The following is a 288,358-nucleotide window of genomic DNA, read 5'->3' as shown; positions in this document are numbered from 1 at the left end:
ATTCCAACTGACAAGCAAGAACAAAAAACAAACCCACACATAACAGCATAATTATAAAAATGTAAATTTTAAATGTCTGTGTCAGACTAAGCTACTTTTGCTGAGATTTTTCTTAAGCCTTTTACGTAATAGATCATTTATCAAAAAATGTATTTTAAAAAAACCTTACACAAAATATTTAATTATCTGAGTAAAAAACTTTAATATGCCATCCTGGTATACTGCTAAAAGAAATTAAAGAACACTTGGAAAACACACCTGATCTTAATGGGAAAATAAATTATGCTGGAATTAGTAGTGTGTTAGGAACAAAAAGGATGATGAAAATGATCAACCCACAGCAGGCTTAATCTGAAGTCGCCAAGAAATTTAAACTAAGAAACTGATGCGGCAGGTTAGTCCAATTTGCTTAAATGTCATTGCATCAACTCAAAATGCTACTACATAGTTTTTGTGGCCCCACATGCTTGTACACTATATTGCCAAAAGTATTTGTCTCTCTATTTTCACATGTACATTAAGTTTGATGACATTCAGTTCAGTTTATTTATTTAGTGCCAATTCACAACATGTCGTCTTAGGGCAATTTACAAAGTCAATTAAATCGTATCATACAGATTTCAAGTCTAGCACATACATTTTATTCCTAATTATCATGCGGTGCAGTCAAATTTAGTTTATTTTTCAAATTGGTTAAAGGTTTTTCTATGTAACAAAAAAAACAGCAGATTGCACTGAGTCAATGACTTGCAGCTCCTCCTCCTGGATGAGCATGTTGCAACAGTGGACAGATACAGACTGGGATGCACTGTGCCAGCCACATGGAGAGGACATCAATCCCATGAATGAGTGTGTAACCGACTATATAAACCTCTGTGTGGATAACCATCTGTGGGGATAACCATGCCCACCACAACAGTGAGATGCTTCCCCAATAACAAACCCTGGATCACCAGTGACCTGAAAGACCTGCTTGACAAGACAAAAAACAGCCTTCAGAGTTGGAGACAGGGAATTATTGAAGAGTATACTGAAGCAACTTAAAGTCAAGATTAGAGACAGCAAGGAGGTGTACAAGAAGAAGCTGGACAGCAAGCTCCAGCAAAACAATATTAGAGAAGTGAAGTCAGGGATGAAGAAGATCACAGGCTTCAAGCAGAAGGATGATCAGACCGATGGATGTCTGGACAGAGCCAATAAACTAAACACATTCTTCAATAGGTTCAGTTCAGAAAAACCTCAGAATCCTCCTCTCCTGCTCACAGCCAGTCAGACATCAGGCCTTCAACCAAATCAGAAGATACTGATTCTAGCTTTGCCTCCACTTTCCACTTGTGTGTCTCGAGAAGTCAGGTCAAGCGACAACTGCAAAGACTACTCCAGAATAAGGCTGCAAGTCCAGATCATGTCAGCCCTAGAGTCCTTAAGGCCTGTGCGTAGCAGGCTCTGCGGGATTCTGCAGCACCTCTTCAACCATAGCCTGGCCCAGATGAAGGTTCCACTGTTGTGGAAGACCTCCTGTCACCACTACTCTTCACCATTCCTTTTCACTCTGTACACGTCAGACTTCTAGTACATAACAGACTCCTGTCATCTACAGAAATACTGGAATGATTCTCTGATTCTTCGTGGGGTGGATCGTAGATGGACAAAAAACTGAGTACAGAGAGCTGGTGGCATGGAGTGGAAACAATCATCTCATCTTGAACGTGAATAAAACAAAGGAGAATCCTTCATTCATTCATCTTCTATACCGCTTATTCCATAGTGGGTCACAGGGGAGCTGGTGCCTATCTCCAGCAGTCTACGGGCAAGAGGTGGGGTACACCCTGGACAGGTCGCCAGTCCATCGCAGGGCAAACAAAGGAGATGATTGTAGATTTTAAGAGAGACAAGAATAGGTCAGACACTATCTCCATCATGGGAGAAGAGGTGGAGGTGATGGAGGACTATAAATACCTCGGTGTTCACCTGGACAACAGACTGGAGTGGAGATGCAACTGTGAAGCCATCTACAAGAAGGGACAGAGCAGACTCTACTTCTTGAGAAAGCTTAGGTCCTTCAGTGTTTGCTGCAAGATGCTGCAGATCTTCTATAAGTCTGTTGTGGAGAGTGTGATCTCTTCTGCTATCATCTGCTGGGGTAGCAGCATCAGAGCCAGGGACTTGGAACAAGCTCAACAAGCTCATAAAGAAAACTGGCTCTGTTCTGGTGACTCCTCTGGAACCTCTGAAGATCATTGTGGAAAGACGGATTCTTCATAAAATGAAGAACATTATGGAGAACCCTGAGCATCCTCTTCATGAGACTGTTGTACAACAACAGTGTCTTCAGTCAGAGGCTTCTTCAGATGTGCTGTAAGACGGAGCACTACAGGAGATCCTTCCTGCCCACAGCCATCAGCATCTACAACGGCTCTTTGAAGAAACCTTCATAATACACTGCTCAAAAAAATAAAGGGAAGACTTAAACGATATAACTCCAAGTAAATCAAACTTCTGTGAAATCAAACTGTCCACTTAGGAAGCAATACTGACTGACAATCCGTTTCACATGTTGTTGTACAAATGAAATAGACAACAGGGGGAAGTCTTTGGCGATTAGCAAGACACTCAATAAAGGAGTGGTTCTGCAGGTGGGGACCACAGACCTCTTCTGGGTACCTATGCTTTCTGGCTGATGTTTTGGTCACTTTTGAATGTTGGTGGTGCTTTCACACTCGTGGTAGCATGAGACGGACTCTACAACCCACACAAGTGGCTCAGGTAGTGCAGCTCATCCAGGATGGCACATCAATGCGAGCTGTGGCAAGAAGGTTTGCTGTTTGTCAGCGTAGTGTCGAGAGCCTGGAGGCGCTACCAGGTCACAGGCCAGTACACCAGGAGACGAGGAGGAGGGCAACAACCCAGCAGCAGGACCGATACTTCTGCCTTTGTGCAAGGAGGAACAGGAGGAGCACTGCCAGAGTCCTGCAAAATGACCTCCAGCAGGCCACAATGTGCATGTGTCTGCACAAACGGTTAGAAACCGACTCCATGAGGATGGTATGAGGGCCCCACGTCCACAAATGGGGGTTGTGCTCACAGCCCAACACCGTGCAGGACGCTTGGCATTTGCCAGAGAACACCAGGATTGGCAAATTCACCACTGGAGCCCTGTGCTCTTCACAGATGAAAGCAGGATCACACTGAGCACATATGACAGACGTGACAGAGTCTGGAGACACCATGGAGAGCGATCTGCTGCTTGCAACATCAATCAGCATGACCGGTTTGGCAGTGGGTCAGTAATGGTGTGGGGTGGCATCAGGACAATGCAGGACAATGCTAGACCTCATGTGGCTGGAGTGTGTCAGCAGGTCCTGCAAGATGAAGACATTGAAGCTATGGACTGGCCCGTTCCCCAGACCTGAATCCGATTGAGCACATCTGGGACATCATGTCTCGCTCCATCCACCAACGTCACATTGCACCACAGACTGTCCTGGAGTTGGTGGATGCTTTAGTCCAGGTCTGGGAGGATATCCCTCAGGAGACCATCCACCGTCTCATCAGGAGCAAGTCCAGGCGTTGTAGGGAGGTCATACAGGTACGTGGAGGTCACACACAATACTGAGCCTCATTTTGATTTGTTTTAAGGACATTACATCAAAGTTGGATCAGCCTGTAGTCTGTTTTTCCACTTTAATTTTGTGTGTGACTCCAACATTTGATTTCCATTGAGGATTTATGTGTGATTTTGTTGTCAGCACATTCAACTTTGTACAGAACAAAGTATTCAATGAGAATATTTAATTCATTCAAATCTTGATGTGTTTTTCTGGGGGGGCACATACGAGAATTGACAACCACCATTTTGTGCTGATGTCACTACTTGTGTCTGTCTTCCCCAAACTGAAGCTGAATGACATTGCCAAACACATGGAAAAACTTTTACACACACTTTTTACACACACAGTTGTATAGCTGTATAGATAGATAGATGTTCAATGTGAATAAAAAAAAAAACAATTAATCAAAATAACTTAAATATATACATTAGTGCTCTTTATTTGAAAAATCCAAGTCATATCTATTTTTCATGATCCGTTTATTATGGACACTGATTAAATATATACTTATCACCACAGTAATAGTGTTACATACATTAATAGCTGTATACAGTAAAAAGAATGCATACATTGCTTTGGTGCTTCTGCTTCCGCCTCTCTGCCTGCTCAAACGTTTTCTCCTAAGCTCCCATCTTGCTTGCATTCTTTTACTCCTAACTTTTTATCTTTTAGCCAAAATTACAGAAATATTGGACTAAAACTACTTCTTACCAGCAACTCCCAAGGATTATTATTATTTTTATTTTATTATTATTATTTTTTATTCTAAAGGATTTTGATGTTTTTATAATCGAACTTGAAAGCAGTACAAATTGACGCCAGCTAATCAGCACAAAATGCCTCCCTTCACCACAGTGGACTTCGACAAACTTTTACAGAAATTGGCTGTTTTGGAGATGAAAATCCATCGACTAGAAGTGAATGTGGAGGTGAATATGGGGTACAGCGATGATTCAACTCTGCCTGTGATCCCAAACAGTGACAGCCAGCTCAACAACTCAGCCGGCAATCAGAACACTGAGAATAAACCTACCGGCAGACCGCCCTGGGCATATTTTAGGCGCATGCCCAAAAAATCAAGGTGGACGACTCACTGGAAGATCTCAGCAATTAAAAAAATTAGAATGGCCAGAATTACAGAGAAAAGCCCCCGTTTCCCCTGGGAAAAGGAGACTTCGACAGCGAGCTGCTGTCACAACAACTGATAGGAGTGAGACAGCTGGAAATAATGGAATTCCCCTCCGAAACAGATTTACCCCACTACAGAATGAAAACCAGGAAAATGATCCATCTTCTGAGATCAATAAAAGGTTTGAGAAAAACCTTCATTCTAAACAGTCTTCTCCTAAGCTGCCAGAGAAAAAGCACCCCACCAGACGAAGAACCCTATTAGTGGGCAACACAGCTGTGGATGGGATTAAAAACTTCTGCAACAAGAAAAACACAGAAGGTATGATTGGTACCAGTGTCTGATATCTCAGAGAATATTCTGGAAATCACAGAAAAGCGCCCGTCTCTAGAAAACCTTATTATACACTGTGGAGCCATGGATGATGTGGCTAAGAAAAAAGGATTGAAGGAGGATTTCACTTGTCAGCTGAATATTGTGGGAGGTCTCAATATCAAGATGTTTCTCAGCAGACCCTTTACACTGATTTTCTGTGAAGATGAGATTTTTTCGAGACTTACTCATACTCGTCATCTTCCGCTTTATCCGGGACCGGGTCGCGGGGGCACCAGACTTGGTCCTGCTGGCCCCCTCTAGCCAAGACCTACAGCATGCACTGGGGCGGTTCGCAGCCAAGTGTGAAGCGGCTGGGATGAAGATCAGCTCCTCCAAGTCAGAGGCCATGGTTCTCGACTGGAAAAGGGTGGCTTGTCCTCTTCAGGTTGGTGGGGAGTTCCTGCTTCAAGTGGAGGAGTTTAAGTATCTCGGGGTCTTGTTCACAAGTGAGGGAAGAATGGAGCGGGAGATCGACAGACGGATCGGTGCGGCTGCCACAGTAATGGGGGCGCTGTGCTGGTCCATTGTGGTGAAGAGAGAGCTGTGCCGAAAAGCGAAGCTCTCAATTTACGGGTCGGTCTATGTTCCTACCCTCACCTATGGCCATGAACTTTTGGGTCATGACCGAAAGAACGAGATCCCGGATACAAGCAGCTGAAATGAGCTTCCTCCGTAGGGTGGCCGGGCACTTCCTTAGAGATAGGGTGAGGAGCTCGGCCATCCGGGAGGGGCTCGGAGTAGAGCCGCTGCTCCTCCACATCGAGAGGAGCCAGTTGAGGTGGCTCGGGCATCTATACCGGATGCCTCCTGGACGCCTTCCTCGGGAGGTGTTCCAGGCACGTCCCACCAGGAGGAGGCCCAGGGGACGCCCCAGGACACGCTGGAGGGACTATGTCTCTCGGCTGGCCTGGGAACACCTTGGGCTCCACCCGGAGGAGCTGGAGGAGGTGTCTGGGGAGAGGGACGTCTGGGCGTCTCTGCTGAGTCTGCTGCCCCCGCGACCCGGTCCCGGATAAAGCAGAAGACGACGAATACGAGTACGAGCTGCACTCAGGCCCTGTCCCAATACCTACACTACACCCTATGCCCCTCTATGAAGTGTTTACTTTGTACAAGTGCATGTAGGGGTTGAAGTGCGCAGGTTACAAGCGTACAAAATTGGAGAATTGGGACAGTAGGGGTTATGTCATCGACTTGCACCCCTAACCCTAACCCTAGCAGTCAGGATGTTGGAGAAGACCAGATGGTAGGATGGTGTTCCCTCCTGGACTTAAACAGGAACTTTCTTCTGAGGCACATGGAGTAGGACATGTTGGAAGTAGACAGATGCTGGAGAATCTGAAGGAGTGGTGGCATCCTTTCATGATAGACATGGTGAAACACTTTGTGAAATGCTGTACAGCGTGTGGACCTTACAACCAAAAGAAAACTTTGACACCGTTGCAGGGAGCATTTCCTTTAATCACAAGATCAGGAAAGGAAATAATTATTGACTACACAGACATGGTGCAGTCAGTCAGAGGTTTCAGATATCTGCTTGTGTGTGTAGTTGCTTTCACAGGATGGCCAGAAGCATGGCCAGCGAAAAAGGAAGATAGTAAAACTGTGGTTAAATATCTCATTAACCATTACATTCCCAGACACAGGTTTCCTGAAAAGATAAGGAATGACAATGGAACCCATTTTAAGAACCAGGAGCTGCAACAGGTGGAGTCCAGTTTGGGGCTGAAACAGGTTTGGCTCGGGGTATCACCCTCAGTCCCAAGGAAAAGTTTAAAGAATGAATCAAAACCTGAAAAAAAAATTGGCTAAAATCTGTGCACAGACTAAATTATCATGGGTTAATGCATTACTTCTTGCTTTGATGTCAATCAGGTGTTCAGTGAACTCAACCACAAGATACACTCCATACGAGCTGGAAACCGGAAGGAGTTTTCCGGGACCACGAGGAGCAGTTCTGACATCTACAGGTGATATACAGAATCTGTCACACAAAGACTATTTTTCTCAGCTACCGACGGTGGTGGAAACCTACAACAAGGTTCTGGGAGCTGAGAGATCTACAGGAGAACCAACAACACCCCAAGTCGAGCGGGTGTGGTTGAAAGTCATCAAGCGAAAGTGGCTGGAGCCAAAGTTCACAGGACCATACCAGGTGACCGAGAGGACAACCCATGCAGTGAGGCTGAAGGGCAAAGGAGACACGTGGTTTCATTGGAGCCAGTGCGCCGAGGCACTGGAACAAGGGAGACCCCTGGAGGAGATTGGAGGAAACACAGCTTCATCACCAGGGGCAGAATAATCCCCTGAGCTGTCAGATAACTAGGCAGTCTACCTTAGTTGTTGAAGAAAGAAGACCAACAGACACCAGCGCACAAGATGTCACCTGTATAAGGGACCAACGAACAGCGAGACTGCGCCACCCAGAGGACGAAAGGACGAGAGAAGACAAGAAAAAATAAATAAAATAAAATAACATTTTCAATTTATGCTTTTTACTTAAAAGTTATATTTTATATGTTATTGCATTTTACTCTTTTATTATATTCATCTATTGTTGTGCTTACTGTTCAGGGGCCATAAGGATTGTAGTGATTGAACCCAGTAATTATTTGTTTTTAATGAAGAAACGCAATTCATTAATAGGACTGAGAAGACATTCTCCACTTAGAAGGGGTCAAGACATCCCTGCTGAGTATCAGAAGGTTTTAAGCACCCTGAGACTACAGAAGCAGAAAATGCACTAGTCCTCAGGCAAAGGTGAGGCAGAGGCAGCAGGGCCTAAAGCTTAGTTAATGTAAAAGAATCCTTCTGTCCCCTCTGGAGTAAGAGGTGTATATTGATATTGCTTTAATTCATTTTATCTTCTCTCCAAAAGGATTAATTAAAGTTCACAGGGATTAAATTTCAGCGAGTTCCATTGCATTGTCGGTTCCAGGCATGCTTAATTACAGTACTAGCGGTCACACTAATAACCAAAATGGAGGGCACTGGTGGGAGCACCGAAACTGAACAGTCCCCTTCTATAGTTATGCACAGCCGGTCTGACCCTTATGGTGCCAAATTGACCATTCATGCTAATACTAAAGGAATGACGGTAGCACAACTTGACTTATGTAACATTATTAATTGTGGAACCAACCAGGTGGGTTGGCGTGGTTATGACATCTATATGTGTGTGCTGAGAGGCCACCCCAGTGAATTGTCTCAGAATCCATGGTGTGGAGGTTGGGACCAGGTATTGTGGAACACTGGACCAGGCATTTACACTCATCGTTATGACCGCACGTACAACTTAGGACAGCTGCAAAAGAATATATCCTTAATTAGAGCCACAACAATACCTGGTGGACCTGTGAACCCCCTCATATTCACCACTCGATATCTGACATATGTTCAACTCACCCCATGATCTCTTAAGACGAGTAATGGGTATTATTTTGTCATAGGTGTCGACAAATCAGGAAAAGACCCTAAAGTCATTATTAAGGTACAACTAGTGAAACCTTCTGCCTCCCCTCAGCAAACAGTATCTAAGGACACGGCATCACCTACTCCCGGTCCTGGGCCGTCCCTTGTCCATTATGTAAATGTACATACTGTGAAGGACCTTATAACATTGGAAACAGGATTTACTGAAGCTAACCTATGGCTAGAATGGATGGCTGAGACTGCGCAAGAAAATCATATGTCTAGCTGTGTAGCCTGCTCCTCTGTACCCCTCTGATACTTGGGGCTATAACTGTATGCTAAATCTAACCAAGGCAGCTACACCCACTAACTGTACCACACTGGCTACTATTTTTCCACCCATTAACAATAAAACTCTCGCTGGACCATTTACCCCTTATAAAGGCAATGGAAGCTACACATGTTTCAATTTTACATCTCCAAATGCTATTGTGCTTCTAGGTGAAATCCCACAGGATTGGTGTAACAGAACTGAACCTGGTTCAAACATTGGCAGGTGGGCTAGAGCTGGTTTATACTATTATTGTGGTGACAGGAGACTTTTGATTAGGATCCCTCATGAAGCCTGGGGAGTGTGTGCTATGGTCAGATTACAGGCACCACTGATGTTAATTGGTGAAATCATAAAAAGAACTAATAACACTCATCTACCCTCTGTCCTAACAGCTCAGAGGCGCAGACATGTGTTAAGGAAGCGTGCAACTAACTCCTTCAACCTCACGCAGAACTCTCCCACCTATATTGATGCAATCGGAGTGCCTAGAGGAGTCCCAGATGAGTATAAATTAGCGAACCAAGTAGCAGCCGGCTTTGACAATATCCCCATAATCTCAGCGTTTATTCCAATAACTCCTAACAAGAATGTAGACCGCATTAATTATATTCATTACAATGTACTATGACTGGCCAACTTAACCCGGGATGCTGTTGAAGGTTTCTCAGAACAACTAGCCCCCACCTCTCTCATGGCCATACAAAACAGAATGGCGTTGGATATGTTGCTAGCTGAAAAGGGTGGTGTCTGTGCCATGTTTGGAGATATGTGTTGTACTTTTATCCCCAATAACACCGCTCCTGATGGATCTGTAACCTGAGCCTTAGAAGGATTGAGAACTCTGAGTAAAACTATGCACGAGCATTCAGGGATTGACAATGCATTGGAGCAATGGTTTACTGATATGTTTGGCAAATGGAAAGGTTTAGTCATGTCATTAATTATTTCTATTGCTATTTTGGTTGCCATAATGTTACCTGTGGTTGTTGCTGTGTACCATGCATCAGGGCTCTGATGGTTCACTTCATCACTGCCACAATTGAGGAGTGCTGAATCTAAACCTACTTATCAGATGTGTGCTTTGACGGACGGACTTCAGGGGCTGGAGCTGGCTGCACCCTATGTGGAGTGATCTTCTGGTGGAGATCAAAAGGGGGAATTGTGGAAATATAAATGGCTTTTTACTAGTAGCTAAGACTAAGATATATTTGGGACTTTGCTGCTTATAGATTGATTTTTATTAGGAGTTTTTAGTTATGCTTTTGATAGTTAGAAAAAAACCTTAACAGTAGCCTCTAGTATTATAACGCAATGAGTGTTTATTATTCAAGATTAAAGCTTGCAGGTGTTTTCTGTCCGTATCGGGAGAAGCCGGCAGTGTATTGGGGAGGCATGGTACTCCTCTCTGCGCTGACCGAAACTTCTGATAAGTATTCCACCCTGAAGATTCCTGAAGACATGTGGGAAACAATTCTTTATTAAATGATGAAATGTATCTCTGTTTATTTATGCGGTTGCTGGGGAGACATCCACAGACAGAATGATTGTGTATGTGTACTGCATAGCAGCGTGGGATATAAAATGTAATGTAACGCAGCCCCCAGTAAGACAACACACAGACGTTTCCAGGTAGCAGTGTAAATGTGATGTCCCCCTCTCTGAATTCAGATTGGTTTTAATAAACTTGTGGAAACTACAACTGATCTCTGACTGAGGATTGTCCTTTGGGGTTCCAAATAAAAAGAGTCGATGAGAGGTGAGAAGTAATGTAAGAGTTAACGGACGGCCAGTAAAGTTTTCCTACCTCGACACTACAAAGAAAAAAAATAAATAAATCTGAAGTACATTGGTGCCAGGCCATAAATACAGATCGACCACCTGTGAATATTAGAGGATGAATGTACCTTTTGTGTATTTGGAACCTGAAAGAGTGACAGAAACGGCACCTACCTGGTAAATATATATAAGGTTCTTTTCTGGGGCAGCAACACACATTCCCACGTAGTAACCTGGAGAGAAAAACAGCATGGGGATGATTTACTGCATACAGCCCGGAGTTAGGTCATATTTATTGGACATGTTCCAACTTTTGGTAAATTTAACTTCTTTAGCTTCACAATAAGACCATTTACAAGGTTAACAGATCAACATTATGTCTGAATTCATAGTGTATGTAATCCGGAGACAGTGGGATATCACAACTAACCTAGAGGTAGAGCACTATGGATCAGTATAGTGAGGCTGGTCCTCCTCAGATGGTGCTCGATGAAGCCAATATCCTCATTACCCAGCCAGGCCGAAAAAACATTCTGGACGGTTAAACCTGCAGCGCGGAATTCGTTCGGTGTAAAAATGAGGCAAACAGCAAACACAGTGTAAACCAAAGTGAAAGATAACTCCGGATTCTCCATATTCAGACACTACACACACTCTGCTTCCGTTTATTGTTCTTCTACGCACTTAACTTGAATGCATACTGCCCTCTATAGCTCGTTGCCGTAGTATGTTCCTGTTCTTCTTCTTCTGTAGTTTATTGGCGGTTGGCAAACATATTGTAGGTGCATTACCACCAATTTCAGGTCTTACACCATAATTCTACCAGCTTCCCCGCGACCCACTATGGAAGAAGCGTTATAGAAAATGACTGACTGACTGACAGTGTTGCCACGTGAGAAATGTAGGATTATCGTACTAGAGACATAAAGTTACCGTATTTTGAGGGAAATTATCGTACACTCGTCATAACCAAAATAACAAGTCTGTTGATGTGTTGAATAGCGTCTAACAGGCACTCGCAGCTTTGTGGCGTCAGTACGGAATGGATTTATCAACAGCTGCAGCCCCACAGTGCCGGGCTCTGCTTCTACTTCATTTCTTTCCCTCATTCATGGGCGGGTGCAGTGGACTATTCAGCCAATCGTGGCCGTTGTTCTGAGGCCAACGCATCACGTCACACGTAGGTCACATTTAGAAAAGCACGATTGGCTGGAATTTCCAGCAGAATCCGGACGCAGATGCCTTCAGGGTTCACAAAATACTCCGACAGACTTTGGCGATAGGCTGATGACGACTGATTACATCCACACATTCACGGAATGGTCAAATTATCGTACATTTGGCCTTTTTTAGGAATATTGATCGTACAGAGAGCAAAATTATCGTACAAATACGATAATTATCGTACACCTGGCAACACTGGACTGACACCATAATTCTGTGACCACCGTGTGTTGTGACCACAGGAGGCGCTGTTGCGTTTTTACACCGTAGCTTGGCCTCAAAGAAGAGTATTCTACGCCAATTTACCTAAGCTTGGCCAAAGAGTGTGGTAAACAAACGCAAAGAAAAATCCGAGCAAGCCCTGTCGTCTTTTGAAAAGGTGACTTGCGTAGAAAATTCTAAACTCAACTGTCACACGATAAGAGACCAACAGGACCAGTGCACATGCACATTAGTATTATTATTGTTAACAACTGTCGTATCCTGTGTGTGATCGTGTATATTTCAATAATAATCAGAATGTTTGTGGTCAAATAATAACAACAATACTAAGAAGCTGTTTCTGAGCCTGGTGGTCTTGCCTGAAAGGAGTGGCTGAAGCAGTCTGTGTGAGGGATAGGTGGAGTCCGTCCTTCATGATGTGGAGGGGCCCTCCCCCTGCATCGTGATGTGTAGAGTTAGGTAAAGACTTCCTCTCAGCAGCGTGCAGCTGCCATGCCATACAGTGATGCAGGTGCAGAGGACGCTTCCCCTCTTTTACAGATGCTCTGCATAGAAGGCTCACTATTTTTCATCTTTTTTCTAACAAATTACCAAATATTTTACATTTTTAGAGCACCTTTTTATTTATGAGTGCTGCATCTCGGTGTTTCGGGGGAGCTGGAAGCAGGGACGCACTGGGGCTACAAAACCGCCCTGGACTTTGACTCGGCCAGCCAAAACTGATTGGTGAAAGAGAATGCCTGGCAAGGGTGTCACAATATGTCGCTTTTTATTTTTACCATGTAAATCTACTATTTCACATTCAAGTCCTGTAGATGGCAACGATGTGTTCTTAAGTTCATGTCTCACTACAGTTCAAACGACAGCACAATAAAGCACAGTATTCTAGCCTTATTTGAATACTCATAAAGAAAGGAGGGTTTCAGAACACTGCAGTCCCTCTGGCTGAACCAATATAAACACGTATCTGAAACACAGGACATAATATGAGTTATGATGAATCATAATGTAAAAATGTTTTAATTAAACAGTTTAACCTGAATACTCACAAAGAAAGGAGTGTTGAATACTAACCTTAAACAAACCTAGCAATGATGAGGATGTCTTTCTCTGTGCTCATGATTATAAATGCTTCCAGGTGTTCTTGTGACTGTGTGCTCCTTATTTGACTTTTAATGTGTTTTAAAACTGAGACTTCTCCCATAGACTACCTGCGTAAATAGCAGTTTGTTTACACGCAAACTCATTGTGAGTCTCAACAGTGGTGACGTAAATTACGTGCGATTGCGTAAAATTAAGGCGGTTAGCATATTTTATCATCAAGAGACTGTCCTATTAGTGAGCAGCCACTAGATTTTAGGGCAATTTACCCAATCAGTACACTGCAAGGGCAGACACAACCAGAAGATCTTTGGGAAAAGAAAGAAAGAACGTACATGCACCTACCATTCTACTCCTGTGTTAACCACACCCAGTTTAACAATATAGTTTGGTGTGACATTCAACTCAGTATGCTTGTTAGTTTTGGACAATCATTCATCTTTAACAGGGAGTCAATTATCAATTTAAACAGATAATAGCATTTGTTTACACATAACCTACAGAAAGACTCGCTTTATTTAGTCCACCTTATTTTAATTTTTTTGTTTATTTTTATTTACTTGTACCATGCCTTAGCTTATGTTTTGGTAATTTCATATTTATTCATTCATCTTCTATACTGCTTCTTCCATAGTGGGTCACGGGGGAGCTGGTGCCTATCTCCTGCAGTCTACAGGCGAGAGGCAGGGTACAACCTGGACAGGTCACCAGTCCATCGCAGGGTAACACAGAAACATACAGGACAAACAACACAGTCATTCACACGTAAGGACAATTTAGAGACACAAATTAACCTAACAGTCGTGTTTTTGGACTATGGGAGGAAGCCGTAGTACTCAGTGAGAACCCATGCATGCATGGGGAAAACATGCAAACCCCATGCAGTAAGACCTGGATGCCTCCCCCGGGATGTGTTCCAGGCACGTCCCACCAGGTGGCGACCCAGGAGACGGCCCAGGACACACTGGAGTTATTATGTCTCTTAGCTGGTCTCGGGCTCCCCCAGGAGGAGCTGGAGGAGGTCTCTGGGGAGAGAGAAGTCTGGGTGTCTCTACTGAGTCTGCTGCCCCCTGTCCCATTCCCGGATGAAGTGGAAGATGACAAGTATGAGTACAAGTAAATCAGTAGGGATGGATAATATGTACACTTGGGATGCATATTTAACATTTAGCTTGCCTCTGACTTTACAGTCACAGATCGACTACGCCTCCCACCCCCCTGATCATGCTGTGTTCACTCGCTGCCGTTACATCCAGAAATGGCGAGACAACGGCTGCGTCTACTAACAATCTACAGGTCCTTCTCAAAATATTACCATATTGTGATAAAGTTCATTATTTTCCATAATGTAATGATGAAAATTTAACATTCATATATTTTAGATTCATTGCACACTAACTGAAATATTTCAGGTCTTTTATTGTCTTAATACGGATGATTTTGGCATACAGCTCATGAAAACCCAAAATTCCTATCTCTCAAAATTAGCATATCATTAAAAGGGTCTCTAAACGAGCTATGAATCTAATCATCTGAATCAACGAGTTAACTCTAAACACCTGCAAAAGATTCCTGAGGAATTTAAAACTCCCAGCCTGGTTCATCACTCAAAACCCCAATCATGGGTAAGACTGCCGACCTGACTGCTGTCCAGAAGGCCACTATTGACACCCTCAAGCAAGAGGGTAAGACACGGAAAGACATTTCTGAACAAATAGGCCTTTCCCAGAGTGCTGTATCAAGGCACCTCAGTGGGAAGTCTGTGGGAAGGAAAAAGTGTGGCAGAAAACGCTGCACAACGAGAAGAGGTGACTGGACCCTGAGGAAGATTGTGGAGAAGGGCCGATTCCAGACCTTGGAGGACCTGCGGAAGCAGTGGACTGAGCCTGGAGTAGAAACATCCAGAGCCACCGTGCACAGGCGTGTGCAGGAAATGGGCTACAGGTGCCGCATTCCCCAGGTCAAGCCACTTTTGAATCAGAAACAGTGGCAGAAGCGCCTGACCTGGTCTACAGAGAAGCAGCACTGGACTGTTAACAGCTCAGTGGTCCAAAGTACTTTTTTTAGATGAAAGCAAATTCTGCATGTCATTCGGAAATCAAGGTGCCAGAGTCTGGAGGAAGACTGGGGAGAAGGAAATGCCAAAATGCCAGAAGTCCAGTGTCAAGTACCCACAGTCAGTGATGGTCTGGGGTGCCGTGTCAGCTGCTGGTGTTGGTCCGCTGTGTTTTATCAAGGGCAGGGTCAATGCAGCTAGCTATCAGGAGATTTTGGAGCACTTCATGCTTCCATCTGCTGAAAAGCTTTATGGAGATGAAGATTTCATTTTTCAGCACAACCTGGCACCTGCTCACAGTGCCAAAACCACTGGTAAATGGTTTACTGACCATGGTATCACTGTGCTCAATTGGCCTGCCAACTCTCCTAACCTGAACCCCATAGAGAATCTGTGGGATATTGTGAAGAGAACGTTGAGAGACTCAAGACCCAACACTCTGGATGAGCTAAAGGCCACTATCGAAGCATCCTGGGCCTCCATAAGACCTCAGCAGTGCCACAAGCTGATTGCCTCCATGCCAAGGCGCATTGAAGCAGTCATTTCTGCAAAAGGATTCCCAACCAAGTATTGAGTGCATAACTGTACATGATTATTTGAAGGTTGATGTTTTTTGTATTAAAAACACTTTTCTTTTATTGGTCGGATGAAATATGCTAATTTTGTGAGATAGGAATTTTGGGTTTTCATGAGCTGTATGCCAAAATCATCCGTATTAAGACAATAAAAGACCTGAAATATATCAGTTAGTGTGCAATGAATCTAAAATATATTAATGTTAAATTTTCATCATGACATTATGGAAAATAATGAACTTTATCACAATATGCTAATATTTTGAGAAGGACCTGTATATTAGCCAACTCTGTGCTAACTCAGTACAGGCTGAACAGTTACCTCTAACTTTACAGCTGATCTTATCACGCTGTTGATGCCTCTACCGTATGCTACATTCACCCACCCTATTAAAGGACCCTCCCACAAATACATATAACTCAAACAGATGGTAACAGAACAGTGAGAAAGGCCAACTTGGCCAACCTGACTAGGTTAACTGGGTAGACTACCCACTAGCTATGTGGATTATTCTGCCACTTGACAGGCTACACGCTAGTCTAAAGTGTTAAATATCCATAACACAGTAGGTAGGTAGGGGTAGGTAGGCGGGTCACCGACGGGCCCTAGCAGGGCGAGGTTCAGGCCGCAGTGGTTCAACCGGTGCGTTCTGGTCGCATGGACGTGTGATTGGCACAGCCAGCCGCGTAATAGGAAAGTCTTTGTTCACCCCTGACTGGGGTTGCACAGCGGCAGCTGCTGCGATGGGAGACGGCTGGGATACCTGCCGAAGGTAGCTGGCATGCCAACGTGAGCCATCAGCCAAACGGAAGGTTGCTGGTCCTAAGTGCCCGGTGACTTGCTGAGGTGCAGACCAGAATGAGAGCAGCCAGTCTGACACCATGATTGCGGGGCGTTTCACCCCATACCTTCTGTCGAACTGCTGTTTCATGCAGCATTGTTGTTCAGCCACTCTGTTGCCCAGTAAAACCAGCCTTGTGGGGGCATCCCCAGTTGTGGGGCATAGGCGATCCGATATTTATCGGGTATTACTGCTTTATTAACCTGCCTGAGATCTACACAGGGGCGCAGGCCACCGAACCTCTTCTTCGCCACCACCAGGTTGGAGATCCAGGTGAATTATCCACCCGTTCAATGACACCAGCATCTAAAAGTTTAAGCAGCTCTACTGCTACATCATTGTGCAGAGCCAGAGGCAGCTGGTGCACAGATTGGAGAACAGGGGACACAGCTGGGTGGACGAGTGGTTGGTGATCAAAAGCAGTGATGCAGCCCAGTCCAAGAATAATGACAGCCAGCTGTCATGCCAGGATGTGTTCACTGTCAATATGGAGCCTGTGTAGTCTGTGATGGAGAAACCCAGGGCACAAAAGAGGTCAAGAGGTTGGTGCCTGGAAGTAGGGTTACCTGGAAGGTGAATGCAGTGGAGGGTTCTAGAACCATAGCAGACAGAGAAAGTAACGGTGCCCACCATGCCAATTTTAGCATGTCCATAACTGTACAGCGTCCCCGCTCCCGCCTCAATGTTTTGGCGGGGAAGCAGCTGTCGGACTGAGGATTCATTTAGTAGGGATCTGGAAGCAGCTGTATCCAGCAGCAGTGGCAGACATACTGCGCCCAGCTCCACCATACATCATTTGAACAGCTTGGCGCCAGACCCCACAGATTGGATAGTAGTCGGGCTCGAGGACTGAGGAGAGCGGTGGCGGGAAATTATGGGAGCAGGTGCAAAGTGGCACACTCTGGAGAAGTGGTTTAATTTACCGCAGCATTGTCACCTCTGTCCCATGGCTGGACAAACAGGCGCACGTGTGGGATGGGAGGTAGAACCGCAGTTACCACACAGTCGGGGTGTTGTGGTGCCTTGATGTCCTGCCATGTTCACCACAGGCCCCTCGAGAGAAGGAGGGGTGTTGGGAAGCTGAACTCCCGGAGCTACGGTCTGTGCAGGGGAATATACTGGGGCAGGCTCTGAGGCCGCTAGCTGAGACGTTAGCAGGGCAGCTGACTCAAACTGAAAAGCCATGTCCACCGCCTTTGACAGCTGTAGATCGTCTGGTGAAATAAATAGCTTCTCTCACAGCCTTGGGTTATTTGCATGTTCTGCCAGCTGGTCCCGAATCATTTGCTCCTCCAAAATGTCAAATTTACAGAGGCTAGTCAAACACCGGAGGTCAGTTATATAGTTATGGATCGACACACCCGGACGTTGGTGGCATTGACGGAACACTATCTGGTGCACTATAATGCTCTGTGAAGCAGCAAAATGTCTGGCCAGTAAGGCCAGTTGTCATATTGGTATGCGTTGTCCCTCGCTGCCCAGGTTAAAAATAAGTAACGCCTTTTTCCTAGCGTCAGCAGCATCAGCTAGCCCGATAGCCATTATGAATGTCTCAAAAGACTCCTTCCAACAGGACCATGGGATCAGCGGCTCACCGGGCAGAGCATGGAACAGGGCAGAGATGAGAGGGAGAGCTCCATCCTCGTCGCCAATGTTACATCCAGAAACGTTGCAACAACGGCTACTAAAAATCTTTATTAGCCAACTTATTAGCTAACTTAGTACAGGCTGAACACCGCACCCACACAGCAACTTTACGGCTGACGTCATCAGGCTGTTGACGCCTCTGCTGTATGCTACAGCTGCTACTCTCTGTTGTAGTTTCAGTCTCTTTTCACAGTTCTGATGGAGATGGAGCCACACTCGAGGATGCTGTGCACTGCAGGAGCAATCATACCTGCCATCTGTGCGCAGTGCTGTTACTAATTTCGGCTGCCTTTGGAACACGCAAAACACTGACAGACGAAAAATGAGCGCAATTATTTGCAGCTTTTGTGACTCACGCTGCACGTGTTCAATAAACATATTTGCATTGACTCTTCCCAGAATTTGACAACTTTGCGCTGAGCCCAGTAAGCTACTGCATATTCATTAAAGTGTTAATTTGACAACCGGTGTTATTTTGATTTTATGGTATTGTGATTATGAATCTGAGAATATTATTTAATATTAATATTTTAATATTTGATCAAATAATATTTCAGTCTGTTAAGGGTTGTCTTGTGAATACCAGCCCAGTAAGGCGATGGTATTAGGACAAAATAGAAAGGTGTGAGACAAGCTCTGACATTATTGAACAGCATAAACTCTGCACACACATGGAATGAATTCACACAATTTCTTAAAATACAAGAATTTATTAACAAAAATAAATCAACTCAAAGTCAAACATATTTCAATCAACAAACTCTTTACTATGCTAAAATAATCCAACTAAACTACCAAGCAGAATTAAAGAATAAGGAAGACTAATGGGCTATGTACAATATAAACAAGTTGATTAAAGATGATTGGAAATCATGACCAAAAAGAGTGATGCAACATTACCATGCAATGTTTATGTTTGAGAACCAAGGATTATCTTGAAGAATCTGGAAGTGAAGTTAAGTTAGTCTTGGAACTAACTTATGCAATAATCAGCAAGCGTTTAAACAACCCTTCACAATGCAAGATCAGATAAAATATTATTTTAATAAAATAATGTTTTAAATAATGATCTGCTGAATAAAACCAACCTTCTGGATGACAATTTTTCAACGGTGTCTAATTAGCTGCCTTTAGTTATTGAAATAATATTCGAAGAAATATTATTAAGGGAGTATTTTGGAAAAGAGCCAGATCTTTCTGGAGAAATGGGGCTTAATGGTGTTTACTTAGTTATCAAATTTAGTAAATGATGTTTAGGAACTATTATTCACTAGCTTGAAAACCAACAACCTTTCTGTTGACTAGTCTTAGTGCTAGCAAACACGTGTTCTTACCGTTAGCAGTTAAGCTAACAAAGAAGCTAATAGCTTAGCACCAGAATCAACACATACCTTTAAAATACCAGGGTTAATAAAAGGGTTAAAATGCATAAGTGCGGACGGCACGTTATGAGCAATGTTCTGTTTAAAATCACCCTTTAAATAAAGTTGACCTTAACCTTAAAACATACAAAGGACACAAACCGGCACGTCTGCTACAAATAGCCTGCTAGCACTAAGATAGCCGAGTTTCACACAAACTTCATAAAATGAAAAACGTTTAGATAATTTCATCCTAAATCTGTCTCTGCCCAAAACACCTAACCTCATGAACCACGGTGAAGAAACGTTGTCCAAGGGGCTTGAAGAAACGTCCACAGTCAACAAGCGGTTAGCTTTCAGTTAACCTCTCGGGGTTTGAAGGTGCGTTCGCTCTGTGAACAAAAGGGTTAGCTCCGGAGCTATAGCTGGGTGGCTCGTCCTGTCCGCTGCGGTCTCTGCTGTCTTCCTTCCAGGCTGGGAGACCGCGTCTTTGCAGGGGCTTCTCTCGAACACTGTTTGCGTCTGCGGAGGCTCGGAGAGACAGTCAAGCAATGCTTGTACCTTAATTACCCCCATTCATGAATGAAAATACCGGATACACAGACAGTATTTCATCCGTACTTATCTTTGCATATGATCGATGATCGTATGGCTTCCTTGGATCCAGTTTGAAGAGTCCTTCTCAAAGGCCGTGTGGAAAAGAGGGTGGATGTAGCAACAACTGTGCTTTTATTTGGGTAATGGTGCCACAGGAAGTCCGCAGTTATCCCCTTTCCTGGCTGTGCCGGAAGAAGGTTAATGCACTTTATTTTGAAAGTTCCAGAAATGTCCGTACCGGAGTTTAATGTTGAAATCCATGGCTGTGGGTCCCAACAATGGATAGTAAATGCTGCTGCACTGTTTTTGCCTGTGCTGTCCAGTTTTAAGAGGCAAAAATGTTTAGTAAATCTGGCCCGGTTTCAACTCTGACTCTCCTGCTCCATCTGTTCTCTGCTCACGCTCGACTCGGTCTCTGTGCTACCAACTTGACAAAATGCAATTCAAATGAATCACACCATCAGCCTATCACAAGCAGGTATTTTTCATCCAATCAGAGTATTCTTTACTCTTTAAATAACTGAGCTACCAGTGCGAGAGGGTGACTGGAGCAACGCATTACCATCATCAGGAGGAGTATATGAGGACTGGTCTGTCAGCACTTTGTGCCATTGTGGTAACTTCTACCGGCCAGAACTATTGTTTTCTTCCTTAAGAAAGAATAGTACTTACCTCCTCGTTGTACTGCTTCCAGGGTGACTTCCAAGTCCTGGCCCAGTTCCCGTGTGATACCCTGACAAGGTTCAAGAATTCAAGTCTTCAAGAAATCTCTCTCGGATCAGACTCCAACTGGCAGTCCAAGCTCCTCAACTCCAAGGACTCAAGTAAGCGAACCCTGCTCACCCTCCAACAAGCTCCAGGAGCTTCCTCTCACTGTGTTGTCCTCCTGCATGGAGAAAGTGCTACCGTGTGCTCACCCAAAAACCTCCACCAGTGCCATGATCACTCACCTTGGATTTAACTGATGATTAAGCAGCTGCTCCAAAACCACGCTCTCAGACTCCACATAATTCCCTACCTGGCAGACCATCAAACCAACCTCTGTAAGCAACCCCATTATTCATCAACAAAGATTCTCATCCAGCTATATATCCAGCCTTACCTGATCTCCTTCTCCATACAGTGTGGTGTTTCCAGTCCCAGGTCCAACTCCATTATTCATTCCTGCAAAAATAAACTTGTTAAACTTTTTCTCTGCCTCCTGAGTGTTTACCTGCATGTGGGTCAAATCCGTCAGCAAAACCATGACACATTATGAAGAATGTGTCATGTTGTGCAGTTCAGCAACAAGGCCATGTTGGTGGTACCATACACTTGGTAAGTTTTGTTTTGTGTTTTTCTCTTATTCCAATTATGTTCTCCAAGTTGTTGTGTTTTGGATCTTGCTTCTGATCATTGTTTTGTAGGTGGTGCTTTAGTTTGTTGCTCAGGTTTAGTTTCTCATGATTATTGTATTCTGTTCATTGTGCTTTCTAGTTTATTTCTGTAAGATTTTTCCCTTGGTTAGATCGTATCCCTAGACTCCTGCTTTATTCCAGCCATGCTTTGTTTTTCAATCTCTGCTTCTGCCATAGCAATCAGCTTCATTTGGTCCACCTGCACCATGCATTCAGTTTCCCTGCTCCTACTGTGTCATACCCATATATACACTGTTATACTGCTTACTCCTCATGGAAACATTCACAGTGCACATTCATCTGTTAATGCCAAGTCTGTTTAGCCAAGCTTGTTCATGTCTGTATCTGCCACCTTCAGCCAGCTGTGAATTTTCTTTTGTTTAATTAAAAATCTGGTAATTCACAGCGCCACGCTGCTTCCTGCCTGTCTGCATTCTGGGGTCCACCCCGAACACCATTTCTGTGAGAGCGGTGGCCCAATTACTTCACTAATGGCTGTACGTTCGGGGAGAGGCCCCCATTTCCAACTGGACGCAACATCTGTAGCCTTCGTACATCTCAATTTAAGATGGATTTGACGTAGCTGCACGTGAAGCTTGAACCGCCCGGTCCCTACCCATAAATACATATGCAAAGTAGTATGAATAGCCAGAAGTCACCCATCACGTGTCCAAATAACCATGGCAACGGTGCTGTGACAGTCAAAAATTGGTTCCTGTCGGCAGAAAGATGACACTGTGTCTACACACCATGAGGGATGTTTGTAGTGAATTAAAGCAAACCAACAACTTCTTGAATGACATCAGCAACTCAAACCTGACTTGGAATAAAAAGATTGTCAGCTCGAACCCGTTAAGTTCGACAATGTCTGCATCAAATCCTCATGGCACTCTAGCTGCTGCACTAAGCTCAATTACAGCTCAATGCTGATCATTATAATGATGTGAATATTCCTCCCATTATTTCTATTAGGAAGACTGTCACCACACAAACTATGTGAAGTTCTTTAAATCTCTAAACCATTTAGGATGACATAAAAAATAGAAAATCACCTAGAAGCCAGCCATCGCACAGTCTGCTTGAGGTTTGTTCCCAACACTTATAATTATTATAGCATAAAGAAATCATTAGCTGAGGAGGCCAATGTGCCATTGCATTCGTGAGACACATTAGTGCATCATAAATGGGTTGTGCATATAGTGATTGAAAATGTCGTGAAGCGACATCTTTGGTCTTTGTTGTGGTCTTGTGTTTTCGACCTTTCATTTAGTTAGGGTTTCGTCTAAGTTCCTTTAGTGGTTTCTTTTCTATTACTTGTTATGGTTTTCTTATGACTATTATTATATTCGTTGTTATTCTAGCTCCTCTGTCTTCCTTGTTGTTTCTAGTTTAGTTTCCCATTTAGTATATCTGTGTTTATTTATGTTTTGGTATTTGTTCACCTGCGCTCTTTGTTTACCAGTTTATTTTCTCTGTTCCTCCTCGTCCTGGTTCCCTTTCTGTGGTTTAGGTTTTGTTTATTTACGGTCAGGGTTTCTTTATGGGTTCTTTGTTAATTATTAGGTTTTGGTGTTTCTTCTATTCCCTCTAGTTTCTCAGTTTACTTTAGTTAATGATTATTCTAGGTTCTTATGTCTCTTTTGGTTTATCTTTGTCTATAGTTTTGCTTAGTTCTGTTTCCCTGAGTATTGTTATTTATAGTTTTGTTTTTGTAGTCAGGTTCCTTTGGTTATGTTATTGCCTTGCTTCCCTCATGTTCCCTTTGTATTCTAGTTCGGTCACCTTAGCAACCATCCAGATACCCTCAGTTCTCTATAGCCTGGTCCACACCTGATTTCCATTCTCATCTGATTACCTGCCTCAGTATCTCATTGGTCCATACTCCACTTCCCTTTGTTCATAAGCTCTCTGTTTTTGTTTGTTCTTCGCTGGTTCCTTGGTTCGTTCACCTATCCTCATCTAAAGCTTTGACTACTACAGGGGTTGGACAATAAAACTGAAACGCCTGTCATTTTAATGTGGGAGGTTTCATGGCTAAATTGGACGAGCCTGGTAGGCAGTCTTCATTGATTGCACATTGCACCAGTAAGAGCAGAGTGTGAAGGTTCAATTAGCAGGGTAAGAGCACAGTTTTGCTCAAAATATTGAAAGGCACACAACATTATGGGTGACATACCAGAGTTCAAAAGAGGACAAATTGTTGGTGCACATCTTGCTGGCACATCTGTGACCAAGACAGCAAGTCTTTGTGATGTATCAAGAGCCACGGTATCCAGGGTAATGTCAGCATACCACCAAGAAGGACGAACCACATCCAACAGGGTTAACTGTGGACGCAAGAGGAAGCTGTCTGAAAGGGATGTTCGGGTGCTAACCCAGATTGTATCCAAAAAACATAAAACCATGGCTGCCCAAATCACGGCAGAATTAAATGTACACCTCAACTCTCCTGTTTCCACCAGAACTGTCTGTCGGGAGTTCCACAGGGTCAATATACATGGCCGGGCTGCTATAGGCAAACCTTTGGTCACTCATGCCAATGCCAAATGTCGGTTTCAATGGTGCAAGGAGCGCAAATCTTGGGCTGTGGACAATGTGAAACATGTATTGTTCTCTGATGAGTCCACCTTTACTGTTTTCCCCACATCCGGGAGAGTTACGGTGTGGAGAAGCCCCACAGAAGCGTACCACCCAGACTGTTGCATGCCCAGAGTGAAGCATGGGGGTGGATCAGTGATGGTTTGGGCTGCCATATCATGGCATTCCCTTGGCCCAATACTTGTGCTAGATGGGCGCGTCACTGCCAAGGACTACCGAACCATTCTTGAGGACCATGTGCATCCAATGGTACAGACATTGTATCCTGAAGGCGGTGCCGTGTATCAGGATGACAATGCACCGATACACACAGCAAGACTGGTGAAAGATTGGTTTGATGATCATAAAAGTGAAGTTGAACATATCCCATGGCCTGCACAGTCACCAGATCTAAATATTATTGAGCCATTTTGGGGTGTTTTGGAGGAGCGAGTCAGGAAACGTTTTCCTCCACCAGTATCACGTAGTGACCTGGCCACTATCCTGCAAGAAGAATGGCTTAAAATCCCTTTGACCATTGTGCAGGACTTGTATATGTCATTCCCAAGACGAATTGACGCTGTATTGGCCGCAAAAGGAGGCCCTACACCATACTAATAAATTATTGTGGTCTAAAATCAGGTGTTTCAGTTTCATTGTCCAACCCTTGTATATGCAATTGAATACATTACAAAGACAAGATATTTAATGTTCAAATCAATTAACTTTATTCTTATTTTTTGCAAATATTCACTCATTTTTCTCATAGTTTCATTGTCCAACCCCTGTATGTAATGCATACAACCATGCATCCCTCTCTGCTAATCGGGGGCTGGATTGCAGTGGCAGCAGTGAGTCAGTGTTTTATTTAAGACCTCAACATTAGTTTACTTACCTTGTACAAAAATCTAATATGACAGAGGGTTGAAAAAATTCTAAGGATGTAATGTTTTCATAAAAACACACTAAACGATGTTTTAAACGCTACTGTTCAGTGGAAAATTTTGAACGGGAAGTTTAAACTTTCCTCTACCGCCCCTTCTTCCTCTACCACCAAAATAAGGTCACTGGTTCACTGTGGTGGGGGTCATTACGTGGGTGGAACCAATCCTTATGACAGTGTGAAAACTTCATATATCAAAGTTGCCAAACACTCAAGTTGCCAACACTAAAGATTCTTACATTTAATGTCAGATATTAAAGCTTGATGCATTTCAAACTTTATTTAAACGAAATTAAATTACTTTGTTACACAAGTTTATGAGCCATAGCTTTTTTTAAACTTTAACTTAAATTTTTTTAACCTGCAGAATCTGCCGAAAATAACAGTCAACGATGTGAATAAGATTATTAAGACCACCTTAAAAAAAGTAGTTATTTTAAAAGAAAATTTTCAAGTAATTGTCATAGTGTTACGCAAGGATCTGACCCACATGCAGAATGACGCTCCAGGGAAAACCAGGAAACAATACAAAAAAGTTTTTTTAAATGAATAAACAGGAACGGAGCACGGGAACAACTGTAGGAGGGGAAATGACAGCTAAGTGATAAGGCAAACGAAGCTGGATAAATAATTGTGCAATGTCTCTTACTAGGTGGGATGTGGTTATCCGCCAGGAGTAGAAGTATACGGATTGGAGCAAAACAATGATGACAACGAAGTCGGTAAGTCCAAAGTTCACTTAGATCCAGAGACTCTTGTACTTGGCGGGTAGGTGGTGTTTTAGCGGTTCGCTGGAGGGTGGACAGGTGAGGATGAATGAGCACAACGAAGTTTGAGGTACAGGAGCAGCCAGCCAGAATGAGTTCCAGGTTATGGTCAAGACTTGTAGATCTGTAGGTGAATATATCCTTAGATCTCAGGAACAAAGTCAGCTTGAGGGTTAAGCCACCAGGGCCAGCCTGGGTATCCTCCAGGTAGTTGCAGGTGAGTTCACTAGAAAGAGCAAAGAGTGGTTAAATGAGGTCAAAGACAAAGTATGCTTAGCTAGGACCATAGATTGGCTGAGTAGCTACCACTGAGGCTAATACTCAAGCGATGAGTTGCTGGCTGCCTCCTGCTTAAGTACTCCAGGCTCAATCACCGGGAATGGGAAACACCTTTCTCACCACTGCCACAACACATCAGCGCCAACTAGGAATGAAAACACAAACAATACACACACAAAAACTCCAGCCCCAACATTGATAGCAGAACAAATTATAAATTACAAATTAAAAACATTACATCATAGCGCTCACAGACCATGTCAGGTCGCAGACCTTGTCAGGTTTTAGGCAAGGTATGTGTAGGCTGCAGCTGGTGGCTTTTTCTCCATTGGTGAGGATAATATTAAATTACTGTGGAGAAGGCTAAATGTATTGGTGACTTAGTTGACATTGCCATCTAAAGCACATTTTTTGAAATGAGACAACAAAAATTTCATCTTTATTAAGGAATAAAGTGCAAAACAATATAAGGCACACATTTTACAACAGCAGCTAAAACACAATTTAACTTGCATGATAAAAGAAAAATACGAAATTAATAACTGCTTGCTTTGTGGTACTGATGTCCAGTGCAGACCATAGACATCAATTTAAGTCCTGAAAGAAAATGAAATATCTCATAAATAAAAGTGGCACAAATGGACCACTAAAGAGGTAGCCCAGTCTAGTTTGTTTTGGAGCAAGATGGGGGGAGGAGGTCATCGGCCGAAGTTATAATTCATAATTCATGCATAAACCATAAAAGCACAAACGAAAATTTAAACGGCACAAATCAGCACAAACGAAGGACTAAAAAAATGAGACCATTCTGGTTTGTTTTGGAGCAAGATGATGACCTTTGGATTACCTAAAAAATTATCTTCAATATCTAGGAAATAAAAGCAGCACAAACGAAAATTTCGAAGGCACAAACGGAGCACTAACCGCTCAATCTATTTGCTGGAATTTTTCACGTGGTTCACACAACTGTTAGTTTATGCCAGCAACCTTGCTTAGCTGGGTTGTGAGAGGTCAAGAGGCTGAAGCCTCTGCCAACATCCCCCAAAATGCCGTGCGGTACTGGATCGGAGTTCAGTAAAATTACTGAACATTTTCTATCGATACTGATCACGTGTGTATCACGATGGATATCGTTATTGTTTTATTGGCCAGCCCTAGTCTCTCATGAAGTCCACTTTGGCTCAAACAACGAACGGTACAATCTGACACTGATGTGCCTTAAACTTGGAGTTCACCTTTAATGTCTTTGGAGGTTGTTCTGGTCTCTTTGACCATTTGTATTATGTCTCTTCAATTTATCAACTGTCCTCCTGTGGCCACGGCCAGGGAGTGTGGCTACTGTTCCGTGGACCTTAAACCTCTGAATAATATGTTCAACTTTAGTCACAGGAGCCTCAAGCTGCTTGGAGATGATCTTATAGCCTTTACCTTTATGTTTGTCTATAATGTTCTTTGTAATTTGTGACCAAATAGAATAGTGACTTCTTTTCACCCTTTAAACAGGTAAACTGACTTAAAACTAGGTTAAAGACACTTGTAATGCTAATTAGGTGATGACATTACCTTGTTAATGCAGGCTCTACATGTTTACATGACAAAGAGAGCAATATGTTGCTCTTTCCTACACAGTTACATGTTTTATACATTCCCCCACTAATTAGGTTTCTAAGCTAATTAACAGTTGAGAGAGGTCTTATATTCTTATTGTAAATATCATGTCAATATATGTGATGTTTATGAGTGAGTAAAATGAATAAAAATGTGAATGATTATGGAAAGTAGTAAAATTACATTATGTACAAAATTAAGCAACCCTAAATGATTTTTCTTATTTAGGTCTGAAATTTCAAGTTCAACTAATTAAGATCTTATTTAAAGTTCCTATGCGCACATTATTTTAACTGTGTTAGACTATGATAACCTAAACCTATTCACTAATTAGACCAAATCCAGCTACTCTGTAGCTCTTTCCAAAAGTTTCCTTCAGGAACACAGCTCAACAACTCACCCATGGAAAACATCCATGTCTGTCAAATTCACAAGCTACATGTCGATGAAGGGGACCTTCAGGTCGGCTTAAGGCAAACCAGTCGAAAAACCCACCCATCCTAAAAGGCGGTAAAAAAAGTTTGGAGGCCTCAGAAAAAACTCATTCTCAGCCAATCTGAATGAGAGATCCCTGTATTGAATCTAATATGTATCATTATCATCTATTTTAAGGACCTTTCATGCCAATAAGGTCCTGGTTCATCATTCCTATTCACCAGAATATTTGTAACAGAAAACATTGACCATGTTGAACCTCTGGAGCTGAATATCACTAGAATGGATGCTCCCATTCTATCAGAGTGCATAAACAGCTTGAAACAATTCAGAACATTAAAACGACATAAAGACAAACTTAAAGTTATAACAGAAAATTGCAAAAAACATCAGTTAAATTCTCAGCAGCAAAACAGGTCCTTCTCAAAATATTAGCATATTGTGATAAAGTTCATTATTTTCCATAATGTCATGATGAAAATTTAACATTCATATATTTTAGATTCATTGCACACTAACTGAAATATTTCAGGTCTTTTATTGTCTTAATACGGATGATTTTGGCATACAGCTCATGAAAACCCAAAATTCCTATCTCACAAAATTAGCATATTTCATCCGACCAATAAAAGAAAAGTGTTTTTAATACAAAAAACGTCAACCTTCAAATAATCCTGTACAATTATGCACTCAATACTTGGTCGGGAATCCTTTTGCAGAAATGACTGCTTCAATGCGGCGTGGCATGGAGGCAATCAGCCTGTGGCACTGCTGAGGTCTTATGGAGGCCCAGGATGCTTCAATAGCGGCCTTTAGCTCATCCAGAGTGTTGGGTCTTGAGTCTCTCAACGTTCTCTTCACAATATCCCACAGATTCTCTATGGGGTTCAGGTCAGGAGAGTTGGCAGGCCAATTGAGCACAGTGATACCATGGTCAGTAAACCATTTACCAGTGGTTTTGGCACTGTGAGCAGGTGCCAGGTCGTGCTGAAAAATGAAATCTTCATCTCCATAAAGCTTTTCAGCAGATGGAAGCATAAAGTGCTCCAAAATCTCCTGATAGCTAGCTGCATTGACCCTGCCCTTGATAAAACACAGTGGACCAACACCAGCAGCTGACACGGCACCCCAGACCATCACTGACTGTGGGTACTTGACACTGGACTTCTGGCATTTTGGCATTTCCTTCTCCCCAGTCTTCCTCGAGACTCTGGCACCTTGATTTCCAAATGACATGCAGAATTTGCTTTCATCCGAAAAAAGTACTTTGGACCACTGAGCTGTTAACAGTCCAGTGCTGCTTCTCTGTAGTCCAGGTCAGGCGCTTCTGCCGCCGTTTCTGGTTCAAAAGTGGCTTGACCTGGGGAATGCGGCACCTGTAGCCCATTTCCTGCACACGCCTGTGCACGGTGGCTCTGGATGTTTCTACTCCAGACTCAGTCCACTGCTTCCACAGGTCCCCCAAGGTCTGGAATCGGCCCTTCTCCACAATCTTCCTCAGGGTCCGGTCACCTCTTCTCGTTGTGCAGCGTTTTCTGCCACACTTTTTCCTTCCCACAGACTTCCCACTGAGGTGCCTTGATACAGCACTCTGGGAACAGCCTATTCGTTCAGAAATTTCTTTCTGTGTCTTACCCTCTTGCTTGAGGGTGTCAATAGTGGCCTTCTGGACAGCAGTCAGGTCGGCAGTCTTACCCATGATTGGGGTTTTGAGTGATGAACCAGGCTGGGAGTTTTAAAGGCCTCAGGAATCTTTTGCAGGTGTTTAGAGTTAACTCGTTGATTCAGATGATTAGGTTCATAGCTCGTTTAGAGACCCTTTTAATGATATGCTAATTTTGTGAGATAAGAATTTTGGGTTTTCATGAGCTGTATGCCAAAATCATCCGTATTAAGACAATAAAAGACCTGAAATATTTCAGTTAGTGTGCTATGAATCTAAAATATATGAATGTTAAATTTTCACCATGACATTATGGAAAATAATGAACTTTATCACAATATGCTAATATTTTGAGAAGGACCTGTAGTTCAGTCTCGGTCCTTGGTCTTCCTGGAACATTCTACAGTCCCTTAGATTGGTTCTTTTCAACTTTATTGTTCTGCCATTGCATTTATCCTGGTTCAGGGTCCCACAAAGTCCATTGGTCTCTGAGTCCAACGCTCAAAAAGGTTACTTGTATGGTATCAGTCTCTGGCCTGGTGTCATCCCGAGAAGACATAGAATACTGACCAGTATCTTGCTCACCCATGACATTGACGTACTACTTTTCTAATTAAACATCCTTTGTCCGTATATGATTGTATTCTTGATGTCTCCACAATCCGATTCCTGTTTGTGTCCACTTTCATGTCCGATTAACTGTTCCACAAAGACAAGAGGGGTGGAAAAATATTTACAGATACACTTTGGGAAACTGACTTTCTCAGTACGTCTGGGTGAGAATAGACTATTCTGCTCTATGCTGCAGAGATTAGCTTTGGCACAACCTTCAGTGTGGCAGAAAGAACCCCATCTCACCTAGAGTCTCATAAGCATGGGAAATTAAAGACATAAAATAACTATAAGTTAACAGTAATAACACTATGGAAAGCAAATTTCAACCCATGACATTGAATTAATTTAGGCAAGCAATATATATATTTGCTCTGGTTCTATTTCACAACAAAGATCTACTCAAGTTATTGATAAAATGTTTTATTTTGAGTAAATATGTTATTAGGGGAAAAAAAACTAAGAAATTATTTGTATTATACGAAATCATCTATGCCTCCCCTAACAATCCCTTTAAAACAAATACAATTGAATCATTTTGTATTCTATACTATAACTTGATTTATTGCTATAATCAAATAAAACTCTATTCATGAAATATTCTTTTGATATACAAATGTACAACAGGAAATTCAACACCATCAGTTTAACAGGGAAAAACAAATTTGTTTCTGAAAGGTCATGTTTGAAATGCAAAAATTCAATCAATCCCAAAATAAACAAATCTGAAAATCCTGTGGGAAGGCAGTGGAATTCTTTCATTTTAGGTTACTTCTCACAATCTGAACAAATCTCTAAACTTAAATAGCTCATGAGAAGGTTATAGGTCCAGGGCATGTTGTCATGGTGATTTTGTCAAATTTAGATATTGTCACCTTTTTGATGAAGAAAATTCCATTTTCAGCTCAACGGCGACAGTTAAGATGCTAATCTTGATTCATAGTACAACCCGTGGTAAGACAATAACCCATTACCAAGGATTTATCTAACGTGGCACTTTAACAATAGGCAGGAAACGACTATTTAATGACACTTTAGATGTTCTTGTCTTCAAGTTCACATTTGGGTTATGTCTGGAGGATAATTTGGATCTCTAACCCATCAGGAAGCTGCAACAGAGACAAAAATAATTTTACCTTATTTAGAAATGCATAAGCCATTCACATTGCAGTGTTGCCAGAGTGTCTACCTGTATGGATATCCATGGTACTTTGCTCTGAAAATGGACAGCAGCCAGCTAAAGCACAGCATCACCAAACAGATACCTGCAACGCACATAACTGAAAGACACAATTTTATATGTATGTTTGATGAATAGACAGACTCTTAAATATTTGAACCAATCAATGAAAATGTCAGAAACAATCTTTAGTTCCCTTAATGTCAAGATACTTTAAATCTCAAGACAGACTTCAAAATACTAGTGACACACACACTAGAAATGATCAAACTAAGTAAACAGACAAAACAACAAAAAAGATAATGAGCAATTGAAAAAGAAAAAAAACAATCAATTACAGAATATGGGATGAGGTACTGTGAGATATGATCAATTATGTACAGGCTCACCCTCCCACCTGCTTTTTGGGAGACCAAACATAAACAATGTTGGTAAATTTGACAACACAAGTGCTGTTACTTGACAATGCTCCACATAAATTATATTACTACTGTTATGGAAAAAATGTAATCAGCAGAAATGTAAGCCATTATCCTAAACTGAAGTCAAACAGTTTAGATATCTTCAGGAGGCATTTTTACACTGGACTTGAGTTTTAGACATCAATCAGAGCATGATAGAACTGAGTTTAATAAAAAAATACAAGCTTTACTGTGAGACATAAAAACTATGACACCTTTATACAAAGATGTCCCAAAAAAGATGGAATCAGTATTATATACATACTCTTTCTCTTTCCAATGACAATGTCCGAAGTGGCAGCTTCACACAACAGAATAATCCCAGCGGAAACTGCGCCATCTGATAGTAAGGTCAAGACAGAAACAAGTATAACATTTAGGTTTGTGCAGAACTACTCGTTTTGCACAACTGGTGAAAGGCTTCAAAGTACTTTCTGAAATTTAACAGAATTAAAACTCACTTGGCCTCAAAAAAGCTAAACAGTTTTTTGACTAATAGCGGTTAAAGGTGGGAACACTGACTGTACATAGAGTACTCGCATAATAAATTGGGATATTCGGCTTTCAGGTGAAATTTCAGGATGAACCTAAAATGCACCATAACCTTTACAGGTGAACCTAATGTGACCTTCTCTAAACGTTTTAATGCACATATCCAACTGTTCAATGTTTCAGTACTTTTTCTCAACTGGCTGTTTTCTAACAAGGAGCTTAATGACAAAATTAACAACATGTGATTGATCCATGAATTGACCAATACATTTCCTGGTTCAATCAGAATTATTATAACAGTTCTCATCACGCTCTTCACATTCTGACATAAGAGGACATAAATATTGCAAAATGTTTGACATACCTATAAAAACAGGTGATGAGACCAAACTTTGTAGTTACGATTTGTAATAGTAATGTGCTTCCTATTGATTCTTCTTCTGCTATGTATCTGTTGTCGGATGCATACCAGTTTTATCTGTTGCACCCTGCTGTTAAAATACGAACTACCTAATTTCCCACTGTACCTATGTTGGATAAATGAGGGTCAATCTAACTTCATGTTACTGTAGGGTAGGCTAAATTGTTGAAGAGCCCATTGCTTGATAGAGAGGTTTCACTGTTGACTGAAGGACAAACAGTTTTAGGAAAGCAAACAAATTGTTATTTGTGGTCTTGTAATCACTGTGTAATAAAGATTTAAAAACAACAACTGAAGGATACTGAAGAGTAGGACAATGTGCGTCTCTGCCACAAATTGGGCCTGGCTGCTTCCATGGAAGTAACTCTGAAAATACAGTAAAAGTTTTAGTTCATGTTTTAATTGAGCTGAATATAAAAAAACATTATATATATATATATATATATATATATACACACACACACACACATATATATACACTCACCGGTCACTTTATTAGGTACACCTTGCTAGTACTGGGTCGGACCCCTTTTGCATGTACCAAGTTTGCCAAGAAAATATCCCCCACACCATTACACCACCACCAGTCTGAACCGTTGATGCAGGGCAAGATGGATCCATACTTTCATGTTGTTGACGCCAAATTCTGACCCTACCATCCGAATGTTGCAGCAGAAATCAAGACTCATCAGACCAGGCAATGTTTTTCCAATCTTCTATTGTCCAATTTTGGTGACCCTGTGTGAATTGTAGCCTCAGTTTCCTGTTCTTAGCTGACAGGAGTGCCACCCGGTGTGATATTCTGCTGCTGTAGCCCATCCGCCTCAAGGTTCAACATGTTGTGCATTCAGAGATGCTCTTCTGCATGCCTTGGTTGTAACAAGTGGTTATTTGAGAACCAGTCTGGCCATACTCCATCGACCTCTGGCATAAACAAGGCATTTGAGCCCACAGAACTGCCGCTCACTGGATATTTTCTCTTTTTCGGACCCTCGTACTCGTCGTCTTACGCTTTATCCGGGACCGGGTCGCAGGGGCAGCAGACTCAGCAGAGACGCCCAGACGTCCCTCTCCCCAGACACCTCCTCCAGGGGGAGCCCAAGGCGATCCCAGGCCAGCCGAGAGACATAGTCCCTCCAGCGTGTCCTGGGCCGTCCCCTGGGCCTCCTCCCGGTGGGACGTGCCTGGAACACCTCCCAAGGAAGGCGTCCAGGAGGCATCCGGTATAGATGCCCGAGCCACCTCAACTAGCTCCTCTCGATGTGGAGGAGAAGTGGCTCTACTCCAAGCCCCTCCTGGATGGCCGAGCTCCTCACCCTATCTCTAAGGGAGTGCCCGGCCACCCTACGGAGGAAGCTCATTTCAGCTGCTTGCATCCAGGATCTCGTACTTTCGGTCATGACCCAAAGTTCATGGCCATAGGTGAGGGTAGGAACGTAGACCGACCGGTAAATCAAGAGCTTCGCTTTTCAGCTCAGCTCTCTCTTCACCACAACGGACCGGCACAGTGCCCCCATTACTGTGGCAGCCGCACCGATCCGTCTGTCGATCTGTTTGGCTGAATGTGTATTCCCGGAAATGTAGAGAAAGCAATGTTGTGGATGCCAGAAGTAGACTTGGAGGAGCTGATTTTCATCCCTGCCGCTTCACACTCGGCTGCGAACCGCCCCAGCCAGTGCGTGCTGTAGGTCTTGGCTAGAGGGGGCCAGCAGGACCACGTCATCTGCAAAAAGAAGAGACGAAATCCTCTAGTCCCCAAACCAGACTCCCTCCGGCCCTTGGCTGCGCCTAGAAATCCTGTCCATAAAAGTTATTAACAGGACCGGTAACAAAGGGCAGCCCTGCCGGAGTCCAACATACACCGGGAACAGGTCCGACTTAGTGCCGGCAATGCAAACCAAACTCCTGCTCTGCTTGTACAGAGACTGGATGGCCCCTAGTAAAGGGCCCCCGATTCCATACTCCTGGAGCAACCCCTACAGGGCATCACGAGGGACACAGTCGAATGCTTTCTCCAGGTCTACAAAACACATGTGGACCGGTTGGGCAAACTCCCAGGAACCCTCGAGTACCCTGTAGAGGGTATAGAGCTGGTCCAGTGTTCCACGGCCGGGACGAAAACCACACTGCTCCTCCTGAAGCCGGGGATCGACTATCGGCCGGACTCTCCTCTCCAATACCCTGGCGTAGGCCTTACCAGGGAGGGTGAAGAGTGTGATCCCCTGTAGTTGGAACACACCCTCCGGTCACCCTTCTTATGTAGGGGGACCACCACCCCAGTTTGCCAATCCAGAGGCACTGTCCCCGTCCGCCACGCAATGTTGAAGAGGCATGTCAACCATGACAGCCCCACAACATCCAAAGACTTGAGGTACTCAGGGCGGATCTCATCCAACCCCGAAGCCCTGCCACCACGGATTTTTTTAACCACCTTGGTGACTTCAGCCTGGGTGATGAAAGAGTCCAACCCCGAGTCCCCAGCCTTTGTTTCCACCAGGGAATGCGTGATGGCAGGATTGAGGAGATCTTCGAAGTACTCCTTCCACCGCCCGATAATGTCCCCAGTCGAGGTCAGCAGCTCCCCACCCCCACTGTAAACAGTGTTGGCGAAGCACTGCTTCCCCCTTCCTGAGGTGCCAGACGGTTTGCCAGAATCGCTTCGGGGCCAACCGGTAGTCCTCCATAGCCTCACCGAACTCCTCCCAGGTCCGAGTTTTTGCCTCTGCCACCGCCCGGGCCGCGGCACACTTGGCCCCATGGTACCCGTCAGCCACCTCAGGAGTCCCACAAGCCAACCACAGCCGATAGGAATCCTTTTTCAGCTTGACAGCGTCCCTTACTGCCGGTGTCCACCACCGGGTTCGGCAGCATTGACAATAGATGCGGAGAACATGGTCCACTCGGACTCTATGTCTCCAACATCCCTTGGAATCTGGTCAAAGCTCTCCCGGAGGTGAGAGTTGAATACATCCCTGGCCAAGGGGTCCGCCAGACGTTCGCTGCAGACCCTCACTATGCGTTGGGCCTGCCAAGTCTGTCCGGCTTTCTCCTCCCCCAGCGGATCCAACTCACCACCAGGTGGCGATCAGTGGACAGCTCAGCCCCTCTCTTCACCCGAGTGTCCAAAACATGCGGCTGAAGGTCTGATGATACGACAACGTCGATCATTGACCTCCTACCTAGGGTGTCCTGGTGCCAAGTCCACTGATGGACACCCTTATGTTTGAACATGGTGTTCATTATGGACAATCCGTGACTAGCACAGACGTCCAATAACAAAACACCGCTCTGATTCAGATCGGGGAGGCCATTCCTCCCGTTCACGCCTCTCCAGGTGTCACTGTCGTTTCCCACGTGGGCGTTGAAGTCCTCCAGCAGAATAATGGAGTCCCTGGGAGGGGCACTATCCTAGTCATGAGGGGTTCTTGAACCGCTCTTTGTCTGACCCGTAATCTAGAGCCTGTTTGCCATGGGAGAACCCTACCAGGGGCATTTAAGCCATTAAATTTAATTGCAGACCATTCTCTGTAAACCCTAGAATGGTAGTGCGTGAAAATCCCAGTAGATCAGCAGTTTCTGAAATACTCAGACCAGCCCGTCTGGCACCAACAACCATGCCACGTTCAAAGTCACTTAAATCACCTTTCTTGCCCATTCTGATGCTCAGTTTGAACTGCAGCAGATTGTCTTGACCCTGTCTACATGCCTAAATGCATTGAGTTAGCTTAGTCAATCACTTAACCTTGATGGCATTAAATTGACCTCCAGTAATAAAGTAAAAAACCTTGGTGTTACTTTTGACCAGGACATGTCATTTAAATCCCATGTTAAACAGGTTTCTAGGATTTCCTTCTTTCACCTCCGGGACATTGCCAAAATTAGAAATATCCTGTCCAGGAGTGATGCTGAAAAACTAGTCCATGCATTTGTTACTTCAAGGCTGGACTATTGTAATTCTTTACTATCAGGATGTCCACAAAATGCAGTTAAAAGCCTTCAGCTGATTCAAAATGCTGCAGCCAGAGTTTTGATGAAAATTAAAAAGAGAGATCATATTTTTCCTATTTTAGCTTCCCTTCATTGGCTCCCTGTTAAATCCAGAATAGAATTTAAAATTATCCTCCTCACATATAAAGCCCTTAATGATTTAGCTCCATCATACATCAGAGATCTGATTGTTCTATACGTTCCTAACAGAGCACTTCGTTCTCAGACTGCAGGTATACTGGTGGTTTCTAGAGTCTCTACAAGTAGAATGGGAGGCAGATCTCTTAGTTATCAGGCTCCTCTCGTGTGGAACCAGCTCCCGGTTTTCCTGGAGGGGGGCATCATCCAAGCTTCTGCTGGCAGCAACTTAATGCTCACCTTCTACTGCTGATACACTTGGCCCTGTCTTTCAGTATTTAACCCCATTTTTCTCCTAGACATAGCTACTGGCTGAGCTTCTACTGTGACTAACTACAGGTCCTTCTCAAAATATTAGCATATTGTGATAAAGTTCATTATTTTCCATAATGTAATGATGACAATTTAACATTCATATATTTTAGATTCATTGCACACTAACTGAAATATTTCAGGTCTTTTATTGTCTTAATACGGATGATTGTGGCATACAGCTCATGAAAACCCAAAATTCCTATCTCACAAAATTAGCATATCATTAAAAGGGTCTCTAAACGAGCTATGGAACTAATCATCTGAATCAACCAGTTAACTCTAAACACCTGCAAAAGATTCCTGAGGCCTTTAAAACTCCCAGCCTGGTTCATCACTCAAAACCCCAATCATGGGTAAGACTGCCGACCTGACTGCTGTCCAGAAGGCCACTATTGACACCCTCAAGCAAGAGGGTAAGACACAGAAATAAATTTCTGAACGAATAGGCTGTTCCCAGAGTGCTGTATCAAGGCACCTCAGTGGGAAGTCTGTGGGAAGGAAAACATGTGGCAGAAAACGCTGCACAACGAGAAGAGGTGACCGGACCCTGAGGAAGATTGTGGAGAAGGGCCAATTCCAGACCTTGGGGGACCTGCGGAAGCAGTGGACTGAGTCTGGAGTAGAAACATCCAGAGCCACCGTGCACAGGCGTGTGCAGGAAATGGGCTACAAGTGCCGCATTCCCCAGGTCAAGCCACTTTTGAACCAGAAAAAGCGGCAGAAGCGCCTGACCTGGGCTACAGAGAAGCAGCACTGGACTGTTGCTAAGTGGTCCAAAGTACTTTTTTCGGATGAAAGCAAATTCTGCATGTCATTCGGAAATCAAGGTGCCAGAGTCTGGAGGAAGACTGGGGAGAAGGAAATGCCAAAATGCCAGAAGTCCAGTGTCAAGTACCCACAGTCAGTGATGGTCTGGGGTGCCGTGTCAGCTGCTGGTGTTGGTCCACTGTGTTTTATCAAGGGCAGGGTCAATGCAGCTAGCTATCAGGAGATTCTGGAGCACTTCATGCTTCCATCTGCTGAAAAGCTTTATGGAGATGAAGAATTCATTTTTCAGCACGACCTGGTACCTGCTCACAGTGCCAAAACCACTGGTAAATGGTTTACTGACCATGGTATCACTGTGCTCAATTGGCCTGCCAACTCTCCTGACCTGAACCCCATAGAGAATCTGTGGGATATTGTGAAGAGAACGTTGAGAGACTCAAGACCCAACACTCTGGATGAGCTAAAGGCCGCTATCGAAGCATCTTGGGCCTCCATAAGACCTCAGCAGTGCCACAGGCTGATTGCCTCCATGCCACGCGGCATTGAAGCAGTCATTTCTGCCAAAGGATTCCCGACCAAGTATTGAGTGCATAACTGTACATGATTATTTGAAGGTTGACGTTTTTTGTATTAAAAACTATTTTCTTTTATTGGTTGGATGAAATATGCTAATTTTGTGAGATAAGAATTTTGGGTTTTCATGAGATGTATGCCAAAATCATCCGTATTAAGACAATAAAAGACCTGAAATATTTCAGTTAGTGTGCAATGAATCTAAAATATATGAATGTTAAATTTTCATCATGACATTATGGAAAATAATGAACTTTATCACAATATGCTAATATTTTGAGAAGGACCTGTATGTGCTTTCTTTCAGACTCTAACCTTGAAAACTGGCTCAGAGTTTATCTGTTCTTTCTTTCTAGATGAAATGACTAAAGGAGCTACATCCATTAACATTTACTTTTCCTTCCCATAGAAAGGACTCCTGGATCAGTGCTTCGGAGTCATTTTTCTGTCTCTGCTCTGTTTTCTCTAACCTGCAGTCTGTCGTGGCAGATGGCCGCTCACAATGAGCCTGGTTCTGGTTCTGCTGGAGGTTTCTTCCTGTTAAAAGGGAGTTTTTCCTCTCCACTGTCGCTACATGCATGCTCAGTATGAGGGATTGCTGCAAAGTAAACGCCAGTGACTGTTCACTGTCTCTACATGCTCATCCAGGAGGAGTGACTGCTACAAATCACTGACTCGATCCAATCTGCTGGGTTTCCTTAGATAGAAATTTTTTTAATCATTTTAAATAAATAACTGAATCTGACTGAACTGTTCAATAGTTAGGATTAATTGGAATGTATGTACCTGACTTGAAATCTGTAGGTTTTGATTGACTTGACTTTGTTAAGTGCCTTGAGACGACATGTGTTGTGAATTGGCGCTATATAAATAAAGCTGAAATGAATTGAATCTATGTGGCGCATACAGATGGTTACTGTATAGTGAACATCTAATTGCAACCACAATGTCCAAGCTATTTGTACAAGAATAAATTAACCAGTACCAAAACAATATAGTGTGCTCCTAATCCTAATTTAAAGGTGTGACTAAACAGTATTTTTAATTATTTTTTCAGTGTTTTGTTTTTCTTACCACTTGTCCGGTATTGGGGTTCTTGTGTGCATAAGGTGGTCCTCTGATATGGTTCCACATTTGGCCAGAAGTCATGATCAGGGTAAAGCACTGAAGGAAAAAAAAAGTTAGTCCAATACAGAGTCTTGAAAAAGGTATAAATGCCTCTCTAATCCTTTCACATCTTGTCATGCTATGAACACAAACTACAGCAAATTTTGGGGAATATATGTAATAAACTGATGCAAAACATAGAATATTAAAACACAGAAAAAAGGATACATGAGCAAGTTATTTTTTGAAAAAGGGCAACACTATAATAGAAAATCATGCAACAGTAATGTGGCTTTTGCAGCCTTTACCAATTTGTCTTCTATTCTTCCCCTTATTTAGCTTACTCCATCTTATCATCAACTCAGTCAACTAATGTCTCTGAACCCTGCAAAATAAATACATCCACATCCACATGATGCTGCCACCAACATGTTTGACAGTGGCAATGGTATGTTCGGGGTGGTGTCCAGGGTTAGTTTTGTACTTCATGAGTGTGGCATGAAGAACAAAAATTTCAATGCTGGTCTCATCTGGCCAGAGAATGCTCTTCCAGATGTTTGGTGTGTACCATGCGTGACTTGTGGTAAACCGCAAATGGGACTTCTGCCTTTTTTCTTGCCATTCTTTCATAAGGACCAGCACTTTAAGTGAGGTAACGATAAACCAGGGTTTGGACAATCTGAGGTTTCTGTGTGTGGTTCTCTTCCTCTACATGAAATAGGTAGCTACAGGAGGCGTTAGCAGAAGGGGGGGTCAGCCTCCTCAAAGGGAAGTCTCTTCATTTCTGTACCTTAAACCATATAAGGACAGGAATGATTCTTTTTTAAAATATAGTTTAGAAAAAAGCATGATTTTTAATTTGTAAAATTGAACAAAAATGTGTATCAGTCAGTGTAACAAATAAAGCTGACAATGAAAAATGTATTAATCAGAAATTTTAACACATATTGCCTAACTTGTTTAAAATGTTGTTTGGGATTTCATTCATTAAAATTGTTTGGTCATTTTTCTGCTTGAAACACTGTGTGGAGCTCTCACATGCAGCAATGCTTAAAAAATACTAAGAACAGAAATGTCAGCCTTGCACAAAGGGTTTGCTAATTTCAGCTATTTAAAACGATATTTTTAACAATGGCTGAAGATACCAAAGCAGCTTTCTGGAGTAATAAAACAAACAGTTTTTTATAACTGAACTGTCTTCCACTGAAATGCCACTTTGATGGAAACACAGATATACTAGATGCCTACTTAACACTAACTTAATTTGTAAAGCTTAAGATGTACATGTATGAAAATACAGTCAAAGGGATCGTGTTAAAATAACCATGGAAGAGGTTTTATTTTTAATGCAATATTGTGTTCTGTATTTATTACTAGAATTCATTTTAAGTCAAGTCAAGTCAAGTCTATTTATATAGCGCTTTTCAGCAACAAGGCACTCAAGGCGCTGTACATAAGGAAAAACATTACAATGATACAGAAAGTCAAACAGAGGTCATTAAGAAAAAAATAAAGAGAATAGAATGATGGTTAAAAAAACGAAAGGAAAATTGGACTGAAAACTTAACTAATGTTTAGATAGCACATTCAAATAACTTCTCCATGTTTGGTTCTGGGTATGCAGAGTAGATTTGAGCCAGAAGACCTGAGAGGTCTGGGTGGTTGGTACACTGACAACAAGTTTGTAATGTATTTTGGTGCTAAGCCATTCAGTGATTTATAGACTAACGGAAGTATTTTAAAGTCTATTCTCTGAACTACAGGGAGCCAGTGTAGGGACTTTAGAACCAGGGTGATGTGCTCCACTTTCTTAGTTCTTGTGAGGACACGGGCAGCAGCGTTCTGGATCAACTGCAGCTGTCTGATCGACTTTTTAGGCAGACCTGTGAAGACACCGTTGCAGTAATCAATTCTACTAAAGATGAACGCATGAATTAGTTTTTCAAGGTCCTGCCGAGACATTAGTCCTTTAATCCTGGAGATGTTCTTTAGGTGATAGAAGGCCGACCTTGTTACTGTCTTTATGTGCCTCTGAAGGTTCAGGTCTGAGTCCATCATTATACCCAGATTTTGAGCCTGATTGGTGGTTTCTAGCTGTATTAACTGAAGCTGTGTGCAAACCTTTAAACACTCTTCCTTTGGTCCAAAGATTATTACTTCAGTTTTGTTTTGATTCAGCTGAAGAAAATTTTGGCACATCCATGCATTGATTTCTTCTAGGCATTTACCCAGCAGTTGAATGGGTTCATAGTCACCTGTTGACATTGTAACGCATAGCTGTGTGTCGTCTGCATAGTTATGATAACTTACGCTGTTGTTTATTAAAATCTGAGTTAGGGGGAGCATGTAGATATTGAATAGGCTAAGATGGACCCTTGGGGAACGTCACTTGTGATTTTTGTGGTCTCTGATGTAAAGTTACCTACCGACACAAAAAAGTCCCTATCCTTCAAGTAGGATTTAAACCAATTGAGTGCTGTACCAGAAAGGCCGACCCAGTTTTCCAGGCGCTCTAATAAAATGGAGTGATCAACAGTGTTGAATGCTGCACTAAGGTCCAATAATACCAGCACTGTGGTTCTTCCACAGTCTGCATTTATATGGATGTCATTGAAGACCTTGACAAGAGCAGTCTCTGTACTGTGGTGAGCAGGAAGCCTGACTGGAAGACATCAAAGTGGTTGTTCATTGTTAGGAAGTTGTTTAACTGTTGAAACACAGTTTTTTCAATAATCTTGCTGATGAAGGGGAGGTTTGAGATAGTTCTGTAGTAGCAGCTTGTCCAAGTTGCTCTTTTTCAATAGAGGTTTGATAATTACTGTTTTCAGGGCCTGGGGGAAAACACCTGACAAAAGGGACGTGTTTATTATTTGTGTTAAATCAGATGTTTTTACAGGCAAAGCTTTCTTAAGGAAAGCTGTGGGTAAAAGATCGAGACAGCAGGAAGAAGAGCTTAGTTGGTGTACAATTTCTTCAAAATGTTTGTAGTTTATTTGGTGAAATTGGGAAATTTTGTCAAAATCAGTTCTAGTTGGAGACAACTTTGGTACTGGAGTTGATGTGAATGTGCTGACTGCCCCTACGATCTTTTGGGTTTTTTCAGTGAAGAAGATAGCAAATTCATTGCAGGCCCTGGTAGAGTGGAGTTTAGATGCTACAGTTACAGGAGGGTTTGTTAACCTGTCGACCGTGGCAAATAATGCACGAGCATTGTTAATGTTTTTGCTGATGATCTCAGAAAAGAAAGATTCCCTTGCATTTTTCAGTTGTAGGTTATATCTGTATAGTCTCTCTATATATATAGTGTACCTGGAGTCCAGTCTTTCTCCACCTGTGTTTAGCTTTTCGACACTCCTTTTTTTTCTACTTCTGACTGCTGGAGCACTTCTCCACGGAGACATTTTCTTCCCAGAAACGACTTTCACTTTAATTGGAGCAATTGAATCAATGATGTCCAAGATTTTAGAATGAAAGTAATCTACCAGCTCATCCACAGTGTTACAGTGCAAAGTGGAGGTAGAAGAGTAAATCTGGTCAAAGGTTTCAGCAGCACTGTCCTTAAAGATGCGTTTTCTTATAATGTCTCTTTGGCAAACTGAGCCATTGGAGATGATGCTTTCAAAAATAACAGAAAAGTGGTCAGATAGGGCAACATCAGTTACAGACACCTTGGAAATGTTTAGACCCTTAATGATGATCAAGTCCAAAATATGTCCCTATTTGTGCGTTTGCTGTTTAACATGTTGAGTCAAACCAAAATTTCTAAGAGTGTCACACAGATCTATTGGACTTCTGTCTTCAGGATTGTCCATGTGAATGTTGAAGTCTCCCACAATAATTAAACAGTAATAACCAACAGATATCACAGATAAAAGCTCATTAAAATCACTGAAAAAGTTTGTTTTGGACTTATGAGGCCTGTAAATATGCAGAACATGGTTCGGACAGGGCTCTTTACCCGGAGAGCCAAATATTCAAGAGTGGGGGGGTCCACTTCTCCTGTAGACTTCGACGGGGAGACCTTTTGTGATGACCTCTCTTTCTCAGCCAACTGGCCGGTTGTCTCTGCTGGAGCTGTTGGTGGAAACATTATCTATCATTGTTGTTGATACTCCATGTTCTCTGCTGAAGGTCGAAGCTGCTGGTGGATTATTTACTGAATAGAAGAGATTAGATGTGAGACGTCTGGCTCCCAGCTTGTTCAAACAGAAACCATCTTGCTTGAAGAGTTGTCTTTTTTCCCAAAAAGTATTGGAAGTTGTCGTTGAAGTTCAGAGATGTAGTAGCATGTTTTTTTTAACCACTTAATCATCAGAAGTCTCGAAAAAATCTCGTCTCCACAGAAAATTGGTGCGAAGGGTCTGCTGAGAAACACCTTGATATTGAGACCTCCAACAATATTCAGCAGATGAGTGAAATCCTCCTTCAATCCTTCTGATTTTTTCTTAGCTACGTCATCCATGGCTCCACGGTGTATAATAAGGTTTTCTAGAGACGGGCGTTTTTCTGTGATTTCCAGAATATTCTCTGAGATATCGGACACCACGTTACTGGTACCAATCATAACTTCTGTGTTTTTCTTATTGCAGAAGTTTTTAATCCCATTCACAGCTGTGTTGCCCATTATTAGGGTTCTTGGTCCGGTGGGGCGCTTTTTCTCTGGCAGCTTAGGAGAAGACTGTTTAGAATGAAGGTTGTTCTCAAACCTTTTATTGTTCTCAGAAGATGGATCATTTTCCTGGTTTTCATTCTGTAGTGGGACAAATCTGTTTTGGAGGGGAATTCCATTATTTCCAGCTGTCTCAATCCTATGAGTTGTTGTGACAGCAGCTCGCTGTCGAAGTCTCCTTTTCCCAGGAGAAACGGGGGCATTTCTCTGTAATTCTGGCCATTCTAATTTATTTAATTGCGGAGATCTTCCAGTGAGTCATCCACCTTGATTTTTTGGGCATGCGCCTAAAACATGCCAGGGGGGTCTTGGTACGTTTATTCTTTGCCGGTTGAGTCGTTGAGCTGGCTGTCACTGTTTGGGATTCCAGGCAGAGTTGAATCATCGCTGTACCCCATATTCACCTCCACATTTGCTTCTAGTCGATGGATTTTCATCTCCACACCAGTCAATTTCTGTAAAAGTTTGTCGAAGTCCTCTGTGGTGAAGGGAGGCATCTTGTGCTGATTAGGTGGCGTCAACTTGTCCTTCTTGAGTTGGATTATAAAAACATCAAAATCCTTATAAATAAAAATGATAATAATTCTTGGGAGCCGCTGGTAAGAAGTAGTTTTAGTCCAATATTTCTGTAATTTTGGCTAAGAGATAAAAAGTTAGGAGTAAAAGAATGCAAGCAAGCAGGGAGCTTAGGAGAAAAGCATCTGAGCAGGCAGAGAGGCAGAATTAGCCTTTCTACATCCTTTAAGGATGTAAAAAGGTTAAGGGGATATGATCTAGTTTATATAGGAGTAATGCAGCATTTCTTTTTAAGTCAGACTTCCCTGTTTTCCTAATGTGGCCAGCAGACCAAATGTGACATGTTCTGAGCTGCAAGTATTGTGTACTCAAGCAGAAATCAGAAAATCATGGTTATGGTATCAAACATGGATCTAGGGGGAAAAAAAAGCATGATTCAAATTTGGTAGGTGAGAGTTTTACAAAATCATGAAAACAAAAAGACATGAGCACATTATCCCTGTCCTGACACACCTATGCCAATAGATGCAATCAATGGACTTTAAAAATGTACAGTAATAGGGGCGGACCTGGAAAATTTTACATGCAGGTGGCAGGGTGGCAATGCCGGACCTCTTCATTGAAGTTGATTGAGTTAACAAAATATATAGTGACAATGATCTAATACGGTTTTCAATGCGTTTCTGTGTTGTAGGGTTTGCTTTAATCATAACATAAAATTATAATATAAATTGACTACATATATACATATCTGTAAAGCCTTGACTATCTAACTTCATAACCCCTATAGACCTGTGCAGATATGAAACATCTAATATCTCTGCAGTAGAATTTATACTGAGAATCTATACCAGTTGGTCAAGCTGAATAGGCTGGATTCTCTGCCTCTATGCATTCCTTCTCTCATCAGTTTCCTCTGCACTGTCTTCTTTCACTGTCTTACGCTAACATAATTTTCCTCATCTTCACTGATGTTGGAAAAATGTACACTGCTCCAAAAAATAAAGGGAACACTCAAATAACACATTCTAGATCTGAATGAATGAAATATTCTCATTGAATACTTTGTTCTGTACAAAGTTCAATGTGCTGACAACAAAATCACACAAAAATCATCAATGGAAATCAAATTTATTAACCAATTGTGGCCTGGATTTGGAGTCACACACAAAATTAAAGTGGAAAAACAGACTACAGGCTGATCCAACTTTGATGTAATGTCCTTAAAACAAGTCAAAATGAGGCTCGGTATTGTGTGTGGCCTCCACGTGCCTGTATGACCTCCCTACAACGCCTGGACTTGCTCCTGATGAGACGGCGGATGGTCTCCTGAGGGATCTCCTCCCAGACCTGGACTAAAGCATCCGCCAACTCCTGGACAGTCTCTGGTGCAATGTGACGTTGGTGGATGGAGCGAGACATGATGTCCCAGATGTGCTCAATCGGATTCATGTTCCTGATGCCCAGGCGGCCCTCCAAAGAAATGCCACCCCACACCATTACTGACTCACTGCCAAACTGGTCATGCTGAAGGATGTTGCAGGCAGCAGATCGCTCTCCACGGTGTCTCCAGACTCTGTCACCTCTGTCACATGTGCTCAGTGTGAACCTGCTTTCATCTGTGAAGAGCACAGGGCTCCAGTGGCAAATTTGCCAATCCTGGTGTTCTCTGGCAAATGCCAAGCGTCCTGCACGGTGTTGGGCTGTAAGCACAATCCACATTTGTGGACGTCGGGCCCTCATACCGTCCTCATGGAGTCGGCTTCTAACCATTTGTGCAGACACATGCACATTGTGGCCTGCTGGAGGTCATTTTGCAGGGTTCTGGCAGTGCTCCTCCTGTTCCTCCTTGCACAAAGGCGGAGGTAGCGGTCCTGCTGCTGGGTTGTTGCCCTCCTATGGCTTCCTCCACGTTTCCTGGTGTACTGGCCTGTCTCCTGGTAGCGCCTCCAGGCTCTGGACACTACGCTGACAGAGACAGCAAACCTTCTTGCCACAGCTCGCATTGATGTGCCATCCTGGATGAGCTGCACTACCTGAGCCACTTGTGTGGGTTGTAGAGTCCGTCTCATGCTACCACGAGTGTGAAAGCACCACCAACATTCAAAAGTGACCAAAACATCAGCCAGAAAGCATAGGTACCGAGAAGAGGTCTGTGGTCACCACCTGCAGAACCACTCCTTTATTGAGTGTGTCTTGCTAATCGCCAGAGATTTCCCCCTGTTGTCTATTCCATTTGTATAACAGCATGTGAAATTGATTGTCAGTCAGTGTTGCTTCCTAAGTGGACATTTGGATTTCACAGAAGTTTGATTTTACTTGGAGTTATATTGTTTAAGTGTTCCCTTTATTTTTTTTAGCAGTATATATAAGTTATCATTGTTCAGTTTAAATCATGTTTATGTCTGAAGTTCTACTATAGTTAAGATGATTCTAATGATTTTGTTTTGTGTGAAAAAGGGTTTGTGGAATGTTAAGGAATGCGGTCTGGAGTGGATCACTCCCTGGACATGACAAGCTTATACCATATAAGGGAGTGACTACTCTTAGGTTGAAATCTCTAAGAATTGGCTGAACCAATTCCCGCTTTTTGCTTGTTGGAATGTGAGTTGTAAATAAAAGGCTGGTGCAAGGATTTTCCCTTTGTGAGAAGGAAGTCGTTGTTCTGGTAGAGGACTGTCTCACCCTTGCAAGTCAAACTTACTTGGTTCACTTGTGTCTTATTTTATACTTGCCTGTATTTATCAGTTTTCTAACTAACAACTCACTTCTTCACCTGTTGCACTTTCAGTAGCTTCCTTCAGTTGTCACCATCTTGGTCTCTCCATTATTCTTCCATCCTCAAATCTCACAGTCTTCTTCCTTCTCATCCCTTACTTTTTTTGCCAAAGAAACTGAAAATGTGCCCATATTTTCTTTTCACTGTGGTCTGCAATGTGCAGGCATCAAGACTTGGGAAAATTAGCCCACTTATGACCACAAGAAGTCTATAACAATATGAAACCAGAAATGACATTGACACTGGTTACACAAGCAGCTGTATTTAGAAATCTTATTCTCATGGAAGCCAATGTATTATTTTATCGATCTGACCGAACAGATGTAACGTGGTTTAATTGAGCCTCATTGCCATTATATAACTACCGGTAGTTCATACAGAGCCGTCAGTGAAACTGCAGCACCTAAAAAGCAAACCTGAAATTTTTTCATAGCTGAACTTTTCATTAACTATTTTCATGCTAAATGTAAGCCAAACTAACAAGGGAAATATGCTAACACTCTTTCAAATCACACGCCAGTGAGTCCCTGTCGTTAAACGATTAATAAACATATTACATCATAAACATAGGTCACTTTAGCAGACATTTCATTCACTGAAAACGTAAGTTGACTTTACTGTTAAAACATCACCTGGACCAACCGTCTTCAACTGCAGTAACTTGGGACAGCTCAGTTGCTCCACTCTACTGGGCTGCAGACAGACTGCCTCCCAATGTGCCTGTGACACACATACACGTGCAGATGCGGCGCGCTAGGCAGACGGTGGTTGATGCAGGGCCGCAACTACGTTTTTCAGGGACCTCAGATTATATCTACAATTATATATTTTTGGTAAACTGTTTTATCTAAAGGCTGTAAGAAGCTTTTGGACAAACAAGCGATTAGTAATTACAAGAATTTTAAGGACAAAAGTAAGGGGCAGCTGGGGGGGCAAGGCTCTACAGCAGTGGGGCAATTGGCCCCCCTGTAGGTCTGCCCCTGTATAGCACACATTTAAAGTTTGTAAAGGCCCCAAAGAACCTTAGCCTTGTTGTCCTAGTGAACACAGACCTACATATTGAACTATGCTGATTTATTCTCAGGACAAAGATAGATTTGGTCTTCCCCATATACTGGTAAAATATGTATTCAACATGTCAATGTTTTCTGTCTGAATATTTGTAAGGAGGCCACTAACATAGAATGTACACCATATGTTGGCAACAACCAAAATAATCCAAACATACAAGAAATTAAAGCAAACTGGTCCACAAAAAAAAAACAAAAACCAAGGCTAACAAATTGGAATGGCAAAGGGAGAGAAAGTATCTAGCATACATACATACAGAATGGTTTGAAGTACCTCGAGGAAAATCTTTCTTGGTCATAACTTCAAGACAGCTACTGACTGAAAAACTAGTTCAGCATCCTCTTCTCCTACCCCCATCAAAACAGTTATCCCACCCCCCTATGTCCCACACCATAGCTGTTACACTTCAAATGTTTTATCTTCTACCTCAGCCATGGACCCTTCTGTTTCTATATCTTTGTCATCAACCAAATCAGGAGATGCTGGTGCTCCTGTCCTGCCATCTGCAGAAATACACTGTGGTCCTTGGGTGTATCAGCAATGGAAAACAAGTTGAGTACAGAGAGCTGGTGAACCGCTTTGTGGCATGTGTAATAATTTTGTTTCTGGCTCTCCACTTTCTCAGTCTCTGAATGTGTTTGATCCAGTAACTCAATCTGACATTTCAAACTTACTTGATAAAATGAAAACATCTACCTGGCCAAATGACATTCTGCTTGCTGTGTTGTTTAAAATGCTTTTCCTTCTATTGTATTACAGAAATTTGCAATACTTCACTCTGTGGTTCCAAGTTCTTTCAAGCATGCTGCTTTTGAGCTATTTTAAAAAAACTGCAATTTGGATCCTAAACAGCCAAATATCACAATTACATACCTATCTCCAAGATCCCATTTAGGTCAAAGCTTCTTGAAAAAGCAGTGGCAGAAAAGCTAATTTCTTGATACTTTTTGAGGTGATGATCGGCTGAGATCTCACGAGAGCTGTGCGTAAATAATATGGCGGTATACTGGTAAACAAACAAACATGACAAACTCAGGTAAAACGAGACAATAAATTCAAGCCAAACATAGAAATGTTTAAAATACTTACCATTGTCTAATATTTTCACAATGAAACAAACTGGACGTGGAAACCTTGAACAGCCTGGAGAGCTACGTGGACGAATGTTTTGATAACATTGTAATGGGCAAGCCACAAAAATCTCCACCCATGGCCACACCAACATCAAAACGCACCGTTCAGAGTGCTTGGCCAGCACCTCCACTATCTCTCCAGAGAAAAGCTACACTGATGCCCTGGACTCGACAAGAAGCTAACCTGTCTGAATGCTTGTCTCGCCGTGGTGGAAACTCTGCACAGGGAATTCCAAGCTCTAAGGGATTCTCTGGAGTTCAGCCAGGAACAACCAGCTTCGCTAACAGCTGAGAACCAAACGAGGGATAGCGTAACAACTTTCCGATGGAATGACACAGCTATCCATAGAAAATAAAAAAATTAAGGATACCATCCTGGATATACAAGCTTGAGGCAAGCAGGACAACCTTGTCTTCTCCAGGATCCCAGAATGGGCAGAGAAGGATACTGAATCCATGGTCCGTGAATTTCTCCTACATAAGCTGAAACTCCCAAGTGACAAGGTACTACAAGCAAAAAGAGCAGGTAAGAGGTCAGGGCAGAGAGCTACGGGGAATGAACTTTAGTGTTAATGATCAGTTTCCTAAGGACATCCTCAATCGGAGGAGAGTTTTATTCCCCATCAGGAAGAAATATATTACAGAAGGCACCAGAGGTACAGTGGTTGTAGATAAACTCTATGTTAATGGTTAGTTGTTCAGGACCCGGAAGATCACTCCGTGGCTTTATTAGAAGCAACAGCAGGTTAGTCTAAAACATGCAACACTGGTTAGATAAGAGGTTAGATAACTGGCAATTGTAATCTAATGTAAAGCACCGCTCAGCAGGATGTTTACATTGCTTGATGTGGGCAGGGCCAAGGCTGGGCTTTTAAGGTATCTGCTCCTTTTTGTCTCTTTTCATTTTGTCAGTTACCACACCTCTCTGTCACTCTTTTTTCTTTCTGTCACACATAAACATGCACACTCACACACTAAAATTTCTTAACATAACCTTATATTTCTCACCCCCTCTCCAGCACCTTCTTAATTTTCTGTCTTTTTCTTTGCTATATCTCTTCTTCTGGACTTTATATAAGGCATCCCCAAGCACAAACTATGATTTCACTTGGGTCTATCTGTTTCTGTGGCGACATGCTGTCCAACTTTGGCGACACACGCACAACTATGGGCACACTAAGGTTTGTCACATGGAATCTCCATGGAGCCGGCACCAGAGAGAAAAGGTTACAAATTTTCATTCAGCTTAAAAGACAACAGGCAGACGTGGTCAACAAGATTCATAAATCTGCCACAGCTGCAAATTACCTCAAATCACCTGAGTTTCCTGATTTGTTTTCTGCCTGTTATAACTATAGGCAAAGAGTAGTACCAATTTCAATTCACAAAAGTATTAAGTTTACTGTTTTAAAAAATTTTACAGATACAGATAAATGTATACATAACGAAAAGTTATGTATTGTCAGTATATATGCCCCAAATGTTGATGACTACCCATTTTTCATACTTTTATTTCTGTACTGTCTGAACACTTGGCTTGCTCACTTCTTCTTGGGTGCAATATCAACTTTGGTCTAAATGAAGAATTACACAGGCTGAGCACAACATGGACTCAGCGCAGTTGGCAATCAGTAAAAATAGTTTAGTACATATGGACTTTGCGATGCATGGCAATCTCTTCACCCTAACCTCATAGAATATGCTTTCTTCTCACATGTTAATCACTTTTACTATCGTCTGGATTATTTCTTAGTCAGCAGCTTGTTGCTGACGGACATTTCAGACACTGAGATACACCCTATAGCTGTCAGCGATCATGCTCCTGTCTCCTTAACTCTAGTAAATAAGAAAGACAACCCACAAAGCAGGTGAGGGTCTGCTAGGAACGTCTGCCGGAGCCCTTGGCCAGGGATGTATTCAACTCCCACTTCCGGGAGGGCTTTCACCAGATTCCGGGGATGTTGGAGACATAAAGTCCGAGTGGACCATGTTCTCCACATCTATTATCGATGCTGCGGCCCGTAGCGGCCGTAAGGTCTGCGGTGGCTGTCGCGGCGGCAATCCCCGAACCCGGTGGTAGACACTGGCAGTAAGGTACGCTGTCAAGCTGAAGATGGAGTCCTATCGGCTGTGGTTGGCTTGTGGGACTCCTGAGGCAGCTGACGGGTACCATGAGGCCAAGCGTGCTGCGACCCGGGCTGTGGCAGAGGAAAAATCTCCGATTGGCCTTGAAGCGATTCTGGCAAACCTCAGGAGGAGGAAGCAGTGCTTCACCAACACTGTTTACAGTGGGGGTGGGAGGCTGCTGACCTCAACTGGGGACATTATCGGGCGGTGGAAGGAGTACTTTGAGGATCTCCTCAATCCTGCCATCACGCATTCCCTGGTGGAAACAGAGGCTGGGGACTCGGGGTTGGACTCTTTCATCACCCAGGCTGAAGTCACCGAGGTGGTTAAAAAGCTCCGCACTGGCAGGGCTTCGGGGGTGGATGAGATCCGCCCTGAGTACCTCAAGTCTCTGGATGTTGTGGGGCTGTCATGGTTGACACGCCTCTTCAACATTGTGTGACGGTCAGGGACAGTGCCTCTGGACTGGTAGACTGGGGTGGGGGTCCCCCTTCATAAGAAGGGTGACCGGAGGGTGAGTTCCAACTACAGGGGGATCACACTCCTCAGCCTCCCTGGTAAGGCCTACGCCAGGGTATTGGAGAGGAGAGTCCGGCCGATAGTCGAATCTCGGCTTCAGGAGGAGCAGTGTGGTTTTCGTCCCGACCATAGAGCAGTGGACCAGCTCTATACCCTCTACAGGGTACTTGAGGGTTCATGGGAGTTTGCCCAACCGGTCCACATGTGTTTTGTGGACCTGGAGAAAGCATTCGACTGTGTCCCTCGTGATGCCCTGTGGGGTGTGCTCCAGGAGTATGGAGTCGGGGGCCCTTTATCAGGGGCCATCCGATCTCTGTACAAGTGGAGCAGGAGTTTGGTTTGCATTGCCAGCACTAAGTCGGACCTGTTCCCGGTGCATGTTGGACTCCGGCAGGACTGCCCTTTGTCACCGATCCTGTTCATAACTTTTATGGACAGGATTTCTAAGCGCAGCCAAGGGCCGGAGGGGGTCTGGTTTGGGGACCAGAGGATTTCGTCTCTTCTTTTTGCAGATGACGTGGTCCTGCTGGACCCTCTAGCCAAGAACTACAGCATGCGCTGTGTGAAGCGGCTGGGATGAGGATCAGCTCCTACAAGTCCGAGGCCATGGTTCTCGACCGGAAAAGGGTGGCTTGTCCTCTTCAGGTTGGAGGGGAGTTCCTGCCTCAAGTGGAGGAGTTTAAGTATCTCGGGGTCTTGTTCACGAGTGAAGGAAGAATGGAGCGGGAGATCGACAGACGGATCCGTGCGGCTGCCGCAGTAATGGGGGTGCTGTGCCGGTCCGTTGTGGTGAAGATAGAGCTGAGCCGAAAAGTGAAGCTCTCGATTTACCGGTCGGTCTATGTTCACACCCTCACCTATGGCCTTAAACTTTGGGTCATGACCGAAAGAACGAGAACCCGGATACAAGCGGCTGAAATGAGCTTCCTCCGTAGGGTGGCCGGGCACTCCCTTAGAGATAAAATAGCCCTTACACAGCCTGGAGGTGTGTTTGGGGTCATTGTCCTGTTGAAAAATAAATGATGGTCCAACTAAACGCAAACCGGATGGAATAGCATGCCGCTGCAAGATGCTGTGGTAGCCATGCTGGTTCAGTATGCTTTCAATTTTGAATAAATCCCCAACAGTGTCACCAGCAAAGCACCCCCACACCTCCTCCTCCATGCTTCACGGTGGCAACCAGGCATGTAGAGTCCATCTGTTCATCTGTTCTGCGTCACACAAAGACACGGTGGTTGGAACCAAAGATCTCAAACTTGGATTCATCAGACCAAAGCACAGATGTCCACTGGTCTAATGTCCATTCCTTGTGTTCTTTAGCCCAAACAAGTCTCTTCTGCTTGTTGCTTGTCCTCAGCAGTGGTTTCCTAGCAGCTATTTTACCATGAAGGCCCGATTCACACAGTCTCCTCTTTAACAGTTGTTCTAGTTGTGTCTGCTGCTGGAACTCTGTGTGTCATTGACCTGTTCTCTAATCTGAGATGCTGTTAACCTGCGATTTCTGAGGCTGGTGACTTGGATAAACTTATCGTCCGCAGCAGAGGTGACTCTTGGTCTTCCTTTCCTGGGGCGGTCCTCATGTGAGCCAGTTTCTTTGTAGCGCTTGATGGTTTTTGCGACTGCACTTGGGGACAGTTTTCAAACTTTTCCCAATTATTTGGACTGACCTTCATTTCTTAAAGTAATGATGGCCACTCGTTCTTCTTTAGTTTGCTGCTTTTTTCTTGCCACAATACAAATTCTAACAGTCTATTCAGTAGGACTATCAGCTGTGTACTGTATTCACCTCCTGCACAGCACAACTGATGGTCCCAACCCCATTTATAAGGTTTGAAATCCCACTTATTAAACCTGACAGGGCACACCTGAGAAGTGAAAACCATTTTAGGTGACTACCTCTTGAAGCTCATCAACAGAATGCCAAGAGTGTGCGGAGCAGTAATCAAAGCAAAAGGTGGCTACTTTGAAGAACCTAGAACATATTTTCAGTTGTTTCACAATTTTTTATTCAGTCTATAATTCCACATGTGTTAATTCATAGTTTTGATGCCTTCAGTGTGAAGCTACAATATTCATAGTCATGAAAATAAAGACAACTCTTTGAATGAGAAGGTGTGTCCAAACCTTTGGTCTGTACTGTACATAAAGCAAAATAAGAATTAAATGAAATTAATGACAAAAAGACAAATTCTTAGTACAAAGCATTCGAATAGAAAACTTTGAACATGGCAATAAATCAGGTAGCTTTTAAGCTAACCAGCTAAAAATAAGTAAAGAAAAGACAACCTTATTTGCTACTGAAGACTCGACAGGGAACACATTTTATGATCCTGAAAGAATAAACAGCACTTTCAGAGATTTTTATAAACTTTATACTCACCACTGATATACCCGTCAGATAACGACATTGATCAGTTTCTGGATAAAGTAACATTGGCTAAATTATTAGATAATCAAGCGATGGACCTGGATGTACAACTGACTTCAGCCAAAATCTAAGAAACTCTCACAAGCATGCCGAATAAAAAGGCTTCAGGCCCATATGGATTCCAAACAGAATTCTACAAAGAATTTAGGAATATTTTAGCTCCAATATTCCAAAGAATGTTGCAGGAAACTGAGGAAAATAGCATACTTCCGTCAAATATAAATTCTGCCAACATTACTTTCCTGTTAAGACCAGGAAAAGAACCAGTAATTCCTACCAATTACTGTCCCATATCCCTTATTAACATTGATCTCAAAATAATCTGTAAAGCCCTTGCAAAAAGACTAGAAAAGTTAGCTCCTCTCATAATACATCCTGACCAAATTGGTTTAATAAAAGGGGGGTATTCTTCCACAAATTACTTAATTTAATAGACTATTCCTACGGCAAAAATATTGATACTAATATATTATCTCTAGATGCAGAAAAAGCTTTCGATAGAGTTAACTGGAAATTCTTGTTTGCAACCTTGACTAAATTTGGTTTTGGAAGCTCTTTCATAAACTGATAAAAAATATTATACAGTTCCCCAGCGGAATGTATCAGGACCAATAACCTAACATCTTCCAGCTTCTATCTTCAGAGGGGCACCAGGCAGGGATGCCCACTTTTCCCATCATTATTTGCTATTTTTTATTGAACCACTAGTGGCAGCAATCAGACGAACTAAAGATATTAAAGGCATAAAATGCATGAATATTGAACATAAAAGCAGTCTTTATGTGGATACGGTATTACTTTTTCTCCAGCATTTACAAATCTCTTTCTCTCTGGTAATTGGATTGATAAATTATTTCTCACAAGTTTCAGATTATTCTATAAATTGGTTAAAATCTACAGTTCTTCCAATTAATTGTTCTTTTCACAATTCCCTTAATACACAACTACAGTCAGGGAATATTACATATTTGGGTATCAATATTTCTCCTAGATTGGAAGATTTATCAAAACTAAACCACATCCTGCTTTTAAAAAAAGTGGAAGAGGATCTTGCCAGATGGAAATCTCTGGATGGATAAAGGAGGACTAGATCTGCCTAACTTTCACCATTACTTCTTGGCCAACAGGCTACTATACATTTCAAAATGGTTTAAACACAGTCCTCTAGATGAACCCTGGCTAGACATAGAACAGACATTATGACATAATATTAAGATTTTAGACCTACCATTTATTAGCTCAAATATAAAACATGAATGCTTTAAAAGCCTCAATATCAGTTCCTCTCTGACAGCATAGTGGGAATATCTAAAAATGACAGGGTCCTCACTAATCCCATGCACCTACAAAAACAAAAAAGAAAATAAACTTTCCAGATTGGAGGAGTAAAGGAATTGAATACCTGGAACATATATTTGAAGGAACTCAGTTCATCCCATTTAACAGATTAATTATACAATATGGGATGGAAAATAATACATTTCTAGAATATCAACAAATTAAATCTATAATAAAAAAAATATTTAGGCTTAAAAACGTGGGGTTACACCTGCTGTCAAATGTACTAGAGTTCCTAAAACTCAAGCCCCCCAAATTAACGTCTAAATTATACAGGACACTATCTAAAATAGATGAATCAATAACCCTTCCTATTACGAAATGGGAGGTGGATTCATCAGTCAACTTTGACCCAACATTCTGGTCTCAGATATGTTTAAGAACTTTTAAAATGGCTAGTAACCAGAGCTTACAATTCATACAACATAAAATCCTTCATAGAGTACAATATACAGGTCAACAGATGTTCAGGATAAGTTTTGCACTTTCTACACTGGGCTCATACTGAACGCGGTGCAGTTCCGGTGCATCTCCGTTCAGTGTGAGCCCGACGTAATACTTGCTTCCAGTGCAGAGGCAATATACCTGGCAATTACATCCACTATGATTATGTACACCTGTTCAGAGGTTCTGGTGCCCGATATGTGAAGGCTTATCAAAGTGTCTGAGATGTAATATTCCACCTGTCCACTCAGTTTGCTTGTAGGGCAACTTGGATGATGTCACCATGGGGACAACTTCAGTTCACATGGTTTTCACTGCCTTATGTAATTGATAAGAAAACTATCCTCATGAATTGGAAAAAATAATTGAATTGGAAATTGCTTTTGAGAGGCCTGTGCCGGTGGACTTGGTTACTGGCCTGGTGGCCGTACTGCTCCTGGGTGGGTCTGGGGTGGCCTTAGGGATTGCGTCGCCCCAGGGCTGGGGTCCTAGCTGGGCATGGGGAGCTTGGGTCCTAGCAGATGTGTCGCTGGGGTTTCGGGGCAGTGCATGCGCTAGCACCCGGCCCTGGTCCGGGGACCTTCGGTGCATTGGAGGGCCTCCTAAACTGGTGGGCGGGTACCATCTCACTGCAGGTGTTCTATCCTTCAAGGAATGCATTTTGATGGCAGGCCGGAGGGTCTAAGGGAGGGAGTGGGGCGAAGTCAACCTGGGTGTCTATTGTCTTATGTGTTCTGGGAGTTGTTAGAATGTTGGGGTGGGTGTAGGTTTTCTTCTGGGTTGGGGGTGGGTGGTTGGCCTTGGGTGGGGATAGGCATTGTTTGGACCTGCGTGGTTCCAGTTCAGATTCTGCTTCCTTGTCTTTATTCCGGTTCCTGACGCCGGTTCAGATTCTGTCTGGGGCAGGGGTCGGAGGGGTCTGCATGGTTTGGTCAAGCGGGCTGGCTGGAGTGGTTCTCAGGATGGACTGGTCTTGGCTCTGTAGGCTCTCTGCCTTTTGTGGGCTTCGGTGTGGGTTTCTCACGGGGCTACTTCTGGCTGGGGTATGGGTGTCGGGCATGTGATCTTGGGTTTAGATGCTGTGGGTCTTCTGCGGACTCTGGTCGGGTTAGGGTTTGGGCTGCGGTTGGGGCTCGGGTCTTGGGGGTTGATTCCTGCCGGGACTGGTGTTTAGGCTCTCTCGGGATCGCTTCAATATTTTTGGATCTCGGCCGGACTTCGGTGCCTGGTCTGACGGCTGGGGGTGGCGCCGGGATTAAGCTGGGGGTCTTGGCCGGGCACTGTGCGGCATTGATTGGGATGTGGCTTTGCTATGGTGGAGGGGCAGGCCGGCCAGCCTGCTTGGTGCGGCGGGGTATGCCATGCAGGAGTATGAGTGGCTGGCATTCTGGGGCGCGTCCGGGGTTTAGGTGTGGGGTTGGCGGGGTGCCCTGTCTTTGGTGTGCTGTGGTGGCCTTCAATGCTGTACAGTGATGTCATATATATGTACATATATGTTGCACGTGCTATGAAAAAAATTGTCTGTGCGATAAATTATTTTTATACATAGCACTTGTGCGACAGCTTTTGCAAGCTGCTTGTTTTTTTCTACTATAAGAAAGATGCGACACGTGAAGCCATGCCACATCACTATGCTACATTGTGGTTGTAGTCAATTAGTATAACCAAGTGTTACTTTATCAATGTAATTGTGATCTTATATCATACAACAATTCCCACAATTCCTTCGTGTTTGTCGCCAGTCCAGTGGTAGACGATGTGCGCATGCACTTTGGAGAATCCGGTTAAATTCACAAGCGGGATTTTCTTGCTGGAAAATTTAACCGAAAATAAAACCCAACGACCCCATCAAGAAGAAACAAAAACACAAAATGCACCAAACCAAGGTACGTCTGATAAGAAGGGGAAAATTTATAAGTATAACACGGAATGGGAAAAGGACTTTCCGTGGCTCATTTACGATGCTAAGGCGCAACTTCTCTTCAGTCAGTACTGTATAGAAGTGCTGAAAAAGATAAAATCAGACAACTCTTACGTTGTGGGAAACATGATATTTAAAAGGGATAATGTTAATAATAAACACCACACGTCATATTCTGGCCAGGGATGCATTCATCTCGAAACAACCACCACAGCGTGCTGGTACCGTTGTTCACTCTCTAAAGACCGGAGTGGTCGGAGCAGACGAGGCTGCTCTTAAATAAGTAAAAATGAAGATGAACGTGGCTTATTGCATCGCGAAGGAGGAGCTACCGTTCACTAAATTTAAATGGTAAATGGACTGAACTAATATAGTGCCTTTACAGTCATACTGGAACTGGAACTCAGTTCCAATATGACTGGAAAGGCACCATACTGGAAAGGCATCATACTGACCAGTAGTCATACTGACCACTCAAAGCGCTTTACACTAGAGCCACATTCACCCAGACGCACTCACTAACATGCACACGTTCAAACAAAATTTGAGGTTAAGTGCCTTGCCCAGGGGCACATCAACATGTGGCAGGAGGAAGCTGGAATTGAACCCACAACCCTCAGATTGCAAGACGACCAACTCTTCTCACTGAGCCGCAGTCGCCTTGGACTTTTAAGAGTTTGATATCACTTTGCAAAAAGAATGGAGCAGATATCACTCCGTCCTACTACAACCACGTCCGATGCAGGGAGATGATTTTGACCATCGTGGGAGAAATGAAATCCGGTCTGGCCGAAGAAATCAGACGAGCCCGCTACATCTCAGTTATGATCGACAAACAAAGAGTGGGAAATGGTTTATGTGAGCATGATTCAAAACGGTAAACCCATGAACAAGCTACAGGGGATGGACAATGAAACTGAAACACCTCTCATTTTAGTGTGGGAGGTTTCATGGCTAAATTGGACCAGCCTGGTAGCCAGTCTTCATTGATTGCACATTGCACCAGTAAGAGCAGAATGTGAAGGTTCAATTAGCAGGGTAAGAGCACAGTTTTGCTCAAAATATTGAAATGCACACAACATTATGGGTGACATACCAGAGTTCAAAAGAGGACAAATTGTTGGTGCACGTCTTGCTGGCGCATCTGTGACCAAGACAGCAAGTCTTTGTGATGTATCAAGAGCCACGGTATCCAGGGTAATGTCAGCATACCACCAAGAAAGACGAACCACATCCAACAGGATTAACTGTGGACGCAAGAGGAAGCTGTCTGAAAGGGATGTTCGGGTGCTAACCCGGATTGTATCCAAAAAACATAAAACCACGGCTGCCCAAATCACGGCAGAATTAAATGTGCCCCTTAACTCTCCTGTTTCCACCAGAACTGTCCGTCGGGAGCTCCACAGGGTCAATATACACGGCCGGGCTGCTATAGCCAAACCTTTGGTCACTCATGCCAATGCCAAATGTTGGTTTCAATGGTGCAAGGAGCGCAAATCTTGGGCTGTGGACAATGTGAAACATGTATTGTTCTCTGATGAGTCCAGCTTTACTGTTTTCCTCACATCCGGGAGAGTTACAGTGTGGAGAAGCCCCACAGAAGCGTACCACCCAGACTGCTGCATGCCCAGAGTGAAGCATGGGGGTGGATCAGTGATGGTTTTGGCTGCCATATCATGGCATTCCCTTGGCCCAATACTTGTGCTAGATGGGCCAAGGACTAGCGAACCATTCTTGAGGACCATGTGCACCCAATGGTTCAAACATTGCATCCTGAAGGCGGTGCCGTGTATCAGGATGACAATGCACCAATACAGGTCCTTCTCAAAATATTAGCATATTGTGATAAAGTTCATTATTTTCCATAATGTCGTGATAAAAATTTAACATTCATATATTTTAGATTCATTGCACACTAACTGAAATATTTCAGGTCTTTTATTGTCTTAATACGGATGATTTTGGCATACAGCTCATGAAAACCCAAAATTCCTATCTCACAAAATTAACATATCATTAAAAGGCTCTCTAAACGAGCTATGAACCTAATCATCTGAATCAACCAGTTAACTCTAAACACCTGCAAAAGATTCCTGAGGCCTTTAAAACTCCCAGCCTGGTTCATCACTCAAAACCCCAATCATGGGTAAGACTGCCGACCTGACTGCTGTCCAGAAGGCCACTATTGACACCCTCAAGCAAGAGGGTAAGACACAGAAAGAAATTTCTGAACGAATAGGCTGTTCCTAGAGTGCTGTATCAAGGCACCTCAGTGGGAAGTCTGTGGGAAAGAAAAAGTGTGGCAGAAAACGCTGCACAACGAGAAGAGGTGACCGGACCCTGAGGAAGATTGTGGAGAAGGGCCGATTCCAGACCTTGGGGGACCTGCGGAAGCAGTGGACTGAGTCTGGAGTAGAAATATCCAGAGCCACCGTGCACAGGCGTGTGCAGGAAATGGGCTACAGGTGCCGCATTCCCCAGGTTAAGCCACTTTTGAACCAGAAACAGCGGCAGAAGCGCCTGACCTGGGCTACAGAGAAGCAGCACTGGACTGTTGCTCAGTGGTCCAAAGTACTTTTTTCGGATGAAAGCAAATTCTGCATGTCATTCGGAAATCAAGGTGCCAGAGTCTGGAGGAAGACTGGGGCAAAATGCCAGAAGTCCAGTGTCAAGTACCCACAGTCAGTGATGGTCTGGGGTGCCGTGTCAGCTGCTGGTGTTGGTCCACTGTGTTTTATCAAGGGCAGAGTCAATGCAGCTAGCTATTAGGAAATTTTGGAGCACTTCATGCTTCCATCTGCTGAAAAGCTTTATGGAGATGAAGATTTCATTTTTCAGCACGACCTGGCACCTGCTCACAGTGCTAAAACCACTGGTAAATGGTTTACTGACCATGGTATCACTGTGCTCAATTGGCCTGCCAACTCTCCTGACCTGAACCCCTTAGAGAATCTGTGGGATATTGTGAAGAGAACATTGAGAGACTCAAGACCCAACACTCTGGATGAGCTAAAGGCTGCAATCGAAGCATCCTGGGCCTCCATAAGACCTCAGCAGTGCCACAGGCTGATTGCCTCCATGCCACGCCGCATTGAAGCAGTCATTTCTGCAAAAGGATTCCCGACCAAGTATTGAGTGCATAACTGTACATGATTATTTGAAGGTTGACGTTTTTTGTAATAAAAACACTTTTCTTTTATTGGTCGGATGAAATATGCTAATTTTGTGAGATAGGAATTTTGGGTTTTCATGAGCTGTATGCCAAAATCATCCGTATTAAGACAATAAAAGACCTGAAATATTTCAGTTAGTGTGCAATGAATCTAAAATATATGAATGTTAAATTTTCATCATGACATTATGGAAAATAATGAACTTTATCACAATATGCTAATATTTTGAGAAGGACCTGTACATGTTGAGTTTGCAATTCCACTGTCTCTATGTCTGATTAATGTTATCCATTTGTTTAAGGAGTACCACAAGCCACCAAGACTGCTTTTCAGGAGCTGGGAGCAGAGGACAGTGGATGGATGGACCGGCTGGTTGGCTTTGGAGCAGATGGTGCAGCGGTAAACATGAGATGTCGAGGAGGTGTCATTGCTCTGCTCAAGGAAGAGACTGGGGAGAATGTAATTCCTTTTCACAGCATGCCACACAGGTACATCCTAATACAACTTCTAAGAACAAACCATGATTTAATAAACTACATAAAAGCTAGAAGTGCTGTTTATTTAAAAATATAAAGCCATTGTCATGTATTTAGGGTGGAAGTGGCAATACTCACTGTCCAAAAGAAGGAGCCCTTGGTTGCTAAAGTTTATTATCTCCACCTACTGTGGAAAACGTACCACTTCAGCCCAAAATCTCAGAGAGAGCTCCATGCAGTGGGCCAAATGCTGGAAGTCACCATCAGCAACCCTTTGAGTGTTAAAAGTGAATTAATCACCGAGTAGCGGAGATCAAATATGTTCACAAACATTTCTAATTCTTCTTTTGAGTTAGTATTTATTTGATTTAGCTACTTTGGCTTGTTGCAGCTTTTATGTCTTCAAAATAAATCATAATGTTTTTTATTTAAAGGCACACGCTGGATTCCACAAGTTGAGCGAGTATTGCATGTTCTTCTTAAACAAGGTGGAGACGAACAGCATATTGGCCACTTTCCTGTTCGTCTCCACCTTGTTTAAGAAGAGCATTGCATGTTCTTCTTAAACAAGGTGGAGACGAACAGGAAAGTGGCCAATATGCTGCATCTCTCCATCACATGAGCCACCTGGCTGCTTCTTCTCCCTGTCCTGATGTGAAAGGAAGAGCAAAAAAGGTATACCATTTTAAAGGAAATGCTTTCTTCAAGTTGCTCATTCCTTTGCTAACCACACTGTTCCATAAAAATATGTAATCTGCTGCAAGTTCTGAAATTGTTCTTCAGATAAAGTTTGAGATGGAGCGTGCAGATTTCTGTGCCTTCAGCCATTTTATGGCTGCTTCACAGAACTTGAGAGTCTCAGCAGAACCCTACAAGCAAATGATTTAATCCTACCAAAGGCCTCTGCTGAGCTACAGAGGACAGTGTCAGAACTGGGAGGGATGAAATTGAGATGTAAGCCAGGAGGAATATTAGAGAAGTTCCTGAGCATGAAGTCTGATGGTGAGAGAGTTATCTTTCAGGTGTGGCATCATAATTAGAGAAAATACTTCCCAAATGCATTCTTCAGTTGCAAGTGTTTGTGTTTATCTTGTTGTTAATATGATTTTCAGGGAATGGAGCTGAAAGGGGCAAGTTAATGTGAATGACAGCATTTTCAGAAACCCAAACGTGGAAGCTGCTGTTGACATTGCAGTAAAAGAGATGAGTTTGCGCTTCATGTCAGGGGACGGTGTAGTCTACAGCTTCAGAATATTAAATCATGATGCATGGCCAGAGAGACAGGATGCACTACTGGACTATGGCAGAAGCAGAGACAAAATGCTGCAAAATGTTTGTGTGGATTTAAGTTCGCGATTTAAGTTTTAAAATTGACAGTGTAATCAAAAGACAGAATTTTCCCAACTGCCACTCTAGCTGTTTGAAAATCTTCCAGGGTCCGAACAAATTCTTCTTACTCACTCAGTTTACTACACAAATTATGCATCAAAACCTAGATTTCTCTTTCAGGATTCAGAAAAGTGATTCTCATTGATGTGGGACTCACAGATTTATGGCAAATTACCTCAAAGCAACTTAAAGCCAACAGGCTTCAAATAGCCCAGCAATAGAAATTTCACAATAAATGAGAATGAAATCCTTAAACGGACATGTTTAAGAATCATTGGCTCTCCTAAACCATTTGATCTAGGTCTGAATTTATCTTTAGATCTTCCTGGCACTCACAATTCTAGAATTTTTTGACACGTTTTACCGTTTTGTTATAAGTACCAACTCTGTCCTTCACTCAGACAGCTGATTAAAAACTTCCAAAAATTATCCAACCTTTTTACATCGTCACACCTCCTAGCTGATTATTGTAGAGGCACGAAAATCTCCATGATTGTTCACTGAGGCCAGTAGGCCTCAGCAAGAATTGTTTTGATAACGTTCACTGTTTTGTCATGAAGTAGGTTTGTTTCAGAATACCATATCTGTCCTTCCTCAAAAACCTTAAAATTAAAAACTTCCAAAATGATCAGCTTTCTTACATTGTGACACCAAGAAGGATGACTGGAGACAAATGAAAATTTCCACTATTTTTCAGTAAGGCCTGCAGGCCTTCCTAGGGTGCAAGAATCAAATCGATAGCCCTCATGGTTTCAGAGTTGGCGAACATTGCTCTACAAGAAGTTCAGGCAATTTTGACTTTTTTTCCATTTTTCTCTTTCACTTTACCTAGTGTTGTGTCTTCAATAATATTTTGTCAACAAAAAAAGATTAACATATTGTTCCCTTGTCCGTTCTAACAAAAACTGTCCAAGAATAACGACAAATGCCCTTACAGTTTAAGAGTTATGCGGATAGTTCGGGAGCATGCTATATTGTGTTAAAAAGGCAGGGCAGACGGGGAGAGTAACGTGCTGCAGCTTGACACAGTAAGTGTAGCCATTCCATTCCTTGCGTTGCATTACCATCTTGTGGCAGAATTGAGACCTACTTTACATAATTGCCCCTCTATAGTGGAGCTTAGGTTTCAGGCTTAGTTTGAACATATTTTAAACAAGCTTAGTGTAAATAAATCAAAGCTAGTATATTAGTTACATTCCTTACTCTGTGACCTATAATGATGAGACCATCTTCCTAGGTTCCAGGGAGGCAACAAAATGAGGTACATTTTGTGTTAAATAGCTTCTACTGCTGTTCCAACACCTGGACAACAGTGAATAATTTGGGAGGGCAAATTAATAAATTTTTGCATACAGGTTATTGTAACCCTAGTTAATGTTAGACAACATGTTAGTTATAGCCCAAATGCTAACTTGGCCACTTTAGCTAACATTAACATTTTAGCTCAATTTATTTGACACATTATTGTAAGCATACTAGATGGATTAAGTAAATGTTAAGTAAATGTTCCTACTATGAGAATATGGTAGGAAGCGACCAACATATTTAATGACGTTAGCTAACAATAGCATATTCATTTCTCTTAATGCACTAAGGCCCTGTCCCAATACCCACACTACACCCTACGCCCCTCTATGAAGTGTGTACTTTGTACAAGTGCATGTAGGGGTTACGGTGTGCAGGTTACAAGCGTGCAAAATTGGAGAATTGGGACAGTAGGGGTTACGTCATCGACTTGCACCTCTGCACCGTAACTGCAACATCAAAAAGGGCGGGAACCAGCGCTGTTTTCACAGTCTTGCTTCTAAAAAAACTATTTAAAACTGCAACAAGCAATTGTTTTGAGGAGAAGAAAGTGCAGGAAGTGAAGGAGGCTTATACACCAGACTCTCGTCGCGCCAGTGTTTGTTTGAAAGGTAACTTCAGTGTTATGGGCTACTGACTGCCCAGACTCACTCTGAACCCAGTGGTATCTTACAATGTTGAGCCTGGAAAACCAGTAAAAAAATATATTTGTCGGCTCGCTAAAGTTTACGCAGTTCTTATTATTCTGATTTGATGGCTGGTTACGGTGACGGTTGTGATTGGTTTTTGCTCAGAACGTCATCTGCAGCAGTGAATTGTGGGTAATATACTTCGGCGAAGCCCGCATCTAAGCGGACTTCACCGAAGTGCGGATTGAGGGCACAAACTATTCAGTTTCCTGCAGATCAGCTGACAAGTCTTCTTTTCTTTTTATGAAGTTTCTACTAATTTCTTACAATTCAACATCTCTTTGTGCATTTCTTCTTTGGCATGTCAGCTTCAAGTTCTGCCTTGATTTTCAAAGATTTCTTCCAATTATTTACTATTCAACATAGGGTTTTGCATTGCCTTCAACTTGTTTAGCTTACAGTTTTTTTAAGAAAGTTAAATCACCTGACAGTTTTGCTGTTACGTTTATGATGATTTTTTACATTTCAGCAATTTATTTCTGATCATTTTAGCTTCTTTTAATTTTAGCTGAACAATTCATCTTACAGCATTTACACTGCATTTTTGCAGGGAATGCTAATGTAATCTTTAAACTAGCTGTGCCTAGTTCCACGCAAAGTGGGATGTATGAAGGAAAGGTGTGCAGTGATGCGTACACACGGTTTCGTACATCTAAATGTTTTTGTATGCCACCAGCGTACGGACTTCTTCCTACTCTTTGTAAGCATCTTGTGAGTGCTCTCACAGGGTCTCCACAGCAAATCAAGAAAGGGTAGAGTTACCGTTTGTTGCAGACAGCTGTGTTTTGTTTTTTGGGGGGGCTGTTATTAGGTTCCACCTCAACTCGTCCACCACTAGTATTTTTGCAACTTTGTCAGTTTTCTTTATTACGATTGACTTCCCAGTTTGGGATTTTTATTACTTAATTAAGCATTATTTAATTGCACTTGATTGTGTTTAATCATGTTTAAACATGTTTTTATTTGTTTAAAATACAATATAAATAAATAAATAATGCTGACACTGACATGTATAAGTGTGTGCAAATTACCAGAGCAGAAAAGGCCCAAACATTTTTGTTAAAAAGAAACTCCAAATTATTTCTTCGTAGATATGCCAGTCCACCAATCACAGCCAGGAGAAAGCCCAACAAGAGTGGCCCTGCATAGTTGGGCGGACGAATGACACGGATCTAAAACAGAAAAACATGATGAATTATTTTAATTTCAATATATATCATACCCTTGTGTTCAGCATTAAGTCGAACAACTCCTTTGATTACAATAGCAACTACCATCACCAAGTTCACTTTGGGCTTGCAATCACTTCAAGTCAAATGCTTACTTGTACATCTGTTCTGTCTGCCACCCATCTAGCCAGCTGTTCGGCTGAAAAGCCCTTGACCTGCAGCTCGTAGGTGTCTGATCGCCGAGGTTTCCCTTTCGATGGGAAGTGGAGGAAAGTTGGAGCAGAGTTCATATTGAGCTGCAAATAAAGAAGAAATATTCTGCATGACATCTTGAGGACTTCAACAGAACTTGTTTATTGTTGGTATACCTCCATATTAAAATCTGAATCTGTTATTTTGATCCAAATAATCTCCTTTCAATACTTCGTAATAAAACAGTTTAAAACAGTATTTTGGTGGGTATCACTTGGAAAATATTGTATGCTAACAAGGTAAATATTTTAGCTACTAGTTTGAGAATTTTGAATAAAGATTATTGCATTTGCTAGTGAAGTCTTAAAGCTTATTTTAGGGAAGGTGTATTCCTTAAATAGGTAGATTGAGTCAGAAATAATTTAACCTTTTTATCTAATTAAATTAACTTTTGTATTTTAACATAGTTTGGGGACTTCTTGTCAGAACAGAGTAGAGATTACTGCAAAACCAAACATACTTTGCAAATGATCAATTTTAGCAGCCATTTAGAAAGGGGTTTAGATGTAGGCTTGGATATACAGTCCCTCCAAGATGTTGCAATGTTGTTGTTTTTTTACTGTTGCAACCTAAAATTACTGCCTTTGAAGCCATTTTTTTATTAAAGTTGCCATTTATTTTCAAACTTTATTTTTTTCCATAGCATGGTCATTACAAAAGAAGTTAAAAGTGGCGCACATAACCATCCCAAAAAAAGTCTGGATTTAAACAAGGTTATTAATTATATCAGAAATCTCACCGCTCAGGGTGGCAGCATGTTGGTGTAACTCTGTTTTCATTCATAATTTGAGCTACGTTTTATTTCCCTTTGGGATTAATAAAGTATTTTTAAATTTGAATTTTGAATATTTAAAGTGCAAATACCATCTTCAAGTACTTTTGTAAAACAAAAGTTTGTAATACAAATTTGTAATGCAAAAAAAAAAAAAAAAAAAGTCTTGAGGAATTTTTAAAGTGCAAAGAAGAATCCCATATTGTTCATTCAAGTTAACATGAACTGTGAATATATAGCATGGGAAACTTCTACTAAACATCTCAAAATTCCTTTTTGCAACAAATTAAAGTGCAAATAAAATATTTTATAGAAATTATATTTAAATTAGATGAAGACATTCGTTCACCGGTAACAAAACTGCTTAGGTGCTTTCTTTGAACACCAAACACAATAAACTAAACAAAATAAACCTCAAGAATATCCACTCCTAAATGATGCTTAAATGGTCTTCTTAAACATGTGGCAAGTGCAAAATGCCCATCTGACGAGTATTTCTTTTTTTAATTTCATCAACACCCTTAAAGTACATGGCACGGGCTTCATGCTGCAGCTTTTTGTTTGCACCAAAGTTCATCTGTACATCCTCAAAATAGTCGAACGTCTTGGTGGTTGCAGGATGGCGACTCTGGAAGATGTTGAGAAGCTGAACAATAACTTTACACTTGTCTTCCATATGCTGGAAATGGACCTGTAGATCTGTAGCAATGTTTGGATTTTGGAGCATTTCATAGACTCTCTCCACAGACTGTAGTGTACTTTTGCTATTATTATAGACTTCTTGTGGTCATAAGTGGGCTAATTTTCCCAAGTCTTGATGCCTGCACATTGCAGACCACAGTGAAAAGAAAATATGGACACATTTAGTTTCTTTGGCAAAAAAGTAACAGATAAGAAGGAAGAAGACTGTGAGATTTCAGGATGGAAGAATAATGGACACCAAAAGGGTGACAAGTGAAGGAAGCTACTGAAAGTGCAACAGGTGAAGAAGTGAGTTGTTAGTTAGAAAGCTGATAAATACAGACAAGTATAAAATAAAACACAAGTGAACCAAGTAAGATTGACTTGCAAGGGTGAGACTGTCCTCTGCCAGAACAGCGACTTCCTTCTCACAAAGGGAAAATCCTTGCACCAGCCTTTTATTTACAACTCACATTCCAACAAGCAAAAAGCGGGAATTGGTTCAGCCAATTCTTAGAGATTTCAACCTAAGAGTAGTCACTCCCTTATATGGTATAAGCTTGTCATGTCCAGGGAGTGATCCACTCCAGACCGCAGTCCTTAACCTTCCACAAACCCTTTTTCACACTACACTAAAAAACAATCATTAGAATCATCTTAACTATAGTAGAACTTCAGACATAAACATGATTCAAACTGAATAATAACATATATACTGCTCAAAAAAATAAAAAGGGAACACTTAAACAATATAACTCCAAGTAAAATCAAACTTCTGTGAAATCAAACTGTCCACTTAGGAAGCAACACTGACTGACAATCAATTTCACAGCTGTTGTACAAATGGAATAGACAACAGGGGGAAATCTCTGGCGATTAGCAAGACACACTCAATAAAGGAGTGGTTCTGCAGGTGGTGACCACAGACCTCTTCTCAGTACCGATGCTTTCTGGCTGATGTTTTGGTCACTTTTGAATGTTGGTGGTGCTTTCACACTCGTGGTAGCATGAGACGGACTCTACAACCCACACAAGTGGCTCAGGTAGTGCAGCTCATCCAGGATGGCACATCAATGCGAGCTGTGGCAAGGTTTGCTGTCTCTGTCAGCGTAGTGTCCAGAGTCTGGAGGCGCTACCAGGAGACAGGCCAGTACACCAGGAAACGTGGAGGAAGCCATAGGAGGGCAACAACCCAGCAGCAGGACCGCTACCTCCGCCTTTGTGCAAGGAGGAACAGGAGGAGCACTGCCAGAACCCTGCAAAACGACCTCCTGCAGGCCATAAATGTGCATGTGTCTGCACAAACGGTTAGAAACTGACTCCATGAGGATGGTATGAGGGCACGATGTCCACAAATGGGGGTTGTGCTCACAGTCCAACACCGTGCAGGACGCTTGGCATTTGCCAGAGAACACCAGGATTGGCAAATTTGCCACTGGCGCCCTGTGCTCTTCACAGATGAAAGCAGGTTCACACTGAGCGCATGTGACAGACGTGACAGAGTCTGGAGACACCATGGAGAGCGATCTGCTGCCTGCAACATCCTTCAGCATGACCGGTTTGGCAGTGGATCAGTAATGGTGTGGGGTGGCATTTCTTTGGAGGGCCGCCTGGGCATCAGGAACATGAATCCGATTGAGCACATCTGGGACATCATGTCTCGCTCCTTCCACCAACGTCACATTGCACCACAGACTGTCCAGGAGTTGGCGGATGCTTTAGTCCAGGTCTGGGAGGAGATCCCTCAGGAGACCATCCGCCGTCTCATCAGGAGCAAGTCCAGGCGTTGTAGGGAGGTCATACAGACACGTGGAGGTCACACACAATACTGAGCCTCATTTTGACTTGTTTTAAGGACATTACATCAAAGTTGGATCAGCCTGTAGTCTGTTTTTCCACTTTAATTTTGTGTGTGACTCAAAATCCAGGCCTCCATTGGTTAATACATTTGATTTCCATTGATGATTTTTGTGTGATTTTGTTGTCAGCACATTCAACTTCGTACAGAACAAAGTATTCAATGAGAATATTTCATTCATTCAGATCTAGGATGTTATTTGAGTGTTCCCTTTAATTTTTTGAGCAGTGTAGTTTACCTGTATTTCCATCTCTATGAACTCCTTGTAGTGCACAAAGTATTGATAATGGTATTCCACAGGACAAAACCAGGAGTTCCATTATGTAGAGCAAGGATTTCGAGCCATGGTTGCCTTCTATCCAACTGGACGTTTCCCTTTTATTAATCAGTCGACCCCTCTGAATCTACTGTAGTTTGCAGGTGACACCACTGTTATTGGTCTGATCCTGGACAGTGATGAGTCTGCATACAGACAGGAGGTGTATCAGCTGATACACTGGTGTATTTCAGTCTGTCCTGTCTTCGTCCATCTCAGTGTGGTTTGGCTCATCCACAAATCGGGACAGGTTCTGACTGCAACGAACAATCGGGTTTGCAGAGAGAATCAGAGAGGGAAGGCCGACCTTCCCTCCCACCACGACTACAGGTATAGTCAGGAAAAGGGCAGCTAAAATATTTGGAGACCCCACACACCCTGCACAACTTTTCAGACCTTTGCCTTCAGGTCAGTGCTACAGAGCACTGTTTGCTAAATTCAGCTGCCACAGAGAAAGTTTTTTTCTCCCAGGCCATTTCCCTGATGAACACTTGACAGTCAAGGTTGCAAAACAACACCATGCATACTTGGACTAATCTCACATTATCTTTTCTGTAAAGACACTTGTATGTGTGTAAATTTTACAAGATATTTTATAATTTATTTATATTTTTACTGAAAACAATAATTCCTCAGTCAAATTCCTTGTCATGTATGCAATGCACTTTTAACACGCATATGAAAATAACCCTTTTAACATTTAAACCCTTTAAAGCATGGGTGGTATATGTCTTGTGGGCTCCTGGGCCCAGATGTATAAGAAGCCTTTCATGTGTTACCCTGGTCATCCATACATTTTCATCAAGGAGGGGTCTGAGAATATACTTTCCCAGGAGAACATTTTTGAAAAATAGCACCTTGAATGATAGATTCTGATTAATTTTGAGGATGTGACTGGACAACTTTCAGATAGGAGATGGACAAGCCCAATGTGAGCCTATACAATAAATTCTTTGGGCAGAGCTCCAGGCTTCAGGCCCCCTGAGCTCTTATGCCCGTGGGCCTGGTAGACAAGTTCAGCAATCCATCTCTACCTTTTAACCTGTTAAGCCCTAAGGGGTTTCAGAGCAATTTCCACCTGAAATTACACAACTTAAATAAACCAAGTATAGCTCCACAGGGATAAGGTCTACAGGTCCTTCTCAAAATATTAGCATATTGTGGTAAAGTTCATTATTTTCCATAATGTCATGATGAAAATTTAACATTCATATATTTTAGATTCATTGCACACTAACTGAAATATTTCAGGTCTTTTATTGTCTTAATACGGATGATTTTGGCATACAGCTCATGAAAACCCAAAATTCCTATCTCACAAAATTAGCATATTTCATCCGACCAATAAAAGAAAAGTGTTTTTAATACAAAAAACGTCAACCTTCAAATAATCATGTACAGTTATGCACTCAATACTTGGTCGGGAATCCTTTTGCAGAAATGACTGCTTCAATGCGGCGTGGCATGGAGGCAATCAGCCTGTGGCACTGCTGAGGTCTTATGGAGGCCCAGGATGCTTCGATAGCGGCCTTTAGCTCATCCAGAGTGTTGGGTCTTGAGTCTCTCAACGTTCTCTTCACAATATCCCACAGATTCTCTATGGGGTTCAGGTCAGGAGAGTTGGCAGGCCAATTGAGCACAGTGATACCATGGTCAGTAAACCATTACCAGTGGTTTTGGCACTGTGAGCAGGTGCCAGGTCATGCTGAAAAATGAAATCTTCATCTCCATAAAGGTTTTCAGCAGATGGAAGCATGAAGTGCTCCAAAATCTCCTGATAGCTAGCTGCATTGACCCTGTCCTTGATAAAACACAGTGGACCAACACCAGCAGCTGACACGGCACCCCAGACCATCACTGACTGTGGGTACTTGACACTGGACTTCTGGCATTTTGGCATTTCCTTCTCTCCAGTCTTCCTCCAGACTCTGGCACCTTGATTTCCGAATGACATGCAGAATTTGCTTTCATCCGAGAAAAGTACTTTGGACCACTGAGCAACAGTCCAGTGCTGCTTCTCTGTAGCCCAGGTCAGGCGCTTCTGCCGCAGTTTCTGGTTCAAAAGTGGCTTGACCTGGGGAATGCGGCACCTGTAGCCCATTTCCTGCACACCCCTGTGCACGGTGGCTCTGGATATTTCTACTCCAGACTCAGTCCACTGCTTCCGCAGGTCCCCCAAGGTCTGGAATCGGCCCTTCTCCACAATCTTCCTCAGGGTCCGGTCACCTCTTCTCGTTGTGCAGCGTTTTCTGCCACACTTTTTCCTTCCCACAGACTTCCCACTGAGGTGCCTTGATACAGCACTCTGGGAACAGCCTATTCGTTCAGAAATTTATTTCTGTGTCTTACCCTCTTGCTTGAGGGTGTCAATAGTGGCCTTCTGGACAGCAGTCAGGTCGGAAGTCTTACCCATGATTGGGGTTTTGAATGATGAACCAGGCTGGGAGTTTTAAAGGCCTCAGGAATCTTTTGCAGGTGTTTAGAGTTAACTCGTTGATTCAGATGATTAGGTTCATAGCTCGTTTAGAGACCCTTTTAATGATATGCTAATTTTGTGAGATAGGAATTTTGGGTTTTCATGAGATTTATGCCAAAATCATCCATATTAAGACAATAAAAGATCTGAAATATTTCAGTTAGTGTGCAATGAATCTAAAATATATGAATGTTAAATTTTCATCATGACATTATGGAAAATAATGAACTTTATCACAATATGCTAATATTTTGAGAAGGACCTGTACATGCAAACCTTTGGTACCTGTGTAGATGGTAAGACATAGAATATTTTTCAAGTGGAACAACTATTTTAACTGCTATTATGTCTGATTTATTTCTGACTAAAAAAATAAATAAAAAATGTTTGAGCCTCGCCAAACGTTTTTTCTAAATAAACATTGCAAAACACCATGAAAATTCTTTGGAAATCATAGGAGAGCACCCAGGTTGTATTCATCAACATAAAAATGTGATCATATCATAGTATGCTTTTTCTTTTGCAGCGTTGTTTTAAACCCATTTATATTTAAATTTATTTAAAGACACAGATGGTTAATGTCTCTCTGACTTCTTAAATATACATTTATTACATTGTCCAAACACAAACATCAAATTCACCTTGATTTGTTCAGCATTTGCAGCCAAAGTGGATGACGCAGCGTCTGTCATGGTAACTTTTCGTGTCTGTGGTCCTCGCTTTGCAGCCATTCTCCTTGCACATTTTGCGGTTGAAATGTGCTTGTCAAGCGACAGTTTTAATTCTCTTTTCCACCATGTCGCATTTGGTGCAGAACAGATTTTTAACACTTTTGTGTAATACTTCAGGAAGCTGACTTACACGTATGTTAGCTTAATATTTGATGACAAATGTGACCGTTTATTGTCACAAATGTGTTCCTCTTGAAGGTATGCCATCAGAGGTGAATCAGGAGAGACAGGAAGTGAAATAATTTAGGGGGTAAGGAAATTGGTCAAAATTCAGCTGAGTTACAATGATTAGTCAGAGAAAAATGAAAATACATCAAACGCTAAGGTGATTGGTAAGATTTGTCTGCGCAAAATTCCTGAGTAATGATTGAATTTGCAGTAATAGTTGTAATTGGAAAAACAATCCACTGTAAATACTAAACTAATTGAAGCAGAAGAACAAATTTGGAAAATGTTTCAAAAGAACTCAGAACATTGAAGAGGTTCTGACAGACATGCTAATGGCCTGGAGTCACTCTCAGCACAACAATGTAAGAATTTATGGCATTCTAAAATTGGCCAAGAGCAAATGCCACAGTGGCCTTGTTTTGTGAAAAGCCTTCTCTGCGACAGACTCCAACTTGCAGAGAACTTTGGTGACCTCAAAGTGCTCACCAAGAGCCACGACCACCAGAGGTCACACCAACCCACTACGTCATATGAATGTTTTTGAGCTTCAACATGAAGGAAGTAATTTACTCCAAGACATGGAAGAGCAAAATAAAAAAAGGGAAAACCAAATTAAGATAGACCTTGACTATCCTCCATTTGTCCTACAAAAGAGGAGAAAATATGCACAGGTTTGCAAAGTGCTGAAGTAGAACCAATTCCATTTTGGAAGCTCTTTCCAGCCAGGCTACAAGTGAGACACAAAGACGGGACTAAAGATTGATATGCCCCTTTTCCATGAGCTCTACTATGACCGGCTTCAACCCGCTCGGCCCGTTTAGCAACCATTTCCCATTACTGGCTTTCTTGGTCCCTACTCATCAGCAGGTCCCAGCAGGACTAAGCAGGGCCGAAATGTGACATGATCAGACTGGACAAGTTCAATGACTTGCCATGAGCGTGGTGTTCGTCGAGGTAGCAGAGAGACTGACAAGCCACGGCAGTGCAGGCAAAAGCTAAAAAAAATAAAAACAAGAGCAGGTCTGAATTCTGCAACCTCACATTTTAAGAGGAACTGAACTACTGAGGAGTAGGGATACACTCATCCTGAATGACATCAAGGCAGTGGAGATGCTTGTTGGAGACTTTGCAGGACCAATAGAGGCACTCATGGACATATGTTCTGAAGATGCTAAGTTAATAAAGCTTACTCGAAATAAATTCAGCACTTAGAAAATGTTTTTGGAGTTTATTGTGCTACTACAAATTTGGTTGGTGTATTAGAAAAATGGAATAGATACAATAGAACAGTTTAATTTACTTATGGTGATGGGCAAAAAAATTCATTTTGAGAAAATGGTTAAAAGGGGAGCACCTACCCTTGAAATATGGTTTGCTATTATACATGACATTTATATAAAAGATCACATTTTCCCTCAAACTGCCAAAAAAAAACTTTAATAGGGTTTGGTTGTTCTGAGTATGAAAATCTAGAACAAAAAAATTTGTGTGCACAACAGCTTTGCCACAATCAACCTTCCTTAAGTATAAATTTTTTGCACTTATTTTATTTATAATGTGATTTGGTTTTCTGTTTAAAGGGTATTTTATTCTTATGTGAAGTAAGCCTTCATAGTTTTCTTGTCAGCTATTATTCCCCTCAACTGTGTGGAAGTTTTTGGTTACATGTAAAAAAGCAATAAAAACAAATTACAGACAAGAAAGGTTTATGAAGTTCTCCAGTGAATGGATCGGACTTATCTTTTTTTAGAGAGTGAGTTTCTCTAATGCATTTAATGTGCCATTCAAAAAAAAAAAACGACATGTGGTAAAGACAACACAGATCCTTTGTCATTTCTAGCATTTTAACATAATTCGGTCTTCACCAGACTTGAAGATTATTAAAATCTAACTTCAAGGTACAAAACCATACAACAGAGATTATTCACTCCAAATTTCCTATCTAAGATCTTAAAATGTATGACACTCCCAACTATCTTTGCGCCCCCCACCCCCATGTCAAACTTGTTGATTCTTTTTTTTTTTGCAGAGATGCGCCACAAATGTCCTTCTGAAATGACCTGTCCATGGAGAGAGAATTTGGTCACTATCCTTCTGGATTTTATTTGAATTTATTTGAATTTGAATACTAAGGATAATCCTGTAAATCACACCAGACAACATCTAAAAGAATAAATATTTTTTATTTTATTTATATTTTTAATGCTATTAGTCTGTAATTAGGTTACTGCCAGATGACTGCAGTAGTATGTGGTTTTTATTCGGATTCTGTCGGCTCAGGAGCCAACACCACAATTCAAGTAAACAAGCTAACCTTCAGTGAGACTGCAACAATGACTTAAAGCTTGCTCGGTTTCATTTTTTTTATTTTTTATTATAGTCCAAGAAACAAACGTTAAATGTCCGCCAAGTGTTCTGCTCAAAGCTGTATGCTGTTTATTTAACAATGATACATCTGCTTTTAGATAGTTGAACCAATTCATCATTGCATTAAAAGTCCCTACTACTGTTTGTCTGAAGATAGCTGCAGCGACGTTTTTGTCCTTCTTGGGTGCTTTGGTTTTCAGTCCAAACATAAAATTAGTACACTATGTACATTAGATTTATCTCAAGAACAGATATTCGTTCTGGATTTCGTTCTCAAAATAATGTTTGAGTTTCTATTACCTAGGTCCTAAGCGTCAATCAATGTATTATTTAGTGGTTTATACATTAGGGTTCCATCTTGTGAACTAGTCAGCTGCATTTAATAAATTTGGCTGGTGAACTACGCAGAAAGTTTCAACCTATTTTAATTTTTTTAGGATTCCTACAGTTGTGTTATTATCAATTTATTCTGCGATTTTTCTTGAGAAGAATTTTAAAAGAAAAAGTTCACTGATTGTTTTTCTTCGTATTTAGGTGCATTTGATGAGATCTTGATGAGACAGAGTACACCCTGCACAGGTTGCCAGTCCATCAAAGGGCAACAGAGACCCAATCTGGAATAGCTTGAATACAACTGTTTATGGAAATCCACTTTTTTGCAGCTACTCAAGCACATACCCTAATTTCTGCCTTTTATGAGAGTCCACTGTGGTTTAATTCTAAGTTTAAAATCAAGAGAATCAGGTTGTATATTGACGAAAAATAAAAATAGATAAAAGAAACAACTCCAGTTTAGGAGTAATTGTCTTACCATCTGAAACACATCTGATCCTTCATCAAAATCCACTGATGCAAAAAAGATTCTGTTTGTAAACGCAGAGGAATAATGCCAGGAGTTAGCTAGCACATGGAACTCCTCATCAGCTTGTCTGGAAAAAAAGAAAAAAAAAAATTTGTCAAATTCAAATATCAGTAGAATGTGTCACAACTCATTATTCCAGGGAAGAAAGGAGAGAGCAAAGGCAAAGCGAAGTTTTGGTTGAACAAGTCAAATGTATCCATTTGAGAGAGAAAAACATTACTATTAGACCAGAAACATTAATTGTAAAGAGTGAGCTATAATCTGCCAATTCTAGAAAAGGAGAGGGAAAAAAAAAAAAGAGGAGGAGTGGTGACTGATTAGCTAGCTCCCTATTTACTTCATGTTAAACCACGTTGCAGGAGTGGCATCAATAAACTTATCCTCAACCCAGGTAAAGCAGATATATCCTTTCCTCAAAGGTAACTTTCGTACATGTTTTAGATGTGTCCCTACTCCGACAAACCTGAATCAGAAGCCTGATTTACCTTCTTACCATGTCAACTTCTTCACATAATGAACCAATTATTCATTGAATCTTGTGTGTTGAACCAGGAAACCATGCATCATAGGTTTTTCTGTAATAAATGGAGCTGAGCAAATTTTGTTAAAATTTTGAGCGCCTACTAAACATGTTATCCCAGCCAATTGGCCCGCTCATTTTATATAACTCTATTGTTTAAAGACTAAATCTATTATACAGAAAATGTAGACAATTCTGTTTAATTGTCTTTTGTTCAAGGATTTAGAATAGTTTTAGGAATAAAGGTGTTGCGTTCCCAAAGGTTTTTAAAAAGTTTTACTTTGAGAAGCACATACTGGTCCTTCTCAAAATATTAGCATATTGTGATAAAGTTCATTATTTTCCATAATGTCATGATGAAAATTTAACATTCATATATTTTAGATTCATTGCACACTAACTGAAATATTTCAGGTCTTTTATTGTCTTAATACGGATGATTGTGGCATACAGCTCATGAAAACCCAAAATTCCTATCTCACAAAATTAGCATATCATTAAAAGGGTCTCGAAACGAGCTATGAACCTAATCATCTGAATCAACGAGTTAACTCTAAACACCTGCAAAAGATTCCTGAGGCCTTTAAAACTCCCAGCCTAGTTCATCACTCAAAACCCCAATCATGGGTAAGACTGCCGACCTGACTGCTGTCCAGAAGGCCACTATTGACACCCTCAAGCAAGAGGGTAAGACACAGAAAGACATTTCTGAACAAATAGGCGTTTCCCAGAGTGCTGTATCAAGGCACCTCAGTGGGAAGTCTGTGGGACGGAAAAAGTGTGGCAGAAAACGCTGCACAACGAGAAGAGGTGACCGGACCCTGAGGAAGATTGTGGAGAAGGGCCGATTCCAGACCTTGGGGGACCTGCGGAAGCAGTGGACTGAGTCTGGAGTAGAAACATCCAGAGCCACAGGCGTGTGCAGGAAATGGGCTACAGGTGCCGCATTCCCCAGACCTGGGCTACAGAGAAGCAGCACTGGACTGTTGCTCAGTGGTCCAAAGTACTTTTTTCAGATGAAAGCAAATTCTGCATGTCATTCAGAAATCAAGGTGCCAGAGTCTGGAGTAAGACTGGGGAGAAGGAAATGCCAAAATGCCAGAAGTCCAGTGGAAAGTACCCACAGTCAGTGATGGTCTGGGGTGCCGTGTCAGCTGCTGGTGTTGGTCCACTGTGTTTTATCAAGGGCAGGATCAATGCAGCTAGCCATCAGGAGATTTTGGAGCACTTCATGCTTCCATCTGCTGAAAAGCTTTATAGAGATGAAGATTTCATTTTTCAGCACGACCTGGCACCTGCTCACAGTGCCAAAACCACTGGTAAATGGTTTACTGACCATGGTATCACTGTGCTCAATTGGCCTGCCAACTCTCCTGACCTGAATCCCATAGAGAATCTGTGGGATATTGTGAAGAGAACGTTGAGAGACTCAAGACCCAACACTCTGGATGAGCTAAAGGCCGCTATCGAAGCATCCTGGGCCTCCATAAGACCTCAGCAGTGCCACAGGCTGATTGCCTCCATGCCACGCCGCATTGAAGCAGTCATTTCTGCAAAAGGATTCCTGACCAAGTATTGAGTGCATAACTGTACATGATTATTTGAAGGTTGACGTTGTTTGTATTAAAAACACTTTTCTTTTATTGGTCGGATGAAATATGCTAATTTTGTGAGATAGGAATTTTGGGTTTTCATGAGCTGTATGCCAAAATCATCCGTATTAAGACAATAAAAGACCTGAAATATTTCAGTTAGTGTGCAATGAATCTAAAATATATGAATGTTAAATTTTCATCATGACATTATGGAAAATAATGAACTTTATCACAATATGCTAATATTTTGAGAAGGACCTGTATATAAAGCACAAGATATTTCACCATTGCTAGTGATGTGGACAATAGAAGAATGAACAACATAAATGTAATCTTCTTGTCCCCGATTTCGACAGCTAGCCCAGCATTTAGACAGAGTATTTTAAAAGCAAAAGTGAGCAGTAACAAAACAATAGAAAAAAAGCAGTTAACTTTTGACTGCTAGGTCAATGGGGACATAGCACCTGGCTTACACGCTAGACTAGAAGGGGGTGAGAATTCTCCATGAAGAAGAATCTTACCTGCAAACGCCACATTGCCGCTGCGGCTGTAGTGCTGTGAACATGATGAATACGGAGTAGTTTCTTGGATGAGCTTTGACAAAGCGACGGAACTTCTCTCCATTCATTCTGATGACTGAACGCTTCGAGGTCCAGTCCATCATTTGAGTCACCTTCTCTGATAGCAAAGTCTGCACATGACACACACACTTTAGCCAACAACTCTGTAGCAAAAGCCAACAACGGGTTAGGGTAACCCTAACCCTTCATCTTCTATTGGTTCAGTGCAAAATATTCTGTTCAAAACGTCTTATTATGGAACTGCAGTTAAAGTTCCCATACATAGTCCAAACAAAACGTTAACCACAACTACGGTTTGCTTAAATCGGGCAACAGGTGCGCTACAATTAACATATAATTTACTAAACTCACATGTTGTAACGTGTTAGCGTAAGCTAGCGGTCAAAATATGAAAAAAAAGAGGAACGAAGGGCCGTTCTTTTAAAAGTTGTCAAAAATTACTCAAAACATTCGAACTTTCTTTTCTGAATGTTGTAAACGACTTCTTACCTCTTTCTTTTTTTGACAATCACATAGATCATGGCAGAAAAGCAGAACAAAAACCAGCGTATTATAAAGTTTCCCAAACATTCTACTTCACTATACTCTTGTCAGCAAGGCGCCTGCCCACACCCAAGCGTTTTAGTCCTGTCAGCCTCCCATTGGTCGCTTCTAATCCAATCACAGACTGTAGTGGAAGACGTGAGAACAGTACGTCTGCTTGCTTGGTTTGCGTTTTCAGGACATTTTCTGGAAAAGTCGCTTACGTTTAAAACCAGAATATCCAAGCACATACTGTAGCAGCGGAACCACTTCCGGTGGCATTTGGGCTGCCATTCGAGCAGGAAGCTGTTATAGTTTTTAAGTCGTTTATCGGGTATCGACGCAGCCAACTACCCTTTATGGATATGGGGTTCCATTAGTGCCAAAACATGTTTAAACGGCTATGTAAATGTTTGTGACTGTCTACACATATGTTTATGTGCCCATTTAAGTTGTATATGTAGTGTGCTGCGCTTAATGTGTAATGCTAACCTATAGCAATTTTAAAGAAGTACCTGTGCTGTACTTTATAGTCTTTCAAAATCAAGATTTCAGGTGAAGTTCAAATAAACCCCCTCATGTCTTTACAACTTCAAATATTTGTATGTTTGTGTAGTGAAAAACAACTCTGTTCAGCTCTGGATCAAATAAAAACAGAGAAAGGGAAAGTCATGGCTTTATTTTATAAAGCATGTACAGTACAAACCAAAAGTTTGGACACACCTTCTCATTCAAAGAGTTTTCTTTATTTTCATGACTATGAATATTGTAGCTTCACACTGAAGGCATCAAAACTATGAATTAACACATGTGGAGTTATATACTGAACAAAAAAGTGTGAAACAACTGAAAATATGTCTTATATTCTAGGTTCTTTAAAGAAGCCACCTTTTGCTTTGATTACGGTACTGCTCCGCACACTCTTGGCATTCTGTTGATGAGTTTCAAGAGGTAGTCACCTGAAATGGTTTTCCAACAGTCTTGAAGGAGTTCCCAGAGATGCTTAGCACTTGTTGGCCCTTTTGCCTTCACTCTGCGGTCCAGCTCACCCCAAACCATCTCGACTTGGTTCAGGTCCGGTGACTGTGGAGGCCTGGTCATCTGGCGCAGCACCCCATCACTCTCCTTCTTGGTCAAATAGCCTTTACACAGCCTGGAGGTGTGTTTTGGGGTCATTGTCCTGTTGAAAAATAAATGATGGTCCAACTAAACGCAAACCGGATGGAATAGCATGCCGCTGCAAGATGCTGTGGTAGCCATGCTGGTTCAGTATGCCTTCAATTTTGAATAAATCCCCAACAGTGTCACCAGCAAAGCACCCCCACACCTCCTCCTCCATGCTTCACGGTGGGAACCAGGCATGTAGAGTCCATCCATTCACCTCTTCTGAGCCGCACAAAGACACGGTGGTTGGAACCAAAGATCTCAAACTTGGACTCATCAGACCAAAGCACAGATTTCCACTGGTCTAATGTCAATTCCTTGTGTTATTTAGCCCAAACAAGTCTCTTCTGCTTGTTGCCTGTCCTCAGCAGTGGTTTCCTAGCAGCTATTTTACCATGAAGGCCTGATTCACACAGTCTCTTCTTAACAGTTGTTCTAGAGATGTGTCTGCTGCTAGAACTCTGTGTGGCATTGACCTGTTCTCTAATCTGAGCTGCTGTTAACCTGCGATTTCTGAGGCTGGTGACTTGGATAAACTTATCGTCCGCAGCAGAGGTGACTCTTGGTCTTCCTTTCCTGGGGCGGTCCTCATGTGAGCCAGTTTCTTTGTAGTGCTTGATGGTTTTTGCGACTGCACTTGGGGACACTTTCAAACTTTTCCCAATTGTTCGGACTGACTGACCTTCATTTCTTAAAATAATGATGGCCACTCGTTTTTCTTTACTTAGCTGCTATTTTCTTGCCATAATACAAATTCTAACAGTCTATTCAGTAGGACTATCAGCTGTGTACTGTATCCACCTCCTGCACAACACAACTGATGGTCCCAACCCCATTTATAAGGCTTGAAATCCCACTTATTAAACCTGACAGGGCACACCTGTGAAGTGAAAACCATTTCAGGTGACTACCTCTTGAAGCTCATCAACAGAATGCCAAGAGTGTGCGGAACAGTAATCAAAGCAAAAGGTGGCTACTTTGAAGAACCTAGAATATAAGACATATTTTCAGTTGTTTCACACTTTTTTGTTCAGTATATAATTCCACATGTGTTAATTCATAGTTCTGATGCCTTCAGTGTGAAGCTACAATATTTATGGTCATGAAAATAAAGACAACTCTTTGAATGAGAAGGTGTGTCCAAACCTTTGGTCTGTACTGTAAGTAAGGAAAATCAGAAACAAAAGGCCAGGTTACCAATCTCAAATTAGGACAAACCTTTTTAAACTATTAAATAAAGTGGTCAAGAGATAACCCAATTGTTTTTCACCACACAAACATACAAAATGTTTCCACTTGTATAGTCATGAGGGGATTCATCTGAACTTCACCTTAGGTCTTGACATGGAAAGACTAAAAGGTTTAGAGCTTGGGTTCTCATTTAAAAGGAACATATCATGCTTTTAAATTCATAATTTTCACACTTAAATCATTCAGTTGTGGTCTTTATAATGTGGAACTGCATTACTTTGGTCTAAACTCTAAACGCCTTGTTATTGTAGCTCCACAGGCCCCTTCTTTACCCTACTTCTGAGGTGCTCGTTATGGTGAGGTCTCTTACACCCCGCCCCCTCCAGGTCAAAGAGCGCTGAACTTTGACCCATTCGGCCATTTTTGTAATTTGATAACAATTGTCTAGCGGCGCAGAAACAAGACAAAAAACAAAACAAAAAAACAACAACAATAATAATACAAAGCTATTAAATGCAATAATATTCAAAATATGCAGTACGGTTATGTCCTTAAGGAGCTAAAAGTAGTACACCACACAGCACTAATATAAGCAGAAGGCATGGTTCTACGGTTGTAATGGCCAGGACATCATATGAACACACAAATTCATGTCTAAAACAAAGTTTGTTGTCGTTTTAGCGTTATTTGCAGCTTACCGCTTTGCTGTGTCGGTTGTTTCCATAGAGAGAAGGAACTGACCCGTTAATCAGATAAAGTCTTTCAACAAATCCTTGAAATTGGTGGAGGTTGCTGAAGAACCTGTCCTACAAGTGGGAAAATTATCACAAAAAATAAAATTTAACCTGGCACTTTCAAGAGATTCCAATGCTAAGGGACAGTAGTGAATTGTGTGGGTTAATAAACCTCTCCAAATGCAACAGTATATGTCAGTCTACATGAGATACTAACAACTTCACCTACTGGTATAATATAAAGATCTGAGTGAATATGTGAAACAAACAATGATGAAAGTTTTTCAACAGGTGATGCTCATCCAGGAGGAAGACAGTGTTCCTAGGAAATGCAGCTCATTCATTAACAATACATTTTTCTCCTATAGGTGGAGGTTTTGCTGACTAATCATAGGCTGGATCTATGAAACATTATGTGCACAGACCAAATGACCAAGGTTCTGACTGACTTATGAACCTCACTGACCTAACAATGATAACATGACACCCAACAGACAATACCTTTAAGGTGGACCCACTAAGACCACCTTATTGATTCTTGGTGAATAAAAAAGAATTTAAGCGTTCAAAACAGACCTAGTGGAAACAAAAGGGGTTATGAGGAAACGATGTGTATTTTAAGAATAATAGAAGTCAAATTGTGTTCAAATTTTTGCAAATAAAATTACTCTGACAGAGAAATAAGTAAGTAGTGTGTGAATGTGTGTGAATGGGAATGACTGATTTCATTGTAATGCATCTTTGAGGGACCTTAAAAGCGCTAATAAAGGTCTGATGTTCAGATGATCATTGCCAAACTTATATCTTACTAAGGTTTCCAGAATATTTTCCGAAAAATCATATAAAGATAGCAAAGGTTCTACCTGTATTGAAAATACTCATAACCATAAGAAAGTTCATAGACCCGTCTTCAATTTTTCACAATTCTTTTACAAACAGTGTTTTTAAACTTTCATGTGGGCAAATGTCTGTGTTTGACTTTCTGTTTTTGTGAAATAAATGTCTGTTTCATGTTATGTAAAAATCAGAGTCTTCAACAGTACCATAATAATATTAGGTCAGTTCTCTATGGTAAAACAAAAAGATTTTTACAGACATTTAGACTTTTTCCAGTCAGGTTCAAAATGATCAAATTAGACTCAAACTTAACACAAGATGAAATGAACCTTAACAGAATTACTGCACTGGACTGAAGTAGAGAAAACTTGAGTTAATTGAAACAAACTTTAGTTACTTGAACTACTGATGGCCTTTTTAGGACTAAGATTATAAGATATAATATGCCTTTAATTTTTTGTATTCATCAGTGAGTGAGTTTTTATTTTTTATTTTTAATAAGAACTAAACCAAGCATTATTTAAAATAATAGCAACTACCAAAAATAGTGATCTCATTTTTAAATGTAATAAGGACTTACTTTATAAAAACAAAAGATAAAATAAAGTCCCCAATAAAAGGAAATATGATAAAAAAAGAATAATAAGAATTTGGAAAAACAGAGGCTTCAAACCTCTGCAGGAACAGCCCTGACACTGTCGAGAATAGATCCTAATACAGAAATCTGGAAGCTCACTCTAGGGTGGACAGTCAAAGTCCATCCAAGGACACATTTAGATGAGGCAGAGGGACAAATACAGGGCTTAGCTGAGAGCAAAGAGAGCAACATGCACCCTGCCTTAGCTGCTGTCCCATCTGAACTGTGGTCCCAATCATCAACTGATGTAGGGCTAATAAAGGGGTTCCCACCATACAAGGTTAAACTAATATCTGTAAAAAGGCCATTAGTCCGCCAATACCCCTTAAAGCCAGAAGCTGAAGAAGGTATTAAGCCAGTAATACAGGACATGCTAAAATCAGGAATATTAAGAGAAGCCCCTGAAGCTACGTGTAACACACCTATTTTTCCAGTGCAGAAAGCCAGCACAGGAAAGTGGAGAATGGTCCAAGATCTCCGACAAATAAATGATATTGTAGAGCATGCAGCTCCTGATGTTTCAAATCCACACACATTGCTGCATTCACTGACCCCAGATAAAAAGTATTTCTCAGCAGTAGATCTTAGCAATGCTTTCTTCACAGTACCACTGCATGAAGAGTCACAGCATTTGTTTGGTTTTCAGTTTAAAGGAAAAAAATACACCTATACTAGGCTTCCACAAGGTTTTAGTGAAAGCCCACATGTATATACACAAGCATTAAGGTACTCAATGAGCACCTGCATAATACCAGAACACAGTCAAGTTCTGTTATATGTGGATGACATTTTAGTGGCATCAGACACAGAAAAACACTGTGAAGAGGTCACAATAACTGTGTTGAAACATCTACATCAAACAGGCCACAAAAAAAATAAACTACAGTTTTGTCAGACAGAAGTGGTTTATCTGGGGCACACCTTATCACAAAATGGCCGCTCCCTGCTGAATAGCAGAAAAACAGCCATACAGGAAGCCCCGAAACCAAAAACAAAGCAGCAAATGATGGCCTTTTTAGGACTTTGTAATTTCTGTAGAGAGTGGCTGCCCGACTATGCAGTCATAGTGCAACCATTACAATCTATGATTTATGGAACAAACATGATATTAAGGGACAAAATTATTTGGACAGAAGAGGAGGAAAAAGCATTTATTAACTTAAAGAACTTACTGCAAACCACAGTTACATTAGCCTTACCAGACTGTCTGTCTCTGGTCAAACTATGGATGAGAATAACTCCAAATCAAACTGGCCTCACTCCATTTGAAATAGTACATGGCAGACAGTTCCCTCTGCCCTCTGACATGAATGAAATAGAGAAAGCACAACAGGAAACTTCATTAGCTGAGTGGATGAATAAAATGTTGCAGACAAAAGAAGCACAAATGTCCAGTGGTCTGCCAATAACCACTGCTCCTATCCCACTGAACGACCCGAGGCCTGGAGACCTGGTCCTGATTAAGACACTCCACAGGAAGGATTGGAGCACTCCTCGGTGGGAAGGGCTGTTTCAAGTACTCCTGACAACGCCCACAGCTCTGAAAATAGCAGAGAGACCTTCCTGGATCCATAAAAGCCACTTTAAGCCAGTTTTGCCGTTACAGAAGCCAGATCAACCGACGGGGTAGCAGAGGAAGCCCTGCTACAAAGGGGCTGGAGGACCCGTAGGGCCCAGGGTCTCAAACCGGTGAAGAAAACAGCTGATCTGCGCCCTCTTATAAAATGGCTCTCTGTAACATGTGGACAGGACTGATAAGCTTGAGCTTTATACTGGCAGCAGTACTTATTCTTCTATCACTACAGGACCCAGGAGAGAGGACACCACAGAAACGGTGGACAACAGACGGGACCCATCTCAGACCACTGACGGAAGAACATGACACACATCCATTTCTGCAGAATTACTGTTATCTTATGTGTGTGACACAGCTAAAACTCAAAATAAAACTGATTGTTATGTGTGTTCCATAATGCCCGTGCACTCCCAAGGCCCCACCATATATGTCAAAGCTATGAATGATTCACAGGCAAATTGCGCCTCCTCCTTTGGAGCACTAGGATATGCACATCACGATCAATTTGTCTTACCAGGTCTGTTTCCAGCAGCAAACCAGAGTTTAAATTATACGTGCAACCCTCATAATTGTACCTGTCCCGATTTCTGGAGAGCTTTCAATATTACAGAAGAAGAAAAAGTCTCCCCTTTCAATGTATATTTAAAGGACATAAAGCAGCATGCCCAGTGTTACAACAAAAACAAAGGGAACAACTCTACTTGGGTACAAGTACAAATTGTAAAACAAAATTTCAGATTACAACCTTCATGCAAAATGGCACATATTGGATAGAAGTCGTGGCATGGTTATGCGGTAATAATGCTTATTATGTACTCCCACCCAGCTGGTATGGTGTATGTGCCCCAGTTTTTACATCAGATCACACTGTGGTACTTAGTAAGTAAACTATAGTTATAACACATAGGAGGGAAATAGATGTTAAACCACATGACCCCATTTGGGGAACAAATGTTCCAGATTAATTTAAACTTTGGCCTAAAGATGATAAAACATTATTATCTCTCCTACCCTGGTTGGGTGTGGGCAAATTAATGCTGCGCGTGGAAACTTTAAGTTATCGATTTGGACTGTTTCTAAATAAATCCATAATAGTAGAAGAGGGTCAAAACACAGAAATGAGCGCTATGTGAGCCATGGTAATTCAGAACAGCATGGCTTTGGATATTCTAACAGCATCAACGGGGGGCGTTTGTGTTCTATTGAATAACACCTGTTGCACATATATCCCAGATAATATACACTCTGCAAACATAACGAGAGCATTACACCACCTATGGAATCTGCAAATGTCATGGCACATGACCACACAGATCCTAACTCTTCTTGGTTAGATTGGATGCTCCAAGGGGGATGGATAAATCTGTTTAAGGTTCTCCTAGTTGCAGTAATAGCATGCATGGGCCTTCTGTGTTTCCTGTCAATATGTATTATCCCATGTTGCAAATGCATGGTACAAAGAATAGTAACTCAGTCAGTCACGGTGGCATATGCAACACTGAACCAGGTAGAAATGCATGAAAATGAAGGGGACGATTATGATGACATGTTGTAAATAAATCACATCAAAAGCCTGAGTGTACTCATACATTGTATTTCATAAAATGACCTTACAGCAGAAAATCGAAAGAAGTTGTTGTTTAAGTGAAATGAGAAAAGGTACAATGATGACATAAACAGGGCAGATTTTTAAATTCCTTTATTATGTTTCACTGTTTCCATCATGTATTATTCTTTTATTTTTATGTTTTCAAGTATTAATCAACATTTAACTTTTAATGGGCGGCAGGGCTGTATGAGTATTTCCCACAAAACATAATCTGTTTACCGTCCGTGGATTTCTGCTCATAGAGAGTATTTTTCTTATTTGTTTTTATATTAAATGTTTTTACTCGTGATAAAAAGGAGGGACTGTTGGATGGGTGCGAAAACTTGTTATCACTCATGTGAAATCTTTGTGCTGTAGTGCAGCTGCACTCTGCTTTGTATCATGCTCTGGTATGCAGCCCTCCCTGTGTGTGTGGGATCATCGTTATCTATTTGTACACACACACACACACACACCAGAGGCTGAATCACATTCTGTGAGAACCAGGCCCTTCTCAGCCTAACACACACACACCCTGTCTGAACTGTCTATTGAACTGTGCATATAAATAAAGAGATAAGGTGTCAAAACTTTGTAGTCTGCACTGCAAAGTGAGCTACCCTTGCTGCAAGTAAAACTGACTCTGTATTGTTCTTGCCTCTAAGTTGACTTAATAATACCTAACATTGTTTACCTGAGTAGATCTTCTACTGGACCCCGGTATTGACTGAAAGTGGCTTTTTGAAGTCTTAACAAGTGTTATCTTTTCCATTTGGTACAATTCCCTTATTACTTGGACCCATGAGTTGTAGGAAGGCAGCTCTAATTGCCTCCACTTAATTGTAATGCATTTCAGGGCTGCTGTAAGAACATTTAAAAGATATGATTTGGCTCGTCTTTGCAACCCAACTGGAATAATACCGAGTAATGCGACCGTTACATCCTTTGGAATAACCTCCTGAAAGATCTGGTTTGTGGGCTTGTATACATCATCCCAAACGTTTTGTAATTTGGGGCATGACCAAAACACGTGTGTATGATTGGGGATTGCTGAGCCACAGTATCTCCAACACAAACTTGGTAATTTAGAATATATCTTAGCTACTACGTCTGGGGTCCTGAAATATCTGCTCAATAATTTTCCATTTATATTCCCACCACGTATTTGAGCTTGTAACTCAATGTGCCTCAATCCAAACTCCTTCCCATATTTCATCAGAAATACTTTTGGCCATCTCTGCCTCCCATCTTTGCTTTGTCCAAGTGGGACCACTAAGGTTCATGGATAGAAACACCTGTTGAGGTAAAATAATTCCACCATATATAATAATACAGCCTCAACACCCCAATCCAGATGTCGTGAGAAAGAACAGATGAAGAGCAGGAAATTAAGATTAACACAAATTTAATTTGGTAAATTATAAATCCAATAATTCCCAATGCATATTAATATACAAAAAGAATGATACAAATAAAGATTACCTAAGGGCCCTTAGGGAGAGCTCGGGTGTCAGCAAAGCAAGGCTGTCTTTACCGAGTGGTCTGCCTTATCATAAATGTTAGAACATCTTATACCTTTTACTTCAAAGCTTATTGACTAGCCCTCCGCTCCAAGAATTATTATGCAGTCTGTGTCGGCGCTGTAAATTAGCCAAGCCCCTTGTGGGTACTTTATATCTATACCATGCCCAACAGTCGACATTTATTGCTTTACTGCCCATACAGCCAGCATTTACTGCTTGCATCTGCTGAGAACCTCCTAACCTCTGCTTCACCCTTGCTCCAGCCTGAAGCCTGCTGTGACCTCTGACTTCTCCCTCTCAGGCTCACAATACATGTTATGTCTCAGTTTTATGGTTATACATGCAAACTGAACTAATAGCATGAAAGTACATGATTTTAATTCTCAACAATTCCCCCTTTTGACCTCTGCAAAAGAGGTCAATATTCAAAGACGTAGGGATGATAAGTAACAAATAGAAAGAATAATAAAGTCAAAGTGGTACACCAAAAGATTAGTACTCTGCAAAGTAACAAAGGAAAGCCATGAATTACAACTGGGCCACTAATTCCCAACCTTCAGTAACAACATTTTGCATCATATTGTATGGAGGTGCATGAGTGAGTGCCCCTTTTTCAATAGTTGACGTTATAAGTCTTACTGTAAGTGAACGAATACATGGCACACAAAAATATCCACACGTTACTAGAATACCAAAAAATAAAGACAATGAAATCAACAATGAGATACTTACCAAAAGTGTTGGTGAACCTCTTCCCCAGTCCCCCCGCCAATTCCTGAATATTCGTGCATTTCCTTAGTACGCAAGCCTTCTAATGCTCGAGTCATTGAACCATCAGGAGCAGTATTATTTGGGATACAGCTCATGTCACCAAACGTTGCACACATAACCCCTTTTCAGCCAACAACATGTCCAGAGCCAATCTATTCTGCACAGCCATAAGAGAAGTAGGTGCTAATTGTTCTGCCAATCCTTCAACCGCATCTCGTGTCAGATTTGTCAACCTTAAGACATTGTAATGTATGTAATTGATCCTGTCTACATTTTTATTTGGGGTTACAGGAAAAACTGCTGAAATTACCAGTAAATTTTCAAAACCAGCTGCCACTTGATTAACTAATTTATCCTGTCAGGAACTCCACGCGGAACACCATTTGCATCAATATAAGTTAATGAGCTGTCCATAAGATCAAAGGATCTGGTCTTCCTCACCTTTGCTCCATGTGGTTACTTCTCCCCCCACAGAAGTAATGGAGCGACCAGCCGTACCATTGCACAGCTTCCTACTGCCCTAGGGGAAAGTTGGACTAACGAAATATTTCCACCACAATAGTAATATAAACCTTCTCGGGCCCAGTGTCCTACAGTGCCAGCTGGGTAAGTTTTGCTTATTACCGGAAACACCTTTGCTAAGGTGTGACACGCAGGGTTTCTTTACCATGAGTTAACAGAATCATGCATTGAAATCCTACTGGATCCGCATTCTCATATATGGGAGCAGGTACAGTGACCAGAGTTGGTCTAGCAGCCACACATGCTATACAATTGCTCATGGCCGACTCACGTGCTGTCTGAGCCATCCACGTTAACCACAAATTGGACTCTGTAAATCCCAGAGGCTCTTGGATAACCTCCTCTGGGGTTAAAGTCTATCTGAACCACGGGGGTTTCCACTTCACCACCTTTGGCCATAAAAGAAATAAGGTTAATTCTAACAATTCTACCCTGATCTCGTCCGAGCCATCCTGGCAAATCTACTCATAAATACATATAAAATCTGGAACTCATATTTCCACATCTAAGAGTAGGTGGCCTTATTGTAATATTAGTGTTTTGGTAGGTGTTGCTCTGTATTCCTCCAATGCTGAGTAATATTGGATTAATACCTCCAGTTGTCAATTTACCCTTTGCTTGTCCTCTAGCCAAGGTCACCAAATGCTGAAATATTTCTGCATATGGATTATCTGACAGTATTCTTCCTTGTTTAGTGTCCCAAATGACAAAACCCTGGGCCGACATGCCGATGTTCTCCATGCCATCCACTGCACCTTTCTGATAGGTACTCAAATACACATTATATTTAGTCCCGGCTAGCTCATTGCCCTCACATGTAAACACGGAACAGAGATCAAACTGAAATGTGGTGTCCGAGCCAAGTACATAATCTAATTCAATACCTCCATGTCTTTTAACGCATGTATCTGATGTTTCAGTCATGGAGTAGATGACAACGGCTGCGGAAATTGGGACTGGAAGTGTGCTCACCACTCTGGAAAACATCACACAACAAGAATACAATTATTCCCACAAGTGTCATTATTAAACCTCCCCCACATTTCCATTTACAACTAAAATCCCAAAAATGCATCACCATTTTTATCCTTTGTACCAGATGAATGCCACTTACCCAGGAGCTTATAACCTACACACACACTGTGGGATTTACTCAAGAATGTCGATTAAGTGTCATACATCAAATACATAAAACAACAAATAGCATAAACAATGATCCAAAGATTAATCAAACAGAGAAACACCACATTCAATCATCACATAATCAGAATCAAGAGTCACATATGTTCCTGATTCCCAGTCCTGAATTTATCTGTTGATTACTTGAATGTAATGACTCCTTGTAGTGGATAAATCCTCTTCTTGTAAACCAAAAGAAAAAGTCTCTGGAGTGGATAAATCCTCTTCAGCTCAGTGTGATCACCTGTGAGCATCCAGGGGGATTTGTGTGCCCCTTTAAGACACCTCTGGTGCCTTTGACTTTGTAGGGTCCTCAGCTGGTGCACACTGGCTCCAATGATACCAGGTTTCTCCTTTTCCTCTCTGACGAACCGCATGAGATGTTCTTTCCAGGACTTGGAACGGGCCTGTGAACCTTGGTTCCTGCCACTTCCGCTTGATGATGACCTTGAGCCACACCCAGTTGACTCCTGGTACCACAGGGGGCCTCTTGTTCTCTCAGGTCCTCTGGAGAACTCTGCTGCTAGGGTCTGCAACTCATTAAAGAAAGTGTTAAAAGATAATTGTGCAGAGTCACCTGTTTGTCCTGGTATCCGCTGTGCTGGTCCCAGGAAGACTCTCCCAGTCTGTAGTTCATGTGGGGTGTAACCTGTGGACTGATTAACAGACATCCTGACAGACATTAAAGCCACTGGCAATGCATCCACCCAATTTAATTTAGTCTGTACACAGATTTTAGCCAATTTTGTTTTCAATATTTGGTTCATTCTTACAACCTTGCCTTGTGACTGAGAATGATATACTGTACCGAAAGCATGTTTTAGTCCCAACATTTGTTCCACCTGTTGTAGATCCTTGTTCCTGAAATAATTTCCATTATCAGACGTTATTTTTTTTCCGGGAGCCATGTCTGGAAATGTTATGATTAATTAAACATATTACCACAGAGTATCTCTTTCCCAGGTTGGGTGTAATTTTAAACTTACCTGGAGATGAGTGCATAGTAAGTTTTGGATTAAATTATCCACAGATGGAACAGTTCTTGATTTTGATCGTATCTCTCACCATATCTTTTAAATATGGGTGCCACCATTGTTCCAGATTGATAAGCACCTGCGAAATACCTACATGTGATTTTCCATGTGCCTCTTCCGAAATGTGTTCTCTCATGTTTGGTGGCATCACAACCTTACCATCAGCGCCTCTCCAAAGGCCATCTTCTTCTTTTGCTCCTTTTCTCTTCCACACAGTAAGTTCCTCAAGGGGAGAACCCCTTTTGTGATGTTGTTTGATTTTTTCCAAGTTTAGATGTTCAAATGTCTCAGCTTCAACACTTACTAAATTGAAGCTGCGTGCATAACCTGCAACTTTTTTTGGCAACAACAAGGCTCGAGCCACAAGTCTCATTTCATTTTCATGTTTGATTGGCTTCTGTGCTGCAGTCACAAATCCACATCTCACCCATTGTTTCAAATCAACATGTCTTTTCCCATATTATCTAGCATACAGCTAACATACTGAATCACCTCTCTATATCCCCCTTTTTGCTGAAACAACACTGTTGTTACAGAAACATCTAAATAAAAAAGACAGACAGTAATCCTGAAAGAGCCAATTGTGCAGCAAACTATAGCAGTTGTTTAAACTTAATGAACGATTCCTCGCGTCTGTGTTTCAATTCAGTGATACATTAAGATTTATCATACCCTGCTTTTTACCAAAAGACCCAGTGGTGCTGTTAAACCAGTGTAATTAGGGACATAGTTTCTGCTATTGGCAGTCAAACCCAAAAATGACAACAAATGTTTGTTTGGGATGATGTAAAATGGCAGATTTTTGTGCAGAAAAAAATATGGGTTCCTGTTGTTGAAATAACTGTTCCTAAAAAGTAACCTGTTTTCTTCAATCTGTTTTTCATTTTACTCACTTCGAAACCTTTTTCTGCAAGATGTAAAAGAATAGAGTTGGTAGCTTAAATACATGCGGTTGCTGTTCGGTCTGTAATCAGAAAACCACCTCCACAGGAGAGTGTGGATACTGGTTTCGCCAGATGGGGAAGACATCTTGCTACTTAAATTCCACAGGGGCCATGTTCACACATCCAACATCAGTGGGTCCTTGAGCCCATAGATGTGGTGGACAGCTGGATAAAACAGGCTCAACCAGAACGTGGTCAATTAATTCTCTGCCATGTTATCTAGATAGCTGATGGTGTTCTAACATGGCAGAGTCAGATGCAGTAACTGCAATACAATAAATGTTAGTGAAGGGAGAAAAAGAAAGGGCTGGGACAGCAGTAGGTTGCTAATCAGTGGCTGCAAGGGAACGTTTTACAACTCCTCCCAGTTCTTTAGTCCGATGACTTGCAAGGTGCAAGGTGAGGTACAGCTTCATCAGACATTTCATAAATGTTTTTAGAGGAAATGGTCCATATTTTCCCTTCTAAAATATTCCTCAAACTGTTCCTGAAACCAATCGGTTTGTTTTCTCATTTCTCTCATAAAACAAAGTCACACGTGGCAGAGCAGGTTTTGGGCCACAAGGAGCAAGGCCCGAATCCAGGGTTTCCAGATAAGGAAACTGGACCTCACCCCAGCACCAGAAGGGGTTTCAAGCTCAATGAAGCCCTGATATAAGACTCCTCCTCCTCTTCAGGCCACAGTATGTGATTCAGGGCCATCCGCTGCATGCAATGTGGTTCCATCTGGAAAAGTCACTGTAGCTTCCAATGCAATCAAAATGTCTCTGAGTAGATTCACAGGTGTGTCAGGTGAAATAACAAATGAAGGCAACAGTTTTTGTTTTCCAACCATTGTGTGAAGAGGTGTAAACACAGCCAGAGTCTGTTTCACCCCAGAGAATCCCATCAGAGAAGACATTTTATTAGATGGAGGAATATTCAACGTGGAAAAAGTGGCTTTAGTGTTCACAAGAAATAGCAATGTGTCCCTTTAATTCCACTGGAACAATGGGTTCTGCCTTTTCACCATTGTCTGGACCTCTCTGTGGGGTGTGTCACTGTGGTATGAGTGCTGCATTGTGCTGTGACAGGAGATTGTTGTGCCAGAGATTGATGCAAGGATGGAGGTGCTCCTTCTGGGTGTGCCCCATAGAGCTGGCGGTGCTGCGGGCCCAGTGATCTGTCTGCCCACATAATAGCTAGGATGAGGAACCCGCTCCTCCCTGTCCACCCCTTCGTCCGGCCCTCTTTTCGTTTGGAAAGAGGGCCGGACGAATGGGTGGACGAAGGGGTGGACAGGACGGAAAATATATGATAATGTCAAACTGTGCTGGAGGGAAAGACGGTCAACCGATGGGTTTTACTTGAGTAAAATGAATGCCGAAAAGTAAAGTGATGGAATAAAATAAAAATACCAATGCTTTGCTGTGCAGTATTTTCAAGAATGCCATGACTAATATTCAAATGCTCTGTTGTTTTTTGGATGTTTTGGAAGATCCTCGGGGAACAAGAGGATCAGAAAGCACAAGTATTTAAAAAAGTATTGCAAACGTAGTGCAATGTAGTGAGTTTAAGTCCCTGGCCACTATAATAAGCAGCAACAAGCACACCCCAAGAATTTGGATGTGTACACAAACAACGAAAAGGAGAAAGGTTAGAGTGTAGGAGTTTAGGCTCCTGCAGGTGTGCATAAATCTACGTTCTTTAGCAACATAGAATTTTATAGTAATATTAATAAAACCGTGACCTTGAGGCAAACCTAATTGTGACTTCTTAATACAATGAGGTTAATTAGAAGTGGTAATGTTGGGCACATTTCCAGGAGACAGGCCAGTTTAGAAAAGTAAGATTGTCTATCATACTCATAGTTAGCATTTGAGCATCAAGGAAGATTAACTGAACCAGATATGCCATATTAACGATCACAGATCAGTTTATGTTTCAGTTTCAGTGGCTGCATCGAGGATGGTCTTCTTTATGTATTTCATGGCCTTCAAGGGATCCAGAAACTCTTTACTGTCCTCTTTGTATGTAATTTTGAATCTTGCTGGATAAAGTAAAACAAAGCGCACGTCACTTCGTCCTTGTAAAGCTTTCCGTACATCCGAGAAAGCGGCGCGCGTCTTGGCCACGCTGGTGCTGTAATTTGGGAAGATTGCAATTCTTTTACTGTTGTAGGTCAGCGGGGCTTGATCCCTGGCTCTCCTCAAAATGTCAACAGAGTCTCCATCATAATGTAGCTTGGCGATGATCACACGGGGTCTTTCTGCATCTCCGGGTTTCTTAGGTGCAGTCGTTCGGTGCGATCGGTCTACTTTCACATCCCTATCCATCCGCAGCATTTCTTTAATAATTTTTGAAACCTCTTTGAGGCTGGTGGAGTTCGGCTGTTCCTCAATGCCGACTATACTGATATTTCCGCGACTCATCCTCCCTTCCATGTCCTCGCACTTGTCCCTTAATTTGACCAGCTCACTCTGAAGTTCAGCAACGGTAGTCTGCAATGTGTTTACCTCGTCAGACCACGTAGACAGTCTACCTTTCATAGCTTCAATGTCTCTTTCGATAGAGAAAATTTCTGCTCGCATAGCGGCAGCAATGCTGGCTATTTCAGCCATCACAGCGTTGATGTCAGCTCTGAGGGTGGTGAATTCTTCAGACAGAGCACTCCTCATAATTTTGTAAATTTGCCCTCTTATAGAGGTTAAAATGTCAGCTTTTATCTCCTCACTCATACCTGGGCTCTTGGAGTGTGCTTCTTCATCTTCTAGAATGCGCTGCCTCATGGATCTGGAGCTAGCCGTTAGCTTTGAGGCACTACCGTCATACTTGAATTTACGAAGTTTATCTGCCATTTATCGAGGTATGTCAACTGGAACCAACTCTCTACAGTCCAAAACTATTATCAATCCAGTTTAGGTCACCTTTAGTAAGAAGTTGTCGTTTTCTTAAAACAAAAATGTTTATAAACCTGCAGGAGTTCTGAGATAACCGTCTTTACTCAATCTAGGCTCAATAGCACGCTCTAATAATCTTTTAAGGTCATTGAGAGACCCTCCATTTTAGACAAGAGGATTCTGCCAAAGATAGATAGACCTGTCTGTAACCATCCATCCATTATCTTCTGCTTATCCAGGGTTGGATCATGGGGGCGGCAGCCTAAGCAGAGAGACCCAGACTTCCCTCACCCCAACCACATGGACCAGCTTGTCCTGGGGAATCCCAAGGCGTTCCCAGGCCAGCCGAGAAACATAGTCCCTCCAGTGTGTCCTGGGTCTTCCTCTAGGCCTCCTCCCGGTGGGACGTGCCCGGAACACCTCACCAGGGAGGCGTCCAGGAGGCATCCTAACCAGATGCCCGAGCCACCTCAGCGGCTCTACTCTGAGTCCCTCCCGGATGACCAAGCTTCTCACCCTATCTCTAAGGGAGAGCCAAGACACCCTGCAGAGGAAACTCATTTCGGCCACTTCCAACCTTGGCGGAGTCCAACCCTCACCGGAAACGAGTCCGACTTACTCCCGGCAATGCAGACCAAGCTCTGACATCGGTCCTACAGGGACCTAACAGCCCATATCAAAGTGCCTGGTAACCCATACTGGAGTACCCCCCACAGAATTCCCGAGGGACACGGTCGAACGCCTTCTCCAAGTCCACAAAGCACACGTAGACTGGTTGGGCAAAATCCCATGCATCCTCCAGGACCCTGCTGCGGGTGTAGAGATGGTCCAGTGTTCCACGGCCAGGACGAAAACCACACTGCTCTTCCTGAATCCCAGGTTTGACTATCTGACGGACCCTCCTCTCCAGAACCCCACGAATAGGGGACCCGATTGTGATCGGTACATACTGCTGGACGTCATGGTGAGCTGTCCCTGTTGGATATTATTATTCCTGTGAGATGTGTCTGCTGAAGAGGATACGTTTAATTGATGAGACCACCATTTATTCATTGAGCTTGCTTCATGTTTGCTGGAGAACCTAGTGAGTTTTGAAGATTATCTTTCAGTTTCTTTTCTTTCTGCTCTCGGTGGAGGAGGACGGTTTTTCTCTGTCTCCCGCACCCCTCCCATATCTGCCATGCTTCAGCTCTGTGTCTTGTCTTCTTTTTGCATATCTTCCAAATTCTGAGTTATGGATTTGGTCAGCTGGTCTCTCAATGCAATTGATCAAATTTTCTCAACGAGAAGACAGGGTGAAGGAGAGCCCACTTGTCCGGGCGGGACGTTTTTCTCTGGATACACAATGGACTCCTGGCAGAAGTGGAGGATTGTGTGTCTGTCGATAATGTCAGATCGAGGATGTGGAAGATGTGTATAGATGTTTGATATCAGGATTTCTGCTTTTTGGAGTCAGCGGTTACCTGGCATATCGAGAAATTCAGAGAATGTCAGCAGCTGTTCTGGCAATTGTGAGGCTGCCTGGCATGTGTGATGGGACTGAGACTGAGATGTTACGTTAGCTGAATTGCAGACTGGATGTGATCCTTACACAGGATCGCGGGCAGGTTGCGGTTCCTGGACTCAGGGGTGAAATGGGATAAATCTTGGAGAAAGTTGTTCGCTCGGATCTGGCAGAAAGACCAGGAATTTGGCTGTTTGGATTCGCCTTTGAGAAGCACCAGCGAGACTCTCAAGGCTGACAGAAAATTAAGAGTCAGCGTAACCCAAATAATTGTTGTTTTTCTGAATCTGGCTCCCCTGCACGGCCTTGATGGCTGGCTATCTTCAACTTCTCCTGGAAGTTATGTAAACATGACACTCTGCTCCCTCTGCCCCCTCCCTTCCCTGAGGACATCTGTGGACCTGCTCAGAATGGCCGGTTGATGAATATTCCAACATACCATCAAGGACAATGGCCTCTGTGACAGTGCTTCATGGACTTACTTGCACACACTCACTTGCACACACACACATGCTCAAGATAAACATATGCACCCCCTCACACCACCTTCACCGTTCCCGGCAAGATGTTGTTTTGTAAAATCGTTGCTTCTTTGTGCTGAGGTTTTTTGCAATCTCAAACTGTATCCTGCTAAGGATAAAGTGTGAAATATGATTTTTTTCCTCTACTTACCTAATGTGGCCTCTTTTCTCATCTAGCAAGGGCAGCGTCTGTGAGTGGTGTAGAATATAAACTATTTATGTGTGTAACTGGCATGTGTACATAGAGCATAGGGGGGTCAAGCTTAGGGAGTGAAGCATAGAAAGTGCAAGGTCCTTGGGGAGGGAAGTAGAGAGTCCAAAGTCATAAATTAGTGAAGGACAAGGAATCACCAATGGGGGAGAAGAAGACAGGGGAGAACAGCGCACAGAGAGGGCAAGGTCATAAATTGGGGAAGGAGACAAGGCTGGAGCCAGACAGGATAAGAACCAGAAGTACTCCTTATTTGGGTATGAGGTTATATTGTTGCAGGGGAGATATTTACAGACAGGATGATTGTGTATGTGTACTGCATAGCAGCGAAGGGTATATAAAGGTATTGTGGCCCCTCCAAAACGGACAACACACAGACGTTTCCAGGTACCAGTGTAAGTGTGTGTCCCCTCTCTGAATTCAGATTGGTTTTTAATAAACTTGTGGAAACGTACAACTGATCTCTGACTGAGGATTGTCCTTTGGGTGCCAAATAAAAGAGTCGGGGAGAGGTGAGGAGTATTGTAAGAGTTAACTGACGGCCAGTAAAGTTTTCTACCTCAACAATTGGTGCCGTGACCCGGATTTGGCACTAACTAAAGGATAATTAATTGACTACGAGGCAGACGTCGTTCTACAACACCACAGGGTCGACCCAAAATAAAAGGTAAGGAGATCTATATTTATTCTCCTTTTGCCTGCTAATAGTGTAGGTGGTGTTGTGGAATAGATATCTGTTTTCTCTTAAATTTACAGTCTCGATCAGTTTTGGGTAAAATATTTGTTGGTTGAAATAATGGCTTATGGTAAAGAAATAATATAGTGCGTAAAAATATTTGTTGATTGAGACAAGATAAATCTTAGCCGAGATACTTGAATGTTGAGGCTGTAACATACGTTTCACCGAAGATACTTAAATGGTGACGGTGTTGAAGTAAATAAGTTCCGGATTTGGCAATCCAAACTCAGTCCTGACGAGGACTGGGGTATTTAGGCTGGGGTTAATAAGGGCCTCCCTGAGGGATTGGGACGCCACAAAGTGGCCAGTAAATAAGTTCTGAATTTGGCAATCCAAACTCAGTCCCGACGAGGACTGGGGTATTTAGGCTGGGGTTAGTAAGAGCCTCCCCGAGGGATTGGGACGCCTCAACGTGGCCAGGAATAGGACCCCGAGACCCTGAACTGGCAGGTAAGGGAAGACAGTTGTGATGGACATTCTTGCAGTAAGCATTTCACAGTGTATAACCTTTTTTACTCCTCAGAAAGCCATTATCAGAGGTTTGATGGTTCAGACCCATCTTTAGGACAATGTCAGGAAGGGCAGTTAGGTCTGTTCCTAGATAACCTTGTCACTTTTGAACTTTTGTCGCATGGGTTGGACCCTGCGCCAAGAGAGGGGATTGTCAGAATAAAGTAACATGGGGCTCCAAAAGTTGTAGCACTCATGGGAAAAAAGGGTAGCTCAGACCTCCAGTGAGGAAGTCCAGGGCTGGAATGGCCCATATCAGATCCTACTAGACACCCAGGAAAGCTGCAGGAAAGCTCCAGCTCCCCCAGCTTCCTCTGGCTTCCAGGACAAGTCATCTTCCAACTGGATCATCCACGGCTGAAAGGTTTGAGGACAGCGGACCACCACAAGACAAAGAACTGTAAGCTGATCATTGGCGAGTGATTGAAGAGGTGGTTGAAGAACACTGTTCTTACAAGGGCACAATAATCCCTTGGGCAGTGCAACGTTATTTCAGAATCTACTTAAGGCCATCGCATTGCCTGAAAGTTAGAAATCATAAGGTCATTTGCCTCACTGCACACACACCACAGTGAGAGATTCTTTCCTCCCACTTTGACAGCGAGACTGACTCTGAGGAGGATATCTCGGATGCTTTTATCTAACTTTTATGTTTATTGCTTGATATCTATCATTATGGTATTATTACAAATTTGAATGTGTTAATTTCCACCGTTGTTTAGTAGGACTATGGAAGCCTAACTTCTAGCAAGTTAGAGTTCCTGTTTCTAAATATATTTCTAGAGGAGCTTCCTACGACCGCCCACCTGTATCAGACTGGTAACAGGGCAGCTTGAAGCCACTCAGGAGAGACAGCAGGATTTTTAGTTTTTTTAAGTTGTGTTTATAATTTGTATTCTTTGGGAAAAACTGTTTGCTTTCAGTACCAGAAGAAAGGACATTCCACTTCAAGGTCACGAAGCAGCTATATGGAAGATGGTTTGTTCTGATGCTAATGATTGGTATGCAAGTATTGTTATAACTCTTGTGTTCATTTTGGGAAAGGTACAGCAAAGACAATGTGTGGTTAATTTGACTAATAATACTCATCAGCGGATTCAAAGAGAGATTCATCACTTTTCTGACTACTATGATCATACTGATAATGTTTGGTGGCAACTGATGCATCGAAACTGTGAGGAATTATAGTGTAAGGGAAAGCAGAAATGCTTGTAGATTTTCTAGTGAGACTAATTAAAAATGTGCGTCTACAGGAACTCTTTATAGAATTCGGGGTATTAGAAATCCGATTAAAGATCCAGATATTTGTATTACACAGGAGGAAAGTACACCTTATTTCCTTGGGAAGACAGTAGGTTGCGAAGCTATTATATCTGTTTTATGTGCTTTAATCAACAGACATAAATTTGTGTCATGTCCTATCAGAACTGATCCTTATACTATTTCAGAATCTTTGGCTCCAGATCCTTTTGTGTTAACTTTTAATCTTACTGCTTTATCTGAGGAAGGTTTCACTGTTCTAACTACGGAGCAGCAGGCTATAAGAACTATGAGTTTGCAAACTAGAAGGGCTTTGGATTATCTGTTGACTGAGAGGGGTGATGGTTTTGAAGAATTTTCCTTTAGTTGTGATTATCTTGTAATCAGAAGAAGGGAGTGTGATGGACATTCTTGCAGTAAGCATTTCACAGTGTATAACCTTTTTTACTCCTCAGAACATCTGTGTTAGAGGAAGAAGCTGTAAAAGCCATTATCAGAGGTTTGATGGTTCAGACCCATCTTTAGGACAATGTCAGGAAGGGCAGTTAGGTCTGTTCCTAGATAACCTTGTCACTTTTGAACTTAAGAAGGGTTTGGGTCATAAAACACAGACTCTTTGCAGTTGAGATAACACTGTCATGTTCTGGTATAAATACTGTGTGTAAATGTTGATCGGGGCTCTGTTCAACTGACTTGCTTGGTGACAGAGTCATTCAAACGCTGAATGCCTTTGAATAAAACTTATAAAGACAAAGTCCGGGTTTTCTCTTGTTCTGAGTCAACTTCTACCCACTTTGATAAGAAAATTCCACAACACAGTTGAGATACTTAAATGGTGAAACTGTAATAATAAGATTAAGGAAAAGGAATTCCAGGGAGTCAACAGAGGGTTGATTCCTAGGTGTCAAACCGGGTTTGGCATCACAGCGGTCGGACCAGGAGAGATTGAAAAAGTCCCGCTGTGTGGAAGGGTTTAAGGCCCTCTGCGATTGTGTTAAATATGCTTTAATTTGGGAAGATAAGTTTGGTTTTTCACAGAGTGGACGTTTTTGGGTAAATAAGTTAAATAGTTTAAAGAGTTTCAAGTAAAACAGTTGATGGATGGAGATGAGAAAAATAAGAAACATAAGAAAAAGATTAAAAAGCACAGAGTGCATCAATTAAGGTGTTAAAGAGTTAAAACTTTCCTGCAAGAAGTTTTGTTTGTCTTAAATATTGCGATCAGTCGGAAAAGAAAGGAGTATAGTGCATGTTATGGTGGACAACTGACTGACTGACTGATAATATTTCTGTGTGCAAAATCTGAACCTATACTAAACTTCTCATCTGCCTCTCACACACACACATACACACATGTATGGGATTTGAGTGCAACATCTGCGTTTTTGAGTCTGGACTTTAGAAACCTGCCCTTCCCATGGCTACTCGACGCTTCTTCATCATGGCCTGAAGGAGAGAGGGTCTGCCTGCCTGCCTGCTGCAAATCACAATGTGAGTTTCCACCAGAACGAAACTCAGAAGTAGTCTGGCCCCAATGAGATGGACAACGATCCATGTTGCTGCAGAGCCAGAAGAGCGAAGCACTGGATTTATATTGAAATCACATCTTATGCGGGGAGAAGAGAAACAGGCCGGAGCAAAGTTCTTTCTCCCTCTTGGAGAAGTTAAAAGTGGACAAGGAAGGAGTGAATATCCCACCAACAGACCCGGGAAGGGCCTGGGTTGTTTTGGACTGATAAAGGACTGTGTGCCATGACAGTCTGACTCTGGAGCGATTAAGAAACTGAGGGGGGTAACGTACAAACACACACACATTTGCATAAATCTTTTCCTATTTTCTGCAACAAAGAACGCTTATTAACCGCTGCTCATGTGACACGCTTGCTTAACGTGGACAGATATAGTGGGTTAAAATATTATTTTAGGGTTAGAAAAGTATCTTCAAAAGGGTGATAACTTAACTCATTTGATACTTTCCAGTTAATTCTTTTAGAGAAACAAGTTCTCTTTCGTCATGGAATATTCAGGGTCAATTATTATAGTTATTAAAAGTTATTAAAAAGCAGAGGAAGTTACATCACCAAAACTCAGCAGTAACCAAGTGTTTCTATGTTATTCTCAGGACATATCTCATGAAGGAGCATTTTTAAAACCCATTGCATGTGTAACACCTGATGGGGTCTCTTTCAGCCATTGTTTTCTGTTGTCAGAGTTTGTATCCCATAAATCTAATGGGTAGAGACCACATTAAAACAGGCTTAGTTCTCCTGCAGATGGTCTTCATACAGTCGCTGACACAGTACTTACAGTTTGGTGCAGTTTATGTCCGCAAGTGCTAACTGACGCTTGTGGAAAGTACAAATTCATTGTTTTTCACAGCAGCGGCTGGGAAGAGGTTATATTAATTTATTTCTTCCCTCTTCTGATTCATGCAGCGTGTTGATTTACACTGTACCTTATATCAGGTCCTGACAAAAACTATGAAAGGCTTGGTTCTGCAGTTTATTTCCCTTTGGGGAAGGAAAGGAAACCTAATCAGTTCTGTGTTGCACAGAAATATTAAAACACTTGTTGTTTTCTAAGATATCACCAGCTAAAACCTTTAAACTTTTGAGAGTAATTGGTTTTGTTAAACACATTTTCCTTGGTAAAACAAACCTTTAAAATGAGAATGAAAACAATTGGGTTATTTTTGAAGGTAAGAAAGATTCTGATTGGACAGTGGTACCACACAAAATTAAACTAATCTCATGTTTCCTAAAAGACTCTGCATAGAAAAGGCCTTCGGAACCATGGAGTTATTTTCCACCACAGTACCAAGTTTTTTAAAGCATGCTTTTTCTTTATTTTAAAACAGATCTGTGTTTTTTGTTTTTGGCTTTTTAGCATAATGATGTCTGAAGTTTCTTATGAACTGGGCTAGGAACAAATATGATCTGAGGTAAATTAGGAGCTGTGAACTAGTGATTTTTAAATCTGATTATTGTCCAAGCAGAAATAATACACTAACAGGTCTGGGGATATTTAGCCAATCCTCTCTTCAATCTGCAGAGAGCTAACATCATTGTTCAATGGAGTAGTACTCAACCTGTGGTTCCTGGACTCCTGAAGCCCACGAGCCATAGATTTTGGGTCCATAAAATTATAATACTTAATTAAAGGTAAACCGATTACCTATTAAAACAGATCTAAGCCAATGATGGGTTCCAGTCATTTGGTGGCTTTGAAATGCAATAATACTCAAAATGTCTACTCTGGGGAACACAGATAGGGGTTGAAGAGTTTTGTTTTGGAACCAAGGTTAGGATTTTTATAACGGAATAAAGACAAGTAAAATCCTTCATTTTAGGAAAAGAAAAGAAATAAAGGCTCTCTCAATACTAAAGAGGATGTTCGGCTCAAACTCCAGTCTCATTGTTTGATTTCTTAGGGTTTAAAGATTAAAAGAATAACTAGGAATACAAAGGTACACAAGGTAATTTCAGATTACTAAGAGATAAAATATTGGAACATTTATCAGCATTTGGATTATTAAAGAGGGGTTCTAGTAATAATTTTCTCCCCAACTCTCAAAATTTAAATAGCCAAATTAAGGAAAATTATGTCTTCCCTTTGAAACACCATGTGGAAAAAGTCCAGTTTGGAGTCAAGCTTCTTATCTTAATTTCTGATTAAGTCAAACACTGCAGTTTTTGTTTTGTTTGGGTAGACCATAAAAATGTCAACGCCGGCTTAAAATACTTCTTTGCATTTAACCTGAGCAGAGAAATTCTTGAAACAGTACAAAGAATTGGCAAAAGGTTTCAGCATCAGTGAATTTGGATTCATTTAAGAGAAAACTGTTGCTGTGCTTCTAAATACTTTGAGATCTCTTTGGATTAAGTGCTCTAAGGTGTTCCAAAGTGTATGACCTTTAGGTTACCTCTCTTTCTTCAGAACATCTGTGTTAGTGGAGGAAGCTGTAAGAACCAGGAGCAGATGGGTCTGCTCATAAATAACGTTGTTACCCCTGACCTGAGGACGGTTCAGGGCCGTAAAGCCCAAACTCTTTTAAGTTGAGATAACACCCACATACTCTTTAAATACTGTGTGTAAATGTTGACACCACACTGAACCCAAAGACAGAAGAAGAGGCGGAATGATTGAGTTTTTCTCACTGGGAGTGGTGGAGCTTCCCTCCCACCCCAGAAGACACCGTTTGGTGGACATTTTATATTTTATGTTACATTTTGATGTTTCTGTATCTTTTTCAAGTTATGATTTAATTTTGTGTGGATGAGGACTCAGAGTGTGAATGCATGGACGCATGATGAGATGGATACATGTTTTTTAATGATTTTCTCTTTTACAGGTAGTACAGTAATATTTTTACTTATTTCTACTTATTTGTAGGACATTTTAGATTGTGAACTCTTTTATGAGAGTTCAAAAGGGGGATTGTAGAATATAAACTATTTATGTGTGTGATATTAACTATCTATGTGTGTAACTGGCATGCGTACATAGAGCATAGGGGGGTCAAGCTTAGGGAGTGAAGCATAGAAAATGCAAGGTCCTTGGGGAGGGAAGTAGAGAGTCCAAAGTCATAAATTAGTGAAGGACAAGGAATCACCAATGGGGGAGAAGAAGACAGGGGAGAACAGCGCACAGAGAGGGCAAGGTCATAAATTGGGGAAGGAGACAAGGCTGGAGCCAGACAGGATAAGAACCAGAAGTACTCCTTATTTGGATATGAGGTTATATTGTTGCAGGGGAGATATTTACAGACAGGATGATTGTGTATGTGTACTGCACAGCATCGAAGGGTATTGTTGTGGAATTTTCTTATCAAAGTGGGTAGAAGTTGACTCATAACAAGAGAAAATCCGGACTTTGTCTTTATAAGTTTTATTCAAAGGCATTCAGCGTTTCAATGACTCTGTCACTGAGGTTAGTCATTTAAGCAGAGCCCCGATCAACATTTACACACAGTATTTATACCACAACATGACAGTGTTATCTCAACTTCAAAGAGTCTGTGTTTTATGACCCCAGACCCTTCTCGGGTTCAGAGGTGACAAAGTTATCTAGGAACCCATCTGTCCTTCCCAACACATCATCCTAACTGTGGGTTTTAACCATTAAACTTCTGATAATGGCTTTTACAGCTTCCTCCTCTAACACAGATGTTCTGAGGAGTGAGGTATCGTAAAGGTCATACACTATGGAATGCTTAATAAAATAATTTCCATTACAGGTATATAAAGGTATTATGGCCCCTCCAAAACGGACAACACACAGACGTTTCCAAGTACCAGTGTAAGTGTGTGTCCCCTCTCTGAATTCAGATTGGTTTTTAATAAACTTGTGGAAACGTACAACTGATCTCTGACTGAGGATTGTCCTTTGGGTGCCAAATAAAAGAGTCGGGGAGAGGTGAGGAGTAATGTAAGAGTTAACTGACGACCAGTAAAGTTTTCCTACCTCAACAGTGGGCAGCAAAGCCTCGGTGACCCGTTCCCCCCTTTCTTGTGTCATGATGTATGTTTGGATGGGTTGTACTGGAATTCTAATTTCCCCTCGGGGATCAATAAAGTGTCTTTGAATTTGAATCTTTGAATTGAACTCATTGATATATGGTATTCTCTGGATCTATTCTTTTGAACTGCGGAAGAAAGCGGACAGACTGTGGCTGTGCAATTACCACACTAGTGGCGGCAAAGAGCAGTCTTTAAGCAGTTCTGGAGACAGAGATTACTCCATCTCTCTACTCTGCCCTCCACCCAATTAATAACGGGATTGTGTTTCTGCAACCAGGGAAACCCCAAAACTAATTGTGGAGAGATGGAAGAGACAACAAAGAACTCATCCCATTCATGGTGGTTACCAGAGGTGATGATGTGAAGCTGAGGAACTTTAAATCTCACTTGAGACATGGTTTGACCAGTGATGCCAGTGACAGAAAGGGAATTGTTGAGAGGCTGAGAGGGTATTTGAAGTTTATCAACCAGATCCGAGGAAATAAGATTCTGTTCAGCACCAGAATCAATAAAAGCGTCAACAGGAAACTTCTCTTGGCCAACAATAATAGTGACCGGAAAACACAGACGAGAGACAGGGGAAGAATGGGATATGCTCATCAAAGTCCCCTGACCTATTGACGAGCTCTCTCTTTTCCCTTCTTGGGGCATCTTGTGATAAAATGTCCTCCTTGTCCACAAAGACCACCCTCAAAGCGGCGTTGTCGTTCCTCTGGGGAGAGTTGAGTTTGACCAATCTGCATCGGCTCCGGTTCCGCAGATCCCTCTGAAGAGGAAGTGGGTGCGTCGAGGAAAGTGGTTCGAGGCGCCAGAGAGTGCTGCCACTGTGAATTGTAGTTCCTTTCTGTTTGTCTCTCTCTTAGACGTTTGTCAATGCAGATCGATAGGTTGATTAATTCATCCAGTCTTTCGGGTTCATCTCTCAAAACCAACTGGTCCTTTACTTGATCTGCAAGGGAATTAACAAAAATACCCTTGAGTGCCGTTTCATCCCAACCCACCTCCTGCGCTGCCACCTGGAAGTCGATGGCGAACTCAGCCAACGCTCTCCTTCCCTGTTTGAGGGTGAGTATCTTCTTAGCCGCTGCCTCCTGCTGGAGTGGTTGATCGAAGACTCTCTTGAAGTGACTGAAAAAAATGGCATAACTAAGAGACTCAACAGGGTTAGATGCCAAATAGGCGTGCGCCCAGCGCATAGCAGATCCCTTTAGCGAGGTAACAATATAAGTAATCTTGGTGGCAGCAGTAGGGAAAAGGGAGGGGGAACGACTAAATGCTAATTCACACTGGAGAGAAAAACCACCAAAGTTATTAGGATTACCATCAAACAGTTCAGATGGACGGAAGTCAGGCTCTCGGATCCCAGAAGATAGAATTGTGGGTGGCTGAGGATTCTCTAAACGAGCTGGAGGATTGGAAGAGGCAGGTGAGAGTTTGGTTATGATTTCGCTCAAAGCATGAACCATATCACCAAGTTCTGTGAGATGAGAATCCGTAGTCCTTTGTTGTTGCAGTAGCTGTTGAAGCATGGTTTCAGTAGATTGTAGGCGTTCTTTTAAGGAAGTCTGTCCATCATCTGAATTGTTCTTCGACATGTTAGATGGCTGGAACATACTATCATGAATTGCTTAGATAGTCGAATTAGAACAAAACCAGAGGATGAAACAGACTCAGCACACAGGATAAGATGGTAAATGAGGTTTATTTCTACTGTAGACTTTGTTTAAGGAATCTTGAGTTGGAGTTGTCCAGAAGCCAGAGGAGGAGGAGGTAAACCCATGTTGGGTTTATGATTATTGATTGATTAATCTTGATCAATAATTATAATTACAAATCATAATCTGACAAAATCAACTTTTTAACCAAAATCCTCATTTACGAATCGAGACCAGAGATGTTTCTGGAGCGCAGCTCCGACTGTACTCAGTGATGTCCTGATCATAAAACTTCCCCCCAACTCCTGAGCACAAAGGCTTCTAACTTTTGGCGGCAATCTAGCACAGTGAGGTTGAAGACAAAGGCAAAATGGTAAAATTCACCACGAGGTTATTTTAACAGTCCAGTCTTGGGTTGCGTTGACTCTCAGATGGTAAAACACAAGCAGATCTAGGAACGCGGCGGCTCCAGATATCAACATAACCCATCAAAGTTTCAATAAGCAAGGTTACATGCACATATCATTCAGAACACATGAGATCCTAACCAGCAATTCTGATCGCTCTACACCTCTGACCCTGCCCAGGCCTTCTAATAAAGAAATACAAGAGTAAATAAAAGATGGGTTTTACTTGGTGAAGCTTCCTTCTGGGTCAGCGAGTGAGAGGGAAAACGGGGGGGTTGAAGCGTTGTGCGCGTCCGCAGATACACTCCAAGAGAGCGGTCAGTCCCGTCCTTTGGTCTTCTTGACGAAAAGGAAAAAATAGGATCTGACCATCAGCAGTCGACTAGGGGTGAAACACGATGGCGGTTCGTTTCCTCAAACTCCGTGTTTTTATTTATGTGTTAAACTCACGTCTTCGATCGGCAAAGTGAAATTTCTGGCCTTCCTAGTCCGCAAACCTCAGTTATGAATTGTTCGTTGGCCAACGAGAGAGAGAAATAAATGAAGACTCCACGTGGGATCTCTTTTACTTCCAAGGACGCTCCAGTTGCGTAACCTTGTCAAGATTGCCAGCTGAAAGTGAGTTTTGAAAATGTCCGCCTTCCTATATAGCGTCTTGTGACGTCAGACTTGGGACGCCCCGTCATAACAGTCGTGATGCTTGACGGGATATGGAGGAGTGGACTGTCCTGGATACAAAATGGCCGCAAGCATCAGGAGGCCTGGTGTCTGTGCAAGTAGTCCAATATTCAGCAACACGTGGTCCAACACCCAGGAATCCAAGGAGAGAGAAAGAGAGTACTGGTGATGAGAATATTTACAGTGCAGTCCTTAGGAGGGAGTATTACCAGATGTTGGCAGGCAGGTAGGCAGATAGGCAGGTCGACAGGCAGACAAGCAGGCAGACGGATACTTAAACAGCATGTACTGCTGTTCCAACAGCTAGACAACAGTGATTAAATTTAAAAGGCAATTTCATAGACTTTTGCAGATAGGCTGTTAGCGCATCAGAACCTGGAACAAGTCTCTATCAGAACCAGACACAAACTCCATCAGAACCAAGAGGAAATCTCCATCAGAACCAGTTAGGAACTATCATGAATTACTTAGATAGTCGAATTAGAACAAAACCAGAGGATGAAACATACTCAGCACACAGGATAAGACGGTAAATGAGGTTTATTTCTACTGTAGACTTTGTTTAAGGAATCTTGAGTTGGAGTTGTCCAGAAGCCAGAGGAGGAGGAGGTAAACCCAGAAATCCAAGGAGAGAGAGAGAGAGTACTGGTGATGAGAATATTTACAATGCAGTCCTTAGGAGGGAGTATTACCAGATGTTGGCAGGCAGGTAGGCAGATAGGCAGGTCGACAGGCAGACAGGCAGGCAGACGGATAGGCAGACAGACAGGAGTCCACATAACTGAGGTTATGTTCCAGCAAAGGTCTGTATCAGCAGCTACCTTAAGAAGCCCATGAGCTCATTAGGAGAATGCATTGCAGCTGCAGACAATGAGCTGCCAGAACCAACCAGAAGGGGAGGAGCCGAGATCCTACAGGAACCTTCCATCAGAACCAGGTCCAAAATCTGTCAGAAACAGGAAGAACCTGTATCAGAACCTTGTCCAATATCCATCAGAACTTGGAACAAGTCTTTATCAGAACCAGACCCAAACTCCATCAGAACCAGGAGGAATTCTTCATCAGAACCAGTTAGTAACCCTCCATCAGAACCAGACCCAAACTACATCAGAACCTCATCAAAAATCCATCAGAATCAGATGGAAACTCTATCAGAACCAGGTACAAATCTTCATCAGAACCATGTACAAACCTTCATTTGAAACAGGTCCAAAGTCTATCAGAACTAGGTCAAACCTATCAGAACCATAAAGAAATCTCCACCAGGACCAAATCTCCTTCAGAATCAGGAGGTCCCGTCTATCAGAACCAGGTCTAACATTCATCAGATCCACACCCAAACTCCATCAGAACCAGGAGGAATTCTTCATCAGAACCAGACTCAAACTCCATCAGAACCAGGAGGAATTCTCCATCAGGACCAGTTAGGCACCCACTATCAGAACCAGGTCCAAACTCAATCAGAACCAGAAAGAAACCTCTATCAGAACCCGTTCCAAAATCCATCAGAACCTGTGGCAAATCTCCATCAGTACTGAGCCCAAACTCCATCAGAACCAAGAGGAAATCTCCATCAAAACACACCCTCCATTTCTGCTACTTGTATGACCCCTTCTCTTTTCCAATGGTTATAATCAGTCTGACAGAGAGAGGTATCCCAATCCTTGTGGTTTTTAGTATAACAATGACCATCAGTGGGACCCTTTGTGGGTAAATAAGCGCCGTTTAGAACCAGTTGTTGTAAATAAGCGCAGTTTAACTAAATAATCTGAACTGAAACTATCTGTGTAGTTATGCTGCTATAGGCTTAGGCTGCTGGAGGACCTAATGACCACTTTCACCCTCTTTGCTACATTCTCACACTACTCTCCAATTTTGCATTATTTGCTGTTATTTCAACTTTTAACCTTGTTCCCTCTATTCTCTTCCTAGAAGCTACACCTGGCCTGGCTCTGTGTTTACCTGTGACACCTTTCTGGAGAGGGGAATCGTCCGAGCTTCTGCTGGCAACAACTTAATGCTCACCCTCTACCGATGATCCATATAGCCCTGTCTTTTAGTGTTTAACCCTTTCTCTCTCCTAGACATGGCGATTGACTGAGCTTAACTGTAACAAACTCTATGTGCTCTCTTTCAGACTCTTACCTTGAAAACTGGCTCAGAGTTTATCTGTTCTTTCTTTCTAAGTGAAACGACTAAAGGAGCAACATCCATTAACATTTACTTTTCCTTCCCATAGAAAGTACTCCTGGATCAGTGCTTCTGTGTTCTTTTTGTGTCTCTGCTCTGTTCTCTCAAACTCCCAGTCGGTCGTGGCAGATGGCTGCTCACACTGAGCCTGGTTCTGTTGGAGGTTTCTTCCTGTTAAAAGGGAGTTTTTCCTCTCCGCTGTCACTACATGCATGCTCAGTATGAGAGATTGCTGCAAAGTCAACGCCAGTGACTGTCCAATGTCTCTACATGCTCATCCGGGATGAGGGAATGCTGCAAGTCACTGACTGGATGCAATCTGCTGGGTTTTCTTAGATAGAAAAACTTTTTATCCAATTTGAATAAAAAGCTAACTCTGACTGCACTGTTCAATGGTTAGGATTAATGTATGTACCTGACTGTTGTGCCTATTTGCTAATGTTAGGATTTTAGATTCTCTTTCTCCTCTCTTCTCTTAGCTGATGAACACATTGCCTTTTTTAGGACATTACGTGTTTGTTTTTGTTTCTTCAGATATTTGTTCTTAATTCACTCTTTTCAGAATTTTCTGTCATTTTTATATATATTTTAGCACTGGATTCAACTTCTTAGTCTATATTTTTGCATCAGTCTATGCTTTTCCAGCTCTTCTAGGGCAAGCTCTTTCCTGCTTTTTTAATGTTTTTGTCAGTTCTTTCAGTTCAAGAACTATTTCAACAAGTACTTTTGAGGTAACATCACCTTGTTATGTTGTTTTATAGCTAATAGTCTTCCTGCCAAAACAGATGACTGTTTTTCTTTGCTGTTTCTGCTATTTCTACTAATTTATCAGATTACAGCGGATATTCTGCTGTCAACCTTAGCCGCTTTCTGCCAGCTTTCAAGAGGAGTTTAGCATTTCTGTTTTCTTCTAATTCATTAAATTTCAGCAGATTATCTTTAGTCAATTTCAGCTTGTTTCTGCCAGCTTTCAGCTAAAAAATTCAGCTTACAGCATTCACACAGCATTTTCGCAGGAAATGCAAATTTTTCTAGTAGTTTTAGTATTTACACATTAAGATCCATTGGCCTATTAAGCCCCCTAGTGTCAGAATAAATTTTCAATTGGTTGAACTATAATTAAACAATGCAGTGGCCCAGACACTAGATACTGGAGTTAGATTTTAAGACTGGTCGGGTCGTGCCTTGATGTCACACAAGACAGTTGGGTCGGATCAGGCTCAAAGCTTAGTCTATTTAGTTGTAGTGGATACAAAATGTGGTTAAACGTAGTATAAAATGGAGGACTTGTATTTTAGTTGTTGTCTACTCTTTTGTGAAAAGAGAGGGACAAATAGCACATTGGTCTGCTCTGCCCTAACCTGCACGAGACGCACGTGTGGGCTGGATCTGCCCTGGGCCAGTGCTTGGTGTGGAATGAATATAACCCGACATGAACAAACATTTTATTAAAAGGTATTACTGCTACAGTCAGACAGTCATTCAGTCAGTCCATGCGGGGCACCACTGCACTCTCATGGAACGCTCAGTTACACCGCTCTCAGTCGGCGGTGGGCACAGCAAGGACTGACTGCAATTCAGTAGCAGTAATAACTTCAAAAAAATATTTATCCACACTGGGTTTCCTTCGGGCTCGCGCCCATAATTAAAGTCTACGGATCGAGCTCGGTTCGGGCTTTTTACGCCCACAGGCCCGGCCCGAGTCGGGTCAAGCTGGATTCACTGAGCCTGATCTATACTCCTGAGTACTGCTAATGTGGGCACACATTAACTAGACTGAACTCCATGGTGTTATTTAAAAGTTTTAGGCCTATAAAATGACCCTCCATCATTATCCCGAGGCTATTTGCGCCAGGACGCCATCTTCTCGCTGTGCTTCCCTATTTAATGCCTGAAGTAAATGTAGTGAGGGCAAAATATAAAGATTTTGAAACCACTGATATTGAAAAACCGATATTTTTGTAATATCTAAACACATAGTTCAGACATAGCGTACTTCAACAGTTATTAATGACGAGGGGAACAGGCAACAACAACACTGACCAACAACAAGGACCAACGATATGAACCAACAACATGGACCAACAGCAGAGAGCAATGACATTGACCAATCACAGAAGTTACAGATGTGCAAACAACTACATCAACCAACAACAGGGGGCAACAGCGTCATAAAACAAATGCAAGTTAACTGGAAATGAATTGGCAAGATTGCAGTGAGTAATAACCACAGCAGCAGCTACAGACATATGCAACACATATGTGCAACATTTTCATCAAACACATATGCATCATAGACATATGCATCAAACACATATGCAAGATGGACATATGCAGCAAACACGTATGCAACATAGACATATCCATGCAGCAACAACACGTGGCAAAAACATCAAGACAATAGACATCAACCAAAGGATCCCTCTGCTCAATTGCAGAGGTGATGAGGCGCACCATCAGAGAACGAATGTATGGTACACAACAACATCCACAGGTCACCATTATAGCTACAAATACTGCAATAGAAATCATCAAATACATTATCAAACCCTTCCAGTGTCCAAATATGCCTGTCATCCACCCCTCCAGGGGATTATCAATTCCAGAATGTTCATGCATGGTGGCAGAGAGGGTCTTAAGTCCCTCTAAAGCCTTTGACACTGAACCGTCCGGTGCAGTGTTATTTGGAATGAAAGTACAACACATATCTCCAAACATGGCACACACGCCCCATTTTTCAGCTAACAACATATCCAATGCCATCCTAATTTGAACTGCCATGAGGGAAGTTGGGGCCAATTGTTCAGATAAACCTTCTACAGCGTCTCGAGTTAGATTGGCCAGATGCAAAACATTATAATTAATATAATTAATGCGGTCTACATTTTTGTTTGGCGTTACTGGGAACAAGGCAGCTATAATAGGGATGTTTTCAAATCCAGCTGATATTTGGTCTGCAAGTTTATACTCATTTGGGACTCCTCGCGGAACTCCAATTGCATCTATATAGGTGGGGGAACCCTGATTCAAGTCAAAAGTGGTTGAAGCGCTTCTTTTCATAATATGTCTTCTCCTCCTACGAGTGAGTGCCAGTGCCTTATCTTGTTGATATGTCACAGAGGTAATATTAGGACCAATTAAAATCAACGGGGCCTGCAATCTGACCATTGCACATACTCCTATGGTGTTATTCGGTATATTAGTGAGAATCAGAATCAGAATCAGAATCAGAATCAGAATCAGAATCAGCTTTATTGCCAAGTTCGTGCATACAAACAAGGAATTTGACTCCGGTACACTTTGCTCTTTTGTTCTGTTTTTGCATTGCAGAATATACAAATTTACAATTTACAATGTACAATATACAATGTACAATGCAATATTCTGCATTACAGAATATACAAATTTACAATTTACAATGTACAATATACATATATCTAATAGAAAAGGTGCATTTGCAACATCTGTATGCTGTTGTTCTGTACTCTATTGAATGTTCATCAGAGAAACAGCCTGGGGGAAGAAACTGTCTTTGTGGCGGCTGGTTTTAGTAAACAGTGCTCTGTAGCGGCGGCCTGAAGGTAAAACTCTAAACAGTTTATGTGCAGGGTGAGTGGGGTCTGCAGAGATTTCGGCAGCTCTTTTCTTGACCCTAGACCTGTATAAGTCCTGGATGGAGGGAAGGTCAGCTCTGATTATTCTCTCTGCAGTCCTGATTATTCGTTGCAGTCTGGACCTGTCCTGTTTTGTGGATGAGCCAAACCACACTGAGATGGATGAAGACAGGACAGACTGAATGATGGCAGTGTAGAAGATGACGCAACAGCTCCTGTGGAAGGTTGAACTTCTTGAGTTGCCTCAGGAAGTCCAGTCTCTGCTGGGCCTTCTTTCGAACAGTGTCTATGTGCGAAGACCATCTCAGGTCCTCAGAGATGTTGGTTCCTAAGAACCTGAAGTGGTCCACGGCCGATACAGTGTTGTTGAGGATGGTGAGGGGGGTGTATGGGGTGGTGTTCTCTGAAAGTCCACCACCATTTCCACAGTCTTGAGTGGGTTCAGTTCAAGGTAGTTCTGACCGCACCAGTGTACCAGCCGATCCACCTGCTGTCTGTATACAGACTCATCACCGTCCTGGATCAGTCCAATGACAGTGGTGTCGTCTGCAAACTTAAGGAGTTTCACAGACGAGTCCGATGAGGTGCAGTCATTTGTGTACAGAGAGAAGAGGAGTGGGGATAGAACACACCCCTGGGGGGCACCAGTACTTATTGATCTGGATCGGGAGAAGATGCTCCCCAGTCTCACCTGCTGCTGTCGGGGTCTGTCAGGAAGCTGTTGATCCACTGTCTATATCCTCCACAGAAGTAATATAATCCTGATCGTGCCCAAAGTCCTATCACTTTTCCAGACATGGTGGTATTACACCAGTCCGAGGGAATTTGTCCTACATTCACCTTTGGGGTGTTTGAGGTGAACTTGAAACAAGAATATGTCCCATTCAGCCTCTGGGGAGTGAATGGTCCTGTCTTGGTATTGTTTGGGATGGGTGGAAAGATGCTAGCTAGCATGGTACAGTTGGCTGGGATGGCTTCTTTAGTTAGTTGTAACATGCAACTGTACCCCCAAGCATCTTCCGGATATAAAGGGGCTGGGTCAGTGGTTAAGTGTGGCCTTGCAGATGCACATGCAATGCAGTCAGACCTACTTTGTTCCTTTGCAGTTTGGGTCATCCATTGCAACCAAAGATTATCATCTGTGTAACCTGTGGCCATCTGGATTATTTCTAGAGGCTGCAGGGTGGAGTAATCTACTTTCATCACCCCTTCTAGTTGGTCTTCTGGTTCTGGGACTGTAGAAGTGCTGGCAACCTGTACCTGAGGAGTTGGTTTATTTAAATTGACTTTGATTAGTACCTGGGGGTCGGTCCCTGTTACCTCTACCCCTAGAGTGAAATACATCACCTCATCCCACTTGTGAGAGATGCGATGCAAACCTTCTTGTAACGATTTTATGGACAAAAATAGTGGATTTTCACCCCCAAGTGTGTTATATGTCACCGCTCGTACCAGGCTGATTTGTTTGGCTTTTCTCGATTCCGTAAATTTATATATGTCAGGGTGGGTCTCCACCTACCCGTATACCCCACTGCATGACCCCAGTTTCCGCATAGCTCGTTTCCCCCATATAAACTCATGGTCCTGCCTGCAGCGCATTGGGTGGACACGTCAAGATTGGCACACAAATACACATTATACCCCAACCAGGCAGTCGGATTCTTCCCACACTTCATGACATCACACAGGTCAAACCGAAAAGTGGTAGTTGCTCCTAACGTGTAATTTAGTTCTAATCCCCCATAACGCTTAAGGCATACGTCCTTGGATGGAATTACCCTAGACCTTTTGGACACCTTCCCGGAGTGGTTTTCAGAACATGTCTGGAATGGAAGTTCACAAAAATACCATAAAATAAACATAACAATGAATACTGAGAGTAACACTCCACCTATGATGAAACTCCTACAGAGTCTAGTTCCCTTACTTTGGGCACTCTTTTTTTTTTAAACTTATGAAACTTAAAACATAAACATATACAGTTAAATCATAACCTGAAAAAACATACAAAAAATCAAAATGTAATATAAAATATAAAATGTTTGCCGAACAGTGTCTTCTGGGGTGGGAGGGAAACTCTACCACTCCCAGTGAGAGAGAAACTCAATCACTTCCGCCTCTTCTTCTGCTGTTCTTCTTCTGTCTTCAGCTCTCAGGGCAGACTGACCCTGGGCTAATTACTCTCACCCGGGGATTACTCTGCCCCTTCTTGGGTGAGAGAAGTGAGATTATTTTCTCCTGTGTTTTCACTCAGATCTTCCTGGACCTGAGAAAGGGATTGTTGAGGTGGTTCTGCTCCTGCACACTGGCTCCAGTAATACCCTTGCCCTTCAGCCTGACTGCATGGGTTGTCCTCTCTGTGACCTGAAATGGACCGGTCCACCTTGGCTCTGACCACTTTCTTTTGATGACTTTCAGGAGGACCCACTCGGCTTCCGATGTGGTGGTTCCAACCCTGGTCTCTGGTTCTGCTGGGATCTGTTTGGAGAAAGCTGTAACAAGACTGTGGAGAGATCTGTAATAATCACGATGAGACATAGATTGTTCACACTCAGTGAGAAACGGTAACCTTGTTTGTGGGCCTGGAAATGGCCTCCCTGTTTGCAGCTCATGTGGAGTTAAACCATGTTTCTGATTTACAGAATTCCGTACAGACATCAGAGCTAATGGCAAGGCCGTAACCCAATTCATTTTAGACTGTGCACAGATCTTAGCCAATTTGGTTTTAAGGGTTTGATTCATTCTTTCAACCTTCCCCTGTGACTGTGGATGGTACACAGTGCCAAATGAGTGTTTCAGTCCCAGAAATTTTTCCACTTCTTTGAGTTCCTCATTTTTGAAATGTGTTCCGTTGTCAGACCTTATTTTAGCTGGAAAACCGTGTCTAGAGATATAATGATTTATCAAACACTTCACCACAGATTTGCTATCTTCCTTTTTTGTAGGCCACGCCTCTGGCCATCCAGTAAATGCATCCACACACACCAACAGATATCTGAACCCATTTACTCTGTCAGTCATGTCTGTATAATCAATGATAACCTCTTTTCCTGCTATTGGGTCTACTGGGAACTTTCCAGGTGCTGGCTTCAAGGTTGGTCTAACATTGAACTGCCTGCACATCTCACATGAATTAATCCAATGCACTGCCATTGGTTTCAAAAAAGGGTGCCACAAGATTTTTCCACATTTGCATTGTTCCCACATGTCCTATTCCGTGTGCTTCTTCTAGGACTACTTTGGTAAGACCTGGTGGCAAAATGGGACATCCGTCTGGGCTTCTCCAGAGACCATTCTGATCCTCTAAGCCTTCCAAACTGATTTTTCCTCAGGAGAGGCCCCCTTTTGTAATTTCATTACTTCTTCCAGGGTGGGTTCTGGTGTCCACCCTGCTTCTGAACACAGCATTATGTGCCTGGGCTGATATCCTGCACACTGTTTAGCAGCCTGGTCAGCTGCCTGATTCCCTTGTGCTACTCTGGTGTTACTGCTGTCATGTCCTCTGCATTTAATGACGGCTACTTCTTGAGGGAGCAACAAAGCTTCAGCCAACTTTCTCATTTTCTGTTCATGTTTAATGGGTTTCTGTCCTGCAGTTCTGAATCCTGTCCTCAGCCACTGTTTGAGTTCTACATGTACTGCTCCTGTAGCGTATGCGGAGTCTGTGTAAATGTTAACCTTCTGTCCTGCTCCTAGTTCCAGAGCAGCTATCACTGCCAAAACGTCTGCTCTCTACGCTGATTGTGCATCTGTCAGTTCCTCTGCCTGTACTGTGACAAAATCTGTCCCTGTGTCTTCCACCACCGCATATGCTGCCTTACGTTCTTCTGTGTCATGTCTGAAGCAGCACCTGTCTGTGTACAGGTTTCGGGATGTACTTTGTAGATCTGGTCTGATTTTTTCATTAAACTCCACTTTTTCTGCGCAGACATGTGGTGTACCGGTAGTTATTCTATCTGCCATGTTTATCCCTTCATGTGTGTATGTGATGTTTGGGGCCTCCAGCACCTTACTCAGCCTCTGTTGTCTCAGTGGTGAGAGTGTGAAAGCCTGAGAGTTCACAAAGACCACCACACCTTGTGATGTCAATATATTAAGAGGATGTCCCATCACTACATGAGCTGTTTTTTGAATTATTTTAGCCATCCCTGCTGCATGTCGGGTGCACTCGTGATGTCTTTGTTCCATGTTGTCCAGCATTACACTTATGTACATGAGGACTGTCCTAACCCCCCCTTTTTTCTGGAACAGCACACCATTTGCTGTGTGTGCTGTTACAGAAACATCCAGCTGAAATGGCAACGTGTAATCTGGGTGTGCCAAATGTGCAGCTTGCGAGAGGCTGGTTTTTAAGTTAATGAACGCTTCTTCAGCTTCTCTGGTCCATTCAAGCAGGGCAGTGAGGTTTCTCATGCCCTGTTTTTTGACAAGATCTCTAAGGGGTGCAGTGAGGTCGGTGTAGCCGGGCACAAAAGATCTGCTATACCCTGTGAGCCCTAGGAAAGACAACATAACCATAACTTAACCAGGAGCGGATTTGGGTGGGACAAAACTGCAGATTGGTGAGCTGGGGACATCCCCGTGCCAGGTTGGGCAACAACTCTGCCCAGAAAGTCAACCTGGCATCTGCAGATCTGGAGTTTGGCTTTGCTAACCTTGTAGCCTTTTTTAGCCAAATGCGACAGGACAATTGCTGTTGCCTCTAAGCATTCATCCACAGTGGGTGTTGCGAGGAGAATGTCATCCACGTACTGAATCAGAGTGGTGTTTGGTGGTAATAGGCAATCTTGGAGAGAGTCTTTTAGAACCTGATTGAAGATTCCTGGAGAAAGCGCGTGATACGAGTGTATCTATACCTATGAGATTTATAGGTAAATGCAAAAATGTCCCTGCATTCCACAGCTAAAGGAAGGCAGAAAAATGCGTTGACCAGATCAATGCAGGTAAACCAGCAATGGTCAGGGTTAAGATTTGTCAGAGCCACATAGGGATTGGGCACGGGAACGGTAGGGGTGGCCAAAGCTGCATTTATGGCCCGTAAATCATGTGCCATGTGCCATTTACCTGTCCCTTTTTTCTCCACCGGCAAAATGGGTGTGTTCCATGAAGAGGAATATGCGGACTCTAAAACACCTGAGTTCCAGAGGCCTTCCACTGTATCTTTAATGCCTAATTCTGCTGCTGGTTTGTGAGGGTCAAGTGAACCTCGGCCACCACTCCTTCTGGTGCTACATAAATGTCTGTGGTGGCAATGTCCCAGTGTGTACCCTCTAACTCGTCAGCAAAGCTTTCCTGGTAGCATTCACAATTATTTCTATCATAAAACAAGGTGACATGCGGAGGGTCAGGAGGAGGTACATAGGGCGCCAGAATGGAGACCCAGGATTTCCACCGATGGAAAGCCGAGAGAATGCCTCTGTGCGCAGTGGTTTCAGGTTGCAGCAAAACCCAGTATATGTCAGCCATTGAGTCCTGCAGTGGCTGGAGGAGGTACTGTCCATGTGAAAAAGAAGTGTTATTGCCACAAAATAACTGGATGCCATTGGGCAGGTAAACCTGCAGTCCATCAGTCCCGCATAAAATGGTTGCTCCCAGTTTTATTAACATGTCTCTACCCAGTAAATTTACTGGTGTGTCAGTGGAGACTAGATAACTGTGATTCAGTGTCTGTCCACCAATTTCAGTCTTTAAAGGCTTGGTATATGACAGGACCTGTTTTGCCCCCGAGAACCCCATGACAATTGTAGTCCTGGTGGAGTGTGTTTAGAGGAGCCTGTTTGATGGTTGAACATGTGGCCCCAGTGTCCACCAGAAAATGAAGGCTATTTCCGGACACAGTCACAGACAGCAGGGGGTCCGCAGTCCCGCTGTCTTCTGGGGTCGGTGGGGACCTTCAGTAGTGCTCAGGCCAGAGACTAGGCTCGTCACAGGCCGGTAATTAGCTAACCCAGCTAACAGTAGTCCTCCGTCAAGGACTACTCTGAACCGCCACGTTCAAAAAATTACTATATTTTTCCACACAACACCACCTCTAAGTCTTGTAATTCTCTTAAAACAACATCCTATTCACCAGTGTAAATCCTAGTCAACATTTATAACACTCTTTTTCTCAAGTTTTGGCAGACTTCAGACTTAGACATCGGACACAATATTAATTTAGCCTATCGAAAATCCAAAAGCAGAGTTTGATTAAACAGGTTCTGCTTACCTTTTCTGTAGTTTTTGGCTAGCCCGTGTCTGATGTCTGTTGGTCTTCGTCAGTGATCCTAATTTTTTTACCTATTCTTCCAAATCCCGGACGAGCCTCCAATTGTCGAAGCCGTCTCTGCTTCTCCGGGTCCGTTGATTTGGGTACAGGTTTCAAAAGAGTGAAATAAACACAAGTACAATCAGCTTATGTTCGCCTCTGCAGAGTGAGAGAAAGGTGCTCCAGTCAAAACCTGCGAGCCCAACTCTGCTATCCTTTGTTTCCAGCTCGTTTTATTCAGTCTTAGGGGTGTGTTCAACATATACATATTTCATGTCACTCATGTATATAGCATAACATTTCCTTAGGCCCAAATAAGGAGTGCTTCTGGTTATTCTCTTCTGGCAAACTCATCCTCCCCTGTCTCCTTCACCCCCATCCTCCATCCATTTACGACCTTGCCCTCTCTCTACCCCTTCCTCCCTTGCCATTCAGCAAGTTATGACTTTGCACTTTCTATGCTTCTCTCTCCCTATGTTTTCACTCCCCTCTCCTCTATCTGCACACAGGTTACACACATAGATAGTTTATATTCTACATTACACACATAGATAGTTTATATTCTACAGTATCTTATATGAAACCTTACTTTTTAACAAATTTGAGGGATCGAATGCTTTCCTAAATGGGATTTTGCAGACAATAAAATTCTTATTCAGTTATCTAATTTTCACAAGCCCACATTATATTGGATACTTATTACAAACATTTTTCCATGCATACAGTTTTGATATAAAATAAATCTATTTAATACAAAACTGAATCAATATTTTATGAGAAATAGGTTCAAAATAAAAATAAGTTCTCTATGAGGTCATTTTAAAAATGTTTTGAGACTGAAATTAAACATTTATTTAAACCACTTTGTGGCAACAAAATTTAGTTGCAATATTAGGATTTGATACTTTTTCATAACAAAATAGCTAATCAAAATTCAGTCTTTTATTAAAATTTCAAAGCTTTAATGATTTAAGTAATATTAATGCCTTCAAAGATTTCTTTTGAGGTATCTGAAAATGTACCACCCCGTATTTATTTATTTTCTAGCTTTGTAAAGAAAATGTTTTCATATTCAGTACCTTACAGTGTGTTTTCTTATGCCATATAATTAATTGTATTCTATGTCAATGTTTATAATACTAAAATAATTAAAAACATGAATATAAAAGACCGACAGCTACGTGTTTGAATCTATACTGTTTAACAGACCATTTGCAATCGTCAACCGGACGAGAACTGTGAAGACTTTCCTCTGCGCATGCGCTGACCGGAAGTAACGTTCCTCACGAGCTGTGAAGAAGAAGAAGAAGAAGAAGAAAAAACCAACAGCAGCGGCAGCAGGAGAAGCCGCACTGGTAGTGTTCATGTGCCCATATTTGTTATTGTGCTTGAATAAAACAAGACGGCTTCCATAAACTGGAGCTGACACCTTTTAACACGATTTTCTGGGAGACCCAGCTTAAGTGAGTTCAGAACCGCAGCACCATTCTGTTTAGCGGTAATTGTTATGTTTTTAAAATCGTTGCTTTCATTTCAGTTGTTCTTCAAGCTCCTTTTATTAACTAAATTTGTAATGGCTTCCTAAATCCTTATCGGGTTGTAGGGTTTGGCTGATTCAGCTTGGAAGGAGGTGGTGATTCCTGGTGGAAATTGTTTTGGTTACAGAACTACACCGGAGAGCAACATCAATGCTTTAGTGTTGTTTTAGTATTCTTTCTATAATACAATTCGTTCTAAGATTGGAGTCTTTATATATATATATATATATATATATATATATATATATATATATATATATATATATGTATATATATATATATATATATATATATGTATATATATATATGTATATATATATATATATATATATATATATATATATATATATATATATATATATATATATATATATATATATATATATAATGTGTATATATATATATATATATAATGTGTATATATATATATAATGTGTATATATATATTTATACAGGTACTTCTCAAAATATTAGCATATTGTGATAAAGTTAATTATTTTCCATAATGTCATGATGAAAATTTAACATTCATATATTTTAGATTCATTGCACACTAACTGAAATATTTCAGGTCTTTTATTGTCTTAATACGGATGATTTTGGCATACAGCTCATGAAAACCCAAAATTCCTATCTCACAAAATTAGCATATCATTAAAAGGGTCTCTAAACGAGCTATGAACCTAATCATCTGAATCAACGAGTTAACTCTAAACACCTGCAAATGATTCCTGAGGCCTTTAAAACTCTCAGCCTGGTTCATCACTCAAAACCCCAATCATGGGTAAGACTGCCGACCTGACTGCTGTCCAGAAGGCCACTATTGACACCCTCAAGCAAGAAGGTAAGACACAGAAAGACATTTCTGAACGAATAGGCTGTTCCCAGAGTGCTGTATCAAGGCACCTCAGTGGGAAGTCTGTGGGAAGGAAAATGTGTGGCAGAAAACGCTGCACAACGAGAAGAGGTGACCGGACCCTGAGGAAGATTGTGGAGAAGGGCCGATTCCAGACCTTGGGGGACCTGCGGAACCAGTGGACTGAGTCTGGAGTAGAAACATCCAGAGCCACCGTGCACAGGCGTGTGCAGGAAATGGGCTACAGGTGCCGCATTCCCCAGACCTGGGCTACAGAGAAGCAGCACTGGACTGTTGCTCAGTGGTCCAAAGTACTTTTTTCGGATGAAAGCAAATTCTGCATGTCATTCGGAAATCAAGGTGCCAGAGTCTGGAGGAAGACTGGGGAGAAGGAAATGCCAAAATGCCAGAAGTCCAGTGTCAAGTACCCACAGTCAGTGATGGTCTGGGGTGCCGTGTCAGCTGCTGGTGTTGGTCCACTGTGTTTTATCAAGGGCAGGGTCAATGCAGCTAGCTATCAGGAGATTTTGGAGCACTTCATGCTTCCATCTGCTGAAAAGCTTTATGGAGATGAAGATTTCATTTTTCAGCACGACCTGGCACCTGCTCACAGTGCCAAAACCACTGGTAAATGATTTACTGACCATGGTATCACTGTGCTCAATTGGCCTGCCAACTCTCCTGACCTGAACCCCATAGAGAATCTGTGGGATATTGTGAAGAGAACGTTGAGAGACTCAAGACCCAACACTCTGGATGAGCTAAAGGCCGCTATCGAAGCATCCTGGGTCTCCATAAGACCTCAGCAGTGTCACAGGCTGATTGCCTCCATGCCACGCCGCATTGAAGCAGTCATTTCCGCAAAAGGATTCCCGACAAAGTATTGAGTGCATAACTGTACATGATTATTTGAAGGTTGACGTTTTTTGTATTAAAAACACTTTTCTTTTATTGGTCGGATGAAATATGCTAATTTTGTGAGATAGGAATTTTGGGTTTTCATGAGCTGTATGCCAAAATCATCCGTATTAAGACAATAAAAGACCTGAAATATTTCAGTTAGTGTGCAATGAATCTAAAATATATGAATGTTAAATTTTCATCATGACATTATGGAAAATAATGAACTTTATCACAATATGCTAATTTTTTGAGAAGGACCAGTATATACAGGGGTTGGACAATGAAAGTGAAACACCTGTCATTTTAGTGTGGGAGGTTTCATGGCTAAATTGGACCAGCCTGGTAGCCAGTCTTCATTGATTGCACATTGCACCATTAAGAGCAGAGTGTGAAGGTTCAATTAGCAGGGTAAGAGCACAGTTTTGCTCAAAATATTGAAAAGCACACAACATTATGGGTGACATACCAGAGTTCAAAAGAGGACAAATTGTTGGTGCACGTCTTGCTGGCACATCTGTGACCAAGACAGCAAGTCTTTGTGATGTATCAAGAGCCACGGTATCCAGGGTAATGTCAGCATACCACCAAGAAGGACGAACCACATCCAACAGGATTAACTGTGGATGCAAGAGGAAGCTGTCTGGAAGGGATGTTCGGGTGCTAACCCGGATTGTATCCAAAAAACATAAAACCACAGCTGCCCGAATCATGACAGAATTAAATGTGCACCTCAACTCTCCTATTTCCACCAGAACTGTCCATCAGGAGCTCCACGGGGTCAATATAAACGGCCGGGCTGCTATAGCCAAACCTTTGGTCAATCATGCCAATGCCAAACGTCGGTTTCAATGGTGCAAGGAGCGCAAATCTTGGGCTGTGGACAATGTGAAACATGTATTGTTCTCTGATGAGTCCAGCTTTACTGTTTTCCCCACATCCAGGAGAGTTACGGTGTGGAGAAGCCCCAAAGAAGCGTACCACCCAGACTGTTGCATGCCCAGAGTGAAGCATGGGGGTGGATCAGTGATGGTTTGGGCTGCCATATCATGGCGTTCCCTTGGCCCAATACTTGTGCTAGATGGGCGCGTCACTGCCAAGGACTACCGAACCATTCTTGAGGACCATGTGCATCCAATGGTTCAAACATTGTATCCTGAAGGCGGTGCCGTGTATCAGGATGACAATGCACCAATACACACAGCAAGACTGTTGAAAGATTGGTTTGATGAACATGAAAGTGAAGTTGAACATCTCCCATGGCCTGCACAGTCACCAGATCTAAATATTATTGAGCCACTTTGGGGTGTTTTGGAGGAGCGAGTCAGGAAACGTTTTCCTCCACCAGTATCACGTAGTGACCTGGCCACTATCCTGCAAGAAGAATGGCTTAAAATCCCTCTGACCACTGTGCAGGACTTGTATATGTCATTCCCAAGACGAATTGATGCTGTATTGGCTGTAAAAGGAGGCGCCAACACCATACTAATAAATTATTGTGGTCTAAAACCAGGTGTTTCAGTTTCATTGTCCAACCCCTGTGTGTGTGTGTATGTATATATATATATATATATATATATATATATATATATATATATATATATATATATATATATATATATATATATAATGTGTATATGTATATGTGTATATATATGTGTATATGTATATATATATGTTTGTATGTATGTATCTATATATCTATATATGTGTGTATATATATATATATATACGTGTGTGTACGTGTGTGTATAGATATATGTGTATAAATTTATATATATGTATACAGTACACACCAAAAGTTTGGACACACCTTCTCATTCAAAGAGTTTTCTTTATTTTCATGACCATAAATATTGTAGCTTCACACTGAAGGCATCAAAACTATGAATGAACACATGTGGAATTATATACTGAACAAAAAAGTGTGAAACAACTGAAAATATGTCTTATATTCTAGGATCTTCAAAGAAGCCACCTTTTGCTTTGATTACTGCTCCACACACTCTTGGCATTCTGTTGATGAGCTTCAAGAGGTAGTCACCTGAAATGGTTTTCCAACAGTAACAGTCTTGAAGGAGTTCCCAGAGATGCTTAGCACTTGTTGGCCCTTTTGTCTTCACTCTGTCCAGCTCACCCCAAACCATCTCGATTGGGTTCAGGTCCGGTGACTCTGGAAGCCAGGTCATCTGGGACAGCACCCCATCACTCTCCTTCTTGGTCAAATAGCCCTTACACAGCTTGGAGGTGTGTTTGGGGTCATTGTCCTGTTGAAAATAAATGATGGTCCAACTAAACGCAAACCGGATGGAATAGCATGCCGCTGCAAGATGCTGTGGTAGCCATGCTGGTTCAGTATGCCTTCAATTTTGAATAAATCCCCAACAGTGTCACCAGCAAAGTACCCTCACACCATCACACCTCCTCCTCCATGCTTCACGGTGGGAACCAGGCATGTAGAGTCCATCCGTTCACCTCTTCTGTGCCGCACAAAGACACGGTGGTTGGAACCAAAGATCTCAAACTTGGACTCATCAGACCAAAGCACAGATTTCCACTGGTCTAATTTCCATTCCTTGTGTTCTTTAGCCCAATTAGGTCTCTTCTGCTTGTTGCCTGTCCTTTGAAGAACCTAGAATATAAGACATATTTTCAGTTGTTTCACACTTTTTTGTTTAGTATATAATTCCACATGTGTTAATTCATAGTTTTGATGCCTTCAGTGTGAAGCTACAATATTCATAGTCATAAAACTAAAGACAACTGTTTGAATGAGAACGTGTGTCCAAACCTTTGGTCTGTACTGTATATATGTATATGAAAAAAAAGTTTTGTAACTTTGCATCCAACCTCAGCTCCTCGGTGAGAAATGAAAAAGTGACTAAATCAGTTTATTAAAGGAGTGGGTATCTGCAGAAAATTTGAATTCTGTTATAATTCTTTGTTTCTCTTTTTCTTCTTAGATCTGAGGTTCGTTCTTGTGAAAAGACTCCAGAGCACAGGGACCCTGTGTCAGTGTGTATTTGTGTGCTGGGCAGTGACACTGAAGCCATGGGACCAAGGAGAAAGACTTCTAAACTTCAGCCCTTAGTGAGCAGTATTGTGGAGGAGCAACCCCTGACAGCCTTTGAGCGCAAGGACTACATCAACGAGCTTTCCCATGAAGTTCTCTGCCATATATTCAGGTACAGAATTAAATATAAAGATCCTTTATTGTCCCACAATAAGAAAAATAAGGGGTACCAGCAGCAAAGTGAAAGACAAATGGAAACATACAGATACACATAAGGTAAAAACAAATACTGTACAATATGGGGAAAAATATTACAACATGAAAGAATAATACTGTAAAGTTATTAAAAATGGTATACACAGATTAAAAGAAATGTGCACTTGAGTAGGGGATCTAAAGATGCATCACATCTGCATGTATATTTGTGCAAGATATGGAAAAACTATGCAAATAACAGCAGGCATGTAAACACTTATGTCCAGATTGCGCCGGTGTGCTAGGGTTGCCGTTTGCCTCTGCCGACTGTATTGTTTTTCTCACTTGTCACAAGTGCAGGGTTTTCGGCAGCGCATTTCAGCGTAGTGGGCCACTACGCTGAAAATTGTCACCACTACGCTGAAATTTAAGCCGATACGCTCATTTTTGTATATCTGGGCTTCTTCCGTGTGGTTTTTATGTCGGCTATAGCGCTCCTCTGGTCTTTCCGTTTTTTTTTTATTTAGAAATTGAGGATGCTGTTTTTTCTGTTATATTTGACACCTCTCTTGCTTGTTTAAGGTACAATTACGACTCCTGCTAGGCACTGTAGGATATTTAATTCTTCCACTGCTGCTCTGTTCTCTTCTTACTGACACCTCTGAATTGTAACACCGGTCAATCTTGATATGTTCTACGTTGTGTTCTGTTGAAGAAAGGACCCAGACCATGGGCCTGGTTGGTTTTTAAAGCAGGTTGCTGGCAGAGGTCTCGTCTCAGGCAGACTAGCGCTGACTGCACAAATGGAAACAAAATTGCTCAGTAACATGCAACTCTTCCATACGCACACTAGTCAGCAGTCCCCTGTTAAAAGATAAGCATATGGAGAACCCCATAACTAGCTGAAAAGTGTCTGCTCTAAACTGGTGGAAAATGCACTTGTCTACTGACAAATGACTCCCTTCAGTGTGTTTTAGCACAGATAAACATTCACAACTGCATGTGGTTACATTTATGTCGTGTATTTCATGAAACGTGTTTAACTATTCCTATCTCTTCTCAGGCAGTCTAGCGCCAACTGAGAGCGATACAGTGCTGACGTCATAACTAGCACTCTGTTAAAGCAACATTAAAGGTAGTAATGCCAAACAGAAAACCCTTAAAATATAACACAAATTAGGGTTCTTCAGCGTTAATCAGGATTTGGAGAAGTTTCAAACACATAACCAGAAATCAAAACATATTTCCTACAATTGTTACATATACATGTATATAACCTCATATTTTACACCAGCTTTAAACAAATTGTTTTTGACAATGTCGTCCATGTTTGTATACTCCATGAATTAATTAGGCAAATGCATAACAATTTAACAGGTTGAAAAACATGCTACCAAATTTTCTAGAGGAATGAAAACAAATATTTTACCAAACCTCAACAAAAAGATCCTTAGAAATAATATATTTTTATTAACTACTCCCCTAGTAAATTTATAAGAAAGACCTATGGACTTAGGTGGGATGCCAAAAAGCTAAAATACCTCGGAGTATTTATTTCCCGAGATTTGGATGAGTTATTTAGTTTGAACTTTGTAATCTTACTAAAATCATACAAAAAGACTTGACAGCCTGGGCAAGGTTACTGTTGGATTTCACAGCTAGAATGGAAATAGTGAGGATGAATCTGCTTCCTCGATTTTTATATCTTTTCATGTCATTGCCTATTAGAATATCTAGCGCACAGTTTCATGCCTGGGACAGGTTGATCTCCAGATTTATTTGGTCCGGGACCAGACCAAGGATAAAATTTAAAACACTCCAAATTAATAGGGACCAGGGGGGTCTGGCCCTTCCAAATTTGAGGGAGTACTATTACGCATCTCAGATGAGTTTCATGGTCTGCTGGTGCTCTTCGGAAATAGAGACTGGATGGGAACAGATTGAACTTATGCAGGGTGGGGTCCAACGCCAAACACGACTGGGAGGTAAAATAGTTCAGACAAAAATGGGAATGGTATAGTTGAAAAGACGTTGTTAATCTGGAAAGAAGTGGTCGATAAGTACAGATTGGCAGATGTCACTGGACTCCTGATGTGGCCCTCCTGTAACTCAAACTGTCGGCCAGGAGAATTAGATTCCTCCTTTGTGGGCTGGAGAGATAGAGGACTTGTGGCTTTGTGCCAGTTTGTAGAAAGTAACACCTTTAAAACATTTGAGCAACTGAAAAGGGATTATAATCTCGAGAACAGAGATTTACTTAAATATTTTCAGGTAAGACATTTTTACAATACCAAAATAAAAAAAGGTGTTCCTCCAGAAGGTAATACTATTGTGAACATTTTTACAAATGCTCATACTCGCCTCCTGTGTAAAACTGTTTCCAAACTATATAAAGGGTTGCAGAAACATAATGGAAATAACACCTTGAATATTAAGTCTAAATGGGAAAGGGAATTGGGAGTAGAAATCACAGAGGGTGAATGGCTTTCAATGTGTGTGACACAACAGACATCTTTTTAAAGTTCTATCAATTGCAAGTAAAAAGGCAATTACACGGTCTTGGCTAAAGAAGCTCTCTCCCCAGCTGGACCATTGGCGGGAAGGCGTGGAGGAGATTCACTCTATGGAAAAACTGACATATCTTTTACATATAAAAGGACATTTTTATAACAAACTCTGGTCTAAATGGCATATAACAATGACATACAAGAGCAAGGAAGCATAACTAGGTGTACCACCTCGTAATTTTTTTTTTTTCTTTTCTCTCTTCCTACTTAACTAAGAATCAGTGCCCCAAGTTCTGTGTGTATTGTATGTCTCATTGTAATGAAAAATGTTAAATAAAGAGTATAAAAAAAAATAATAATGGTCGATGGTCCACTGGTCGATGTAGTGTAGAGTTAGGCTAAGATACGGCTCACAAGTCTGGCTGGTCCACAGACCTGTAGTTGTTGAAAAGTAGGTAACATTTGTTAGCTGCTGGGACATATTTTCTCTTACTGAAATGTACAACTACGTTAACGCTTTTTCTGCGAAAAAATGACTGGAATGTCATATTTGGCATCAAGTGTCTTAATAAGATTTTTGAATCTGGGTTTTCCACAACACTGACTGGAGCCATGTCTTCTGCGATATATTTTGTTACTGCGTCTGTGATTTCCCTTCAACTCATACTTTGTCTATCGTATGGGATGGTTTTTTCAAACGGAGACCCCAGTGTCATCTACTTCACAGTGTTCTTTGGTGTATGGGGAGACGCTGACATGCAGAGTTTACAACAGTCTTCCTTTTACATTGGATGACTTGTAGATAGTGAAATAAATTGTGGTACTGCTACCTTTTGCAGCAATGGTTTTGCGGCATGTTTTGCAAATTACTGCCTTTTATTTGACATCTTCCTTGTGAAAGCCAAAACCACTGCTATATTATTGATCCAGTGTTTCTCTTTGGAATTAGCTCGTCTGACTCCTCTTCAGTGTTCCCATTCACTTGCTCAGCTCGAACTCCTGGTGTCACCATATTTCTCGCATGCTTCTTGTTGCATGTGTGCCATGTAGAAACATTTCCGGTTTGGAGGAGGGGTTAGTGATGCGTTCGTAGCTTGTGGGTGAAACAAAACTCACATTGAATTAGACGCAGACGGCTTAATCTCGCCATGCCAATATGTACTCAATGGTCGCGATAGAGCCCTTTTAAACATTGTGCGCGGGAAAACACGTGATACATTGAGTGTGTTTGATATATCGCCCACCCCTTATTTGAGTAGAAGTAGTAGATGAAAACAAACTAAATCCAAATACGAAAGAGTTTGAAAATGTCTTTTGGGGCTACTGGAATATGGAAGAGGTGCATGTGCACAAGTACATTTGAACACTAAAGTAGCAACAGAAAACCTAATGAGATGGATTTTCTTCGTCTTGCTTTTTTTCTTCTCAATCAGCACAATACTGCCCCTGAAACAATCCATTGCAACTGCATGACTTTTTTTAGTCCGGTCTAAAAACAAATCTCTTAATGAAAGCAAACCGCGCCAACTGAAGGTGTGAACTTTCTCACTTTTACCAATCTCTGGACTGACCCTTGGATTGGACTGATCCTTGGATTGGCCCAGCAGTGTGAATGCCCGTGGCTAGAACACTGGGTTGGGATTACAGGAGCACCATTAGGGTGGTTTTGGACCTACTTGAGGGACAGACAATTTTGTGCTAATGTTGGTAATTTTTTTTCTACTTCAGCATCTCTCACCTGTGAGGGTCCTGCAGGGCTTGATGCTTGGGCCCGTCTGTTTTTATTGTATTTATTTCCTTTAGGGTTTATTCTGAAGAAACATGGTCTTTCTTGTCTATTGCCCCTTTTCCACTGGCTCGATTTGGCCCTACTTGACTCCACTTGGCTCACTTTGCCAGCGTTTCCATCACAGTTTTTTCCATACTGGCACCTACTTTTTTGGTCCCTGCTCAGCCCCGGTTGTACCTGCTCAGGAGCATGTGACGTGACCAGACTGCTGCTCACTGATTGGCCATGGGAGGAAGAGAAATGAGAAGGCTTTCGTTGAGACAGTGCAGGGAAAAGTTAATAATACTCAAGAGCGACTACAATAATATTAAGGACCACAGTGGCCGGAGCAGGTCATACATGTAATTTTACCATTTACAGATCAGAAATCATGCCTGAAGGCTGACAGAAAAGAAAAAGGACAAATCAGCTTTCTGAATTACAGGCAGGCAGAGCGCTGTATGTAATAACATCCTAAATCAGCTGATCACACATAAAATCAGCTGTTCAGTGGCACAAACATTTCACCCAAAACACACAAAACAAAACCACCGTGAAACCAGCGTCTGCGGAGGAGGGAGGAGACAGAGAGCAGCTGCCCGTAATCAGACTGCCTGCATTGGACCAAACATGAGGACGAGCCCTCTGAATCTGCAGAGCACAAATATGCAATATCCAACCTAAACTAACTTCGAAGGTCAAAAGTCCGCGGTTTTGCACTTTTAAGTACTTGTCTTCATTATTTCCATGGCTGAGACAAAAACTTTTTCATAAAGTCCAAAATTGTTACTTTTTCAGGCAAACTTTGGAGCTTCACCATCCAGACAGAAGTGTCTCTCCTCTCTGCTTCTCCTGCCACAACCCCCTAACATCAGAACCCCTGAGCCTTATTTTATAAGTTCTGGCTGGGCTGTGGTCCAGATAATTATCCCAGTGCATCATTTTAGACGTAAAAACATAAATAAGACATTCTTGCATATACATTAATACAAACGCTATTAGTATTTAGTTTATTTATGTTTTTGTTTTTATTTATTATTTATCATTTCACGCAGATTACTTTAATGTGACAATGTAACACAGTAACGTTAATAGCAGCACAACGCTCTACATGCATGGCTGGAGGCGGGGCTTCAGTCGTAATCAAATTGCCAGCATCGGATGAAATGGGAGGAAATACCAACTGAATCCACAAAGCGAGAATATCCAATATCCAACCTAAAACTAACCTCGGTCAAAAGTCCATGGTTTTGAGCTATAACGTCCTTGTCCTCGTTATTGCCATATCTAAAGCAGAGACTTTCTCATAAAGTCCAAAATAATAATCTTTTCAGGCAAACTTTGGAGCATTACGAGTCCAGATATTGCCGTCTCTCCTTACTGCCTCTCCTGCCACTCCTCCTCACATCACTTTAAGTTCTGGCTGGGCTTTGTTCCTGATAATTATCCCGGTGGATCATTTTATAAATGTAAAACAATAACATATAAATTAAAGCTGCAAGCAGCTTTAAAGGCGAGCTCAGCGCAGCTCTGCCTATGCAGTGACCGCAGGAGCCTGGCATCGCCGTCTACCGATGAGGCCGGCGCTTCGATTCTAAACGTCATCACTAGGTGGCACTGTGAGCAACATGTCATATGGTCTTCGGTCATGCAGAGTTCTGGTTTGGCGAGAAGCATTCAAATTTTGGGGGAAATCGGATCTGCACTTACTTGTTTATTAGTGGGCGGATCTAAAATCATGTCATCAATTGACTGTGGCAACATGTTCAGCATTCACAAGGCATTAAGCTATCTTCAAATGATTCAGCTGTTTGATCGCGATATAAGTTTAATGCAACTTTTCACAAGATTTCAATGTTTGTATTTAATCCAATGATGGAATTCTTGAACTGTCAGTGTGCACTCTGTTGTTTAAACTTCACTGAGTCTTCACAAACAAATTGCTGTTGTTCTTGGAAATTTCACTCTCCAGAAATAATTTATGCAGTTACAGTTTTCAACTGTTGATTTTCAACAGTTTTCAACTGTTGATTTTCAACAGTTTTCAACTGTTGATTTTCAACAGTTTTCAACTGTTGATTTTCAACAGTTTTCAACTGTTGATTTTCAACAGTTTTCAACTGTTGATATTCAACAGTATAGTGGCAGTTTTCCACTACCACTATACTGTCACTGTGGACGTCAGAGGTGGGCCAGGATATAAAGAATGGTGGCCAAAGTCTCTCTCGATCTCATTCTGTCTTTCTGTCTGTCTTCTCACTACTACTTCGCCTCTCAGCCTGCTCAGACGCTTTTCTTCCCTGCTTTCTTGCATTCTATTACTCAAATTTTTTGTCTCTTTGCTTTGATTATTATTATTATTTTTATTTTTTCAAAAGGATTTCATTGTTTTTTTTGTTTTTTTTAATCGAACCTGAAAGAAGGACAAGTTGACGCCAGCTAATCAGCACAAGATGCCTTTCTTTACCACAGAGGACTTCAACAAACTTGAACAGAAATTGACTGTTTTGGAGATGAAACTCCATCAACTAGCAGTGAATATTGAGGTAAATATGGGGTACAGCGATAATTCAACTCTGCCTGTGATCCCAAACAGTGAGAGCCAGCTCAATGACTCAGCCAGCAAACAGAACACTGAGAATAAACCCACCGGCAGCCACCTGGCATGTCTTAGGTGCAAGGCCAAAAAATCAAGGAAGACGACTCACTGGAAGATCTCTGCAATTAAACAAATCAGAATGGCCAGAATTACAGAGAAATGGCCCCGTTTCCCCTGGGAAAAGGAAACTTTGACAGCGAGCTGTTGTCAGAACAACTGATAGGACTGAGCCAGCTGGAATTCCTCTCGAAAATGAAAACCAGGAAAATTATCCATCTTCTGAGAGCAATAAAAGGTATGAGAACAATCTTCATTCTAAACAGTCTTCTCCTAAGCTGCCAAAGAAAGAGCGCCCCACCCGGCCAAGGACACTTATAGTGGGCAACGCAGCTGTGAATGGGATCAAAAACGTCTGGAACAAGAAAAACACAGAGGTTATGATTGGTACCAGTAATGTGGTGTCCGATATGTCAGAGAATATTCTGGCAATCACAGAAGAGCACCCGATCCTCAAAAGCCTTATCATACAATTTGGAGCCATGGATGACGTAACTAAGAAAAAATCAGAATTATTGAAGGAGGATTTCATTTGTCTGCTGGAAAAAGTTGGAGGTCTCAATATCAAGGTGTTTTTTAGCGGATCCCCGCCGAATTCCCCAAACCCCAACCCAGACAGACCGCTCCCCCGTTAAACCCCCCTCAACCCAGACCCCGACCCAGATCGCACAGAACTCTCCCATCTCCCCACCGAGCCTGGTTTTTGCTTTACTGGATTCTGATAACATGAAAGGAGCTCTTAAGATTGGGACCCAAATGGCTCTGACAACTTCTCCATTCAACACCCCCCATGGCCAAGGCCCTGCTACTAAACCAACATCTTCCAAAAGCCGTAGAGCCACACCACCTCCTAATCTATCTTCTTCTAATCAAGACTTTCAAATCACTTCTCTGTGGTACAGTCTGGGCCCCAGTGGTAACTGTCAGAAATGAACATGTCCAGGAAAAACTTGGAGCCCCTAATAGGAGATAGTTGTAAAATCTCTGTGCTTATATGGGACAGAAAGAACAAAGCTAAAAGGATAAGAGATGGTAATAATCAAACTTAAAAGCCATAAACTGTCAGGCACAACCAGACACAGAGTTAATATAAGCAGCTAAGTCATTTAAACTGGCTTTATTGAACATTAGATCTCTGTCAGGAAAATAATATTTAATCAATGACTTCATTACTGACCACAATCTTGATGTTATGTTTTTAACAGAAACGTGGTTAAATGAATTTAATGAAGCACCCATTCTGATAGAGTCGATGCCTCCGAAGTACAATTTTCTTTGTGAGAGCAGACGGCAAAGAAAAGGTGGAGGGGTGGCCACTTTGTTCAAAGATTCACTAAAGTGTAAAAAGGTATTTCTGGGCAAATTTGACTGTTTTGAAAATTTGGCTCTCCAGGTAAGGAGCCCGGTCCGAACCATGTTCTTGCATATTTACAGGCCTCATAAGTCCAAAACAAACTTTTTCAGTCATTTTAATGAGCTCTTATCTGTGATATTTGTTGATTATGACTGTTTAATTATTGTGGGACACTTCAACATACACATGGACAATCCTGAGGACAGAAGTGCAATAGATCAATGTGACACTCAGAAATTTTGTTTTGACTCAACATGTTAAACAGCAAATGCACAAACAGGGACATATTTTGGACTTGATCATCACTAAGGCTCTAAACATTTACAAGGTGTCTGTAACTGATGGTGCCCTATCTGAACACTTGTCTGTTATCTTTGAAATCATCATCTCCAATGACTAAGTTTGCCAAAGAGACATTATAAGAAAACACATCTTTAAGGACGTGCTGCTGAAATCTAAAGATTTACTCGTCTACCTCCACTTTGCCCTGTTACACTGTAGATGAGCTGGTAGACAAGTTTTATTCTAAAATCTCGGACATCATTAATTCAATTGCTCCAATTAAAGTGACGGTCATTTCTGGGAAGAAAATGTCTCCGTGGAGAAGTGCTCCACCAGTCAGAAGTTAAAAAACGGCGTGTCGAAAAGCTGAACGCATGTGGTGAAAGACTAAACTCCAGGTTCACTATAACATCTAAAAAGAGAGACTCCACAGACATAACTTACAACTGAAAAATGTGAATCTTTCTTCTCTGAAATCATCAGCAAAAACATAAAAAATTGTTCTGCCTTATTTAACACGGTCAATAGGTTTACTAACCCTCCTGTAACTGTAGCATCTGAACTCCACTCTACCAGGGCCTGCAAGGAATTTGCTAACTTCTTTACTGAAAAAAACCCAAAAGATCAAAGGGGGGCAGTCAGCACATCCACATCAACTCCAGTACCAAAGTTGTCTCCAACTAGAACTGATTTTGACAAACTTTCCCAATTTCACCAAATAAACTACAAAAACTTAGAAGAAATTGTACAGCAACCAAGCTCTTCTTCCTGCTGTCTCATGTTTTACCCACAGCTTTTCTTAAGAAAGCTTTGCCTGTCATAACGTCTGATGTAACTCAAATAATAAACACATTCCTTTTGTCAGGTGTTGGCCCCCAGGCCCTAAAAACAGCAATTATCAAACCTCTATTGAAAAAGAGCTACTTGGACAAGCCTCTACTGCAGAACTACAGGCCTATCTCAAACCTCCCCTTCATCAGTAAGATTATTGAAAAAGCTGTGTTTCAACAACTTCCTAACAATGACCAACCACTTTGATGTCTTCCAGTCAGGCTTCCATGCTCACCACAGTACAGAGACTGCCCTTGTCAAGTTGTTCAATGACATCTGTATAAATGCAGACTGTGGAAGAACCACAGTGCTGGTATTATTGGACCTTAGTGCAGCATTTGACACTGTTGATCACTCCATTTTATTAGAGTGCCTGGAAAACTGGGTCGGCCTTTCTGGTACAGCACTCAATTGGTTTAGTGTCAGTAGGTAACTTTACATCAGAGACCACAAAAATCATATGTGACATTCCCCAAGGGTCCATCTTAGGGCCCCTCCTATTCAACATCTACATGCTCCCCCTAACTCAGATTATAATAAACAACAACTGAAGTTATTATAACTATGCAGACGACACACAGCTTTACATTACAATGTCACCAGGTGACTATAAACCCATTCAAGCGCTTGGTAAATGCTTAAAAGAAATCAATGCTTGGATGTGCCAAAATTTTCTTCAGCTGAATCAAAACAAAACTGAAGTAATAATCTTTGGACCAAAGGAAGAGCGTTTAAAAGCTAGCACACAGCTTCAGTTAATACAGCTAGAAACCACCAATCAGGCTCGAAACCTGGGTGTAGTGAAGGACTCAGACCTGAACCTTCAGAGACACATAAAAACAGTAACAAGGTCGGCCTTCTATCACCTAAAGAACATCTCCAGGATTAAAGGACTAATGTCTCGGCAGGACCTTGAAAAACTAATTCATTTGTTCATCTTTAGTAGAATTGATTACTGCAACTGTGTCTTCTCAGGTCTGCCTAAAAATTGGATCAGACAGCTGCAGTTGATCCAGAATGCTGCTGCCCATGTCCTCACTAGAACTAAGAAAGTGGAGCACATCACCCACACTGGCTCCCCGTATCTTAAAGAATAGACTTTAAAATACTTCTGTTTGTCTATAAATCACTGAATGGCTTAGTACCAAAATATATTACAGACTTGTTGTCAGTGTATCAACCAACCAGACCTCTCAGGTCTTCTGGCTCAAATCTACTCTGCATACCCAGAACCAAACATGGAGAAGCAGCTTTTAGTTCTTATGCTCCACTAATCTTAAATGGACTCCAAACTGTAAAAGCGCTGAAACCCTAAGTTGCGTTCAATCAAGATAAAAAACTTATTTGTTAGAGTGGCCTTTGACTCTGCTATCTAAACATTATGAGTTAGATTTTCAGTCCAACTTTCCTTTCATTTTTGTTTTATCATTAATTTTGTAATTTATGTTTTTATTATCATCTTTTTAATTATTAATTTTTTATTCTCTTTAATGATTTAATTACCATTATGTCTTTTTCTTTTTTTTCATGTAAAGCATTTTGAATTGTCTTCAAATGTGCTATATAAAAAAATTTGCCTTGCCTTGCCTCTGGTCTGTGCCTCACTCCCTCTCTGGCTTTCTGCCTCCTCTATATGTTTTTTTTATGTTGTCTTTTTATTTGGCCATCGACATTCAATCTTGTCAGTGTCCATTGCTGAAACATGTCATGCCATAATCTTCGCCCATAAATGTGGACTTCTTTCAAAAAGTATTTTGAGGCATTTCCATTTTTATCAAAAATGTCCTGAACCAGACTTATGTAATAAAACAACATCCTAAAGTCTCCAAATGTGATTTATCATTTCAACAAGTTTTAACACTGACTTCATCTTCTTGAGCAACCTTTTTGTTTAATTTTATGCTTATTCATCTTTCCCGCTGGCAGTTCTTTCTTGCTTTATTCACATTTCTGCGAATTTTATTACATTTAAATCATTGTTTTGAACAAGGAGTTTGGAGGTAACTACAGCTTGCTAAGCTGTTTTTAGATTGCAATCTTCCTATTAAAGCAGATCAGCCTAAAGCTTTGGTTTTCAAATTTTTCTGTGAATTCATTACATTTCAGCAAATTCTCTGTAGTTTAGCTTCTTTCACTCAGTTTTCAGCTGAAGAATTCAGCTTACAACATTCACACTGCATTTTTGCAGGAAATGCAAAGCTTTATGGTTTTTTTTAATGATATTATTCAGTTGCGCATTTCTTAGAATCTGTGTATGCTATGTTCATAACTACAATTTGTAAGTTTGACCCTACTGTACAGCCTGTCTTATTCTTTTTGTATAACTTATCGTTATGTGTATCTGCATGTTTCCAATTGCATATCATTTTGCAGCAGGATTTCGCCAGTGATGGACAGTAAAGAATATTTTTATTCTAGCTTGCCAGTCATAGTTTTCTTTTGTAAATTTGTAAATCACTTGTACCTGATCTGTCACTTGGTCAATATTTCATTTTGCTACTACAGTGGGGAGAGCAAATATCTGATAAACTGCTGATTTAGCAGGTTTTCGCACTTGCACAGCACGTAGAAGTCTTTACTTTTTATCATAGGTACTCTTCAACTGTGAGTGACGGAATTTAGATGAAAAATCCAGTAAATCACATTGTGTCATTTTTAAAGAATTAATTTGCACTTTATTGCCTGAGAGCCATTATCCACAAATGGCAAAAATATGGAACAGTGCCTTCCCAGGAATGGCCAGTCGACTGGTGGTCTTGGGCCAAAATTACCTCAAGAACGCAGCAAAAACTCATTAAAGAGGTTAAAAAAGACCAACATAGCAACATCCAATAAGCTGCAGGCCTAACTTGCCTTAGTTAATGTCAGTGTTTATGTCTCCATCATAAGAAAAAGACTGGGCAAATTCCGAGACAAAAACCACTGCTAAGCTAAAAGAACATTAAGGCACTAAGCAATTTTTTCAGAAAACATCTTGATGATCCCCAAGACTTTTGGGAAAATACTCTTTGGACTGACGAGACAAAAGCTGAACTTTTTGTAAGGTGTCCCATTACATCTGGCATAAAAGTAACACTGCATTCCAGAAAAAGAACATCATACCAACAGTAAAATATGGTGCTAGTAATGTGATGTTCTGGGGCTGTTTTGCTGCTCCAGTACCTTGACGATTTGCTGTGAGAAATGGAACTATGAATTCTGCTCTGTGTACCGAAAGATCCTGAAGGATAATGTCTGGCCATCTATTTGTAACCTAAAGCTGAAACAAATTTGGGTACTGCAGCACGACAAATGATCCGAAACACACCAGTCACCTCTGATTAGCTGAAGGAAAAACTAAATGAAGACTTTGGAGTAGCTTAGTCAAAGTCCCGACCTGAATCTTATTGAGATGCTGTGGCATGACCCCGAAAAGGTCGTTCATGCTCGAAAACCCTCCAATGCACCTACAGACATTGTTGCCATGCAAGGCACATCAGAGCATCTCCCCATGGGTTGATTAGTTAACTTGCTGACAAGTGAGATTTTGGCATTTTTTTTTCTTTTCTCCTTACATTCGAAGATGCTTTCTCCTTAAGATGGCGGCGCGCAGAGTTGCAGCGGCTCGAGGCTCCCAGTTCCTTTTGCACCTTTTCTGTATTTCCCTCAATTTTGTTGTACCCCCCCTGTACAGTGACTGTTCTATTCTAAAGCTTTAATATCCAGCTCCATGTGCATCCGGCAGATCTTCTCATTGTAGAGAAACTGGTTTTTAACAGTTTGTAATGTCAGTTTGCAATTCTCCGAATCAAGAAAACGGACTTGCTTTGCACAGAGCATTGAAGTTAAAAATAGGACAATCCAGGATCATGTCTGTCATTTATCTGTTGTTTTGTACTGTTTTACATGGTGACTGGCTTTAAGACAGCTATTGAGTTACAGGTGTCACTGTTTGAAAGTAATACAACAGCCCTGCTCTTTGGGAACTGCTGGGTTAGCCTGACTGTGGGTTGCTTGATAGCTGGGCCCTACTGGGGAAGGACCTGCACACAATATACATTGCTGCTTCTCATATTCTCATTTAATCCAAAACTCAAAATATTTTCCCATTTATCCATAAATTTCTGGTATTGACTAATATAATCATTTCTCCCTAAGTACTATTTCTGGTACTGATGTTCATCATTGTTCCTCACATTCTTCTTTGATCCAGGCTATGATTATTCCATATTTTACAGTTGTCCGTTACTTATCAATTGATTAATTTTCCATTTTTCCATTATTATTATTTTTTCTCTGCTCAGTAGTTGAAGTGTCAGTGTTACTAGTTTTAGGTGGTTAGTTCCATTAGCTGTCATTTTACTGTAAGGTTAAAATTTGTAGTTAATAGATTCACTCATATACACTGTGTTCACAGTTATTAGTCAAGTCTTATTTTTGAGGATTTTTTATTAAACAGTGCTCTCGGTTAATCAAAAACACACAGGAATGTTTAAGAAAGTAAAAGTGAGGTTTTGGCTTTCTTAGAAAATATGCGCAACATTTTTGGGCGACTATTATTGTGCAGAAGTATTACGCAACTAAATAAAACATACATTTTCCCATTTTTTATTCTCATTTTTTAATGTGAGAATTACTAACAGACAACTCAAAATTTTCCACTAAACATTTCTGACATTTGAAAAAGAAAAATCAATGACTGAATATAGTCGCCCTTCTCTTCAATAATAGTGATAAGCCATACGTTTTTCACCTTTAACACCTTTTCTGGCCAGCTACGCTGAGGATGGATGCATGTGATGGAGCGTGGTCCTGCATAAAAATTATTTGTCTTTTTGAGAGACACAGACTTATTCATCTTCCTGTTTTCAGTGGTGGTCGGGTTTCACCCTTCCTTAACTTAGGCATGTCTGAACACTGAAGATTTTGTACCTCTAGGTACTCCAGGGAGGTTGCAGTTATGGAATACGACAGCACTGGAAATATCGGGTTCCTGGTAACTTCATGCTTGATTCTTTTCAACTCCTTGGCAGTTAATTTGTGTCTTTTTTTTCTCAACACGTTTCTTGAAATTCTGTTGACTATTTGCAACAAAACGGTTGATAGTTCGGTGATCACACCCAAATAACTTATCAATTATTCTGCACTGTATCCCTCTGAGAGACCTTTGTTTTAATTTTCGACTTTTCAAAGTCAGTGAAATCACAGGGAGCATAGAAAAGCTACAGCGAGTAGCTAACAAACAGTTTCTCAGCAAAGGAGTTGCATCAGTTTGGAGTGGAATGTAGAACATCACTAACTACAGGAGGCCAATTTGATAAGCCCCCTTTTGGCTGGCAACCTAAACAGTTTCAATTTCAGGTTTTAAAAACAGTCATTTACACTTTGCACCCTTTCACGAACACCTCATACCCACACAAAAGGTCTACCTGCAGCCCCCATTGCCAGCTGTCTTCTGTAACCTTTCCCCGTTACCTCTTTTTAGCAGCAGTCACCTCTCTCCTCGGATCCCCTGCTTCCACTAAAGATCTGAGGAAGGTGTGTGTCAACTCTTTCAGTGTCAGAAGATCAATAAAGTTCCAGTACCTGACCGTGTGCCAGGACCACCTGGTCAGTTATAAACAAGTCTACAAAGAAGTATTCCTGATTAAAATCCTCCACCATTAACTGGCCCACAATATCACCACAATAAGAGGAAGTAAAATGTCTACAGGCCTGCCGTACCAGCCCACAGTGATGTGAAAGATTTTTATATGGGTCACCAGATTATTTTCTTAAAAGCGATTGTTCCCTTTATCAAGAATAATACATTCAGTTCATCATTAAGGCACACAAGGGAAACCTTTTATTTTTTCAATTAATCTTGCCTGCCATGATAGACATGGTTAGTACAATTATTGATAAAATGAGTGACAACACTGTTTCCAGAAGGATTATTGATATTTCAAACAACCTTAAGGAGCATGTTATTTAAGACTATGGCAGGGACCTTTTCAACCCAGCTGGAGAAGGTAGAAAGAAGTAATCCCTGTTTTTAATTTTTTTTAGCAGGAATTTGCTAATTTGTCAGCTGTTTGATCACTTGTGCATTGACATAGAGGCGGAACCCCACAAGTATTGTTTCACACAGAAGTGTGCTGGTATTTGAACAGAGAAATTAAATTAACGAGTACCTTCTGAAGAAAACGTCTTCACTTGCTGATATTTTAATGATGAATTAGTTTTTTCCTTGTCAAATCTAGTGGATATACTATCATTTCTCAATTAGCTCAGTTTGAAACTACAGGGAGAGCATTTACGAAGTCACTTTGTACACCTCCAAGGACCAAACCAAGCCACTACATGTTTCCAGTTGTGTTACAGCACGTACAAGAAAATGATGTACTGACACGCATGTAAAAAATCTGACTGAACTTACTGTAATACACCTTATCAGGTCATTGCAATACACAATGTATACGTTGTTTTCAATAAGCAAATATGAGTTAAATGTTTAACTTTTTTATAAGTTGACAAAGGATATTATTGTAAGGCTTAAAAGATAATAAAATGTAAAAGATAAAAACATTTTTAAATGCATAAGTATTTGAGTATGAGTGAATAAAGCCTAATTAAATGCGGTCTCAATCTTTTGTCTATTTCGAAATGTGGGTCGCCTGAAAAAAACTGGGAAACACGGATCTAAAGGAAATCACAGGTAGACAGGTTTTCACTGAGTTACTAACTCAGTTACTTTTTGGGAGAAGGAATTATTATCTAGTTACTTTTTTAACGTAATGTTCCCAACACTGGGGACTACACTACATCCGGAAACACCTCAACTCCCCAGGGATGTATGTCAGGATTCTGTTTGTAGATTTCAGCTTGGCCCTCAACACCATCAACCTTGACATCCTCCACTAGAAGCTTACCTAGCTCACTGTGCCTGCCTTCACCTGTCAGTTGATCACCAGCTTCTTGACTGACCAGCAGCAGCAGGCCAATTTTTAAAATGGAGCTAACTTACACTACAATTCTGAAAATTGAACTGGGAAAAAAATATTTTAAGGATCAATTTGGGTAATCCAAAGCAACAAACAGAAGATGTTATATGCGTTACAATTTGGATGAGGAAATACATTTTTTTTTTTTTTGTGTGTCTGTCTGGCAGAGTAGCATTCAGAATTGTTGTCTGAGTGCCAAAAAGAATCCCAACAGATTAACTTTCACAAATTAATCACAAATGTTCACTTTACGGATATTGCTTTAATGCTCTGCTTGATATCTATAAAAGAAACTATTAGAAACCACTTTATGATTATTTGAATTGTTATGGATTCGGAGATGGAAACAAAAAGGAACAAATGAGAAGCACGAAAGGGAGAGAGGTGGGGCAAAAAGGAAAAAGGGGGAGAATGAGAAACGAATAAAGGTGAGAAAGAATGAAGATTATACAAGATAACACACTAGAAGATTGCTTCTACACTTGCAGAAACATATATAATAACAGCATTGTTACCAAAAAGTGCATGGTACTAATGAATGCAAGATGTATTTGGTGGTAACTGCAGCTCAATATAGAACATTTGTGTATCTCTTAACACCTGAATCTAAACACCTGTGGATTTAAGTGTGAGCACGCTTATGTGTGCAAGGTTTCCCCATAAAAACATGCAATAGTGAGTGTGAGGAACCACAGACCTGACCCCTGGACCAAATACAGTCGTGGAGGAGATCCAAGCCACAGACATCCAAGACCCCCCAGAGCACAGGAACCCCAGATGAACCGACACCAGGACTATCGGAAGCCCCCCAGAGGAGAGCACCAGGGGACCCACCCAGCAGCCACAGTGCAGGTCTCCAGGGAGCTGCAGCAACGAGCCCACAGGCCCTGCCGGCAGCTGTTTGTGCCATAGCTGATCTAGCCATGGACCCAGAAACCCGAGACCCTGGGACACATCACTCCCCAAGCAGAGGCCTGACAGAGCCAAGGGGCCCAGGCCCCTGCAAGCAGCCACTGGGAGAGAAACATTGGTATTTAAAAGAACCATAATTTACCTAGGCCTAATCTACAAGCCTAATTAATAGATGCCCTACTACTTCAAGAAATGTAAACAGATGAAATGTAAATAGACTAATAAAACCCCGTCGGTTGTGCCAGATAACCGCTCACACCTGTTGGAGGTTTCATCCTGTCAAAGCAGAGTTTTCCTTTCCATTGTCGCTACATGCATGCTTAGTATCAGTTATTGCTGCAAAGTCAACAATACAAGGCAAGCCACTGTTAGTACATGTTCACCCAGGAGGAGTGAATGCTGCAAGTAAATGGCTCGAAGCAATCTGCTGGGTTTCCTTAGATAGGAAACCTTTTAACCAATTTAAATAATAAACTGAACTTGGCTGCATTGCTTGAGAACTGGGATCAATAGAAATGTATGTACTTATCTGTATAATTGAATTTTGAATAATAATTAATTGAAAATTTATTATTGAACAATTAATTTTTTTCTAAAGTGCCTTGAGACATGTTTGAATTGGTGCTATATAAATAAACTGAAATTAATTGATCTAAAAAGGGGGGGTGGAGGGGCATTTTTGAAATGATTCAACTGTACCATGAAAAGGAAACTTGTACTTAAATCTAACCCTGAATTGCAAAGATGTTTAATAACATTCTCTTTTCATTTTAGATACCTTCCCATGAAGGATATCATGTGTATGGAGTCTTTGTCTAGAAAGCTTCGAGAAGCTGTAAGTCTGTACCTGCGGGTAATCAAAGTAGTGGATCTATGTGCTGGTCGCTGGTGGGAGTACATGCCTTCAGGTAAGAGCCCTTTTGGTGCAACCCTTAATTTTGTTCATAACAAATAATCAAAACTATTTTAAATTCTCCAGATTTCTGGGGTGTTTTCCTTTTAAACAAGATGACACATCCCCTTTAAACTCTTCTATATTTTGCTAAAATTAGACTTGTTATATGGAGACAAAAAAATGATCAAAGAATAATTTTTAACTATCTAACTGCAAATAATTGTTCTCACAGGATCAAGCTCAAAGCATTAAATTTAAAGATAAATTATATTCTCCACTTAAGTAACTAATTTGCATGTGTTACATTTCAGCTGAATGGATTTTGTCAGTGATAACAATTTCTGCTCGTTGCGTTTTAAAACCAGAGGTGAGGGCTCGAGCCATGTAACTTAGAATCTTACTCTGTGATGCTGACAACTACCTTTTAGTGTTGTGGAAGTTTGGGTGGGGGTGATAGGTTGGAACAGTATTTCAATGTCTTCCCAAAAATTGTTCCCTCATGTAAATTTTCAGTGTAAAATGTAGGGTTGTTAAAATATTGGAAATAGTGATATAATTGATATTTAAAAAATGAATTATTCAAAGATACTCATTTGTTTCAAAATTAATAAAAACTAACCCATTATTTGCCCAAATTGTCACACTTCTTCTGGCAGTAGCAAAAAGACGTTCAGCCCCTCCCCTCCCTGAGTGCTGAAATTTTAAACTCTGCTAATGTAATTGAGGGTCTTAGAGAACTTAAATGATAACAGCAGGCAGAACGTGTTAGATGGTCCAACACTGGCGGTGTCTTTATTCACCTCTTTCCACCTTCCTTTTTCACACACTCCTAGTACCGGTACACTTTAACATATGAACATCAACATAAATCGCTTTCATACCTCCAACAAGAAGAAATATCCTTGTTTCCAAAGAAACAGGAAACACTTAATAACAGAGCATCAAACTAGAATATATTATGGGCCACGAGAGCCTTAGAAGCACAGACATAAGTATGCTCTCATACAGGTCCTTCTCAAAATATTAGCATATTGTGATAAAGTTCATTATTTTCCATAATGTCATGATGAAAATTTAACATTAATATATTTTAGATTCATTGCACACTAACTGAAATATTTCAGGTCTTTTATTGTCTTAATACGGATGATTTTGGCATACAGCTCATAAAAACCCAAAATTCCTATCTCACAAAATTAGCATAGTTATTTGAATTGACCTACAAGTATTTCCTGACGCACAGAAATACACATTTGTTTGCTTGTTATTCACACTCCAGAAATCCTTCTTCCCTCTCTGATTTATTTTTCACCACCAGGTTTCAAAGCAGAGACCTTCTTTCAAGTTTACTGGCACTCGCTCCTTTAAACTCAACAAATATAACTTTTATTATTTACTCCTTTATCACATTCTCTCTTATGACGTAACCAAGCCCCTAAGTCCAAAGATCTCCAACTGAACCTAATCGCATGTACTCCCTCAGGTGCTTTCCGATTTCTCTGAGGTTTATTTTAGAGGAAGGCTCTCCCTTAGTTTGTCCCTCATCCAACCAAACCTTCGCACTGTATGTGGTGGAGCTTACCACTTTAAAAGGTCCAGTCCACCTGGGGTCCTTCCAAGATCTGTAGAACCCCTCTCTGTGTATCCACTCCCCAGGTGCAATGTGTTCTGGAGTCTCTCCCATTGGTTCTTTAGTGCCTCCTGTGTATTATGAGACAAAAACTTTACAGCAGATGACAATTTTTGAACGCCACGTATTAATTCCTCTCTCTGTGAATCCAGCTTGGATGCACAGTTCTTCCTGCCACCACTACATGTGGTGTTAAACCCATGTGCTCAGTGGGTAATGATCTCATAAAAAAGATCACCAAGGCAGCGCCTCCAGCCATGTCATGTTGGTATCAGCATAAACTTTGGCCAACTGTTCTGATTCTAATTTCAGGTCTCTTGATCCACCTGGTGAAAGTGTCAACTGTTATAAATTGATAATATCATAGAATCATACTCTCACCTTTAACCAAAAACATATTTATTTTAGCCCAATCTATTCATAATTGTTTTGTCCTTTAACCCCTAGTTAATATTAGATATGTCCAAACTAATAATTTTTTGAAATCATCCCCAGAACAAAATATTTGCATCGTTTTCCATGAAGATGTCTGTTTTTTAGGACAAACAACTTTTCAAGTCTGTTAATAATTTGATTACATCCACCTCAATTAGACCTTTCTGGTCCTACCCCATAACATCTACAGCCATAACTAAAGAACAATCCTGTTCATATTCTTCATATTCTGGACAACCTTAATCATACAACATTGTTATTTTTTCCTATTAAACATCTGCTCTTTGTAACCAGTCATTACCCCAATCTTTCTATTTTTTCTTTTTCCAACAGAGGATTATTATAATTATTTTTTTATTTTCTCTGAAGTTTAAAGGTAGGTCAGAATAACAGATAAGTATTGAGACATAAACACTGAAGACACACAACATATGCAGGCTTCGGAATACACCTTAAAGAAGATTGGGCGGCCAAATCTTACCATCAAATTATTCAATCAGACACTTATGGCAGAATGACAGGTTGTATTTGATTTGTCCCCACACAAAGAGAATTTAGATCCAACTACACCTTAAGAAAATTCATAAGAAATTTAAGTTTTCACCCTCTAAAACTAAAACCCAGATAACTGTTTCAACTTATGAGCATCCCAACACATACAGGTCCTTCTCAAAAAATTAGCATATTGTGATAAAGTTCATTATTTTCTATAATGTAATGATGAAAATTTAATATTCATAAATTTTCGATTCATTGCACACTAACTGAAATATTTCAGGTCCTTTATTGTCTTAATACGGATGATTTTGGCATACAGCTCATGAAAACCCAAAATTCCTATCTCACAAAATTAGCATATTTCATCCGACCAATAAAAGAAAAGTGTTTTTAATACAAAAACGTCAACCTTCAAATAATCATGTACCGTTATGCACTCAATACTTGGTCGGGAATCCTTTTGCAGAAATGACTGCTTCAATGCGGCGTGGCATGGAGGCAATCAGCCTGTGGCACTGCTGAGGTCTTATGGAGACCCAGGATGCTTCGATAGCGGCCTTTAGCTCATCCAGAGTGTTGGGTCTTGAGTCTCTCAACGTTCTCTTCACAATATCCCACAGATTCTCTATGGGGTTCAGGTCAGGAGAGTTGGCAGGCCAATTGAGCACAGTGATACCATGGTCAGTAAATCATTTACCAGTGGTTTTGGCACTGTGAGCAGGTGCCAGGTCGTGCTGAAAAATGAAATCTTCATCTCCATAAAGCTTTTCAGCAGATGGAAGCATGAAGTGCTCCAAAATCTCCTGATAGCTAGCTGCATTGACCCTGCCCTTGATAAAACACAGTGTACCAACACCAGCAGCTGACACGGCACCCCAGACCATCACTGATTGTGGGTACTTGACACTGGACTTCTGGCATTTTGGCATTTCCTTCTCCCCAGTCTTCCTCCAGACTCTGGCACCTTGATTTCCGAATGACATGCAGAATTTGCTTTCATCCGAAAAAAGTACTTTGGACCACTGAGCAACAGTCCAGTGCTGCTTCTCTGTAGCCCAGGTCTGGGGAATGCGGCACCTGTAGCCCATTTCCTGCACACGCCTGTGCACGGTGGCTCTGGATGTTTCTACTCCAGACTCAGTCCACTGCTTCCGCAGGTCCCCCAAGGTCTGGAATCGGCCCTTCTCCAAAATCTTCCTCAGGGTCCGGTCACCTCTTCTCGTTGTGCAGCGTTTTCTGCCACACTTTTTCCTTCTCACAGACTTCCCACTGAGGTGCCTTGATACAGCACTCTGGGAACAGCCTATTCGTTCAGAAATTTCTTTCTGTGTCTTACCCTCTTGCTTGAGGGTGTCAATAGTGGCCTTCTGGACAGCAGTCAGGTCGGCAGTCTTACCCATGATTGAGGTTTTGAGTGATGAACCAGGCTGGGAGTTTTAAAGGCCTCTGGAATCTTTTGCAGGTGTTTAGAGTTAACTCGTTGATTCAGATGATTAGGTTCATAGCTCATTTAGAGACCCTTTTAATGATATGCTAATTTTGTGAGATAGGAATTTTGGGTTTTCATGAGCTGTATGCCAAAATCATCCGTATTAAGACAATAAAAGACCTGAAATATTTCAGTTAGTGTGCAATGAATCTAAAATATATGAATGTTAAATTTTCATCATGACATTATGGAAAATAATGAACTTTATCACAATATGCTAATTTTTTTAGAAGGACCTGTATAGCCAACACTGACTTTGGGGGAAAAAACATATGAAAAACAAAATTTGGTGCACTCCAAAAGTTCATTAGTTGTTCTAACACAACCACAAATCAAAAACCAAAACAAATACTGAGCTCACCGAAACCTAAACATACCATTTGATTTAGGCACTTTTCACTCAGGTAGCTCACATCAATACATCATACATTTGGTCTTCATTCATTCCTGTTACACCCTGTTCAGCCAAAGGTTTTTCATCCCCCATCCCCAATTTTTCCAGTCATACTGTTTCTGAACCCAGAGATCTTATGTCCTAAGTAATAATGTGTCAATGGATCCATTTGTCGGGCTGCTCCCCGCCACCTTTTCAGGCCCTCTTTATCGAGGAAAAAGTTATATGTTAAAGATCTTTGCTCACATCAGCAGACAGTATATTGTGGGACGATCCTTTAACCTTTCTAGAATAATCATTAACTCCTGAGTATTGTGACCTGCAATGCTTGAAAATAAACAATTTGATCATACAGCTGTCCCAGTACAATAACCTACCAAGAACACAAATCACAAACTCGGAGAGTATAATTGGCATTTTTTTCCTTTTTTTCCTGCCCCATCTTCATTTCACAACACATATCGTAATTGTACATACAGTATTACTGTATGCGAAGAAGACTAAAATAAACGACATTCAAGTTTAGTTGCACTCCAGCTCACGAAGGAAAAGGCAGATGAACTGGCAGAAAGATTGGTTATAAAAGGAATTATTCTCTACAAAGGGTATTCTGTCTAGCAGTGGCATCTTGTTACCCGTTGCCACCAACAAGTGGTGAAAGCTGAAAAAAGTTAATGAAAGAGTTTTCACACAACTGATGTCGCAAATTCTATAACACACAGATGTTATTTTATGTCAATACTAATCTTCATCCTCTCAATGCTTTGTATAATTGTACATTTATTTTGAAATGTCCATATAGGACTCATCACTGCCTTGTGCGAGTCCTTGAACTGGTTAGCTCTCAAGGGCAGAAGAAAACTTCATTGGTTGTTATTTACTTTTTAATGTATCTATTTTAATTTTTCTCTGTACTTAAAACAATACTTAATCCCATTTTGTTCAGAATGAAGCCTGAGAAATATTGATCAGTTATTTTTTTGTTTCCTATACCAATAATTTAGGAAAGACATTTTGCCTTGTGCATTTCAGTTTAAAGTTCCATCAGCTTGGAATACTTTGTCTTTAATTGCCAATGCACCGCGTCAACCAATCAGAGAAGCTCAGTTTTTTGATTTAGTGACATATTTTATCATGGGCTTGAAGGACCATTTTACTATTTACAAATCATAAACCACGCCTGAAAGCTGAAAGAAAAGAAAAAGGACACATCAGCTTTCCAAGTTACACGCAGGCAGAGCAGTGTATTTAATAACACCCTCAACCATCTGATCACAAATAAAATCAGATGTTCGGACGCACAAACATTTCCCACAAAACACACAAAACGATATCAGCATGATCATGATATGGTGTGTTTTATTCTGACATTTATTGATGATCCTTAACCACGAAACCAGCGTCTGCAAGAGGAGGAAGCAGGCAGAGAGCAGCTGCTCGTAATCAGACTGTCCGCGGAGCACGAATATTCAACCTAAAACTATGTTTACAGCGGTTAAATGTCTGCAGTTTAGCGCTTTAAAGTCTGTGTCATTATTGCCATGGCTGAGACGAAAACTTCCTTATAAAATTAGAAATTCTTCAGGCAAACTATGGAAATTCACCAGTCCAAAGAGAAACGTCTCCCCTTGCTGCTTCTCCTGCCACCCCCCCACCTGAGTGGAGCGGAGCCACAGCATCTAAAACCAGTGGAAAAAGGGGCATTATTGTTGCGGTTTGTGGCCGTCCTGTCATTATTCAGCAAATAAAGCTAAGCCACTCTCTCGATTGCATCCACCAGAGACCGGCAAAGGAAAATAACCAAGGGTAGCTCCTCGCAACGCGCCTGTCCACACTTTGCTCAGAAGTGCATCTAGAGCATCTGACTTCAAACATCGACATCTTGCTCATGCTTTCAATAAGAACAAAGATTAATTTATTCTGGACTTAATCCTTACAGGGATATGCATAGTGCTCTGTTTCAGATTGTATTGCCTTATTTTGTGTCTTAAAGTACCATGCAGAGTATGAATGGTTGTGAGTGTATGGTTTGTGAGTATGTGCGTGTACTTGATCGTGGTGTGGGTGTTTCTGTGTCAAAATGTATGGTTGGTATTACTGTTTATATTCAAGGGGATGGCCTTGAAGTTTTCTTCCTACATATATTTCAGTTCGGCCATGATAAAACTTCTCTTTTAATCATCTGGTTTCATAACAATTTGAGCGGTATCCATCTGCAAGATTATAATGACTCTGTATGTTTTTATTCTACATTAGCTCTATTTAGTTGTATCTGCATTTTCCTAATGCAGTTAGTCATTTTTAAGAATGGGGTAGCTAGTTTTATTAGTTGCTATTATTTTAATGTCTTTCATGTCTCGATTAGTCTCTTTTTAGGTGCAGGATTCAAGAAAGGTCAGAGCATTGTATACAATAAATTGTGAATGTAAGTATTACATTTCAACCCTAAATACTATTTTCAAAATCTGGTTCCCCTTTCCACATCAGTTTACAAGGCTTAATAAAATGATAAACACAAAAACTGAAGGACATATGTCTTATAACTTTAGTTTGTCTTTAGCCAGTCTTATAAAAACACCATACAACTCTAACTATAATAAGCCTGTCCAGTAATTCTGTTAAGGAGTGCGTTTCATTTTCTGTTGAATTTGAGTCTAACTAGATCATTCTGAACCTGACTGGGAAAAGTCTAAATCTTTGTTAATCAAAATCCTGTTTTGAGTGGAAAAATTGTCCCTGTCTGGACTTCCTTTTGTTTTATCCTAAAATAACTAACCTAATGATATTATGATTCTGTTGAGGATCAGACCTGCTTTTGTAGTCTATTGTGACAACCCCGAGTTGGCATAAAGACAATTCCTTATTAAATAAATAATGCTGGGCATCAGAGAGTTTGAATTGTTTTTACCCTTTAAGCAGACGGTCCATGGGCTGGCCAAGACCCGTCTTACCTCTTTGCAACTGCTCCCCAGACCTGAAAAACTCAAAATCCTAATTAGTTTTAGATCAGCAAATGATGTATGATTGTCTCGAATCGAATCATACAGATTTGATTGAATTGACCCTGTGAAGTTCCTTGAGAAGAGATGTGTTGTGAAATTATATAAATAAATAAAACTGAATTGAACTGAATTTAAAATAAATTTATCATGCAACATATACCTTAATTTTTAATTAGCATGAAACAGGCATTCATTCCACAAAAACGAATAGACCAAATGGACAGATATTGGCCATGTAAAAAAGTTTGAATAAACTGTAAATACCAAATGTGAAAAAAACAAAAAAATTCTTCTCCGCCACATACTGTGTCAGCAATGCTGTATTGGACCTTATCTTGTTTTAACTTAGGATCCTGTTTACAAATGAGTCTGCACAACTTTAGAGAGTGGAACCACTTTGTTTCTCTTAATAGTAAAATTAGTGTCTTACTATTTCTGGTGACTCGTCAATTATTTTGGGACCCAAACACACTCCATCAAACAGTTGTTTTAAATTGTTAAAGCATCTTTGTGGGGAAAGTTCACTAATATACTTTTCCTCCCCGTTTCCCATGATTGCTAAGCAGGGAACTCGTTTTCTCGTGATATCTCTGTCATTCTTTCACTTCACACACACAAACACACTGAAACTCAAACACTTCACCCCGGCAGTATTTTTTGGACTTCTTGAAGAAATTACTGAACCCGACAAACCCTAGCTGTTTTGCTTGCCTCATTGAGGGAGGTCACTTTTATATTGCGTATTAGGGAAAGCTATCTTCCCTCGCATGCAATACAGGAACTTCAAACCTACTTCCCTTAAGAGTCTGAAATATTCAGAGGGTCGGACCTCCCCTCCCAGACTGACTCCGCTACAATCGGACCGCTATCGCACACGTCTTATTCTTTTTTCTCAAAATCTCACTAAAAAACCATTCTGAACCATTTCTCTGCCTCCAAGGGTACAAAACATTCCAGCTCACGCAGAACCAACAACACAGCCAAAGTGTTTTAGGAAATAACACTGGAGATTTTGAACAGGAATCTCCTCATCTTTTAATGTGCGGTTGCAGGCTGTGATATCCAGTTCGTTTGTGGTTCCTAGCCATAGGTGGAAAATGTGTTCTGGGCACGGGCGGAAACACCAATTTGTCCAAGCTACCGCATCCTGCTGTTCACTCTTAGCTTTCCTGAAATCTTTTCCCCAGAAGCGATCCCACTGTTGGCAACATTTTCTCTCTTTTTTTTTTTTTTTTAAAGAATTGGCCTTTATTTTTGATAGTAGGCAGACAGGAAGGAGGGGGAAAGAGAGGGGGAGACATTCGGCAAAGGTCGCCGGGTCCGGGACTCGAACCCGGGACGGCCGCTTTGAGGACTATAGCCTCTATATGTGGTTGCGCGCTAACCCCTACACCACCAGCGCCACGCCTAACATTTTCTCTTAAAGGAATGACTCCCAAACTGTTCTATACTCTCAACATTTTTTTCTAAACAAGGCAGAGGAATGGTTACAGAGATCAGTGCTGAGGCTCCCGCCCTGGATCCGCTCGTTGATCAAAGTGCAGCCCCTAAAGAAGGTCACACATAGTTTTTATATCTGGCTCTCCCACGCATGGGATGTGCACACACCCTCAGTGTTTATAAGCAGACTGTGTCACCATTCTGGTTTCTATCTGATAGTGTGTAATAACAACCCTCACTCTAAGTTAAATTTAATTCAGTTTTATTTGTATAGCGCCAATTCACAATACATGTCATCTCAAGGCACTTCACAAAGGGTTAGGAATGGTGCGGGGTTGTTGGGGAGGTTAGAATAAACTACTGAGTGTTAGAGTTTGGCCATTTTAGAATGGGCTACGTGTATGGGTACTAAGTAAAATAATAAACTGATCAAGTTTGTCCATGTAGAGCCCACTGGTGGGCATTGTTATACTAAAGACCTGATAACAGGATTTCTGATTTTTGGAGTTGGCGGTTACCTGGCTTATCGAAAGATTTGTAAAACATCGGCAGCTGTTCAAAGCACTCCAAAGCTGCCTAGGATGTTTGAAGGGATCTTTAGAGTTCTCAGCACTCAGACTGATATGTTAAGAGAGCAGAATCGCAAGCTGGACGCAATCCTTGAACGGAATCGCAGGCTGGCTGCGTTTCCCGGACTCAAAGGTGATATGATTTAATCTTGGAGAAAGTTGTGTGCTCAGGATCTACTGAAAGTACCAGAAATTTGGCTATTTGGATTTGAAATTGAGAATGCCAGTAAGAATTTGAAGGCAGGTGGAAAATCACAGCCGGCCTGAACCTAAACATTTATTGTTTGTCTAATTCAGGCGCCCCGATATGGCCTTCACAGGCTTCTTATCAAAACATTTCTCCTGGATGTTCTGTAAATATGACGCTCTGCCCCAGCAACCCCCCTTATATGTGAACTGAACTGTGTGGCTGTTTGATAAAACGTTCATCTCTTTTTCAAGGACAATGGCACCTTTGTCAGTGTTGACAGTCTAATTCTTTGCACACATGATCATACTTAAATATTGGCACCTTCACGAGTCCACCATGCCCCTGCAAAATCTTTTCTTATGTGTGTTGCTTTCCCATGCTCCTTATTTTTACCTAAATGTGGATATCATTTCTTCCCCTTTTCATAGATTTTTAGATTTACCAGTGAAAGGAAAATACTTGTTTCTTAAAAAATTTGAACAAAAGCTGTTTTTACACCAGTGACTCAGCTTCCTTAGTTAGAACTCAGTGATTGCTTAGTTAAAATCTCAGCCACCACCCATAACACATCGCTCCCGACCCCTTTGGCCCCTCCCACGGGTAGTGAGCCCATCGCAAGGGGGACCCACGTTTCGTCCTCGAGCTGTGCCCAGCCGGGCTCCATGGGTGAAAGCCCGGCCACCAGGCGCTCGTCAGCGTGCCCCACCTCCAGGCCTGGCTCCAGAGTGGGACCCCAGTGACCTGCATCTAGGCGAGGGAACACTGTTTCCATTTGTGGCAATTATCATAAGGGGTCTGTGGGCAACGCTTTGTCTGATCCCTCACCTTGGACCTGTTTGCCTTGTGTGACCCTACCATGGGCATAAAGCCCCTGACAACATAGCTCCTAGGATCATTAGGACACTCAAGAGATTATCTGTATGGAGCAGTTGTCCAGAATCCCTGCTGCAGTGTGTGCAAACCTTGTCAAGAACCACAGGAAACATCTGATATATGTAATTGCAAACAAAGGTTTTAATACCAAATTTTTGTTTTGTTCTACTGATGTATCAAATACCTCTGTCATGCAATAAAATGCAAATTAATTACTTAAAAATCACATGTTGTGATTTTCTGGATTTAAGTTTCAGATTCTGTCACTCACAGTTGAAGAGTAGCTATGATAAAAATGTAAGAAAAATTGCATGCTTTGCAAGTGGGAAAACTTGCGAAATCGACAGTGTATCAAATACTTTTTCTCCCCACTGTAAATCTGTTGGGCTTCTTGGCACTCAGACAACAAATCTGAGTGCTACTGTGCCAGACAGGACACATTAAAAAAAATAATAATAATAATAAATACCTCACAGCTCAAGACTGTCTTATTTAGGTAGTGTCCTATTTAGGTAGTGTTTTAATACTTAAAAATGTGATCTTACTTCTGGTTTTATCTACCTTGTTTTGTCTATCCTTTGCTTTGTTTTTAACCAGTTTTTTAATGTTTTCTTAAATTTTTCTCTGTGGTTTTTATGTTTATTTTGTTCAGCGCTTTGGTCACCAGTATTTTTCATGTGGAAAGTGCTATTCAAATAAATGATTGGTTGGTTGATTAATGCTAACCTAGCATTGTGTTTAGTGAGGACTTATCCATGTCTTTGACTACAGTTTTCGTCATTTATAGATGTATTTCCAATATGTCTCCTTCGTACTTTAAGTTCTTAACATTCCTCCCATAACACCTAACAACGGCTGTAAAATGCATACCTTAATTAAACTAGATGCAGTTCTTCAACCTTTTGAAGGACATGCAGAAGCTTGGTCTCCCTGTAAATGTAACACACTCAATATTTAACCTGAGCGGTCAGGCTTATTGTAACTAACTAATTTTAGTTATTGAAGTTGGAAAACACAGAAATGTAAATGTTTTCCTCCCACCTGGATTTCTTTTTTTGTTTTTGTGTAGCCTTACATGGAAGGCTAAAGGTAGAGACTTGAAAATCAAATAAGGCTACAGATACAAGTTCAAATTTGATTACAGTAGCACAGAAAATGACAATCCTGGAGAGGTTTTTCTGTGGGTATCTGCAGGCGATTTCCAATGTCACTTTGAAAAAAAAACCTGGATGTGTGAACTCTAAAATGCTTCAATTCCTGAATCCTTCAACATACAGGTCCTTCTCAAAATATTAGCATATTGTGATAAAGTTCATTATTTTCCATAATGTCATGATGAAAATTTAACCTTCATATATTTTAGATTCATTGCACACTAACTGAAATATTTCAGGTCTTTTATTGTCTTAATACGGATGATTTTGGCATACAGCTCATGAAAACCCAAAATTCCTATCTCACAAAATTAGCATATCATTAAAAGGGTCTCTAAACGAGCTATGAACCTAATCATCTGAATCAACGAATTAACTCTAAACACCTGCAAAAGATTCCTGAGGCCTTTAAAACTCCCAGCCTGGTTCATCACTCAAAACCTCAATCATGGGTAAGACTGCCGACCTGACTGCTGTCCAGAAGGCCACTATTGACACCCTCAAGCAAGAGGGTAAGACACAGAAAGAAATTTCTGAACGAATAGGCTGTTCCCAGAGTGCTGTATCAAGGCACCTCAGTGGGAAGTCTGTGGGAGGGAAAAAGTGTGGCAGAAAACGCTGCACAACGAGAAGAGGTGACCGGACCCTGAGGAAGATTGTGGAGAAGGGCCGATTCCAGACCTTGGGGGACCTGCGGAAGCAGTGGACTGAGTCTGGAGTAGAAACATCCAGAGCCACCGTGCACAGGCGTGTGCAGGAAATGGGCTACAGGTGCCGCATTCCCCAGGTCAAGACACTTTTGAACCAGAAACAGCGGCAGAAGCGCCTGACCTGGGCTACAGAGAAGCAGCAATGGACTGTTGCTCAGTGGTCCAAAGTACTTTTTTCGGATGAAAGCAAATTTTGCATGTCATTCGGAAATCAAGGTGCCAGAGTCTGGAGGAAGACTGGGGAGAAGGAAATGCCAAAATGCCAGAAGTCCAGTGTCAAGTACCCACAGTCAGTGATGGTCTGGGGTGTTGTGTCAGCTGCTGGTGTTGGTCCACTGTGTTTTATCAAGGGCAGGGTCAATGCAGCTAGCTATCAGGAGATTTTGGAGGACTTCATGCTTCCATCTGCTGAAAAGCTTTATGGAGATGAAGATTTCATTTTTCAGCACGACCTGGCACCTGCTCACAGTGCCAAAACCACTGGTAAATGATTTACTGACCATGGTATCACTGTGCTCAATTGGCCTGCCAACTCTCCTGACCTGAACCCCATAGAGAATCTGTGGGATATTGTGAAGAGAACGTTGAGAGACTCAAGACCCAACACTCTGGATGAGCTAAAGGCCGCTATCGAAGCATCCTGGGCCTCCATAAGACCTCAGCAGTGCCACAGGCTGATTGCCTCCATGCCACGCCGCATTGAAGCAGTCATTTCTGCCAAAGGACTCCCGACCAAGTATTGAGTGCATAACTGTACAAGATTATTTGAAGGTTGATGTTTTTTGTATTAAAAACACTTTTCTTTTATTGGTCGGATGAAATATGCTAATTTTGTGAGATAGGAATTTTGGGTTTTCATGAGCTGTATGCCAAAATCATCCGTATTAAGACTATAAAAGACCTGAAATATTTCAGTTAGTGTGCAATGAATCTAAAATATATGAATGTTAAATTTTCATCATTACATTATGGAAAATAATGAACTTTATCACAATATGCTAATATTTTGAGAAGGACCTGTACAGTGACCTAGCCAACGAAAAGTCCAAAAAGTGGTAAAGGAAAGTGTCGACCACTTTGGACAGGTAGGATAAGCACCTCTCCATCTCCAATTCGCATGCAACACGCACAAGAAAACACATAAACTGTATGAGTAAGAGTGTGAGGGACTTGACACATGGATGATGAGTTTGTGTCTGGAGATACCATAGGTCAGTGCAACCGGTCGAAAGAAGTGTCAATTGAAAGAAGAGAAACTAGTGGCCATTTTGGCTCAATAGTGTTAGAAAATAAATAAATTATCAGTAATTTTGAATAGTTAATTTTAAAAGTAAGTTTGAATAATAAACTGAAGCCCGGCCACCAGGCACTCGTCAATGTGCCCCACCTCCAGGCCTGGCTCCAGAGTGGGGCCCCGATGACCCGCATCCAGGCGAGGGAACACTGTTTCCATATGTGGGAATCATCATAAGCGGTCTGTGGGCTACGCTTTGTCTGATCCCTCACCTAGGACCTGTTTGCCTTGGATGACCCCACCATGGGCATAAAGTTCCTGTCAACATAGTTAACGTTTTATCAGTAAGTTTGAATAATAAACTGAATGGGACTGCACTGTTTGATAATTAGGATTAATTGAAATGTATGTACCCGACTTGAAATCTGTATGAGTCAATTTAATTGACTTTGTAAAGTGCCTCGGGGTGACATGTGTTGTGAATTTGCGGCATATAAATAAAACTGAAAGAAGAAATGAAGATTTTTGAAATGCAAAATAACGTATTTTCATCCTGTATACTACTGATGCCTATTTCCTGGACTGTGTATGCCAGATTTCATATTTGTTAACGTCAACAAAGTAAAGGAAAGTAGAAAAATAATTTAGGATAGAAATAAAAAATTCGTGTTGTTGATAAGTACATGACTAAAAAGTGAAATGGCAACCTAAATAAATGGGCATTACCACTGATGTCAATGTTAGTTAGAAATTACAACTTTAATAGATCCATGCAAAATTTCAATTTATTGTTTTTATTATTTTTACTCTGCTTGTCCACATAATTATAATTTTGAGTTATTCATATAAATCTTTATTTCTATATCTGTGTGAAGGAAACACTGCCTCAGCTCATCACACAGACAGAAAGACAGACAGAGGGTACTCAGTCACTGTTATTCAATTCAATTCAGTTTTATTTATATAGCGTCGTATCACAACACGTTGTCTCAAGGCACTTTACAAAGTCCTTTCAATCGAATCATACAGATTTCATGTCGGGTACATACATTCCAATTAATCCTAACTATCAAACAGTGCAGTCGGATTCAGTTATTTATTCAAATTAGTTATAAGGTTTTCGATCTTAGGAAACCCAGCAGATTGCATCCAGTCAGTGACCTGCAGCATTCACTCCTCCTGGATGAGCATGTAGAGACAGTTGACAGTCTCTGGCGTTGACTTTGCAGCAATCCCTCATACTGAGCATGCATGTAGCAACAGTGGTGAGAAAAACTCCCTTTTTAACAGGAAGAAACCTCCAGCAGAATCAGGCTCTGTGTGAGCAGCCATCTGCCACAACCGATTGGGGGTTTGAGAGAACAGAGCAGAGACAAAAAAAGGAACACAGAAGCACTGATCCAGCAGTACTTTCTATAGGAAAGAAAAGTGAAACATGAATGGTTATAGCTCCTTTAGTGGCTTCATCTAGGAGAGAAAGACAGTTAAGCAGATGAACTCTGAGCCAGTTTTCAAGTCTAGGAGAGAAACAGTGTTAAACACTGAAAGACAGCTGTCCTGGGGCACACTGATGGAAGTGAGGCTGCCATACACAGGCACCACAAAGCCCTCTGACCACAATCAGCAGGCAAGTCAGGTGAAGTGTCCTGCCCAAGGACACAGCGACTGAGACAGCTAGAGCAGCTAGAGGATTCGAACCGGCAACCCACCGGTTACGGGATTAACTCCTACTACCTAAGACACCACCGTCCCATAGATGTAGCTTCTAGAAAAAAGAAAAAACGGAGAGAGAACATAAAGAGAAAAGCTGAAATAACAGCAAATAATGCAAAATTAGAGAGTTGTATGAGAATTTAGCAGAGAGAGTGAAAGTGGTCATTATGTCCTCCAGCAGTAGGAGCATAACTACAGAGATAATTTAGGAAAACCTAAGCCACTCTAATCCTAGCCTTAAAAGTAGATGCAATGTCTGCCTCACGGACTAAAACTGGGAGCTGGTTCCACAGGAGAGGAGCCTGATAACTAAAGGATCTGCCTCCCATTCTACTTCTAGAGACTCTAGGAACCACCAGTAAACCTGCAGTCTGAGAACGAAGTGCTCTGTTAGGAACATATGGAACAATTAGATCTTTGATGCATGATGGAGGTTGATCATTAAAGGCTTGTGAAGGTCATTGTAAATGTTTCAAAAACTTATTTGTTTGAATTCGTCTGTGCTCGTTTTTGGAAATGTGAAACTCATATGGATAGGTAAATGTTGCAACTTGTTTTAAAAATCAATTTTTTCCATCCATAACATTGGTTTTGTCGTTCAGAGCCAAAATCAAAATTATGATTAGTTGCTCAGCCCTGACACATATGTCAGTGCTATATTGAGCCTTTATGCTCTTGATAAACAGTTGAATAGTTATTTATGTTTTTATCCTTAGGTTTTACAGATAGAAGCTTTTTGATTCTTTTGAAGAAGATGCCTGATTTGGAGCAACTGTATGGCCTCCACCCTCGCTACCTGGAAAGGAGACGTGTCAGAGGTTTTGAGGCTTTCAGTATTCCTGGAGTACTGGAGGCACTACAATCATGTCCTGGTCTGCTGGTAAGTTTGGGCAATATATCTTACCCCAGATACATCTGAAAAGTCTTTATTATTGTTATCTGTAAGATAAAACGTTTTTTTTTAAGAAGATAAACTGCAGTTAACATCTAATTATTTCTTTCATTTTAAATAATTCCCCTGGAAGTTTAATTTTCAATGGAACTTCCAGGGGAATTATTCCAGGCAGGTGCCTGGTCCTTGGTGTGCTGTGGTAGCCTTCCTTCAATGCTTCCTTCTGTGGCTCTGGCGCCAGGCTGTGGTTGGTGGTCGGGTGGGTGGGTTGGGCGTTGGAGCATGTCTTGTGCCTGCACTGGGGCAACTGATGGGACCGCTTGTCGGGTGAGTTTGGCCGAGGTCGCTCAGGTTCAGGCACGAGCCCGGGCTAGCCCGGACCAGGTCCAGGTGCTGAGGCGGTCTGCCTGTCTCCACCCCCGGAGGGGAAGGGGACCACCTCCTGGGCCCGGGGTCTGGTTGTCCCAATGGCACCTCCATTGTTGTTTGTCTTTTCGTTGGGTGCGTGGGTGTGAGTGTTTTTATGTGTACGCATGAGGGTGGGAATGTGTGATTGTGACTGTGTGCCTGTTTTTTGTGGGTTTGGGTTGCTCCCTCTCCTGGATCAGTTTAGGCCCCCCGTGAAATGTGGGGCCTATTCCCTCGCCGCCACACTACCTGCCGGCGGTTGGTGTCTCTGCCCACCCGTGTACTTGTGGTTCTTGGTATCCGGGGCTTGGGTGCTTTGGCTCACTCCCGGTGGCAGCTTGCTGGGGCCTGGACCCCTGGGCCTGTCGGGCTTGGGAAGTGATATGTCCCTGGGTCTCGGGTCCCTGGGTCCATGGCTGGATCTGCTCGGGCGTAGATGGCTGCCTGCGGGGCCTGTGGGCTTGTCGTGCAGCTCCCTGGAGGTTCTGCACTGTGGCTGCTAAGTGGTTCTCCTGGGACTCTCCCCTGCTCATCTCTGGAGGGGTTGCAATAGTCCCGGCGGTGGTTCTCCTGGGGTTCCTGTACTGTGGGGGCCTTTGATGTCTGTGGCTCGGATCTCCTCCGTATCTGTCCCTGGTCTAGGGTGGCAGGTCTGTGGCTCCTCACACTCACTATTGCATATTTTTATGGAGAAACCTTGTATACAAAAGCGCGCTCACACTGAGACCCACAGGTGTTTAGATTCAGGTGTCAACAGATACACAAATGTTCTATATTGAGCCGCATTTACCACTAAATACATCTTGCATTCATAAGTACCGTGCACTTTTCGGTAAAAAAGCTGGTAATATGAACGTTTCTGCAGGTGTAGAAGCAAGCAGGGTGTTATCTTGAATTCATTTCATCCTTCTTTCTCTCCTCCATTCTATTCTCCTTCTCTCCCCTTTTCCTTTTTGCCCACCCTTTCTCTCTTTCATGCTTCTTTTTTTTCTTTTCATTTCTCTCTCCGTGTCTGTAACAACTGAAATAATCCCAAAGCAATTTCTAATAATGTTTTTTTTATAAATATCAAGCAGACTTTTAAAGCGTTAGCCGTATGCTCCACTTGTGAACGTAAATCTTCTGGGCTTTTTTCAGACAACAATTCTGAGTGCTACTCTGCCAGACAGGATACGGTTAAAAAAAAAGATCAGTATACTGTGCTGAAAAGGTAATTTTCCAATAACTTAATGTTTCATTGTTTTAATCGATAGTAAACATTTATTCAGCCTGTGAACATTCTTGTTTTGTTGTTGTTCTAATGGCTGTAACAACACAGGCTCAAAAAAGAGATTCAATATAAATAAATAATAAATGGCTTTGAGGATTTGCCATTCCCTAACCCTAATCCTAACCCTCACCCTAACCCTTTTTTGGTTTTACCCCGTTATTAGGGCTGGGCTGGTTTAGAAAGGCAGGCAATAGTATTGGGGAATGTTGCGATGATGATATGATTAGTGATAGTAAAATAAATTAATAAATAAATACTTAAGTAAACAGTGTTAACTTTACAATGTTAAGTAAACATGTTCATCTTCATGGAATTCATGGCACACAAAGACCCCAGATTGTGGGAATCTGTCCAGGTCCATGAAATTATAATACTCTATCTCAACAAGATTTAAAAAGTGCAATAAAACAACTTGGCTGTAGTTTATTAAGAACTTTACCATATGTTAATACCCTCCTAAAATATGTTCTGCTGTATTAAACATCAAAGTAAACATATTATTGGAATAGAAAGTATGAATACTTGGTAACTATGTAATTAGTAACTGTACATAGATTCGTACCAAACATTTCTGTACAGCCCCTTACAATGGATGAACAAACGAATACAGTGTTGGTTAAAACCTGAAGGCATGCAGAATGTTTATGTGCATTAAACCCCTAATAATTAGCTAATATTAATTTTAATAATTATTTCAAGCAGTTTATGCAACATGTGATAAATTGTGCTGTCCTTGTGTGATTTTCTTTTTTTTTTTTTTAAGTGGAAACCAAAAATTGCTAGTTTTTAAAACGATAAAATCACACAAAAATCATCAATGGAAATCAAATTTATTAACCAATGGGGGCCTGGATTTGGAGTCACACACGGAATTAAAGTGGAAAAACACTACAGGCTGATCCAACTTTGATGTAATGTCTTTGAAACAAGTCAAAATGAGGCTCAGTATTGTGTGTGGCCTCCACGTGCCTGTATGACCTCCCTACAACGCCTGGCCATGCTCTTGATGAGACGGCGGATGGTCTCCTGAGGGATCTCCTCCCAGACCTGGACTAAAGCATCCACCAACTCCTGGACAGTCTGTGGTGCAACGTGACGTTGGTGGATGGAGCGAGACATGATGTCCCAGATGTGCTCAATCGGATTCAGGTCTGGGGAACGGGCGGGCTAGTCCATAGCCTCAACGTCTTCATCTTGCAGGAACTGCTGACACACTCCAGCCACATGAGGTCTATCATGGTCCTGCATTAGGAGAAACCCAGGAGGAACCGCACCAGCATATGGTCTCACAAGGGGTCTGAGGATCTCATCTCGGTACCTAATGGCAGTCAGGCTACCTCTGGCGAGCACATGGGGGGCCGTGCGGCCCTCCAAAGAAATGCCGTGGATCGCTCTCCACGGTGTCTTCAGACTCTGTCACGTCTGTCACATGTGTTCAGTGTGAACCTGCTTTCATCTGTGAAGAGCACAGGGCGCCAGTGGCGAATTTGCCAATCCTGGTGTTCTCTGGCAAATGCCAAGCGTCCTGCATGGTGTTGGGCTGTGAGCACAACCCCCATTTGTGGACGTCGGGCCCTCATATCATCCTCATGGAGTCGGTTTCTGACCATTTGTGTAGACAAATGCACATTTGTGGCCTGCTGGAGGTCATTTTGCAGGGCTCTGGCAGTGCTCCTCTTGTTCCTCCTTGCACAAAGGCGGAGGTAGCGGTCCTACTGCTGGGTTGTTGCCCTCCTATGGCCTCCTCCACGTCTCCTGGTGTACTGGCCTGTCTCCTGGTAGTGCCTCCAGGCTCTGGACACAACGCTGACAGACACAGCAAACCTTGCCACAGCACGCATTGATGTGCCATCCTGGATGAGCTGCACTACCTGAGCCACTTGTGTGGGTTGTAGAGTCTGTCTCATGCTACCACGAGTGTGAAACCACCACCAACATTCAAAAGTGACCAAAACATCAGCCAGAAAGCATAGGTACAGATAAGTGGTCTGTGGTCCCCACCTGCAGAACCACTCCTTTATTGAGAGTGTCTTGTTTATCACCAAAGATTTCCCCCTGTTGTCTATTCCATTTGCACAACAGCATGTGAAATTGATTGTCAATCAGTGTTGCTTCCTAAGTGGACAGTTTGATTTCACAGAAGTTTGATTTACTTAGTTATATTGTGTTTTTTAATTGTTCCCTTTATTTTTTTGAGCAGTGTATATATACAGAGGTTCGTTCGTTCGTCGTCTTCCGCTTATCCAGGACCGGGTCGCGGGGGCAGCAGACTCAGCAGAGACGCCCAGACGTCCCTCTCTCCAGACACCTCCTCCAGTTCCTCCAGGGGGAGCCCAAGGCGTTCCCAGGCCAGCCGAGAGACATAGTCCCTCCAGCGTGTCCTGGGCCGTCCCCTGGGCCTCCTCCCGGTGGGACATGCCTGGAACACCTCCCGAGGAAGGCGTCCAGGAGGCATCCGGTATAGATGCCCGAGCCACCTCAACTGGCTCCTCTCGATGTGGAGGAGCAGCGGCTCTACTCCGAGCCCCTCCCGGATGGCCGAGCTCCTCACCCTATCTCTAAGGGAGTGCCCGGCCACCCTACGGAGGAAGCTCATTTCAGCCGCTTGTATCCGTGATCTCGTTCTTTCGGTCATGACCCAAAGTTCATGGCCATAGGTGAGGGTAGGAACGTAGACCGACCAGTAAATTGAGAGCTTTGCTTTTCGGCTCAGCTCTCTCTTCACCACAATGGACCGGCACAGCGCCCCCATTACTGTGGCAGCTGCACCGATCCGTCTGTCGATCTCCCGCTCCATTCTTCCCTCACTCGTGAACAAGACCCCGAGATACTTAAACTCCTCCACTTGAGGCAGGAACTCCCCTCCAACCTGAAGAGGACAAGCCACCCTTTTCCGGTCGAGTACCATGGCCTCGGACTTGGAGGAGCTGATCCTCATCCCAGCCGCTTCACACTCGGCTGCGAACCGCCACAGCGCATGCTGTAGGTCTTGGCTAGAGGGGGCCAGCAGGACCACGTCATCCGCAAAACGAAGAGACGAAATCCACTGGTCCCCAAACCAGACCCCCTCCGGCCCTTGGCTGCGTCTAGAAATCCTGTCCATAAAAGTTATGAACAGGACCGGCGACAAAGGGCAGCCCTGCCGGAGTCCAACATGCACTGGGAACAGGTCCGACTTAGTGCCGGCAATGCGGACCAAACTCCTGCTCCGCTCGTACAGGGACCGGATGGCCCCTAATAAAGGGCCCCCGATTCCATACTCCTGGAGCGCCCCCCACAGGGCATCACGAGGGACACAGTCGAGTGCCTTCTCCAGGTCCACAAAACACATGTGAACCGGTTGGGCAAACTCCCATGAACCCTCGAGCACCCTGTAGAGGGTATAGAGCTGGTCCAGTGTTCCACGGCTGGGACGAAAACCACACTGTTCCTCCTGAAGCCGAGGTTCGACTATCGGTCGGACTCTCCTCTCCAATACCCTGGCGTAGGCCTTACCAGGGAGGCTGAGGAGTGTGATCCCCTTGTAGTTGGAACACACCCTCCGGTCCCCCTTCTTATAAAGGGGGACCACCACCCCAGTCTGCCAGTCCAGAGGCACTGTCCCCGACCGCCACGCAATGTTGAAGAGGCGTGTCAACCATGACAGCCCTACAACATCCAGAGACTTGAGGTACTCAGGGCGGATCTCATCCACCCCCGAAGCCTTGCCACCGCTGAGCTTTTTAACCACCTCGGTGACTTCAGCCTGGGTGATGAAAGAGTCCAACCCCGAGTCCCCAGCCTCTGTTTCCACCACGGAATGCGTGATGGCAGGATTGAGGAGATCCTCGAAGTACTCCTTCCACCGCCCGATAATGTCCTCAGTCGAGGTCAGCAGTCTCCCGCCCCCACTATAAACAGTGTTGGCAGAGCACTGCTTCCCCCTCCTGAGGCGTCGGACGGTTTACCAGAATCGCTTCGAGGCCAACCGGTAGTCCTTCTCCATGGCCTCACCGAACTCTTCCCAGGCCCGAGTTTTTGCCTCTGCCACAGCCCGGGCCGCAGCACGCTTGGCCTCACGGTACCCGTCAGCCGCCTCAGGAGTCCCACAAGCCAACCACAGCCGATAGGACTCCTTCTTCAGCTTAACAGCATCCCTTACTGCCGGTGTCCACCACCGGGTTCTGGGATTGCCGCCACGACAGGCACCGCAGACCTTACGGCCGCAGCTATGGGCAGCAGCATCGACAATAGATGCAGAGAACATGGTCCACTCTGAGTCTATGTCTCCAACATCCCCCGGGATCTGGTCGAAGCTCTCCCGGAGGTGGGAGTTGAATACATCCCTGGCCGAGGGCTCCGCCAGGCGTTCCCAGCAGACCCTCACTATGCGCTTGGGCCTGCCGAGTCTGTCTGGCTTTCTCCTCCTCCAGCGGATCCAACTCACCACCAGGTGATGATCAGTGGACAGCTCAGCCCCTCTCTTCACCCGAGTGTCCAAAACATGCGGCCGAAGGTCTGATGATACGACAACAAAGTCGATCATCGACCTCCTGCCTAGGGTGTCCTGGTGCCAAGTGCACTGATGAACACCCTTATGTTTGAACATGGTGTTCATTATGGACAATCTGTGACTAGCACAGAAGTCCAATAACAAAATACCACTCGGATTCAGATCGGGGAGGCCATTCCTCCCGATAACGCCTCTCCAGGTGTCACTGTCGTTCCCCACGTGGGCGTTGAAGTCCCCCAGCAGAATAATGGAGTCCCCGGGAGGGGCACTATCCAGCACCCCCGACAGGGACGCCAAGAAGGCAGGGTACTCTGCACTACCACTCGGCCCGTAGGCTGAAATGATAGTCAGAGACCTCTCCCCAACCCGAAGGCGCAGGGATACAACCTTCTCATCCACTGGGGTAAACCCCAACACGAGACGGCTGAGCTGGGGGGCAACAAGCAAACCCACACCAGCCCGCCGCCTCTCCCCGTGGGCCACTCCAGAGTAGAAGAGAGTCCAACCCCTCTCAAGGAGATGGGTTCCAGAGCCCACGCTGTGCGTGGAGGCGAGCCCGACTATTTCTAGTCGATATCTCTCGACCTCCCGCACAAGCTCAGACTCCTTCCCCCCCAGCGAGGTGACATTCCACGTCCCTAGAGCCAGCCTAAGCATCCGGGGATCGGGCCGTTGAGGTCTCCACCTTCGTCCGCCACCCAATACTCTTTGCACCAGTCCCTCACGGTTCCCCCTGCAGGTGGTGGGCCCACTGGAGGATGGCCTCGCGTCTCTCGTTTGGGCTTGGCCCGGCCGGGTCCCGCGAGGAGCAACCCAGCCACCAGGCGCTCTCCGACGAGTCCCGACCCCAGGCCTGGCTCCAGGGTGGGACCCCGGCTCCGCCGTACCGGGCGACGTCACGTGCCTCGATATTGTGTTCTTCATGAGGGGTTCTTGAACCATTCTTTGTCTGACCCATCACCTAGAACCTGTTTGCCATGGGAGACCCTACCAGGGGCATTTAGGCCCCAGACAACATAGCCTCTAGGATCATTTGAGCACTCAAACCCCTCCACCACGTTAAGGTGACGGTTCAAGGAGGGGCTATACAGAGGTTGGACAATGAAACTGAAACACCTGTCATTTTAGTGTGGGAGGTTTCATGGCTAAATTGGACCAGCCTGGTAGCCAGTCTTCATTGATTGCACATTGCACCAGTAAGAGCAGAATGTGAAGGTTCAATTAGCAGGGTAAGAGCACAGTTTAGCTCAAAATATCGAAATGCACACAACATTATGGGTGACATACCAGAGTTCAAAAGAGGACAAATTGTTGGTGCACGTCTTGCTGGCGCATCTGTGACCAAGACAGCAAGTCTTTGTGATGTATCCAGGGTAATGTCAGCATACCACCAAGAAGGGCGAACCACATCCAACAGGATTAACTGTGGACGCAAGAGGAAGCTGTCTGAAAGGGATGTTTGGGTGGTAACCCGGACTGTATCCAAAAAACATAAAACCACGGCTGCCCAAATTACGGCAGAATTAAATGTGCACCTCAACTCTCCTGTTTCCACCAGAACTGTCCGTCGGGAGCTCCACAGGGTCAATATACACGGTCGGGCTGCTATAGCCCAACCTTTGGTTACTCATGCCAATGCTAAACATCGGTTTCAATGGTGCAAGGAGCGCAAATCTTGGGCTGTGGACAATGTGAAACACGTATTGTTCTCTGATGAGTCCACCTTTACTGTTTTCCCCACATCCGGGAGAGTTACGGTGTGGAGAAGCCCCAAAGAAGCGTACCACCCAGACTGTTGCATGCCCAGAGTGAAGCATGGGGGTGGATCAGTGATGGTTTGGGCAGCCATATCATGGCATTCCCCTGGCCCAATACTTTTGCTAGATGGGCGCGTCACTGCCAAGGACTACCGAACCATTCTTGAAGACCATGTGACCAATGGTTCAAACATTGTATCCTGAAGGCGATGCCGTGTATAAGGATGGCAATGCACCAATACACACAGCAAGACTGGTGAAAGATTGGTTTGATGAACATGAAAGTGAAGTTGAACATCTCCCATGGCCTGCACAGTCACCAGATCTAAATATTATTGAGCCACTTTGGGGTGTTTTGGAGGAGCGAGTCAGGAAACGTTTTCCTCCACCAGTATCACGTAGTGACCTGGCCACTAGCCTGCAAGAAGAATGGCTTAAAATCCCTCTGACCGCTGTGCAGGACTTGTATATGTCATTCCCAAGATGAATTGACGCTGTATTGGCCGCAAAAGGAGGCTCTACACCATACTAATAAATTATTGTGGTCTAAAACCAGGTGTTTCAGTTTCATTGTCCAACCCCTATACATACAGTGAGGAAAATAAGTATTTGAACACCCTGCGACTGTGCAAGTACTCTCACTTAGAAATCAGGGAGAAGTCTAAAATTTTCATCTTAGGTGCATATCCACTGTGAGAGACATAATCTAAAAAAAAAATCCAGAAATCACAATGTATGATTTTTTAAATAATGTATTCTTGTGTTACTGCTGCAAATAAGTATTTTAAAAATGTCAGAGCCCTCCATGATTTCTAAGTGGGGGCATTGCAAAGTAGCAGAGTGTAAAAATACTTGTTTTCCTCAGTGTATATATATATATATATAAACTGTTAGAGTTAGAAAGCTGATAAATACATATAAATAAAATAAGACACAAGAAACCCAAGTAAGTTTGACTTGCAAGGGTGAGACAGTCCTCAGCCAGAACAGCAACTTCCTTCTCACAAAGGGAAAATCCTTGTACCAGCCTTTTATTTACAACTCACATTCCAACAAGCAAAAAAGCAGGAATTGGTTCAGCCAATTCTTGCAGAGATTTCAACCTAAAATTGTAGTCATTCCCATATATGGTATAAGCTTGTCATGTCCAGGGAGTGATCCACTCCAGACCGCAGTCCTTAACCTTCCACAAACCCTTTTTCACACTAAAAAACAATCATAAGAATCATGTTAGCTAGAGTAGAACTTCAAACATAAACATGATTTAGACTAAACAATAATAACATATAAACATTTTCCAATAATTCCCTCCTGTTTATTATTGATTAGTTTAATAACACATCCATCTATACACTTCCAAAAAGCTTTATGCATACACCTCATTAAACATTAAAATATTGTTAAGTTTAGTGACTTCTCCTCCATAATTTCATTATAGTCTTGGTTCTTGTCCAGAAACTGGTAATCCTGGGACAACATTGTACCAACAATTCTTCCAACCATCCTTAATATCATTGCTCTGATTCAGCGAATAACGCACAGTCACTAAAAAGACAAACAACAATAACACAGCGATGACAGGGGTCATGATTTTAAAAACAGTTGCCACCACGGTCCTGAAATAAGTCACGGTAAAAAGCTTCCTCGGCCGGGATGGACAGACATCCTGCTGCATACCCCTTTTACTTTCATTTAATTGGCGTATAGCATCGCTCACTCTGTGCCCATCTTCGCCGTTGGTCTCATCAGGGATGTAAGTGCAGCAGGTCTCGTTCAGGAGAGCGCAAACTCCCCCAACCGAAGCCGTCAGCAGGTCCAACACCATCCTGTTCTGCAAGACCACGGTTCGAAGAGCTGTGACTTCTGTGGACAGTCCTGTAAGAGCTTTTGTGGTTGCATTAACAAACAGTCCCGGTCGATAATCTATAGTTTGTAATCTAAGCATATTCTTTCCTACTCCCAACCATGGGAATAAACTTAGCAAAATCTTATTGATCTATGCTTGAATTCCTCAGGAACATCTGATCCCCACAGACTGTCATGTGGCTTCACACGGATGAGTTCCCTCTTACTCCTATTTAGGGAAGGTTGATCTGAAATGACATAAGTGTGATCAGTGGCATAAACAAGTGCACAAACACCACTCCAACTTGGAGGCAACTGCAAGTAAATGGCAGTTCCATACATCCAGTGAAGATATTCTGATGCTGTTGTCTCCATGATGACAATAAGATGGCTAGTCTGCAACAGTGCTATTTTGTGCTCAGTTCATATTTTTCATTTGGTGTCTCTTAAGTATGTTGACTTGTGTTCCAGAATGTCTTTCTACATGTATTCTTCCTTATCTGGCTCTCTTATTTTACTTTGAGTGAGACAAAAGCCATAGAATGAGCTGCAGATCAGTCAGTGTTGTGTTTGTGTTCCATACAAATCACGTCATGTTACTTTTTCGGTCAATGGGGCTGACATGCCATGATATCATAATCCTGCCCATATTGAGCTGGTACCCAATTGTAATAGATAATGAACCAAACCGTGTAGAGTTTGAGTCGAGTAGGTACTAATGGAAAAAAGACATTACTATGTACTCTTTCAGGCTCGAATTGAAAATGCAACATCAATAGACTGCTGGTCACTGATTGGCTACAATCAAGCAGTCAGTTTTCAATACAGTAGGCAGACCAGATTCCCCAGTACCCACCAGTATTACCACAGTCTGAAGAATTTGCAGCCCACTTTAAAGGTAAAATAGAAAGTTTAGACCTAATTCCTTGATGCTACTATTATAACTGTCTTATCTATAGTTTTATTTTTAAATTTACTTTAATTGTTGATTGTATACTGATACTTAACTTGAGATGCACATGAGATTTCATAATGTCATATGACAACAAAGCTATTCCAATTAATCATGGCAAGCACTGCTATATGTTTTAAGAATATTGCTCTTTACGATTCTAGAGTGTATCATGTGTATGTATGGTCTTAACTGTACTGTCTTTTTTTACAACTCTCACCGTGTGAAATATACATATCTTCTATACAGACCCATTCAAAAAATTGTAATTTTATTGAAAAGTAACTCATTGAAAAGTAACTAAATTCACTAAGTGTCACATTATATAGATTAAATACACACAGACTGTTATTGTTTGCGAGATAGAACCTCAGAATGCAGACGAGCAAGCAGCGTGATGGTAAGTGAAAAAAACTATTTAATAAAAAACAAAAACTCACTCTAAAAAGAGGCAGGAACAAAACAACGAATGGGCAGGCAGAACAGGCAAAAAACAGACTTGGCCAGGCTGGTCGAGACAGGTGTGGCGTGACTACAGGACAAGAGCAATATTTGAATAATGTTTCTGCCATGACTAACTGAACAGGTGTGTATATCTGGAGCGAAAACCAGGTGGAGCAAGGAGACAGATTAACTTGGAGCAGGGGAACCGAATAAATTAATTGACAGACAGAACAAAAGGTGGCTGCGGCAAAAGCAGAGATTCTAATATACAAACAAAACCAAACTTGACAAACATGAACAAGACTAAAACATGACCAGAAAAATAAACAACAGAAGCATGATTCAAAACTTGAGCAGTGAAAAACATCAGGAAAAAACCCGTAACCAAATACCAAACAACCCCAAATCATAACACAGACTGATGTTTTCAACTCTTTATTCTGTTAATTATAATAATTTTCTGGTTACAGCTAATAAAAACATAACATTTAAGATTAGAATATTAAACCAGACAAATAAAAAAACATTTTTAATATAGAAATGTGGGCCTAATAAAAAATACGTTTAATACCTAAAGGTACGTTTAATTAGACAAATAAGATTTATTAGAATGCATATTCTAATTTATTGTGTATGACTGCGTATCTCCAGTGTTTTCTTGCTAATCTAATCTACATGATTGCGTTTCCACATTTCTTCATTCGCTAGAATTTAATCTCACTTTTATTCCTTAGGGTTTTATTAGCAATAAATAAAAGTTTTATCTGTGTAGTTTATTTGATCAATTTGATCATTTCATTGTGCGTAACTGTAATAGTTCATTTCCTCCCCGCTTCAACTCTATCTGAAGAACAACAACTTATTTGAAAAGTTCCAATCAGGCTTTTGTTCAGGACATAGCGCAGAAACAGATTTGCTTAGAGTGACAAATGACTTGCTGATGGCAGCTGATTCTCCTCGATCTGTCAGCTGCTTTTGATTCAGTGGACTATGCTATCCTCTTGAGCTGCCTCCTTGACACTGCCAGACTGTCAGGCAGCGCCTTAGCGAGGTCTAAATCATACCTCTCTGACAGAACCGAATATGTTGGAATCATGTAAGTCCAGACCCCTCCATGTTATGTGTGGTGTCCTCCAGGAATCAGTCTTGGACCCCCTGCTTTTTGTCATCTACATGCTTCCACTCGGTTGTCATCAGCAGACACAATTTGTCATTCCATTGTTATGCTGATGACATACAATTATACAATGGACTTTTGAAAGGGATCTTATCCAAAAACATAAAAAAATTATAGTATATCCAAAACAGTCCTGCAAGAGTCCTCATGCAAGGACGCAAGTGTGAGCATATCACACCCATCCTATACTCCCTCTACTGGCTCCCAGTCCCACTTCAGATCCAATATAAAATTCTTCTACTCATCCAGAAATACATCATTGGCCATGGTCCATCTTATCTACAAGAACTGATTCCACTCCAAACCTCCACCCTCAGGTCGTCCATCGACCAGCTCCTTTAGGTCTCCTCTACCAGGCTGTGAACCATAGGGGACAGACACTTTTGTTCTGCTGTACTCCAGCTCTGGAATACCCTCCCTCCAGAGCTGAGAGAAGTGCAGAATCATGATTCTTTCAAAGTTGGACTTAAGACATTCCTGTTAAGAAAAGCTTTTAACTGCTACATATTTCTATTTTACTTTAGTGTTGTTTTATTCTTGTGTTTTAATTGTAGCACTCTGAGATTTCTTGGAATGAAAAGTGCATTATCAATAAAATTATTATTATTAATTCACTTTGTGTTTACACTTGACTGTTTGAAAAGTGCTGTATAAATGTTGATTTATATATTGATTGATTGATAATATTTTTTTTTTTCAGGGTGTTGAAACATCTCACCTGGAGCTAGTGGAAGCCATTTGGAACTATATGCCTGAAGTTCACATTCTGGGGAAGTTCCGGAACCGGAATGGGGCTTTTCCAATTCCTTCTGAGAATAAACTTACCATCCCTGTAACTGCAAAGCTCCAGACACTACACCTTGTGGGTGAGTCGGACACGATAAGCAAAAGGACATTTATTATATCCAGTCAATAATAGTGTGAATGTAATGTAAGTTAGCACAAGTAATGAACGGTAATGCAGGTCTTTGAAATTTATATTGTAATTTGTAAAAGTATTCACTCCCCTTGGCATTTTTTATGTTATATTGCCTCCCAACCTGGATTTAAAATAGATTGAGTGTTTCCACCATTTCATTTACAGAACACGCCTACAACTTTCAAGATGTATTATTTTTTTGTGAAGCAAACAACAAATAAGACAAAATAACAGAAAACATCCGTGTGAATAACTGCAATCTAAAGTCAGTACGTTTTAGACCCACTTTTTGTGGCAATTACAGCTGCTAGTCAATTTGGATCCACATCTTGCCACTGGGATTTCTGGCAATTCTACAAGGCAAAACTGTTCCAACTCATTCATGTTGGATGGTTTTCAGTTATGAACAGCAATCTTCAAGTCTAACCACAGATTCTCAATTTGATTGAGGTCTGGACTTTGACTAGGCCATTCCAACACATTTAAATGTTTCCCCTTAAAATCATTCAAATCACTGGCAGACTCACAGGGTTTGCTCAAGAATATCCCTGTATTTAGCAACATCCATCTTTCCCTTGACTTGGACCAGTTTCTCAGTCCCTGCCACTGAAAAACATCCCCACATCATGGTTTATGCCACCACAATGTCTCAATGTGGGGATGATGTTTTTGGGGTGATTAGATGTGTTGGGTTTGCGCCATACATTGCGTTTTCTTTGGTGGCCGAAAAGTAAAATTTTAGTCTCATCTGACCAAAGCATTTTACTCCATTAACTTGGGGAGTCACCCTCATGTCTTTTGACAAACTAAAAACGTGCCTTCTTATTTGTAACAACACTAAGAGGCTTTTTTTCTGGCCAGTTATCCATAAAGCCTAGCCCTATGGAGTGTATGGCTTATTGTGATCCTTTGGACAGATACTCCATTCTCTGCTGTGGAACTCTGCAACTCCTTCAGGGTTACCTTTGGTATTTGTGCTGCCTGTCTGCTTAATGTCCTTGACTTTTTTGGATAACTCCTTGGTCTTCATGATGTAATAAATTTCTTGGTGGTGATGCAGCCTCTGGTGCCTTTAAGAAAAGGAGTGTTTATACTGACACATTATGTGTCACTTCGATTGCACAGGTGAAATTCATTTAACTGATTATGAGTTTTGGAGGTAATTGGTTGCCCCAAAAGATTAACGGGGGGTAAATACACATGTGAATGTCAATACTCAGTTTCTCTTTTTTTAATTCTTGCTATATATATTTTTTTCATTTGACTTCACCAGCATAGACTATTTTGTGCAGATCCATCACATAAAATAAGATTAAAAACATTAAATTACTGGTTGTAATTTAACAAAATAGGTATGACGCCAGGGAGGGTGAATGCTTCGCAAGGCACTGTACATGTTTCTGTTGATTCACAAGGCATTTTAGCTCCCATTTTGAAATGCTACAGCTGCATTTTATTTTAAATGTAACTTTTACAGGTGTGAATATCCCCGAGATACCCTGTGTGTCTATGCTACGACACCTATACCTCAAGTGGGTCCGTCTCACCAAGCCACAACCATTTAAGGATTTTTTGTGTGTGAATCTGAGATCCTTTGTGATGAGGAATTGTGCAGGGCCAACCAATTCCCTGAAATATGTTCCACTGGTTACGGGCTTAGCATCAGCCCGGAACTTAGAGCAACTGGAGCTGGTGAGGGTTCCTTTCCTGGGAGGCCTTATCCAACATGTGGTTGAGGACAGCTGGAGGTCAGGTGAGAGATTACAATAGTCATAAGGATGGATTCTGGTATATAAGCACACTAATAAATAATTAGTGTGCTTATATAGCATTGTTTCAGTCAACAGATGCCATGCATATGGAATGCAGTTCTCAGACAACAAAGATAAAACTACCATTTGGGGATGAGCTGATCAATTTTGTGGACAAATTCCAGTGACTGATTTCTTTTTAAGTTCTAACCTGCCATTTCCAAATTTAGCCGATTTTCATTATGAACTTAAAATATTTTTTAAAAATCTTACATCGTAAAATGAAATGATTTCTCAAAACATCCCAGCTGTAGGGATGTCCCTAAAGGCATTCAGTTTTGTTTTTTACAAGATCATTTTAAAAAGGCAGCTTTGTCCAACATAATACTTGAGAGAAAACAGTAGTATTAAGCAACATTTCTGTTACTCGTACTCGTCGTCTTCCGCTTTATCCGGGACCAGGTTGCAGGGGCAGCAGACTCAGCAGAGACGCCCAGACGTCCCTCTCTCCAGACACCTCCTCCAGCTCCTCAGGGGGGAGCCCAAGGCGTTCCCAGGCCAGCCGAGAGACATAGTCCCTCCAGCGTGTCCTGGGTCATCCCCTGGGCCTCCTCCCGGTGGGACGTGCCTGGAACACCTCCCGAGGAAGGCGCCCAGGAGGCATCCGGTATAGATGCCCGAGCCACCTCAACTGGCTCTACTCGATGTGGAGGAGCAGCGGCTCTACTCCGAGCCCCTCCCGGATGGCCGAGCTCCTCACCCTATCTCTAAGGGAGTGCCCGGCCACCCTACGGAGGAAGCTCATTTCAGCCGCTTGTATCCGGGATCTCGTTCTTTCGGTCATGACCCAAAGTTCATGGCCATAGGTGAGGGTAGGAACGTAGACTGACCAGTAAATCGAGAGCTTCGCTTTTCGGCTCAGCTCTCTCTTCACCACAACGGACAGGCACAGCGCTCCCATTACTGTGGCAGCCGCACCGATCCGTCTGTCGATCTCCCGCTCCATTCTTCCCTCACTCGTGAACAACACCCCGAGATACTTAAACTCCTCCACTTGAGGCAGGAACTCCCCTCCAACCTGAAGAGGACAACCCACCCTTTTCCGGTCGAGAACCATGGCCTCGTACTTGGAGGAGCTGATCTTCATCCCAGCCGCTTCACACTCTGCTGCGAACCGCCCCAGTGCATGCTGTAGGTCTTGGCTAGAGGGGGCCAGCAGGACCACGTCATCTGCAAAAAGAAGAGACAAAATCCTCTGGTCTCCAAACCAGACCCACTCCGGCCCTTTGCTGCGCCTAGAAATCCTGTCCATAAAAGTTATGAACAGGACCGGTGACAAAGGGCAGCCCTGCCAGAGTCCAACATGCACCGGGAACAGGTCCGACTTAGTGCCGGCAATGCGAACCAAACTCCTGCTCCGCTTGTACAGAAACCGGAGGCCCCTAGTAAAGGGCCCCCGATTCCATACTCCTGGAGCAACCCCACAGGGCATCACGAGGGACACAGTCGAGTGCTTTCTCCAGGTCAACAAAACGCATGTGGACCGGTTGGGCAAACTCCCATGAACCCTCGAGTACCCTGTAGAGGGTATAGGGCTGGTCCAGTGTTCCACGGCCGGGACGAAAACCACACTGCTCCTCCTCAAACCGGGGTTCGACTGTCGGCCGGACTCTCCTCTCCAATACCCTGGCGTAGGCCTTACCAGGGAGGCTGAGGAGTGTGATCCCCCTGTAGTTGGAACACACCCTCCGGTCACCCTTCTTATGTAAGGGGACCACCACCCCAGTCTGCCAATCCAAAGGCACTGTCCCCGTCCGCCACGCATTGTTGAAGAGGCGTGTCAACCATGACAGCCCCACAACATCCAAAGACTTGAGGTACTCAGGGCGAATCTCATCCAACCCCAAAACTACCTCGGTGACTTCAGCCCGGGTGATGAAAGAATCCAACCCCGAGTCCCCACCCTCTGTTTCCACCAGGGAATGCGTGATGGCAGGATTGAGGAGATCCTCGAAGTACTCCTTCCATCGCCCGATAATGTCCCCAGTCGAGGTCAGCAGCTCCCCACCCCCACTGTAAACAGTGTTGGCGAAGCACTGCTTCCCCCTCCTGAGGCGCCAGTCGGTTTGCCAGAATAGCTTCGGGGCTAACCGGTAGTCCTTCTCCATGGCCTCACCGAACTCCTCCCAGGTCCGAGTTTTTGCCTCTGCCACCGCCCGGGCCACGTCAGCCGCCTCAGGAGTCCCACAAGCCAACCACAGCCGATAGGAGCTTTTTTAGCTCAAAAACAAGATGGCGCCAACGATGGCAGCCTTGGAGCTTCGCTCTCTTTGTTTTTGTATTTTGTGTGTTTTTATGTTTTTCGAGCCACAGTTCTGTGGTGTCGGGCCACAATCCTGTGGTCTCATTCAGTAGAGAGGAACTTCTCAACATCAGAGAGTCCACTCTTGGGTTTTTTTCACCATCTTTCATCAATCTGAGGTTCACTGAGCTCCTGGCAAGCGGAGCTGCGGCTCTATATTGAATCCTGCGCCGAAAACGTCGAAGGGGAAAGCGTGCTGGCACGCTGGTAAAGCTCCGCAAAAGAGGAATTCGCACACCGCTGCCTTCAATCCACCCGGCAAATGTCTGCTCTCTCAACAAGATGGACGAACTGCTTCTTCTCACCGGTAAAAACACGGACCTACGCGGATCAGCGGTTCTCTGCTTCACCAAGACATGGCTGGGTGAAAACATCCCGGACCGCGCACTGCTGTTGCCGGACTTCCAGCTGCTCAGAGCGGATCGCAGCGCGGAGCTATCGGGGAAGAGGCGAGGAGGTGGAATCTGCTTTTATATACAGGTCCTTCTCAAAATATTAGCATATTGTGATAAAGCTCATTATTTTCCATAATGTAATGATGAAAATTTAACATTCATATATTTTAGATTCATTGCACACTAACTGAAATATTTCAGGTCTTTTATTGTCTTAATACGGATGATTTTGGCATACAGCTCACGAAAACCCAAAATTCCTATTTCACAAAATTAGCATATTTCATCCGACCAATAAAAGAAAAGTGTTTTTAATACAAAAAACGTCAACCTTCAAATAATCATGTACAGTTATGCACTCAATACTTGGTCGGGAATCCTTTGGCAGAAATTACTGCTTCAATGCGGCGTGGCATGGAGGCAATCAGTCTGTGGCACTGCTGAGGTCTTATGGAGGCCCAGGATGCTTCGATAGCGGCCTTTAGCTCATCCAGAGTGTTGGGTCTTGAGTCTCTCAACGTTCTCTTCACAATATCCCACAGATTCTCTATGGGGTTCAGGTCAGGAGAGTTGGCAGGCCAATTGAGCACAGTGATACCATGGTCAGTAAACCATTTACCAGTGGTTTTGGCACTGTGAGCAGGTGCCAGGTTGTGCTGAAAAATGAAATCTTCATCTCCATAAAGCTTTTCAGCAGATGGAAGCATGAAGTGCTCCAAAATCTCCTGATAGCTAGCTGCATTGACCCTGCCCTTGATAAAAACACAGTGGACCAACACCAGCATCTGACACGGCACCCCAGACCATCACTGACTGTGGGTACTTGACACTGGACTTCTGGCATTTGGCATTTCCTTCTCCCCAGTCTTCCTCCAGACTCTGGCACCTTGATTTCCGAATGACATGCAGAATTTGCTTTCATCCGAAAAAAGTACTTTGGACCACTGAGCAACAGTCCATTGCTGCTTCTCTGTAGCCCAGGTCAGGCGCTTCTGCTGCTGTTTCTTGTTCAAGAGTGGCTTGACCTGGGGAATGCGGCACCTGTAGCCCATTTCCTGCACACTCCTGTGCACGGTGGCTCTGTATGTTTCTACTCCAGACTCAGTCCACTGCTTCCGCAGGTCCCCCAAGGTCTGGAATCGGTCCTTCTCCACAATCTTCCTCAGGGTCTGGTCACCTCTTCTCATTGTGCAGCGTTTTCTGCCACACGTTTTCCTTCCCACAGACTTCCCACTGAGGTGCCTTGATACAGCACTCTGGGAACAGCCTATTTGTTCAGAAATTTCTTTCTGTGTCTTACCCTCTTGCTTGAGGGTGTCAATAGTGGCCTTCTGGACAGCAGTCAGGTCGGCAGTCTTACCCATGATTGGGGTTTTGAGTGATGAACCAGGCTGGGAGTTTTAAAGGCCTCAAGAATCTTTTGCAGGTGTTTAGAGTTAACTCGTTGATTCAGATGATTAGGTTCATAGCTTGTTTGGAGAGCCTTTTAATGATATGCTAATTTTGTGAGATAGGAATTTTGGGTTTTCATGAGCTGTATGCCAAAATCATCCGTATTAAGACAATAAAAGACCTGAAATATTTCAGTTAGTGTGCAATTAATCTAAAATATATGAATGTTAAATTTTCATCATGACATTATGGAAAATAATTAACTTTATCACAATATGCTAATATTTTGAGAAGGACCTGTAAATGAAGGTTGGTGCAGAGACGTAAAAGTGCTGGGAAAAACATGTAGCCCGGATCTGGAGTTATTTTCCATAATCTGTAAACTGTTTTATTCACCGAGAGTTTTCCTCTTTTATAATAATCAGCTCATATTTTCCACCGCATGGCTGCACTTCTGCTGCAGAAAAACATCTTGCTGAGCTGATTACAGACCTGGAGAAAAAATACCCTGACTCTTTCATCATAATACTGGGAGATTTTAACAGCGCAAACCTCTCAAATGAACTCCCTAAATACAGACAGCATATTAAGTGTCCCACCAGAGACAAAAACACACTGGACTATTGTTACACAGCTTTAAAGGACTCATATCATGCTGTTACCAGGGCTGCTCTGGGTTTTTCGGATCATTGTCTTATCCACATCATCCCAACCTACAGACAGAAACTAAGAGCTTCCAAACCCAAGGTTCACAGTGTTAAGAAGTGGACTGAGGAATCAAAGCAGATGCTACAGGCCTGCTTTGAATGCAAAGACTGGACTGTTTTTGAAACCTCAGCCACTGACTTAAACCAACTAACTGATGTGGTGACATCATACATCAGTTTCTGTGAGGACATGTGTGCAGACCAAGACCTTCTGCACCTTTGGGAACAATAAGCCATGGTTTACTCCACACCTCAGGAATCTGCGCAGGGAAGAGGAAGAAGCTCACAGCAGTGGAGATTGGGCGCGGTACAGGCAGGCCAGGAACAAACTAACAAAAGAAATCAAAGCAGCCAAGAGAAGCTACAGTGAGAAGCTTAAGAACAGCCTTTCTACTGGTGACACTTCAGCTGTATGGACTGGTCTGAGAAACTTGACTGCCTACAAGAGCCCCTCCACCCATTCTGAACAGAGTCGTCTCCTGGCCAACCGTCTGAATGGCTTCTACTGCAGACATGACAGGAAGCCATTCACACCTCAAATCATCCCCTCTACATCCCATTCAGGAACAAATTCCTCCCATAAAGCAACCAACCCCCCACCAACAGATCCTCTGCCTGCACTAAAGATCTCCGAGGAAGAGGTAAACAGGCTCTTTCAGCGCATGAAAACAAAGAAAGCTGGAGGACCTGATAACGTCTCCCCATCATGCCTGAAAGCCTGCGCACATCAACTCACTCCAATCTTCACAAGGATCTAAAACAAGTCACTGGAGAAATGTGAGGTCCCCTCCTGCCTCAAACGATCCACCATCATCCCGGTTCCCAAGAAACCCACCATCGTAGGATTAAATGACTACAGGCCTGTAGCCCTGACGTCTGTGATCATGAAGTCCTTTGAGCGGCTGGTGTTGAAGCACCTGAAAGACATCACAGGCCCCCTGCTGGACCCCCTGCAATTTGCTTACCGAGCAAACAGGTCGGCAGATGATGCTGTTAACTTAGATCTACACTGCATCCTGCAACACCTCGACCGTCCAGGGACGTACGCCAGGATCCTGTTTGTAGACTTCAGCTCGGCCTTCAACACTATCATACCAGACATCCTCCACCAGAAGCTCACACACCTCAACATCCCAGCCTCCACCTGTCAGTGGATCAACAGCTTCCTGACAGACCGACAGCGGCAGGTGAGACTGGGGAGCATCTTCTCCCGATCCAGATCAATAAGTACTGGTGCCCCCCAGGGTGTGTTCTATCCCCACTCCTCTTCTCTCTGTACACAAATGACTGCACCTCATCGGACTCGTCCGTGAAACTCCTTAAGTTTGCAGATGACACCACTGTCATTGGACTGATCCAGGACGGTGATGAGTCTGCATACAGACAGCAGGTGGATCGGCTGGTACCCTGGTGCGGTCAGAACTACCTTGAACTGAACCCACTCAAGACTGTGGAAATGGTGGTGGACCTTCGGAGAACACCACTCCCATACACCATCCTCAACAATGTATCGGCCGTGGACCACTTCAGGTTCTCACCATCTCTGAGGACCTGAGATGGTCTTCACACATAGACACTGTTCGAAAGAAGGCCCAGCAGAGACTGTACTTCCTGAGGCAACTCAAGAAGTTCAACCTTCCACAGGAGCTGTTGGTCATCTTCTACACTGCCATCATTCAGTCTGTCCTGTCTTCATCCATCTCAGTGTGGTTTGGCTCATCCACAAAACAGGACAGGTCCAGACTGCAACAAATAATAAGGACTGCAGAGAGAATAATCAGAGCTGACCTTCCCTCCATCCAGGACTTATACAGGTCTAGGGTCAAGAAAAGAGCTGCCAAAATCTCTGCCGACCCCACACACCCTGCACATAAACTGTTTAGAGTTTTACCTTCAGGCCGCCGCTACAGAGCACTGTTTCTGTGGCGGCTGGTTTTAGTAGAGAGTTTCTTCCCCCAGGTTGTTTCTCTGATGAACATTCAATAGAGTACAGAACAACAGCATACAGATGTTGCAAATGCACCTTTTTTATTAGATATGTGTATATTGTACATTGTAAATTGTAAATTTGTATATTCTGTAATGCAGAATATTGCATTGTACATTGTATATTGTAAATTGTAAATTGTAAATTTGTATATTCTGTAATGCAAAAACAGAACAAAAGAGCAAAGTGTACCGGAGGCAAATTCCTTGTTTGTATGTACGAACTTGGCAATTAAGCTGATTCTGATTCTGATTCTTCAGCTTGACAGCGTCCCTTACTGCCGGTGTCCAACATCCCTCGGAATCTGGTCAAAGCTCTCCCGGAGGTCAGAGTTGAATACATCCCTGGCCAAGGGGTCCGCCAGACATTCCCAGCAGACCCTCACTGTGCGCTTGGACCTGCCAAGTCTGTCCGGCTTTCTCCTCCCCCAGCGGATCCAACTCACCACCAGGTGGTGATCAGTGGACAGCTCAGCCCCTCTCTTCACCCGAGTGTCCAAAACATGCTGCCATAGGTCTGATGATACGACAACAAAGTCGATCATTGATCTCTTACCTAGGGTGCCCTGATGCCAAGTGCACTGATGGACACCCTTATATTTCAACATGGTGTTCATTATGGACAATCCGTGACTAGCACAGAAGTCCAATAACAAAACTCTGCTCGGATTCAGATCGAGGAGGCCATTCCTCCCGATCACGCCTCTCCAGGTGTCACTGTCGTTCCCCACGTGGGCGTTGAAGTCCCCCAGCAGAATAATGGAGTCCCCGGGAGGGGCACTATCCAGCACCCCCGACAGGGACGCCAAGAAGGCCGGGTACTCCGTACTACCACTTGGCCCGTAAGCTGAAATGATAGTCAGAGACCTCTCCCCAACCCGAAGGCGCAGGGATGCGACCCTCTCATCCACTGGGGTAAACCCCAACATTAGACGGCTGAGCTGGGGGGCGACAAGCAAACCCACCCCAGCCCGCCGCCTCTCCCCGTGGTCCACTCCAGAGTAGAAGAGAGTCCAGCCCCTCTCGAGGAGATGGGTTCCAGAGCCCACGCTGTGCGTGGAGGCGAGCCCGACTATTTCTAGTCTATCTCTCGATCTCCCGCACAAGCTCAGGCTCCTTCCCCCCCAACGAGGTGACATTCCACGTCCCTAGAGCCAGCCAAAACATCCGGGGATCGGGCCGCCGAGGTCTCCACCTTCGTCTGCCGCCCAATCCTCTTTGCACCGGTCCCTCACGGTTCCCCTGCAGGTGGTTGGCCCACTGGGGATGGTTTCACGTCTCTCGTTCGGGCTTGGCCCGGCCGGGTCCCGCGAGGAGCAACCCAGCCACCAGGCGCTCTCCGACGAATCCCGACCCCAGGCCTGGCTTCAGGGTGGGACCCCGGCTCCGCTGTACCGGGCAACATCACGTGCCTCGATTTTGTAGTCGTCATGAGGGGTTCTTGAACCGCTCTTTGTCTGACCTGTCACTTAGAGCCTGTTTGCCATGGGAGACCCTACCAGGGGCATTTAAGCCCCAGACAACATAGCCTCTAGATCATTCGAGCACTCAAACCCCTCCACCACTTTAAGGTGGCGGTTCAAGGAGGGGCATTTCTGTTATGATCAATTGTTAATTGTTTATAGAAGGAGGTGTCACTCTGTGACTAACTGATGGAGTTTCAAACCTATGCAGTTAAACTGGATTTCTCTATTTCATAACAAAGAAACAATGACTACTGGGTTGCCATTTTTATCTGTCTTTAGTTTCTTAGCAATTATAAATTTGATGAAGTTAGCATTACATAGTTCACTTTCCCTGAAAAGTTAGTAGACCCGTACCTTAACTGTGAACTTTCCAAAATTCAGGCATAATTTCCTAATCCAGCATGTTCAGTGTCCGTTATTACAGTGGGGAGAAGAAGTATTTGATATACTGCCGATTTTGCAGGTTTTCCCACTTGCAAAGCATGTAGAAGTCTTTCATTTTTATCATAGGTACTCTTCAACTGTGAGTGACAGAATCTAAAACTAAACTCCAAAAAATCACATTGTGTGACTTTTAAGTAATTAATTTGCATTTTATTGCATGACACAAGTGTTTGATTCCCTAACAACCAGTAAGAATTCCGGCTCTCACAGGCCTGTTAATAAGCGAATTGCGCAACATAGTTGCACATGCATAGGTCATTCAAGTTCAGAAATTTTGGCTACCAAACAAACGACAATATATTCCTCATTATTATTGCAGTAATTTGCCCTGTACAAAAGCATTTTATCATGGTCTGATGGTACGTGCTGTCAACACATATCCCTGTGCCCTGTGGTATCTCAAGACCATCGTCCCATACAGTGCTTCAGAGGTGCTTTGGCTAAACTAGAAACAACGTGGTGAACCTCCAAATCACAGTTCTCTAAGTTGCTTTCCACCATCTTTTGAATGTTGTTTGGTAGCCAAAAGAATGGCCTTACTCATAATGCACCACGCTGCCCAAGATCTGCAACTTGCTTATTCTTCTTTAAAAAGCCCTCCTGTTTTCCACCTGTATTAACTTATCTGTATAAAAGACACCTGTCCACACACTCTATCAAACAAACTCCAATCTCTCCACAAAGGCCAAGACCAGAGAGCTGTGTCAGGAAATCAGGGAAAAAATAGTAGACCTGCACAAGGCTGGGTTGGGCTACTGGAAAATAGCCAAGCAGCTTGGTGAGAAGGCAACAGCTGTTGGCCCAATTCTAAGAAAATTGAAGAAGTTCAAGATGATGGTCAATCTCCCTCGGTCTGGGGCTTCATGCAAGATCTCTTGGGGCGTCAATGATCACAAGGAAGGTGAGGGATCAGCCTAGTACTACACGGCAGGACCGAGCCAATGACCTGAAGAGAGCTGGGACCACAGTCTCAAAAAAGACCATTAGTAACACACTAACACACACACGGTTACTAGTGTGTTACTTAAAACAGGATTAAAATCCTACAACGCAGTCCCCCTGCTCAAGCATGTCCAAGCCCATCTGAAGTTTGCCAATGACCATCTGGATAATCCAGAGGAGGAATGGGAGAAGGTCATATGGTTTGATGAGACAGAAATAGAGCTTTTTGGTTTAAATTCCACTCGCCATGTTTGGAGGAAGGAGAAGGATGAGTACAACCCCAAGAACACCATCCTACCGTGAAGCATGGAGGTTGGAAACATCACCCTTTGGGGATGCTTTTCTGCAAAAGGGACAGGACGACTGCACCGTATTGGGAGGATGGATGGGGCCATGTGTTGGGACATCTTAGCCAACAACCTCCTTCCCTCATTAAGGGCATTGAAGATGGGTCGTGGCTGGGTTTTCCAGCATGAAGTACACAGCCAGGGCATCTAAGGAATGGCTTCGTAAGAAGCATCTCAAGGCCCTGGAGTGTCATAGCTAGTCTCCAGACCTGAACTAGTCGAAAATCTTTGGAGGGAGCTGAAAGTCCGTATTATCAAGCGACAGCCCCAAAACCTAAAGAATCTGGAGATGATCTGTATGAAGGAGTGGTCCAAAATCCCTGCTGCAGAGTGTGCAAACCTTGTCAAAAACCACAGGAAACGCCTTATATATGTAATTGCAAACAAAGGTTTCTGTACTAAATATTTATTTTGTTCTTCAGATGTATGAAATACTTCTGTGATGCAATAAAATGCTAATTAATTACTTAAAAATCACAATGTGATATTTTAGATTTTGGTTTTAGATTCCCTCACTCACAGTTGAATCTATGAGTACCTAGGATAAAAATGAAAGACTTCTACACATCTCAATGCACTTTGCAAAAAAGAAGTCAGTTCAGTCCAGTTTTACAGATTTCAAATCAAGTACATAGTTTAGTTATTAAAATTGGGTAAAAGGTTTTCTATCTAAGGAAACCCAGCAGATTGCATCAACCTGCTGGATGCGCACACTATACCTAAGTCAAGTCAAGTTTATTTAAATAGCGCTTTTCAGCAACAAGGCACTCAAAGCGCTGTACATGAGGAAAAACATTACAATGATACAGAAAATCAAACACCGAAAAACAAATCAAATGACATTAATAATCCTTGCGAGTTTACTGGTAAGAGCTGGTTCTAATCCAATCTTTCTAATAGAGGTAATTAGCTCATTAAGTCCTATGTGGTAAGGAATTTATCCTGTGCTAGAAGAAAAATTATAATATTAATCCTTGAGGTAGCTGGTATGAGGCAGTGTGGTCTCATCATTCAAATAGTAACAGTCATGGGCACTCAATGAAGTCTAAGTAGAGAAGCTGGGTCACTGGTATAAAACATTTTTAGTCCAAACTTTTCAAATACTAATAATGTTTGGCTTTCACTAGTTTGAAATTGTTGTACAACAATCCTTCTAAGAAATCTAAAAAGTTCTGGTTATTGGTGTAAAAACAGCTTTAGTCAAATTTTCAAATACTAATAATATTTGGCTTTTGCTGGTAATCCTTCTGAGAAATCTGAAAATCTATGAAAAGTAATGAAATCACACATTTAGGTAAAGTAAGATAGGAGGGAAAAAAAAACTATTTCAGACTCTATTCTTAACAGAATACAGTCTGAAGTAGAACAAAAAAATCTCAGCAGGGGTATGCAACACACACATAAGTAAAGATTTAGCAAGGCTACGGTGGAATCTTGAGGGTGCGAATATGTAAGTCTGAGTGTGTTTGCAAGAATTAGACTGTCAACACTGAAAGAAGCGCCATTGTCCTTGAGAAAAGAGGTGGAAGTTTTATCAATTGGCCGGATAGTCCTATCAGCACACAGCTGGTAGGGGAGTGCTGGGGAAGAGCGTCGTGTTTATATAACATCCAGGAGATATTTTGTCGATAGCCACTTTTTATCTTTTAGCCAAAATTATGGAAATATTGGACTAAAACTACTTCTTACCAGCGACTCCCAAGGACTATTATTTTTAGTTTTTTTTCTAAAGGATTTTTATGTTTTTATAATCGAACTCGAAAGAAGGACAAGTTGACGCCAGCTAATTAGCACAAAATGCCTCCCTTCATCCCAAAGGACTTCGACAAACTTTTACAGAAATTGGCTGTTTTGGAGATGAAAATCCATCGACTAGAAGTGAATGTGGAGATGAATATGGGGTACAGCAATGATTCAACTCTGCCTGTGATCCCAAACAGTGACAGCCAGCTCAACGACTCAGCCAGCAATCAGAACACTGAGAATAAACCTACCGGCAGACCCCCCAGGCATGTTTTAGGCGCATACCCAAATAAAATCAATGTGGACGACTCACTGGAAGATCTCTGCAATTAAATAAATTAGAATGGCCAGAATTACAGAGAATTGCCCCCGTTTCCCCTGGGAAAAGGAGACTTCGACAACGAGCTGCTGTCACAATAACTGATAGGAGTGAAACAGCTGGAAATAATGGAATTCCACCCCCAAAACAGATTTGCCCCACTACAGAATGAAAACCAGGAAAATAACCCATTTTCTGAGAACAATAAAAAGTTTGAGAACAACCTTCATTCTAAACAGTCTTCCCCTAAATTGCCAGAGAAAAAGCACCCCGCCGGACCAAGAACCCTAATAGTGGGCAACACAGCTGTGGATGTGATTAAGAACTTCTGCAACAAAAAAAAACAGAAGTTACGATTGGTACCATTAACGTGGTGTCCGATATCTCAGAGAATATTCTTACAATACAATCACAGAAGAGCGCCCGTCTCTAGAAAACCTTATTATACACTGTGGAGCCATGGATGACGTGGCTTAGAAAAAATCAGAAGGATTGAAGGAGGATTTCACTCATCTGCTGAATATTGTTGGAGGTCTCAATATCAAGATGTTTCTCAGCAGACCCTTCGCACCGATTTTCTGTGGAGAAGAGATTTTTTCGAGACTTCTGATAATTAATAAAAAAACGTGCTACTACTACTACATCTGTGAACTTTATGGACAACATCAATCTTTTTTGGGAAAAGGCAACTCTTCAAGCAAGATGGTTTCTGTTTCAACAAGCCGGGAGCCATACGTCTCACATCTAATCTCTTCTATTCAGTAAATAATCCGCCAGCAGCTTCGACCTTCAGCAGAGAACATGGAGTACTAACAACAATGATAACGCTGCCACTAACAGCTCCAGCAGAGACAACCGGCCAGTTGGCTGAGAAAGAGAGGTCATCACAAAAGGTCTCCCCGTCGAAATCCACAGGAGAAGTGGACCCCCCTGTTATACCCCCCTCCCCCCAAACCCCGACCCAGACCACACAGAACTCTCCCATCTCCCTACTGAGCCCGCTTTTTGCTTTACTGGATTCTGATAACATGAAAGGAGCTCTTGAGATCGGGACCCAAATGGCTCTGACATCTTCTCCATTCAACACCCCCCGTGGCCGAGGCCCTGCTACTGAACCAACATCTTCCAAATGCCGCAGAGTCCCACTACCTCCTAATCTATCTCCTCTTAATCAGGACCTTCAAATCACTTCTTTGTGATACAGTCTGGGCCCAAGTGGTAACTCTATCAGAAATGAGCATGTCCAGGAAAAACTTGGGCCCCTAATAGGAGATGGTTGTAAAATCTCTGTTCTTATACGTGACAGAAAGAACAAAGCCAAAAGGATAAGAGACAGTAATAAACAATCAAACAAAGCCATAAGGCTCAGTAGAAAGAGTAGTTGTCTTGCAGTCAGAAGGTTGTGGGTTTGATTCCAGCTTCCTCCTGCCATATGTCGATGTGCCCCTGGGCAGGGCACTTAACCTCAAGTTGCCTACCGATCTGCGTATCGGTGTATGAATGTGTGAGCGTTAGTGAGTGCGATTGGGTGAATGTGGCTCTAGTGTAAAAGCGCTTTGAGTGGTCAGTATGACTGGAAAAGCGCTATATAAGTTCAGTCCATTTACCATTTACCATAAACTGGCTTTATTGAACAATAGATCTCTGTCAGAAAAATCATTTCTAATCATTGACTTCATTACTGACCACGAACTTGATGTTATGTTTTTAACAGAAACATGGTTACCTGAATTTAATGAAGCTCCCATTCTGATAGTCGACGCCTCCGAAGTACAATTTTCTTTGTGAGAGCAGACAGCAAAGAAAAGGTGGAGGGGTGGCCACTTTGTTTAAAGATTTACAAAAGTGTAAAAAAGTATTTCTGGGCAAATTTGACTCTTTTGAATATTTGGCTCTCCAGGTAAAGAGCCCGGTCCGAAACATGTTCTTGCATATTTACAGGCCTCATAAGTTCAAAACAAACTTTTTCAGTGATTTTAATGAGCTTTTATCTGTGATGTGATATGTGTTGATTACGACTGTTTAATTATTGTGGGAGACTTCAACATTCACATGGACAATCCTGAAGACAGAAGTGCAATAGATCTATGTGACACTCTTAGAAATTTTGTTTTGACTCAACATGTTAAACAGCAAACGCACAAATAGGGACATATTTTGGACTTGATCATCATTAAGGGTCTAAACATTTCCAAGGTGTCTGTAACTGATGTTGCCCTATCTGACCACTTTTCTGTTATTTTTGAAAGCATCATCTCCAATGGCTCAGTTTGCCAAAGAGACATTATAAGAAAACGCATCTTTAAGGACAGTGCTGCTGAAACCTTTGAACAGATTTACTCTTCTACCTCCACTTTGCACTGTAACACCGTAGATGAGCTGGTAGATAACTTCCATTCTAAAATCTCAAACATTGATTCAATTGCTCCAATTAAAGTGAAAGTCATTTCTGGGAAGAAAATGTCTCTGTGGAGAAGTGCTCCACCAGTCAGAAGTGAAAAAAAAATGTGTGTCGAAAAGCTGAACGCAGGTGACGAAAGACTGGACTCCAGATTCACTATATTATCTATAAAGAGAGACTATACAGATATAACCTACAACTGAAAAATGCAAGGGAATCTTTCTTTTCTGAGATCATCAGCAAAAACATTAAGAATGCTCGTGCATTATTTGCCATGGTCGACAAGTTAACAAACCCTCTTGTAACTGTAGCATCTGAACTCCACTCTACCAGGGCCTGCAAGGAATTTGCTAACTTCTTCACTGAAAAAAACCCAAAAGATCGTAGGGGCAGTTAGCACCTCCACATCAACTCCAGTACCAAAGTTGTGTCCAACTTGAACTGATTTTGACAAAATTTCCCAATTTCACCATATAAACTACAAAAACAGCAATTATCAAACCTCTATTGAAAAAGAGCAACTTGGACAAGCTGCTACTACAGAACTACAGGCCTATATCAAACCTACCCTTCATCAGCAAGATTATTGAAAAAGTTGTGTTTCAACAGTTAAACAACTTCCTAACAATGACCAACCGAACTTCGATGTCTTCCAGTCGGGCTTCCTGCTCACCACAGTACAGAGACTGCTCTTGTCAAGGTCTTCAATGACATCCGTATAAATGCAGACTGTGGAAGAACCACAGTGCTGGTATTATTGGACCTTAGTGTGCATTCGACACTGTTGATCACTCCATTTTATTAGAGCGCCTGGAAAACTGGGTCGGCCTTTCTGGTACAGCACTCAATTGGTTTAAATCCTACTTGAAGGACAGGGAATGTTTTGTGTCGGTAGGTAACTTTACATCAGAGACCACAAAAATCATATGTGGCGTTCCCAAGGGTCCATCTTAGGGCCCCTCCTATTCAATATCTACATGCTCCCCCTAACTCAGATTTTAATAAACAACACCGTAAGTTATCATAACTATGCAAACGACACACAGCTATACGTTACGATGTCACCAGGTGACTATGAACCCATTCAAGTGCTGGGTAAATGCTCAGAATAAATCGATGCTTGGATGTGCCAAACTTTTCTTCAGCTGAATCAAAACAAAACTGAAGTAATAATCTTTGGACCAAAGAAAGAGTGTTTAAAAGTTAGCGCACAGCTTCAGTTAATACAGCTAGAAACCACCAGTCAGACTCGAAACCTGGGTGTAGTGATGGACTCAGACCTGAGGCACATAAAGACAGTAACAAGGTCGGCCTTCTATCACCTAAAGAACATCTCCAGGATTAAAGGACTAATGTCTCAGCAGGACCTTGAAAAACTAATTCATGCGTTCATCTTTAGTAGAATTGATTACTGCAAAGGTGTCTTCAAAGGTCTGCCTAAAAAGTCTATAAGACAGCTGCTGCAGTTGATTCAGAACGCTGCTGCCCACGTCCTCACTAGAACTAAGAAAGTGGAGCACATCACCCCAGTTCGAAAGTCCCTACACTGGCTCAGAGAATAGACTTTAAAATATTTCTGTAAGTCTATAAATCACTGAATGGCTTAGCACCAAAATACATTACAGAGTTGTTGTCAGTGTACAGTATTCATTTTCTTATCCATCATTCTATTCTCTTTATTGTTTTTTATTACATCTGTTGTTTGATTTTCTGTATTATTGTAATGTTTTTCCTTATGTACAGCGCCTCGAGTGCCTTGTGGCTGAAAAGCGCTATATAAATAAACTTGACTTGACTAGAAGTTGCCAAGGCCACATTGGAGCGCCAGATTTAGAAAAACAATAAATGTTGTGGTTCAGGCAGTTGTGAATTTCCAACTACCTTAAGAGTTTCACTGGTATGTCTCAATTGCGAATCCAAATAGCCAAATTTCTGGTACTTTCCGCAAATCTCGAGCGTACAACTTCTCTGAGATTATATCCTTTAACCTCTGAGTCCAACCGCTGCCAGGCTGCGATTCTGTTCAAGAATCGTGTCCAGCTTGCGATTTTGCTCTCTTAACATTTCAGTCTGAGAGTTGATCGCTCTACAAACTCCATCCAACATATCAGGCAGCTTTGGAATGCTTTGTACAGCCGCCCACATTTTGCGAATCACTCGATAAGCCAGGTAACCACCAACTCCAAAAAGCAGAAATCCTGTTATCAAAAGTCCAAATATGTGCACATCTTCTACGTCCTCGACCGACGTCGTAGTCAGGCACACAATCTTCCACTGCTGCCAGGAATTCATTGTGTATCCAGAGAAGAACGTCCCATCTGGACTAGAGGCTTCTCCTTTACCCTGTCTTCCCGTCGAAAACATTTTAACCAGAACCTGGCTTAGTGTGAGTGCCCATCTGCCAAAACTGACTGGGAGTTTAAGAAGACATACACACAGGCCCTGTTCACACAACAACAATCCATTGAAAACGGGATTCTTTTTCTGTTTACACATCTACATGATGTTTTAATTACGTTCTAGGTGGCAATATGTTCTTTCAAACTTAACAACATGCTCATGTAAAAAATTGCTCTGCTTAAAAACCAGGGTAGAAAATGAGCACTGTTGGAGGACTGTCGTTAGATTCAAAAGAGACAGCAGCACAAGCAGTACTCTGTCATCCACTATCATTGTTATTTATATCTTCTTCCTATTTGGACTTTAAACTGTTATGCTGCATTAATTTCTTCTAATTGTAGTCATACTTCGCATGTGCCAGGGCTTCCCTATACAGGAGCATTCCGTTTTTCTTAAATACACAAAGACAGAGACCTGCATGTTTTTAAAAGGTTACACTCTGAAACCTTTTTTCAAATCATGCTGTTTTGAAACATAGCACGTGCCATTGTTCGTTTACACGGAAATGATGTGCGCTTTCTCTGGTCAAATTTGATAACGGGTTCCAAAGTGTAATGGTTTGAAAATTTCAGAAGCCCTGGCATATACGCAGTGTAACTGCAATCAGTAGAAATTAATGTGCACAACATAACAGCTGCGGACCAGTTTGAAACCCACAGATGTAAAACCCTGCAGTAACAACTTTTGACCCAAGACGTTTTGTGGTTCATATGGTGTAATCATTCACTGGAAAAAATATCTGATTTTATTTAATGATCAAAATATGATCATGTCAAAATAACTGGAGCTCAAGCAGCCCAAACAGCCAGCAAAAGACTCCAGAGACAGACTTTGACCAGGAATACCAAGACCTCGACACTGTAAGGCTAGCCAACTCTGTAGCATCTGACCTTACGTTAAAGATGGGACTGAAACCTTTTTAACTATAATCTACAACTATCACAGAATGTAGACCACCTAATATTTTTAAGACTGATCAACAACTGTCCAGCATAACCCAATATTAACAAAGGCCACTCGATGAAAAATACTGGTAAATGTTAAGGGTGATTCTGATGGTAATCCAAATTTCACCTGGAAGTGAAAAACTGTGGCGTATAAATTTGTCATGTGGTCTTTAAGTTCTTTTGTGTGTTTACCTAGGAGGATTTAGAAACCTTCACACCCTTGTGTTTGGAGCTTGCAAGAATGCTTTGGAAGTGGACTTGGGCTACATCATTATCACTGCTGCCCGCAGGTATTCTGCCATTTATGCTAATACTTGTAATACCTTCATGCAGCTGACCATTGTGGGGTTTAATTTTCAGAGAGTATTTGTTCAACTGCTGCTATTTGTTTTTCTTCAAGTAAACGTAAATCAGTATAAGCCTTTGGGGGAATCTGTTCAGTGTATTTATTTAGATACTTCATTAAGTGTAGAATACTAGTTAATTTGCCTCTGCCTATGTTTATTTTTCTCTCATTCTCCACCCAGGATGCTTCAAGTTTATGATAGAATAATATGTTATATAGACCACTAATACAAAGAACACCCTATTTTAATATAGCTGTGTTATATAAATTTTATGTATTTTTTTTATTTAAGGATATAATTGCCAAGCAGAAGTGGACTGGTCACACAGTGCACATAGTTAAAAAAAAAAAAGAAAAATGTAATTTGTACTTCAAAAAATGTTTGTATTTTGTACATTGAGAACTACATTTTTTTTCAAACTTCATTGTTTTGTGACTGTGCTCATAATCGTTAGAATATTATAAGATTTACACATTCATTGTTTTAGAACTGACGGGGTACACAAGGTAACCTAGTTGGTTCAATTATTGTTACAGGAACATTTCCATCTAACGTGTACTGAAATACCAAATTGATCTAATCACAACACTGCTGAACATTTCCTTTGCAATTCTACAATTTTTCTTAAAAAAAAATTTCTAAGTTTGTTAGTGGCCAAACATCCAGTCCACACATTTACACAATAGATTATGCAAAAGTGCAAGCTGCAGCACTAGTATCTGTAAATGGAACTCAGTAACAAAGGTGGAATTCCAAAAATGTCATAACTATAAAAATGTTGGTTTAATGTGTATTTGTTATTTTAAAATTTTAATGACCTCATAAGTTTATTTTAATGCTATTTGTATTTTACAGGCTTCATGAACTGCGAATCCAGCCATCACTTACTAAAGATGGAGTCTTCTCAGCTCTCAAAATGGCTGAACTTGAGTTCCCTCAGTTTGAGACGCTCCATTTGGGATATGTGGATGATTTCCTCCTACAATGTTTGTAACTTTTCATAGTTTATATCATAAAGCATGAAGAAAGTGGTCAGATCCTCCTATCCAGCATAAGTCTCAAGGCTCCCACATAGTCGGGCGTACTTGATTGCGTGGACATCCGCGCTCACACGAGGTGGACTTAATGCAGATTCAGAAGAGATGTCTGTCTGACACGTCCGTGCAAAGCTTGATTTGTACGACCACTATGTGGTGTCACGCAGTAAACTGCCAGGAAAAAGTCTCCACATCAAACTGTTTTATATGTGAAACACTGCTCTGAACAACCAGTTGCAAGGAAGCGCAATGTCACTGTCACTCTCTGCGCAGCACTGACAGGTGTATTTCCTGATACAGTTTAGAGTGTGTTTGTATTTAACTTTGTATTTAACAAAGACAGAGATCGATGATTGTCACCTATCCAGCTTTATTATAACCTTGACAAGAGAAAACAGTTTTACAGCGTCAGACATGTATTTAGGAGCCCTGCCAAAACATTTCTTAGTAGACAAAGTAAGAGAACTATTATAACAGCTTTAAGGCAATTCCCATGACAAGAGGGCTTCCATAGGAGGGAGAGGTAATGCCTGTTGTAATTTTTCCCCAGACATGTTGACAGAATTGAAATCACAGAATGACCTCCACTTATACCACACAAGCCAGCTGCCCTGAACTCTGGCATGAATTAGAGCTGCAGCATTAGAGGCTGGCTTGTGTAATAAGATGGGGAGTGAATACTTTTATCAGGTTGTGCAAAGCATCAGGAAACTTAAACCAAGGCACTTACATTTTCCTCCACAAGAGGCTAGTGTAATCATTCTGTATTCAACGTGTATTTGTTACGTTGTTTACTTTTTTCTGGCTGGTTCAACTTGTTATAGTTATTTAAGTCTCAAAGAAAGTTACTGGTTATATTACTGTAAAGACGTATTCTTCTTATTTTAGTTTACTTTATTTTAGCTTTCCGAAGATTTTATATTATACCGTGTTTCTGCTGATTGTGGCTCAAGTCCACTCTTGTGAAACATAAAGATTATGACAGAAAATCAAACAAAATTAAGAGTGGCCCTTCAGCTTGTAGATGTTATTTGTAAGAATCACATCACCACATTTGCTCACAATCATCGGCCATAGAGCCACTTGAGTATTTGTCTTGCAACCCGAAAGTTGTGGATTCGATTCCAGCTTCCTACTGCCGCATGTCGATGTGCTTCTGGGCAAGGCACTGAATTTCAAGTTGCGTACTGATCTGTGTATCGGTGCATGAATGTGTGCGCATTTGTGAGTGCGTTTGGGTGAATGTGGTTCTAGTGTAAAGCGCTTTGAGTGCTCGATAACACTGGAAAGCCATTGTATACATTTTGCCGCCAAATTCATTCTCCAGCTGTAAACCTCAGCTTATTGAATTGCACCTAAGTAGTCCTGTGCTGTGTGTGCTTATTTATCACCCTCCAAAGTTCAATAAGAATTTAATTTTCAATAAGAAGACACACATTGGACTTGGTGCTGTCCCTTGGGTTGGATGTGTGCATCTCAGAAATATGCGATTTATGTGTTTCTGATCATTTCCCTATGCGCTTTGCTATATCACTGCACTGCTCTGTTGATAAGCCGTGCACTCTAGAACAAACAAAACAAGCATTTAATGCCTCCTTAGCGCTATAATTTTCTGCTTTATTTCTTGATTCTGGGATTTACACTCCAACCAGTGAAAGCATGGAGGACCTATCTGTTTTGCTTAACTCCACCTGCACCAATATTTTGTACTCTATAGCACCAGTAATGGCTGTGGTGCCAAGCCTCTGTCAGAGCCATGGCTGAATGAACATACAGGTCCTTCTCAAAATATTAGCATATTGTGATAAAGTTCATTATTTTCCATAATGTCATGATGAAAATTTAACATTCGTATATTTTAGATTCATTGCACACTAACTGAAATATTTCAGGTCTTTTATTGTCTTAATACGGATGATTTTGGCATGCAGCTCATGAAAACCCAAAATTCCTATCTCACAAAATTAGCATATCATTAAAAGGCTCTCCAAACGAGCTATGAACCTAATCATCTGAATCAACGAGTTAACTCTAAACACCTGCAAAAGATTCCTGAGGCCTTTAAAACTCCCAGCCTGGTTCATCACTCAATACCCCAATCATGGGTAAGACTGCCGACCTGACTGCTGTCCAGAAGGCCACTATTGACACCCTCAAGCAAGAGGGTAAGACACAGAAAGAAATTTCTGAACAAATAGGCTGTTCCCAGAGTGCTGTATCAAGGCACCTCAGTGGGAAGGAAAACGTGTGGCAGAAAACGCTGCACAATGAGAAGAGGTGACCAGACCCTGAGGAAGATTGTGGAGAAGGGCCGATTCCAGACCTTGGGGGACCTGCGGAAGCAGTGGACTGAGTCTGGAGTAGAAACATCCAGAGCCACCGTGCACAGGCGTGTGCAGGAAATGGGCTACAGGTGCCGCATTCCCCAGGTCAAGCCACTTTTGAACCAGAAACAGCGGCAGAAGCGCCTGACCTGGGCTACAGAGAAGCAGCACTGGACTGTTGCTCAGTGGTCCAAAGTACTTTTTTCGGATGAAAGCAAATTCTGCATGTCATTCGGAAATCAAGGTGCCAGAGTCTGGAGGAAGACTGGGGAGAAGGAAATGCCAAAATGCCAGAAGTCCAGTGTCAAGTACCCACAGTCAGTGATGGTCTGGGGTGCCGTGTCAGCTGCTGGTGTTGGTCCACTGTGTTTTATCAAGGGCAGGGTCAATGCAGCTAGCTATCAGGAGATTTTGGAGCACTTCATGCTTCCATCTGCTGAAAAGCTTTATGGAGATGCAGATTTAATTTTTCAGCACGACCTGGCACCTGCTCACAGTGCCAAAACCACTGGTAAATGGTTTACTGACCATGGTATCACTGTGCTCAATTGGCCTGCCAACTCTCCTGACCTGAACCCCATAGAGAATCTGTGGGATATTGTGAAGAGAACGTTGAGAGACTCAAGACCCAACACTCTGGATGAGCTAAAGGCCGCTATCGAAGCATCCTGGGCCTCCATAAGACCTCAGCAGTGCCACAAACTGATTGCCTCCATGCCACGCCGCATTGAAGCAGTAATTTCTGCCAAAGGATTCCCGACCAAGTATTGAGTGCATAACTGTACATGATTATTTGAAGGTTGACGTTTTTTGTATTAAAAACACTTTTCTTTTATTGGTCGGATGAAATATGCTAATTTTCTGAGATAGGAATTTTGGGTTTTCGTGAGCTGTATGCCAAAATCATCTGTATTAAGACAATAAAAGACCTGAAATATTTCAGTTAGTGTGCAATGAATCTAAAATATATGAATGTTAAATTTTCATCATGACATTATGGAAAATAATGAACTTTATCACAATATGCTAATATTTTGAGAAGGACCTGTACACCCACCATCAGACGTGCTAAGAGAAGATGGAAAAAATCTAGACTCTATCCCCTCGTTACCTACTATCACTGAGAGAATGTTTCTCTCATTATCTGTAGGCTGTAAAGACTGCTAAGACTCAGTTTATGTCAAATCTTGTGTCCTCAAACAGCAACAAGCCACTGGTTCTTTTTAATGTTTTTAATCGTATTGTTAATCCATGTAAAAATGTTGGTCTTATACCAACAAAAAAAGATGTGTAATGATTTTTTGGCATTTTGTATGAACAAAGTTTTAACCATCAGAGCTGGTATCTTGGCATCTTCTGCCTTTCACCCTAGTTTTTCTCCGCTGTGCTCAGCTGTCCTGGAAAAGTTTGAGCCAGTTTCTTTGAGTGAATTATCTAAGGTGATTGCTTCTATTAGGTCATCTCACTGCCCATTAGATTTCCTTCCCTCGTTTTGGTTTAAAAATGCTTTTGACACTGTTGGCCTATTATCCAGAAGTTTATTTTCTTTTGCTACAGGCTTTGTCCCCACATGCTTGAAACAGGCTGTGCAGGGGTTGGACAATGAAACTGAAACACCTGGTTTTAGACCACAATAATTTATTAGTATGGTGTAGGGCCTCCTTTTGCGGCCAATACAGCATCATTCGTCTTGGGAATGACATATACAAGTCATGCACACTGGTCAGAGGGATTTTAAGCCATTCTTCTTGCAGGATAGTGGCCAGGTCACTACGTGATACTGGTGGAGGAAAACGTTTCCTGACTCGCTCCTCCAAAACACCACAAAGTGGCTCAATAATATTTAGATCTGGTGACTATACAGGCCATGGGAGATGTTCAACTTCACTTTCATGTTAATCAAACCAATCTTTCACCAGTTTTGCTGTGTGTATTGGTGCATTGTCATCCTGATACACGGCACCGCCTTCAGGATACAATGTTTGAACCATTGGATGCACATGGTCCTCAAGAATGGTTCGGTAGTCCTTTTCAGTGACACGCCCATGTAGCACAAGTATTGGGTCAAGGGAATGCCATGATATGGTTGCCAAACCATCACTGATCCACCCCCATGCTTCACTCTGGGCATGCAACAGTCTGGGTGGTACGCTTCTTTGGGGTTTCTCCACACCGTAACTCTCCCGGATGTGGGGAAAACAGTAAAGGTGGACTGATCAGAGAACAATACATGTTTCACATTGTCCACAGCCCAAGATTTGCGCTCCTTGCACCATTGAAACCAACGTTTGGCATTGGCATGATGTTTGGCTATAGCAGCCCGACCGTGTATATTGACCCTGTGGAGCTCCCGACGGACAGTTCTGGTGGAAACAGGAGAGTTGAGGTGCACATTTAATTCTGCCGTGATTTGGGCAGCCGTGGTTTTATGTTTTTTGGATACAATCCGGGTTAGCACCCGAACATCCCTTTCAAACAGCTTCCTCTTGCGTCCACAGTTAATCCTGTTGGATGTGGTTCGTCTTTCTTGGTGGTATGCTAACATTACCCTGGATACCGTGGCTCTTGATACATCACAAAGACTTGCTGTCTTGGTCACAGATGTGCCAGCAAGATGTGCACCAACAATTTGTCCTCTTTTGAACTCTGGTATGTCACCCATAATGTGTGCATTTCAATATTTTGAGCAAAACTGTGCTAATTGAACCTTCACACTCTGCTCTTACTGGTGCAATCAATGAAGACTGGCTACCAGGCTGGTCCAATTTAGCCATGAAACCTCCCACACTAAAATGACAGGTGTTTCAGTTTCATTGTCCAACCCCTGTAGTTCAGCCTATCCTAAAAAAAAAAAAAAAAAGGCGTCTAAAACCTTCAGATTTATCTGCCTTTAAAAGCAGGGACAGACTCATTCCAGCTTTTATTGTGCTGACTTAAAGGCGTTAAACAGTGGTTGTCCCTAAACATTTTTAAACTAAATGAAAACAAAACAGAGATTGTCTTTTTTGGGAACTCTGTAACAGACAGTACTCTTTGCTCTTTATCCTATTGCTGTAAGGATAATGTCAAAAACCTTGGTGTTTTTCCTGATGGTTCCCTTAAACTCCAGAGGCAAATGAGTGCAGTGGTCCAATCTAGCTTTTTTTCATCTCAGACAGCTTGCTAAGGTAAAGCCATACCTTCCAGCTGATGTGTTTGAGCATGTCATTCACTTGTTTGTTACCTGCAGAATGGACTACTGCTTGGAATAGTCCTCTATTCACCACCTCCAGTTAGTACAAAACGCTGCAGCTCGTTTACTGACTATTACGAAAATAAATATTCACATTACCCCAGTGCTGGCTTCCCTTCACTGGCTTCCTGTCTCTTATAGGATCCAATTTAAAATAATACTCTTTGTTTTTAAATCTTTACATGGTCTTACCCCTCATACCTATTTGAGCTGCTCTCTAGCCATGGTCCGAAAAGAACAATGAGGTTCAATCACGACTCAATTAATGCTATTTATTCCCAGGTCTAAAATAATTTCTCGAGGAGACACAGCCTTTGCTGTGGCAGGTGCTAGACTCTGGAATAGTCTGCCTCTTAATATTAAAACTGCACAAACTCTGGAGCATTTTAAATCACTTCTGAAGACTCATTTTTATCAACTGGCTTTTGGTTCACGAAGACCTTTATGTTTTGTTTTATATTTGTAATTTTAAAATAGTCTTTTTTTTGTTTTACTATTCTTTGGCTGTTTTGTTTATTTTAGCAGCAGTTTTATTTCTTTATTTTTATTTTTTGTCTTTTTACTTTTTATATTTATGTATTCGATTTCTTCTTATTGTATTTTTGTTTCTCATATTTCTCTTTTAATATTTAGCTATTTTTCCTGTAAAGCACTTTGGTCAGCTTGACCTTGACCTTGCATGACCTTGACCTATAGTCACCACTTAGTGGTGACAATGTAAATATAAGTGTATGTACCATAAAATGTGTATAAAATCTTAATTTACTAGAAATATCTTTAAGTATAGTAAACTGGATGAAAACAAGTAAATGTCCTGTTGTTTTGCTAATGCAGGTAAGATGAGTCACTTAGAGCTGGTAAAATATGGCCTAGCCGATGTAATTGAGAACCCTGGCATCATCACGGATATCGGCATTAAGGTGGTAAATGAGGTGTTCACTAATATTAAATATCTCCTCATCTACAACTGTCCTCACCTTCATAACCCTCATCAGTGGATCACAGGTAAACCTCTTGCTTTTAATGCTGACATGTTTAAGGAAGTTTTATATTTAGTCTGTGTGTGTAACTGCAACTGTGTGGTCTGCCTTTCTTTGTTGTTAGATCACTCCAGGTGGAGCCGTCTTGTTGATCTTACATTAGTTCGTTGTCATGCTATCAAACTGGAATCTTTCTGCCACTTCATAGAGTTACTTCCCTGCCTGGAGTTCATCTGTTTGGACCAAATGTTCAGAGAGCCACCTAAGGTATATGTATAGAAGCTCTCCCATACATCATCCACTTTTTGGCTTTGTAGTTACAGTATGTTAAAAATAACTAAAGTAACTTCAACCTATGGATTTTGTTTAAAAATAGTAGAAAGCATAAGTAAGCAAATTACTCCATTTGAATGTATAATCTTTTCAGGATGCTGAATGCCTGTTACCCTTTAAAGACACAAAAGTAAAAAATTTTCCATATATTAGAGATAAGAGAGTCATCTCCCAGTGTTTATGATTTTTTTCTATTGCTTCCATGCATAGTTATTATGCATAGTTACTATGCACTGATGCACATTGTGCATTTTTTCTGAGAAAATAATCTGCATGCATTGCATTCAGAGTGTATATAGTATAGTGTATATCCATTCTAAATATTTGTTCTCAGTGTCACCAGAAACACAAAACTTAAAGATTTTGTCATATTTTAGGGATGTACTTAGGAGAGTAGGCTAGAGCCGGTTTGGCTTTAATTTTAAAGTAAAATAAAATTGCGGAGGTTCCGCTTAAGGCGTACATTCCACCAAAATGCAGAGAGTTACTTAGAACGTAAATCTAAAAATACAGTGTTTAAAGAAATGTATTTTGCCTCTATGAAATTTCTTCTGTCAAAGATAACCTAAGTTATAATGAAGCAGTTTTCAAATGATTTAATTTATTAAGGGGAGAAAAAGTTATCCAAACCAACCTTGTCTTATGGGAAAGCGTTATCACCTATTTAAGACCTAACAACTGGGGCGTGGCGCTGATGGTGTAGGGGCGAAAGCGCGCGACCATATGCACAGGCTATAGTCCTTAAAGCGGCTGTCCAGGGTTCGAGTCCCGGCGCCGGCGACATTTGCTGAATGTCTCCCCCTCTCTCTACCCCTCTTTCCTGTCTGCCTACTGTCAAAAAATAAAAAAATAAAGGCCACTAGTGCAGAAAAAAATATCTGTAAAATAAAAACCAACAACTGGTCATGCCACCCTTGGCCGCAACAACTGCCAACAAGTGTTTGAGATAGCTGGCAACAAGTCTTCTAAATTGCTGTGGAGAAATATTGACCAACTCGAGTCACTAGAGTTTTTGAGCATGAACAGTCTAAACACGTCACAGCATCTCAAATCAATGTAGGTCCAGACTTTGGTAAGCTCTTCCAAAACCTCCTTTTCTGAGTCATTCAGAATTGAACGTGCAATTATATTTCAGATCTTGGCCTGGCTGTATAACCCCAGTGCACTTGAACTTCATACAGTATTTGGTTTATGCTAAAAATGTTTATTTAGGTATTCCAGTAGTCAAATGAGCCCCATGGTCAAAGTAGTCTAAATGGAATAACAAAATTGCGGCATACAGTAAGGGTGTAATGAGAACTCGCAATATTAAAACGATATTTCTTGTTGAGGTGACTATCTCATGAGCACTAGCCACTTGCAATCAGCGTGGCTTTCACTGATGAAGTTGTAACAGAGATGCCCCAACTACTCTTAAATCATTTATTAGGCACCATTTTGGGGTTCCATTAGAAACGATAAATGGCAACAGAGTGACGGACAAGAGACGGACAATATGTAAGCACTGCAAAACAATATTAGCATACACTGCGGTTAACACTAGCACAATGTAACGAGACCTTCAAAACCACCAGAGCACTATGCTTAAATCAGAAGACAATACCGAAAGGACGGACGTGGCTGAGAAATGCCTTTGCACCTCAGCCGATTTTTGAAGTTTTATTGAAAGTATTATTAAAATCTCATGCTGTCTCGTACATGTGAAATAAGTATAGAGTCTTGTCTCGTCTTGTGAGTATTATGTATGGTCACAACCCTAGCAAACAGTATTTTCCAAGCAAACATGCAGGTGTATCAATAATAAACTGACAGTGTAGATGTGTGCAATATTATTGTTAATAATGTTTTATAGGTATTATCAGAGGGTATTGCAAACGTAAAAATATCAAGAGATTGTACAGTTAGGTTGATAAATATTCAGACAGTTCTATGCTTTTTTCTTGCAATCATTCTGGTAGAGATTGGTTGGTCTTGGCTTTATCTGTCCAAAGAATGTTCTTCAGGAACTGCGTTGGCTTTTTTAGATGTTTTTTAGCTAAGTCAAATTTGGCCTTTCTTGAGGCCAAATTCACTCCTGGATGAGCATGTAGAGGTAGTGCACAGTCACTGGGATTGACTTTGCAGCAATCCGTCATACTGAGCATGCATGTAGTGACAGTGTAGAAGAACAACTCCCCTTTAATAGGAAGAAACCTCCAGCAGAACCAGGCTCAGTGTGAGTGACCATCAGCCACAACCGACTGGGGGTTTGAGAGAACAGAGCAGAGACAAAAAAAGAACACAGAAGCACTGATCCAGCAGTACTTTCTATAGGAAAAAAAAGTGAAACATTAATGTTTATAGCTCCTTTAGTGGCTTCATCTAGGAGAGAAAGACAGCTAAGCAGATGAGCTCTGAGCCAGTTTTCAAGTCTAGAGTATGAAAGAGAACACATAGAAGCTCAGCCAGTAGCTTTTCTGGAGAGACAGGGTTAAACACTGAAATACAGGGCCAAGTGTACCATCAGTTTAAGGTGAGCATTTTAGCCCTCTGATGTGCGAGACCGTGCTCTCCCAGGCACACAGGTCCAATGCACATCAAGGGGTGCTGTGAAAACATAATCTTGTCTGATAAGTCCATGGGGTGAGCTCTCAGGGTGAACTTGTTTGGACACACAGACCTGGGCATATTGGGAGTTGTTTGGAATAAACTTGACGACCATTTTCCATAAGGTCTAATAGCTGTCATAGTGTGTGGTGGAGCAGGACCAAAGCGCAAACAGGAGGACGGGAGCCGCATGGTTAGTCGAAAGTTTATTTAATAAAATAACTGAACTTAGGCACTACAGCAGCTGGTGAAAAGGGAGCCTAAAGAATAAGGAGGGTGAGTAACTAATTAAAACAAGTAGGCAGGGAGGTGACAGAAAAATATCTAAATGGACTGGAGCAAGTAAACAATAATACTACCTAAAGAATATGGAGGAACAAGATCAATAAGGAGAATATAAACTAACACAGGAATCCAAGAAAGTAATCTAAGCACAAGAATAAATTATGAACCCAATCCAAAATGAATAATAACTTGAAGAACACAGCGTAGAAGTGCAGAGAAACAAACAAAGAACCAAAACTCAAAATCTAACAAAGCAGATCCTGACAATAGCTCATTTAAAATTCTTTTGGGACCTCTTTAAATTTGTTACCAGACTCATAAACTGTTACTCTTCATTCACAGACTCTGTTATTCGTCCACTTTCTTCTCCATTGCAAATAGAAGCCAAGCTAGTCAATGCAGTACTTTACACCGGCTCAGTGGCACTGCGGCATGACAGAGACCCCTCCTCTGTTGTCCATCAGAGATGTATGGATGATGGAGCACACGTGTGAAGTTCAATAGGGTTAAAATTCACGAATGACGGCGCTGTTGTTGGATACATGAATGGATCTTAAACACAAAAAGGCATTCAGTGGGAATTACCACTCAGCGCAATTTGCGACAGATGATGGAGCAGACACGGAATGCAGTCAGCTTAAAAGAGGTGTTGCAATCTTCTTTGCAATTGCCTCAGACAGCTTTTTGATCTCACCATTGTGTTCACTCTCACAGTCAGTCAGGAGGACACTAAACTAAATGTCTGACGTATAAACGGGAGGTTTGCCTCCTCCAAAGGAATGTGCCACATTACCCGAGGCAATATGCCTGCTTGTAATGTTAACTGTTTTAGGAATAAATGTAGGGGTGTCCTAATGTTTTTCTTGTCAGAAGTGCATTTCTTTTTTTTTTTTTTTTTTCTAAATTTTTTTTTTTTTTTTTTTCATTTTTTATTGTTCATTTTTATAAAAAATTTCGGTGTAGTTGAAATTTGTAAAAAATATCCATATGTACAAATACAATGCCTGGCCAAAAAAAAAGTGGTCACCTGGATTTACCTAAGCAAATAGGTACGAGCCTCCCATTGGATAATTACTGCATGGACAATTATGTTTCAGCTGGCAACAAGTTATTTAACTCCAACGTGTGCAATGAGTTGCTTCTCATTTCTTAGATAACCATGTTGAAAGACACATCCCATGGTCGTGGAAAAGATGTCAGTCGGTTTCAGAAGGGTCAAATCATTGGCATGAATCAAGCAGAGAAAACATTAAGGAGATTGCAGAAACTTCCAAAATTGGGTAAAAAACTGTTCAACGCATTATTAAAAACTGGGACCCATCATCTTCGAGGAAGAAATGTGGCTGGAAAAAAATCCTGAATGATCATGATCAGCAATCACTTTAACGTTTGGTGAAATTAAATCCTTTTTATTTTTATTATTATTATTTTTTTTTTTTTTTTAACCGTGTCCTCTCCGGCAGAGTAGCGCTCAGAATTGTTGTCTGAATGCCCAACAGATTTACTTTCACAAGTGGAGCATTACAGCAACGCTTTAAAGCTCTGCTGGATATTTATAAAAATAAACTTTATTTGAAACTCCTTTGGGATTATTTCAGTTGTTACAGACACGGAGACAGAAATGAAAAGAAAAAAAAGAAGCAAAAAAGAGAGAAAGGGTGGTCAAAAAGGAAAAAGGGAGAGAAGGAGAATAAAACAGAGGAAAAAAAGGATAACAAGAATACAAGATAACACTCTGCTTGCTTCTACACCTGCAGAAACGTTCATATTACCACCTTTTTTACCGAAAAGCGCGTGGTACTTATCAATGCAAGATGTGTTTAGTGGTAAATGCGGCTCAATATTGAACACTTATGTATCTGTTAACACCTGAATCTGAACACCTGTGGCTCTCATTGTGAGCTCGCTTGTGTGTACAAGATTTCTCCATAAAAATATGCAATAGTGAGTGTGAGGAGCCACAGACCTGCCCCCCTGGACCCGGGACAGATACGCAGGAGATCCGAGCCACAGACATCCAAAGGCCCCCAGAGCACAGGAACCCCGGGAGAACCACCGCCGGGACTACCGTAACCCCCCTAGAGAAGAGCAGAGGAGAATCCCAGGGGAACCACCCAGCAGCTACAGTGCAGAAGCCCCAGGGAGCTGCAGCGAAGAGCCCACAGGCCCTGCAGGCAGCCGTCTACGCCCGAGCAGATCCAGCTATGGACCCCGGTGTCCAGGCCCCAGCAAGCATCCACCGGGAGTGAGCCAGCACACACCAGACCCACAAAAAACAGGCACACATATTCAAAATCACACATTCCCACCCTCATGCGTACACATAAAAACACTCACACCCACGCACCCAATGTAAAGACAAACAACAATAGACGTTGTACCCTCACTCACACTCCCCATACATACTCTATACTCCCAGGTCCAGGTGTGAATACCCCATAGGGACAACCAGCCCCCGGCCCCAGGAGGTGGTCCCCTTCCCTCCGGGGGTGGAGACAGGCGGACTGCCCCAGCACCTGAACCTGGTCTGGGCTAGCCCGGGCTCGTGCCTGAACCTGAGCGACCCCGGCCCGGTCCACGTGCCCCCGCCCCGACTCCAGTCTCAGAGCCGCCACAGAATGAAAAAGTCCCAACCCCCCAATGAATTCTGATCCCAACCCCAGGAGACCCCACCCCAATGAACCTCGACTTGAAATTCCTCTCAGGGCCACCCCCAACCAGGACACAGATTACATACACATGCCCCCGAACCCAAACGCCATGAATCCCCTCCCCACAGCACATGGGCACACCCCTACAGGTGAGCTTCATCCCCGAAAAGACGACGAAGTAACACACACACAGTGCAAGCCCCACACACAGCCCCGCTCCAAGCACCCCCGCCGCATCCCGCACCCACCGCACAGCACGCGCAACCACACAGACCACATCACTGCCACTGGAACGATAGCGCAGGTAGAAACATTACCCAGCTCAGCTCTACCATCGCCGCTCAGCCGATCTAGATACCGGTGACCCCTCATCCAAGAAGAGGACACAACCCACCCCACACGCTGCAACCCCTTGTGCCACCCTCTAGCCCGCCACCTCGATCCCCCGCCCCCAGACACAACAGCCAGCAGAGCAGCACACCGCTCCAGGCCAAGCACATCCCACTAGCCACCCCAGTGCAGGCACAAGACATGCTCCACCGCCCCACCCACCCGACCGCCAACCGTAGCCCTGCGCCCGGCCAGAGGCAAGAGCCACAGAAGGAAGCATTGGAGGAAGGCCGCCACAGCAGGACCGGGCACCCCGCCAACCCCATACCCAAATCCAGGAGGTGCCCCAGGATGTCGGCCGGCCACCCACCCTCCCGTACGACACATCTCGCCACAGCAAGCAGGCTGGCCAGCCCCTCCACCAAAGCGAAGCCACATCTCAATCAACACTGCACACCGCCCGGCCAAGACCCCCTCGTCGGAACCTGGCACTCCCCCAAACGACGGACTGGGCTCCAAAGCCAGGGACCGAGATCCAAGGTAATCCAAACGATCCTGAGAGGGCCGAAAAGCCAGACAACCCCCAAGACCCAAACCCAACCCCAGCCCAGAACCCTTAATGTCTACATGCAACTTAACCCTTAGAGGTGAGCACCAGAGGTTAGGGTAATAAAATACCCTCCTTCTTGATGCCATTGACCACACTCACTCCCAAGGTCTGACACGTGAAAATGCTATAAATGAGCATCTAAGTTGTATAATAAAATTGGGGCACAGGCTGCAGAGCAGAGATGGAAAACCCTTGCGGCACTCCAATGACGCACCTGCACCCCAAGGCCCTACATGAGTGGTAGTGTGATGGAGTGGGCGAAGGGAGGTGTCCAGGGATGGGGAGGGAAGGACTGGGGTGCAAAATGCTCTCCCAGGGAGCCAGCTTGCCGGCTGATCCCTATAGGCACCCCCGTTCGCTGAGTTTCAACAAAGGACGGAGGCATAGGCACATCCATCAGGCTAGGGACAGGGACTAGGCCCCGAGAACCGACCGAAAACCGGGACCAACACCCCAGCAAGAAACACCTGACCCAAAATAGCAGGCCCACCCAAATGCAAACTCCAGGCCAGCATAGGCACATGCAACCCCCATAGACAAAAAAACAGAGACCCCCAGGGCCAGCTAGGCAGTCAAGCAGACCCCACAATGTACCTGCCCGCCCACCACTGTGCCTGTGACTTGGCTGAAAGTTTGGACTATACTCGTCTAAAGGAAATCTGCCTGGTTGGCTGCTCTGTTGTGGGGATGCCACATCTATCAGGGCATGGTGGGGGACTTGCCACTGTGTTTCAGGACAGATTTTCATGCAGACTGATCAACTCTGACTCCTTCATCTTTTGAACTTCAGATGATGATGGTTGGTTCTTTGAAATCAATCGACTGTCTTTTAATCTATTGCCCCCTGGTGCTGCTGGAGTCTTCTTAACGGAGTTTAATGACTTTCTCTCATCCATTGTTATATTTGAGAAAGTTTTAATTCTAGGAGATTTTATTCTTGATGTTGATTTGTCTTGTAATGCAGCTGCTGACCTCATAAATATTACAGAAAGGTTTTCAACAGCATGTCACTGGCCCCACACCTGTAACGTGACACACATTAGATATAATATTTGTATTGCGGATGTATTGCAGATGTATATGTAAGTGACCACAGCTGCATTTATTTTAACCTGTCATTTAATTTGGACGCATTAATGTCACAGGTGTTAATGAAAAGTAGAATCATTAATTATGATACTTCAGAAAGCTTTTCTGCCCTGTTTGAATTTTGTTTTGACGTAAATATTGTTTCTGCACTTGTTAAAATTTTTGACAATCATTGTAAAACTTTTTTAGATGCAGTAGCTCCTTTTAGGCAAAACTTGAAGTGCACAGACTACATCTGAAAGAGTAAATTTTCTCACTAAATGACATGTTGAAAAAGGCTTGGACTAAGTATTTTGCACACCTCATAGCTAAAGAGACTTGTTTGATGCCATTAAGAACATTGTGGCTCCTGATTTTCTCAGGTTCCAGTCAATACTAAGGCTGATTGCTGATCAGTTTTTTTTACATTCTTTTCAAACAAGGTTGCTCCCTTACCCTTGCCTTATCAAGTATATAGTGTGGGTCCTGTCTTTTTTACCTGGTCTGTTTTTGACGCAGGATATCATTACTTTGCTTGGTTGTATGAAACCGACTACAAGCCCTCTTGAAGTCCTCCCCACTAGTTTATTTATTAATGTGTTTGATTCTATTGGGCCCTGTATTGTAAAGATTCTTAATCTCTTGCTTCAAACGGGCATAGTTCCTGATCTTTTTAAACAAGCAGTTGCTAATCCGATTTTACAGAAATCTCATCTTGATTCCTCGTTACCCAGCAGTTATAGGTCAATATCTAAATTCTTCTAGAAATCTTCTACAAAGCTTCCAGAAGAAGCTGTAGCTCAACAACGTACTTAATTTCTGAAGAGAAACAATATATTGGACAATTTTCAGTCTGGTTTTCATGACATGCATTCAACGGAGTGTCCACTTTAGTGTCAAGTGACATACTGATGGCAGCTGACTCGGGAGAGTACACGGTTTTGGTTCTCTTGGAACTTACTTCTGCTTTTGACTTGGTTGATGTCATCCTGATCAATATACTTAAAGATTTAAGATTTTCAGATGTTGTTTTACAATGGTTTATATCTTACCTTTCAAAGAGATCCTTTAGGTTTTGTATAAATGAAGTGTTGTCTGGTATCAGATCTGCTGTGTGGTGTACCCCAGGGATCTGTTCTTGGCCCAATCCTTTTTTTTATTGTATATTGCTCTGGATCATCTGCTGATTTAAAGATGTTTATCATTTTTTGCTGATGACTATGGCGCCCGGGAACTGACATGGGGGAAAAAAACATATAGAGTGCGCACAAAATAGTAATTTCTTCCCAGGAAATACTCATTTGTGCCCACGAAGTACTTAGTCGTGTGCACAAAATAATAATAATTTGTGGCCACGAAATATATATATAACATGCGCACAAAATACAAATTCGTTCCCACGAAGTATTAATTCGTGAGCATGTTATACCTATGAACGTTTTGCCTCAGGAAGACCAAGGAACACATCAGACAGGTCAGGGATCAAGGAGCGAAGATGCCTCATAAGTTTCATATTTTCTCTTGTTAAAACCACAAACCTCAGCGTTTTGTAATGTTAGGTTAACGCACCCCAGCACCAGTATTCGTGCGCATGTTAATCTATGTTGTGGTCATAAATAAGTACTTCGTGGCAACGAATTTGTATTTTATGCGCACATTATAGAAATATTTTGCGGCCACAAATTAATATATGGTGCGCACAAATTAGTATTTCGTGGGAATGAATTAATATTTCATGCGCACGATATATATATATATATATTTTTTTTTTTCCCCCAGGCGCTGTTCATGACATACAGTTATACTGTTCTTTTAAACCTTCTGAGTGTTTTAAACTATCAAGTCTAAGTGATTACTTGGTAGAAGTTAAAAATAGTTCAATGTAAATGGCTTACAGCTGAATACAAACACAACTGAAACATTGATTCTGACAATCTGTTGAAAAAATTGAGTCGAATCTAAGAAATCTTGGTGTGATTTTTGACAGTTGTATGTCTCTTGATCACCATTCCAAGAATTTAACTCGAAATTGTTTCTATCATTTAAGAAATATTGCTAGGCTCAAATCTATGGTGTTTAGACCTGCATTAGAAATTATTTTACATGCTTTTATTTCATCTCGGTAGATTTTTGTAATGGATTTATTACTGTTTTAACAAATATGCTGTGTGTCGCATTCAAACGGTGCACAATGCTGTGGCAAGAATTTAACAGGGATAAGAGCGAGAGCTCCCTTTACCCTTGTCTTGGCTTCTCTTCACTGCCTATCAGTTAATTTGTAGGCTTCATTTTAAACTTCTTGTTATAACTTTTAGGGCTCTGCATGGTCAGGCCTCTCAATATATCTAAGCTATGCTTAAGCCCCAGTCTTCTGCCAGAGCTCTGAGATCCACTAATCAGAGTCTATTGTTAGTCCTTCGAACAAGGTTTAAGACTCGTGAGGATTGGGCAGGCTGTTGCACGCCGACTGTGGAATTCCCTTCCATTGTTTTTATGGTATGTCAACTCCATCAATTTAAAATAAGGCTAAAAACATTCGTACAGGCAGGCTTTTAATTTATGTGATGTTTATAAATGTGATGTCTATATTTGCTTTGTTTTTCTTATCTGTTTTGTGAAGCACTTTGTGATTTTATCTGTGAAAGGTGCTATACAAATAAAATTTGACTTATTTACTTACTTACTAAAAATTTAAAAACTTTTAGGTGTGCACCAGAGGTTTCAGGTGCGTGCACTTTATTTAAATGTATAGAATTTAAATAAAATGCATACCTCAAATGGCTCATGAGGAATGGCTATGAATCAGATCGAAGTGCTCTTCCAGGGCAGTCCAGACAACAGTGGTGGATCAGAATTGATGGTGCGCTAGAATTAACTAGATGTAAGAACATGTAGGGTTAAAATGAGTTTTTCCATAGGAGATATGGCATGGCTTCTATTTGTGATTTACTCCAAATCATCCCTCCAAAATGGCATTGCTGGATAGGTGATTTCCCCCTTTTTTTATTTCTGACAGTCCAATTATGTTGACATGTGCACAGTAGGTTCTCTCTCTCTGTTGTCTGTCATTGTACCTGTGCCTGCTTATCGCCACAATAACCGGAGACATGTTCGACGACATGTGCTAGTTTGCACATGCCTTTCAGACGTGTTTAAAAATAGACACAAAAACAACAACTGTAGTCTGTTTCATGTTTTATAAATCACATTGTGCGTGCTAAATGACATTTGCATATCATCCACCTAGTATTTTGCACATTTAAAACATTTGCATATATTCTGCATATTCATGAAGGCAAAAAAGCTAAATGAATTGCGTCTGCTATTCTACTCATTTGACGAATACAATCCTTGGTGCACCCGCATAGTAGTATCTGTGCAACGCTATCAGGTTTGCACGTGTTCTTATACAAGCAAACCTTTAGTAAATCAGGCCCTAAAATATTTGTTTCATACATGTTCACATGACTATGACAGTCATTTTAAGTGTCGATTTCTTGGTATGTGTCAGGGTTGTGCCAGAGTGGGTCTGAGTGCAGGAACTGGTATTGGTGTGTCATCTGCACTTGTAAGCAACCAGAATGCCAGCAATGATAATAACCAGCACCATCACCCTAATGAAGCCAACATGCCTGCTGCTCCTCCACCTGTCAACAATATAAATAACAACCAAAGACAGCACCATGATGGTAAGTCTTACATAGAAGTATCTTAAGCATTCATCTTTTGATTCATCTTCCTTTTAGACTTGGTCCTTTCTAGAAAGGATGGGGTATGGGTAAAAGTTCCAAAGACATCCTTTTTATATAAGAGTTAAAAGTTTGGATTCTCCCGTCATTCAATGGCATTTTCTTTCTTTCATTACTTTCTACAAACATACATACATAGTGAAGAAATTAAAACTATAATATAAAATTTACAAAAAATTGTGAAATAACTTAAAACATATATATATATATATATATATATATATATATATGTACAGACCAAAGGTTTGGACACACCTTCTCATTCAAAGAGTTGTCTTTATTTTCATGACTATGAATATTGTAGCTTCACAGAGCTCAACATGCTGATTAAAAAAGGCTGGCTCTGTTCTGGGGACTCCTCTGGAACCTCTGGAGATCATTGTGGAAAGTCGGATTCTTCATAAAATGAAGAACATTATGGAGAACTGAGCATCCTCTTCATGAGACTGTCCGACAACAACAGAGTGTCTTCAGTCAGAGGCTTCTTCAGATCTGTTGTAAGACGGAGCGATACAGGAGATCCTTCCTGCCCACAGCCATCAGCATCTACAACGGCTCTTTAAGGAAACCCTCATAATGAGCTACAACAACATTCAATTTCCCTTTGGGATTAATAAAATATTTTTGAATTGAATTGAATTCACACTGAAGGCATCAATACCATGAATTAACACATGTGGAATTATATATTGAACAAAAAAGTGTGAAACAACTGAAAATATGTCTTATATTCTTGGTTCATCCAAATAGTCACCTTTTGCTTTGATTAGTGCAACACACACTCTTGGCATTCTGTTGATGAGCTTCAAGAGGTAATCAACTGAAATGGTTTTCCAACAGTCTTGAAGGAGTTCCCAGAGATGCTTAGCACTTGTTGGCCTTTTGCCTTCACTCTGCTGTCCAGCTCACCCCAAGCCATCTCGATTGGGTTCAGGTCCGGTGACTGTGGAAGCCAGGTCATCTGGCGCAGCAACCCATCACTCTCCTTCTTGGTCAAATAGCCCTTACACAGCCTGGAGGTGTGTGTGGGATCATTGTCCTGTTGAAAAATAAATGATGGTCCAACTAAACGCAAACCGGATGGAATAGCATGCCGCTGCAAGATGCTGTGTAGCCATGCTGGTTCAGTGTGCCTTCAGTTTTGAATAAATTCCCATACGGGGTCACCAGCAAAGCACCCCCACACCATCACACCTCCTCCATGCTTCACGGTGGGAACCAGGCATGTAGAGTCCATCCGTTCACCTCTTCTGTGCTGCACAAAGACACGGTGGTTGGAACCAAAGATCTAAATCTTGGACTCATCAGACCAAAGCACAGATTTCCACTGGTCTAATGTCCATTCCTTGTGTTCTTTAGCCCAAACAAGTCTCTTCTGCTTGTTGCCTGTCCTCAGTAGTGGTTTCCTAGCACCTATTTTACCATGAAGGCCTGATTCACACAGTCTCCTCTTAACAGTTGTTCTAGAGATGTGTCTGCTGCTAGAACTCTGTGTGGCATTAACCTGTTCTCTAATCTGAGCTGCTGTTAACCTGCGATTTCTGAGGCTGGTGACTCGGATGAACTTATTGTCCTGAGCAGAGGTGACTCTTGGTCTTCCTTTCCTGGGGCGGTCCTCATGTGAGACAGTTTCTTTGTAGCGCTTGATGGTTTTTGCGACTGCACTTGGGGACACTTTCAAAGTTTTCCCAATTGTTCAGACTGACTGACCTTCATTTCCTAAAGTAATGATGGCCAATCGTTTTTCTTTACTTAGCTGCTTTTCTTCTTGCCATAATACAAATTCTAACAGTCTATTCAGTAGGACTATCAGCTGTGTACTGTATCCACCTCCTGCACAACACAACTGATGGTCCCAACCCCATTTATAAGGCTTGAAATCCCACTTATTAAACCTGACAGGGCACACCTGTGAAGTGAAAACCATTTCAGGCGAGTACCTCTTGAAGCTCATCAACAGAATGCCAAGAGTGTGCGGAGCAGTAATCAAAGCAAAAGGTGGCTACTTTGAAGAACCTAGAATATAAGACATATTTTCAGTTTCACACTTTTTTGTTCAGTCTATAATTCCACATGTGTTAATTCATAGTTTTGATGCCTTCAGTGTGAAGCTACAATATTCAGTCATGAAAATAAAGACATCTCTTTGAATGAGAAAGTGTGTCCAAACCTTTGGTCTGTACTGTGTATATATAGGGTATCAAAGTGCCATATCTTCAGTGTTTTCCCATGAAAGTGCATAATGAAAAAACTGAGTGGTGTACTCAGTTTTGTGAGATACTGTATCTAGCTATCAATGAGAAACATAAAAAACACTTATGCTGTCCGATCCACAATGCAGTGGACTCTAGGAATAATCATTCCGTTTTTTTTCCTAGAGTCACAAGAAATAAATGGATTGCAGGAAGAAGATGAAGATGAAGCAGATGAGGTTGTGTATGAGGAAGAGAAACTGGAGACTGAGCCTCATATAGACCTGAAAGAAGCGGAAGGGGGAATGGGGATAGAAAACATGGCAGACCCGATTTGTCAAGCTGGAACATCACGACCTTCCGACGAGGAACAAGCAGGTTCAAAACAGGTTTTTTCTTTGGATATGAAAACTATGATATTGTACTTAAAGGTACTCCTATTTTTGTAGCGTGGAAAAGTTAAACTTATATTTTATTTCTTTTTGACATCATTTTCCTTTCTATCTCTAGGTCCCAGCGGTTTAAACCAGCAGTGTAGATCCGCTCATGCTGTCACATCTAAGCTTCCACTGGTTGTCTCAGACTCTGACAGTGAGGAAGAGGAAGGCCTTTCAAGGCTAATACCACCTACTTGTTTGCAGGAGCCAGCTGCCTGTCCAAAAGGTGTGAGCACAACACAGGCCACACACTCCCAAGTGCTTAAGCAGAACACAACTAAACTTCTTCTCTTGTCTAATGAAGACATTAAACATGGTTGGAAGTAGCGGGCTTATAAATTGTAGTCAGAATAATAACACTAATGGCCCTTTTCCACTAGTACCTACGCAGAACAGTTCATCTCCGGCCGGGTTTATTTTACATGGTGGGTTTGTTTTCCATTAGAATTGAGTACCATCTCAGTTGGCGGGATTGTCAATAGTAAAGCAGCCAAAAAGTAACGTCATGTGATTTGTAGTGACACAAGCACAACAACAATGGATGACCTGCTGCTCAACCTATGGCTGTTGTCAGAATTCAAGTGAAAGAAGAGAGCCAGAATAGGTTGTGCGCCAAAAGATGAAGCACTCTGGATAAATATAGGAGAGAGAAGGAAGCCATGGAGCGTTATCAAACTGAAGGGTACAAGCTAGAGAATGTGTGGGTGTAAGCTAACACTACCTAATTCTAGTTTGCTATAGTGGGCATATGCACAATAAGCCCAGCATACAGTGATTTAATGGTTGAAGATATTAATTATAATAATTATAATATGTAAGTTATGACTAGTGACACCGCCCACCCCCCTAACCAATCAGTGACCACCAGTCTTCTGACGTCATGCTTTCAGCAAGACTCGGAACGGTTGGGACCGCTTCCAACCAGATACTAAAAGAGTTCCGGTTATGGTGCTGTGCTGAACACACGTGTGTCGGAGCTCCCGTGAAAATTCATAGAATAAATTAATCAAACAGCCAGTGTAGGACCTGGGAATTGTCACATTTGTTGTGCGGAATCTAGAACAACCAGCCCTAATGCCTCCGAAACAAGACTCGGAAATCATCTAAAGCAGAAACTACAGGTGACCCGAGAATGGCTGATGCGAATGCTAGCAATGGAGACTCAGATGCGGCGGCTAGCTCGAGCTCGATTCTTAACGCCATTAGTGAGCTGAAAGAAGAATTCAAACTGAGGATTGACGGCCTGTTCAGCGCTATTAAGAGAATACAGGGTGACCTGAAGGCAGGGTCATTACGTGTTACTGAAGCGGAGGACAGAATCAGCACTAATCAAGACGAGGCAGCATCTTTGAAAACTCAGACCAGCACCATGAAAGCGGCGATTGAAGAGCTAGTCTCAAAAGTGGGCAACTTAGAAAACCGACCCCGCCGCTTGAATCTTCGCCTGGGTGGTCTCCCAGATAAGGTAGAAGGATCTGATATGTGTGCCTTTCTGGAAAGGTGGATACCCGAAGTGCTTGGTGAACATCATTTTCCACGACCCATACTGATTGAGAGGGCGCACAGAATAGGTGGAGCCGGCGTTAATGATGCTGAGGCAGGGGGCCGCTCTGGTGCGTGTCCCAGAGTGGTTATAATGAAGTTTCTAAACCACGCGGATAAGTTTCGGGCCATGAAGGCTGCCAGGAGCAAGGGGGAAATACTTTAAGACAACCAGAGAATCATGTTTTTCCCGCGGATCTGGTCAGATGGAGGAAAGTCTTCGACTCGGTGAAGAAAGAGCTGGCTTCCCTCTCCATCTCGACTCTGCGATATGGGATAATTCATCTGGCGAAACTCTTGGTGACTATTAAGGGGAGACGACACATCTTTGATACCGCAGCGAGAGCGAAGGATTTTGTGCGTGGTTTGAAGGATGGTACCCTGGGATCTGCGAATTTAGAGACAATCTGAGACCTGTCTATTTGGCTGGTATGTTTAAGTCACTAAACTTTACTTTTTTGACCTCACAGGGAGTGTACTTAAACACTGTTTAAGTACACTCAAACATTACACTCAAGTACAAACATTAACTGTTTGATTGATGCACATGTAGTTTTACTTATGTTAATGTTATTTCATGCGGGGCTCTACTACGGTGGTGGGGCATGCTGTTCCTTGCTGCGTTGAGGACATGGGTGGACCAGTTAGGCGTCATGGTTTGGATGCGTGTTCTGTGGGAGGTAGGGGTGTATCTCAGTTGGGGATGTACACTCAGGTATGTTCATAATGTCCCTGGGCACATATTTTTCATTTCATTTATTCTTTTTCTTTTTTTCTTTTATATTATGTCTTCAGTCATTTCAAGTTTACTACGGACAACTTTACTGTCATTACAACATGTCCTTCGACCTTCAGTTTACATCTTGGAATGTAAGGGGAGTAAACAAACTTGTCAAGTTAAAAGTGGTTATGAGTAGGATCAAACAATTAAAAGCTAAAATAGTTTTTATCCAGGAGTCGCACTTGACCCCTGAAGAGGTAATCAAGGTGAGGAGGAGGTGGCCTGGTCGTGTATTCTCAGCTTCTTTTAGTTCACACTCTTGTGGAGTAATTACACTGATACACGATTCTGTGCCTTTTCTTCTTATTAATGTGGATGAAGATGGATTAGGCAGATACCTCATTATTCAGTGTGAAATTTTCTCAGTTCGATTAAATCTGGTTAATATATATGGACCAAATGAAGATAATCCGTCCTTTTTTAGAAACCTGTTTCTCTCTTTGGCTACTTTACCTGGTAACCTTATCATAGGTGGGGACTTTAATTGTGCTCTACAGCCTGGAATGGATAGATCTACTGGAATTGATGCTTCCCATAATCAGACAAGAAAAGAGCTGCTATAGCATATTAAAGAATTTAATCTATTTGACGTCTGGAGAGAGAATCATCCTGACCAACTAACCTTTTCCTGTTACTCTAGTACATGTCAGACATTTTCCAGAATTGACTATTATTTAGTCTCTGCCTCCTTGGTCTCTACAGTCTCGCGATCCTGGTACGATAGCATTATAATTTCGGATCGTGCTGCGGTTTCATTTATTCTGAACATGCCTCAATCTTTGAATTAATTAATTTAATTTCTAACATTGTGCTTTAACGTACGCAGCTCTGAATTAAACCAGGGAGCCAGCCTCCTATGAATAATTGCCTTCTTTTTCAGGGGGGCTGCATTGTCTAATGCACCACGCATTGATGAAGTAACACTATGAACAATCAATTTTTGAAGGGGCAGAAACAAAATAATTGTCCTCCACTGTGTTTTTCTGTGATAATGAGGAAATTAAAAGTGGAACAGATTCTTTAAAGGTTGTTATGGTATTGTTTGATAATGATCTACTATAATGAAATTTTCTTTCAGGTGTGGAGTACTCGGTTAAATTAAACTCAAAGGTTATCAAAAAATTGTCAGACAGGACAGGGTTATGAGAAAATATGTCTTTACACTCAATGCCATATGTCAGCACAAGGTCCAGAGAATGAAGACAAAGGTGGGTAGGTTTGCTAATGTTTTGAGAAAAGCCAATTGAATCTAAGATGGCATTAAAGGCTATATGTAGGCTATCACTTTCAGTGTCAACATGAATGTTAAAATCCCCCACTATGAAAACCTTATCTGTATTTAATACTAAATCTGATAAAAGGTCTGAAGACTGATCTAAAAATTGAGAGTAAGGGCCTGGTGGACGGTACAAAACAGCAAACAGAAGTGGTTTTAGTGCTTTGCAATTTGGATGAGGAAAACTAAGGATTAAATTTTCAAAAGAGTTGTAGCTATTAATTGGTCTGGGACTAATCAATGAATCGGACTGAGAGAAGGTTGCTACTCCTCCTCCTTGCCCAGTAATTCGAGGTATGTGATAATTTAAATAATTAGTAGGAGTTGACTCATTTATAGTAACATAATCCTCTTGCTGCAGCCAGGTTTCTGTGAGGCAAAATAAATCAATCTGATTGTCACAAATCAAGTCACTAACTAGCAAAGTCTTTGAAGAGAGAGATCTTATGTTCAGTAAGCCACATTTAATTGTTTTTTTCTTTTTAGTCTGAGTTGTGTTTATTTTAATGAGATTTTCATGATTTTCTCCTTTTAATATTTTATTTATTTTTTAATTTATTCAATTTTGGCCATGGGCAAGACACTGTCTTAATAGGGTAATGGGTGGGTAGCTGCACAGAAGCTGCAGAGAGGAGTGTTAAAGTACGACCTTGCTTCCTGGTCTGAACACTGGGTTATCAGAGTTATAGAGAACTAATAGATTCGGCCAGGTTCCTAGAAAGAAGAGCTGCTCCATCCAAAGTGGGATGGATGCCGTCTCTCCGAATCAGACAAGGTTTTCCCCAAAATGTTCGCCGATTATCAATGTAGCCCACATCATTTTCTCGACGCCACCTAGACAGCCAGCGGTTAAATGACAGCATGCGGTGTGTTGGAGTCGTTCCCCAGAAACTCCTGCGTGCTCGTTTGTTTTGGTAAAGCTAAATAACAGAGTCTGCACAGTTTCTTTTGCCCCGGCCGGAGGAGAGGTGTTCCAGCTAAGTCACCAGAACACTTCTGACTTTTCCTCCCCAAAGACAGGGTTTTTATTCAAAAGCAAGGCGTGTACAATTACAAAGAAAAAACACATTTTTAGCTGAGTTTCTGGTTGAACTCTTACACCTGGCATTCAGCTGTCTGTTCAGACCTTCACAACATTCCTGTTATTCTACTTTTGGCTGTTATCTGAGACATTTACAGAGACACACACACACACCTGTTTTGAGCAATCCACTAAGTTACACAGTACATTTCATTTCACACATTATTAAACCTAACTTGAGCATAGCAATGCAGACCCTATTAAGTATTTTAAATATTTTCCAACATTTCCCCCTTTTGAAGTCAATAAGACTTCACCTTAAAATGCCCACAGATTATATTGGAAGCAACTTTAAATCTTCAGCATGCCTTCCTGCTCCTCATCATCACCGTCTACCTCTAACAGTGGCATCATGATGGGATGCTGAGAAGCCTTCCCTTATTGGTTGCGCGTTTGAACATTTGCTCAGTTTGGCGGCTGTCAGAGCATGTCTGGAATGGAAGTTCACAAAACAAACCCAAAATCACTGTAATAATGCAAAAAGATATGACACACAAACATCCCATGACCCAACCCTTAGAGGGTTTTGGTCCTGCCCTTTGGCTCCCCATGATTATTTCTGGTAATACTTGTGAGTAATATAATCTTTGATACCTGTAAAAAAAGAAATTAATAGATACAAAAGTTTTAGTTCAGTTTTTTCAGTATTTTCAAGTGGGAGGGAAAACTCTACCACTTTCAGTGAGAGGGAAACTCAATCACTGCCGCCTCTTCTCCTGATTGTGTTTTCTCCTCTTCACCTCCCAGGTGTAGACTGACCTGGAGCCTTGCGTTCTCACCCCTGGGGATTATTCTGCCCCTTCAGTGGGGTGAGAAATTTGATCTTCCTTCCCTGTGTTTCCTCTTAAGTTTTCCTGAACCTCAGCGAGGGATCTCTGCGGAGCGTCTGTCGCTGTACACTGACTCCAGTGGTACCAGGTGTCGTCTTTACCCTTGAGTCTCACCGCATGTGAGGTTCTTTCTGTGACCTGGAATGGACCGGTCCACTTCCTTTTGATCACCTTCAGCAGGACCCACTGAGCTTCCGAGGTGGTATTGCCGTTTCTGGTCTCTGGTTCTGCTGGGACCTGTTTAGAGAACGCTGCAACAAGACTGTGGAGAGATCTGTAATAATCACGATGAGACATAGACTGTTCACATTCATTTAGAAAAGGTAACCTTGTTTGTGGGCCTGGAAATGGCCTCCCTATTTGCAGCTCATGTGGGGTCAAACCATGCCTCTGATTCACGGAGCCTCTGACAAACATCTAGGCTAACGGCAAGGCTGTGACCCAATTCATTTTGAGGGTCTGATTCATTCTTTCCACCGTTCCCTGGGACTGTGGATGGTACACTGTCCCAAAGGAATGTTTAAGTCCCAAAAATTTCTCAACTTCTCTGAGCTCCTCGTTTTTGAAGTGTCTGATCTTATTTTGGCTGGAAAACCATGTCTGGGAATGTAATAATTTATCAAACACTTCACCACAGATTTGCTGACTTAAGTCCTTCTGCATCATGCCTAAAACAACAACCATCTGTGAACAGTTGTCTCACCTGTGGTCCCTCAAGGGGGCTGGCTTCTAAATCTGATCTTATCTTTTCTTTCCTGTCCTGCATTGATGTGGTTCCTCCTGTGTTATTCCATCCTCCATGTTGATTCCCTTGTGAGTGTAGGTTATGTTGGTGCCTCCAAGATTTTGCTGAGCCTGTGTTGTCTCAGAGCTGTCATGGTGAAACTTTGTGAGTTCACATATGCCACCATATGAGTTGTTAAAACATTCAGAGGGTGTCCCATCACTAAGTGAGCTGTTTTTTGAATTAATTTTGCCAACCCTGCTGCATGTTGTGTGTATTGTGGGTGGCGTTTTTTCATGTTATCCATCATTACTGAAATGTACATCAGCACTCTCCTCTCTCCCCCTTTTCTCTGAAACAAAACTCCATTTACTGCCAGTTTTGTTACAGAAACATCCAAATAAAATGGTGTGGTGTAGTCTGGGAGCCTAAGTTCTGCCACGTTGGAGAGAAGCTGCTTTAACACAATAAAGGCTTCCTCCGCTTCCTGTGTCCAATTAAGGACATTGTTGAGATTTCGCATGCCCTGTTCTGTGACTAGGTCTCTGAGGGGCTGTGTGAGATCGGTGTTACCTGGGATGTAGTTCCTGCTGTAGCCTGTAAGGCCCAAAAATGACAGCATGTCTTTCAACCTAAGAAGTTTAGGGTGTGTTAAAATACGTTGCTTATGTGAACCTGACATGCTCGTGTTTCCTGCGGTAATAACTCCGCCCAGGAAGGAAACTTGCTTCCTTGCTATTTCTAGTTTATTTTTAATGACCTTGAATCCATGTTTATGCAGATGTCTCAGCATGAGTTCTGTAGATTGCAAACAGAGCTCCGCTGTGGATGCAGCCAGTAGTATGTCATCCATGTACTGAATTAGAGTCACGTTCTGTGGTAGGGGGCAAGTCTGTAACACATCTTTCAAAACCTGGTTAAATATACCTGGGGAAAGGGCGAACCCTTGTGGCAGACGGGTGAAGCGCAGCTGCTCCCCACAATAGGTGAAAGAAAAATGTCTCTGCACTCTTCTGCTAATGGCAAACAGAAAAAGCATTAGCTAGATTAATACATGTGTACCACTGATGTGAAGGTTCAAGGTTGGAGAGAACAACATAGGGATTTGGGACAGGAACAGTAGGAGTCACCAGAACTGAATTTATTGCTCTTAAATCATGTGCCATGCGGTATTTTCCAGTACCTTTTTTCTCTACAAGAAGAATGGGTGTGTTCCATGCTGAGCTGAGGTTTCTAACACACCTGCTGCCTTCAGGCCTTCAATGGTGTCTCTGATGCCTTCCTGGGCTTAGTTTTTGGGCGGATACTGTGGAACCCAAATAAGCGAGGGAGATGCAACCTGAATAGAAACTGGGGCACAGGGGGTTAATCCTACATCTGTGGGCCCTTCACCCCATAACTGATAAGATAGGCTCTGCAAAAGAGCTGCAGCTTTGGAATGATCTGTTTTTTCTCTTCCAGGATGATGTATGAGCATCTCATACTGCAACAGAACTTCATCAGTAGCTGTACATTTATACAGTATGTGTCTGTGCTTTTAGAATACCTTAAGTTGGTGACTGAGGTGTCCTGCCAGTCCCCAGCTGCCAGAGAGTGTTTTACCACTCCTCCTAATTCCTTAGCTTGATGCTCAGGATGCAAAGAAAGAGAAACATAAGGAACAGCTTCATCTGACATTAAATACCATTCTGCTTGGTCAGGTGTTAAATCAACTGCTGCAGCCACACCCTCCGGAGCCACATAAATATTTTTTGGATGAAATAAACCATGTCCTACCTTCTACTGTTTCACTAAACAAATCCTGGTACCATTCAGTGTGACAACGGTCGTAGAACAGAGTGACATGAGGGGGGTCAGGCGGAGAGGTGTAGGGGCAGAGACTTTGAATCCAGGGTTTCCACAGCTGATACACAGAGAAGATGCTGCTTGGAGAAGAAGGTGCGGTCAGCAGTCCCCAGTATATGTCAGCATATTCCTCTGCAACTGGCTGTAAAAAATATTGTCCATGCTGATTTGTCCACATGCCAAAGAGGAACCATCTGGAAAAGTTACCGTTAACCCATCAATACCACACAGCACTGATGCTCCCAGCTTCACTAATAAGTCTCTGCCCAGCAAATTAACAAAAGGGTGAGTTACTCTCTGAGTCCCAATCTGAACACGAAGAATTTGTGCAGCCCTGATAAGCCCATCACAGAAACAGTCTTGGTAGAGAGCAGTGGTTTAGGAGGTTGCTGTGTTATGGTTGCATAAGTAGCTCCAGTGTCCACTAAAAATTCAGACAGTTCTCTCCCACCTTTGCAGGCAACATGGGATCTGCTGTGCCCACGCTGCCTTGGTCCTCCTCAGGGGCGTCCGTATGGGCCGTAAGAAGGGTGTCCAACCATCTGTGGATACTGGCCCTGCTGGGGTGGTAGAGGTGCCATACCTGCATTAGGAGGGACCGTTACTCCCTGCTGTTACCCCCAGGTGGGGCCGGTGCGTGCCCAATATCCAGACTGACCGCAGTTGTAGCACACATCTCCCAGTGCCCTGCTGTTTCCACCCCTTCCTCTGGGTGCTCCACACCATCCACCACGACCAGCTGACCACCAACATGCCATCTGCCTCCACGACCGGGGCCACTGTACCTGTAATTATAAAAATGGATAGGGTGGAGGAGGGGGTAACCCCCCTCCTTGCCACTGATCAGTCACAGGTGGTAACATAAACATAGGGGTGTGTGCTGCAGGAGGAACAGGTTGAGCTGCAGCTAACATTGCATTTTCAGTTATTTCACCTTTTCTCTTATTTAATTTCTCTTTGGCCTCTTGCAGCTGTAATTTAAGGAGCTAGTTCTGGAGCTGCTCTTTCTCCTCTTTTCTTTTTTCTCTGCCTCCTGAGCTGAATGTAAAAGGTGAATTAAATGTTTTTCCCACTATGTGATGTCTGTTCCCTGCAAATCAGGATTATTTTTCATCTTTTGACACATGTCAACAGGAACTCCTCTTAATATGGCTTTTTAAACAGCTGTCCCATTCCTGTCCCGTCACCCTTAGGATTAACTCCTGTGTGTCTCATCCATGTGTCCACTGCAGCACTAATGTGCTCTTTAGGATGCTGATTAGAGTCCGAATCGAATTGAGGGACTGCAACGGGGGCGGATACTGATTTCTTATGGCCTTCCCTAGGGCTGTCATTAGACGTGTCAGGGGTGTGTCATCAGGGTCCTTACTGCAATCAGCATTCTGTTCTATCTCCCTAGCCACCGGGGGATGCACAGATCGTCCCAAAATTGATCTAAAGTCACCCAAGGCCAGTGTCATGCCTTTAGTCAATGTATCTAATTCCTGTAACCAGACACGTCCGCATCCTGCAATAGGTGGCAACTTATCCACTAATGCCTGTTCATCTCCTAATGAAAAAGGGACATATTTTGTCATTCCAACTGATGAGGTCAACAACGGACATTGAAATCTGGATGGACCGCTCCGGCTACAAGTAGTCATGGTGTGTGTTCTTCCAGAATCTTTAAACTGTTTTTCTGTCATCGGTTGAGAAGCTTTCTCATATAAATCATGCACTTTTGATTCCAATAGTGTAACCCCTCTTAAAAGTCTAAGCGTTTGTTGTGCTTTTGTCTCTCTTATATTCTCGGTTCCCTGTTGAACAACTTGTCTCTTTTTTTTTATTATCTATGGCAATACAGTTTGTAATATAATCACCGCTTCTACAGTCACTCACACTCAAGTGCAGCCTTTCGCAGCCACTCATTTGTATTCTCTTCTCACTCATATGCATAGTAAATCCAGTTAGACAAATACGAAAACACAACAAGATATATAGCTTTCGCGCGCGGAGGGCCTCAAACCCTTCCACTCAGCGGGACTTTTTCAATCTCTCCTGGTCCAACCGCTGTGATACCAAACCCGGTTTGACATCTAGGAATCAACCCTGCGTTGACTCCCTGGAATTCCTTTTACTTAATCTTATTATTACAGTTTCACCATTTAAGTATCTCAACTGTCTTCCCTCACCTGCCAGTTCAGGGTCTCGGGGTCCTATCCCTGGCCACTTTAGGCGTCCTCAGTCCCTCGGGGAAGCTCTTACTAACCCCAGCCTAAATACCCCAGTCCTCGTCTGGACTGAGTTTGGATTGCCAAATCCGGAACTTATTTACTTCAACACCGTCACCATTTAAGTATCTTCGGTGAAAAGTATGTTACAGCTTCAACATTCAAGTATCTCGGCTAAAATTTATCTTGTCTCAATCAACAAATATTTTTACGCAATATATCATTTCTTTACCGTAATACGTTATTTCAACCAGCAAATATTTTACCCAAAACTGATAAAGACTGTAAATTTAAGAGAAAACAGATATCTATTCCACAACACCACCTAAACTATTAGCAGGCAAAAGGAGAATAAATATAGATCTCCTTACCATTTGTTTTGGGTCGACCCTGTGGTGTTGTAGAATGACGTCCGCCTCGTAGTCAATTAATTATCCTTTAGTTAGTGCCAAATCCGGGTCACGGCACCAACTGTCTGCAGGGCGTCTCCCCTTACACACTCTCATCCACTCCGCCTGAAAACGTCTGTTTTCACAGATTATTTCTTCTGTGAACAGCTCATGTATTTACACTGTTTACACTTTGAATTCTCGTCAGAAAACATGTGGAGTTGCCAAACTCAGGAAACACACACGGGCCTCGAACCCTTATCTAGAGGGCCTCTAACCCTTTGGGCCTTGAACCCTTATTTCACAGGGACTCTAACCCTTTGGGCCTCTAACCCTTATTCAAAAAACACTTCTCATTTTGCTTTTCCTGACCTCTTTTACAGTACCATAATGCATTACTTTACACGTGTTAAATTTAGCAGAACATTTCACTTACTTGGACATCTGACACCAATAATTTAGGCCTATCGACAATGCCAAAGGTGCAGAGTTCGTTTAAACAGGTTTCTGCTTACCTTGTAAGAAGTGCGGGAGTACCCCGGTGTCAGAGTGCTTTGGTGAAGTTCTGAGTTAGCCGAAAGTCCTCGCTTTTCCCAAATCACGTTGGGAGTCACCAAGTTGTTGGAGTTGTTCCCCAGAAACTCCTGCGTGCTCGTTTGTTTTGGTAAAGCTAAATAACACAGAGTCTGCACAGTTTATTTTGCCCCGGCCGGAGGAGAGGTGTTCCAGCTAAGTCACCAGAACACTTCTGACTTTTCCTCCCCAAAGACAGGGTTTTTATTCAAAAGCAAGGCGTGTACAATTACAAAGAAAAAACACATATTTTTAGCTGAGTGTCTGGTTGAACTCTTACACCTGGCATTCAGCTGTCTGTTCAGACCTTCACAACATTCCTGTTATTCTACTTTTGGCTGTTATCTGAGACATGTACAGAAATATCTTCACTGGTGCCGGGCTGACCACAGCCAAGTCAGACACACACACACACACACACCTGTTTTGAGCAATCCACTAAGTTACACAGTACATTTCATTTCACACATTATTAAACCTAACTTGAGCATAGCAATGCAGACCCTATTAAGTATTTTAAATATTTTCCAACAGGTGCTGCTGAAGCAATGCAGTGATGGCCTCCAGCATTAAGCTAGCGTCCTCCTTCTTACTTCCTTCTGTGTGCTTGCAGGCCATCACCAGTGAATAAATATATTTTTTAAATACTTACAAAAATTTTATTATGCAGGCAGGTGGCAAGAAAGTGACCGTTAGTAGGGTAAGAGTAGTTAGAATGATTAATTTCACCGGAGCAACTGGTTCCTACATCTACTCTGTACTCTGCATGCTAACCTGGAAGTCCCTATCTTGTATTTTTTGAATGGTACTTTGTACCGTGGACACTGGAATTTGAAATCATTGCTGAGTTGTGACCAGCCACAATAGGTAGCTGCAGGGCCCTACTGAGCTCTTTGTTTTACCCATATCTTGCCACAAACTGCAAAGAGCTGCTGTTTTTCACCTGTTGAGTTTAAGAAAACATTTTCTCCCATTTAATTAGTGTCATTAGGATGCTGTAGAAGAGCACTGACTACTTGGAATGTTGTAGAACCTTGAATTTTCCCACAGACTCACTCAAATTGAAGAAATTATTCACAACATATGAAAGTCAGACATAGTAACATTGTTTCTTTTACACAAATTTGTCACACAATATATTTTGACATGCTTCTTTATCCTTTCCAGTTGGAATGCACATGATGGTCAGGTTAAAGAGTTAAATCTAATTCTGCGATGGGTATATCATTTTGGGCTTTACTGCGTATATTCCTTTAAATTGTCAACAACAAATTATTTGAAGTTATTTTGATGAAAGGGCAAGATTTCTCCACATTAAAATAAATTTGTGTACATGTTTTTTTCTTCTAGGTAAAGGAAAGACTCCTCTACGACGAAACAAAAGCATTGCTGTCTCTGATCAGGAAACCGCTCAGGTGTCAAAGAGCGCCTGTGACAAGAGCTGTCAGGTGACCAGCGAACAGATTAAGGCAGACATAAAGGCTGCTACAGAGAACTGCAGAAGATCTGGGAGTAAGGAAAAGACCTCTGTGATTGTGGGGGCCGGTGGGAGACCAAGGGCTGACAGTGGGTCAGTACAAAGCACTGGCATTACTGGGGCAGCTTCAAGCAGTAGAACAAGGCCCATATCAGGATCTTTGAGCAGGGTAGGAGCTGGCACCACTCCCACTGGGCATGTGGATGAATTTGGGAGGATAACTGACAGGAACTCCAGCAGACCAAACACTGACAGATCTACTGGATGCAGTCGGACTGATGAATGTGGCAAGTCCGACATGCAGATAGGGCACAGTTTCACAAGTGAGAAAAGGGAGCATTCTTGTTCCGTTAGTGTGGGAAACCTGACATCAGGCTGTTCTTCTACTGGGACGGCAGTGCTGGAAGAAAGACACGGAGGCACACAACCAACCAATACTGGGATGGCGTCTGTAATTTGTTCCCAGCATAATGAGGGCTTGCATCAAAGTCCTGACGACTTTGTTCCAAGACGGCCTTTAACAAGATCTTGCACCCACATGTCTATGGAGTCTTTGGAACCCGAATCAGGTGATACTGAATTTAGAATCTATGACTTCAGTTGAGCTTGGCCTAAGGGGAGTTTTTCTTGTGCCACTAAACTGATTACACTGTTTAACTGAGACTAGTTCTGGAGCGTGGTTCTGTAGAGGAACCAGTTTTGTTTTCCAAACCAAAAGAGGCAGTTCCAAGCCACATTACTACATCACTAAATGTGGCTCTTCCAGTAAATAATTGCTCCTCCCTCTGATGTATTAAGATTTTTGTGTAGCTAATATTTTAGCTCTAATTCTTCAAACAAATGTCATATTATCATCATCTAAATTTATTAATACTGTTTTAACAGCATGCAGGATTCGTGAACACTTTTAAGCCCTGACTGATAAAAAGTAAATTGCATAGCATGTTTAAGTGTGGTTGACTAATCAAAGCACTTGTACACTAGAGCCACACTCACCCAGCTGCACACTCAACACTCTCAAAAGCTAAGTATATACTAAGTAGAAATAGACCGATACAGGTTTTTTAAGTCCGATACCGATTATTTTGACATCAGTCTAGCTGATACCCGATATGTGCTACCGATTTTTGAGGCTGATATTCCTTTTTCTACCTCCATTTAGATGATAGAAATGACACAATGATGATACAATTTACAAAAACAAACATTTATTAACAAAACAAATCATATTAACCATGTATAGTAGAGAATGTAGAACATTTAAATATATAACAATAAAAACAATCTTAAAACCTAAATGTTTGTGCACTTGCAGCAGCATGAGGCCTTTGTAGTGCATATTACCTTCCTCAGAACCTTTGTAAACGGCAATATGACAAAAATTTAACCATAGTGTTTTTTCACAATAATATGCCTAAGGAAACTGTCAAAGATAGACAAACAAAGAGGGAGATGGGCATACACACACACACACAGAGAGAAAGAGCTTACCGTAGCAATATGTAATAATGCAATGTATTGTTCAGACCAGACCCACCGTTTAGTTGAGTAAGCTGGAGAAAAAGACAATGTCTGGAGTTTGTGCATGAGTTGTTTTGAATAAATGGCAGCGACGTTGGCTCAGGGCAAAGACTATGGACTTCTTGTTTTTATGAAGAAACCGCACTTAAACATGGTCGCAGCGGCAGTGAATTCTTGCCCAAGCTTTGAGTGGTTTGCTGCTGAGCCATCAGATGCCAACTGCTAATGGTTAACGAAGATTAGGAGCTGCCCTGCAGCTCTGCGCCCCATCTTTCCTACTGGGGAAAAATTGCCTTTAAACCAGCTAACGTTAACAATCAGCTTCAGACCACAGTTTGAAAGGTACACTCTACCCTTTTCCGGCTCAAGACCATGGCCTCGGACTTGGAGGCACTGAGTCTCATCCCGGCCACTTCACACTCGGCTGCGAACTGTTCCAGTGAGAGCTGTAGATCACGAGCTGATGAAGCCAATAGGACCACATAAGTCGTAAAAAGCAGAGGCGGAATCCTAAGGCCACCAAAACGGATCCCCTCAACACCTTGGCTGCGCCTAGAAATTATGTCCATAAAAGTTATGAACAGAATCGATGACAAAGGGCAACCTTGGTGGAGTCCAACCCTGACCGGAAACGAGTCCGACTTACTGCCAGCAATGCGGACCAAGCTCTGATTCCCGGTCATACAGGGACCTAACAGCCCGTGACAATGGGCCTGGTAACCCATATTGCTGGAGTACCCCCCACAGGATTCCCCGAGGGACACAGTCGAACGCCTTCTCCATGTCCAAAAAGCACATGTAGACTGGTTGGGCGAACTCCCATGCACCCTCCAGGACCCTGCTGAGTGGGTAGAGCTGGCCCAGTGTTGTATAGCCAGGACAAAAACCACACTGTTCTACCTGAATCCGTGGTTCAACTATCTGACAGAGCCTCCTCTCCAGAACCCCCGAATAGAGCTTACCAGGGATGCTTAAGAGTGTGACTCCCCTATAGTTGGAACACACTACCATCTCGGTCTCCCAATCCCCAATGTCCACGCGATGCTGCAGTCGCGTTAGCCAACACAACCCTACAACATCCAGAGCCTTGAGGAAATCCAGGCAAATCTCATCCACCCCTGGGGTCTTCACACTGAGGAGCTTTTTAATCACCTAGGGAACCTCAGCACCAGAGGTTGGAGAGCCCAATCCAAGGTCCCCAGGCTCCGCTAACTCAGTGGAAGATGCGCCGGTCGGATTGAGGAGGTCTTCGAAGTACTCTGCCCTCCGACCCACAATGTCCCGAGTTGAGATCAATAGCACACCCTTCCCACTGTAAACAGTGTTGGTGGTGTACCTCTTCTCCTCCCTGAGACGCCGGATGGTGGACCAGAATCACCTCGAAGCTGTGCGGAAGTTTTTCATGGCCTATCTGAACTCCTCCGACACCCGAGTTTTTGCCTCAGCAACCACCCGAGCCGCATGCCGCTTGAACTGCCGGTACCCATTAGCTGCTACTGGAGTCCAACAGAATAAAAAGACCCGGTAGAACTCCTTCTTCAGCCTGACAGCATCCCTCACCGCCAATGTCCACCAGCGGGTTCGAGGATTGCTGTCGCTATAGGCACCAACAACCTTGCGACCACAGCTCCGGTATGCTGTCTCAATGGAGGCGCGGAACATGGCCCACTCGGACTCAATGTCCCCCACCTCCACCGGAATGTGTTTGAAGTTCTCCCAGAGGTGGGAGTTGAAGCTCCGCTTCATGGGAGACTCCGCCAGGCATTCCCAACAGACCCTCAAGATTCGTTTAGGTCTGCCAGGTCTAACTGGCATCCTTCCCCACCATTGGAGCCGGCTCACCACCAGGTAGTGGTCATTGGAAAGCTCCGCTCTCCTCTTCACCCGAGTGTCTCAGACATGCGGCCGCAGATCGGATGTCACAACAACAAAGTCAATCATCAAACTGCGGCCTAGGTTTCCTGGGGCCAAGAGCACGTATGGACACCCTTATGCTTGAACATGGTGTTAGTTATTGACAATCCATGACAAGCACAGAAGTCCAATAACAAAACACCACTCGGGTTCAGAACGGGAGGGCCATTCCTCCCAGTCACACCCCTGCAGGTCTCACTGACATTGCCAACATGAGCGTTGAAGTCCCCCAGCAGAACAAAGGAGTCCCCTGGAGGGGCACTCTCCAACACCACCTTCTAGGGCTCCAAAAAAGGGTGGGTAGTCTGAACTGCTATTTGGTGCATAAGCATAAACAACAGTCAGAACCCGTCCCCCCTCCCATAGGGAACACGGTTTCCCTCGCCCGGCTCGCATGGTGGCTAAATGCAGCTAATGGATCGGTGAATGTACGTTTCGGCCGATGCGGATACATGAAAAAACTGAATGTTGCCCCAAAATATCGGCCAACCGATGTATCGATCGACCTTTAATACTAAGGTACCCAAAACACTGGTTAAGTACTGTACCCCAGATTCTATGAGTATAGGTGCAGCCCTTTAAGGCTATCGCTACTTGGTTTATCCTTTCGCACACAGCGCAGCACTGAAAACTTTAGTCCATGCCCACCTGCTGTGTGGGCCCCACCCCGGTCCGTATAAATGATGGTGAGACCAGGCAATTGTTCCCAAATCTGGTTGTCAGAATTTACCGGAAACCTGCTCTTAGAGAAAATTGAGTTTTTATTTCAAAACAGTCAACATTTTAATACACATCCCCCAACCAGTCATTTTTTGTGCCTCAGCCGTGACCCCTGGGTTGGACCAGGCACACGCCAACTGTCAACCTCTGCGAAGGCTCCTGCGGCTGAAGCTGAGTGGAAGGTGCGTCGAGCAGAGGGAGTCGGGAAGCCTCAACAATGGGCGTGAAATGCCTCTGCTGATGCTGCTTATTGTGTCGATACCGCCAGCGGCCGGTGGTATGGCAGGACCGTGCGCCGGGGCGACCCAGAGACACATGTCTTCTAACCCGTTCCAGCTCATCCTGGGACATTCGCAGCTGCTCCAGCACAGTCTGGAAATGAGGGTCGTCTGGAATGATCGGCCCTTCTAATAGTTTCCTGCAGCAAGGTCTGCCAGGCAGCGATGCGGGCGGAGCACACCGCTGACGCCGCACAGAGATTCAGGATGGTGTCTGCAAAATTGCAGAATTCCTCCACATCATCTGGTGGCAAATCCATCTACTGAGCCTTCTTTGAGATGGAATAGGCCAGAAAGGTGGAATTGTTCGTCGCCCAAGAGACCTGAGCGGCACACTGGTGGGAGCCATTGCTTCTCCTCAAGAGGATGGCACCTGCAGAAAGAGCAGGAGGACCGTGGGGACAGAGCCAGGTTCGCGTGGTCGGGACCATGGTTGCCTGCGCAGATGGCATACACGTCGAAGCCCATGATGTAGCCGGTGTGATATGCCGAGCAAAGGCGGATAGTACTAGCCATCGTTCTTGTTGTTTCTTTTTCGGAACCAGTGCTCTCTTAACCTGTCGCTGTAGAAAAAATGGGATCCGTTGCCCGATCTCACCGTAATTTATACGGACCGGAGTGGGGCCTACAAAGCAGGTGGGTGTAGACTAAAGTTTTTCAGTGCTGCACATGAAGGGATAAACCCACTAGTGATAGCCTTAAAGGGCGAAGCCTATAAGAAACAGAAGCTGCAATAAAAGTTAGCGAAAGTGCAAAATCCTGTGCCACTCCATACCTAACTCTGGAGCCAAGATTCGTCATTACCATGTACAAACTGACCTCTGTCAGACAGATGTTATCTAATCCAGCCTAGTACTGTTCCTCTGATCGATACAGCATGATCAAGCGTCTGTAAAAAATTATAATGTGATCAGCTGTGTCCAACGTTATTTAACGATACATCTGTAGACACAGTAAAAGTTCTGAGGCTGTTGAATATCATTATTGACTTTCATCAGATGTAAAAATGTTTTAAAACCTGTGACTTGTGATGCAAAGAACTAAATATTCTTTCTTTGTTTTGTCCCCTTTTATTATCAATTAATGGTGAATTTTTGTAGATCTTTTAAAAGCTAGGTTTCGAGTACCAGTGAGGAGGAAACGGATGACTGATAAATCAACCAGCACCTCTGACCCAGTCACTGAGGATGATCACGTACAGGTACGCACATGCAATGCGGTCCCAACTGTTTACCTGTTTTCAGTTTAATATATTTTCACTAAAGGTGAAATTTGAAATTGTCTACATTTGAGTGACTGCTGCTGCCACAGCTATTATGTGTTCGTTATCTCATTCACATCAAACAATACCTATCTGATGATAATTTGAAAAAATAAGCCAAAGGTTTAGCTTTGTTTTAGGAATGATGCAATTATTTATCTTTTTCTATATACCAGTGATGCTAACTGTTTTAAAGTGGAGTTAAAAGCCTATGAATACCATCAACAATACACAGTGAAATGCAGTTTAAAAATAGTTCGCCGTTTAATCTCTTCTGTCCACATCAAATATTGCTCTGAAGAATAGTCAGTTTTATGCTTCATCTGATATTCAGATTTAGCTGTAGTCAATGTTATTCAACGAGGGATTAGTCTTGTACCTCGTGGGTTGCCGGTTCGATACCCCTGTCTCACTCATTGTGTCCTACACCCGCCTTGCCTGTTGATGGTGGTCAGAGGGCTCGGTGGCGCCGGTTGTATGGCAGCCTCACTTCTGTCAGTCTGCCCCAGGGCAGCTATGGCTACAATGTAACTGGCTGCAATGTGAATGGGTGGATGAGTGATTGTAGTGAAAAGCGCTTTGGGGTCTCTGGGGCATTAATAAAGCACTATACAAGAGCAGGCCATTTACTATACAACTTGCCCTATTTTACCCCTGATTCAACGTCTGAATCAGTCTGCACTACTTGCGGCCACTCGGCAGGAAGAGTCAATTAATGTGAGATGGGATGAAGACTGGAGTGTGCAAGTGCGTTAAGATAGCCGGCCTGCCCTGACCTCATTTGCTGTCAAACAAACATGTTTGAATTTCTCAAGGCAGATCTGGTCCCAGTCTGGAAGTGTGAACTGATCCCCGACCCAACTCCAAAGGCATGTTGCCGCCAGCCAATGAAAGACAAGCTGGGAAATGGCTACAGAATTCACACAATTTCTTAAAATACAAGAATTTATTAACAAAAATAAGTCAACTCGAAGTCAAACATATTTCAATCAACAAACTCTTTACTATGCTAAAACAATCCAACTAAACTACCAAGCAGAATTAAAGAATAATGAAGACTAATGAGCTATGTACAATATAAACAAGTTGATTAAAGATGATTAGAAATCATGACCAAAAAGAGTGATGCAACATTACCATGCAATGTTTATGTTTGAGAACCAAGGATTATCTTGAAGAATCTGGAAGTGAAGTTAAGTTAGTTTTGGAACTAACTTAGAAAATAATCGGCAACATTTAGACAACCCTTCACAATGCAAGATCAGATTAAATATTATTTTAATAAAATGTTTTAAATAATGATCTGCTGAATAAAACCAACCTCCTGGATGACTAATTATCAACGGTGTCTAATTAACTGCCTTTATTTATTAAAATAACATTTGAAGAAATATTATTGAGTATTTTGGAAAAGAGCCAAATCTTTCTGGAGAAATGGGGCTTAATGGTGTTTACTTAGTTATCAACTCTAGCAAATGATGTTCAGGGACTATTATTCACTAGCTTGAAAACTAACAACCTTTCTGTTGACTAGCCTTAATGCTAGCACACGTGTTCTTACCGGCTGGCCGTTGGGCTAACAAAGAAGCTAGCTAAAGTGCTAAGCTAGAAGATAGCTTAGCACCAGAATCAACACATACCTGTAAAATACCAGGGTTAAAATGCATAAGCGCGGACGGCGCGTTATGAGCAATGTTCTGGTTAAAACCAACCTTTAAATAAAGTTTATCTTAGCTTTAAAACATACAAAGAACACGGAACCGGCGCGTGCCGTAGCTAGCCTACTAGCGCTAAAGATCGCCAGGTTTCACAAAACAAACTTCATAGAATAAAAACGTTCATATTCTTTCATCCTAACTGTTAATCTGTTAATCTGCCCAAACCCAACCTCTGACCATGGTGAGTAAACGTTGTCCAAGGGCGATGAAGTTCGAATAAACGTCCACAGTCAACAAGTGGTTGGTTTTCAGCTAACCTCTGCGTTCGCTCTGCAATAACGTTAGCTCCGGAGGGCTGGGCGGCTGTTCGTTACCGTAACACGGTGGTGCAAGCCGTAGTCCGTCCTTGCGGCTCGGCTTGTTGAAACAGCTTCTCCACCGGGATCTCTCCTCGATACAGTTTTGCTTCTGTGGGGCCTCGAAGAGAAAATGTAAGCAACTCTTACACCTTAATTTCCCCGTTCATGAATGAAAATACCGGATAAACAGACAGTATTTCATTCTACTTAACTTTGCATATGATCGATGATCGTATGGCTTCCTTGGATCCAGTTGAATTTATGTCTTTTTGCCAGCAAAAGACATCAGCGCGCTTTCCTCTCCTATCCGGTTCCTATGGAAGGCCGCGTGGAAGAGAAAGACTTGTGGAAAGGTGGGGGCTTTTATTTGGGTAATGGCGCCACAGGAAGTCTGCAGTTACCCCCTTTTCTGGCTGTGCTGGAAGAAGGTTAATGCACTTTATTTTGAAAAGTTCCAGGAAAGTATGTACCGGAGTTTTAGTGTTGAAACCCATGGCTGTGGTCCCAACAACATTATGAACAAAAATACACATCACCACAAGGCATACGATGTCGCCCAGTATGGCGAAGCTGGGGCCCCACCCTGGAGCTAGGCCTGGGGTCGGGACTCGTTGGCAATCGCCTTGTGGCCGGGTTACTCCTTGCAGGAACCGGCTGGGCCATGCCCGAACGAGAGACGCAAGCCCATCCCCCAGTGGGCACACAGCCTGCAGGGGGAACCATGGAGGACCGGTGTTAAGAGGATTGGGTGGCGTTCAAATGCGGAGACCTTGATGTCCCGATCTCCGGATGCTTTATGGGCCTTAGAGACGTGGAATGTCACATCACTGGGGGGGAAGAAGCCTGAGCTTGTGTGGGAAGTTGAAAAACATAGGAATAGTCAGGGTCACCTCCACTCACAGTATGGTCTCTGGAACCCAGCTGCTTGAGAGAGGCTGGACTCTCTTCATCTCCCGAGTGGCCCACGGGGAGAGACGGCCTATGGGCACCAGTTGTGCAACCTTCTTGGCGTCCCTGTGGGGGATGCTGGACAGTCCCACTCTCGGGGACTTTGTCATTCTGCTGTCGGACATCAACACCCACTTGGGAAATAACAGTGACACCTGAAGGGGTGTGATTTGGATGAATGGCCTCCTCCAATCAGAATCTGAGCGGTGATTGTCCTTAATGAATACCATGCCATGCTGCAAAAACTCGGCACTGGGAGGAGTTTGATGAGGCTGTATGCTGCCTCAGGAGAGGGAAGCAAGGCTTCGGCAACACTATTTACAGTGGGGGTGGGGAGCTGCTGACCCTGACGGGGGACATTATCGTGCAGTTAAAGGAGTACTTTGAGGATCTCTTCAATCCTGCCATCATGCCTTGCCTGGTGGAAATGGAGACTGAGGACTCGGAGCTGGACTGATTCATCACCCAGGCTGAAGTGACCAAGGTGGTCAAAAAGCTTTGCGGTGGCAAGGCTTCATATGTGGATGAGATCAACACTGAGTACTACAAGTCTCTTGATGCCTTGAGCTTCCCCCAGAGGAGCTGAAGGATGTGTCTAGGTAGAGGGAAGTCTGGGCATTTCTGCTTAGTCTGCTGCCCCAAAATCTGGTCCCAGACAAAGCGGAAGACACAGAGTACGAGTTTGTTTGTTGAATTTGGAATGGCTTAAATTTTGGCTGTAATCTAAAATGTTATTTCTTTCTGAACAACAAACAATACCATGTTTGGGCTGGATCACACAAATAAACAATAAGGATTTATGATAAATATTCTATGTGGAAAATATTTTATTTTGAAATGTCAATTGTTAAATTAAGCTCCCTGACCTTTATGTTCAATATGTGAATTGTTGATTTATTTCAATAAGGCCCTTCGTTATTTACTGTTTTTGTATTAAATATCCAAGCATTACTCTTTTGCTTTTATGTCTGTTTTTTTTATCACGCTATTGCAATTATTTAGGTGATAGTTTGTATGCCCTGTTGTGCTAGTCCTAATGAAGGCTTCTAAACAAACAAACTTACAACCTCAAATAAATGTTGCAAACTCTCAACACTGTGCAAAACGTGTAGTGTGGCTCACATTTTAGGCATAACCCTACAGATCTGAACTGAAACAGTTAAATAAACAATTCTTATCAGTAATGATAAATGACTGGAAATCATCAGGTTTTCTTAGAAAAACCTCAAAGATTAACCACTAAATGACAACAAAAGCTTATTTGTGCTCATTATTCAACTCCAAAATGTACCCTTGGTAATGATTATTCTAGTTGAAGTTATTTCACTATATCATAGCAGAAAATCAGACAAGAAAAGTTGGTTTAGTTGATTTTTTTTTTGAGTTTGTAATATAACAAAAAATGGAAAGATGGAACTGAGGCCCATGCTGCCATCTTGATAACACCAGAATGGCTCAAGCATCCATAGTCATGAAAAAGGTTTATATGACATACTTCTGTTATTAATTGACATAGATGTCATGTTTTCATCTGAGATACTCCCCAATGGAGTTGGTTTCCCACAGAGAGCACCAGAAAATGCATGCAGCGGGTCAAAGTGGAAATGACCGAGTTTTTAATAAAGCTTGTCAGAATAACTTTCTCTACTAAACCATTCACATTTATACTTTGTTGAGCATGTGACTTTCCTGTTGAAATGGGATGTTGATATAATTATTTGAGTAGACTAGTGGGCTTAACGTGGACAAACTTTATCAGTTTATTGTTTTACCCCTACACATAGCCCATTCTAAAATGGCCAAACTCTAATACTCAGTAGTTTAATCTAACCTCCCCCAACAACCCGCACCATTCCAAACCCTTTGTAAAGTGCCTTGAGACGACGTGTTGTGAATTGGCGCTATATAAATTAAATTGAATTGAAATGAGTACAAGTAGCATTAGCCCTCATGTATATAAATTGTGTTCATTTTTGACATACTTTTATTTGGACAGGTTTTGTCCCTGAAGAGTAAGAACTTGGTGGGCATCACTCTGACCAACTGTGGAATCACTGACCTGGTCCTCAAAGACTGTCCCAAGATGATGTTTATTCATGGTAACTAAGAAAAAATGATCACAAACTGATATTTTTGTCTTATATTCATCATCTCTTTGCAATACTTCTATTAAAGTATTAACATTTTTATTGAGCCATTTTAATTTTTTTCTTAAAAACGTTTGGCAGCCAATTATATCCATTTCTTTATCAGTGTAACATGTAGCTTGTGATCGTCCACAAAGTGTTTGTTTTTTTTTGCTTAATTTTCTCCACAAATCCCCAAATATACAGGTCCTTCTCAAAATATTAGCATATTGTGATAAACTTCATTATTTTCCATAATGTAATGATGAAAATTTAACATTCATATATTTTAGATTCATTGCACACTAACTGAAATATTTCAGGTCTTTTATTGTCTTAATACGGATGATTTTGGCATACAGCTCATGAAAACCCAAAATTCCTATCTCACAAAATTAGCATATCATTAAAAGGGTCTCTAAACGAGCTATGAACCTAATCATCTGAATCAACGAGTTAACTCTAAACACCTGCAAAAGATTCCTGAGGCCTTTAAAACTCCCAGCCTGGTTCATCACTCAAAACCCCAATCATGGGTAAGACTGCCGACCTGACTGCTGTCCAGAAGGCCACTATTGACACCCTCAAGCAAGAGGGTAAGACACAGAAAGAAATTTCTGAACGAATAGGCTGTTCCCAGAGTGCTGTATCAAGGCACCTCAGTGGGAAGTCTGTGGGAAGGAAAAAGTGTGGCAGAAAACGCTGCACAACGAGAAGAGGTGACCGGACTCTGAGGAAGATTGTGGAGAAGGGCCGATTCCAGACCTTGGGGGACCTGCGGAAGCAGTGGACTGAGTCTGGAGTAGAAACATCCAGAGCCACCGTGCACAGGCGTGTGCGGGAAATGGGCTACAGGTGCCGCATTCCCCAGGTCAAGCCATTTTTGAACCAGAAACAGCGGCAGAAGCGCCTGACCTGGGCTACAGAGAAGCAGCACTGGACTGTTGCTCAGTGGTCCAAAGTACTCGGATGAAAGCAAATTCTGCATGTCATTCGGAAATCAAGGTGCCAGAGTCTGGAGGAAGACTGGGGAGAAGGAAATGCCAAAATGCCAGAAGTCCAGTGTCAAGTACCCACAGTCAGTGATGGTCTGGGGTGCCGTGTCAGCTGCTGGTGTTGGTCCACTGTGTTTTATCAAGGGCAGGGTCAATGCAGTTAGCTATCAGGAGATTTTGGAGCACTTCATGCTTCCATCTGCTGAAAAGCTTTATGGAGATGAAGATTTCATTTTTCAGCACGACCTGGCACCTGCTCACAGTGCCAAAACCACTGGTAAATGGTTTACTGACCATGGTATCACTGTGCTCAATTGGCCTGCCAACTCTCCTGACCTGATCCCCATAGAGAATCTGTGGGATATTGTGAAGAGAACGTTGAGAGACTCAAGACCCAACACTCTGGATGAGCTAAAGGCCGCTATCGAAGCATCCTGGGCCTCCATAAGACCTCAGCAGTGCCACAGGCTGATTGCCTCCATGCCACGCCGCATTGAAGCAGTCATTTCTGCCAAAGGATTCCCGACCAAGTATTGAGTGCATAACTGTACATGATTATTTGAAGGTTGACGTTTTTTGTATTTAAAACACTTTTCTTTTATTGGTCGGATGAAATATGCTAATTTTGTGAGATAGGAATTTTGGGTTTTCATGAGCTGTATGGACCTGAAATATTTCAGTTAGTGTGCAATGAATCTAAAATATATGAATGTTAAATTTTCATCATTACATTATGGAAAATAATTAACTTTATCACAATATGCTAATATTTTGAGAAGGACCTGTAGTCTTTGTCCGCCCCTGACCCGGCTTTGATTATGGGATTCTGAACCCTTTTCTCCAGAACTTAACCTCGTCTAACCTGTCTATTTGCACGTCAATGTTTTGTGTGTGTTTCCATTGGGGGCCTGATAATCATACTGCCCATATCAATAACATCCCCTGATACTAAACTGCTCTTCCTCCAGTAGGAGTGCTGCTATGATCTGGGGACACAGGTCTTAACCCACCACAATGGCACAGTACAGAATGTGATTTAAGACTGTAAAATCAGACCAAATAGCATGTATTTCAAATTGTTTCATTGTGGTTATACTTTAAACGCCACAGACTGCCACTCTAAAATGTATAAAAATTTATTGGTAGAGCAGATTTTAAAGAAACTATCCAGATCCTAACTCCTTACTGAGGGAGAAAGAAAAGGAGAGCTCCGATGGGGATTACAACCAGTTTTCTAAATAATTAATTTACCACAGATTTATAGAGTAAATCTCTCAAACTGAATTAAAACCACCGGTTTTAAATCAAGAAGAATCTTTTTAATAACCAGACATCTTTAATAGTTATAGCCTGCAGATGAGTATAATCAAGAATAACCACAAACATAAACAGCAGATGCTGCTGCAGCAGTGCTTCTGTTCCATTTACCTAATGGTGAATGATCAACAATCCTGGACGGTTCTGATTGCTTTTATCTCAGAACATAAAAACTGTAAAAAAAAATCCAACTTTAGTGGATAAAATCTCCTAAAAATGCTCTCTCCGTCTTGTGGGGATGCCGTTCTTCCTTTAATTTAGATATTTCCTCATAAGTTGTTACATTTTTATCAATGGTGGCTGGGTATTAATGTTTGCTAATTAAAAACTCTGATTTCTTGCTGTGCACTTTATAGCCAACAGAAAATATGAACTGTGAAGGAGGATAAACATAGATGAATGAAACAAATGCCAAAGAAATATAATTTAAAAGAAATGCTTTAACATTGACTAGAAAGTTAAATCCTAATTGTTCTGATGATTACCGACATCACTGTGGTTCTTGCAAATCTGGTCAGCCTTCAAAAGTTTGCCAGTTTAGATTCAGAAAATGTTAGCAATGCCATTCTCCATCCTCTTTTGGTTATGTTTTCCCCCCCTGCTTGGGCACCTAAAATGGATGGTTGGCACCAATGCCTCTGTAACCTTGGTTTTGGTGTTCAGTGTATGCTACACTATATTCCCATATGTATTGCCTTGACTTGCAAATGAACCTAAGTGAAACCTATTCTTAATCCATAGGGTTCAATACGACATTGGTCCACCCTTTGCAGCTATAATAGCTTCAACTCTCCTGGAAAGGCTGTCCACCAGATTTGGGTGTCGGGCATGCTCTTGGACCTGGATGCTGTGGGTCTTCTTTTCGCAGGGGTGCACTTCGCGAGGGGGCTTTATTTTTGGAGGGCTAGTGGGAGCACATTTGCATGGTGTGGGCTTGTGCACGGCTTTTGCTTTGGGTGCTCTTTGCTACATTCTGACCTCTGCTGTATGGCTGCTGTGGTGTTGGGGCGGTGGTCCTGTGCGCGACGGCTCTGGCCTCCGAGTGTGGGTGCTGCAGAGCAGGCGTTGCTGGGCCCAGTGTTTGCGTCGGGCTTCTCGACCTTATACTGAGGTGGGGTTTGCTCGTCTCCTGGGTGGTTCCTGGTGGGTGGTGTGTGCTTGGGGTTGTTGGTGTTCAACATGCCCCTACCGATGTACGGAATGATGTGTGGTGTTGCTGTGGGGCTCGGGGCTAACTGCAGCTTGGCTTGACTCTATTGTTTTTGCTTGGCTGGCCTTGATATTGGTGGTTCAGCATCATGGGGGGGGAGTGCAGCCTCTTTGCTGCGCGTGCTGTTGCCTTTCTGTGGCACCCTTCGGCTTGCTGCTTGACTGCCTGGCTGGCCCTGGTGGGTTCGGGGGGGTGGCTAGATCCTCTTCCCCGCCTGTTCTTCTTTTTAAATAAACTCTAAAATAACAAGCATCATTTGAGCGGGTGGAGGTAGGCTTGGGGTCTTTCCACACCCCTGTTTGCTGTTTGCCATCTGGGGTCGGAGGCGGAGAGTGGGAGCGGACCCTCTGGTCGGGATCAGGGTTGGGGTTCGGGTCTTGGGGGTTGTCTGGTGCTGGGGCTGGCATTTCGGCTCTCTCGGGATCGCTAGATTTCCTTGGATTTCGGTTCCTGGCTTCGGTGCCTGGTCCATTGGTTGGGCGGGGACCAGGCTCTGGGCAGGCCGGGCAATGTGCAGTGGGGTTTGGGTGTGGGTCGGCGGGTGCCTGGTCCTTGGCACGCTGTGGTGGCCTTCCTTCAATGCTTCCTTCTGTGGCTCTGGCGCCTGGCCAGGCGCCAGGCTGCGGTTGGTGGTCGGGTGGGTGGAGCATATCTTGTGCCTGTACTGGGGTGGCTGGTGGGTTTTCCTTGGCCTGGAGTGGTTGGCCTGCCCGGCCCCATTTCCTGGCTGGGGCTGCTGGCGCTGGCCGGATGGTTGGGCGGGATTGGCAGTGACCTTCTCTGCTGGCTGTTGTGTCTGGGGAGGCATTGGGGTGGCAGGCTCGAAGGAGGCATGGAGGGGCTCCAGGCTCCAGTGTGTGCGGTGGGTCGACCTCTTCTTGGATGTGGGGTCATCGGCATTTGGATCGGCTGAGCAGGGAGTGTATAGCTGAGCTGGATAAAGTTTCTCCCTGGACTGTTGTTGCAGTGACGGTGATGTGGTGTGTTTGTGTGGCTGCAGGGGGCGTGGGGGTTGGGGCCGGCCCCGGGTGTTTGCCGCTGGCCGGGCACCTCTTGCCTGGTGAGTTTGTCACATCTTGGTGTGGGGTCGGGGTGTCCTTTGTGGGCGCAGTGCTCGGTGGTGTCTGCCCTGTTGGGCTTGTGGGCAGGGGCTGGGGTGTCTGCCCTGTTGGGCTTGTGGGCGGGGGCTGGGGCTGGGGTAGCATTGTGCAGGGCCCTTGGCTTGCTGTTATGGCGCACTGTGTGGTGGGGGGGCAGGATGTGGGGTGGCGCTTGGAGTGGGGCTGTGTGTGAAGCTTGTAGGTGTGGCTTCATCGACTTTTCGAGGATGGAGGTTGGGGTCCGGGCCAAGGTCACTCAGGTTCAGGCACAAGCCCAGAGTAGCCCAGGTTCAGGTTTTGGGGCGGTCTGCCTGTCTCCACCCCTGGAGGGAAGGGGACCACCTCTTGGGTCCGGGGGTTGGTTGCCCCTATGGGGTATCGGCACCTGGACCCGGGAGTATAGAGTATATATGGGGAGTGTGAGCAAGTGTACAATGTCCATTGGTGTTTGTCTTTACGTTGGGGTGTGGGTGTGAGTCTTTTTATGTGTATACATTTGGGTGGGAATGTGTGATTGTGACTGTGTGTGTGCCTGTTTTTTGTGTCATGTTGGGTCTTGGACTGCTTCCTCTCCTGGATCAATTTAGGACCCCTATCAAAAGTGGGGCCTATTTCCTAACCCTAACCCCGCCACACTACCTGCCGGTGGTTGGTGTCTTTGCCCGCTGGTGTACTTGTGGTTCTCGGTGGCGGGGCTGGGTGCTTTGGTGTGTGGCGGCTCACTCTCCCGGTGGCTGCTTGCCAGGGCCTGGACCCCTGGGCTCTGTTGGGCCTCTGCTTGGGGAGTGATATAGTGATATGTCTCGGGTCTCTGGGACCATGGCTGGACCCATAGGATCGTCGGGAACCCAAAGGTCCTTCTTCATGCCAATTTTCGTGTGATTTGGCATTTCTTTGGGAAAGTTATTGCATTTTTTCACACTGGGTGCGAACGTCAAGATTTTGCCCCGGCCACACCCCCTAAACATGGCTGAAAACTCACGATTTTGGTAACTTTTGATCCCCCATGCCTTAACTGCATATTGACCAAATATGAAGCCGATAGCTCAAAATCCTTAGGAGGACATTATTAAAGTTCGAGGTGAGTAAAAGTGAAAAATGCCCAAAAATTACTTCCTGTGCGTTTTAGGGCATACTCCCAAGAGACTTTTTTTCTTTCTTTGAGGAGCTCTACCAGTGTGCCAAATTTCTGATCTCTACAACTTACGGTTCGGCCTACCTCATGTTTGGGGGCGTGGCTAAGAAGTTTAGCCATGCCAACTGAAGACAACATTAAAGAACAAAAATGTCATGCAGGGGACAATTTTGGGTAAAATCGTGTGCATCTAGGGCCATGGCAAAGCCCCCAGCAAGCAGGGTGTTATCTTGTTTTCTCTTCATCCTTCTTTCTCTCCTTCATTCTTTTCTCTTTGTCTCCACCCTTCCTTTTTACACAGTTAAAAAAAAGTATTAATAATTCATTTAGTGCGTAGACTGTATATATTGTGGGCTATAAATTAATCCAACCAACAAAAATGTAAAGAGCCATTCGGGAGCCAAAACGGCCATCTCTTTCAAGTGAGCCGAGCTAAACAAAACCGGTTCTCCAAAAGCAGCTGGAGTTCCCATCACTATTCTGCATGCCTAGATCTTTCATTTTATACATCTGAGGCCATGAAAGTGATTGGAACACCTGATTTCAATTATTGATGGGTGAGCAAAAACGTTTGGCAATATAGTGTATATTGGCCTGCACATTACAACACATGTTATGTGTTGAACTTTGTCAAGCTCGACTTTTAACTTTTCATTTTCTGTACATCAAGTTCTTTGTTAAAGAACATGGCTTCTATTGCTCATTTGCTCAATGTGTGTTCTAGTGATGAAACAATTTCGAATTTAAATGGTTACCCTGTTAAATTTTCCTATGGTTAGAACTACAGTTTTAAAATAAAATGAACGTTAAAACTATATGATTCAATAAAATTTTAAAATACTTTATCAGTCCCAAAGGGAAAGCACAATATTAAAAAGTCCAAGTTTTGGACGCAGCATCTCTGATGTTCTGTAAATCAGGGATTCTTTTTTAAACCATCGAGAGAACCAAGTGTTTGATGTTTTTGGACTTTAAAACCGCACAAGTGCTGCCTTTTGAAAATGTTTTTGTTTTCATTACATACCCAATGGTAAAACTGGGTATCGCTCTGCCGCTAGCTGTCTGTTGGCAAAGTTAGATAAGTAAGGTGGGAAGTAAGGAATTGCTATAAGCATATAAGCTAGAATTGTGCCTCTTAAGATGGCAACATGTTAGAGTAACTCTGTTACTTTGATTCTGATAAGTTCATTTTGAGAACTCATGTTGTGGATTAAAATTTTTTTTGGATGATTATCCTCTCCGGTATTGGATGATGTGCAGGTGGAAAGATTTTTGCTGATACATTTTTACTTTTGGCCATCTGTTATGATGCACAATTATAGCAACAAGTTGGTTTTTTTTTATAAACGGGAGCAGCTGATTAATATTTCTAAAGTTCATATAATATTTATTCTACAACCCCAAAGCCCAGATGACTTAAAATGGAAGCGCAGTAGACGCAGAGCAGGAACACAGGAGAAGAGAGAAGGAGGAAGTTCAAACCATCTCTTCTATTGATTATGATGGGTATTGTGAGATCACTGGGAAACATACAAAGGACCCAGCCAGAATATCAAGAATGCAGTATTTTGTGTTTCAGTGAGGATCATATTCCCGACTCCAATGTCTCTCTGCCAGGCTTTCTGACCATATAAGCAGACAGAGATTTAAAGAAGAGTGCCAAACGCAGAGGTGGATTAATAGTGTTTGTGAACAATAGATGGTGCATTTCAGAACATGTTACTGTAAAGTGTAGTCTCTGCAGCCCAGATCAGCCCGGTTGTTGCTAAACAAAACACCTCATGCGTTTGTGACAATTTCTGCTTCACTCTCCCCTACTACCAATGTTTCAAGAGTTTGTCAGCTGCTCTACCAGAAAAAACAAAACATTGGATTTGTTTTATGCAAATGTCAAGCACTCGTACATCTCTGAAGCAAGTCCCCCTCTTGGCAAATCAGATCACAATCTTGTTTTTCTCAGCTCGAAATATAAGCCCCCGGTTCAGGGCCAACCTGTAATAAAGAGAACTGTGAGAAGATGGTCACAGGAGGCTAAAAGATGTCCTGCGAGGTTGCTTTGAGTCTACAGACTGGGACGCACTGTGCCAGGCACATGGAGAGGACATCAATGCCATGACTGAGTGTGTAACCGACTATATAAACTTCTGTGTGGATAAGACCATCCCCACCACAATGGTGAGATGCTTCCCCAATAACAAACACTGGATCACCAGTGACCTTAAGGACCTGTTTAACAAGAAGAAAAGAGCCTTCAGAAAGGGAGACATGGCATCATTGAGGAGTATGCAGAAGTAACTCAAAGTCAAGATAAGAGACAGCAAGGAGGTGTACAAGAAGAAGCTGGAGAGCAAGCTCCAGCAAAACAATATTAGAGATATGTAGTCAGGGATGAAGAAGATCACAGGCTTCAAGCAGATGGATGGTCGGATAGATGGATATCTGGACAGAGCCCATGAACTAAACACTTTGTTATATAGGTTCAGTTCAGAAAAAATAATTCTTCTCTACTGCCCACAGCCAAACAGACATATTACCCTCCTTTCACCAAAACCTTCCCTGTCACACCTCAAATGTTTTATCTTCCATCTTAGCCATGGACCCTTCTGCTTCTACATCTCTGTCTTCAACCAAATCAGAAGATGTTGATGATCCCTTTGCTGTAAGACAGACCACTACAGGAGATCCTTTCTGTCCACAGGCATCAGCATCTACATTGGCTCTTTGAAGAAACCTGCAGAATATGAGCTACAACAACATTTAATTTCCCTTTGGGATTAATAAAGTATTTTGAATTGAATGTTTGAAAACTTCAGAGTGGTCTGCTTCATCTAGTTAACTTGATTAACTTCTCAGATTTCTTGTACTACCAGCCTTGTTCCTGAGGGTCTACCTATAAATGATAGGACTGCCAAAGTAATATGAGGTGTTTTGCCAATTCTATAAATTTGTATTTTGTTAAAAGTATCAGTACAACAGATAAACTGAGACAGAACGTCCTGAAAGTCTTCACAATAACAAGCATAAATATTCTGCACACTGAACTTCAAAACACGCATTTTAACATTAAATTTGCATTCCAGGCAGTTCTTTGCAATGTGGGTGTCGCATATATTATAATGATATTGCTATAACGATACATTTGCGATTTATTTTTTAGCCCTAACCGCAGTTGCTGATTTGTAAATTATTTTGCATCTGTGTGTGCAAAATAGTGATTTGTTTTTTGTAGGAGTTTTAAGTGATCAGTAAGAGTAAAAAAAGCTGTATTGTGTTATCTATGTTATCTTTATTAACTGCATAATGCTGTTTTTGTCATTGAGGAGCTTTCTTGTGTTCATATTAATATTAAAATGAATACACCAATGTGTTTTTTTAATCTCTACATATTAACTCTTTGTTGTGCTTTCCTTTTTCTGCAGCAACTAGATGTCGTGTTTTGAAGCAGCTGAGAATAGAAAGGGCACCCATAGTAAATAGATTTGACTTTGCTCAGTGTAAGAAGCTGGACATGGAGCAGGTTCTGGATCAGATTCTAAGAATTTCTCCTGAGAGAAACCGCATTATCTACATGCGACCTATGCATCAGGTTGGTCTTTGATTTTTTTAAAGACTTACATTTTGTCTTGGATACATATGTATATATAGGATTTGTCTCCACTTCTAGTACTGCAGCTGAAGAATCCTTAAGAGTAACTAAGTCCAGTGCCCATTTGTTATAGTAGATATATGAATACAACATAGTATTGAACACATCAACATTTGTTTTGTTTAAATATCTCTAATAAGGTCACTGACATTAAATTCACACCAGATGTCTGCAACAACCCAAGTAATCTGCATATACAATGAAATCCAAGCGAACTAGAAAAAGTTGCATTTACTGCAAAAATGCAATGTGAATGCTGTGAGCTAAATTCTTCAGCTGAAAACCTAAAGAAGCTGAAATGAACTGCAAAATTCAATTTATCATTTGTTGAAATGTAAAAAAACGCATAGCAGAATTGTAAGTAAATGAAACAAACTGCAAGGAAATAAGCTGAAGAACCACAACATTTAGAATTAAATACAATTCACATACAAAGAGGACAGAAAGAGGCAGGTAGGCAGATAGAAATAAGACAGAGAGAGAGGAGATAGGCAGGTAGACAGAGAGGACCAAAAGACAGAAACAGAGGAGAGAATGAGAGGACAGACAGAGAGGAGATAAAGAGAGAGGAGTGAAAGACAGACAGAGACGAAAAAGGCACAGAGGAGGGACAGACAGAAAGACAGGAGAGGAAGAAAAAGAGAAAGAGAGGACAGGCAGAGAGGGAGGAGAAAGGCAGACACAAAGACAGATGTGAGAGAAAGAGGACAGACAGGCATGTAGAAAGACAGGGGCGATAAAGAGACAGCGAGGAGTGAAGGACAAACAGAAAGGGGGTGAGAGAAAAAAATACATATAGAGGAGGCAGAAAGATAGAGGGAGAAAGGCACAGAGAAGAGAAAGAGGACAGGTAGAGAAAGAGGAGAAAGACAGATACAAAGACAGGAGAGAAAGAGGACAGACAGAGAGGTAGAGAGACGAGAAAGAGACACAAAGGAGAGACAGACACAGGCAGACTGACAGATGGGAGTAAGAGAAAAAGATATATGTATAGTAGCCACACAGGCAGAGAGGGAGAGGAGACAGGCAGGCAGACAGACAGAAGGCACACAGAAAGGCAAAGAGGAGATGAAGAAAAACAGAGGATAGGCAGAGAGGGGTAGAGTGACAGAGGAGTGAAAGACAGAGTTGAGAAAAAAGAGAGGAGACAGACAGATGGATAGCAAGACAGAGGTAGACTGGCTTTGGCCACCATTCTCCATCCCCTGGCTTTACCCCTGCAGCTCCACAGTGATACGTAAGTGGCAGTTGAAAACTGTTGATCTCCACCATTTAATGAAATAGGAGGCATCAACTCGAAAAATCATCATTTAAAAACATTATCTGTTATCCAAACAATTCTTGAACTGTGAGTTTTTACTTTGAAGTAAAAAACTGACTAGGCTCATGTCTCTACACGCTGCCTTTTAGGAGATTGGGCAATTCAAATATGAACCTTTTTACTAAGGGTTTTCTTATATTTTGTATTGATCCCAATGGGTCGGAGGGGTGTGACATGCCTGCGCTCTGAGTATTTTAAAGAAAATCGTAAAAACCTACGGCAATGGTACTAATATTTCCTGAAAGCAGAAAGATGGAGCTATGTTCTACAGAATGAAATTTGTAGGAACAAGATCAATTTGTTCGTGAAAAGTCAATCAAGTTTAAACAACTGAGAATAGCTACACTGCTAACTGTGATAGTTGGAGAATTCCGATATTGGATTTCATTGTAAAATTGAAATCTTGTGAAAGTTGCATAAAACTTAAATCGCGATATCAGAAAAAACTTAAGAAATATCAAAAAGCTGAATCATTTGAAGATAGCTTAATGTCTTGTGACCCATTTGAACAATGAATGGAGTTTCTACCTTAATGTAGGTGAAAGTAGTTAGCTGTCAAAGAGCGCAAACTTTAAGTTGAATTTTGTGGAACTTTTTTGATTTTCCATTCATTTTAATGGTTGAGACTATTTAAGAAATTACAAAAAAAGTATTAATACCAGATATCATAGCTGTAATGTCCTGAATGAGCAAAATATTTTGATAGTTGAATGGCTGAAATAGCATAAATTTTCCAGAAGTAGTTAGGTGCCAAAAATTGCTGGATATAATAGTAACTAGAAAAAATAGCATTTCCTGCGAAAATGCAGTGTGAATGCTGTAAGCTGAATTCTTTAGCTGAAAGCTGGCAGAAAGAGGCAAAGGTTGATAGCAGAATATCGGCTGAAATTCAGTCAATTAACAGATAACAGAAACGCTCAATTCCTCTAATGAGAGCTAGCAGAAACAAGCTTAAGTTGACAGCAGAAAATCGACTGAAATCTGAAAAATTAGCAGAAATAGCAGAAACATTAAGAATGAAAAACATTTCTCTGATCTGTTTAAATAGGAAGACTATCAGCTAGAAAACACCTTAACAAGCTGAAGTTAATTTAAACTTCTTGTTTTTAAAAGAGAGTATTAAAAGAGCAGGCTATATGCTAAAATTAGCTAAAAAGCTAATGCTACCTAAAATGCTAACAGTAGCATATTGGCTAACAATAGCATGTTGGCTAACATTAATAGGGGGGAGATTTCCTGAATCCCGAAAGAGAATCCTACGTTTTGATGCATAATTTGTACCGGTAGAGTGAAAATTCACCAGTCGTTCAACTGTGTAATAGTTTAGTAATAAAAAAGATTTTTATAGGCAATTATTTAATATTAAACCAGCTGATACGTATTTGCACATATTACCAGGGATGATTTTGTTTGTCAATATTGACAGATTTAATCTGGTTTTTTGGCTTTCTATGACTTTTTACACATCCCTTTCTTCATGTGCCCAATACTTATTCCCTGTGTCATTTCAGTTTTTACCCATAACTTTATTTGTAGAGTATTTGCTTTGATTTCATTGTATGTGTAAATTGCTTGCCAACCTCTGATGTACATTTTATGTGGCATCATTAATTTATTTTTTTTATTGAGAAAAGTAGTGACGTGTTTAATAGTTTGTTCACCCTCTGTGTCATTAGCAATGCACCTCCTGGGAATGTGGACAGTATATGCAAACCAGAATATATTATTGATTTCCAGTGAACTACACACTTATTGCGAGCCTTGATATAGATGTACTGTATATAAAGATTTCTAAATAAAACCATGTTTTATTGCAGCAACTTCATCTCCAATAAAGCAAAAATGGAAAAAGCATACATTTAGACTGAGCGATTTATATCAATAGGGATAACCCTACATTTGTAATATGTATTTTTTTACAGTAATTGCACACTTTTCGGCATCCACTCCTTTGAAATGTAAAATCTCTTTTTGCTGATAGAACAGCAGTTATTCTCCTGAAATACTTCAAAATGTTTTACACACAGAGAGAGGGATGTTTGACCTCTCTATGCAAAATGGTAAATGGCCTGAACTTGTATAGCGCTATATCAAGACCCCAGAGACCCCAAAGCACTTTACACTATGCTGACAGTGGTGAGCTACAATGTAGCCACAGCTGCCCTGGGGCACACTGACAGAAGTAAGGCTGCCATACACTGGCGCCACCAAGCCTTCTGACCACCATCAGCAGCCAAGGTGGATGAAGTGTCTTGCCCAAGGAAACAACAACTGAGACTGACAGAGCAGGGGTTTGAACCAGCAACCCACCGGTTACAAGATGAACTCCTACAACCTGAGCCACAGCCGCCCACAAAGTCTTTCTGGATGGTACAGAATTCTGGATCCTGTCTGGTGCTATCTTGACTTTAGTGCAGACAGTTTTTCTATAGGATTTATGTCCGAGGACTGAGTTGAATATGGAAGAAGGTTGACTTTTGTGTCTTCTGAACCATTTCTGTGTTGATTCAGTCATAGGTTTTGGATCAATATCCTGTTTAAAGAACCAGTCACAAGCCCTTTCAGTGTATTTTTAGCAGAGGCCACCAGGTTTTAATTGAAACTGTTCCAGTACTTCAAACATTGATCCTGCACCACACTTAACAGCTGGCGTCTAATGATTTCCACATATTCATCACTGTGTATGGTGGAATGTGTTGTAGCACAGCGCAAAAACAGAGAATGACATGAGTCTCTTAGCCACTTAGAGTGTCAGCTCACAGCATGTGATCAAACCCACCTTGGGTGTGGAAAAAACAACAGCACAAAGAAATTCAGCTGAGCGCTTAAAGGCAGAAAGGTCAGATTAGACAGTTTGGTTCAGATAAGGTTTAGTTAAAACCAGTATGCACAAGGCTAACAATATCCGCTCACTAGTCTGATTAGCAAACAATAGCAGTAATATCTTTTGCTGAGACAACTCAGTTTAATCCTCATTTCCTCATTATGTGATTTAAGCAGTCAGACTTTTCAGGTGGTCTTGAACAGTGATTCCACAGACTTTCTTAAGGTCTTTTGAAGTTTATTTTTGTATTATTTTTGACCCAATGATGAATCTGTCAAATGTATTCCAAATGGGAGTGAAGAGAACTCAAACTTGTAACTGCAGCCAATTCTATAAAGGATTAGGCTTGTTTGAATTAATAAATCAATTAAATATTTTGAGTTAAGTTTACTTTTATTGAGTTGTTAGTAGTTCTTGCAAAATAAAACTTTTAGTTAATTGTAATAATTGTAAATCAGATTTCAAAAGAACTATGCTGTTTCAATTCAAGCTACATTACAATATTATCTATATTTAATGTTATGAACTATATGTTTGGTTTTACAAATGGAGAAATATTTAGTTCAATTAAAACATTTAAATAGATAAATAGAGTAAGCTTCTGTGTGCATGAAGTATAATTAGACCTATTTTAGTACTTATACATAGCCCAGTTGCAGTCAAAAAATGGCTGATAAATACCAGTTAAGTTTCAAAGAACAATCGTATAAAACATTTGTGAATAATGTGTACAGAAAATAGTTACTGTGGTTGCTCTGCTTTTCTCTGTCCTCTTCTCAGATTGACTCGATAGCACTGGAGCGGCAGCTTTTCCAGGGGCCATATCCCTATCATATTGCTGTTGTGCATGAATTCAGCAACCCGCCAAATATACGCAACAAAGTCCGCATTCGCAGTTGGATGGACACCATAGCTAATATCTGCCAGTAAGAATTTTATAATAACTTCTTTGATTCAAATTGAGGATTGCATAACAAATATACAGTATACTGAGTTTAGGTTAAAAAAAAATTCTTAGCTGAATCCAACACTGAAAACATACGTTAAGTTAGTATTTAAAGATTTTCACACAAATATGTGCTTCTTTCAGAATTAGTCAAACATCTTGTTTGACTAACTTACAAAAAGTTAGGGATATTCGGCTTTCGGGTGAAATTTCAGGATGAACCTAAAATGCACTATAACCTTTACAGGTTAATTTAAAGTGACCTTATCTAAGCTTTTGAATGCACATGTCCAACTGTTCAATGTTTCACTTTTTGCACAGGTTTCTGTTCTCTTACAAGGAGCTTAATGGCTAAATTCACAACAGCTGTTTGATCAATGAATCGACCAATACATTTCCTGGTTCAGTCAGAATTGGTATTTAAGAATTGGTATTTAAACAGTCCTCCTCATCATGCTGTTCACATTTTGACATCATGAGACTGTTGGGGGTCACACCCACCATTTTGGTCAGATGGAAGACTGGGCTACACAGCTCGACATGCGCAGCAGCAGTGAGTGTGTCGGAGCTCTGATGTCATCGGAGCTTATAAAAAGCAGAGAAAACAAACTATTAGCCACCGTTTCCAAGTCGTAGCTTACGACGTTAGGGGGCAATCTCTCGAGAAAAGATGCTCGCAGGCGGGTTTACTTTTCCTCCAAACTGGCCATTCCCAGAAGAGCTTGAAAGCAGGAAATCTGATGCAGGAATATCAGAAGAATCGTATCTGATCGAAGAGCTGAGACGTAACGCAACCACAAGTAAAACCCACAGAGGGTTTGTTCCAAGGACACGCATCCAACTTGAACGCAACAAACAGTTGTCCTCAAGTTGGATGCGTTTGTCCTGCTGATTGCCAATCAGCCAGGAGTTAAAGCTGAACTTTGGAAGTTTTTAATTTGAAACAGACTGCAGTCTGGACCTCATGGTCACTCCATTGTTCGTTCCATCATTTTATTGCTCTTGGGGTTTTTCCACTGAGCTACTGCCTCAGAGTTTTCAAACCCTTTGTTTGAGATTTGGGGCTATTAGGTGCTATCTGCTAAGGGTCGTGGCTCTACCGTTCTACCAGCGGATAGACGCTGTCGAGACGCACACATGGATAAAGGTTTACTACATAGTGGTTTCTGATCATTTTCCCAAGTTAATCCAAATTGTAGTGTTATTCTCATTTGTCCATAAACTGCTGATTTGATCTCCATCAAACCCTCCAACACCTCCTTATTTTTGATTATTAGTGTGCGCCTTTTTGTAGAATAGTGCTTGCTTAGTTAGGTGAACGTTGTTGGACCTGAATAGTTTGATTGTAAGGGGGAGTATTGTTTTAATAAATGTTCACCCAGATAAAGAGAAAGCGTACGTAATTGTGTATGAGTTATTATCTGTCAAGATAAGATCAGAATTCCACCATTCGGTAAACCGGTTGATAACACAGTGACAGTTGGTGTGATTTTGGTTAATAATTATCAGTTATTAATGACAATTAATTAATCGTAATTATTAAGTGCTGTGAGGCCAATAATGACACCACCAGAGTGTTTCTCTGATCTTTATTCGAAGTGATGTTTGGTTAGAATTGATTTCTTTTAAATTATGATTTTTAATTATAATTTCTGATAAATATTTATAATCAATAATCATAAATCCTTACAAGACCAAGAGAACCCCTAACAACTGATTAACAGTACCACGCCATTGCGGGGCTTCACCTAGGATGTTCTCAAATGGAAGTGGCCACTGAGCTTACTGTCACAGAGAGTCATCAGCATGTTGCAGCAGAGATACAGATTCTGGAAGAGTCCCAGAAAGACAAAAAAGTAGAAATTCGTGAACACACCACCAGGCACAGGCATTATCATCTTCCATGGGCCAGGGAACATTTATGCCAGATGAGGGACTAGTAGAATTTAGGGCTGTTCTCTGATGAAAGTAGATTCACTTTGAGTAGAAATGGTATTGGTGACATCAAGGAGAGCGCTATGCATCAGCCAATTTTTATTACCAGACGAGCCTTTGGTGGTGGGGTTACAGTGTGGGCAGCTGTGTCTAGTCAATACAGAAATACCCTACACTTTGTGAATGGTACAGTGATAAGTCCATACTACCTGAATAACATCATTAATCCAGTCAGTGTGGCCCTGCATAAACAACACAGGCCTAGTTTCATGTTCACGGTCCAGCTCATCAAGGTCGCATCATTAGGGAACGACTGCTGTAGACTGGGCTACCTCAAATGGAGTGGTCTGCACTTTCTCCAGACCTGAATCCCATAGAAAACCATTGGGATCAACTCAGTTGAAGTCTAGAAGCTCATAACTATGTACCCCATAACCTCAAAGATCTGAGAGCCACATTTGTCAAGCTGTAATTGATGCTCAAAGGAATGATGACACGATACTGAGATATTGACATTTTTGTTGTGGTATACCCACCACAGTTTTTGTTTCAATAAATTGTTTGAGGTGAGGAAATCACCACTGCATGCTTCTATTTAAATGCCCTACTTTAATGATACTATATCACTGTAGCATGAACTTATATGTATCTTTCAACATAAATCAGTCGTGTTTCAGTTTGATCTATTTTCATTCATTCTACAAGACAGCACAAGGAATGAAATGTACATGCTCAACCCCCCTATGGAGATTTGTCACTAAAATGTAGAAATTTGTCAATTCTTATGAAAAGACCCACCTGTAACAAGCAAAGGTGGTATGAACAACACCATTAAACTAGAAAACGTTCCTGCGAAAATGCAGTGTGAATGCTCTAAGCTGAATTTTCTCACTGAAAACTGAGTGAAAGAAGCTAAACTGCAGACAATTTGCTGAAATGTAATGAATTAGCAGAAAAATCTGAAAACTAAAACTTTAAGCTGATCTGCTTAAATAGAAAGACTGCGATTTAAAAACGGCTTAACAAGCGGTAGTTACCTCAAAACGCCTTGTTCAAAACAATTATTCAGATGTAATAAAATTTGTAGAAATGTGAGTAAAGCAAGAAAGAACTGCTAGCAGGAAAGATGCATACACATAAACAAAAAGGTTGCTTAAGAAGGTGAAGTCAGTGTTAAAACTTGTTGAAATGATAAATCACATTTGGAGACATAAAGATATTTTATTACACAGTCTGGTTCAGGACATTTTTGACAAATGGAAATGCTTGAAAATACTTTTTGAAAGAAGTCTGCATTTATGGGCGAAGATTAAGGGCATGACATGTTTCAGCAATGGACACTGACAAGTTTGAAAAGTCGATGACCAACATAAAAAGAGATATAAAGACAGCAACACAAAAAGACATATAGAGGAGGCAGAAAGATTGAGAGGGAGAGAGGCACAGACATAGAGAAGACAGACAGAAAGACAGAATGAGATAGAGACAGGCTGGCTTTGGCTACCATTCTCCATCTCCTGGCTTCATCTCTGTAGCTCCACGATGACAGTTAGGTGGCAGTTGGTACCTGTTGATCTCCTTCTCCATTGAATAAAATGGGATGCAACTTGCCTTTTTGATAAAGCTTATAGTTAGAGTGGCTTAGGTTATCCTGAGCTATTTCTGTAGCTATGCGGCTATAGGCTTAGGCTACTGGAGGTCAAAATGGCCACTTTCACTCTCTCTGCTACATTCTCATACTACTCTCCAGTTTTGCATTATTTGCTGTTATTTCATCTTTTAACTTCATGTTCTCTCTCTTTTCTCTTCCTAGAAGCTACACCTGGCCTGACTCTGTATCTACCTGTGACACCTTCCTGGAACCATTATGCTCACCTTCTACTGATGACACACTTGGCCCTGTCTTTCAGTGTTTAACCCTATTTTTCTCTTAGACATAGCTACTGAGTGAGCTTTTACTGTGACTAACTGTGTGTGCTCTCTCTCATACTCTAAACTTGAAAACTGGCACAGAGTTTATCTGTTTTTTCTTCCTAGATGAAACCACAATAGGAGCTACATCCATTAACATTTACTTTTCCTTCCCATAGAAAGTATAACCTGATTCAGTGCTTCTGTGTTCTTTTTCCTTCTCCACTCTGTTCTCTCAAACCCCCAGTTGGTTGTGGCAGATGTCGCTCACACAGAGCCTGGTTCTGCTGGAGGTTTCTTCCTGTTAAAATGGAGTTTTTCCCCCCTCACTGTCGCTACATGCATGCTCAGTATGAGGGATTGCTGCAAAGTCAACGCCAGTGACTGTCCACTGTCGCTACATGCTCATCCAGGAGGAGTGACTGCTACAAGTCACTGACTTGATGCAATCTGCTGGGTTTCCTTAGATAGAAAAAATGTTTAACCAATTTGAATAAACAACTGAATCTGACTGCACTGTTCGATAGTTAGGATTAATTGGAAAAAATCCTAAAAAAAATAAAGGGGACGCTCAAATAACACATACTAGATCTGAATGAATGAAATATTCTTATTGAATACTTTGTTCTGTACAAAGTTGAATGTGCTGACAACAAAATCACACAAAAATCATCAATGGAAATCAAATGTATTGACCAATGGAGGCCTGGATTTGGAGTCACACACAAAAGTAAAGTGGAAAAACACTACAGGCTGATCCAACCTTGATGTAGTGTCCTTAAAACAAGTCAAAATGAGGCTCAGTATTGTGTGTGGCCACCACGTGCCTGTATGACCTCCCTACAACACCTGTGTATGCTCCTGATGAGACGGCAGATGGTCTCCTGAGGGATCTCCTCCCAGACCTGGACTAAAGCATCCGCCAACTCCTTGACAGTCTCTGGTGCAATGTGACGTTGGTGGATGGATGTCCCAGATGTGCTCAATCGGATTCAGGTCTGGGGAACGGGTGGGCCAGTCCATAGCTTCAATATCTTCATCTTGCAGGAATTGCTGACACACTCCTGCCACATGAGGTCTAGCATTGTCCCGCATTAGGAGGAGCCCAGGGCCAACCGCACCAGCATATGGTCTCACAAGGGGTCTGAGGATCTCTTCTCGGTACCTAATGGCAGTCAGGCTACCTCTGGTGAGCACAAAGAAATGCCACCCCACACCATTACTGACCCACTGCCAAACTGGTCATGCTGAAGGATGTCGTAGGCAGCAGATCACTCTCCACGGTGTCTCCAGACTCTGTCACGTCTGTCACATGCTCAGTGTGAACCTAATTTCATCTGTGAAGAACACAGGGCACCAGTGGCAAATTTGCCAATTCTGTTGTTCTCTTGCAAATGCCTAGCGTCCTGCACGGTGTTGGGCTGTGAGCACAACCTCCATTTGTGAACGTCGGGCCCTCATACCATCCTCATGGAGTTGGTTTCTAACCGTTTGTGCAGACACATGCACATTTGTGACCTGCTGGAGGTCATTTTGCAGGGCTGTGGCAGTGCTCCTCCTGTTCCTCCTTGCACAAAGGCGGAGGTAACGGTCCTGCTGCTGGGTTGTTGCCCTCCTACGGCCTCCTCCACTTCTCCTGGTGTACTGGTCTGTTTCCTGGTAGTGCCTCCAGGCTCTGGACACTATGCTGACGGATACAGCAAACCTTGCCACAGCTCGCATTGATGTGCCATCCTGGATGAGCTGCACTACCTGAGCCACTTGTGTGGGTTGTAGAGTCCATCTCATGCTACCACGAGTGTGAAAGCACCACCAACATTCAAAAGTGACCAAAACATCAGCCACAAAGCATAGGTACTGAGAAGTGGTCTGTGGTCCCCACCTGCAGAACCGCTCCTTTATTGAGTGTGTCTTGCTAATCGCCAAAGAGTTCCCCCTGTTGTCTATTCCGTTTGCACAACAGCATGTGAAATTGATTGTCAATCAGTGTTGCTTCCTAAGTGGACAGTTTGATTTCACAGAAGTTTGATTTACTTGGAGTTATATTGTGTTGTTTAAGTGTTCCTTTTATTTTTTTGAGCAGTGTGTCTTTTCGTTGTCCGATGAGCTAACCCTTCCCTCCTACTTCCCTATGTCTAAGGAGATTGCTCAATCCAACTCTCCATCCAACGGGTCCGGCCTTCCCCAAACCTGAAAGATCTTACTAAGCAGGTTTACTGAAAGTTCTGTTTAAGCTGGTGTCGAGAAGTGACTCGCCTAGCCTCTAACAGCCTTCATACAAAAGTCTTGCCCTTCCTCAACTGGAGGTCCGGATGACTGAGTAGCCCACAGCAGTCATTCACATTTCAACAGTCACTTTTGTTCACGGCTGCTCATTCCCTAATATTACAACTGGCTCTTGGTATATGGGCTAGGTTAATTTTAGTGGCTTGGCACGAGCCCCAAAGGCGCTGTTTTAACAAACTTGGCTAAGGTAACCTATAAAAACCTCCTAAAATATCTTAGAACCAGGCAACAAGACTTTTTACCACCAATGGAAAACCAAAAATAAGGTGACTCGAATAACTGAATGTCCACGATTTAACTAGAAGTTTATATGCTTTCTTTAATTAGTAACGCTTATGCAGGGGTCAGTAACAGCTTAAATTTGGCAACACAAAATAATTTCAATAATAGAAATGAATTCCTGATGTTGAAACTAGTGAGTTTGGAGAGGCTTTGAAGATGGAGGCTCATCCATGCACCTGATGAAGATGTCTCTTCTGGTAACAACGAGTGATTTCTTGAAGGAAATACGACTTATTCTTCAGTTTTCTTCCTCTAGCGGACAGACACTGATGCTCCAGGTTTTGATGGTTAAACAGGAACTTTGTTGTTATATGTCTCAGAAAACAGTAGCTTCCAGAGGTTGAAGAGTTGAAAGAAACCCCTGTGACATAAATGAGGTTGATTCAGGACTTCCAGAAGCCCGATATTTAGAGCAATCAGCTGTTCACCAATCAAGTTCACTTCTGTTGTCTGGATAAAAAGGCTTTAGATGAAATCAGATTCTTAATCTTGAGGCACAGTCCTTCCAGGGCACACGGGTTGATCCTCTTTTTAATGCAGTCGATCAGCTGGGCTGTCTCTGGTCCTTTTCCATCTGAGCTTCTTTTGTACGTCCGATCTTGTTCGCTGGTCTTCTGCGAGGAAACAACTGCATTTCCCTTTTTTGGCATTCCTTTTATAGTGCAGATGCTGTCACTGGTCAGCCCTTTGTTAGGCTTCTCAGTTATTGCACAACATACTTTTGCCCAATACGTTATTGCTCAATACTTAATCATGGTCATTGTGACTTTCTGGTTCTGTTTTTCGGCCTTGGTAATAGCCACGCAGCTGGCTGTAGACTCATCCTCCCTTCCTTGCGCTGGTCTTCAAAAGATTCGCTGTCAGTAAGCAGCTGGCTCTTGTCACTCCTACAGTTCTCTCCCTAATCTGCTCAGTCTTAAACTTTACACAATATTACATATTTCATTCTCAACTTTCTGCATTTACTTTAAAACACAGTTTTAAAACCATCACATCATTCTTTTTATTCATACATCACAACTGATCAACATTATATCTTTCATATGTAGCTGATTGAGAATTTTAAACCTTAATGTTTTTTACTTTAATTATCAGTTCTTAACCATATTTCAATCATACATCTTTTAACTTGATAATGAAATTTTACTAATTTCATTTAATACTTATTGTAATTTTTATGGATTTAACTGTGAGCAGTTAATAAATGTTGCATGGATTACATGGAAAGATCTCACCTTATTTTGACAATGTACCTGACTTGAAATCTGTGATTCGACTGAATTAACTTAGCCCATTTTAAAGTTACCCACCTTTCACACGCCAGGAAGGAAACCACACTGCTCTTCCTGAATCCGAGGTTCGACTATCCGTCCTCATTTTGACTTGTTTTAAGGACACTACATCAAAGTTGGATCAGCCTGTAGTGTTTTTCCACTTTACTTTTGTGTGTGACTCCAAATCCAGGCCTCCATTGGTCAATACATTGATGATTTTTGTGTGATTTTGTTGTCAGCACATTCAACTTTGTACAGAACAAAGTATTCAATAAGAATATTTTATTCATTCAGATCTAGTATGTGTTATTTGAGCGTCTCCTTTATTTTTTTGAGCATTTTTTCCAATTAATCCTAACTATCGAACAGTGCAGTCAGATTCAGTTGTTTATTCAAATTGGTTAAACATTTTTTCTATCTAAGGACACCCAGCAGATTGCATCAAGTCAGTGACTTGTAGCAGTCACTCCTCCTGGATGAGCATGTAGCGACAGTGGACAGTCACTGGTGTTGACTTTGAAGCAATCCCTCATACTGAGCATGCATGTAGCGACAGTGGAGAGGAAAAAGAACACAGAAGCACTGATTCAGGAGTACTTTGTATGGGAAGGAAAAGTAAATGTCATTGGATGTAGCTCCTATAGTGGTTTCTTTTAGGAAGAAAAAACAGATAAACTGAGCCAGTTTTCAAGTTTAGAGTATGAGAAAGGGCACACAGTTAGTCAAAGTAAAAGCTCGGTCAGTAGTGTCCGAGCTACCGCACCCTGTTGGCGGTCAGACGCCTCGGAGCTCCTCTGGTCCTTGGTCCCCATGAATCGATCACACACTCTATCTAAAGACTCTTAAAGGAACGACTCTCAACCAGTTTCTAACTTTTAGCTCTTTTAATCTAAATTAAAGCAGAGGAATGTTTACAGAGATCAGCGCTAAGGCTCCCGTCTCGGACCGTCGCCGTCTGTGTAAGGATGACGAAGAGCCTCGATAGAAGGTCACATATAGTTTTTATATCTGGCACTCCAATGCAATAGATGTGCACTCCCTCAGTGATTATCAGTAAACTATGTGTCACCATTGTGGTGTCTATCTGTTAGATTGTGTAGTAGTGGGTGTCCATACTTAATCTAAGTGTGCTGTTGCTTTCTAATCAAACCAGTTATACCGGCTGCTCCACTATCAAACCCAGTGCCTCAGCTTCAGGTCATTTATGACAATCCTTGGGCCATGTATCCTTGTACAATATCCTATTGTAACAAAAGGGAAACATTAGAACTTGTATTTTATTTCACTATAGTATAAATGGGAAAAACAGCTATGAGTCATATTAATAAAGGTTATTCCTAACAGTAGCTATGTCTAGGAGAAAAATAGGGTTAAACACTGAAAGACAGGGCCAAGTGTGTCATCAGTAGAAGGGTTAGGGTATAAAGGATCCAGGAAGGTGTCACAGGTAGATACAGAGTCAGGCCAGGTGTAGCTTCTAGGAAGAGAAAAGAGAGAGAACATAAAGTTAAAAGCTGAAAAAACAGAAAATAATGCAAAACTGGAGAGTAGTATGAGAATGTAGCAGAGAGTGAAACTGGTCATTTTGTCCTCCAGCAGCCTAAGCCTATAGCCGCATAACTACAAAGATAGCTCAGGATAACCTAAACCATTCTAACTATAAGCTTTATCAAAAAAGAAACTTTTAAGCCTAGCCTTAAAAGTAGACAGGGTGTCTGCCTCACGGACTAAAACTGAGAGTTGGATCAGTGTCAGACGTTTTGGAATATGAAGAATTGAAATTGCAGAGGCTGCCACCTAGATTTTTGAACAGAAATATCTTTTATATTAAGTGTTCATTATATTTATAGATAGTCTTTGAAGTGAACACTCAGGAAACCTCATCTGGTAGTAGAAGGGAAGCATTTTAGGCCTACCTAAAAGGTCAGATCAGTTTCACAAGTTATAAAACAAAAAGGACTCGCAAGAAATTAAAAAATCTTGAAATAGAAATAAAAGTGTCTGAAATGTCTAATATCACGAGTGCACCACAAAATTTTTTTGCTCAGATCACAATATAATTAACTTTGCCTCTAAGTCAGTATCCAACTCATTGCATGTAAAACAACCATTTTATACCAAAAAGCCTGGAAACCTGTTGGGCTGGCACATTCATCAACTATAAGATGAAAAGGCAATAACAGTACCTCAGGTATAAACAATAATAAATTAACTTTCGTTGAACCCTGAAATCTTTAAGACCTTTTTGAGAAATTATATACTTCTGAATTAATAAATGCATTCATTTAATTCCTTTATTTTACCTCAGCACAGACAAGGCCATTGTGAATAAAAAATAATTTAAACAAATGTCACCACCATCAGTTATATCCAAGGTGCATCCTACAGGTCAGAACCAAGAGAAAAACGTATATCTGTATTGACCAGATAAAACCTGGTTGATGCATCTCTAGATGAAACTTATATAGAAATGCAATTATATTAACTAGGCCAAAGCACAGCAATACTAAAAAGATTAAATTGGGTGAAAAACAAGAACCACAGATTTTTCCACCATAACAATCTTGTGAACTGAAAAGCAGAATATTTTTCCCCAGGCAAATAAATCCTTTATTTTAATTGGATCCAATCATGATTTAAGTTTTTTGTTTTTGTTGGTAATAAAAGATCTCTCTTATTTTGAGGAATTTACAAAGATTCTAGGTGGAACAACTGTTCTTGACTTCCGTTCTTGTATTACTGAGGTAGCCACAGTAATGTAATTAGTTCTAGTCTGTGACTGTGAGATGTATATAATCTTACATTTTATATCGTTCACTTTTAGATATTAGGCTAAATTTGAAATTAAACTGGATCACTGACTTAAATATTAGCTGTGTTTTTATGTGTCTTTCTCAGAGAGTTGATCAAGTATGAGTTTTTCCCAGAAACCACAAGAAAAGAAGATGATACGAAGAAGCATCCTAAATACCCATGGGGTCGGGCCATCTACACACTGGAAGGTAATTTAATGATAATTTCACATCTACATCGCTCATATGTTATGGGTGTTAATCTGCATTATAGGCTCGTATGCAGCACATTGTTGGGCTGGGAATCAAACCCCAAATCTGAAACAAGTGTGACAAAAAGTGAAAAAACTGAATCTGACCTGTAAGGGGGCAAATATTTTTTTTACAACACTATATAAACTGAGTTGGTAAAGACTCAAAATATTCATTGAGTGACTTCCATTTCCCTTAATATGTTTGCTCTGTACGTGAATTCTCAAGGCGTGGTGTGGCTAAGTCGTGCTATAAGAAGTTGTGCACATTCTAGAATTGCGCCGCTCAAGGTGGCTGCAGGTTGGAGTAGCTCTGTTACTTTTGATTCTGATTTATTCTTTTTTGGGAACTATTCCTCTTGTGGTGGATACAGTTGATTTTTTTTGGATGACTGTCCACTCTGGTGTCGGATGCTGTGCAGCTTGGAGGATTTTTCTTAATACTTTCTCTTTTTGGACATTTGTGATGATGCATTGCCATGGCAACGGGGTTTTTTCTTACAACTGGGAGCAACTGATTAATATCTCAAAAGCTCAAATAATACTTCAACTACAACCCCAAATCCCTGATGAGTTGAAAAGGAGACGCCGTGGATGCAGAGCAGGAGCTAAGAGAAGAGAGAGGAGGAAGTTCAAACCATCTCTTCCGTCGATTATGATGGCAATGTGAGATCGTTGGGAAACAAGTTGGATGAACTCCAAGCCCTACAAAGGACCCAGCCAGAGTACAGGGCATGCAGTATTATGTGTTTTACTGAGACATGGCTTTGAGACTACAGACTGGGACGCACTGTGCCAGCCACATGGAGAGGACATCAATGCCATGACTGAGTGTGTAACCAACTATATAAACTTCTGTGTGGATAACATCATCCCCACCAGAACCGTGAGATGCTTCCCCAACAACAAACCTTGGATCACCAGTGACCTGAAGGACCTGCTTAACAAGAAAAAAAGAGCCTTCAGAGAGGGAGACAGAGAATTATTGAGGAGTATACAGAAGCAACTTAAAGTCAAGATAAGAGACAGCAAGCAGGGGTACAAGAAGAAGCTGGAGAGCAAGCTTCAGCAAAACAATATCAGAGATGTGTGGACATGGATGAAGAAGATCACAGGCTTCAAGCAGAAGGATGATCAGACCGTTGGAGGTCTGGACAGAGCCAATGAACTGAACACATTCTTCAATAGGTTCAGTTCAGAAACAAGCTTCGCATCCTCCTCTCCTGCTCACAGCCAAACAGACATTCCACCTTCCTTTGACCCACAGGACCCACAGCTGTCCAGTAACACCTCACATTTTTTATCTTCCACCTCAGCCCTAGACCCTTCTGCTTCTACATGTTTGCCTTCAACCATATCAGAAGATGCTGATGCTTCCTTTGCTTCCCCCTTCCACCTGTGTGTCTCAAGAAGTCAAGTGAAGATGCAACTGGAGAGACTGAATCGGAATAAGGCTGCAGGTCCAGATCATGTCAGCCCTAGAGTCCTGAAGGCCTGTGCAGAGCAGCTCTGTGGGATTCTGCAGCACCTCTTGAACCATAGCCTGGCCCAGAAGAAGGTTCCGGTTGTGGAAGACCTCCTGTCTTGTTCCGGTACCAAAGAAAACTCACCCATCAGTCCTCAATGACTATAGACCTGTTGCCCTGACATCCCACATCATGAAGGTCCTAGAGAGACTCCTGTTGGCCCACCTGAGTAAGCAAACAGTAAACCATCAGGACCCCTTCAGTTTGCTTATCGCTGTGGAGTTGGAGTTGAAGATGCCATCATGCACCTGCTTCAACAAACCCACTGTCATCTGGACAAAGCCAGCAGCACTGTGAGGATCATGTTCTTTGATTTCTCCAGTGCATTTAACACTACGACTACCTGACAAACGGTCCACAGTTTATGAGACTGAAGGGTTGTGAGTCTAACCAGGTAGTCAGCAGCACAGGAGCACCACAGGGGTCTGTGCTCTCACCATTCCTTTTCACTCTGTACACCTCAGACTTCCAGTACAAGACAGACTCCTGTCATCTGCAGAAATACTCGGATGATTCTGCAGTTGTGGGATGGATCAGAGATGGACAAGAAGCTGAGTACAGGAAGGTGGTGGACCGCTTTGTGAATATATTTTTCATATGCATATTGCAGTCCTTTCTGTCCAGTTCTCTCCAATATTTCCGAGACATTGCACCAGAAATTTGAAACGATTTCCTTCGGAATGTCTTTCACAGAAATCACAGAGAAATCCATCACAAATGTGGGCAGCAATGCTTGCCAGTCAAAGCAACAGTAACTTAGCTTAGCGAAATGTTAATTAAATTTTTACAGTTTTTTATTTATGTCTTAAATTGTAAATAAACTGTATGTCCTAATACACAGCGCAGACAGCTGCAATGCAATGCATGGCAGGCACCTATTGTTATTCACCTCTAAACTGGACTCTTTATTATTATTCTTCCGTCCAGGTTATTGCGGCCTGAACCGTAGCGCGCACCCCCACAATATATATATATCAAAACATCTGGCTCGATTCCAGGAGGTGTCCTATTACTTTTATTGGCCTTTCGAGTTACCATGGCGACGTAATTAACGAAAAACCACAGTTTCTCTAAAATTAGACTCCAAGCGACACAAACTTTGCGAGAAAATCCCACTCCTACTGTGGAGATGGCAGTTACTAGAGTGTAGAAAGTGAGGATTTTTTCAGGAAAAATTATTTTTAACTCGCCCTCACGGCCACAAATTTCACTCTAAAGTCACAATTTTCGGCCAGTTTGTAGGGCTGGGCCTCTGCTTTCACACAATATCTTTAAAATTGTTCTAGGTCTCACGGTTTTCTGTCAAACCCCCCTCGATCGCCAAGAGTCAGTAGAATTCTGTAGGCCTTCTCCTATGTATTTCAATGAGTTTGACCAGTAATCCATGAGTGACATCATTTCTTTCCATCATCTTATTTTAAACTGTGAATGACATAGAGCTATGAAAATCTCCATGATTGGGGACAAGGGATGGCTGTCGACCACAGTTCAAAAAATTTTCAAATACAATGTACGGTTTCCGAGATATTAGACTTTGTTCAGGAGCATGTTCAGGCATTTTGGTCTTTTTCTCCATTTTTCCTCTCTTTTCACCTACTGTTGTGTCTTTATTATTATATTTTCAAAAATAAAGGATTGATATTAATGTTCCCCTGTCCGTTCTGATAAAAACGGTCCAAGAATGACGTCGATAGCCCCTATGGTTTCCGAGTTATGGCCAGTAGTTCGGGAGCATGCGCCTCCATGTTATAAAGCCAGGCCAGGGGCAGACACAGAGTGAGGTGCTGCATGAGTGAGAAACAGCAGGTGTCAAGTTACACTTTGCTGATTGGCTGATTCATTCCTCACTGTTCTATTTATAGCTCTGTGTATCTCCTACTGTACATGTCTGGATGTGATTCTGTCTTTCTTTCTGCCTCTCTGTGTCTCACACTCAGACACACACCCACACACACATCCATGGATTACTATCTTTGTGAGGACTTTGCATTGACTTCCATTGATTTTCATTCATTTCTATGTCTTAAACCTGACCTTACCCCTAACCCTTTGACTATCTTCATAGGAGGCAAGTACATGGTGGCTATGTTGTGTGGGGAACTTAAACAGCATGTACTGCTGTTCCAACATCCACACAACAGTGATTAACCCTAAAGGGCAATTTCTTTCATCAACCTTCCATGGTTACTAATGATTTTTGAAAGCTGATAATAGCATACACAATGGTTTTAGAAGAGCACTAAAACTTTCAAAATAAAAGCCTCAACCTTCCATAATTATTATTGATTTTTTTAAGCTGATAATAGCATACACAATGATTTTAGAATACCAAGCAGGTTCTATATAACTAGTGGAACTAACCCAGACCTGAAAGGACAACTATGCTTGATTTTCAAAATAAGACAAAACATGGTCAACAAAATAAAAGCCTTTCCATTTTAAACAATAGATCATTGCAGAACTGGGCTTCACACTACTTTTGGAGCTCACCCAGTGTTGAAAATAGGACCATGTTGGCCTTTACAATAAAGCTTACTGAAAATGTCAAACTAAAAGCCTCAGACTTCCAAAGTTACTAGTAATATTTTAAGCTGATAATAGCATAGACAATGATTTTTAATAAAAATAGCAAGCTCCGGTCCAAGAAGCACGCACCAAGAGGCAGGCCCCGTCTAAATTTCTTCCGAAATTTTCTAGTTTATTTTTATTATTCCGTCTCCGTAGCGCGCACCCCCACAATATATATATCAAAACGTCCGGCTCGGTCTCGGGAGGTGTGCTATTACTATTATTGGCGTTTCGAGTTACCATGGCGACGTAAATGGACTTTCCTCACTTGAATGTACTTACCTTATAATTCTCTTTTTTCAGGTTGAACTGATTTTTATCTGTTAAGAGGATTTAGTCCTTTAGATTTATTTGTATTTTTCTGTCATAGAACATTAATGTCATTTCAGAATTTCTTTAATTATATATTCTCCATTTTGCTCATTTTTGGGAAATCTCTTTTATTTATGGACACATTTGAGAACTTTAAGAAACCTTGTTTCAGTAGTAAACCTCCTTTTTATTTCCTGTCATCCATCTTCTGTAATATTTTTCAGGAGTTGTTGATGGAGCTCCCTACTGCATGATAACAGATTTTCCCTGGCTAAGGACTCTGATAGCAGCTGACCCCAACAGCTATGCCCGCTGTGATTTTGAGGATGATGAAAGCAGTAAGTGTAGTCAGTACATATAGATAGACCAACATTTATTCATGTCATGTAATAGCTCGCTTAAAGTACACAACCCAGTTTTTTTACAATGAACCAAAGTATGCATTTTTTCCTCATCTTCATTGCTAAATTTCAGGCCTGCAGCACATGGCAAAAAGTTGGAAAATGGTCCTACTCAAACTAATGAACTGGTTTAAAAAGATGTTCTTTAAAACACCTGATCTCAAAATTATTTGTATAAAGGTTGTATCAATGAAAGGCAGAGGATTTATGGAACAAAAATAGACAGAATCACCAGCTTTTCAAGAGACATGTAAAAATGTAATTGAGCAGTATTCCTTAGAGCTTGTCAGTTTTACCACTAGGTAGAGCTGTCTGCAAAGGAACTGTTTCAACATGTATAAAAGCCCCTGTAAATGTTTTTTTCTGTTCTGTTAGCCACCATCTATGCTCCACGGCGTAAAGGGCAGCTGTCTGCTGACATCTGCATGGAAACCATTGGTGAGGAGATCTCAGAGTGCAGACAGAGCAAGAAAGGGGTGTTCCAAAGAGTGGTGGTTCTCTTCCTTCATCACTGTGATATGCCTGGAGAGCCTGTGCATGATGACTATATCTAGACAGAGGGAGCTCTCAACTCAAGGGTCTTGACCTAAAGGTGTTTGGAAATGTCAAATGTAGTAATATGTTTGGAAAGCAACAGGTCAGGCCTGTGTCTTTCTCCACCCAATTGTCTTTAGTTTTTAGGTTCTTCTGTTATTAGACACACAACTTTTTTGTCTCTGAAGATATACCTAAAATGTTTTGACAGAGACTTCTGTCTTCATCATAGGGTCACTAGATGGTACGTGACGTGTCCAAATCAGCTGTTGTTCACTGCTGTTGGCTAATAGCTGAAGGACGTTGTTCCAGGTGTAAGAAAGCTGGAAGGCCTATTGGTCCTGTTTCACAGCTGTGTGGGCTCGTTTTCTAATCTCCACCGCCTACATGATCCATTGCTGATGTCTGTTGTTTTCCATACAGATGATTTTTGTCCTTTCCCAATCCACAATGTGGTTTTCCTATTTGCAGTGGCCCACTATCACTGATTTTAAGTTCCTACACCTAGAACAACATCCTCCAGCGATGAGCCAGCACCAGGGGGCGGTGTCGGCCTGTCATATTGACGGGATGACACAGCCTCAGGGAATAACAGCTGATTTTGACATGTGACATACTATCTAGTGGCACCTCTGATGAGGATGGAAGTCTTCATCGAAACCTGTCAGGTATTTCCTCAGAGTCAAAAAGGTTATGTGTTTAATAATAAAAGAACCTAAAGACTATATTGTATACAGACACAATGAATCTTTTTGGAATAAGACATTGGTATACCTATGTAAAAAAAAAAAAAAAAGAATAAATCAGTCAGGACATGCTATAAGATGATAAGCTTGTGTTGGACAACTGAAGAGCTAAACTTACAGCTTTATTTACACCATGATTAATTTGTAGGTTAAAACTTCATTTCTTTGGATCCTGATCATTTTCTTAGCAAAAACAAAAAGGGGGTACATTCAATAACAGATTGGCAAAAGTTCTGTAAAACAAAAAAACTGCTGATTTTAGGGAAAAATGTGTTCTAGTGGTTTTAGTCCTCCAATGTGAGAATACATGCAACTAAGGATAATGGTTGGTTGCCCTGCTCTTCTTTCCTACAGTCTGTTATTGAAAACAAGTCTTTCATTTATTTATTCTTAGTCTGCTTTTGAAGTTGATTTTTTTGTCTTTTTGTGCAGACATCATGGTTTTGGATATCTAAAGGTTTTTCAGTTTATCTTTAGAATTTGTCTTGACTAATTTTTCAACGGATGTTGTTTTTACCCTCAAATTGTTAAACATTTATTAATAAAAGAGACTCATAATTTCAAGATATGAACCTGTGTTGTCTACATATAATAAACAACAAAGAACTCAAACGAGAAATTAAATTCACCTCACTGTGTTGAAGGTGGCCTGTCACAAACATACAGTCTTGTTTGAATTTTTTTGTGAAATCAGGTTCTGTGTCAGGTCTTTGCTGGATTATTTTTCTTAAAGGCACACTGTAAATTGCTTCCATCTTTTCTTTATAAAAACATTGCACCATATGGCATAATTGCAAACTGCAAGGATAAGAAAAAAGATAAGTTAAAAAGTGATTAGTAAACCTCTTAAGAATTTCATAAAGTATGAAGACCTTGTGAACAAGACAAAGAAAAAACTTTTTTTCAGGCAACCAGCCTGAGTTTTATTTGAATATATATTATCAACTAGATAATTCCGTATATATATCTTGGATCCCTCTCACTCATGGTTACATATTCTATTTTCCTTGAGGTCAGGAGCATTATGGAAAATGTTAGTTTGTTTTTGGTTCGAATCTTTTATATGGTGGAAATACATATGTCAATGGAAACCCCTTGATTAGACAAACGTGCCAATATATGGTTTTAGGGGGTTAAAAAGTATTATAAGTGGTGAAAATATCCAAAAACGGTGTAACTCCCAAGCATTCTGGGTATATAGAAACCATGAGAAAGAAGGTTATTGCATTTATATCCATTCCTATGGGAGTTGGGCAGTTGAAAGGTATTGATTTGGGTCCTCCTAAGATGAGAACTGGCAAACATGTTCTGCCCACACCTTAGCGTCCTACGGGCAATTTAAGGTAAATGGGGGCGGGGTCACTTAAGTGGGCATGGTTAAGTGCATTCCCAGCAATGGGAGTTGCTAAAATTGTCCTGCCATTTGCGCTTTTCCCTAATGGGTGAGGGTGTGAGCTGTTAAAGAAAATGAGGGCGGGTTCCCAGAATAGGGCGGGTCTTAAAGTTAGGGTCAGGATTACCATAACACTTGGATTTGGGATTGGGGTGAGGTTGCCATAAGTAAATTGGTTGAAATTAGAGTTAGTATTCCTTAGGGTAAATTCCAAGATTGGTTTGGTGAGAATGGCATAGGGTTAGGCTTATGGGATTCACATAGACAATGGGTGAAACCCTGATTCCATTTTCAATGCAATTTGCAAACCCGGAATTCCATTGAATGAATGGGACTTGGGGGGTGAACTTCCAAGTGTAATTTGGAACAATTGGAAAACCTGTAGATGGCGCTATAGGACCAAAAACGGATTCCAGTTTACATTCTATCCATTGTTTCTTCCAAATTATAAGTTGGAAGTTGCAAGATGTGGTACTACACCTAGGTGGCGCTAAAACATAACAAATGAGCAATTTGGAGGTAATTTCAAAATAAAATACAGGCATCAGTGGTGATTAAAAAAACATTAAAATTTGGCATTTTTTGACCAAATTTTCTCAAATTTACGGTCCAACTTGAAAATTATGAAATTACTATAAAATATTAAAAGAAGTTAAAATTACATATTAAACAATTTAACATATTTTTTTCATTCTTTTTGCCCAACATTTTAGGTCAACTGATATTGCACGGTTTTACATTGATTTCAGAAAGATGATGTGAAAACCACCTGTTTCAGTCCTTTAAGGTACATTTTGCTGACTAAGCTGTGATTGAAGTGTGATTACACTCAAAATACATTTTCATGCTATTTCTCCTCAGCGTGTTGCAGGGCTCATTTTGCCTTCTCAGCCAGCCAGCTGGACAGTGGAGTGGGGGATGGGCAGATTAGTGGCTTCCTTATACAGGTCCTTCTCAAAATATTAGCATATTGTGATAAAGTTCATTATTTTTCATAATGTAATGATGAAAATTTAACATTCATATATTTTAGATTCATTGCACACTAACTGAAATATTTCAGGTCTTTTATTGTCTTAATACGGATGATTTTGGCATACAGCTCATAAAAACCCAAAATTCCTATCTCACAAAATTAGCATATTTCATCCGACCAATAAAAGAAAAGTGTTTTTAATACAAAAAACGTCAACCTTCAAATAATCATGTACAGTTATGCACTCAATACTTGGTCGGGAATCCTTTGGCAGAAATGACTGCTTCAATGCGGCGTGGCATGGAGGCAATCAGTCTGTGGCACTGCTGAGGTCTTATGGAGGCCCAGGATGCTTCGATAGCGGCCTTTAGCTCATCCAGAGTGTTGGGTCTTGAGTCTCAACTTTCTCTTCACAATATCCCACAGATTCTCTATGGGGTTCAGGTCAGGAGAGTTGGCAGGCCAATTGAGCACAGTGATACCATGGTCAGTAAACCATTTACCAGTGGTTTTGGCACTGTGAGCAGGTGCCAGGTCGTGCTGAAAAATGAAATCTTCATCTCCATAAAGCTTTTCAGCAGATGGAAGCATGAAGTGCTCCAAAATCTCCTGATAGCTAGCTGCATTGACCCTGCCCTTGATAAAACACAGTGGACCAACACCAGCAGCTGACACGGCACCCCAGACCATCACTGACTGTGGGTACTTGACACTGGACTTCTGGCATTTCCTTCTCCCCAGTCTTCCTCCAGACTCTGGCACCTTGATTTCCGAATGACATGCAGAATTTGCTTTCATCCGAACAAAGTACTTTGGACCACTGAGCAACAGTCCAGTGCTGCTTCTCTGTAGCCCAGCTCAGGCGCTTCTGCCGCTGTTTCTGGTTCAAAAGTGGCTTGACCTGGGGAATGCGGCACCTGTAGCCCATTTCCTGCACACGCCTGTGCACGGTGGCTCTGGATGTTTCTACTCCAGACTCAGTCCACTGCTTCCGCAGGTCCCCCAAGGTCTGGAATCGGCCCTTCTCCACAATCTTCCTCAGGGTCTGGTCACCTCTTCTCGTTGTGCAGCGTTTTCTGCCACACTTTTTCCTTCCCACAGACTTCCCACTGAGGTGCCTTGATACAGCACTCTGGGAACAGCCTATTCGTTCAGAAATTTCTTTCTGTGTCTTACCCTCTTGCTTGAGGGTGTCAATAGTGGCCTTCTGGACAGCAGTCAGGTCGGCAGTCTTACCCATGATTGGGGTTTTGAGTGATGAACCAGGCTGGGAGTTTTAAAGGCCTCAGGAATCTTTTGCAGGTGTTTAGAGTTAACTCGTTGATTCAGATGATTAGGTTCATAGCTCGTTTAGAGAGCCTTTTAATGATATGCTAATTTTGTGAGATAGGAATTTGGGGTTTTCATGAACTGTATGCCAAAATCATCCGTATTAAGACAATAAAAGACCTGAATATTTCAGTTAGTGTGCAATGAATCTAAAATATATGAATGTTAAATTTTCATCATGACATTATGGAAAATAACTTTATCACAATATGCTAATATTTTGAGAAGGACCTGTATTTGAATGGCATCTCTGAAATGCTCCTACAAGAGGGTGACAAAAGTGTCACTTTTTCACCTTTTGGAGGGGCATATCTCCATGATGGAAAATCACAGAGATGTGGTTCAAAGACTGGTAAGCTTTCACCGAGGGCTACAAAATATGCCAGACTGAAGTATTTGCAAGCAGGTTTGGGACAAAAGGTGGCTCAACCGACACAAGAATTTGAGCAGTTGTAAGGCTCAAAGAACCAATCTCAGCAATGTTAAAATGAATTATGTGGGTTTAAGGGTTGCAGAAAAATAAACTATTAAAAATTATCACATGTGTAATGTCATAGATTAAAAATTGGAATTTTGGATATGACTTTTGGGTGTTCTGTTCAATATTTGGTGCTAAAACACTTAAAAAGCAGCCTACCACATGGCTGTATCTTTCTGAGGCAAAGGTAAGACCAAATAAGCTTGCTCTTTACCATATTTTGGCTTCCGTACCACACACGAGGTAGGTTTTCGTACTCTTGAAATCGGGAGGACTTTCAGAATGACATACTGAAATTTAGTGATCCTACATGCCCTGTAAAGGGGTTTAGGGGGCCCTGAGACACCTCCTCATTGACACAAATTGAATCTCCTAACAACTTCCATCTTTCAAATGTTAATTTATGACCACATGAGCGATTTCCAAATTTTCATTTACGAAAACTATACATTTTCTAGATTTGGAAATCTTCAAATGCTCATTATTTATCAACAATTGATTCATGTAGCTTCTAAGGATGATTTCCTAAAATGTAATGCACATTCCATCAATATTTAGTGCTCAAACACTTATAAAGCCGTTTGATTCTCTATGGGGCAAAGGTCAGAGCAATTAAGGTGGCTTTTTGTCTGTATTTTGGCTCCGTTACTACCCAAGAAGCACCGTTGGAATCGAGGTGACCTTGTGAATGACATATGTAAATTTGGTAGTTGTACATGCTTGTTAAGAGGGTTTACAGGGCCCCACGACACCTCCCCATTGACAACGCATTGAGAAGAATTGAGTGGAAAATAAATAGGCCATAACTCCTGATTGGTACAAGCCTGAGGCACGAGATTTCATGTGTAAATAAGCTTGCTCTTTTGCCATATTTTGGCTTCCATACCACGTACGCGGTAGGTTTTCGTACTCTTGAAATCGGGAGGACTTTGTGAATGACATACTGAAATTTAGTGATCCTACATGCCCTGTAAGGGGGTTTAGGGGGCCCTGAGACACCTCCTCATTGACAATGCATTGAGAAGAATTGAGTCAAAAATAGGCCATAACTCCTAATTAGAACAGGCCTGAGGCACCAGATTTCATGTGTAAATATCTGAGGACAAAGATCCTGAGTCGAATTAGACCCAACACCTTTGTAAGGTAACTTTACCGACCCTCGATTTGGCCTGACATATGGTCTTGGGGTCCAAAGTGCTTCATGGACACTTAGGATGATTTAGAGAGGGCACAAGACAAGCACTTGACCAAATTTGACGTATTCTTTAACAAACGGCATCTACTCATCGCCACAAACACAAATATGCAGGTCTCGTCATGATTGGTTCTTCTATCCAATGTTACACACAAAACACTGGTGGAAGACCAGAATGTCACATAAATGCTGAAGGTTTTAGCTTATAACCTTCAGCAGGGAGAGGGTACAGACAATATGTTTTTTTTGTGGATGAACCTGGAGGGGTTAGGAAAAAGTCCTGAAAGTTGGGTAGCAATTGGTTAAGATTAATTTACCTAAATGTGGCTTCAAATGTCAGTATCATGCCAGGTTTGCCCCGTTTTTTGGTTTCAAAATCAAGTGTGTTGAAACCCATAAATTCTCAACAGAAGGTCCTACAGTCACCAAACGTACAGTGGACAAAGTCTACCCTATGGTGAAGACATCCTGACATTTTTATGGTGGTAGCTCTAGGTTAAGGTGCCAAAATGGCTGCCCAAACATCAGTCGGCCGCCAGGTTTTACTGAAGAAAGGATTCAGTCTAAAGGGGTAAATTTCATTTATATTGGTGACTGTTTTGCAGGCACTAAGGATGTCAAGGTTCCACCCCTGTACATTCTTCCAAGAACGAGTTATTAAATACTTCTGTTGAGCACTGCAGCTTCACTTGCGCTGAACTCGGAGGAATAATTTGATGGAGGCAGTGATTCTCTTTAGCCCCTGTGGCATATTTATTCAGTCACATTAACAGTGAACATCTTCTCTTAAATTACATCTCAACGGAGGGAGGGAAAAAGAAACGTGACGACACAACATGTGTCTCTGACTTCTTTTACTTACGCCTCACAGTGGTGAAAATTAGGTACTACAACTCACTTGGTAATAATACACCTAACACACCTTAGCATTAACATGAGTACACAAATTGAATCTCCTAACACCCCCACTTGTACTCAGGTTGCACAACATTGAACAGAAGTTAAACTATAAACTACAGTACAGAAGTGGAACTCTTTCTTTCCTTTTAAACACCAAACATAACGTCTGCAAACTTTCTCAGTTTTAGCTTAGAAGCAGGTTTGGTCATGATATCAGCAACCATTTCATCAGTAGTGCAATATAGCAGACAGACTGTCCCTTCATTTACAATAGACCTTACAAAATGATATTTTATATCCACGTGTTTGCACCTCTGTCTGCTCACAGGGTTTTTGGCCAAAGCGATTGTTCCCTGGTTATCTTCATACACTACTGTCTGTGTATATTTGAGACCATCAATTTCTTCCAATAACTGTTTTAAATATATGCATTCTTGCATTGTAGAAGCTAGAGCCATATATTCTGCCTCACAAGTAGAAAGCGCTACTGTGGGCTGTTTCTTAGTTTTCCAAGAAACTAAAGAACTGTTCTTGCTTAGGCTTACACAGTAACCTGTAGTGCTGCGTCTGTCAGTTGTGTCACCTGCCCAGTCAGCATCACTATAGGCTATTAGACCTAACATTTCACTGGTTTTTCTGAAACACAGCTCCTTATTTGCAGTTCCTTTGAGGTACCTTAGTACATGCTTCACTGTGGCCCACTGCTCCTCTGTTGGTTCAGAAAAATATTGTGATAACTTGCTTACCACAAAACTTAAGTCTGGACGTGTACACGTTGATAGATATATAAGGCTGCCTACAGCCTCTCTATACATCCTTACATCTTTCATCTTAATAGCATCTTCTGTGTAACACAATTTTTGGTCACAGGGAGTTTCTCTGGGCTTAACAGCTCTGCATGTTGAACCTTGTCAATATCTTGTTGACATATGTTTCTTGTGACATTTTCACACATCCATCAGAGTGAACAAAATCAATACCTAGGAAATGCTTAAGTCTGCCTAAATCCTTCATCTTAAATCTGACTGAAAGCATCTCCTTCACTTCATTCATAACTTGTTCATTGCTTGATGCTATTATCAAGTCATCAACCCAGATAATCATGATAGTTTTATGATGTCCTGTCTCCTTTGTATAAATACAGTGATCTGCATGATTTTGCATGAAACCATTTTCAGTTAGATAATCATGCAGAACTCTGTTCCAGTTTCGGCCAGATTGTTTCAGCCCGTACAGAGATTTTTGAAGTTTACACACCAAATCTTTCCCTTCTTCATAACCTTCTGGTTGATCAGTGTAGATTTCATAATCGATTGGGGCGTGTAAGTAAGCTGTTTTCACATCCATTTGATGGAGTAACAGATCCTCCTGTACCGCTTTTTGCAGCAGTACTCTTATGCTTGACAAGTTGGTTGTTGGAGAGAAAGTTTCACCATAATCTGTCCCCACCTTCTGACTGTAGCCCTGAGCTACAAATCTTGCTTTATACTTATCATTTCCTTCAATGTCACTCTTAACAGAATAAACCCACTTACCCCCCACTGTTTTCTTGCCCTTTGGCAGAGTAGTTAGGGTAAAAGTGTTATTCTCTTTTAAAGATTGGATTTCTTCATCCATGGCTTTAATCCATTGCTTTGAGTTAACGGACTCCATAGCTTCTTTAAATGTGTGTGGAACACCACATACAGCTCTGTAACAGTAATCTATGGTAGTGTGTATCTCATCACTCTCACTGTTACATGTTACAAAGTCTTTTAGGTGACCAGGTTTTCTTCTTTCCCTGGTAGGATATCTTCCGCTGTCAGATTTATCAGTGGTTACACCTGATTCTTTGTGATTGGGCCCATCAGATGTGGCACTCTGTGAGTTTTTGTCCCTCACTACTGGCTCTTGAACCTCCTTATTTTTCATGTCTATTTCCTTTGTGGCTCTGTCAGCCATATGTTGTCTTACTCTGTCATTATAATTATTTGGTTCTATCTCATCGGTTTGTGTTTGCCTTTCCATATTTGTTTTGCTCACAAATTTAGCAAGTCTGTGCTTCTGGACCTTCTCAGTGTCGGGATGATAGACCAAGTAGGCAGGGCTGTTCTTATCATAGCCAACAAAAAGTCCTTGATTACATTTTGAATCAAACTTTCCCTTATTCTGTTTGTATATGTAACATACAGATCCAAACTTCTGCATTTTTGATAAATCTGGCATTTTACCTGTTAGCATTTGGTAAGGTGTCTTCCCTGTTCTTTTACTGAAGCATCGGTTTCGTACTATGGCTGCTGTTTGAACAGCGTAGTTCCATAGACCTTTAGGTAGCTGACTTTCAATCAGCATGCATCTACCCATCTCAAAGAGAATACGCCAGCCTCTTTCAGCAGTGCCGTTTTGGTGAGGTGAGTATGGCGCTGACGTTTCATGCTTAATACCCTTTTCTCTTAACAAGGTTTGAAAATTTCTACATGTAAACTCTGTGCCATTGTCAGACCGGATACACTTTACCGTCCCGTAAGGGGCAACATCAGCTAGAAACTTTTCTGTTGCCTGCAATGTATCATTTTTTGTCTTTAAAAAGTACACAAATACTGCATTTGAATAATCGTCAGTGAATGACTGCACATATTTGTATCCATCAATAGACTCTGTAGCTATTGGACCTGCTAAGTCTGTGTGCACCATCTGCAAGGGAGCCTTTGCTCTTGTATCAGGGTTTCTATTTCGGGTTTGTGCAAACTTTCCCTGAATACACACCTCGCACTTTTGCTCTGGTGTATCTGTTTTACCTTTAATCTGCATACCATTAACCACCCTCTGCAAACTAAGAATGTCATCATAGTTGCAGTGGCCTAATATCTCGTGCCATGTCTGTATATCGTGGCAGGTGTTACACTTATCAATGTCATCAGCTTCGGTTGGTAAATAATACAACTTACCATGTACACTAATGTTAAACTTAGTACCGTCTTTGTGGGTTAGCATGTCCTGTCCTTGTTTAAAGGTGACTGTTGCTCCTAATGCTGTGGCTGACTTCACCGAGAAAATGTCCTGGGGATATGACGGAATAAACAGCGCGCCTCTCAGCGTTGCTCTGTGTCGCTGTCCTACACGGTCGATCAGGAAGACCTCAGCATCTCCCCGCCGCTGAGCGACGCCTTTGCAGAGGGTTCCGTCTGCTAACTCCACGCAGTGCGTTTCAGGTTTGAAGGTGTGATCGAAGCTCTTAAATTTGCCTACGTCATTAATGATGTGTGATGTAGCTCCCGTGTCGACCATCAGACCTTTCTCCTTGATGCTACGCGCTGACTGTTGCTGCTGGATTTTGACTTCTGCTTCCTTGATCTTGAAGGCATAATCCGCCGCTGCCGCTCCAGATCCGATGCCGCTCTCATCTGCGACTTTCCGCGCTCCATCTTGTTTGTCTTTGTGTCTACAGGTGGTATCATTGTGCGTGTTGCTCTTGCAATGACGGCACCACGTCTTTCGTCTGCATGCTTTTGCTCGGTGCCCTTTTGTTCCACACTTAAAGCACACAATGTCGGCATTACTATTTTCTCTGCTCTGTGTACTTGACCTGGTGTCCTTTCGCCCGACTCTTGCCACAGTCTTCATTATATTGTCAGTGGATTCAGCCGCGGTTAACTTTTCAGTGTCTTCAAAACTACGCAACTCTATTTTAAACTCAGGAAACGTTAGATTGTCCTTGTTGTGTGTCACATGTATTGCAAAAGGTTTAAAACTTTCAGGCAGTCCTTTTAAAACCATAGCAATCAATAAGCCATCGCTTAATGTCTCACCCGCGTTGCGTAGAGCCGTAATGGCGGCCTCTGCCCTGATGATGTAGTCAGTAACTGTTTCGTCGTTCCGCTTTTGAAAAGATGTCAGCGTGGTGTACAGGTGGATAATGCGGGGTTTACCCTTTCCGGCGTAGTAGTCCCTCAATATTTTAAATGCCTTTCTTCCATTATCGGGTGCATCTCTCATAATTAACGAGAGGCTTTTATCATCCAAAAGTTGAATCAGCTCGGCATATGCATCAGCATTTTTCTTACCATCTGCCGCTACTTCGGCTTCACCGTTGGGTTCCCTCAAAACGGTATTCTTCAATCCTAATAAGTGCAAGTGTCCGAGGACTTTAGTTTCCCAAAGTTCATACTTGCTCTCATCTCCGTCAAATATAAGTCGAGGTGACCTGCTTGTCCCTCGCTGATCCATGATGCTATCCCGCCGTTAGCACGCTATCCGTCGCGACTTTCTATCGGTGATAAATCATCAGAACAAAAATTCTCCTCGAGTTGGTCCTGGGCCCATAACCTGTTGAGCACTGCAGCTTCACTTGCGCTGAACTCGGAGGAATAATTTGATGGAGGCAGTGATTCTCTTTAGCCCCTGTGGCATATTTATTCAGTCACATTAACAGTGAACATCTTCTCTTAAATTACATCTCAACGGAGGGAGGGAAAAAGAAACGTGACGACACAACATGTGTCTCTGACCTCTTTTACTTACGCCTCACAGTGGTGAAAATTAGGTACTACAACTCACTTGGTAATAATACACCTAACACACCTTAGCATTAACATGAGTACACAAATTGAATCTCCTAACAACTTCCATCTTCCAAATGTTAATTTATGACCACATGAGCGATTTCCAAATTTTCATTTACGAAAACTATACATTTTCTAGATTTGGAAATCTTCAAATGCTCATTATTTTTCAACAATTGATTCATGTAGCTTCTAAGGATGATTTCCTAAAATGTAATGCACATTCCATCAATATTTAGTGCTCAAACACTTATAAAGCCGTTTGATTCTCTATGGGGCAAAGGTCAGAGCAATTAAGGTGGCTTTTTGTCTGTATTTTGGCTCCGTTACAACCCAAGAAGTCGGTTTCAGCACCTTTGGAATCGGGGTGACCTTGTGAATGACATATGTAAATTTGGTAGTTGTACATGCTTGTTAAGAGGGTTTACAGGGCCCCACGACACCTCCCCATTGACAACGCATTGAGAAGAATCGAGTGGAAAATAAATAGGCCATAACTCCTGATTGGTACAAGCCTGAGGCACGAGATTTCATGTGTAAATAAGCTTGCTCTTTAGCCATATTTTGGCTTCCATACCACATACGAGGTAGGTTTTCATACTCTTGAAATCGGGAAGACTTTGTGAATGACATACTGAAATTTAGTGATCCTACATGCCCTGTAAGGGGGTTTAGGGGGCCCTGAGATACCTCCTCATTGACAATGCATTGAGAAGAATTGAGTCAAAAATAGGCCATAACTCCTAATTAGAACAGGTCTGAGGCACCAGATTTCATGTGTAAATATCTGAGGACAAAGATCCTGAGTCGAATTAGACCCAACACCTTTGTAAGGTAACTTTACCGACACTCGATTTGGCCTGACATATGGTCTTGGGGTCCAAAGTGCTTCATGGACACTTAGGATGATTTGGAGAGGGCACAAGACAAGCACTTGACCAAATTTGACGTATTCTATATCAAACGGCATCTACTCATCGCCACAAACACGAATATGCAGGTCCCGTCATGATTGGTTTTTCTATCCAATGTTACACACAAAACACTGGTGGAAGACCAGAATGTCATATAAATGCTGAAGGTTTTAACCTATAATCTTCAGCAGCGAGAGGGTACAGACAATATGTTTTTTTTTGTGGAATCACCTGGAGGGGTTAGGAAAAAGTCCTGAAAGTTGGGTAGCAATTGGTTAAGATTAAGTTACCTAAATGAGGCTTCAAATGTCAGTATCACGCCAGGTTTGCCCCGTTTTTTGGTTTCAAAATCAAGTGTGTTGAGACCCATAAATTCTCAACAGAAGGTCCTACAGTCACCAAACGTACAGTGGACAAAGTCTACCCTATGGTGAAGACATCCTGACATTTTGATGGTGGTAGCTCTAGGTTAAGGTGCCAAAATGGCTGCCCAAACATCAGTCGGCCGCCAGGTTTTACTGAAGAAATGATTCAGTCTAAAGGGGTACATTTCATTTATATTGGTGACTGTTTTGCAGGCACTAAGGATGTCAAGGTTCCACCCCTGTACATTCTTCCAAGAACGAGTTATTAAATACTTCCATCTTCCAAATGTTAATTTATGACCACATGAGCGATTTCCAAATTTTCATTTACGAAAACTATAAATTTTCTACATTTGGAAATCTTCAAATGCTCATTATTTTTCAACAATTGATTCATGTAGCTTCTAAGGATGATTTCCTAAAATGTAATGCACATTCCATCAATATTTAGTGCTCAAACACTTATAAAGCCGTTTGATTCTCTATGGGGCAAAGGTCAAAGCAATTAAGGTGGCTTTTTGTCTGTATTTTGGCTCCGTTACTACCAAATAAGTCGGTTGCAGCACCGTTGGAATCGGGGTGACCTTGTGAATGACATATGTAAATTTGGTAGTTGTACATGCTTGTTAAGAGGGTTTACAGGGCCCCACGACACCTCCCCATTGACAACGCATTGAGAAGAATCGAGTGGAAAATAAATAGGCCATAACTCCTGATTGGTACAAGCCTGAGGCACGAGATTTCATGTGTAAATAAGCTTGCTCTTTTGCCATAGTTTGGCTTCCATACCACATACGCGGTAGGTTTTCGTACTCTTGAAATCGGGAGGACTTTGTGAATGACATACTGAAATTTAGTGATCCTACATGCCCTGTAAGAGGGTTTAGGGGGCCCTGAGACACCTCCTCATTGACAATGCATTGAGAAGAATTGAGTCAAAAATAGGCCATAACTCCTAATTAGAACAGGCCTGAGGCACCAGATTTCATGTGTAAATATCTGAGGACAAAGATCCTGAGTCGAATTAGACCCAACACCTTTGTAAGGTAACTTTACCGACCCTCGATTTGGCCTGACATATGGTCTTGGTGTCCAAAGTGCTTCATGGACACTTAGGATGATTTGGAGAGGGCACAAGACAAGCACTTGACCAAATTTGACGTATTCTATATCAAACGGCATCTACTCATCACCACAAACACGAATATGCAGGTCCCGTCATGATTGGTTCTTCTATCCAATGTTACACACAAAACACTGGTGGAAGACCAGAATGTCACATAAATGCTGATGGTTTTAGCCTTTAACTTTCAGCAGGGAGAGGGTACAGACAATATGGTTTTTTTTGTGGATGAACCTGGAGGGGTTAGGAAAAAGTCCTGAAAGTTGGGTAGCAATTGGTTAAGATTAATTTACCTAAATGAGGCTTCAAATGTCAGTATCACGCCAGGTTTGCCCCGTTTTTTGGTTTCAAAATCAAGTGTGTTGAGACCCATAAATTCTCAACAGAAGGTCCTACAGTCACCAAACGTACAGTGGACAAAGTCTACCCTATGGTGAAGACATCCTGACATTTTGATGGTGGTAGCTCTAGGTTAAGGTGCCAAAATGGCTGCCCAAACATCAGTTGGCCGCCAGGTTTTACTGAAGAAATGATTCAGTCTAAAGGGGTACATTTCATTTATATTGGTGACTGTTTTGCAGGCACTAAGGATGTCAAGGTTCCACCCCTGTACATTCTTCCAAGAACGAGTTATTAAATACTTCCATCTTCCAAATGTTAATTTATGACCACATGAGCGATTTCCAAATTTTCATTTACGAAAACTATACATTTTCTAGATTTGGAAATCTTCAAATGCTCATTATTTTTCAACAATTGATTCATGTAACTTCTAAGGATGATTTCCTAAAATGTAATGCACATTCCATCAATATTTAGTGCTCAAACACTTATAAAGCCGTTTGATTCTCTATGGGGCAAAGGTCAGAGCAATTAAGGTGGCTTTTTGTCTGTATTTTGGCTCCGTTACAACCCAAGAAGTCGGTTTCAGCACCTTTGGAATCGGGGTGACGTTGTGAATGACATATGTAAATTTGGTAGTTGTACTTGCTTGTTAAAAGGGTTTACAGGGCCCCAAGACACCTCCCCAATGACAACGCATTGAGAAGAATCGAGTGGAAAATAAATAGGCCATAACTCCTGATTGGTACAAGCCTGAGGCACGAGATTTCATGTGTAAATAAGCTTGCTCTTTAGCCATATTTTGGCTTCCATACCACATACGAGGTAGGTTTTCATACTCTTGAAATCGGGAAGACTTTGTGAATGACATACTGAAATTTAGTGATCCTACATGCCCTGTAAGGGGGTTTAGGGGGCCCTGAGACACCTCCTCATTGACAATGCATTGAGAAGAATTGAGTCAAAAATAGGCCATAACTCCTAATTAGAACAGGCCTGAGGCACCAGATTTCATGTGTAAATATCTGAGGACAAAGATCCTGAGTCGAATTAGACCCAACACCTTTGTAAGGTAACTTTACCGACCCTCGATTTGGCCTGACATATGGTCTTGGTGTCCAAAGTGCTTCATGGACACTTAGGATGATTTGGAGAGGGCACAAGACAAGCACTTGACCAAATTTGACGTATTCTATATCAAACGGCATCTACTCATCACCACAAACACGAATATGCAGGTCCCGTCATGATTGGTTCTTCTATCCAATGTTACACACAAAACACTGGTGGAAGACCAGAATGTCACATAAATGCTGAAGGTTATAAGCTAAAACCTTCAGCAGGGAGAGGGTACAGACAATATGGTTTTTTTTGTGGATGAACCTGGAGGGGTTAGGAAAAAGTCCTGAAAGTTGGGTAGCAATTGGTTAAGATTAATTTACCTAAATGAGGCTTCAAATGTCAGTATCACGCCAGGTTTGCCCCGTTTTTTGGTTTCAAAATCAAGTGTGTTGAGACCCATAAATTCTCAACAGAAGGTCCTACAGTCACCAAACGTACAGTGGACAAAGTCTACCCTATGGTGAAGACATC

The 288,358-nt window shown here is 42.1% G+C and overlaps 3 protein-coding genes across 10 annotated transcripts in view; 1 reads left to right on the top strand and 2 right to left on the bottom strand.

The window, feature by feature from the left end:
• tmem129 (transmembrane protein 129, E3 ubiquitin protein ligase) overlaps positions 1–11,620 on the bottom strand; it is a 16,101-nt gene extending 4,481 nt beyond the window's left edge. For 2 of the 5 annotated variants that reach the window (XM_047354223.1, XM_047354227.1), the window contains exons 1-2: positions 11,067–11,314; positions 10,811–10,869 (exon numbers count right to left, since the gene is read on the bottom strand). In XM_047354223.1, the coding sequence (XP_047210179.1) occupies positions 10,811–10,869; positions 11,067–11,271 (264 nt within the window). In that variant the 5' untranslated portion in view covers positions 11,272–11,314. The other 3 variants (XM_047354224.1, XM_047354226.1, XM_047354225.1) reach the window with 3 other exon arrangements.
• Positions 11,621–30,949: 19,329 nt separating this feature from the next.
• Positions 30,950–81,070, bottom strand: LOC124860520 (magnesium transporter protein 1-like). 2 transcript variants are annotated; one of them, XM_047353901.1, is made up of 10 exons: positions 80,799–81,061; positions 80,250–80,419; positions 77,563–77,680; positions 67,286–67,426; positions 66,993–67,133; positions 39,952–40,041; positions 33,399–33,462; positions 32,449–32,523; positions 31,732–31,822; positions 30,950–31,651 (listed from the first exon to the last, which is right to left on the bottom strand). In XM_047353901.1, the coding sequence occupies exons 1-10, from the start codon at positions 80,877–80,879 to the stop codon at positions 31,636–31,638; spliced, it is 987 nt and encodes a 328-aa protein (XP_047209857.1). In that variant the 5' UTR covers positions 80,880–81,061; the 3' UTR covers positions 30,950–31,635. The 2 variants fall into 2 exon arrangements, 1 of the variants encoding a protein (XP_047209857.1); XR_007036380.1 differs by lacking the exon at positions 30,950–31,651 and adding an exon at positions 33,203–33,301 and having other exon boundaries at positions 31,771–31,822; positions 80,799–81,070.
• Positions 81,071–123,707: 42,637 nt separating this feature from the next.
• Positions 123,708–273,773, top strand: fbxo38 (F-box protein 38). Of its 3 annotated transcripts, none has more exons than XM_047354624.1 (21): positions 123,708–123,820; positions 128,723–128,944; positions 147,014–147,147; positions 163,182–163,345; positions 176,403–176,568; positions 178,099–178,374; positions 196,420–196,513; positions 197,426–197,556; positions 203,998–204,168; positions 204,268–204,410; positions 215,518–215,695; positions 218,134–218,325; positions 218,458–218,610; positions 230,986–231,681; positions 236,646–236,746; positions 241,768–241,870; positions 251,074–251,240; positions 256,226–256,371; positions 266,978–267,081; positions 271,753–271,866; positions 272,305–273,773. In XM_047354624.1, the coding sequence occupies exons 2-21, from the start codon at positions 128,811–128,813 to the stop codon at positions 272,481–272,483; spliced, it is 3,546 nt and encodes a 1,181-aa protein (XP_047210580.1). In that variant the 5' UTR covers positions 123,708–123,820; positions 128,723–128,810; the 3' UTR covers positions 272,484–273,773. The 3 variants fall into 3 exon arrangements, with proteins under 3 accessions (XP_047210580.1, XP_047210579.1, XP_047210581.1); XM_047354623.1 differs by having other exon boundaries at positions 123,738–123,928; XM_047354625.1 differs by lacking the exons at positions 123,708–123,820; positions 147,014–147,147 and having other exon boundaries at positions 128,783–128,944.
• Positions 273,774–288,358: the final 14,585 nt, after the last annotated feature.

This window comes from Girardinichthys multiradiatus, chromosome 23, assembly GCF_021462225.1.
Source record: "Girardinichthys multiradiatus isolate DD_20200921_A chromosome 23, DD_fGirMul_XY1, whole genome shotgun sequence".
Classification (NCBI taxonomy): domain Eukaryota; kingdom Metazoa; phylum Chordata; class Actinopteri; order Cyprinodontiformes; family Goodeidae; genus Girardinichthys; species Girardinichthys multiradiatus.
The sequence above is the reverse complement of the archived record's forward strand: the minus strand, read 5'-3'. Positions and strand labels throughout refer to the sequence as shown.

Bases quoted from the DNA above. Each gene is read 5' to 3' on its own strand.
- fbxo38 (XM_047354624.1), top strand. From the start codon at position 128,811: ATGGGACCAAGGAGAAAGACTTCTAAACTTCAGCCCTTAGTGAGCAGT. The intron at 218,326-218,457 runs GTTCAAAACAGG...TTCTATCTCTAG, and splicing joins TTCCGACGAGGAACAAGCAG to GTCCCAGCGGTTTAAACCAG. The intron at 267,082-271,752 runs GTAATTTAATGA...AATATTTTTCAG, and splicing joins GGCCATCTACACACTGGAAG to GAGTTGTTGATGGAGCTCCC.
- LOC124860520 (XM_047353901.1), bottom strand. From the start codon at position 80,879: ATGTTTGGGAAACTTTATAATACGCTGGTTTTTGTTCTGCTTTTCTGC. The intron at 80,420-80,798 runs GTAAGAAGTCGT...TGTCATGTGCAG, and splicing joins ATTGTCAAAAAAAGAAAGAG to ACTTTGCTATCAGAGAAGGT. The intron at 33,463-39,951 runs GTAAGAAAAACA...CTGTATTTTCAG, and splicing joins ACCCCAATACCGGACAAGTG to AGTTACTTCCATGGAAGCAG.